This window comes from Lissotriton vulgaris, chromosome 8, assembly GCF_964263255.1.
Source record: "Lissotriton vulgaris chromosome 8, aLisVul1.2, whole genome shotgun sequence".
Lineage (NCBI taxonomy): Eukaryota > Metazoa > Chordata > Amphibia > Caudata > Salamandridae > Lissotriton > Lissotriton vulgaris.
In genome coordinates, this window is record NC_141696.1 from 940,239,737 (window position 1) to 940,528,094 (window position 288,358).

Here is a 288,358-nt window from a genome sequence, read left to right on the forward strand (position 1 = left end):
TCTTTCTAATATTCTAAACATTCTATCTCAAAGGTACAGTTTTTTAAAAGACAGGTTAGATGAATCTACAGAGATAGATATTCTATGTCATGTGTGAACAAGTAATAGTTAGCCAAGAGAGACACTGGCAGCCTAGTTCACAAAGGTAAACCTACACTATTGTGTACGTTTATGTTTGTTTCAGTATCCACATACTCTGATTTAATGGGAATTTTACCACTGCAGTCTGTGAGGAGAACTCTGAACATAAAAGGATACAACATGCCTCACGTTTTACATGTGGTGTCTCCACCCTGAATGCAGAGAAGCTGCAGTTGTTTACTTACTATTAAATGGGTATTTGTGAATACCAAAATAAATGCAAATGTAAACAATAATGTAAGAGTACTTTTGTGACTCAGGCCCTGGGAATGTGTGTGACCACCTGTAATATTATAACAACCTTATGAGGAAATCTTAAAATCACTAGTACAAGATAAAGTGTTGATTCTGGGCAATTTCAATTACTCTTTCAGACCTAAAAATGTGTGATATACTATTAATCTTAAAGTAACTTAGACAATGTAATTGTTAATAAAATGTTAAAAAAAAGTATAAAGGGAATCTGCCTAAAGATAAAATGTGACCACTAATTAAAACTTCACACAACATTCGAGAAGCCCACATCAGGTGTCTCAGTTCTTTCCCACTTTCTCACAGTAAAACTTAGCTGTGTCATCCGATACTCTTTCTCTTGGTCTGAACATCAGACTGTCTTGCATTCCTCCCATCTCCATGTTTCGGGGTCCTCCCTTTATTCGTTAGTGCCGATCATCCGTTGTCAAAAATTGTCCTCCCATCAGGATCCTCAGACCGGTTGTTGCTGCCCTGATGCGCTGACTCCGTTTTTTTATATATCTCTCTGCCGCAGCATGCCTCGTTTTCTCTGCCCCACTAGTAGCGGAAAGTTGATGCAGACGCAAGACTTAAGACGGATGGGTTGCTAATCTTTTTCGCATTCTTGTGTACCGCTTGGTTTGGTGCTGTGCAATGGGCTGCAGAAAATAAACTGCTGGGGCTGGTTCGGTGCTCCGCCTTGGCGATATTTCAGCTCGAGTTAAAGTGCTCCAAACCACTGGGGGCAGGAAGTAGCAGCTTTTCTAAGTGGCTTTTTTCACACTTGCACTGTCAATACAGTTGCCGGCACTGCTGGATTGCTCTGCTGGGGTAAAATTAGAACATTGGCGACAGATCAGCAAGTCCCAGCCTTTCATCATCACTGAGACTCCGCATCAAGATATTTTTGGGAGTTGGATCTTAATATATATATTTTCTGAAATGTTTAATCTTGTTGGTAAAAGTACAGAAAAAAAAAGAAGTTTTCTGGAGCACAGGGGGGAGAGAGCAGTTTAAAGAAAAAAGGGGCTATAATGGGCAAACTGCAGAAGGAGGGGGAGGATCCCATAAAACTGAATAAAACAGAATTGGCTCCTCGTTTGAACACTAAATCACGCCTCGCCCAAGCCAGGAAAGCTGCTCAGAAAGCACCCAAAAATAAAGAGAAAGACAGAAATAAAGAGAAAAACAAAGATGAAAATTCCGCAGAAGATACTTTTCCTGAATCTTCCGATGACAATGGGCATCTTTCATCCTCCTCTTTAAATGGCACAGAGCCTAAGAAATTAGCCACGGCAACCTTAAATAAATCTCTATCCCCTAAGTTAGCATCACCGATGGTTACTTCTCTTCCTTCAGTCTCAGAGTCTGCATCCCCCGACGTAGAAGGGAAGAATTTGAATGAATCTGGTGGTATGGGAAGTAAGGAAAGGAAGGATTATCCTCTTTTCGCGAACAAAACTACTCCAAAATCGTCCATCCACCCGGCTCCAACGGCTCCTGCTTCCCAGGAGGGGTCAGTTTCTATTGTGTCATTGAAGGACTCTGGTTCATCGGTTTCATCTTTGACGCAGCCCCTTGATCAGAGTCAAGAGTCTTTACTCTCATCTCCAGTACAATCTTAACAAACTGTGTCAGATGAGTTCATAGCTAAGGGTTCATCAGGCCAGATCTCCTCTCAAAACCTGAGAATGCAAGATAGTGCTCAGATACCAACAGAAGAGGAGGCGCAACTGAACAGCAACAAAAGTCCAAAAGCTATGAACATAGACCCTGAGGTGGATGAAACAAATCTATCTGGGACAGAAGTTAGATACCAAATGGATATTCGCGAGATGCTGAATCTAATTCTGGACGAAATACGCGAGATAAAGCATAACCAACAAGTAGAGATAGCTACTCTTCATTCCAGAATGGATACATTTGAAGAATCGATGTTGGCATTTCCCAATAGACTGCAAGAGGCGGAGACTAGGATCTGAGTCCTTGAAGATAAGGTGAATTTGGTTATGGATGAAACCAGGGAGTCAGTCAAGAAGAAGGGCACGCTGGAGCACAAACTTGAAGAACTTGAAAACCACTCGAGAAGGTTGAATCTAAGAATAGTAGGGGTTCCGGAGGGAGGGGAGGGCTCCGACACTATCCAGTGGGTCTCCTCCTTTATTCATCAAGAAGTTCTTCCAGGGTTTAAGGGTGATTTGACAATTACAAGTGCTCATTGAGTTCCAGTGCAACGTTTCGCAAATTCCCCATTTCCTAGAAAGATACTCCTTAATTTTGCTGATTTTAGGAATAAAGAAAAGATTTTGTCCAAGGCCTATCAACAACGGCAGTTCCCAGTGTCAGAAACAGTAAAATGTAGGATTTTCTCAGATATGACTGCGGTGGCTGTAAAAAGGCGCAAGGAGTTTGTTAAGATCCTACATTTGTTAAAGGCCAATGGCGCCCAAGCATTGATTGCTCAGCAATCAAAATTGAAGGGCTTGGTCAAAGGGAAGTTCTATATGTTCTCTCACATTGAAGATGCACAATCCCTCCTTAAAGAGATCTCTTCTGGATCTAATGTTTGAAAATGGGGAAAATGGGGAAAAATGTTTTCTCTTATAGGTATTTCTGATCGAACCAAATAATTTGAAATGAAGGGGGCGGTCCAGGGTTAACAGGTCGCATTAGGGTGTAGCAAGAAGACACCCAAAGAAGAAAGAAGAGGAAGGAATGTGGGCTGCGTGGAAGGGGAGGGGGGCTCCACATTCAGGGGGGGCAAGGGTGGGGGGGGTAAATGCAGTAAAAAGGAACAAGTGCAGTAGGTTCTGTAGTTTGATTTTTATCACTGGTTGGTACGGAATATGTAGAAGAATCTACAAGATTCTAGATGAAATATAGTACATACGGTATCCTGTCCATAAATGCGAATGGTTTGCTTAATAAGCGGAAATATGGAGCTTTACTGAAATGGGTAATAACTTTTAATCCACAGGTGGTCTTTTTCCAAGAGACGCATCTGAAGACGAATACCCCGAAGTTGTTTTTGCCGAGATATTTTTCTCATGGGTTCTTCTCCTCAGCAGTGATTGCCCAAAGGGGAGTTGCGGTTTATTTAGCAAGAAACCTTCACTGGGAAATCCTTCAGGTTCAAAGAGATTCTAGAGGTAGATGGCTTTGGGTTGTAGCAAAGCTGTTGGGGAAAATTTTTAATTTTGTGAACTATTATGGCCCCATCCTCGATGATATTTAAGGCTTGTTGGAAATTAGTGAGGTTTTAAGGGGTACCCAGGGCAAATTATATTAGGAGACTTCAATTATCTCCAGGATTTGAGGAAGGACACTTCTAATAAGAACAAAAACCAAAGACAAAATGTATATTTGAAGCACTTCTATCAGAATACCAATTGCCGGATTCTTGGCGCTCATGGAATGTTGATAGGGAGGCATATACATGCTTTTCTGGCAGGTTTCAATAAGCATCCAGAATAGATTTTTTTCTGACTTCTAGATCACTTCAAATCACTAGAACTTTGATAGGATGTAACCCTTTTTCAGATCATGGGAGGGTCGAAGTTGAGTTTATGATAGGAGGAATGGAAGGGGAGCGACCCAGATGGCAGCTGGATCGAACCCTTCTCCAGAACAAGGATTGGGTTTCAGGGTTCAAAGAGTGGGTGATCACATTTTTTTAATGAACAAAAATTCAGCAGAACTTTTTTCTGTATGGGGTGCTTTTAAAGCAGCTGCTCGGGGGCAGATCATTGCATTTTCCAATAATAAGGTAAATGAGCATAAGCTCAAAATATCCGCTCTTCAGAGTACTGCCGAGAGGAAATATGCTCTAAAACTTAACCAACAGCCGAATCAATGGGATCAGGCTAAAGCTCTTTTATGGGTTTTTTTTTACCTTGGAAGAGATAAATAGTTCAAAGGCCTTTCAGCAAAGGGTCTACGGTGAGAGTCAATTGGCAGGGAAGCTTTTGGCTAATTCTATCAGAACAAAACAAGAGTCATCCGTCATTTTAAAAATTCAAGATCCTCAAGGTGGAGTAGAAACTCAGAGTGAAGGAATTGCTAAAATATTCCTGGATCATTATGAGAGAATTTACTCCACAGAATACCAGGTGGAGGATACAATGATTCAGGAATATTTTGCTAACCTAGAAATTCCCAAAATCTCAGATTTCCGAAGTAATCAAATTGGGGTCGAAATAAGCTCTATTGAGATTCACGACAGCATAAAGGCAACATCGGGAGCAAAGGCTTCCGGACAGGATGGGTTCCCTATCGAATTTTATAAGGTGTTCGCTAAGGAACTTGAAGAACCTCTTAAAAATGTATTTAACCACATTAGAGTCGGTGGAAAGGTCCCTCCAGAATTCAAAGAATCTACAATTATTAGCTTTGTTAAAAAAGATAAAAATCTGGAAGATGTGAATTCTTATAGACCGATCAGTCTTCTGAACTCTGATTACAAGTTACTGATGAAAATCTGGGCGGAAGATTTGTATTAGCAGCTCAGTAGGTAATACATCGATCAGACGGGTTTTATTGCGGGTCGGTATATGGCAGCTAATACAGAATTTCTGATACAGGCACTAGATTATTTTAACATAAATTCGATAGCTGCGTGTATTTTAATGATTAATGCAGAAAAGGCATTTGATCTAGATAATTGGTCTGCACTTTTTTTCTCTCTAGGTCAGTTTGGATTCCCTGTTTCAATTATACAAATGATAAATAATATCTATGAAGGCACATCAGCCCAGATAATTGTCAACGCTAAACAAGCTGGGAAGATTGAAATAAATTGGGGAACAAGGCAAGGTTGCCCATTGTCCCCCTTGCTTTTTACTTTTTTTATTGAACCTTTAGTGACAAAAATAAGGAATATTATTGTTATTTTACCCCCCATCGTCGGGATGTCTAAGCTAAAATTGTTCGCCGACGATATTATCCTTTATTTGGCTCCTGAAAAACAAAATATCATACGTCTTATGAAGGAGCTTAAAGATTATGAAAAGATAGGGGGTATAGGTTAATGAAAAAAAACCTGAAGTTCTGGTATTAAACACAAGTATAGATTTCCTTTGATTTATCTTCAGCCCCAAGCAGTAAAAAGGGACCTGATTAGATACTTAGGTATTTATGTGACCGGAGAATATGAAAAACTCTTTGCCTTGAACTATATTGAAATGAAGAATAAAATAAGAAATCTGCTAGATCAATGGGGTTTGCTCCCATTGGCGTTAATTGGTAGAGTGTCACTAGTCAAAATGATTGTTTTGCCATTGCTTATATTTTTGTTTAGCAATATTCCAATTAAAGTTAATATTGTTTTTTTTAATGAACACGAATCCATGTTGAGAGTTTTTATCTGGAATAAAAAGGCCTCAAGAGTCAAGCTTTCGGTGGTTCAACTTGCGGTTGATCAAGGTGGTTTGGCTCTCCCCCATTTTAAGACATATTATGAAGCAGCCTTTTTTGATATTGTGGCAGGATTATTAAGGATTAGACAGACAAGAGATAACTTCTTTCTAGAAAAAATGATACAGGAAGCAGGTTCGCAAATTCCTATCTTTTTAAAAACAGCTAAGCTCCCTAAAAAATCAAGATATAAGACATTAAAAGTGTATGCAGCGAAACTACTGCTCCTTTTTAAAAAACATAGCTCTGATGGCTCTATGTATTTGAACTTGCCTGAATGTGTGAAAATGGGTCTGAAGATATCCTTGAATCATCTGAAAGATTGGGAACTTTCCGGGTTTAGGGAATTAAGACATCTGTTTGTACAAAATAAGGTCATTAGCTGGCAGGAGATTTTAAACAGAATGAATAATTCCAGACGACTTATGTTTTTAGAGTATTTACAAATGGTCTATTTTATTAGGATAGAGATAGGTAGCTTGTTCATCTCTCCCACTGCCCTGATATCAGCTTTGTACGGGGATAAAAATAAAGGTATAGGATTTTGGTACAAAAAGCTCTACCTTGGTAGTTCCTCTCCTGTAATTGATAGACATCTAGAGAAAATATGCCTCTTGACACAGTGTGTTCTTACAGTTAAGGATTGGGAGCTATTGTTCCATCTGGGCAATAAAGCACTTCGGGCAGCTAATTACAAAAGAATGTCTTTTTTATCACGCTGGCTTGCGTATTATACCCCGGAAGCCCTGGAGAGAATGTTCCCGGAAGTTGTGAATAAGTGTTTTAGATGTAAAGCTATGGGTCAGGGAGGATGGTATAGCAAAAAAAAAAAGGGGGGTTGCTGAACTGTTCCTTTGGAAGAGAGGAATTTAGGTGTAACTGGCGTGACCGGAGGTGTAGATGTAACACCTTTGGGCATCCATTTTGTTGGATGTATTTGCCTCACACACCCATAAGGGCGTCATGCTTCATCATAGGCGTTGCTCCTCGTCGGGGAGGCTGTGCAATCCCCGACGGGCTCACCTCTGAGAGGGGCTCTTTGGCGGAGATCTTTTGTATCCAACTGCCTTATGGTGAAGTGCGGGTGTGTGGGAGGGGTAGCTAGTTGCCTAGAGGAGTGATTTAAAATGTAGCAGGGGGTGCCGGAAACCACTTTATTCTGGGGGTCCCCCTACTGCAATTAAAATGTGAATCTAGCTCGCTAGGTGTCAACAAGTAAGGTATAGTGACCCTAGATGAGACTAGAGGAAGGATTGTGTCATATCTTCTTCTCCTGCCCGAAGTTGGAATCTTTTTGGAAGGGGATATTCGCAGATATGGAGTTGGCAAATGGCAAAGTATTTTTGCCAGAAGCAGAGGCAGCCCTGTTTGGCATATGTGAAGAGAGGAGCAGGTTTGACAAAACAGAAGAAGTATTTATTTTTATTTCTTGTGTAGTTGTACGGTCTTTAATCCTTCAAAATTGGAAATCAGTGGTGATTCCATCACAGATACAATGGTTCAAAAAAATGAGAAGAACATGTTATTTCGAAAGAGCTTACGCAGGTAGGGTGGGAGCCATTGCAAGATTTGAAAGAAATTGGAAATATTTTGAGAATCTGGAATTGTTGAAAGGAAGATTATAAGGAGGGAGAAGGGAATGTGAACTTCTTGCACTTTTTTTGTAATATCACTGCTTTATAATAGCTGTTTTTGCACTTTATTTCACTAAGCACTTTAAAAATTGCACTTTTTTGGATTTTATCTTCTCTGGCAGTTGCATTTTATTGTAGTTTTTGCACTTATATGCAGTGATATTGTTCACTAAAAATTGCGTTTTTTTGCACAAGGACTTTGTAAGTTTTTATAACGGTCTCTTTCCCCTCTAAATCCTCTGTTTTTATTCCAGTTTTATCTCTTGTAAATTTGTCTGAAAATTTTCTGTCTGTTACAAACCAGATATGTATAATGTCTTTGTTTTTAATTCTGTACCAATGATTTCATGATTTCCTACTGCCTTGTTCAATAATTTTTTTTTTTTAAATAAATAAAATTGTCCTCCCAAGCCTCCCTATCTCTCATACACAATGTGCTTTTCACTAACTATGAGATCATGTGAACACACCTAGAAAGAAGAGGAAATCTGTCAACCCAAGCAATTTTCATGCTGAATGGTGAACATTAGAGTCCAAATGCTTAAGCCCTTTGGTCACCTTAGCTTAACAAAACACTTCAGTATACATTTAAATACATGGTTATAGATACACACACAGTGTAACAAACAAATGATTAGATACGTATGTATGTGATGTCAACACAATTACTCAAACTACATAGTTGCAGAGATATATTAAAATTGCAATTTGGTATCTCTATAAGAAAATATTTGTATGTACACTCATGTAAATGTCTGCACTACACACCAAATGCACCTTCAGTATTTCAATCAAGTGCACCCCCTTATGTTAATGATATTGCAACACACAAATATATAATACTACATGCACGTGTATATGACAGATTCGTGATATGAAAGGGTGGAGCCAAAACATGACAGAATTACTATTCTTTACAATTTGTAATCTGTCCCATATGTGGTTTCATGCCTTAAAGAAAAATGTGCAGTCACAAAAAACACAAAAAGTATCTTCTTTCTAATATTCTAAACATTCTATCTCAAAGGTACAGTTTTTTTAAAAGACAGGTTAGATGAATCTACAGAGATAGATTATTCTATGTCATGTGTGAACAAGTAATAGTTAGCCAAGAGAGACACTGGCAGCCTAGTTCACAAAGGTAAACCTTCACAATTGTGTACGTTTATGTTTGTTTCAGTATCCACATACTCTGATTTAATAGGAATTTTACTACTGCAGTCATTGAGGAGAACTCTGCACATAAAAGGATACAACATGCCTCACGTTTTACGTGTGGTGTCTCCACCCTGAATGCAGAGAAGCTGCAGTTGTTTACTTACTATTAAATGGGTATTTGTGAATACCAAAATAAATGCAAATGTACACAATAATGTAAAAGTACTTTTGTGACTCAGGCCCTGGGAATGTGTGTGACCACCTGTAATATTATAACAACCTGCTTTATGAGGAAATCTTAAAATCACTAGTACAAGATAAAGTGTTGATTCTGGGCAATTTCAATTACTCTTTCAAACCTAAAAATGTGTGATATACTCTTAATCTTAAAGTAACTAAGACAATGTAATTGTTAATAAAATGTTAGTACAGAATATCTTCATATGTAGAGAAGATACTATATAGGCCTTCATTACAAGTACTTTGGAGGAAGCCTTGGAGGACGGTGTGATAATTATAACATTCTATAGAAAATCTGATACTGCAGGGCTCGATATCTATTGGCTGTGATAAATAGCACATGTTAACATTTTTACCTGATGCAACTTTTGGTCTGTACTAAAATCTGTAGAGCCCTTTTATTTTACTGGTCATTTTTACCAGGTATTCTTGGAACTCTGGTGCTTCTGTAATGTGTTCTAATGCTTTTGTGCTAGAATTGTGCTACATAAATCTACAAAAACTGTTAGTGAGAAGATATTTAGAGTTTCCCTGTATTTTAACGAAACAGCCCCATGTGGGGTCCTTCTTCATTTCTGTGGCATGGATATCTTTAATGGGAGACAAGACCACTTTCTAAAACGTTTTGATGGCTCTACAAGTCCATCATACCTCGCTCACTGCACCTCTTGAGGACTCTACATAGAACCCAGCCATCACCTTCAAGCACACAACAGCTTTCAGATAACCTCATTCCCAAATCAGTCTGCCTGGAGGACATATAAGTGGGACTGGGACCATTGGCTACTTTCCAAGGAATCTCTACAAATTACATACTTCCCCCTTGGATTGATGATCTTTCATTACATTTTCAATGAGGGTAGGTCCGAACTTCTGCCTACCTTTACCTCTTTCCAGCCCACCTAGTGCTACAGATGTAAAGTTCAAAAGTTGTTTGTCCTTCATAAGCACCAGACCTGTTTACATAAGTGAGGTGTCATGAGCTTTCGTTTGTCATACAAAATGCCAACAGTAATTCCTGATTGTGACAAACACCTTTGAAAGCCCTTATCTTGGAAGCCCAACTGGAAACAAATATTGTGCTGTATAGGCACTTTTGAGGCCAAGAACATAGTCAGACTCCCTTTCCTGACTGCTGCTTTTCAAACCATTATTGACATTGTGATTGATTTTAAAAGAGTCTTTTATTTTGTAACCAGAGGAGGGATCCATTGAAGTATATGTGTAACTACCAAACAATATTTCTTCTCAACATGGTCCCATAATTTTTAGCTGTGAGTGTTAGTCAAGCTTAAAAGAAGGTTCAATTAACTTGCCTGGATGTATCTTTTTATGTGTGAAAATCTAAGCCTTGGCATTAATAGATTTGAAGAGGGAAAATGTACATATTCTGTGGGCTCTATTACATCATTTGAAAAACAAAAACATAGGTTATATGTTTTTAATTACCTAAATTAGAGATCTTAGGGTAATGTCTGAGCTGTATTTAGTAGTCAAGTTATATAATACATCCCTAGGCATGGGATTCACCCAATCCATGATATCTCAACTACATTGCTTCAAAAGTGATCCTTGAAAAGCACATTCAGCAGTGGTGTGTGTTGCAATCATGTAACTGGCATAACTTACTCAGGTTTCTAACCACAAAGTAATAAAGTCAGGAGCTATTGAAAACACTCAATCGATAAATCTGGATGACTCAATGGGATCCTCACAGCCATGGATATGAATTAGCTAACTATGAAGCATGACCCAAAAACATTATTTTTTTCTCCTTTACCAATGCTGGTCAGGATCACTCAGGGTTTGTCAAAGAGCGTCTTGAGAGAATAGTATCAGTGTATAGACCTCAAGCGCTGAGAAACCCCCTTGAATTTGGGGGACGGAATTTGCCTTTTGCTATAAAGGTTCCATTAAAATAATCACACCAGCACAATTGTAATCCTTAAAAATCTTCAAACTGAAGATGAAGGTAACTCAGCAGGTTGATTTTGTCTTTTCTAGGAGAAAATCTATCTAATCTATTAAGTGTGTCTAGTTATGACTAGGTCTAAATTTACATTGAAAATATTTTTTTTGTCTTAACATTGGCGCTGTTAGTCAAATCTGCATGAAGCATTCCAAAAAAGGGCATCCAATTTGGGACCTTCAAGACAATTTAGTGCAGCTCTGTCAAGAGGAAGACTAAAAGAGGGGTGGGACCTATTGTTGAACTTTCCCTTATAAACGGCCATATCATTCTTTCCTTCTTGATAAAGCACAAAATGACAGAACAAAATGATCCAAACTTGCTATGTAAAAAGAACTTTACTCACAGAAGTGCCTTTACCTCACTATCAGCCAGATTTATCAAACCAGTATCGGCTCGCAAAGGGCCAGATTCTGAGAATCTGGCCCTTTGCGAGCGCTATTTTTGCATTTGGGATGCATCATCCCAAATGCAAAAATCGCAAATGTAGAAATCGCTAAATTGCGAGTAATTGCATTTAAGGAATCTCAAATTGAGATTCCTTAAATGCAATTCATGAACCATTTTAAAATTGCGAAATCGCAATCTGGGGCCGCTATTTACGGCAAAGTCTAACTACGTGGTAAATAGCAAAAACTTTAGTGCATTTTTCTAAGTTGTATGTTACACACACACATGTCCTTGGGACATGTGTGTGCGCAACACCAGTGGACATTACCATTTCAGGGGTTCAACAGGGTGTCCTTTGGACACCTTGGCGCCCTTGGAATTGCTTCCTTATTTGCGATTCGCTAATTGCTAATCGCAAATAAGGAATGACTCCCCATTCATTCCTATGGGCCATTCGGCCCATAGGAATGAATGGGAAAGCCATTCCTTATTTGCGATTAGCAATTAGCGAATCGCAAATAAGGAAGCTGTAGGAATCGCTAAAATTATTTCGATTTCTACATGCATCCCGTTTTGCGAGTCTTTAATAGCAAATCCTTAAAATTCGCTATTAAGGACTCGCAAAACAGGACTTTGATGAATCTGGGGGTTAATGGGTTCATCAGTTTTCTATAAATCAGTAGTTAAAAGTGTTCTAGTCTGGGTATGAGGAGACTACATTTTAGATCTATCTGGACCCTTAAATTTTGGATCCTCTGTGGATTTGTTAAGCCTTGGATGATTTACAAATCAAATAAAAAATAAATATTTTAAAAATCATTGGATTATGGAGCTTTTTATTACATCACCCATTGGAAATTTGTGTATCCAGACGTGGACCAAGAAGTGTCCAACAATCCTCTCATGAAACATTGTGCTGGAATCCTAGTGAACCTCACAGAATGATCTGTAGGACGATATGTTTTCACCAAGAAGGAGTGATTTAAATAGAATAAAAAACTGCTTTAAGGTTTCTGTGTTGTGATTGAATGGTGTATTTGAAGCTTACAAATAAAACAGACAGCTGGAATGCCAGAATGCGGTCCTAGGAAGCTTGTTTCCGGTCCATGGAAGGCATGGCTTGGTAATTCGGGCTGGACTGTTCCCATGAGGCACAGGGTCAGACTGATTTGCATATGGCCAAGTCTGAACTGGGGTGGCAGAGTGGGCTAAAGAACGGTGATGGATTAAACCAAGATCTGTTGACTGGGTGTGAGTGTTTGATTGGTTCAGATGCTCTGTCCATTACCACCCCCTTTTGTACCGCTTTGTTCGCCATAAGTTGGCAGGGTATGCTCAGACGTGAGTCCCTTGCTCACTTTGCCACTGGATTCAAGCAAGCCTGGCTGAAGACAGCTGGAATGCCAGAAACCGGTCCTAGGAAGCTTGTTTCTGGTCCATGGAAGGCATGGCTTGGCAGTTCGGGCTGGACTGTTCCCATGAGGCACAGGGTCAGACTGATTTGCATATGGCCATGTCTGAACTGGGGTGGCAGAGTGGGCTAAAGAACGGTGATGGATTAAACCCAGATCTGTTGACTGGGTGTGAGTGTTTGATTGGTTCATATGCTCCGTCCATCACCACCCCCTTTTGTACCGCTTTGGACACCCTGGCACCCTTGGAATTGCTTCCTTATTTGCGATTCGCTAATTGCGAATCGCAAATAAGGAATGACTCCCCATTCATTCCTATGGGCCTTTAGGCCCATAGAAATGAATGGGAAAGCCATTCCTTATTTACGATTAGCAATTAGCGAATCGCAAATAAGGAAGCTGTAGAAATCGCTAAAATTATTGCGATTTCTACATGCATCCTGTTTTGCGAGTCTTTAATAGCGAATCCTTAAAATTCGCTATTAAGGACTCACAAAACAGGACTTTGATGAATCTGAGGGTTAGTTTTTGCCACAAGTATATTATATCCAGCCATATGCAGTACAATACAATGCAATGTGGTATATGTGAAATGAAGTGCAGACGGCACAGTACTCACATAGTGATTGTTAGAAATTAGGTTACTGGTTGACTCTGGTGTGAAACTTGGTCAAGCAGCAACCACAATCCTAGTTAGTTTAGGGCACAAGCAATCCCCAAATTAACCTCTGCCCAACCCCTGATAGCTTGGCACAGCTCAGTCAGTGTAAAGCATTTGTTCAGCACTTCAAACAGTAAAACAGTGAAAAAAATCTCACAACAGATTAGAAAAGTAGAGCTTATAAAAGTAGAGCTTAATTTAGTACATAAAGCAAGACAAAAATGACAAAAATCCAAACGACAGAACTGGAGTTGTAAATTGTTCAAAGAAGAAACTGTAAAATAGTGATGAGCAGAAAGCCCCAACTATGGGTATTTGGTCATGCTGAACCTGGTCAAATTCAAAGTTCAGGCCGACCATGATGGGTCGCCGGTTGGTTCCAGTCCCACGTTAGTCCGACTGAAGGTTTACCTTCTCAAGCTTTGTGCCAAGAGTCCTGTTTGCGTTGGAGAGTATTGCAGGAAGCAAGTAGAACATTTTGTGTGGTGGTCAGCATGGTGCAAAGAGCAGGCCGGGTGTCGTGGATGGGCAGACTGAAGCTTTGCAGTAGCAGTTGTCCCTGGTTGATCGAAGCTTGCTGTGGTAAGAGATGGGCTAGTAGAAGAGCATGCTGAACTACAGTGTTTGTTGGGCAGTTCTGCTGCGAACTGGCCCATTTGTAGTCACAGAGATCTCAAAGGCTTTCGTTAAAGAGCCTGTGAGCCTAACCAAAGGTCCAGGACCTGGGAGGCACCACTAGGGGGTCAGGAACTCACTGCAGTTGGGTCCAGTATCTGTAGGGAGCCTTTTATGTCCCCTAGTCTCAAATTAGGAGGCCAGCAGACTAACCCTTTGAGTCACTCTGTGGTCTTGAGCTCAAGATGAAGTAGAGGTCCAGTTCTACTTCCCCAGGCAAGAAAGCAGCAGGTCGGCACAGCAGGGCTGCAGTTCCTTTAGAGCAGCAGTCCAGCAGAGCAGCAGTACTTGTAGAGGCACATCAGTTCTTCTTCCTGGCAGAATATCCACAGGTCAAGATGTGTACTGAAGAGTTGGTTTCTGAGGTCTTTCTTTCAGACCGTGGTGTTCTAGTTCTGGAAGGTGGGAGAAGATATTAGATAGTGCCTTTGAAGCAAATGGAATCTCCTTTCTCTCCTGCCCTCGCTCCAAACTAGCTAAAATCACTACGCAGAATTGTTAGGCCCTTTCTGTGATGGCAGAGCACAGACTATTCAGGTGTAAGTGGGGCTGTGCTCAGCTCCGCCCACCATCTTGCCATCAGAAAGCCAATGCAGGCACACCTATCCCTGTAGTGAGTGACTGTCTGGGAGGAATTCACAAAATCTAACTGTCAGTTCCACCCAGTCATGTGACACAGGCCCTGCAATAGGCACAAAAGGGCCTAGGGCAGAAAAATGCAAACTTTCTATTCTTTCTTATACTCTCGTTCCTTTGGGTAACCATTGTTTAATCAAGAGGTTAAACTCCTGTGGGAAAAAACAATTACCTAAACATGAGACACTTCCCTTACAGATTTATAGTACAACTCTTCGGGTACGGCGAACATTTTCTCACACGGGTTTAGCTGCTTGAGTAAACAATGGCTACCCAAAGGAATTCAAGTATGAGGTTTTGTTTTATACATGTGAGGACTTTATTCTATACTTCACTTCATAGGCCCCTAAAGAAGGGATCTCCATCCCGAAATGCATTGGGCATCGATAGGAGTGTATTTGAAAGAATGCTAACTTTGTTGAGAATTGTCATTTTTAGAAGAATTACTGTGTAATCACTCCTATGAAAATATGATGTATTGTTATGCGAGAAATGATTACAGAATAAGTGGACAGCATCCACTATGAAAATCACAATGTAACGGGTTTGAATATATTTTTATTGAATGTACACTATAATTTAAAATAGTTAATTTTGGTGAAAGAACTTCAAGCTGTGCGGCCAGGTCACAAGTGACTGTTTACACTTACTTTAATCCCTTTAAGAAAGATGCCATGTTTCTGCTCTTAGCCCTGTGTGCCTGTTACCAATACACATTTGGGGTGGGTGACAGCTGGGCATTCTGTATTCCCTCTAGACAGCCACACACAAAAGGAGCTTTTGTGTGACAGATGGGCCATCCACAGCCTGATGCCACATCTTGGGCAGGACGGGAGGGAGAAGCTGGACACTGCCTCACATTTACACCTAAATAGGCTGTACTCGGTCCCCACGCAAAGGACTACTTAACTCACCTTGTGTTGAGTCTCCTTCATTTCCGGGAAACTATGCTTTTTGGTGGCACTCAATGAGGTAATGGGACTGTACTCCATAGATAAAATGTCTATAAGGGAAAAACATAAAGGGGTACATTTGTGCACATGGCACTTTTGAGTTAGAGGCTATAGCCTCAACCTAATATAGACTAAGTAAAACAAAAAAGTCATGGGTTGAATGTTTGAAGTAACCTCAGCCAGTTGTAATTGCCTGGATACACACCATATCATCAGCTCATTGCTTGCCATGTCACCTCAGCTCAGACAGGAACCAGCCATACGCAAATCAGTATTCCTCCTCCTTCAAAGTGGTGTGGATGTCCAGAAAGCAGATTAGCATCTCAGTTTAAACCAACCCCTAGAACACGGCTGTAGCTAGTATCACTACAGTGCCACCTCGGTGCCAAAGTGTAGGAACGCACTGTGCAAGGTGTACACAAGAAGAGGAATGCTGGCACATGTATTATTTAAGCAATGAAGTCTATGTGTGGATTACCAAGGGATGAGGCACCACAAAGGTGAAGTATACAGACAGTTTGCAGAGAAAAGGAATAATATTAACTGCAACTTGCAAATCGATAAGTCTAACTGAGTTTCTAAATGTTGCCAGTAATTTCTTCTGTACTCTCAGAAACAAATAAGGGTGTTGAAATGGGCGATTCAAATAGATATCATCGAAACTTACTGGGATGTGAAAGGAAGACGTGGGACGACCTCTTGCTGTGATTTTTAAGACATATTGTTATGATGGACTTCAAAATAAAGATATGTACCCATCCAGGCTCTTCAAACCTCAGTCTGGCTCCTTCTCACCGAAAGTGTGGCCTTATATCTGTTCTGCCTAATGCGTAGATGCCTCCAAGCAAATGTTCAATCAATGAGACACTAAACTGCAAGAAAGCCCGATCCACCTATGTAAACAATCCCACCACAGAGTTGGGAGACTGGTACAAGCCTAAGGCCCAGAGGCCTACAATATGCCACCACTCGCTCTCTCTCAAGGAACACACATACTTGACCCCCTCAAGTCTTCAAAACACTAATTCTGATGCCCTTGCTGAGACATGTTTATGATACCATAATATTTAAACTCATTTTTAAAAAGTCTTATAGTGTAGTTCCTATATCCCTAATAGGCTCTGCGCATTGGAATAATATACACTATAGATTTGACATAGGACTGAGGTCAGTATGTCTCTATCTAGTACATTAAACTTAATTACTCGTGTGTGCCAGCTAACTCAGAGGTCACTAGAAACTTTCTCGAATGAACAAGAAGGGATTAGCTTCTGACAGCCGCATAAACATGACAATTTTTTTTTCCTTAGAGTCGGAAAAATATCTTCAGAGTCGTGAACACAATAGATGACCATTTCACTCAGTCAATCGTGCATGCTTAGTTTCTACAGAGTTGCATAGAAATAGAGAGATGGGAGTTTCAATAAAAAGGGTTTATTGAACAGTTTTATTTCTCAAGCAAGAGATATGAGCTTCTATATTCGTAAGAAACAATGCGAAGTATAAAATGTACAGTGTTACCAGTAATATAAAATAATACTGTAATAGCATGGTCTGTAGATATGACATATGTATAAATACATATATAAATAACACAGGCTAAAATACTCAATTTGTGCTTCTAAAATAATCCTACCCCAATCCTACCTAAGTCTAGTACGAGGGAAGAAGTAGGTGCTGTTTTAGCTATAGTTTAGTTTATTCAAGCGTTCTCTATAGTTTAGTTTAACTATAGTTGCCAAGAATTACCAAAGCTTTCTCTAGGTTCTAATCAGCTCCATACCTTAGAATGAGAAAGGTTGGTATCTCTGTCCGGGACTCGATCTCTAACACCACACAAAGGGAGTCAGAAACACTGGAGCTCGATTCTCGGCGAGGAGGATGACAGAGTCTAGTCAGTGCGTCTGTTCGGAACTGGCTTCCTTGGGGACTTGCTGTGCCGAGCCTCGTGCAAGTAGGTAGTCGAACTGCACTGTGCCTTGCCATAGCAAGTGAAGGTATATTTATACCTTGAAGGTGCTTAGGAATGTCGTTATTGACGTGAAAGTCTGGCATATGAACACCATGGATGAACCCCTAAGGAATAGATGTTCATGCATAATAAATGAGTTCTTGGAGAAATCAATATTTAAGCAGGGGGAAAGTCCCAAAGGCTTAAGAGTCTGGATTTCCTAGAACTCGATGTGACGTAGATGAATGGATATAAGTAGCCATCCTGTATTTGGGTAGCATAGACTATGCCTAAATAAGTACTGGATTTCTATACCTATATAAGGGCAATGTGAATTGTACCTAAATAAGGGCATGAATCGGGAAATTCATTCAAAATCTAAATCGAAATACAACACACACTCCACTTTCATATGTACGACGTTACTAAACATGTTTAAACATATCTAAAATAAATCTACACAAGAAGTGCTGAAACCCACCCAAAATACATAAAAAATGCATTAGTACTGGTTCTAAGCTTAAAAATGCATTGGTGCTGTACACAATAAAGCATTGTTTCATTCTTAACATATGATGATATTTGAAATGCAAAGTGAATGAAAAATAAAACATACATTTATGAAATGGCTCGTAAATACAGAAGAAAACAGGCCGAAACCATTTCAAAATAAAGGGCCCGATTCACAGAATGAACTTACTACTTTTGGCATTCACAGAATGCACTTACTACTTTTGGTATTCACAGAATGAACTTACTCATTTCGGTATTCACAGAAGTTAGGACTACTAACTTTAGGACTCCTAAATGCCTTCTGTGAATACCGAAAGTCTTAAAATTAGGATTTTTCTCAATTTAGTAGTAGTAAAGTTAGGACTACTAACTTTAGGATGTCTAAATGCCTTCTGTGAATACCGAAAGTCTTAAAATTACGATTTTTCTCAATTTAGTAGTAGTAAAGTTAGTAGTCCTAACTTTACTACTACTAAATAGAGAAAATTCCTAATTTTAAGACTTTCGGTATTCACAGAAGGCATTTAGGCATCCTAAAGTTAGGAGTCCTAACTTTACTACTACTAAATTGAGAAAAATCCTAATTTTAAGACTTTCGGTATTCACAGAAGGCATTTAGACATCCTAAAGTTAGTAGTCCTAACTTCTGTGAATACCAAAATGAGTAAGTTCATTCTGTGAATACCAAAAGTAGTAAGTGCATTCTGTGAATGCCAAAAGTAGTAAGTTCATTCTGTGAATCAGGCCCAATATATACAAACTGGGAGACCCAATATACCCTTGGAGGCTTGGGCGATTCAACAATGATAGGAAGGAAGTGCCTACAAGGGGTTTTATTTAAAGAAAAATCAGTGAATAACTGTTCTAGAATTATTCTCAGGGTGAGTTTCATTAGAACATCCACCCAAGTGTCCTTTGACAACAACAATAAATGCAATTCAAAAGCACATAAACACGGGAATATCTTTTTTGTTTGAAAATACAAATTGTTTATATATAGGTAATTAGATAAATAAGAGTACAAATGAACAATCAAATCAGCAATAAATCATGAAGAGAGATAAAATCAAATTAATCCAACAATTCATGAAAGCATCTATTCCAACAAAATCGATAATGACATATCCCCTAATGAGAATATTAGTCACTAAACAGCAATGAATATCTAAGAAATAGATGGTGGAGTCGACGTTTCGGTCTCAGTGGCGTCAGTCCGTCAGACCATCTTCAGGACAGTAGATGTTGCATATGACGTCACGTTGGCTTCTTGGACTGACGTTAGCCTCCATGCAACGTTTCATTTTGAAGAAATACTATTTACTATTGGTGATGGGAAGATTGCTTTTCTCTTCCTGAAACTGATGCCACTGATTCAGATGGCCTTTTTAAATTATTGTCATCAACTTGGATTTTTGTTGATCAGTGACATTACGCCATCCATTTAAGCGGATTCGAACATACCTCCACGATAAGCATTAATCGTGGTGAAATTGAATATTGAAGGTTCCTGTTTTTGGGCTTTTGAATTGCATTTATTGTTGTTGTCAAAGGACACTTGGGTGGATGTTCTAATGAGACTCACCCTGAGAATAATTCTAGAACAGTTATTCACTGATTTTTCTTGAAATAAAACCCCTTGTAGAAACCATTTCATGTCAGATTACATAAAAATGTTTGTCTTTGGACAAGGTCATATATTGTCTCTTGAAAGTATTTAAATAATTCTTGTTCTCTATGAATAGTTCTACTATAAGCAGATTGCCTGTGCCAAAAAATCAAAAATACAAATTTTGAAAAAAAAAAATAATCATAGGAAAAAGTTCTTTGTTTTCATAAAAATGAAGGTCAAATTCAAAGCCTCTCAGAACACTGTGTGCCAAAATCAAAAGTCAGTGTTAGGGCCTGTAGAAAACATGAAATCTTCTAAGCCTATAAACAAAAAATCATCTATCATTGTAGGTGAATGTTGGATTAGCTCTTTTAGAAGATTAACCGCACATAGATGTGAAGCATCGCCTTCAGCATTGGTTGCATCAGCAATGTTCGTATCCGTATCGGATGTTACCTGCGTGCCTGTTGTTTCCTCTCGTACCTCAACAGTAGCTTTTTGTGTCTGTGAGATCTCAATGAATGCCATCAACAGAATTGGTAGCCGCTGGGGACAACACAGAGCATGGGCCGTTACCGCTTCAAGCACAGTATCGATATCTGTAGGCATGTCTAATGGGAGCGTCAGACATATGTCTAGCACGCATTCTTGTAGATGAGGTAAACCAAAAATTTGAACGATGCGCTCAAGACACTTCATCTCCAATAGAGCTCTATCTATGGTGCTTGGAGTGGCGCTGGTGATTTGGCTTGCCATATCGCAGCAGAAGGAGCAAAAATCATATCCCTGCAACGAGTCCCAAAAGGAGGGGCCGTCCGCCAAACGCAGAGTGCACAAAGTTTGGAAATATTCAGAGGACTGCTTGAAAATGTGCTAACAGTCCGGAACATACGTTCTTAAATAGATGTACAAAACCGCCTGTATCAGACATGTTTAAGATATGACTTAACATTTCTGAAAAATGTATCTGGCAGTTTGTAGTCCAAAGGGCATGTATCTCGGCAGAAGTCCTTGCGACTTGTAGATCATAGGTTTCTTTGGCCGAGGTCAGTGGCACAGTTTTTTGCAAAAGAATGGCTTTTATTCTGCTTAAAGTATCAATTCGTATAGAAGAGATGTTCAGTGAAGGCCATAAAGGCGACTCCCTGTCTATCTTGGTCTGCGGAAACAATACTTGCATACAGCAAGTGACCCTGGATGAAACAGTGCTAGATATGGAATACCTGGCAACATGCCACAACAGCTGTGATCGTTCAACATAAGGTAACTCCCATTTGAAATTTGTCAAAAAATTGGCACAATCACTTCAGCCGGTGAACCTTGCAGGTGGCAGGATAAGTTGTTAGATGATACCGCTTAGTGCGTTTTCACAGCTTGTACCGCTAATAAACACTTCACGTCCCCCACTCCAACATCTGTGTGTGTATGGTAAATTCCAGGATGTCTTAATGTATTCTTTACCCAGCCTTTCATATTTGCCTGCTGGTATGTGTTTTAGGCAGTACTGAAAATGGAAAATTGTAACAGGCAGAGTGATTGTTCCATGTATTATCAATTCAGTCGCCGTTTTTTCTACGACTGTAAATGGCAATCTCCAGTTTTTCAATGCTCAGCACTGTATGGTCTGCTCCCCTTTGTGCCAGTTGATCTGTTTATCAGTGGGATTGAATTCTGAAAACAGTGACGTAGTATTGTTTAAACGCCAAGGCACATAGCCTGAACACAGATTTTGGAGCGTCCAGCCCAATAGCATGATAGATCGTAGCTGAGACTGACCATGTTGCAGCATGACCAAGTCTTGTTCCACGATGTCTAAGGCAGAAGACACAATGCTATCCAATGAATATATCCTGGACGACAAAGTCGTTAACCTATTGGCAACTACAGGGAGGGATTTCTCTAAATTAATACGATCAATTTTCGTATTCTTTCTGCAGTCTCTGCGTGTGTAATCTTCCATATTTCATTATATGCAGCATATATGAAACTTTTTTGACGCAGTTTTCTTGGTCCTAGCAAGAAGTTCTGCGCCATCTTTAAGTAAAGATAAGTGTTGTTTTACATCCTGTAGTGTAGCTTTCTGTAGCCAATCAAGGCATAGCTTCCCTACATTGTATGTTTTTATTACCCCAGAATGCTGTCTTTGAACATATCTTGGTTCTGGCCTATTGACTTTGAAACCTTGAGTTTTGTTCAGGAATCAATCTTGACAGGTATTTGTGTCTAGGGGCCAGAGCAACCATTTGTTCCAATCTGATTTGCTGTGATGCAAAATAGTATGTACGTCGACCTCCCCCGTGTAGTGCTATTACTCGCAGGTATTGGTACGGTTGGTGTGTTCATGCCCTTGATCTTGGCTAACCCAAGGCAAGACATTTGTTGGACAGTGTCTTTCAAAAACATAATTTGCTCAGGGATTATACAGGCTCTAAATAAAGCTTCTACCCCCTGAACTTGCCAATCTTTAAAACCCAAGAGAGTTTTTGTCTTAATTTTGTCTTTTCAAAAGTCGGTACCTTGACTAGACAGTTGGGCATAAAAGGCTGCAGAATAAATCTGTTTTGTATTGGTTAATATATTTTTAAAGTAAAATGATTCAGCATTCGATATATTAAACCCTGTAAAAAATTGAAACTTCATAGCAAAAGTTTTTGAGCTACCCTTTGGAGGTGTAGGACAATGTTCCCATTGGTTATACATATATACATTTCTAGGCATTGTTGATTTGTGCAAGAAATGATGACCATAATGGTTATAACAATACATTTGTTCATAGTCTGATAAACCTTCTAAATATTAATGATTTGTGAATACTGCTGACATTTCTAGATCAGACATCATGTTATTGACAGTCTCGAAGTCCCAATCTTCTGAAAAGGTACTAGAGGTAATAAAGCCACTTAATGAAATATTGAATAAGTGTGGAATCTTCCAGAGCTCGGATGGGCCAAAAATGTCATATTCTGTTTTGTGCCAAGCTATACCATCAGGTACAGGAACGGTTGTGATGTTCACAGCTGACAAGTATCTCTGTTCATAATGGGGTGATTTGTGTGGATTGAGTAGTAAGTTGACTTTCTTACTTGCTGTGTCCATTTTTACATAGCTTCCATTTATCAGCATACCCAGAGTTATTACTAGAGCTAACCAAAGTGGAAGAAAAAATATTCCCAACACAATCTATAGTTCAATCCATGGTGAAACCAGATAAGTCTTTTTCATGTGATGAAAACAGTCTGTGGCTTGTTCTTTGAAAGTTCTTTTTGCTGACATTGTTTCAGGTTCGCTGGGATCCTCAGAAAACGTATCAAAGTTAATGAAATAGCCAGAGACAGTTCTGTCAATGGTTGGGATTGCATCCAGTTTTGTTGAAATCGCTGGAACCACTTGATCAATTGTTACTTCGTTGTAGACGTGCATCAGGATGAACTGTTATTTGGGTCTCAAGAGGAATGAGTTCCATAGCTTTGTTGCTTAGTCCTTCTTTTCTCACTGCAGATTCTTCAAAGGTGATGAGTCTCTCAGTCTGAATCTCTTGGATTGTAGCTAGAGGAGTACGTCTGCTACATTGTCGGAGACCACTTGGCCTACTGCTTAGTATTGGTCACATAGTGTGGTTTGACCAGGTCGATGGACATAAACCTGTACTCCTTTTTACCAGCAGGGGCGGCAGGAAAAGTGTTCTTCATCCATGGATTGCTAGGACAGGTACTGGATGTCTGCAAGAAGGCCCAAATTCCTTCTTGTCCGTGATCTTTTCTCTGACTAGATCACCAAGCTTCGGGATCCAGACATGCCATGCTAGGATGGTTGTTTTTTCCCCAGTGGTGGTTGGCTTCGGGAACACGTTGCTTTGTTTCATTCTTAGTTCATTTAAGTCCTGTAAAACAGCCAAACTATCTTTGATATCAAATGTTTTAGTTTCCAGCACTGCTGTACGACAATCAAGGTCCGTGACAAACATTCTTGTCCCAAATAGGACCTCATATGGAGTGATAACCCCTAGAGAACTTCTTGGTAAGTTATTAAGACTACGTTGGACACTTATTAGATGTCTGACCCACCCGTCACCCGAACCTAATACCCTAGTGTTATAGACTGCTTTATGTCCCGGTTTTTTCTTTCCACTACAGAATTTCCCTCAGGATGGAATGGACTAGAGTACCGCAATTCAACGCCCAAACTAGCCATGGCGTCTTTGTAAGCTCGAGAGCTAAACGCAGGGCCCTGGTCAGAATGTAGTGTGCCTATTGCGTATGTGCCAATAAAGACTTGCAAATCTTCTATAACAGTTTGAGCGTCAGCTGAGAGCTGAGGCCACATCCAAATGAACCTTGATTTAGTGTTTGTGGGACTGCATTTGTCCATAAGGACGCCTGCATGTAGATAGTCTAATGCTGTCTAACAATAATCTCTGTACTGGGCTGGATATGCTGTAGTCAGGTATCTATAGGCATTCTGTGCTGCGATCTCAATTGCAGTTTATACAGTTAATTACTAGTATGTGAATGTGTGCATTCATTCCTTGCCACCAGTACATCTCTTTTAACTCTAATATCATTTTAGAGATCCCTTGAAGTATCAGACCCTCTCCCAGATGTGCTTCATAAATCAAAGCTGTCCTTCGTTCCCTGTTTAGAATTACTCTATCTCCTACTCCAGGAATTTGAGCAAAAGGAACGTTGTTTGCATCAATTATATATGAGTATTTGAATGGAAATGTTTGTGGTAACGCTGACCGCTGCCTTTGCATGTAGCATTGACAGTTAGCATTATTTTACTGTCTATTTTAGTTTTTGAACGAGTGATTGCAGCTACGGAAGCCGTTTGTACAGCCCCCCTCGCGGCTTCCTCAGCCAATGAATTCCCTCCAACGTGAACGCCATCACATTGATGACTCAGCGTTTGTATCACGTCACGTGAGTGTTTTGTAGTCCGTTGCGCAACTGAACTACTTGTTCCCAAAGTGTTTTATGCTTGATTGTGGCACCTTTTGCATCTTTGAAACCGTTTTGAAGCCAATTCTGTAAATAATCATTATATGATTGTACACGGTGGAACGAATCTCACACTATGAGTGTGGGGAATTCGCGATCCGTATTTTCAAGTGCCATTATGAATGCTTGTAGTTCTGCTCGCTGAGCTGTACAATCTCCTAGAGATTGCGTTTTAGTGACCATAGGTCTAAATTTGCCATTGCGCATACAACCTTTAACGATCGCTCACGCTGCACTATAGGCTTGTTTAACGGGTTGTGCTGAACCCTCAGTATAAAGTATACACTCATACTCTTCTATAGACAGATTTTCAGTAGGCAGAGGACATTCTTGTTCGTATTGCAGGAATGTTTGTGTTTTCAAATAAGTATCAAAGACTTATTCAACATCAGTTGCAGCAAGCAAATTAACCCATTGTATCCATCTCAGATGTAAAGCTTTAGCATTTGGAATGCTCTCATTTGTCACTGCCTCTAGGGCAGGCACAGGAGTTACAACCATTATGCTTTTCCCCTGTGCTAGGGCTCTTTCTTTTGCTACAGCTGTTTGAACTGCTGTCAGAATTTTTTTCTGTAGAAGTGAATTTCATTTCTGCTTGCATATACAAATGTGATTTGTATGCAATTGGTACTTTCTCACCTTCATTAATAGTTAAATAGGTGAATTCGCATTGACCCTGAATGTTCCAGATCACTAAGTTGCTTACGTTTAAGCGTGTTTGCAAATGTTTTGTTGCTAACATGTCTGTTTGGAGTGAAGGCAAAATATCTGTGTGTTTTTGTGTCCAATTTACTGTTTTAAAATCAGGTTTGATCAATTTGTAGAGAGGTTTAGCCCTTTCTGCATAGTTTAGAATGTAAATAACTTCCGAAATTCAGGAAACCTAGAATCAAATGTACGTTTTTCAGAGTTTTTAGAGGTTGGAGCAGCGCACACTTTTCTAAAAAGTTGGCTGCCAGGCTTTTGCCTTCACTTGATAGTTCATATCCTAAAAAGAGGACATTTAAATGGGCAATTCTAGATTTTTTTTTAATTGAATTTATATCCTTCAGAGGCGAATCCCAGTATAATGGTTTTTACCCTGTTCAAGTGCCTATCCAGGTCATCGTCATATGACAATGCCTCATCATCATAAGTTTGTAGTAACTCTGTTACTCTTGTTGAGAATTACCCAGGACTATTCTTGAATACTTGAGGGAGACGACAGAACTGACGCTGTGTCCCCATTATTGTGAAAGCGGTCAAATACCTACTTTCAGGTGCAATGTTTAGACAAAAGAAACCGTTGGAAATATCTAATGTGGTTTTATATTTTTTACACGCAATGCTATTTATTAATGCTGTTCTGTGTGCATTTCATTGTTTAATGAAAGTTGCAGAGCAAGATTCAAGGAAACAAAGATAAGGTGCACAATATTTTGGAACACTGTATCCTTCAACGTTGAACAAACCAAAAAGCTAATATATAGGATTTTCGTCCTACTCAGGTATGGCGGATATTATCCCTTACCAACTCCAGATGTCTTTTGGAGTATTATGAGCAGGGGGTCTCTGAGAAAAGCACGACTGAGTTACTTCAGTATCTAGTGTTAAATTAGTTCCTTACCAAACCGTTGGGTGCCATGTAGTATAGTTCCTACATATAATATATACACTATAGATTTTACATACGACTGAGGTCAGTATGTCTCTATCGAGTACTATAAACTTAATTACTGCTTCGATTTGAGTAATTTTTTAAGCTATCCAGAACTGAATTTGTTCACGTTTTGTGGGTTATTTACACATGACTGTGTTTAATGTCTGTAGTGTGATCTTTAGTGTATTCCCCTGGTGAAATGTTTGTTGTGGAATAACTATTTGTGGTTGGACTGTAAGGGTCCGCATGACATATTGAACCAATTGTCTGTAAATTCTGATTAACTCTTTGAGTTGAGTGAGTAAATCTTCATCTGACATTTCTTCAATGTCAGGATGAGGTGTATAACCGGCGAGGAAACAAAGAAAAGGTGCACAAAATTTTGGAACACTGTATCCTTCAACATTGAACAAACTAAAAAACTAATATATAGGATTTTCGTCCTACTCAGCTATGGCGGATATTATCCCTTACCCACTCCAGATGTCTATTGGAGTATTATGAGTAGGGGGTCTCTGAGAAAAGCACAACTGAGTTACTTCAATATCTAGCGTTAAATTAGTGCCTTACCAAACTGTTGGGGGCCAAGTAGTATAGTTCCATTATCCCGAATAGGCTCTGCTCATTGGAATAATATACATTATAGATTTGACATAGGACTGAGGTCAGTATGTCGCTATTGAGTACATTAAACTTAATTACTTGTGTGTCAGCTAACTCAGAGGTCACTAGAAACTTTCTCGAATGAACAAGAAGGGATTCGCTTCTGACAACCGCATAAACATGACAGCTTTGGTTCCCTTAGAGTCAGAATAATATCTTCAGAGTCGTGGAAACAATAGATAACCATTTCACTCAGTCAATCGTGCATGCTTCATTTCTACAGAGTTGCATAGAAATAGAGAGACAGGGGTTTCAATAAAAATGGTTTATTGAACAGTCTTATTTCTCATGCAAGAGATATGAGCTGCTACAATCGTAAGACAGAATGCGAAGTATAAAATGTACAGCGGTAACAGTAATATAAAATAATACTGTAATAGCACAGTCTGTAGCTATGACATATATATATATATATATAAACGAACCAGGAGGCTTTGCATTAAGCCACGCCCAGGAGGCAGGCTTTGAATACAGGTGCGCGCTCACAGTGCAAGCAGCTTCTAGCAAACACTCGCCGCAGAAGAAGGGAAGCCATTCCCGAAACGCGTCCGGTGTTCCATGATTAATTTGAGGGGTTTGCTGTTTTACCTGTGCTGGCAGGCTACCAATAAATCCTGATGAAATTTTCTCCGTATCGGTCTTCCTCACTTGGAGTGCCTGCAAATCGTCTTAATATATAAATACATACATAAATAATACAGGCTAAAATACACAACTGGTGCTTCTAAAATAATCCTACCCTAGTGTGCCTAACCTAAGCCTAGCACGAGGGAAGAAGTAGGTGCTGTTTTAGCTATAGTTTAGTTTAGTAAAGAGTTCTCTATAGTTTAGATTATCTATAGTTGCCAAGAATTGCCAACGCTTTCTCTAGGTTCTAATCAGCACCGATGTTCTTTTTGCTCTAATCCCCATCTATGGTGTCCCTAGCCGTAAGAAGCACTCACAGACTGGCATGTGGCACTATGGAAATTCATTAAAGTGCTGAGATTGAGCACCCGCTTCTAATGGCTGCCTGGTCTTCAAATCTCTAGCAAATCAGATTATACCAGGCCTCTGGAAGTCTTTTACAAGACAGTGTTCCTCACAGTGCACCTACATCCTACATATCTCACCCAGAGGTGCTACTGCTGTTTTCTCCATTATGTATTGCATAAAAAAATGTGGTGACAAAGTCCTGCTCAGCAACGCACATGAGCGCCAGTGTGTTCCATTAGGCCCTGTACCCTATTTAACCACCCAACCTGCTTACCTGCTAGCCTCCTGATTGGAGCAACCAATCCTGACGCCCCCTTTTCACGGGCTTTGCGACCGGGGGGTGGGGGGAGCTTCCCACCTCTTGGCGGGCACTTGTCCTGGACCCCATCAGGTCCGGCTGCACCTTTCCCGGCCCGGGCTTCTAATTGACTGCCAACCTGCAATTAACAGACTTGTCACCCCAAAAATGTACATGGTTTGACTTTATCAGGCTCGAGGGGTGAGGTGCTGTGTGTTATTTGGAGCCCCCCCATGATACTTATCCCAGTTGGCTCACAACAGTAAAATGTATTCTGCTAGCAGGAAGTTTGTCTTCTTTTGCCTAAGCCTGATTAAGTGCTCCTCTTGGCCAGAGTCTCACGCCTCCTTGACATCCCTTCACCGCTTCCCCCCAAAGGGGGACTGCACCATAGCTGGAAGACCATCACTTTGTTGCTGTGGGTGGGCTCTTTTATTGCTTGGAGAACAAATTGATAGAGAGCTTCTGCCCTCATGGCATTTAAGATGGGCGCTGAAAATGCCAAAACTTTGATTTACTTGGAAAATTATACACGTTAGAGTATTAAAGTTAATCTAGTTAAAGCTTACGTTCAATTATTTGTATCATTTTTTTATCTTTTGCACGAGAACCCTTGCCATGGCAAATAAATTTCAATTGCACAAACAAAAAATAAATGTTTATGAACGTTTGCGTTAATTTGCTATGCAGTTAATTTAATGTGAAACAGACAGAGTCATGATTAAGACAGCTATGAAAACACATTAACCAATAAAAGTTTTCTAAAAAGGCTCAGCAACAAAATTGCAAGGAACAGAAGCAAAAACTGGAAGGCACATCCGCCTTTGTTTGCTAAAATCGCGGCGGCTACTACGGGGGTAAATGCGGAGTGCCTTTGAGTAGGAACTTCTCTCACCATCAAGTCAGTCTCTGAGTCTGGGGCGTAATTTCTGTGGCTCCAGGGCCCACTACTCCCTGAATACTGCAGTGTGAGCAGTGCACTTTTGTGTAACACTGAATAGGTTTTCAAGGAAATCTTAAATCTTTTGAAAGCTGTGGCCATTTAAAGAAAGGCTTAATACATCTGAAAGAAGGAGCGTGGGGTCAGTGCAGTGTGCATAGATAGAACCCAAACAAATGGAAAGGTTTAGAGGAACAGTCAACTGATGTTCCATTCGAGCAGCACATAAAGTTAACAGTTAGCCAATTTCCCCTGCACCGTGACAACCTTATACAAAAATCGCAACAGGTCTTCAGGCCGATGCAGGAGTGACGCAGCCAGGTTTTTCGTTGCATTCTGGGATTTGTAGTCCTATTGATTATATTATAAAAGTATAACTGCAAGTCCCAGGATACAACTGAAAGTGATTTACCAGATTAGCTACTCATAAAGGGACATGTGCATTTTAGAGCGCATCACGAAAAGGCCTAATTGAATGAAATCCCCATTATTTTTTTACACATTTATTTCACTCTCTAAGCACCCCGCCCCAACTAAACTTTGGCCAAGTAGTATCCATTCACACCTTAACACGAGTGAGTGTTTAAGGGCATGAGCCAGCAGCCAGGACACCATCACTTTATGATTGAATAAAGCCAGAGTATACTCAAATTAGGACGCACTGGCATGTGTGGACTCTTACCCACTTTGGGGAGATACTTTCTGTGCAGCTCTCACTTTGAGAAAACAAGGGAGTACCAAGAGGGATGGACTCTGCGAGACAGAGCCCTGAGCGGCAGGTGATGGATGACGGTCATCTTGAAATGCCCACAGCACCCTTGCAATGTACCAACTGGAGACGAAGAGCCGAGCAAGAGGCACATTATAGTCAATGTAAAATTACTCAAAATGCATTATTTGCCCACTCAGTATCACAGAGTTGTATAAAATAAAAATATGAGAAAACATTCTAAACTTAAATTATGTATTTTGCTTCACTGCATTATTGTAAATATAACCTATACCTCACTAAAAAGTCACAAAGGTACTTTGTAGTTTGCAGTACTGCTTCTTTTCGAAACGTAAGCCTTCTAACTTTATTCACACCCCTTTTTTCCTCCCAAGATAGTTCCACTATGTTCGTTTGGGCAACAACTCGAGGCTATGCTAGTGACAAATAGTCACCATTAAAACCGATCACAGGGAATTTGCTCTGTGTTGATTTAATTTCCTTGCGCACAACACTCTAACTAGTGTACCGGCACACTCTGCTAATTTTATTTTAATGCTGGTAATGCGTAATCATGCCTGGAAACCTGAGTAGGATGCATTTCTAGGTCAAATCACTCGCCCACGGAGCCATTTAAGATATGTAATGGTAGCAATCAAGATAGTCACAATACAAAGGCAGTTTACGTTGCACTGAATCACTCATGTGTTTAAAACTATGCATCAGGAGATATATACGTATGTGTCATGTCTCATGTATATGTTTTTATTATACCTTTTGCCTTACAGATTTCTTACGCATTCAGAAGTGCTGGAGGCGTGCTTTTTCAAACCGTGAGCAATTTGGTTCTTTAGTTGGCCATAAGTTAGGATGCACCTTAGCGTGCGCATACCACCATGGTCCCTCGTACTGAGGAAAGCCTCGCAACTGGCATACTGAGGCTGAAACATGTCGACCTAATGTTTTGAGTCCAGATTTGGCTGATCAATCTAATCAGTCGCAACGTCCACCACACACCCTTTTTTAATCTAGTCGTACTCATTACATTTTTTTTTAACGAGTAGTAGACACTATTTTAACATCACTCACTGCACCATCACTTGCATTCAACACTCACAAAGCCCTGCTCTCCTGTAATCAGGCGTTGAAGCACACCCAAGAGACACTCGGCCTCTCTGGTGGGGGTCCTATGATGAAGCATGTCACCAACTAGGTTGGTGAGTGAGGACCCTTCTTAAAACATGAGTGATTCTCATTTCTAGCCTTTGACATTCTGGCTTCACTATTTTGTTGTTTATTCGTCTGCATAAATATGCCATGTTTTCCTTTGAGGTTAAACCATTACCAAATACAAGCATCCTTCAAGAGTGACTGACTAGTTACTTTATAGATTGCACCTTCAACCCTGTATCTCTTGGAAGCTCCTCATGGCTCTGCTTGTTTCTCCTCCCACACCGGTGATGCGGGTGGCAGGACAGCAAGTAGAGCAGCTGGAGGCAAGCAATAAATAGCTGGGACCAATTCAAAGAAAACAAGAAGATGAATCTCACACATCCATTGTGCACGACCCTGCTCGTTCCTGTGGCAATACTCCGTGGGAGTGAACGTCTGAGACAAGCTGGGACAATTACCCACCATTATTCATTTGTAGGCTGTGATTTTTAAATGATATACACAAAAGCCAATAGAAAGCATGGGAGGATTCAGACTCCACAAAGCACATACAACAGATCACCTGACAGTACAATCACTTTCTAGGCTCTACCTAAAAATGTACCCACCTTTTGTTCCATCACAGTGTGAGAAGGAGGTTTACTCCATTCACAATATGCTATCTGAGGCTTATGGGAAAGGCCAATATGCAGTATTGATATCAGTAAGACCATCTTCATTTCAACCACACAAGCAAGGTAAAGTAGTGGGGTTGCTTCCACATCAAGAGCTCAAGCTGAAAGAGAGAGTCGGTGGGAAAGTTTTCAACCCACTCATCTCATGAAAAGGAAGTAAATGCCCTCAAGAACAATTTCACACTTTGTAATCAGGTAATACAAAGAGGCCATCTAGGCATGCATTATTTAAGAATGTCATGCATGAGTGAGCATCTAACAGCTTGGCATGTTAGTGAATGTTTCCATGTAGAAGGTCAAAGAAAGAGGCATGAGTAGGAAGAGAAGAATGCCAATACAGACATTTCTAAGCGTAATGAGAATGAGCCTGCTCGGCATCACTAATATATGTGACATACTACTTCTTCTGTAAAAAAGTTATTTGTTGTATAAAAAAAACAGTGCTTTATCTCACCCATGATGAACCAACCAACAGGGAAACATCACAAAGGCTTTTATTCAAACTAGAAAAAAACAAATGTTAGCATAAAAAAGTTTCAGTTTAAAAGTACAAGTTATAAAATGTATCAAAAATGTTTCTTTAAAAACCCAAACAATCTTACTTCAAAATATAAAAAGATTGTTTAAAACTTTAAAATGAAAAACTAAATTGATGGTTACAAATAAATTGCATTGATAGTGTCCCTCATTTTGACCTTTGGAGTTAGGTCCCCTTCCAACTCCTAAATAGGCAGTCAAGACCCTAGGCATACTCATCGATCAAGACCTCTCAGTTAAGCCCTATGTTGCAGCAGTGACCTCTTCCTGCTTCTTTATTTATGTAAAATAAAACAAATCAGGAGATTAGTTTAGACTCAAGCCATCACCCGGATTGCACTCACACTTGTGATATCCTGTATTGACTACGCAAATGCTCTCAACTTAGGACTTTCAAAGGGTTTGAGCCAAATATTGCAGCTTGTCCAGAACCAGGCAGCTTTATTGATCTAACAACAGACAAGAACCTGTCATACTGCACTGGCTTCCAATCACATGAAGTATGTTGTTAAAAACAGGTTGCACAATCTTGAAAACCAGGCAGATAAAAGTCCCTTTTTTGTTACTTCCAGAATGAGGGAATATATTCCCAGGCATAAACTTCAGATTGGCACATCTTAATCTCCTAGAGATCCCCAAATTCCACAGGAAAAGTCTGGGGATCCAGGTTTGCTGTGCTGGCTCCTGGTTCTTGGAATTCTCTTCCAGATAACATAAGAGCAGCAGCCTCCTATGAGCATTTCAGACCTCTGGAAAAAAACGTGGCTTTTCTGACAAGTTTATGACAAAAGTGCTGCTCTGCCCTGCTGCTAGTGCTTCCAACGTCATGAAACCTTTCGATGTACGTACGCTTTAGAAGTCCTTTATAACATAACATAAAATAACATAATGTAACATAACAAGATATTTACAATATACAATCTATCAAAAATAAAATAATAGTGAAGGTGACTTATCCACAAGACTCTTTGTTGTGCATGTTGGTCTCCTGTAGCAGATTAGGTGCCGGGTTTGACTGAAGGCCAGACCATGTAAGTTCTGCTACAAAAAGCCAAAAGGTGTGTGTAACAGGGTTCAGTCTTGGATGCCTGGAGCCCAGGATCTGCTGCTCAGTCTGACTGTGATGTACACTGAGGGGAGGGGGGTCCCTCGTTCTCAGACAGTAGGACTGTTGTGAAGGGTATGGTGTTTTTACCACACTGTTTGGGTTTATATGGGTTTGGTTACCAGTGGCAGTTTGGTAACAGGTTTGCACTATATCTTATACAGGTCATGCTCACCAGCCAACCCCTGCTTTTCGTGACTAAAGGAAATTTGATTTAGGGTTAAACTGTTCTATTTAAGTTGATTATAGTGCCTACAGCCATTTCTCATGATTCAGAGCCAAAGTCTGTGTCATGTAATGGATAGTTAGAAACAGAGGTTGAGGTCAACAAAACAGGTCCATGTCGAATATGCTCTAAAACCCCTAGAGATTCACTGAAAAACACAAAGATTAAAGTTAATTTATGATTATATTTGCATATGAAGCAAACACAAGGAGATGATGGACGAAGCGTCAACACTTTTTAGACACTCACCCCCCAGTCACAGATCTGGGTTGAATCCATCATTGTTCTTTATTTCACTTCACCACATCAGTTCAGACCCAGCTATATGCATATCAGTCATGACCCTGTGCCTCATGGGAACAGTCAAGGCGAACTGCTAGCCAGGTCTTCCCTGAACCAGAGACAAACATCCTGGGACAAGTTTCGGGGTAACACCCCTCATCAGCCAGGCTAGCTTGCATCCAGTCGCAAAGTGAGCAAGGGAGTCACGTCTGGGCATACCCTGCCAACTTAGGGCAAACAAAGCAAACACAAGGAGATGATGGACGGAGTGCCAAAACTTTTCAGACACTCACCCCCAGTCACAGATCTGGGTTGAATCCATCATCGTTCTTTAGCTCACTTCGCCACCACAGTTCAGACACAGCTATGTGCAAATCAGTCTTGACCCTGAGCCTCATCAGAACAGTCAAGCCCAAATTGCCAAGTCAGGTCTTCTCTGAACCCGAAACAAGCATCCTGGGACCGGTTTCGGGGGAACACCCCTCATCAGCCAGGCTAGCTTGCATCAGTGGCAAAGTGAGCTAGGGGCCCAAGTCTGGGCATACCCTGCCAACTTAGGGTGAACAAAGCAAACTCAAGGAGATGATGGATGGAGCATCGAAACTTTTTAGACACTCACCTCCAGTCACATATCTGGGTTGAATCAATCATCTTTCAACTTACTTCACAAACTCTGTTCAGGCCCAGCTATATGCAAATCAGTCTTGATCCTGTACCTCATGGGAACAGTCGAGCCGAACTGCCAAGCCAGGTCTTCCCTGAACCGGAAACAAGCATACTGGGACTGGGTTAGGGGTGACACCCCCTCAACAGTCAGACTACCTTGAATACAGTGGCAAAGTGGCAAGAGACCCACGTCCGGGCATACTCTACCAACTTACAGTTCGGGCTGGACTGTTCCCTCAAGGAACAGGTTCAAGACTGATTTGCATATGGCTGGGTCCAAACTGGGGTGGTGTGGTGAGCAAAAGAATTATGGATTTAACTCAGATTCTTGTGACTGGTGATGAATGTTTGCATTGTCCAGCATTCCATCCATCAATTGTTTCTTGTGCATATGTCGCCCTAAGTGGGAAGGGTATACCCAGACGTGGGTCCCGGGGTCACTACACCACTGGATTCAAGCTAGCCTGGCTAATAAAGGGTGATGCCCTGAAACAGGTCCCAGGATGCTTGTTTACGGTCCAGGGAGGACCTGGCTTGGCAGTTTGGGGTTGACTGTTCCCACAAGGAACAGGGTCAAGACTGATTTGCATATGGCCGGGTCCAAACTGGGGTGGTGTGGTAAGCAAAAGAATCATGGATTTAACTCAGATTCTTGGGACTGGGGGTGAATGTTTGCATTGTCCAGCATTCTGTCCATCAATTGTTTCTTTTGCTTATGTACAAGGCAGCTTTGAGCCACGTTAAGTGCCTTAATCCTGCCTTGTAAATATGGCAAAGCCCATATCGCTTAGTGACGTTCCATTGGTGATAGGGGCTTGTAAATATGCCCCTCAATCTCTTTCCTGGCCCTTTTCATTGCTGCTGCTTCCTTTCTCTGCCCAACACTACTTTGCAGCGAGGCAGCATTTGCACATTTATGTGTCATATTTGTCACAAATCCTGTGTCACCACCTTTATCAAACCAATGATGTGTCCTGTAGTTAATTATTTCCCTCAGGTTACTATTTCTAACATTCAGGGTCTGAAACCAACTGAATAATAGCAATTGTCTTCTGTGCCACTGTATATCCATCCCTCTTCCCAAGAATAACACCTCTGCTTTCTCGCAGCTGTGCCTCACTGTATTTGGCATGCATTCTCAAGAACCTGGCAACAGAATCACACAGGGGCCATGCAGTGACTGATGTCACAATAGATGTCAAAACCCAGGCAGACAAATATGTACATAGAATTATAAAACAATAATGAGGGTAGTTGCAAGAAGGAATTCTAACAAGTTATTTAAAAAAAATATATCACTTTTAATAGCTTTTCAAGTTAAAAACCAGATATTACAGTACATTAATGTTAAATAAAAAGAACATCATATAACCTATAAATATATATCAACATTACATAAAAAATGAATACATAAAAAACATAATCATTAATATTTTACACAATCATTAAAAAGTTGACGAAAAAAAGTGGCAAGTTAATGCTTTCAAAGACACCATTAGACAAATAATCGTTCTAGAATGCATATTGTTGGTGGTTGTTTGTGATGTAGAAATGAATGAAGAGAAATGTTTTTTTCTCTTCAATCCATAGGCTGTTTAAATCTATGATTATATTTTGGTAATTTTTAATGTTGGTATTTTATTCTATCAAGGTGTATAGTTATCCTTTCAATCACACCTACACTACAGATTTCATTGATGCTCCCACTCTCAGATTAGGCACCTGAACTCACATTTTCTCAAACCCCAAAATACTTCCACTGTCTTTAAGTTGGTGGCAATATCTTATCTTACTGCAGCGAAGCTGGACCAGCCAACCTGCAGCTACTAAAAACATTTTGTAGTACAGTCAATGGGCGGACCACACAGGCTAAACACTTTGCCAATCTAATCACTCCTCCTTCTTTTGCTTTTTTTATTTGGAATGTTCATCAGAAGTCCAAACCAATATTTAATTAGCATCATTAATAGCAATATATTATATCTGTATATTTTAATATTGTATGATGACCCTAAACCTTCATTCAGCTATCATTTCTTCATATCATTTAGAAATACATAACAATATCATATCCCATCATTACATAAAAGGCCTAATATACATCCTACCTTATGTAGAGATCCTCTATTAATACATTACCCCAAATATGTATGCACTTTTTAGATGGTATACATTCATAGCTAGATTTGATCAAATAGTATATATTTGTAACTTCCTGGGTCCATAAAACATAGTCTGGATGTAAATCGCTTTTCATAAGTAAGCTATGTGCCGTTGAGCTGTTATTATAACTTGGAAAACAGAAAGGTTAATTATGTCCCTGTTAAATCCTATACTTATCAATACTGGATCATATTAAATGAGGATCCCCACAGCTTTATTTGTCTAAAAAAGTATTTTCTCCCAGTGTGGATAGATGACTGCACACATTGTGAACATGTGGACTCTATCTGCATTTTCTGTCTTGTATCTATGCCATCTTGTTTCTTGTAACGACTGCCATTTACAGAGTTTAGAAAGTTTAATATAGAAATCAAACATGCTCCTTCAGCCTTGTTTAGTTTCTTGCCTTACCATATCAATTGAATCTAGAATTTGTTCTTGGGTAGTCTCTGCACATGGTCATAAGGACCATTTAAATGCACAGAGATCTGGATGATCTGGCATGGATTCTAAACATAGCTCATAATATCTTGCTATTCTTAATGAGAATATAACATAGGTAGGGTATTGGGCTTGACATTTAGGTTTTTTATTTATGAGTAGCCCTCTAGTTTGAAGGTATAAAATAATACACGTGGGACATATTAAACTCTTTGCTAATAGTTTGAAATGATTTAAATAGACCATATTCTTGATCATCTCCCAAATCAATTTTTAGGTATATCTATTTGTCCTTGCAAAAGTGATTTAGGGGTGACATAAAAATGTATTTTGGGACTATCAGATATCTAGATATAGTTTGCCATATCTTACATAGGTTTCTAAGAAATGTATATCACACATTTTTGGGGTGGTGCTTGGGCTCGGAAAAATGAATAAAAGAGTAAATTGGAGGAGGGTCAAGAATTGTTTCACCAAACAACATCTTATTATTTTGCCTCCTCGCTCTATGCCCACCGCTGATGCTTGAGACTCACGATGCCTTTCCCACCAGGGGCTGAACAATAGACCCTCACATTTCCCCTCTATCTCTCCTGCTCCCTGTGCCACACAGATTTGATTTGATTTGATTTGATTTAGACTTGTAGAGCGCATGGCTGCCCTGGAGCGTCCCAGCGCTAATCCTAGTCTGAACCTGGTGAACTCAAGCAAAGCAAGGTTAGAGGGTGGTAGGGAACAAAAAGGTTTTAAGTGCTCTTCTGAATTTCAAGTGATCCGGTTCCATTCGGAGTTCTCTAGGGAGAGCATTCCATTTATTTGCCACATTCAGAGAGAACCGTCGGCCTCCTGTTCGTGCTTTCCTCACTCGTGGGACAATGGCCAGATTTTCTCCATCCGAGCGAAGGGCCCTGGTCGACTTGTAAGGTCGGATCAAACCTCTCAAGGCTGGAGGGCCTTTACCTTGCAAGGTCTTATGTGCAATACAAAGAGACTTGAAAGAGACCCGCTCCTGGATGGGGAGCCAGTGCAGGGCATTCAGCAATGGTTTGGCTGAGGCCCGTCTCGGCGCCCCCATCAGCAACCTGGCTGCGGCATTCTGAGCTCGCTGAAGAGTCTTGATGGTAGCAAGAGGGGCTGCGAGGAAAAGAGAGTTACCATAATCCAGTTTGGACAAGATCAGGCCCTGGATTAATAACTTTCTAGATTGAAATGGAAGGAGAGGGAGTACCTTTCGAGCTGCCCGTAGCAAGCCGAAGCAGCCTCCAACCACTTTCTGCGCGTGGGTCTTGAAGGTCAGTTGGGGTTCGAACCAAATCCCGAGGCTTTTTATTTGCTGCTTAGGGGGGGGAAGATCTCCCATACAGGCAGGCCACATCTCAGGGGGCAGAGAGGTGAATTGGTTGCCTAGGAGCATGATCTCCGTCTTAGATCCATTCAGTTTGAGTTTTGAGCTGGACATCCAGGAGGAAATGGCTGTAAGACAAACTGGGAGATCAACCGGGCTGCCCTCATGTTGCGACAGCGAAACGACAAGCTGCGTGTCGTCAGCATAACTTATAGCTTTAACCCCGAATGGGGCTATCACCTTCTCCAGCGGGGCCATGTAGACATTAAACAGTGTGGGGCTGAGGGAGGAGCCCTGCGGCACCCCACACTGAAGAGGGAAGGGCTCTGACATGGACCCATTTTCCCAGATCCTGAAGGATCTCTCCTCCAAGTAGGACTGCAACCATTTGAGGGCTGATCCTGAAATGCCCAGCAAGGCCAGGCGTTGGGCCAGGACAGCATGATCCACAGTATCGAATGCAGCACTCAGATCCAGGAGGATCAGAGCTACTGATCCCCCTGAATCCAAGATGCATCTAACCTCTTCAGTCACCGCCAAAAGGGCGGTGTCTGTGCCCTGACTCAGGCGAAAAACAGAGGTTCTTTCAGACTCACAAACCCTTCCGCCTGGCAATATAAATGAGACTTATATGCAATAGGAACTGTTTCTCCTTTAATAAATGTGACATTGGTAAAACCAATGTGATCCGGAACAATCCAGATGACCAAATTAGTTGTATTAATACGTGTATGTAAGAGTCGCGTTTCAAGCAAATCGGATTGTAAAGATCTGAGAATCTCAGTGTGTTCGGGCATCAAGCAGGGTGCCGAAAAATACAGACATATAAAAACATAACATGATTGACTACGTTGAGCATAGTCTGGAATAGCAAGCAAGGATTGCAGCTTTTTGAGCATATTTGGGGGATGCAATTGTGCACATTTCTCCAAAAAGTGAGCAGCTAAGTTCATACCCTCATTAGTTAATTCACAAGCAAAGAACACTGAGGAAAGCAATGTGACATTTTGAAAAATTTAACTTGTAACTAAGTTCAGCAAACTGCACAATTATGTGGTCTACCCTAGATTCAATCCATCATCTGTTAGGTAGATGTCATCAACATAGAACAAAGCCTTAGGGTCAATTTCTTGAAAAATTGACACAGTTCGAGTTGAAAAAATGCTGGGGCTATTTTTATACCTCATAGGTAAATGGATGTATTGCCGCTCAAAGCCAAGCACGATAAATGCGGACCAATATAGGGTTCTCTAGAGCCAAATTGTGACAAAAAAAACATTGGAAATATCAAGTGTGGTTTTAACTTTTTTACGAACAAATTATTGATTCGTAACCAGATGCGAAAATTAAGTGAGGGTTACATCCTCACCTTGGGGACAAGTAAGTATAAAAGAAGGTGACCAATCTACCTCTGCCAAAAGAATGTTATAAGAAGAAGTCAAATTGTCCCCAAAGATAGCTTTAATGTTACAAAAAGTAAAGTTCCGGCGGGGCAAGAGGCTTCATAAATGAAGCCCATATTTTCTGTTTCGCGGATAAAGATTGGTAAAAGCACTCTTTGTATGTGGAGAACATAAGTGAGGCAGCAGAGAAAAAATATCATTTATTTACATAAAATTCACTTACAACAAATACACTTAAAAATATATGTATATATTACAGCAAAGTATTAGCAATATTTTTTACAAAAAAAAAAATTCAAAAACTATGGGCTTGGTTATGACCCTGACTGTCCAGGAACTGCCTTTCTCCCGTCCACATATCTAGCAGTTCAACCATTAGATTATGCAGCTGGCTGGGAGACGGCATCCAAACTGCTGCCTCCTCCAAGAGCGGCGGTGGGCACAGCGGTGGTCAATGAGGGCGGTGGCAGCACCATCACCACCATGTGTATTACAACCTACCTGTCAGCTGACCTTTATATGGCCGGTATGTCGCCATCAAAATGTTGGAAGAAAGGCAGGTTAAGGGCCTCAGAAAAGGGCCCCAGGGCAAATTAGCTCAGGTGCCTTGTGGCCAGGGACCATGGTATGCCCCCCTATGCCACTAATGTCGGTGCAAGTACTGTTTCACATTAATGACATGGTGTGCGCCCGACTTGCTAAAGGTAAAGCAGTGCTGCTGGCATTAGCTCCAGGTTCTCTCCTAGAGCTGAAGCATGCTGTTGCCTTGGCTGCACTGCTGCAAAACCAACAGCATTTTGGTAGTATAGCAATGCAGTGGTTGGGATGCCGCTAACTTGATGTTGGTCTCCTGAATGCCACAGCTGCGGGCCTGCTGTGTAACTGCCATACCTATAATCAGCCCCTATATTTTTGACAGCAATATTATCTCCCACGATATATTTGACATCACAAGTTTTTGAGAAATTATGGTTCACATTTATAGGTATCTGAATGGTTGGGCTCACAAGACACTCACAGGTGTCCCGTGGGTGCACTACCTAAAATATTAGAGTGACTTAATTGGCCGAGAGAGCAATGTGAAGAGAAATGTTATGGCTACCATTTAAAGACACAGGGGCTTTGTCCGTTTGGCCTGAGAATTAAAATAAGAAATAAGGTATAAGGGGGAGATTAGGGGTACCCTGTTCTTCTGGACCTTAAAGGATCTCCTTTGGGTAAAAATATAAATAAAAGTGGGTTGCTGTGATCCCGCTGGACTCTCACAAGAGCTGAGGCGACTCTTTTATTCCCAAAAGATAAAACAGTGGTAACAGCTCTGGCTAGAATATGGGAACGCTATGTATGCGAGATTCAGGTCCAGCATCTGGCAAAACTGCAACGCCTGCAAAATGCAGCGGCTAGGCTGGTGCTGGACATTCCCAGGTACGAGCCTATTGCACACAGATTAAGATACCTCCTCTGCCTTCCAATGGAAAAAAGAATAAAATGTAAGTCATTGTGTCTGGCCTACAAAATCCTTCATGGGATGGGTACTCAGTTTTTGAAAACTCATCTGAAATTGTATGAGCTATCTAGGTCCTTGAGATCCAGCCAAGCAAATCTGATACAGGTACCAAAATACAAACAGTTCAGGTGGGGGGGGGGGAGAAGTTTTTGGGTGCATGCAGTTAAGGTGTGGAATCTTCTCCCTATTGCAATCAGAAATAGCCCATCTCTGCTTTCATTCAGGAAAGAGGTAAAAACCTGGCTGTTTACAGCTGGCTAGAAACCTGGGCTTGGCAGCTCCCTGGTCTCACAGCATCTACCTAGCATCAAGACGCCCATGGGCAATCGCGCGCTTTATAAATTCACAAATCAAATTAAATCACATCAACAAGAGTAACAGTGTAGCACAGGAGCCTTTGCCACTGGATCAGAAAACTTAAAAAGGAAAAGGAATAGGGCATGATTGTCTGTGAAGGGTTGGCAATGCATGGACCAGACACTGTGGGAAACCTCAAACCGCACACAACATTTCTCTGTGAGTCACAGGGGGTTTTCACACTTCAGTATTGTAGTAGAATATAGACATGCATTGTTTATGGCCTCATTTATTACATCACTCATAATATGTCCGTTGACATCATTGATAACATCACTGATGACATCTGAAATTACAACATTGATGACAACACTGTGTAAGGCTAAGGCACACAAATATATTCATGAAAAAATACATTATAATAATATTATATCAATTTAAAAAAATCACTATAATAGTATTACCAGAAAAAGGTTAATTAAAAAAAATATATATCAAAATATCATCAAGGAAATTACTTTAATAGATTCAACAAATATTTGAAAAAAATGTAAAACTAATATAAACAGCAAAGGAGTTTAAAAAACAAATGAAATTAAACAATATTAAAAATATTATAAATCTACTCTAACCAACATTAGGGATGCTACAGCATTTAAGAGGGGTTTGATATACTATTCCTACTACAAATTACACACCAGGATGGAAGTGCTTGACTTTGTGGGTGTTACATTTAGCATTCTCACTCCAGTCTAAGCAAAAGTAAGGGAAATTCAGGACTTCAGAGCTGTTATAATTACCATTATCAAAATATTTACATTAATTAAAACTAAATTAACTTTTCTCCGAACAAGCAAAAAAGTGTCAGGAACTAGCAAGGCGCCTACCTAAACTGTTAAACTACATCTCCCAGAAGTCCTGGTAGTGGGAGTGGCGCTATAAAAGGAGGGGAGGGACCACCTGACATTGCTCGTGATTTTGTACTGTTGTGTTCATGGAGAATCGGAGTCCGTTGGTTTGAGCTGCACTTCATGTTCTTGTTCCTGATATATTACAGAGCTGCTTCTAGGCTGAAATACTGAGGCGAGAGAGAGCTCGCTACATTGTTACTTTAATGAACTGCAGTTAAGAAGCAGCTGGCGTCACTGTTACAAACAGAGAGAGCGGAGCTCGATACTTTGTTACTTTAAGGAACTGCAGTTAAGAAGTGGCTGGAGTCATTGTTACAAGCAGAGAGAGCGGAGCAAAGACGCATTCATAGAGAGGATTATTTACAGAGAACTCTGAGCTGACAAACTCTACCGGAGAGGAAACGGAGACAGTGAGTAGAAGCAGAGTTGTGTTACTAACATTTCCCAATAGTCAAAGACAGCGCGTGGGGTTTAATGCGTGTCTTGTGAATTGCATTATAAGGTTATAGATTCTTTTTTTGTGTGGGACAGAGCCTTTGGTTTTATTGAACTGGCACGGCTGTGCAGTTTTACCTGGATTAAGGACAGCGGTAGAGCGGAGCGTAGTGGGAGGTCATTCCTACACGCTACCGTTCAGAAGAAGGTCACTAGTGTCCTGTTCTTTTCAGTGTCAAAGCGGAAGGTAGTGGGGCCCTACACCTTGCCGTATTTGGAGAGGAAAATAGAATTGGAATCTTGTGGAAACAAATTAAGAGAGCGGAGGACAGTGGTTGTATGCTACGTCTTACCGTTTCTACTTTGGAGATATTTCTGTGTGCCTTTATAACAAGAACTTTTCGGATTCACACTTCTTATTGATCTACACTTGGGGAATGCAGTGTGTCATAGAAGCAGCATAAGGATACCAATATATACAAGGAGGGGTATGTTCTACCAAGATTCCAACAAATACTAGGTGGAGTTCTTTTCTGTTGTCAGAGTATAACCTGTTTTCTTGTGTTCTTTAGGACTTAGATGTACTGATACCCGTGAACTAAATACAAGGGAAAGGAGGAGAATACCTCACTCACAAAGGTGAACATGGTTGTCCTTTTAGCGAGAATGAAATGAGAGTAGGTTGAGTAGTGAATAACGTTAACCTGTGTGTTTCCTTTTCTTGTCTTTCAGCTGTCCCTTCCCTGCAGCCCCCTTCCGTCCCCTCCTTGTTCTATTTTTTCCCTCGCCCTATCCCTCGAACACACTGTGCTTTTTCATCAGTGTGTTGGTGTGGTCGGGAGGTGGAGCCCTATGTGCTACAATCGGATCCTGCAGCGTGGAGCCTGACAGAATCACGAGACCACGAATTGCATTCTGCCTGGTCCGGTTGTTGTACATATGGCCACCTTGGAGGACGTGATGCGGGCTTTGGTCCTGGTTCAACAAGAGTTGGCATCATCCAAGACCGAGGCTGCTGTACTTAAAGACAGAGTAGAGCAGTTATCCAAGAATCCCTTTTCTGCTAGTCCCTCTCAAATACAGGTTACAGTTCCTCCCCCTATTCCGTTGGCTACCCCAGAAAGGTATGCAGGTGATCCGCGTAAAACACAGGTGTTTTTGACTCAGGTGATGCTCCATTTCTCTTGTAAACCGGCTTCCTTCCCCACAAATCACTCAAGGGTTGCCTTTGCTATTTCGTATTTGGTGGGGGATGCCGCTAACTGGGCAGTACCTCTGATAAAGAGAGACGATGCTATCTTGTCTAATTGGACCGCATTCAAGAACGAATTCGAAAAGGTTTTTGACAGGAGGGCCACAAACTTCAGTGCAGATAAAGAGTTGTTGACTTTGCGTCAGGGTAGAAGTGATTTAATAACGTACTTAACAACTTTTAATCGATTAGTGGCTGAAACTGAATGGCCAGAGGGAAAAAGAATGTCTCTGTTTTATCAGGGATTAAGGGATGAATTAAAAGATGCGGTGGCGCATATAGATCCCCAACCCACTACGTGTGTTGACATGGTGAATCTGGTTTTAAGGCTGGATGGTAGACTGACTGAGCGGAGTGGAGATAGAAGAAACTGGGACAGGGGCCACAACCGTGTAGTGAGTACTCCTCCTGGAGCTATAGAGACAGCGGAGGACGGGTCAGAACCTATGGAAATAGGAGCGCTTAGACCCCCTCTGTCCAATGATGAGAAAGAAAGCAGAAGAGTATTAGGCCTTTGTATGTACTGTGGCAAAAAAGGACATTACGTGCGTGAATGCCCTTCTAAGCCCAAGAACCCCTCTAGTTGGAACAAGAATAAAAGAGTAGCTGTTTCCACTATAGGAAGGGAGACAGACAATTTGTTAGCACCGTTATCCAGAGAGAAAGAGATACCTGATTGGAGACTCACTTCCCTATCTTCACCTGGGATAGGAGTGAACGAGTCACACCTGGTTCTTAACATGTCCTTAGAGTGTGAGCAGAAAATTCATCAAGTTAGGGTTATGTTGGACACAGGAGCCACAGGTAATTTTATTGATAATGGGTTAGTGTCTCGCTTAGCTATACCCAGAGTACCTAGAGATATACCAGAGGAGGTTTTGGCAGTAGATGGACAGCCTATAAAATCAGGGCTAATAGTTGAGAAAACAGCTGAGGTAGTGTTGTCAATAGATGTGTCAGAAGGGAGACATGTGGAAAAGATAACGTTGAACATCATAGAAGCTCCTCAATACGAGATCATATTGGGGATGCCGTGGTTTACGTACCACAATCCTTCTATAGACTGGAAAACCCGAACAGTGCATTTTTTGTCTGGGTATTGTCAGGAACATCTGGTGTCTTATGCATCCTCATCTTTAGCGGTAGCCGCATGTCAGTTTAGGGTGGCCACATTGGCAGAGAAAGAGGTGGTCACCGGCTGCACTGGGTTGGGAAGTCAGAAGATAGACACATTAAACCGACAGACACTGCCAATCAAGGAGGGAGTGGACGATAAACAGTCTATCATTCCTACAGGGAAGGTTAATTGCATGGTGAGGGCGGAGAGGTCCAGTGAGAAGGCGTGGCATAGTTCCACTGAAATGATACCCTTCCTAGCTAATTCCGGAATTGACGCCATCACATTGCCGGTTGTTATTCCTGTTAATCTCCATTTTCAGCCATCTGTTAAGGAAAAGGTATTAATGCTGAAGAGGGTTCACAAGGGGGTGCAGGTGTGTTTGAACAAGGTCAAGGAGGAGTATATGCCAGGGGTGGTTTGTTCCGAGGTGCAGACTTTTCATCGAAGGTTTCCTGCTAAGCATGGTCCTAGGAGGCGCTAGGGACGGGGACATACTGTCAGGAACTAGCAAGGCGCCTACCTAAACTGTTAAACTACATCTCCCAGAAGTCCTGGTAGTGGGAGTGGCGCTATAAAAGGAGGGGAGGGACCACCTGACATTGCTCGTGATTTTGTACTGTTGTGTTCATGGAGAATCGGAGTCCGTTGGTTTGAGCTGCACTTCATGTTCTTGTTCCTGATATATTACAGAGCTGCTTCTAGGCTGAAATACTGAGGCGAGAGAGAGCTCGCTACATTGTTACTTTAATGAACTGCAGTTAAGAAGCAGCTGGCGTCACTGTTACAAACAGAGAGAGAGCGGAGCTCGATACTTTGTTACTTTAATGAACTGCAGTTAAGAAGCAGCTGGCGTCACTGTTACAAACAGAGAGAGCGGAGCTCGATACTTTGTTACTTTAAGGAACTGCAGTTAAGAAGTGGCTGGAGTCATTGTTACAAGCAGAGAGAGCGGAGCAAAGACGCATTCATAGAGAGGATTATTTACAGAGAACTCTGAGCTGACAAACTCTACCGGAGAGGAAACGGAGACAGTGAGTAGAAGCAGAGTTGTGTTACTAACATTTCCCAATAGTCAAAGACAGCGCGTGGGGTTTAATGCGTGTCTTGTGAATTGCATTATAAGGTTATAGATTCTTTTTTTGTGTGGGACAGAGCCTTTGGTTTTATTGAACTGGCACGGCTGTGCAGTTTTACCTGGATTAAGGACAGCGGTAGAGCGGAGCGTAGTGGGAGGTCATTCCTACACGCTACCGTTCAGAAGAAGGTCACTAGTGTCCTGTTCTTTTCAGTGTCAAAGCGGAAGGTAGTGGGGCCCTACACCTTGCCGTATTTGGAGAGGAAAATAGAATTGGAATCTTGTGGAAACAAATTAAGAGAGCGGAGGACAGTGGTTGTATGCTACGTCTTACCGTTTCTACTTTGGAGATATTTCTGTGTGCCTTTATAACAAGAACTTTTCGGATTCACACTTCTTATTGATCTACACTTGGGGAATGCAGTGTGTCATAGAAGCAGCATAAGGATACCAATATATACAAGGAGGGGTATGTTCTACCAAGATTCCAACAAATACTAGGTGGAGTTCTTTTCTGTTGTCAGAGTATAACCTGTTTTCTTGTGTTCTTTAGGACTTAGATGTACTGATACCCGTGAACTAAATACAAGGGAAAGGAGGAGAATACCTCACTCACAAAGGTGAACATGGTTGTCCTTTTAGCGAGAATGAAATGAGAGTAGGTTGAGTAGTGAATAACGTTAACCTGTGTGTTTCCTTTTCTTGTCTTTCAGCTGTCCCTTCCCTGCAGCCCCCTTCCGTCCCCTCCTTGTTCTATTTTTTCCCTCGCCCTATCCCTCGAACACACTGTGCTTTTTCATCAGTGTGTTGGTGTGGTCGGGAGGTGGAGCCCTATGTGCTACAATCGGATCCTGCAGCGTGGAGCCTGACAAAAAGACAACACAAGAAAAAAAATCAATTATAATATTATTGAAATATAAAAAAGAAACTTGTAAACATATAAATTAATGAGTAAATGAAACTATTTATTTAATAATTGCACAATTAAAAATATACATAATTAGTTTTCAATAAAGAATTAATTATGATTGACAATTATTTAAAGAAATATATATTTTAAAACCTTTCGACTTTACACCCGACTAGAAATCCAACAAACTGCTGCTAAAAATAGTACTAATAAAAGTATACAAATCAATATATAAATTATAATTTATAAATTAAACTAAATAAATAAAACAATTAAATAATTAAACAATTGAAAGATTTAAAATTTAAAAATGAATAAAATTATTCATTATAATGTAATTAACTATGCACCCTGTTCCCGTAGAAACCCATCAACCAGCTGCTCAATAAAACTATTACCATAATTAAAATTTGAAATAAAATTGTTAAAATATACTAAAATATAATGAAACAAATAAAATATCTATTAACAATTAAAAAATGTACAATCAATTAAATATTAAATTAACATTAAAACATTTGCCATCAAAATTAACATATTGCTTCCCATCCCATATCCCTACAACCTACTGCTATATGATAAATTAACAACGATATATTCATGTATAAAAACGAAATTTCAACTTTATTGGTAAATTCACCTGTTTTTAACTCCACGTTTCTCTGACTCAGAAGTAGGTGGTTAGGCAGACCCTGAAATCCAGGCCTGAGGTCACTGAGTGACAGATCACAGGTGAAGTGGGACGTAGTTAGCAGACAAACGCACAAACAGGACATCCCAGATCAATCCCACAGATAGGTACAGTGACACCACAATGGCCAGGGATATTGGCCCCAATAAAGCACACAACATGGACAGAGGGGTGCACGCATTCACAAAACACCTTAAATTCAGATGGCACATGAAGTTAGAAACACTTAGCTAATCTAAACACAGCACATACAGTACATGCAGTGTTGACGCGCTCCCCATGCCGGACATCCGAACATGTTATCCATTGGCTGCATTTTGTGCATGCAAGTACGAGGTACAAATTTGTTACCAAATAAGGATCGCTGAAAGGATTTTATTGAATTCAATGAACTGTATGAAATTCTATCTTAGACCGATTGTAAATTGAGGCAATCCTCGGACCCTATGCCAGTGACTGTACTCCTGGCCGCATTGTTTAATTAAACAAACTGTTCCTGTTTTGCCAAATGCATCTTGTCTCTTGTCTCTTGTTTTTTCAAGGTGCTTCATGTTCAAGCAACAAAACCATCTTTCAGAATCTAGCATGTAAAAATAATAACAATTGTACTAACAATGCCAGCAGTTAAAATTTACATACTGCCTATAGATAATTACTTTTATAAAAAGAGATCATTATAACTATTTCAAAGTAAACAATATCAGGGCCGGACTGGGAACCAAAACGGTCCTGGCAAACTGCTCGGCTACCCCCTCCCTCAAATTCTCTATATCTTCCATACACTGCCGTTGATGCCCCCCACCGGGGTCCTACGGGCCCTGCAGAGGGACATAGAATGCTTTATCTGGCGAGATCACAGGGCTCGCATGCATCGCAATCTCACATATAGGCCGATTTTGTTACAGGGGGCCAATATTGCTGGCCCTCAGTAACATAAACGGCCCCCTAGGGGCCCAAAACCGTCCCCCATCCAAGCAGCCCATCGGGAAACACCTGGTGCCTGCTACGGCCAGTCTAGCTCTGAACAATATTAATAAAAACAATATTACATTCCAAAAGAATGATATTCTTCTTACCTGAAATATTTTGTCGAAATACATCATGGTAATACAAATATTTTTGACACAACATTTACATCACATGATATTTTACATTCGATATTTTGGGTATTCATTACATATCCATATCTACAAACATTTGTAGACATGGATGTGCACCAAAATGTTTCACCTTTCCTAAGCTGCAATAACAAGGAGAAACATTTTCATTTTTCCTCCGTTTTTCCAGCAGCACAGATATATAGAGAATAATTTTAGCATAGAGTTTGTGAAGGAAGGGCCCCTTTCCTACACAACAAAATATGCTGACTAATGTGGCTCTAAATATCTTCATGAACATTCTGGCGGCCCGACTCTCCAAGCACCTTCCTGGCTTGATAGACCCGGATCAATCAGGGAGACAGTGCTCAGATAATACTAAACGGCTTCTCACCTGATGGACAGCTCTGGACGCTTTACGGCGGAACGCATGATCTTTTCGGTCGACGCCGAGAAAGCGTTCGACAGAGTCCACTGGCCGTATCTTCGAGCAACCTTGATTCATTTTGGCCTACCCAAACGCTTCATTGCCTGGATTTTTCAGAGCTATGTGAATCTTTCTGCCACGGTGCAGGTGAACGGAGCGGCGTCAGCGGCCTTCCCAATACGTAGAAGAACCAGACAAGGCTGTCCACTGTCGCCGCTCTTTTTTGCCCTGTATATGGAGCCACTGGCCCAACGTATCCAAGATAACCCATCCATACGAGGGCTGTTCTTTGGGGGGTTCAGAACATAAACTCTGTCTTTATGCCGACGATGTGGTAGCAACCCTAGAGCAACTTCAGGACTCCTTGCCAGTAATTTTGGACGAATTAGCCAGATTTGCCCTGGCCCCTGGCTTCCAGATCAATGTGCACAAGTCACAAGGTCTTAATCTGTCCTTAGAGCCTGAGACGTTGGAACTCCTTCAGCAAAATTTTCAGATCCAATTGGTCCATTATTCCATCACTTAATTGGGCCTCCGAGTGGCTCCCACAATTTCTCTCACCTTTTGAAACGAGTGCGTGACTCCCTCCGTAGGTGGAGGCCTCATTCCCTTTCGTGGCTGGGTCGGATTGTGGCTGTGAAGATGGTGTTGTTGCCTCAAATTCTCTATATCTTCCATGCACTGCTGTTGATGGCCCTCACCGGGGTCCTACGGGTCCTGCAGAGGGACATAGAACGCTTTATCTGGCAAGTTCACAGGGCTCGGATGAGTCACAATCTCACATACAGGGATCTGGTGGAGGGTGGGTTGGGGATACCAGATTTATTGACGTACTGGCGGGCGACCCAGCTGAGGACATTAGTAGAGTGGTCTCGTCCCAAGTCTGAGAAACATTGGTTATTTATGGACTGGGCTCTTGCGGCCCGTACATTGTGGGGGGATCCCCTTTCTCCCTCGTCAAAGTAGACATTGCAGTTTAAATTTATCGTAGGTGACCCAGTCATGGTTGCCTGGGAAAGGACGGCGGCCGCTAGAGGGCTTACGACTTTCTAGTCCCCTATCACGCCATTGTCAAGTACCCAGATTTTACACCTGGCCTTGACTATGGGGAATTTCATCACTGGACGACAGATTTTACCCGCTCCATAGGGCACTTCTTTGATCTTTCTGGCCTACGCCCGTTTGTGGGGTTCCGTACTGAGCTTGGGCTTTCTGAAATGGAGCGATACCACTATCTACAAATTTGGCATTGGGTGTTGCAGAATGGGGTGCGGGAGGGTGCGAGAGGCTGCTCACACCGTTAGAGAAGAGGTTAACCACGAGACATAGCGACACACATTTGACATCAGACTTGTATAAATTCATGAGGACTCCCCTTGACGCTGAGAAATCCACTGGGCAGTTGCGGTGGGAGAGTGAACTGGGAAAGGAACTTTCATTGACGGAATGGAGGGACATTTATTATCAACCCCGGCGTACGGCTGGCAATGTCACCTCCATTAAAACGGCCACTAAATTGGCCACTTATTGGTATTTAACTCCGGTCTGGCTCCATAGGGGCAATCCCTGGCGTAGTCTGTTGTGCTGGAGGGGCTGCGGCGTGCCGGATACTCTTACCCACCTGCTGTGGGACTGCCCTTTGTTGGGGACGTACTAGCCACAAATTTTGGATGAGATTGACTCCCACTTCAAAACACAGATGCTGAGATTTCCGGTTTATGTCCTCCTTGGCCTTCCTAACGCTCTCACCTTTCCACTTCAGTCTTGGAGAGGCAAACAAATGGCCCTAACTCTTGGAGCAGCAGTTCAAAATGTCCTTGCACACTGGGGCTCCACAACTGTGCCCACCCGACTAGGCTGGCTACATAGGCTGTGGTCCAGTCTAGGGATGGAAAAGATCTCTCTCTCCTTGACCAACCCCGGGGCCTCATTCCGCGACCTGTGGGCTCCCTTTTTAGCACTGTTGACTTCGGAATTCACAGAACTTACTTGTCCCAAATATCTTAGGTTATTGTGACTGACGAACCCTCCATAAGCGCAGGCGCCGGCGCCTGCTTCGCCGAATGCTTAGATATCTTTTGGGGCATACCTTTTGGGTCGCTTTACTCTTATCGACACAGGTTCATCCTTTTTTTATTATTTTTTTGAGGAGGAGGAGAGGGGTGGGGGGAGGGGGGTTTGTATTCCTGTTTGTTGTTCTTTCTGCCTGAAGTACACAATGATAATGTGCCGGGTTGCAACCAGATGATGGTGGAGAATGTTGGCTCATTTGTTTCTCTTGTGGTATAACACCAATAAAAGAAATGTAAACCAAAAAATATGCTAACTAAATGCGGAGACTCTTGCACAAAGATCCAAGGAAGTCTGCATTGGGGCATGGCAGCTGAAAGTGCTCTTCAAAATGAGCGAGCAGAATAGTGCATCACCTTTGTAGCTATGGAGCAGATCTGCTATGTGTGGTGGTTTAGTGGGATAATGTGTCCACTGTAAAGGCCTGTGTTTGACCTCATTGTCACAGGTTCAAATTATTGTGGGTTCACTCAGACTTTCATCCTTCTAAGGTCGATAATGTGAGTACTAGTGATTTGGGCAACAATAAACATTTATTATTCAGCGCAAAGATACCCTTGTGTGAATGTGCGCTTTACAAATACACATGGTATGTTATCTGATATTTCCCCTTCACATAACAAATCAAAGCAACTTCTCTTGCTGAACGGCGTTACACAATTAATGTGTAAACATGAGGCTACTTTCTCACAAGTGTGTATTTGATTTCATTCAAACTGTTGGGAAATCAATCATATTTCTGTAGGAGTTTGAAAAGTCTTCTGGGTTCTGTGGAAAGGATAATGTTAGCTACAATTTCTAGAGGTTAAGCTGCTGACACTGCAACCTAGGACCCTAGTTTCTCATCTGTGCTCTAGCATTTGACTACTGTATATTTTGTGTTTCCGGGCAAATCAATTAGTAGCCCTGTGCCTGAAAAACTGCAAGTATGAGAGAAAAATAACACACTGATAGTATGAGTCGTGTTTGTAGATAATACGGTTCACAGGTTAAATAAGCAAATCTATCAATTTTGGAAGCTGAAGTGCTGTACGGGCTCAATAGAATAAGTCTATTGGACCAAGGTTAATTAAATTTTCAGGAGATAATTTCAATATTATGTGGTTCAAAATGACTGATGAACTCCCACATGGGAAAAGGGATGCAGCATTATGATTATTTCATCCCTGAAGAGGAGTTGTAAATATGCCATTTGTTTATGGTATTTTATAGCAAAGCAAATGTAATGTTCTGCATCCCTTTTCCACATACGAGAAAGCAATTTGATATTCTACAGGGATTACTTAGAAGCACAGTACACTTCACTCTATGTCAATTTTTTATCATCAAAAATATTTTTAAGAGAGGCTGCCTCACGCTTTTGCAAAATGTTGTTTTCGGAACACATTTTAGAAGGTCGAAAAATAATATATAACACATAGGGGCATATTATCAAGGGGGTATATCTCCGCTTTTTTTGCTTTAAAAGCCAAGAAAGCGGAGATAAAATTATCTCCCCATTACCTAGCTGTCGCTAACTCCAGTTAGCGACAGCTAGTAGGAGATAGCGACCATCTTGGGCCCCACTTTGCATGTCAGAGAAATTTATCACTAATGACATGCAAAGTGGGCGTGCCAAGATGTTAGTGACTGGAAACAGTTGCTAACATCGCTATCTCCTATTACCAACTTTTGGAGATATTTGCGCTAAGCGCGAATATCTCCAAAAGCTAACACCTGCCCTGAGCAGTTCTTAGCCATGTTATCCAATGGGAGGTGGATAACATGGCTAAGAGCCTTAGCTCGGTAATGCATGAATATCGCGGACTTTTCAGCGATATTCATGCATTGCGGCCGATATTTATCGCATTTGCGATAAACCTTGGTAATACCAAGGTTTATCTGCGATAAAAATCGCCGCAGGTCGGCGATAAATTTTTGTCTCTAACCAAGCAATAGCGATAATTATCGCTATTGCTTGGTAATATGCCCCATAATTTCTTAAATGTCTATGGTTCCGGGACTCCTGAAAAAGGGTTGCATGATCTCAGGCACAAACCAGTGTATATCAAGACCTCTGTATCCAATAGAGAGGTATATTCAAACAGCCATGATCCTTAAGCCTAAGCAGACCAAACATGATGTACTGCAATCAATAATGGGGCATATTTACAAGCCCCTAATGGCACCGGAGCGTCATTTTGTCCTGACGCTTCCGTGGCATTGGGCCATTCCCCATACTTACAAGGTGGCTCTAGGCTACTTATGCCACCTTATAAATATGTAACTTTTTGCTCCAGTCCGCTATGGCAAAGGGGTGGGCAATGGGTGTTGCTCTGGGTGTTCCATGGCAACACCCTTTGCTTTTTTACGTTGCCCCAGATTTACAAGGCTGCGGTAGCGCCGAAATTAAGGCCAGAAAATACCTGGGCTTAGAATGGCAATAAGAGGATACATTATTTTTTCTCCTCGTTTTGTGCTCTTTCTAGGAGTGCTGCATTCTGCACCACATATAGAAAGAGTAAATCGCCATGAATGATTATTTATGTGCAGGAAGGTGTTCCTGCACATAAAAAATCACCAGTGCAACAAGGCAGCAGGGTGCCTGCACTGGCGCTAGGCAGCTTTTTTAGCAGCCGCACTAGGGGAAAAGCAGGGGTACACAGTATTATTGTAAATACAGTGCATCCCTGCATTTTGAAAATGTCGTAGCGTGACATTGCCAAATTTGGCATAATACCGCGCTCGGGCATTTTCTTGTAAATGTCCCCTATGTGTGGAATCTGGCCCAGGCAAAAAGAAAGCCTGATATTGGGCACAATAAATACAAACTGTTGATGGGCATTAGAGTGGGAAGATAATCTATTTTTGTATTGTATGTGTCATAACATAGACATATACTATTCCAAAAATCCACACTGTCTGGTACTTCTCCAAGAACATCAATTTCCATTCCATGGATTTCATGAAGCCGATATGAAGTTGTAGGAAAATGTTTCTTTGTGGCATGATCCTCTACTTTATTTTGTGCTGATGGTATTTTTTTTTGACTCTGTGCACTGCTAACTAGGCACTAAGAAATGTCAAAATTACCTTTATTCCTAACTCCTAATTGTCACTTTAAATTGCCTCTACGTACCCATGGCCCGCAAGTTAATCAGTCTGGACAGGTTTCAACTGGAAATTCAAACTGCCAAAATAACTCAGTTTGGCACTCCTAACCCCTCCTTTTAAATATTAATAAGTCACCCCTAAGTATGCCTTAATGCCAAATAAGCCTGGGTGTATGTAATTTAACAGTAGGAGTTTTATTTAAAATTTGTCCTTACAGTTACATGGCTCAAAAAGCTATTTTCACAGCATTATGGTTCCCTGTTTAGTAGGAATGCATTGGGAGTGAATAGCGAAATTAAAACATGTTATTTCAGCCTTAAAACCAGCTGAAAAGTAAAATCGTGGACTTTTTAAAATATTTATTACAAACTCAATTCATTTGTAAAGCTGGATTTTTAATACATATATTACAAAACGTACTTTTAAACGTCACCTTTAACTTGTCTAAAGCCTCTTCAAGCCCATTTGCATGAGCTCACAATTGTCACTCAGGTGCTGAATAGCACCTTGATAGGGTGAAATCCTGCTCCCAGAGCTGAGACAAAGGCCTTTTGCTGTGGGAAGGTATTCTATTCCTCTGACAGGATGAACATCTGGGCCGTGTGCAGCAACTACATGATTTTAAAAGATGCCTGAACTGTCACAGGCAGATGTAGCGAACATCTGGTCCTGCCTCCTCTTGTCCTTTTCGCTAGCCGGACACCAATCCCAATAGGAGAGGAGCTGCCCCTGACCAGGTTTTGAGCGACAATAGAGGAGAGGTTGCTCATTTCCCTGGCCGCACCTTTAAGGTGGGCACAGTAGATCTGCACAAGGGAAGAAAGTTTCTGCTATCTTGGTTTTAGGTGGACAGGGGAACTGTGAAATTGATTGCAGTAGGGCACACAGAAACTGCAGCAAATGTGTGTAGGGTTAACACCAGGAACGTTTTCCTAATTTGTTAGGGAGCTGCCGGAAGCCACCTCCACCCGAAGGTCGGTGCCAGTCATACGTGTGGCAGCCATGGGCATCCTTTTGAGGAACATTGCTTGATCTTTGGAAGTCAGAAGAAGGACTGCAAGTGCTGTTGAGATTTTAGGAGAATCCTAAGGACTGGACATGCTCCAAATGGAATCCAGGACAAGGAAGTGGACTCCAAGGCTAAGTTGGATGTTTTCCTGTATATGTAAAGGGACACAAAAGCTGCAAGAATCCCATTTTCCTGGAAGAACCCAGCTAACTTGTTTCATTTGGATCTGTCCTGGAGCCTGCTGGGGATTTTTATTTGAATTGCCTAAGGTCCTGGAACCCTTGGGTGGTGTCTTCCTGCCTAATCATATAAACTTGGATCTCAGAAACATTTCCGCTAAATTTCTGCCTGGAGAACTGTGTGGGACGAGGACCAACATGCCAGCTAATCCATTGAGAGTGCATCTCTGGTGGACTTGACTTTGCCACTTCTCCCGCTATGTTATTATTCACAGCAGCAAATCTGATTCAGTGTTCCCGATGCTTGGTGGCATCCAATGATGTCCAACCCCCTTTGACTACAACCTGCAGTCTTGTCCCACTGATGAAATCTGATTTCCAGAAACGAGTCCAAAAGCAAAATGCTTCACCAGGCCCAACACTGAGTGCAATCAGATCGATGTTGGCGACTTCCTAGGTGTAAACTCTGGACTTTTTCCTCTATGAGCTTTTCCCACCTTCCTCGAAAACTTCACTGAAACCTCATCCTTCATCAACCTGTCATTGATGAGCGCTTCTCAGGATGCAGCCTGCAGCCTTGCCCCGCTGAGAACTCTACCATATTGAAAATCTTCTAAATGTGAAGGTTTCTGTCCAACTGGGACCAATCCAACCTGTATGTCCAACCTGCCCTCCTTCATGGTCAGTATTAGGGACATATTTTGAGTTTTGAGTCCGATAGACCACCCAATCCATGGTGACAATGTGGCCCCTTGTGGGGGAGAAGGTGCTACTGCAACACAAACGTATGTTGATGCAGCCTACCAAATATGCACAAGAAAAAAAAAACTGAAGGTGGGAACCTACCAACTAAAAAAATTATGATATCTAAAAATAAAAAAATGAAAGAGACTGCCAGAGAGAGAGAGAGCGAGCAAAAATATAGTTTTTCAAATGTACACACGTGGCAGACACGCCGACATAACTAAGTTTGAAGTTAGATACAACTATTCACAGAATCTTGGATCTAATTTTCTAGTGCAGAATTCGTTAATCCGCGTAAATAGCCTCTACTTCTTCCCCTTTGATTAAACAGGGTTTGAAATAGTAGATCGACTCAGTGGATGTTTTTCACGCGAAATTGTAAATCACGGTTTTCGTTTTTTTTTTTTTATCATAGCTACTAAACGAAGATTTTGCTAAAAAATAATATCCAAATAAAAGAAATTGAAAATAAATTATATTTTACTGCAGTATATTCCCCAAATGAAAAATATCAAATCGCAAATCTCCTTGTGCTCAACATGGATTATTAATGCAGTTAATTTCTTCTTAATGCTTTTAACTCTGGTTTCTTTTTGAATATGTGAAAATTCGTTTGCTTGACGGAGATGATCATAAACTTTGAAAAAGGAGAATGGATTAAAGTCAATACTTGTTTAACATTTCATGGAATTACTTATGTAAAAGAAAACTTCATTGCTTTATTCGGAGTGGATAAGTGTACACATTCAAGGTCAAGATATGCATGCTAGAAATCAATTTAAGACACAGATGAGGCATTCACAACCACTTATCAGTGTATTTCATCAAATTGACTTTGCTTCTCGTTCATTATTAGCCGAAAGAAAAATGAAAGAAACAAAGAACCGATTAGCAGTGCACCTAGCAATTATCTTGTGTGGTTAATAGTGACCATAACAACTATTATGTGTTTTTTAATCCTCATTATCTACAGCTGCACAACATATTCACATTCTATATTAAAATATCAAAATAGAGTGCCAATGGTACTTATTATTGTTTGAAATACTATTATATGTGTGTGACAATATCTTCATGTGCAGTATTCTAGGGCACGTAAATATAAATTACTTGGAAATAACCCTCCATCCTTAAGTACTTTCCTAAATTTTCACTCGCACAATACACAGAATTAATGATGGGTAGCTGTCAGTAACCCGATTCCCTCCATCAAGAGTTCCAAGTGACTTGAATTAGGCAACAAAAACAAAGGGGCATATTATCAAGCCTGTGCGCTAAAATTATCGCCGCTTTATCGGCCGAAAACGGCCGATAAAGCGGCGATAATGGGCTTGATAATATGCTCTGTGGAATTCCAATCGAAGCCCATGTTAGATGTCTTCACATCTAACATGTGCTTCGATTGGAATTACATAGAGCATATTATCAAGCCCATTATCGCCGCTTTATCGGCCGTTTTCGGCCGATAAAGCGGCGATAATTTTAGCGCACAGGCTTGATAATATGCCCCAAAGTTTGAGTTGGCAGCTGTGTCACTTGTCACACCAAGGTGAAACATTTCAAGGTATTTTCAACGACCTATCTGCACCTTTAGGGGGTGTATGGCCGTCCAAATCCTACTGCCTTGTTCAGATGAACAACTTAGATGAAGATGGGTCTTGGGGAAGCTATACACAGCATGACCTAACTTACCTGTGTCCATTAAACTGCTTGGAGTTCTGACTCTACGTCTACCATCATCAAGCAAGCCGTTTCCTCGCCCATCCATAACAAAACAAATACCCAGCTGTTGGGTCACCCTTCAACACCACAACCAGTAAAATCCCTACTACAACACCATATCTCCCAAAAATACATAGCTTCCTGTCACTTTTCCCTACCCCCCTGATGAACACCATCCCATACCTCACCAAATAAAAGAAATATACATTTGTCTACCCTCAGTATTTTCTTCCCCTCCTCATTCCCCATACCAAAATTACTACCTGTCATGTATCCTGATATCCCCCATTATCACGCTATGCATCACAAAGCCACTATCTCCACTCCCTCATTCTGAGCTCTGTGAGAGCTGCTTGCCAGCACAGCCTTTATTTCCCTATCAGATCTGGTTCCTGCTGACACACGGCTGACAAGAGGTTGGTTGAGGAAGAGTGTGGCTAGTCGCGGCAGGCGCAGCTTGCAATTTAGGGGGATGGTTCCCTTAGTGTTAAATTGAGGGTCACCCCCCTTTGTTTTTGCCTTGAGGGGAGGGAGATGCCTTTCTGTGCACTAACGCTACATCATGCCCTGCATTGAGGAGAGGTAGGTTAAGGTATACATGCTAGCCCTTCCACGTGCTCTCCGTCTCTCTCTTTTCTGCTGGCAACGTGATAACCCACTCTAACTCTGACCCAGAATTCCCTTGGGAGGTGCACATGGTTTCCCTGGGAAAGGTTCATAGGAAATTGTAACCGTGTGCTGCAGATGGAGTTACAGGGCGATCTGGAGGTATTTTGGTATAGTAATCAAGCATTTTAGGGAGCACAGCAACGGTAGACTTTAAGGCAGAAGCCCAGGATGTAAGCGATGGTGCCCCATTAGACCCACAAGAAGTAGCAAGCCTGATCAGCTAGTAGCTTGCCTGGTTACACACATCCCTACGAGGAGGTGTTTTACGACAGGACTACTGGTGCAAAGTTGTGGTGGAGGTAAACCCTCAACGTTAAGTTAAGCACTGAGGGCCAGATTTAAAAGCCCCTTGCGCCCCTTTAACGCCGCTGTTGCGTCACTTTTGTGACGCAGTGGCGGCACAAAAGATGCGCCATGGTGTGGGTACTTACAACGTGACACATCTGGGAGATGCGTCAAGTTGTATAGCACTGCGCCAGAAGGAGGCGTTCCTGCCCAGGAGGGGGCATTCCGGCGCAGGAATGCCTCCTAAAAGTGGCTGAGTGAAATCAACAAGATTTCACTCAGTCACTTTGGGGCCCATGCTGCGTCAAAACCCTGCGCCTGCTTGAAGAAGGCATAAGGATTGACGGAGAATTAACAAGATAGGGCCCCCCAGAGCCTTGCTGGAGCTGGGTTGCGCTTGCGACGCAACTCCAGCAATGCACCGCCTTTAAGGCACAGATGCGTCATGCATCTGTGCCGTTTTTGCCCATTGGTGCGCCGCATTGTAAATGCCGCGCATCAATGGTGGCAAAGGCATGGCGCACAATAAGTGGCGCATCCCTGCTAATATGCAGGGATGCGCCACTTATTGTAAATCCGCCCCTGAATGTGTTGCCCACGGTGCCTGGTGGCTCATCAGGCAGGCCAGCAGCTTAGGTCACTCAACACTGTCCACCCCAGAATTGCCCGTAAGTTAACCCACTACATAGCCTACTTCATGGTGAAAAGTAAACCTCCAACACATATTTATCCACTTACAAATGTGGTGTCTCATTTATTTGGTTCTGGATTGTTATGGCATGCATGTGTGTACGTAGAAAGCTACCGTATATCGGCACTATGCTTCCTGCATTTCACCACCCCCTCCAGGTTATAGGAGACCCAGGGAAGGTGCAGATCGCCATCTATCAGAGTCTGGAATTCAGGGTCTGGTGCTTAGCAGCCCTTACATGAGAGGTGTGAAAATAGTTAAACTTGTGTGGCGAGAAACGACTGCTGGAAACACGGGATAAGTTCAAGAGACTTTATTAGTCTTTTAAAAGTATAAGAGGGCACGGACCCACAGCGAGGCGGCTGCCCGTTGAGAGATAGATAGAAGTCAAAATAAGATTCTAAAATGAAAGCACGAGTGGAGATAAAGGTGGAACGAGAAGAAAGACAGAAACATGAAAGACTTAAAGACATTATAACTTGTTAAAAAACATTTGACAGAGCAGCCAAAACCATGCACGTCCGAATGACTTCCTGTGGAAGCCTTACACACCTACATAACTAGTCAAAATCTTTTTGTTGATTTCTTTAACGGCTTTGACCTTGACTGACCGTCAGGTCCGGACTGTACCCTTTCTTAATAGTGTCTTCGGACGCCATCTAAGTTGCTGTTGTGGCCTTCCACTCAGCCTGAGAGAAGGAAGATGACAAAGCCATGTTTTGGAAAGTAGTTAGTGATTTGTCTAACAGATATATACTCATATAGTGTACATTTTTTGCTTCAAACCTGGTTGGCCCTTATATAAGAGAGAGACTAACCTGAGAGGAATGGTTCCATGCACCAGATTTGCCAAAATTGTGCTAGTTGCATCTTATGTAATACTAGCTTACCCGTCGCGCGTTGCAGCGATCTCAGAAGAAAGGAAATTTAAGGAAACTTGTTATGATAACATTCAATTTACATTGTGTCATTTTTATTAAAACTTATTCATTTTAATATGGAAAACATTTTAAAGTGTTGTTTTAATTCTGTTTATTCGTTCGAGTGCTTGTGGTACACAGTAGTTTTTGTTTTTCCGTCTGTTGCATCCACAAATAAATCAGGAGGTTTTCCGACACATGAGCTGGCCACATACAGTTGTCCATCTGAGAAGCACGGTTTGTCCAAATCTAGTCCACACACTTGCAGCGATTGTCCTTGTGCTTTGTTGATGGTCATTGCAAAAGCGAGTCGCACAGGAAACTGTAAACGTTCAATATTGGAAAGATTATGAGGTTCCTGGGGTTCCAGGAGGCCGATATTTAACAAATGTTTCTTTCTTTTTTTGCCAGAAACCTTCACAGGAGTGTACTCAACAACTTTTAACAAATGTTTTTTTTGGCAGAAACCTTCGCGGGAGTGTACTCAACAACTTCCCAAAGTTTCATGGCGATCGGATGAATGGTGTAGTAATGCATAAAGGACAAACAGTAAGACATACATTCGTTTTTATATATAGATAGCATATATTTTTTAATGTAATATAGTATATCTGTAGTTTAGCACGTGAGCTGCAGACAGGATAAATCAAAAACACAGAAAGGAAACCATTGATCAGCGTTTTCGGGACTATCTTTCTGCAGTTCATTGAAGTCAGTTTTAGATTTACTGAGTTACTGTGAATGAGCAGGTTTAGTAAACCTTGGTGAAAGGACCCCTTCTGCATCTGCCTGCACAAGTGTTTAAAATGTATTCATGAATATATCCCCAGCTGCAATGTGTATGGTGCATGATCCCAGTGGTTTTCTTTCATATATTGCAATTTGGTTCTAAGTTGTGCCCAATATTCCCCTAGAAATAAGCTAAAAAATAGAATATAGAATCTAGGATTCAATGTATAATGGGCTGGGGCGCTGAAAAGAAGAGAAGCATTAAAGCTACTATACACTCTACATTTTTGTAAATGTGCAGACTGTCAGGCCAGTGTATTAGATTAATTACCGTTTCCTTATTCATATACAGCTGAAAAACACACGTTTCTACTTTTGGATCACAGCTAACATACTCAATGCAGAATTTGTGCTGAATGTTTAGCTCATTGGTCTTTTTTGCAGCAAAACTCATTTGCTCTATTTATTTCAAGCTGTTTCTAAATCAATAATCCCCTACTTTATAGATGCTTTCCTGGAGTGTCACATTATGCTCATCCCTTCGTTTATTTCCTATTGATCTACTGGTTGTCTTTTATCTTTACGCGTAGGAGTCCAAACATGTACTATTGTCAGAGCCAGCAAGGATGAGGCTTTAACTCGTATATCTCAGATTTGTCTTCCCCTAATGGGAAGGTATTCCTTTAAATGCTATATTCAAACATGGTAACGTTTCATCTAATGAAACAAAGCTAATGGGTTTGGTGTCGGTATTTAAAAAAATATTTAACAGCTGTTGTGCACTGCCTAGTAAAAAGTGCATTTTCTACAATTTGGATTTACCACTTGTAACATTTCTATAAGATTTCATTTTTTCCAGTGATGTTCTTCCTGGCTAGGCCATGTGCTTGCCACATTGTTTTATTCTAATTCACCCCAGATTTGCTCCCCTGCACTAAACTTTACAGACTGCCTTAATCCTCAGCATTCATCTCATTAGACTAGAACCTTTTCTGATTTTGTTGGAGCTACTTTGATAATTTGCTACGTTCCCCTTAAAACTGAGTTATTCTTTTTAGAAATGGATGCACTGCTTTATTATTTTAGTTTTTACCAATGTAAAATATCATTTGTATGAGGCGTGGTCTGGTCACGAACAACCATGCCTGCCTATGTTGTAAGCTCAGCGGTTGGACGGGCTCCAGAGACTGAGAGAATGACATTGATGTCTCTTGCTGTGCTGAGAGCCCTGGAAGGCGATGGACTTAATTCCAAGGAAGCTGAGGTGTAATTCGGGGAAAGCGAGGACCAAGATGCTCAAGAGAAAGTCGGGCCAAGAAGTGCAACAACAGCCTCAGCCCTAGAGTGTCAAGCTAACCCCGCCCCTTGCGCTCTCTGATGGGAAATGGTGTCCATGGCTTCACTGGCATCGGAGGGCCTACACCTTTGAGGAGCCTGATGTGCCTGATGAAACTGCAGCGATACTTCTCGTAGTCAGACTCACGCGATGTGAGCCCTAAGGGAACGATGCTGCCTGTGACACGAGTAAGTGTTACAGTTTCTGCGTAAGGGCAGGTACAATATTCCTCGTTAAGAGCCCTGAGGGAGTGATGTAGGCTGTGACATCAATAAGTGCCACGGTCTCTGCTTAATCCGATGCCCTGTCTACCAACTACCCACCTACCACTTATATTGAAGTGTTCAGGAGGGTAAACAGACAAAATATCGACTACAAAATATCGAATGGACATAATATTGAGTACAAAATATAGGCTGGACAGAATATCGAATGGACAGAATATAGACATCAAAAATATTGTTTTGAAAGGTATGTAATGTAATATCGAATTTTAAAATATAGGTAGTCAAAATATCGAAGTACATAATATAGGTTAAGAAAAATATCGACATTTTAATAATATTGAATTGTTTATGTGTATTTTATGTCTTATAAGTGTTTATTTATGTTATATTGTAATTTAATTAATGAATTAAATGTTATTTAAATTTTGCGTAAATTAATTTTGTAGCGGGTGTGGGTTTATAGAGGAATAGGGTGGGAAGTAATTTAATTATAATTAATTAAATATGTAAATTTATTTATTGGTATTTGTTTATAATTAATTGTTAATTAATATTTATTTAGTAATTAATTATAATTTAATTGCCAATTAATTTCATTTAATTGATTAATTGATAATTATGTTAATTTAACTAATTAAATTTCTGTAGCCGGTTGTGGGTTTATAGGGAAGTAGGGTGGGAAGTAATTTAATTATAATTATTTAAATAGTTAATTTATGTAGTGTATTTTAGTTATAATTAATTAAATATGTAAATGTATTTATTGCTATTTGTTTATAATTAATTATTAATTTATTTTCATTTAGTAATTAATTACATTTTAATTGCCAATTATTTTATATAACTGATTAATTGATAATTATGTTAATTTAACTAATTTAATTTCTGTAGCGGTTTGTGGGTTTATAGGGGGGTAGGGTGGGAAGTAATTTAATTATAATGAATTAAATATGTTAATTTATGTAGTGTAATTTAATTATAATTAATAAAATATGTTAATTTAGTTATTGGTATTTGTTTATAATTAATTGTAAAATTATATTTTTTGGGTAATAAATTAAATTTTAAATGCCAAATATTTTTATTTAATTGAGTAATTTAATTTCTGTAGCGGGTTGTGGGTTCATAGGGGAATAGGGTGGGAAGTAATTTAATAATAACTAATTAAATATGTTTTTTTTTGCTTATTTGTTAGATTTTAATTGTTAAGTCACTGTTTAATTACTAATTAATTAATTGTTAATTTGTAATTAGTTAGTGTTAATAGATAATTAATTGTAATGATTAAATTAAATTAGTATTTGTAATTAATTAATTATTATATTATATTATAGTGGTGATTACTTTTAATTACATTTTTTATAGATATTAATATATATATCTCTTTTAATAATATATAAAGTATCTACTTTCTCTACTGTTGCACTCACTGGAGTGGGAATAGTAATTTTTACCCCTACCCTATCCAACGCTTTCCCTACTGTTGCACTTTCTGGAGTGGGAATAGTAATTTTAAACTCTACGCTATCCAACCCTTTCCCTACTGTTGCACTCTCTGGAGTGGGAATAGTAATTTTTACCTCCATGCTATCCAACGCTTTCCCTACTGTTGCACTCTCTGGAGTGGGAATAGCAAGTTTTACCCCTACGATATCCAACGCTTTCCTTACTGTTGCACTCTCTGGAGTGGGAATAGTAATTTTTACCCCTACGCTATCCAACGCTTTCCCTACTGTTGCACTCTCTGGAGTGGGAATAGTAAGTTTCACCCCTACGCTATCCAACCCTTTCCCTACTGTTGCACTCTCTGGAGTGGGAATAGTAATTTTTACCCCTACGCTATCCAATGCTTTCCCTACTGTTGCAATCTCTGGAGTGGGAATAATAATTTTTACCCCTACGCTATCCAACGCTTTCCCTACTGTTGCACTCTCTGGAGTGGGAATAGTAAGTTTTACCCCTATGCTATCCAACCCTTTCCCTACTGTTGCACTCTCTGGAGTGGGAATAGTAATTTTTACCCCTACGCTATCCAATCCGTTCCTTACTGTTGCACTCTCTGGAGTGGGAATAGTAATTTTTACCTCTACGCTATCCAATGCTTTCCCTACTGTTGCACTCTCTGGAGTGGGAATAGTAATGTTTATCCCTAGGATATCCAACGCTTTCCCTACTGTTTCACTCTCTGGAGTGGGAATAGGATGTTTTACCCCTACGCTATTCAACCCTTTCCCTACTGTTGCACTCTCTGGCGTGGGAATAGTAATTTTTACCCCTACGCTATCCAACCCTTTCCCTACTGTTGCACTCTCTGGAGTGGGAATAGTAATTTTTACCCCTATGCTATCCAACACTTTCCCTACTGTTAAACTCTCTGGAGTGGGAGTAGTAAGTTTTACCCCTACGCTATCCAACCCTTTACCTACTGTTGCACTCTCTGGTTTGGGAATAGTAATTTTTACCTCTACGCTATCCAACGCTTTCCCTACTGTTGCACTCTCTGGAGTGGGAATAGTAATTTTTGCTTCTACGCTATCCAACACCTTATCTACTATTGCACTCTCTGGAGTGGGAATAGTAATTTTATACTTCTGCTATCCTAAGGTAATAATATTGGATATATTTTAATTATATTATGTTACTATATATATATATGTTTTAACAAATATGATTAAATATTTATTTTTTATAACTTTAATTATTTATTTAATTATTATAAGGTAATTTAAGTATTTTTAAGTATATTTTAGTAAATAATTTAAAATTTTAATTCAATTTAACATTGTTTTTAATACAGTCGATATTTTTACAAACTTAGGGGCTCATTAGGATGGCGGACGGAAGTGCCTCCGCAGCCCCGGAGCATGCGGAACATGCCTATTCTGCGTCCGCCTGTCGCAGACACTCCGTCAGCCAGATCAGGATAGGAAATATGGCCCAAAATCCATCTGCGGCGGTAGATCACGCTCCGCCGCCCAACTACACCCAACCACGCGGCGGACGTAACCAATCCAGAGACTCCGCCGTACGGACTGACGTCTAGGACCGTCCTCCAAATCAAGATGGTGGAAAATACACATAAAAGCGCTGCGGAAAAACAACCTGCCTGAACACTGCGGATGCCCCACAGCGACCATTCCCACCATGAGCCGCTCGCCGACATGGACCCAGCACTACACGCTTACCCGATACTCTTCGCGATCCACCACGTCCTACTCTTGGCCCACCATTGAGGACGACGCAGGTAGGCTACAAACCATTCGCTGTCTGGAGAGGAGTACCTGCAAGGGCCGTGACGTAGGGAGGGGGAAGTGACACGTATCTGAAACCACTGATTCGTGTGGAGGGGAGCACCGGCAAGGGTCGTGACGTAGGGAGAGGGGAGTGACATGTATCTGAACCCACTGACTTGAAGTAAATACAAATACACACCAGCATCACACACGCAGGAATGACTCCGACAACGCATGACACATGATTGACAAGTTTATTTACACATAATCGGAGTAACATCACAGTGTAGGCTTGAGCATGGGCATAGTGGACACCAGAGCAGGTACATCAGAGGCAGTACATGAGAGGGCATACAGCAGTATCAGAACAGCAACATGGCATTGTGGACACCAGAGCAGGTACATCAGAGGCAGCACATGAGAGGGCATACAGCAGTATCAGAACAGCAACAGGGCATTGTGGACACCAGAGCAGGTCCATCAGAGGCAGCACAAGAGAGGGCACAATGCAGTATCAGAACAGCAACAGGGCATTGTGGACACCAGAGCAGGTCCATCAGAGGCAGTACATGAGAGGGGCTAAGTGCACCAACAGTCCATGGCAAGGCACAGGTCTATCAGAGGCAGCACATGAGAGGGCATACAGCAGTATCAGAACAGCAACAGGGCATTGTGGACACCAGAGCAGGTACATCAGAGGCAGTACATGAGAGGGCAGACAGCAGTATCAGAACCCCAACAGGGCATTGTGGACACCAGAGCAGGTACATCAGAGGCAGTATATGAGAGGGCATACAGCAGTATCAGAACAGCAACAGGGCATTGTGGACACCAGAGCAGGTACATCAGAGGCAGTACATGAGAGGGCAGACGGCAGTATCAGAACCCCAACAGGGCATTGTGGACACCAGAGCAGGTACATCAGAGGCAGCACATGAGAGGGCATACAGCAGTATCAGAACAGCAACAGGGCATTGTGTACACCAGAGCAGGTCCATCAGAGGCAGTACATGAGAGGGGCTAAGTGCACCAACAGTCCATGGCAAGGCACAGGTCCATCAGAGGCAGCACATGAGAGGGCACAATGCAGTATCAGAACAGTAACAGGGCATTGTGGACACCAGAGCAGGTACATCAGAGGCAGCACATGAGAGGGCATACAGCAGTATCACAACAGCAACAGGGCATTGTGGACACCAGAGCAGGTCCATCAGAGGCAGTACATGAGAGGGGCTAAGTGCACCAACAGTCCATGGCAAGGTACAGGTCCATCAGAGGCAGCACATGAGAGGGCACAATGCAGTATCAGAACAGCAACAGGGCATTGTGGACACCAGAGCAGGTCCATCAGAGGCAGTACATGAGAGGGGCTAAGTGCGCCAACAGTCCATGGCAAGGCACAGGTCCATCAGAGGCAGCACATGAGAGGGCACAATGCAGTATCAGAACAGCAACAGGGCATTGTGGACACCAGAGCAGGTCCATCAGAGGCAGTACATGAGAGGGGCTAAGTGCACCAACAGTCCATGGCAAGGCACAGGTCCATCAGAGGCAGCACATGAGAGGGCACAATGCAGTATCAGAACAGCAACAGGGCATTGTGGACACCAGAGCAAGTCCATCAGAGGCAGTACATGAGAGGGCATACAGCAGTATCACAACAGCAACAGGGCATTGTGGACACCAGAGCAGGTCCATCAGAGGCAGTACATGAGAGGGGCTAAGTGCACCAACAGTCCATGGCAAGGCACAGGTCCATCAGAGTCAGCACATGAGAGGGCACAATGCAGTATCAGAACAGCAACAGGGCATTGTGGACACCAGAGCAGGTACATCAGAGGCAGTACATGAGAGGGCAGACGGCAGTATCAGAACCCCAACAGGGCATTATGGACACCAGAGCAGGTACATCAGAGGCAGCACATGAGAGGGCATACAGCAGTATCAGAACAGCAACAGGGCATTGTGGACACCAGAGCAGGTACATCAGAGGCAGTACATGAGAGGGCAGACAGCAGTATCAGAACCCCAACAGGGCATTGTGGACACCAGAGCAGGTCCATCAGAGGCAGCACATGAGAGGGCACAATGCAGTATCTGAGGCACCACAAGTACGAATCACAATGAACCCGTCCCAAGGACCACAGCAGTGGAAGACTGTTTACAATGGACAATGTACACACCATGTCCAATGACATGTGAGTGAAGTCAACAGCACCTTACATCACACTATCAGGTGGATTACGTGAAGTACCCGCATCGGACAGACTGCCAGCACCAGAAACTGGAGTGTGAGACACAGCCACGGCTCGAGTGACTGACACATGCGCCACAGACCCAGACACACTGCCAGCACCAGAAACAGGAGTGTGACACACAGCCACAGATATAGTGACTGACACGTGAGCCACAGACCCAGACACACTGCCAGCACCTGATACAGGAGTGTGAGACACAGCCACAGCCCGAGTGACTGACACATGGGTCACAGACCCAGATACACTGCCAGCACCAGAAACAGGAGTGTGAGACACAGCCACAGCCCGAGTGACTGACACATGGGCCACATACCCAGATACACTGCCAGCACCAGAAACAGGAGTGTGAGACACAGCCACAGCCCGAGTGACTGACACATGGGCCACAGACCCAGATACACTGCCAGCACCACAAACAGGAGTGTGAGACATAGCCACAGCCCGAGTGACTGACACATGGGCCACAGACCAAGACACACTGCCAGCACCAGTAACAGGAGAGGGCACAACTGATACAGTGCCACTACATGATGCATGACAGCAAACAACAGACACAGTGCCACCATCTGACACATGCGAGTCAACTGCAACTGCGCCACTGGGACCACTGAAATGATGAGCCACAGGGCTGTATGGGCCAGGAGGCAGGGTGGCTCTGGGAGTGGGGGATAGTTGCAATTGACCGACATTGGGGTGGGCATGTGTCAATGCTGTGTGTCTACGTTTCTTGGGGACATGTGACTGCACCCTGGACAGGACAGGACTGGCAAGTGGCCCGGACTGAAAAGAAATATCACCCACCATGGAGGGTGCATCTGCTGGCGGGGGAATGCTCTCTGGGGACGTGCTGGAGCCTGCTTGTCGTTTGCTGTGTGGCTGCCTTCTGGCCTCTGCAACATGTGTCATGGGGGATGCTACTACAGGGTCCACCTGCATCCGCTCCTGACGGGCCCTGATGGGAGTGGAGGTAAGGGGTGACTCCACCATGGAGACATCTGTATTCCGTTCCCTCAACAACAGCAGCCTCAGTGCTTCAAGGGGTGATGTATGCCTGTCCTTGACAGCGCCACTGTCCATGGGAGATGCCTTGTCCCTTGGATGTTCCATTTCCGTAGGAGGAATGTTGTCTGTGGACCTTCCCTGTTCCCTGGATGGTGCCCTGTTCCAGGCAGCAGACTTGCCGTCTGTGGTGTACCTATCCCCAGAACACACCTTCTCCCTGTGTGTGTCCCTGCCCCGGGAGTGTCCGTGCTCTTCTTAGGTGCGTTTGTCTTGTGACTGTCCTTGTCCCTGCCCTTGGTAGTGGCTCCTTCCTTCCTAGTCTCCGTGCCTTTGGGAGTGGGTCCTTCCTTCCTAGTCTACCTGCCCTTGGGAGTGGGTCCTTCCTTCCTAGTGTCCCTGCCCTTGGTAGTGGCTCCTTCTTTCCTAGTCTCCCTGCCCTTGGGAGTGCCTCCTTCCTTCCTAGTCTCCCTGCCCTTGGTAGTGGCTCCTTCCTTCCTAGTCTCCGTGCCCTTGGGAGTGGGTCCTTCCTTCCCAGTGTCCCTGCCCTTTGGAGTGGCACCTTCCTTCCTAGTCTCCCTGTCCTTGGGAGTGGCACCTTCCTTCCTAGTCTCCCTGCCCTTGGGAGTGCCTCCTTCCTTCCTAGTCTCCCTGCCCTTGGGAGTGGCTCCTTCCTTCCTAGTCTCCCTGTCCTTGGGAGTGGCTCCTTCCTTCCTAGTGTCCCTGTCCCTGGGAGTGTCCCTGCTCTCATGAGGTGCCTTCGTCTTCTGACTGTCCTTGTCCAAGGTAGTGTCCATGGAACTGGGAATGAGGCTTGCCTTGGGAGTACCTTTTGTGTGGGATGCCTGTGCAGCATGTGTAGCCATTACACCCAACCCCTCTTGTGGATCCCGGGTGTGTACTCCAGTGTATCTGACGTTGTCTTTGTGAACAGATTTTGCTGACCTAGGGGATGGTGTCTGAGCCCTCCGTGCCTTGACGTGCTGGCTGACGCTGCTTCTAGTGCAATAACCTGTATTAGAGTCCTGGTCAGAATATTCACTCCCCCTGAGACATCCAGTGTTGTAGATGGTGGAACAGAAGTAGCACCCAGTCCATGCGACTGTACAATGGCAGACGACACATTGGTAGCCAATGACTGCACTGTCCTGTGTAGACCAGCCAGATCGCCAGGCATCCCTTCAATGAAAGCCACCACCTGCCCCACCTTCCTATTGTGGTCTTGGAAAGCATTTATCATATTGGTCTGCCCCACACACAGCTGTCACAGCAGATAAACAGCCTCTGCACAAAGAGCATTTTGGCTCACCGAGGCTGGGGCAGTGGTGCCGACACCGAACACCACTCTGCTCCCCCTACTCCTGCGTGCACGAACAGTACATGGTGCAGTTGGCGCCAGGGGGACGGTAAGGAGGACGGTGGCAGTGTCTCCCCGACCCGCTGACGCCCCGGTCTATAGCATTAGACTTACACTGCATTTAAAGTGTATTTTAATGTGATTGTGATTGCAAACTGCAAATAGGATTCCTGACACATTTTAACAGCGCCGTGTTTTTAAAAGTGTATTGTCATTGCTTATAGATAGCAGCGCTACACCTTAAAAGTAATACTGGAACATTACTTATTTACTTAACTTAACCTGAGCTCGATCATTTGTCCTGCCCGCCCCGGTCCGACTCGGCAACCAGTGCCGTTGAGCGGAGGGCGGGTCAGGCAGAGCCAGGTCACTTCCGCAAGTACACAGCGGTTAGCGCTCTAGTTTGCTGCACGTTGGGAGGTATTTAGGCAGCGAGGAGCAGGCGGCATTTGCGGTAAGGAGGACGGTGGCAGTGTCTCCCCGACCCGCTGACGCCCCGGTCTATAGCATTAGACTTACGCTGCATTTAAAGTGTATTTTAATGTGATTGTGATTGCAAACTGCAAATAGGATTCCTGACACATTTTAACAGCGCCGTGTTTTTAAAAGTGTATTGTCATTGCTTATATATAGCAGCGCTACACCTTAAAAGTAATACTGGAACATTACTTATTTACTTAACTTAACCTGAGCTCGATCATTTGTCCTGCCCGCCCCGGTCCGACTCGGCAACCAGTGCCGTTGAGCGGAGGGCGGGTCAGGCAGAGCCAGGTCACTTCCGCAAGTACACAGCGGTTAGCGCTCTAGTTTGCTGCACGTTGGGAGGTATTTAGGCAGCGAGGAGCAGGCGGCATTTGCGGTAAGGAGGACGGTGGCAGTGTCTCCCCGACCCGCTGACGCCCCGGTCTATAGCATTAGACTTACGCTGCATTTAAAGTGTATTTTAATGTGATTGTGATTGCAAACTGCAAATAGGATTCCTGACACATTTTAACAGCGCCGTGTTTTTAAAAGTGTATTGTCATTGCTTATAGATAGCAGCGCTACACCTTAAAAGTAATACTGGAACATTACTTATTTACTTAACTTAACCTGAGCTCGATCATTTGTCCTGCCCGCCCCGGTCCGACTCGGCAACCAGTGCCGTTGAGCGGAGGGCGGGTCAGGCAGAGCCAGGTCACTTCCGCAAGTACACAGCGGTTAGCGCTCTAGTTTGCTGCACGTTGGGAGGTATTTAGCCCCCTCGTCACAGCAAGCGCGCAGCGGTCGCGCGCAGCGAAGCGCCTGAGACGCGCCAGAGAGAAGCCCGTCTGCGCCCGTCCGCGACTGGACGTGGCTAGGGGCTATGGCACTCCCGCCTGGTGATATTGCAGGTACTAGGCTGGTGTATTCTTCCCATACATTACGTCATTTACGCCCTAACCAGATTTCTCCCAATTGTTTTCCATCATCTCTTTGTTTCCCTGAAGGTCCTTTTTCGTGTAGGTCATGCCATACACAATTTTTAACGCATAGCGTGTCTTATCAACAAAGCTCTGATAACATCACCACTACTTTGACTCTTGGAGGTAGCAATCTACTGTGTAATGTTAGATCTTTAGTAAAGCATTCTACTGAGGTTTGGGATCTTATCTCTACTCACAAGCCAGATATGTGTTTCTTAACTGAAACATGGCTTAAACCTCATACCACCCCCGCTATTACCCTTGGCATTCCGGTGGGTTATAAGATTGTTAGACAGGACAGACCTACAAAAACCGGTGGAGGGATAGCTATTGTATTTAGAGACGACACTTCTGTCACAGTTTTGGACCAATGTTGTAGTCCTGACTTTGAAATGATAATATTTAGGATTGATTCATCCACTAAAGGTAATAGGAAGGGAGCTCTGGTTTACCGTCCTCCTGGTCCTTTAAAAAATATGCCCAAATTGTTAGTGGAAGCAATAGCACCACATATAAGCCCAGATAAAGACTTTTTATTACTGGGGGATTTTAATATTCATAGTGAGGAAGAAAACAACAATGAGGTACAATCTTTTATGACCGATATCTCCCTTCTGGGACTAAAACAACATAATAGTGGACCCACGCATCAAGCAGGACACACTTTGGACATGATAATAACCAACTTTCCTGGTATTGAATGTAATGTGCCCAAACAATATCCCTGGACAGATCATTTTATGCTTGAGTTTTTTATGCCAATTAATGTCCAACGATCCACCTCACATGTCCATATTCCATCTAAACGAAGGCAGTGGCATAAAATAACTAATATCACCTTTGAACAAAAATATCTTTCCCCCTCTGTTGTATGTACAGACGACATAAACAGCGCTCTTTCTAAATGGGATTTAGCCATCGGTGATGTAGTACAACAACTTGCCCCGATAAAGACTTTTAAAACAAGCCTTACCAAGAAACATGAAGTCTGGTATTCGGAGGACTTGCGTAGTCTCAAACGGATAGTTAGGAAGTCCGAAAAGACTTGGAGAACTTCTCACTTGGAAGGAGATAAAGCTAACTATAGGAGGGCACTTAGCACTTATCACAAAGCCATACGTTCTGCTCGCAAGCACTATATCACCGCTCAGTTAGAGGCAGCTGGTAATGACTCAAAGACCTTGTACCAGGTTGTCAATACATTTCTAAAGCCTGTTGCTTGCGAAAGTGCAGACATGGCCTCACAACATCTTTGTGATAGCATATCAAGCTTTTTCACTGATAAAATTGATGCCATCTACAGGAAAATAGAGACATCTAATACTGATAAAAGTAGCCAAGATCACTCTGCTTTGGTGCACATGTCATCTACTAAAGCTACAAAGTCTCATTCCTTTAATGATTTTCCAGAAATATCACTGAGTGAGGTCCAAAGACTACTCACGGATATTAAAAGCGGAAGCCCGGCAGACCTGCTTCCAGCCAGACTTATGGGTCCATTAGGGAGCACTCTGGGCCCTGACGTTCAGAGGCTTGTAAACCTCTCACTAACATCTGGGGTGGTCCCACAATGTTGGAAAAAAGCTCTTGTCAGACCAATCAGGAAGAATTCCTCAATTCCTTGGACCAATTTGTCAAACCTTAGACCTATTTCCCTTTTACCATTCTTAGGGAAAATCATCGAAAAGCATTGTAATAAACATCTATCCACCTATCTGGAACTATCTGGCAGCCTCGATCCTTCACAGTCAGGCTTTAGGCCAAAATATAGTACTGAAACGGCCTTGCTGTCGATAACTGACGATCTTCGGCTGTACCAGGACAAAGGTTACTCTGTGGTCCTGGTGCTGCTAGATTTATCGGCAGCGTTCGATACCATTTCTCATAACATTCTTATCGAACGCCTGTCTGAGAGTGGAATCGGTGGTACTGCACTGGAATGGATCAGAAGCTTTCTCTCCAACCGCACCCAATCTGTCACCATGGGTGAGTTTAGGTCGGATGAGGTTAACATCACTAAGGGGGTCCCGCAGGGTTCATGTCTGAGCCCGACCTTGTTTAACACCTATGTGGCCCCCTTGGCAGATGTAACCAGAGCTTTTGGATTCCACCCAGTGTCATATGCTGACGATACACAGCTGCTTTTCCCTTTTAAACATCTTACACCGGAGATAATACAATCTTTCTCCGATGGGATGAAGGCAGTTGCTAGGTGGATGTCCTCCAATTTCCTTCAATGCAACGTTGGAAAAACAGAGGTGATGCTCTTCGGTGATGTAAAGGTCCAATGGTCTCCTGATTGGTGGCCTCTTGATTTGGGCCCAGTTCCTGAGCCCAAAACAATAATCAAGAATCTGGGAGTCAGATTGGAACCGGAGTTGACCATGAAACATCATGTCACCATTACTGTTGGAACATGTTTCCACGTAATAGGTCTCCTCCGTAGGATCTTTCCTTTCCTCCCTGACTCTTATAGGAAAACCTTAGTGCAGGCTCTGGTTATCAGCCGTCTTGATTATTGTAACGGTCTCCTGGCAGGAGCTAATGAAGAGGTTCTTAACCGCCTACAGGTGGTACAAAATACAGCAGCGAGGTTGGTGCTTAATGCACCTCCTAGGTCTCCTTCTAGACCTCTACTGCAAAAACTACACTGGTTGCCTATACGGCAGCGAGTAAAGTTTAAGACCTGCTGTATTATTCATAAAGGCCTTAATGAATTGGGACCAGAGTATCTGGCTACTAAATTTGTTCCATATGCTCCTACCCGTACCCTTAGATCTGGCGAGCAGTTCCTGCTAAACATTCCTAAAGTAACCAAATCTAGGCAAGGAGGCAGGGCCCTGTCTGTGGTAGGTCCCACTTTTTGGAACTCCCTCCCACTTTCTCTAAAACAATGTAGGAATCACCTAAAATTCAGAAAATGTCTGAAAACTTTCTTGTTTAGCTCATCTTAACATCTCCCTTGGCTCATATTAGTCTTCCTGACATAAATCATGTTCCCTGTGGCGTTCTCTAAAGTTTTTATTCCAGGTGTCACAAGCGCGGAGATACTCCTTCGGGAGTTTATTCATAGCGCTATATAAGCACGCAAATAAATAAATAAATAAAAGGGTGGGCCCTGTGTGCTGTGTCCCGACCGAAGGTGTTGATTGCCCACTCCCAGTCTGTGACAACAGTGCTGACTCACCAACACTGTCGAAAGATGATGACGATGTTGTCTCCACATGCGATTCCTCCTGGACGGTACTGTCCCCCTCTCCAGCGCTGGCCTCTTCTGTGTCAGTCTGCGTGTGCGCGACGTCTGATCCGGATGCATTGCCTTCAATCATCTCCTCCGTCTGTGGCTGAGTGCCCTCTGCCAATGCTGAAATGCACAGGAATGGGTGTAAGTCATGGGCACACTCACGTACAGTACTGCTACGGAATCCCTAATGCCATTGATGACAATGTACATCGATCTCCCAACCTGCACACAGGCCACCCCTACCAGTCATCCTCACAGGAAATAAGTGGTGTTGGCCGTGCAACATGTACAGCATGCGGACAGGGCATGAGCACGTACATCTGCACACCAGTCTTGCCATGGGGTGACGGAGCACTACAGCATGTGCATCAACACTCAACTGCTTAGCGAGTGGCGTGCCAACATGCCGGACCTGGACGTGACATTTCACTGCGCCAATGTCACCAACATGCCATTGCAACGAGACACACGCTACACGGAAGTCACTAATGTGTCTGGGTAATAATACATGCATTGCACTCACAAGCAACATACACTGACAGTATGCTTACCGCCACGTTGCTGTTCATCCACACGCAGCCGCTCGGACAGGTCAGGATGCGTCACAGCAATGATACGGTGCATGAGAGGGGTCATTGAGCGTTGGGCCAGACGTGGCGTTCTTGGAATCATCCCTAGTGTTACTTCCGCTACATTCTTGCTCAGCCTGGAAATGTCGTCCCAGCGTTTGTGGCAGTGTGTATGTCGTCTATTGGACACCCCCACTGCCCGTACATCACGTGCAATGCTCCTCCACACGTCCTTGCGAAGGTGCAGCTTGACCTACGATGATGGGAGACAAAAGGGTGCAAGTCAGTGGACAGTTGGCCAGTCACACAGATAGGGGCAACACGTATCTCTCAGCAGCCATGCACATTTCGACTAATGTGTTGGTCCCACATCACACCGCCAAGATTTCAGAGCCCAGGTGTAATGGACCACCTCATGCACACCAACATGTCCCCCACTGCACTTACCACCTGTCCGGGTGCGCCGTACAGGTGTCCGAAGTTGCAGAGCACACCGTCCACGAGGACATCCAGCTCCGCAGCGGTGAAGGGACGAGACCGGATCTCTTTGACTCTCGACATGGCAAGTTCACGGAGTATGGCACTAGAGCGGCAGTCGGTGGTCAGCTCCGCAGCAGCAGGTGGAGGTGATGGTCACAGGCAGCAGTCGAGGGTCAGCTCCGCAGCAGCAGGTGGAGATGATGGTCACAGGCAGCAGTCGGTGGTCAGCTCCGCAGCAGCAGGTGGAGATGATGGTCACAGGCAGCAGTCGGTGGTCAGCTCCGCAGCAGCAGGTGGAGGTGATGGCCACAGGCAGCAGTCGGTGGTCAGCTCCGCAGCAGCAGGTGGAGATGATGGTCACAGGCAGCAGTCGGTGGTCAGCTCAGCTCCGCAGCAGCAGGTGGAGGTGATGGTCACAGGCAGCAGTCGGTGGTCAGCTCCGCAGCAGCAGGTGGAGGTGATGGTCACAGGCAGCAGTCAGTGGTCATCTTATAATGTGTGCTTTTGCACATCATACATATATAGGGCCCTTAGGCCATGTCGGTGGCATACAGCGCCAGCCATTGGTCAGCCCTGGATGCGTGTTTGGAAATGGGCCAATGACTGGCACTGGTGTTGCGGTGCACAGCATACGCTACATTCGATTGGGCATACGCGGGCCTTGTTCACACTTCCCATTGGCTGCGCGTGCACCGACCGTCACGGTCACACACCGGCACCCGCATGTGGAAGCTTCCGGGACGGATGCTCCATTTGCAACAATGTTCAATCACTGGCGCCAACATGGCGGGGCACGTATTCGGCGGGGGAGGTGCAGGCCAACACATCCATTAGCTGATGTCAATGGACATGGCAGGTCATGACCCCCCTTACAGTGACATTGCATCATCCACCCTACACCAGCCGGCCCAGCCTGCCCAGGACCGCCGTGCCGGCCATGTCAACTACCGCCGTGCCAGGCCCCGTCCACTACCGCCGTGCCGGCCATGTCAACTACCGCTGTGCCAGGCCCCGTCCACCATCGCCGTGCCAGGGCACGGCGGTAGTTGACATGGCCGGCACAGCAGTAGTGGATGGGGCCTGGCATGGCGGTAGTTGACATGGCCGGCACGGCGGTAGTGGACGGGGCCTGGCACGGCGGTAGTTGACATGGCCGGCACGGCGGTAGTGGACGGGGCCTGGCATGGCGGTAGTTGACATGGCCGGCACGGCGGTAGTGGACGGGGCCTGGCACGGCGGTAGTTGACATGGCCGGCACGGCGGTAGTGGATGGGGCCTGGCACGGCGGTAGTTGACATGGCCGGCACGGCGGTAGTGGACCGGGCCTGGCACGGCCGTAGTTGACATGGCCGGCACGGCGGTAGTGGAAGGGGCCTGGCACGGCGGTAGTTGACATGGCTGGCACGGCAGTCCTGGGCAGGGCTGGGCCGGCCGGTGTAGGGTGGATGATGAAATGTCACTGTAAGGGGGGTCATGAGCTGCCATGTCCATTGACATCAGCTAATGGATGTGTTGGCCTGCACCTCCCCCGCCGAATACGTGCCCCGCCATGTTGACGCCAGTGATTGAACATTGTTGCAAGTGAAGCATCCGTCCCGGAGCCTAGCACATGCAGTTGCCGGTGTGTGACCGTGACGGTCCGTGCACATGCAGCCAATGGGAAGGTGGAACGCGGGCCGCGTATGCCCAGTCGTAAACAGCGGAAGCAGTGCACCGCCATGGCGGGTTCAATGATTGTATCTTTTCTGACGATGCACCTTGTTCTATTGTCTGCAGCTGCCTGATGACGGTTGTGTGCGCGATTGTGTGACTCCACATGTCATGCTGTATCCCATGTGTGTCCATACCATGGCCATCGGTGTGCCACAAATGTGCATCACATGTGCATGTCGACATCGGGTATTTCCCTACACAAGTTTGTAGTACCTCACATCTACACAGTAGATCCCGGATGTATCGGCACATTCTGATTCAGTTGTCAGTGAGTGGTATATGTGAGATAATGACTATGGTGGGGGTACACATGTGTTCAGTGCATGTGTGTTGCCTATTGTGTCACCATGCATGTGATGTACGTATGCCCACCATTATTGGTGTTGCCATTGGTGCATGATGAAATGGTGTTTGTGTGTGTATCTTCCTTTGTGTGCATGCACTTGCATGTGTGTATGTGATGTTGCGCCTACACATTTGGGTCATGTCACATGTCTTGTTGGCAGTAATGTTGACCTGAGACAAAGTAGCATTGCACATGTTGAGACACATCATGTTGCTAGTGGCTGCACATTGTTGCTACGTCAATCCATGTTGTAGTGACAATCAGAGATGTCACACATATGACAATTATACACTGCATTTTACGTGTTGGTAGAGTTCGTTGACATGTGAGTGAATTGCACAGACATGCGTTGTATGTGAATTGACTTCCATTCCATCTACTCCCACACAGGAGGGCTCCAAATGTCCATCGCCCATACACTGTGCTGGAGGATATGGTTGATGAGGAGGTGATCAGGAAATTCCGGCTGGATCGACGTCGATTGATGGAGCTTGTGAACCAATTGTCTCCTCACCTGCAGCCGCGAAGAACCTATCCAGGTTCCATTACACCCACGGCAAAGGTGATGGCGGCACTCCACTTTTTTGCTACAGGCACATTTCAGTACACAGTTGGACATGCCGGGGGGATGTCACAGTCCATGTTTAGCATGGTACTTCGGGATGTACGGAGAGCCATGATGCTGTACAAGCATGACTACATTAATTTCCCACAGGCGGCAGAGTTGGCAGCGGTCAAAGCAGACTTCTATGCACTGGGTCGGATACCACACGTTGTGGGTTCCATTGATGGCACGCATATCGCTATCATTCCACCACGGGCATGTGAGCAGGTGTTTAGGAATCGGAAGCACTTCCATTCCCTCAACGTGCAGGTGGTGTGCCAGGCCGACAACATATTATCACATGTGTGTGCAAGATTTCCAGGCTCTGCACATGACGCCCACATCATGCGGAGCAGCATTGTCCCCCAACTGATGGCAAATCTGCATCTGGCACAAGAGTGGCTTGTTGGTGAGTATGCTGTGGTGACAGGAGTGATATCTGTGTGGCATGGTGTGCCCACCAATTCTGGTTGTGATGTTTCTGTCTCTCTCTCTCTTCCACCAACATAGGCGACTCGGCTTACCCAAACAGGCCTTGGCTGCTGAGTCCCATACGCAATCCAACTACAGCGGGAGAAATGCGATACAATGATGCCCATGGAAGGACACGTTGAGTGGTAGAACGTACATTTGGCCAGCTTAAGTCTAGGTTTCGGTGCCTGGATAAGACTGGAGGGGCCCTGCCTTACTCACCAGGCAAAGAATGCAGGATAGTGATTGCCTGCTGCATGCTCCACAACCTGGCTGTGCGCAATAACATTGAACTGCTCTTGCACCCTGATGAACAGCAAGTTCCTCACCCTCCTGACCCACCCATGTCGACTGATGAGGATAGTGGTGAGGAGGAAGGTGTGGACCAGAGGCGCCAGCTCATTGATCGCTACTTCCCTTGAATGTGAGTGTGCTCCTCTTGTGCTGCTTGTGTATGCCCTGTGTATGTTTGCTGGTATTGTGTCATTGTGGTGTGCATCATCTATGTGTTCTGCAATGTGATGTTTGCATGTGTGTGTGTGTGTGTTTATTTATTTGGACATGCAAGTCTCCATGATGTGTGTACTCTCATCCAATCATGTTGCGATGAGTGTGGTTTGTGGAATGTTGCACTGCAGTGTGTTGTGATGAGTGTGAATCTGTTTCCTGGCGTGTCTTTGCGGTTTCTATATTTCCCTAGGTCACTCCCGCTGCGGCATGATTCTGTACGACTTGGATCCCTGAACCTGGTAATGTCTGTTTCTGATGCAATCATGTGAATAAACATGGAGGCAACACATCATTGAGTGAGTAAGTGGTATTTATTTACAGATTGTGCATTGGTGTTGGTGCATATTTACAAATGAGTGAAGGGGTGGGGGAGTGTGAGTTAAAGGTAATGGCAGATGAAATGTCCGTGCTGACACCACATAGGGTGGTGTCTGCCTAGTGCAGTAGGCCTGTGCCAATGATTGGCTAGGTGGGACAGGATAGTTGGCAGGGTGAATGGCTGGCTCAGGTAGTTTGACAGTCATTGTCGGCTCCTCTTGGAGCGTGTGGAAGGAGCATCCACACTGCTCTCGCCCACTTCCAGCCTTGGACGGCCCCTCCGTCTTTGAGTCGGGACGGAGTCAGCTGGGGCGCAGGCTGATCTGGTACCACATCCGTCGCCAGGGGCGCAGGTGGCGGTGGCGGTGGTGTTGCTGCCCGTGGCGTTGTTTGAGGGGGTGTGGGGAGGGTGGTGTTGGCGGCTATCCATCCCATCCACATGGTAGTGTTCTGGGACATGATGTCCACTAGTTGGCCAAGCCGCCTCTCAATGGCCCCCAACATTTCAGTGTTCTCAACAGAGTCCTGGTGGGCACGATCTGCCTGTGCCTGGCCACGTTCATAGGTTTCCTGGACCCTGGCTAGGGCTTCCAATGACTGTGCCACGGCATTGGGTTTGTGTCCTTCCTCAGAACGTCTTTGCGCTGTGCTCCTGCTTGCCGGATGTGGCCTTGCCTCTCTGTTTTGCCGCACACTCTCCCTGCGTGGCTGGGATGGCGCAGGCCCGGCGTCGTGCGGTGGGTTGGCCAGGGTGGCAGGGGCAGGAGTGGTGGTGCTGGTGGTGGTGGAGGTGGTGGTGGTGGTGGTGCTGGTGGTGGCTGTGCAGGTCACAGTGGCCAGTGTGGTGGGAATAGCAGAGGCCGTAGTAGTCGGTGCTGGTATCACCTGGGAGCCAGATGGCCCTGGCTGCCTGCTTGTGCCCGCACCATCCTCCGCACCAGAGCTGGCTGGGCAATCGTCCCCAGAGAGTCCTGAGTGAGGCGAGTCTGGAGGCCAGGTGGTGGTTCCACCTGTCAGATTACGATCACCTGCAAAACAAAATTGTGAAGATGAGTACTGTGGGCATTACGTGTTATTTTAATTTTGTTGCCTATTCAGTCGCCACTCGCACTCACCCCACCCTACCACCAACGCCATCCCTATGGACATGGGGGCCTGTTGGGAGTTGTAGTGCCGTCCTCTCACACACCCCACCCACCACCACTGTCATCCCTATGGACATGGGGGCCTGTTGAGAGTTTGACTAGTGACTGCTCACACACCCCACCCACCACCACCGCCATCCCTATGGACATGGGGGCCTGTTGGGAGTTGGACTAGTGACCTTTCACACACCCCACCCACCACCACCGCCATCCCTATGGACATGGGGGCCTGTTGGGAGTTGGACTAATGACCTCTCACACACCCCACCCACCACCACAGCCATCCCTATGGACATGGGGGCCTGTTGGGAGTTGTAGTGCCGTCCTCTCACACACCCCACCCACCACCACCGCCATCCCTATGGACATGGGGGCCTGGTGGGAGTTGGACTAGTGACCCCTCACACACCCCACCCACCACCACCGCCATCCCTATGGACATGGGGGCCTGTTGGGAGTTGTAATGCCGTCCTCTAACACACCCCACCCACCACCACCGCCATCCCTATGGACATGGGGGTCTGTTGGGAGTTGTAGTGCCGTCCTCTCACACACCCCACCCACCACCACCGCCATCCCTATGGACATGGGGGCCTGGTGGGAGTTGGACTAGTGACCCCTCACACACCCCACCCACCACCACCGCCATCCCTATGGACATGGGGGCCTGGTGGGAGTTGGACTAGTGACCCCTCACACACCCCACCCACCACCACCGCCATCCCTAAGGACATGGGGGCCTAGTGGGAGTTGTACTAGTGCCGTCCTCTCACACACCCCACCCACCACCACCGTCATCCCTATGGACATGGGGGCCTGTTGGGAGTTGTAGTGCCGTCCTATCACACACCCCACCCACCACCACCGCCATCCCTATGGACATGGGGGCCTGGTGGGAGTTGGACTAGAGACCTCTCACACACCCCACACACCACCACCGCCATCCCTATGGACATGGGGGCCTGTTGGGAGTTGTAGTGCCGTCCTCTCACACACCCCACCCACCACCACCGCCATCCCTATGGACATGGGGGCCTGGTGGGAGTTAGACTAGTGACCCCTCACACACCCCACCCACCACCACCGCCAATCCCTATGGAAATGGGGGCCTGTTGGAGTGGTTTAGACGTTGGTGAGTATGTGGACTGCATGCATGGGTTGGGGTCTGGGAGATGTGTCTTCTGAGTTGTGTGAGGCACACCATGTTGTTGTGCTCGTGGTGCTTGGTTTGTACTTACCAGCCTCTTCTCCATCCTCAAGTCCATCAAGGTTCTCTGGGTGCAGGATGCCCAGCACCTTGTCCTCCCAGTCGGTGTAGGGTAAGGGCTCCGGGGGGGGTGCCACCGCCTGTGTGATTTGCCCGGAGATAGTTTTTTGCACAGATGGATTTGACTCGGGTTTTGAGGTCAAGCCACCGCCTCTGAATCTCCTGCTTCGTCCTCGGGACGGTCCCAGACGCATTCACTCTGGTGACTATCCGGTCCCACATGTTGTTTTTCCTGGCTACGCTGGTCTGCTGCACTAGGGACCCGAATAAGTGGGGTTCTACACGTATTATTCCATCTACCATAACCTTTAACTCTGTGTCTGTGAATTTGGGGTTCTTTTTTGGTGCCATGGTGTGTGGTGCTCGGGGTGTGGGTTTGAGTGAATTGGGAGGTGCAGGTGTGTGGTGTGTAGGAATGGTGTGGTGGGTCTTTGTGTAGTGGGTGTGTTTGGGTGTTGGTTATGTGTAAGATATTGGTGTTTGCTGTATGTTCTGTGGTGTCTCTTGCTAGCAGCTATGCTGTGATGCAGAGGATTTCGGGAGTGGGTGGGAGTTATTTTATAGTCTGTGTCTTGGTCCTGTCTGAATGGTTATTGGCAGTCAGGTGCTAGGTGGGTGTGTTGCCAGGTGTGCATTATGTGGTACTTGGGGGTGGGTCATTGTGTCTTGTGATTGGTTTTGATGTTTCAGGTGGGTGGTCGTTCATTTTTCTGTGTTTGGTATTAACTTCCGTCGCACTGTATGGCATTGGTTTGACGGTAGGGATGTTGTTCGTGTTGGCCTTCCGCTGTGGAGCACGGTTTCTCATTGCATTGGTACCGCAGCGGACGTGGATCGCGGTGGCTACCGGGGAACTTGCGGAGTTATCCTAATTGCGGACACGGACACTACGCAGGTATAGCGGGAGAAGTGGATGTTCTCGCGGTCATGTGCGTACGCGGCGGTCGGTGTTCTTTCGGTTCCGTCTGCTTGCGGCGGTCTCAGGTGTACTCCGACCGCCGCAGACGAGGTTTGGTGTGCTCTGTCCGCCGCGATCGGTGTTTCATTCATATATTATCCTAATCGCTATTGCGGTTTATCCGCGGACCGGTCCGGAGTATCTTGCCACCTTCCTCGGCGGACGGAACACGTTTACGTCCGCGATCCTAATCGACCCCTATATTTTTGTAAATGATATTTTTTACTCCATATTTTTGTACTTACCTGTTTGTAGATACAAAGTCGATATTCTGTCTGTCGATATTTTGTCGCTGATATTTTAGGTACTGGATATTATGTCCCTTGATATTATGTCAGTGATCCTTTCAGGAGAGTGCCAGGCCTGCACTTGGTTATAGCAGCTCCAGCCCGCGCTTACTCAAGTGACCCTGTCTTTGGCTGCAGTCTTACTGCATCGTATTAAGCCCAAGACATGGAAAAAGCCTAGGTCCCTAACTGAAAATCGCCTTGTGCCTCAACAAATTACATTATACCACATCTGAATATTTTAAGGAACTTAAGGTATGAGGAGAGCCTCAGCCCTCAAACAACTATGCAGCCAGGAAATCTTTCCTATAGGGTCTCCTACTTAAAATTCCTTTGCCCTGACCTCTAAGAACTGAGAAGGTTCCCTCGCGGCCTTTCAATAAACAAAGGGGCCACCTGAGACGTATAAGGGCAGACGTCAGGGAAAATGACACTACTATAAAGAACGAAGTCCACCCAAGTAAATTAAACAATGGCTCTAGAAGAGTCCACTCTTTTAAAGTACAACCAGGAGCTCACCAAGGGGTGACAGAGAGGTCACAAAAGGAGAAAAAAACACAAATCGATATAAAAAAGTCTTTATTTCATTTTTTTCTCCTTTTTTCTTTTTTGGTTTATATGTTTTTTGTCCAACACATCAAAGAGCATCATATAGGATAACAAATTATTTTTAACAATGACATAACATCAATAAATATACATCAAAACTTATCCCTACACCAGACTCTCAAACACATACTCAAGGCTCATTCAGACACACACATACATCCACATGTATACACATTTCTCAAGACAATCCTCAGGGTAATCTGAGGAGGGGACCCTGAAGGATCTTCGTGGCACACAATCAGGAAATTCCAGATTAATGGCACAGGATCCCACGTTCAAGTAACGCCGACGCGCGTTTCAGTGCAAGGCCCAGATCTACGGGTGCACCTTTGTCAGGGCTCTCATGCCAGGTGGGGGAAAGGCAACACAAAATGGACAATATATACGGGTGACCAATCTGCTACGAGCGACAATTACTCTCAGAATCATGGATCAGTCTCACACAGAGGACGAATTCAGGTTCCCGTCAGTTTAAGAGATGTTCATCTGCTGCAAGCATGTGCGTCTCCCGCGATTCGGGGTCGGTCTCACAAGAATGGAGGCTTTGGCTTTACATCGATCGTGAAGTGAGAAGCATAAAAAGTATCATAAATCTCGGTCCGCATTCATGAGGGAAGTTCTCTGAGCCTTCCGTCCTCCGATGGAGTTCTTTGCGTTCTTTAGAACGGCGACGTACGCCTAACTTCCCTCTCGTCAGCCGGTCACCGCCAACTGGGGGAAGTTAGGCGAATTTCCTGGCTGTGTGCCACGAAGATCCTTCAGGGTCCCCTCCTCAGATTACCCTGAGGATTGTCTTGAGAAATTTGTATACATGTGGATGTATGTGTGTGACTGAATGAGCCTTGAGTATGTGTTTGAGAGTCTGGTGTGGGGATACGTTTTGATATATATTTATTGATGTTATGTCATTGTAAAAAAAAATGTTTTATCCTATATGATGCTCTTTGATGTGTTGGACAAAAAACATATAAACCAAAAAAGAAAAAAGGAGAAAAAAATGAAATAAAGACTTTTTTATATCGATTTGTGTTTTTTCTCCTTTTGTGACCTCTCTGTCACCCCTTGGTGAGCTCCTGGTTGTACTTTAAAAAGAGTGGACTCTTCTAGAGCCATTGTTTAATTTAGTTGGGTGGACTTCGTTCTCTATAGTAGTCCCTCACGGCCTTTGCCACAGCCAAGAGCACCAAATCAATAAAAGGTACCATGAGGAGGGCGGGAGGAAATATGGGAATCCAAATTAACCTATAAATCTTTCCAGTACAAGGCATACGCTCAGAGAAGAGGAGAGTCTTGATTATGACCTCCCCCCTCATCCATCTGCTCATTCTCCTTCAAGAAAAAAGTGGGAAATAAGAGGGAGTATCAGTGGATTACTTGAGGTTATCAGGCCTGGAGTCATGCTTGCAGTCCAAGCCTCCACGCCACAAGGAGCACTACTCCCTAGATTACTATTATCCCATGACACGTCCCTGAGCAGGTACGGCAGGAAGTATTAGGGAGGCAGTTCATACATGGCGAGAAGAGTCCAAAACCCATCCCCCACCATAAATAGGAAGTTTCTGAAGACTCCAACAGAAGGTATGAGGTGGGAATCCTGAAGAAGTTCTGCACGTACCGATACCAGCGTCTAGCCCGTTGCAGATACCATAAAGGAGGAAAGGTTCACACAACAACATGCCATCTACGGCTGGAACGGCTAATGTGAGTAGTCACCACCGGTTTGTAATAGGGTCACTGGAGCCCTGTTCCTGCAGATCTCGCTGAGCTTCTGTACCTTTGTGCCTCTGCACTGGCTCAGCGCACCTCCCTGGGTCTAAGGAAATGAATGTCCTCCGCCAAGCATAGAAGCAAGTCCTCCAAACAACTCCTTTTTGCGGACGTACTCAAACAACCACACAATAAGTCCATGAATGGCGCCACCCCTCCAATTGACAGCCCATCTCAGGCTAACTCAATCTCCACACAGGGGGAGACTATGGACCGTATCTTACAAGAAATCTCAGATGTCGTCGTTGGTTAGAAAGAATGGACACAAACATATCCTCTTTAGCTGCAGAAGCAAAATCAATAGAAACAGACCTTGCGGGGTTCAATACAAGAACAGCGGGGCTTGACCAAAGGCTGACAGCTGTGGAGGAATGTCTGGAAGCAGTACAAGACAGAGATGAAGAACTATTATTCTTTTGCAGCAATTTGTTTGACTTGGAAGATCGCAGCAGGAGGGATAATATTTGTTTTTTAAGATTCCTGGAGAGAAATGAAGGCCCGAACGCCAGAGCACTCTCCTGAAACACTCTTCCGAACCTGGTAGGCATCACTTTCGACCCACCACTGGAAATACAGCGTGCACACTGCATCGGCGCCCCACGCAAAAAACTTGCAACATGTCCATGTCCCCTCATTGCCTGTTTCCTAAGACATGAACAGACAAGGTAGATATTAGCAACAGCACACACCCAAGGTCCATTCACATATGACGGACACAAAATCCGTATGGTAGCATACTTCTCTAGAGAAACTAATGATCGCTGTAAAACATTCCTCTCCATGATGTCACAACTATGCCAAATGGACATCAAATACAGTCTCTTTGAGCCTGCCAGCGTTCACAACACAAAAGATGGAGACTCCAAAGATTTCTACGACCTTGAGGACTTGCACATCTTTTTGAACTGCTTAAGGCCACAGGATATGGACACACAACATTCTTTCCCAGAGCATCCACAACCTGGTGCTTCCATGCAGACACCGGGCAACAGGCAACGGAACACCAGTGCTCAAGGCAACGTGGCACAGATACTGAAAGATATGCCTGCACCCATAAGGATAATGTCTCAGCTCTTCAAACTGTGATTGCCTTTAATCAGGAGCCATATAGAGAGGAATGTTGCTCCCCTCTAAAATCTGCCTCGGATGCAGAGTGAGGCAAAGTGAGACTTAGTAATGGACATGACATTAGTTACAATTGCATTCAGAACCTTTTTATGTCAGAAACAGAGTTAGATGTGACCAATATTCCGAGAAGAAAAAGAAATGACAGACGCAGGATAGCTGAGTACTGTATATGTTGGTTTCATTGTATTAACTGTGTTAACTATGCTAATTTCAAGCCGAGTTTTACCTGTGTTTGGGAGAGGAGGTAGGTGCTACCCTTTAAGCTGTATTCCAAGAGTTGGGGAGTAGGGTTTCTCTAGGTCCACTCTCCAATAAAGCACTGATAGCCGTTATAGCCAAACCTGGAAAGAACCCCTAACTTTGTAGTAGTTATCGTCCTATATCACTATTAAACTGGGGCGAGGATGTAGCCTTATGGCTAGAGCGGTCAACCTCGAACTTGGGGAACCGGGTTCGAGTCTCGGCAACAAAGCTACACATCCTATGATTGTGGGCAAATGTTATGTTACGTGATTTTATATAGTGCATAGCTACCCCAGCAAAGGAGTGTCCCAGCGCTGACCGGCAAAAGTAAAGATGGGAGGCTGCAGAAGAGGCAGATCATAGGTCAGAGGGAAAAGGTGAGTTTTATTAGCCTTCCGGAAGGCCAAGTAGTTGTCCAAACTGCGAAAGAACGTCCACCAGCACGCACCTTCCTCACCCAGGTGGACAGCCGCCAGATGCTGGCCCAAGGATCTAACGTGGCAAGTGGGTGAGTAAGGTAAGAGCAGGTTTGCCAGAATGCTAGGTGAAGACAGATTAATTTTTTTAAAGTCAGTGCAAAGGGATTTGAACTCGACACGCCTAGCCACCGGTAACCAATGGAGTCGGCCGATGGCATTGGTCGTGGGGCAGATTCTAGGGAAGGACCTAGAGAGCTCTTGCAGCCGCATTCTGGATCCTCTGCAGACGTCCAATTTCCACTTTGTTGACCCCCAAGTACAGAGAGCTGGCATAGTCCAACCTAGACATGACAGTAGCCTGGATAATTACCTTAAAAGTGGCAGGATAAAAGAACCCCAACAGTGGCTTGAGATCATGCAAGAGGCCAAAACAGGTGCTGCCACTTTTTTAGTTTGAACCTGAGGGCTGAGTCAACCCATACAACCAGATTTTTGACCACTGGCTTGGGGACGGGTGCAACTCCAAGGGACGCCGGCCACCAGTGCTCGCTCCACAGCTAGGAGTCTCTCTCCACCAGCAAAACCTCTGATTTGCAGGCTTTGAGCTGTAGACAGTTAGTAGACATCCACTCCGCAACATCTGCAAGATCGCACTGAAACCTAAGAGCATCCTGCGTGGAGTCGTTGGAGAGAGCAACTACCAGCTGAGTATCATCTGCTGTTAATCCTCGACTCCTAGCTTCAGCTGCCAACGGTTTGACATAAACATTGAATAGCGTAGGGCTCAGTACTGAGCCCTGAGGGACCCCTTGTCTCATAGTGCCTATCAGAGAGGAAAAAGGGGAGCTGCCAACTGGAAGGTTTGCTCCGCAAGAAAAGTAGCGAACCATCCAAGGGCTGAACCCTCAATACCAGCCCCCTCAAACCGTCGTAGCAAGTTCTGGTGTAATACCGTGTCGAAGGCGGCCCTGAGATCTAATAGAATCAACACCGAAGTGCGTCCAGCATCTAAGGCTGCCCTCAGATATTCGGTCACAGCAAGGAGAGCAGACTCTGTACTGTGACCAGGGCAGAAACCATTCTGAGAGGCATCCAGCACGCTGTTGTTTTCCAGGAATCCTGTCAGAATGGAATTGATGTAGGTCTCAGTAATCTTAGCTACCCACGGTAGGAGAGAGATGGGGTAGGAATTTTCTAGTTTGGTGTTACCCAGAATGGTTATTTTTTAGCAGAGGGACCACCCTGGCATGTTTCCAGGTCTTAGGGACAACTGCCGTCGACAGGGACAAATTGATCAACTGACACAAAGGTAGAAGGAGCAGAGGCAGGGATTTAAAAAATTGTTCAGGCTTGAGCTGATCTGTAGCAGAGCCAGATTTAATCCTAACACCCAGCCTACGCAACTCTTCCTGTGTAAATGAAGGGAAGACAGTGAGAGCGCCCATGGTAGGTGGTCTCTGGACAGGTCCTGAAATGCTCTCAGAGAGGGGGAAGGTCTTGTAGATGTTTTCTACTTTCTTGATGCTTTAAGGTCTTTATGTTTAGAAAAACAAATCACTTATTCTCCCCGTGCCTAACAAAAATGAATGTGTTCATCTGTAGCGAAACTGGTGCTCATGTAAAGCGCTCTGATACCCGATGCCTCAGATCTAGTTTGAGCTATATAAAAATCTATAAAAGAAAAAATAACTGTGATATCACAATTCTGGCTATTGTCTTAGCTTCTCACCTACATAAAGTCTAAACCTCCTTGGTTCACCATTCCCATATGGGATTTGTACCTGGACGCTCCAATAGGAGCCATTAAAACACTTTAATCGACACGCTGTGGTACGCCAAATGCCTTCAAAATGACGCACTGGTCCTTATCACTCGACGCAGATAAGGCGTTTGATCACATCGACTGGGAATACCTTTTTAAAGTACTGGAACTATTCGGATTGGGGGAACAGTTCATAGCCAAACTTTTTGATTGCTATCCAATAACTGCACAAGTAAATTGTGGGGGCTTTGTGTCTAAGCCAATCCTGATTTGTAGGGGAACTCGTCAGGGATGCCTCTTATCTCCACTACTCTTTCTCCTAGCTTTGAAGTCTCTATGGGCCACAATACTTCAGGCTACCAATATTAAGGGCATACCCCTCCGACAGGAGAATCTAAACTCTTCCTGTACACGTACAACATTCTGCTTACCCTCACAAATCTTCATCATTCCTGCCATCCCTACTCCAAATCATAGATGATTTTTCTTCTTTTTCCAGCTACAACTAAACTGGGACAAAAGTAAAGCAATGCCCATCTGGGATTGAGTCACAAAGGCAGGCATTCCTGGACTTCCCTTTCACTAGCAATCCTCGAGCCTCAAATACCTGGGCGTACTAGTGAATAAGGAGATGAAGGGGATGGTTGCAGACAACTTAGGTCCCATACTCACACAGATGCAAGGCGACTTAAAAAAATTGCAGGCTTTGGGGCTCTCAATGTTTGGTAGAGTACAAGCTGTAAAAATGGTTACTCTCCCGCGCTTCATATATACTCTTGGTATGCTCCCCCTTCAGATATCTTTGACCACGCTGTGCTCGAATGTCTGACAAAATATCGAATACAAAATTATCGATATACAAAAATATCGGAACAAAAATATCGATGCCAAAAGTATCGGATTCCTATCCCTAACAAGGTAAGTACAAATATATCGAAAAAAAATATATAGAATGACAAAAATATCGTTTTTTGTAAAATATCGTTTTTTTTATAAAATAAAAATGTAATATTAACAAAATAATACTTATAAATGTAATAAACATATTTAAAAATGTACTATAATAGTTAAAATTAATACATAATTTAATACAAATTAATATTAATAAATATATAATACATAATATATTTTTCATTTATAACAACTCTAAATTAATTATTTTCATAACTTATAAACAAATAAAAGTATAATAAATTACTAATACATTTATATACAGTAAATAATCATATAAATAACAATTAATAACAATATAAAACTAATAAAAAATCAAAATACATTTTAGATAGCGTATGAGAAAAAATTACTATTCCCTCTCCAGAGAGTGCGACAGTAGGGAAAGTGTTGGATAGCGTAGGGGTAACAATTACTATTCCCACTCCAGAGAGTGCAACAGTAGGGAAAGTGTTGGATAGCATAGGGTTAAAAATTACTATTCCAACTCCAGAGAGTGCAACAGTAGGGAAAGTGTTGGATAGCGTAGGGGTAACAATTACTATTCCAACTCCAGAGAGTGCAACAGTAGGGAAAGTGTTGGATAGCGTAGGGGTAAAAATTACTATTCCCACTCCAGAGAGTGCAACAGTAGGGAAAGTGTTGGGTAGCATAGGGGTAACAATTACTATTCCAACTCCAGAGAGTGCAACAGCAGGGAAAGTGTTGAATAGCGTGGGGGTAACAATTACTATTCCAACTCCAGAGAGTGCAACAGTAGGGAAAGAGTTGGATAGCGTAGGGGTAAAAATTACTATTCCCACTCCAGAGAGTGCAACAGTAGGGAAAGTGTTGGATAGCGTAGGGGTAACAATTACTATTCCAACTCCAGAGAGTGCAACAGTAGGGAAAGTGTTTGATAGCGTAGGGGTAACAATTACTATTTCAACTCCAGAGAGTGCAACAGTAGGGAAAGTGTTGTATAGCGTAGGGGTTAAAAAGACATACTTATAAAAAATTACTTTTTTTAATAATACAAATATGAACTATTAAAAAAAATTAAACCATTTACAATACATATACATAATTATTAAAAACATGATTAGCTAAATATATGTAACCAAAAAAAGTCATTTAAAAATACCACTTTATAATATTTAATTACCAATTATTAAATAATTAACAATTATAAAATTAACTTAACAATGATTTTTATTTCATTATTACTTAATTACTTTTAAAATAGTTCCCACCATATTCCCCTATAAACACACAACCCGCAACAGAACACATTTATCAATTAATGAATTATTTACATTTAATTACCAATTAGTTAAAATTAATTAACAATTAATGTATACTTCCTACTAATTAATAATTAATTTAACATAATTAAATTACTTCCCACCCAATTCCCCTATAAACCCATAACCCGCTACAGAACATATTTATCAATTAATGAATTAATTGAAATTATTTTAAAATTATTCTCAATTAATTAATTAATAATTCCTATTAATTAATAATAAATTTAACATCATTAAATTACTTCCCACCCTATTCCCCTATAAACCCATAACCCGCTACAGAACATATTTATCAATTAATCAATTAATTAAAATTAATTAAAAATAATTCTCAATTAATTAATTCATAATCCCTACTAATTAATAATTAATTTAACATAATTAAATTACTTCCCACCCTATTCCCCTATAAACCCACAACCCGCTACAGTACTAAAACACAACATTTAATTAAATTACATTAAAAATACATTATAAAACATAATAAATACTATATAATATACACAAAATTTATTTAAAAATCGATGTTAGTAACATTGAAATTATTTACTTCGATATTACTGAATTCGATATTTAAAACTTCGATATTACTAATATCGATATTAAAAGTGTCGATATTACTTACCTTCTATATTATGTCCCTTCGATATTTAAACTCCGATATAATTGTATATCGAAATTTAAAACTCGATATTTTGTCTGTGTACCCTGTGCTCAATAGACTCTAAGATAAAATCCTTTGTGTGGAACTCAGCAATACACCATTTGGCAGAGTTGAAGCTAAAAAAGAATCCCGCTCCTGTGGAGAAACGACCCTCTTCTTGGTAGAACACTTTGTTCTTGCACTGCAATTATCCCAATTGACGTACATCATATCAGATATCCCTGATGCTCCGCAATGGGTACATTTAGAAAAGCATCTAATATCTACAGAACTAGGCTTCTCAGTGCTATAGGGAACAGGAGTAAGCCACCAAGACCCCACCAATCCGGTTCTGTCAGTCAAGGGCATGTCCTGGCAAAGAGTGCATCAACTGTTGAGTTTGAGTCCTTAAATCCATGAGAAAGTCCCTCTATGGGGCAATGCAAGTATAGACATTGATAATTCAAAAACTGTCTTGGCACATGTGGAAGACAGCAGGCATACACACCTTGGATAAGCTCCTTCATAACAGTGAACTCAAGACATTTGCACAACTGTGGGAAGAATTTGGCCTCTTGACACAACAATCCGGGCAAAACATGCAACTTCGGCAATGCCTGAAAAAAGATTTAGGGCTACATCCTTGATTGTTACAGGTCTCACCAATGGTATCGTACTTACAGACATGGGGAAAGCACAAGTGGGCTACGTCCGGCCTATACGAAGTACTCACATCCCATCTATTTTCTCAACCTTTAATGCGAGGTCTCAGCACTAGGTGGCAAGCATGGCTTTCGGTCTCATATGAAGATGATGAATGGATAGAAATTTTAGACGTCCTGAGTAGGGGGGCTCGGGAAGCAAGACTGAAGGTTTTTATATTAAAAATTCTCCATGATTGGCACTGGTCACCAACAAAGATGCACAGAGCTGGGCTACTTTCACATGCCAATTGTTGGAAATACGCTGACACTGGTTGAGACATAACTCACATTATAGCGAATGTCCATTGATACAACCCTTCTCGGTCTCAGTGGGTCAGACTCTACACACTTTAATGCCTCTGCACATCCCACTAACATTATCCACTATGTTGGACGTGGCCCTTCTGGCAGGTTCACCCCTAATATTTTTGCTTTTAATATGTGATCTGTGTTAGTGATTTTTGATCTCTGCGCACTTTTTCCATGTGTCCCAGAGTAAAGTGCGTGCGTGTAGTGAGGCTGGCCTGCCCTCCCATAGGAATGCATGGGGAATATGTGTGTCCATGTTAATTCCTGATGTGTGGGGAGTGCAGGCTCGAGTTTGGTATGTGCAAACTCGTGATATTGAATGCTGCTGTTGGAACTGGGGTCACCAGTCCCCTAGGGTAGCATGGCACGAGCGGGTAGGCATCAGAAAGCTTATGTGTAAAGCAACCATGCAGCACACGCAACCACTGAGTCAGAAACCTGGGCACGCAATTAGGGACACCACTCCAGTGAGCTTATGTAAAAACTCAAGTTAACTTTATTAAGATAGATAATCAGGTAGATGGAGTAGGATCAGGGTAGAAGAAATTCATTATAACATTAGCTTTTCAGTTTACCTTTACAAATACATATGTTTCATTTCTCTGTAATAAATACTAGATGAATGAATCTTGAATATGCAATAAATATTAAATATTAGATAAATAAATATTTGAAGAACACAGGCCTGACTACCGCCTTGCTTTGAGTCAGCACCTGAAAGAAATACATTAAAGAGACAACCAAATAGCATTGCGTCTCATTGGTTCTGTGGGCATTTTACCCAAACCTCACCAAACAAGGGTGAGCGTTTCACATCTATAAATATGCAGATAACTAACGGTAGGTTTTAAATTCATATAGCACTAAATAGGAGTAAAACATTTCAGCAATCAGGAATATGCATTTCATGCATCAAGGATGGCATCCCTTTAAGTAAACACCTCATTATGTAGACATCCCATTAGTTCTAACTAAACATGGCATTAGGCAGGAATGTAGAACACTTCCTAACAGATCAAGCCACATCACATTTATAAGAAAGTCAATAAAGGCACTTTCAAAGTATCAATTTACCACACTAAACAGTATTAGTAGTACATCTCATTAGCTCTGTAGTGCAATTATCATACTTTGCTTACTCAAATGCATCCCTCATCACAACATTACTTTAACTATTGGCAAGCTCAGCCCTTATTTTAGCTCAGGTAACCAGTGTCCTTTGAATGAACAACTTTGCAATTCTTCTACTTATCTTATCAAAGGTGACATTGGTAAATAGCACTTAATTCCGCTTCCCATAAAACCTGGCCAGGGATTCCTCATGGACGCTGTACTCAAGGGGGCCAGAATCTCAATTTATGGCACCAATTTATGGAGTAGAAGTCACTCCCCCATGTCTCTCCCTCCTTACTTGTTACTGGAAGTTGGGATCGTCCTGCTTCAGGCTCACCAGGGGAACAGCCAACGAAGGGGGTCAGGGATTTACCACTGAAGAGGCCCTCAGATCTCGGGCCGGCTCCTCAGTAGGGCTCCCAAGCGGAGGCCAACCGGGGCAAATTGCTCAATGCTTCACCAGCCCCTCTCGGGCCTCCCAACACTCCCTCCCTGCTCGCGCCAGATCCGCAGTGTGGCGCTCGAGCAGGAGGGAATAGCAGATCACTCGGCGCTCCTTGGAGACCTGTGGCGCCTTTCCTCAGCGTCGGACTTCCAGAACGCTTCCTCTGCGGGCGTGTGCAGTAGCGCTAGGCTGGCACCGCCTCAGTCTGCGCTCGTTCGTAGAGCAGACACTCTACTCCTGGGCCTGCTCACTCCTCTGCCCCTCCTTCCGGGGAAAAACAGCCACAACCAGGCATGCGCGAAGGCGCCAATTAGAAGTGTCTCACCGGCTTTCCTCAGACCACCGGTTGTCCCTCGGCCATACACGGAAGCGCGGAAAGCGCCCCCGGGGTCCCGCTCACGAGAGGAAGCCTCGCAAGGTTCCTCAGCCTCAGTGGATCCCGGGGTGGACTAGACTAATGCGCGAATGGTGCCCCAGGGGTCCCAGTCACAATCCGGCGCCGATCTCTCCTGGCCACAGCTCACAGCAGATGAGAGGTAACTCTCGACGGGGGTAATTGGGTGAAGGGACAGTCAATAAAAACCAGGGCAGTAATCCTGGGCACAGAAGCGCTTCGCTGATGTAGTGCTGGCACCTAATGTCAGCTACCAGATGTACAGCGCCTCACAACTTCACAGCGCTTCGCAGGGGCATACAAGATAGCGCTTAGAGGCACTAATACAGAGCTTCTCCAGATGAGGGAAACAATACAGTGCTTACTATAGGCAGTCAATAGCGCTTACACTAATAGACTATAGCGCTTTCAGGGCACAGCAGATGACAGCCTTAGTGCTGGGGCCAAATTCAGGCAGTTCTGGAGGCTAGCGCTTCAGCAGTAGCTGTCTTAGCACTTGGGGCACTTCACAGCGCTTTACAGGGGGGGCAACTTCCACCGCCCTGCAGGCAATTCACAGCGCTCCCACCGGACACAGCAATTCTTCACCAGTCAAGCGCTTGGAGGGCAATGTAGCGCTTAGGCAGTTTCTAGGTTGGCGCTTCATCAGTAGTTGCTTAAAAATAGAGGCAGCTCACAGGACAAGCCACACAGCAGTGGCAGGTTAGCGCAGGAACCCCAGGTGGCGTCAGGGGGCACAGGGAGCGACACAGCGCCAATACCTGTTGGGTTCCTCAAAAGTCCTGTGGTGATTTGGTTTTCTTCTTGGCGGGATGTTTCTTGCGCCCTTAGTTTCTTGGTTACTGGTTCCTTAATTTCTTCTTGGCGCAGCTGTTTCTCGCGCCCTTATAAATAGCAGTTGGGTTCTTGTTTCCTTGAAGGGGGGTTAAGTTGGTGGCTGGTGTTGGATCTCCTCAGCCAATCCCCTCAAGTGGTCCCTGGGGGTTCCCTGCCGCGGGGCTAGGTCAGTGGGGGGGGAACAGGATACCTCAACACTTGTAAAGCAGCACACTAGGCCCTGTCATTCCAGCATCATAAGACCCTGCCCTGACCCCCACTGCCTATCCTCCTGCGTAGGTACTTCCCCAGGTCTTCCCCTTAGCTTCTCTCCTTCTTCTCCTCAGGAAAGTTCCCTCCCTTTCCTTTTATAGTGCCAGTTGACAGTTGATAGTGTCAGTTGGTGTCAGTTGGTGTCACCTCACCTCTTCCAGAAGGTTCCAGAGGCTTCCGGAGGTTCCACCATTCTACCTGTGGACAGGCTGGCAGGCTAAGATGGATACATTGCCTGAGGGTTCCAGCCTGCCCCTGGCTACTAGAATGCGCCCTCTAAACCACGCTGCTGCAGCAGAGGTCTGTGGCAGCCATATTAGGTGTAGAAGGCACCTGCATTTTAACACTAGTTTTAAACTAAACAGGGCATTCTCCACCACCCAAGGCCTACACACTGTGGTTTCAATAGGGGCATCCTAAATTAACAGGGGATAAAAAGCGAAAAATTTCTGGGGAAAGGGCCAAGTCTCACACATCTCCCCCCCAGCCAAAAGCCAGGGTAGACTGGTCATTACCTTGACGGGCTTCCCTGCTTGGGGCGGAAAAAGGTGGACGCAGGCCCAATACCACCATGACATCCTCGCTAATCCAACCACCCCACTGGTGTTCCTAGTGGGATGCGGCCAGGACAGACCTCCAATCCAGAGGTCTCTGGCCCTTACTCTCAGAGTGGGGGGCAGTCGCCCCAGGCCCGTGGTACCTTTTTCCACTCTCCTCCTCAACCTAGGGTCTAAACCCTTAAGTTGAATTGGTGACAGGGGCGAGACCTACCTCTCCCTGCACCCCCTCCCAGGGTTCCGCACCCTCCCTCCTGGATGACACATCGGGACAGCCTAGTCTCCCAACCTGGTGTTCTCTTAAAGAACACTCCAGGCCCAGTGACCACAGCTGGGGCACCTCGGGACACCCCTGGGAGTCACAACCGGGGGAACTCTGAATACAGAGATTCCTCCCGCCAGGTCAGGCAACCCCTGAACCTGGCCACCCAACCCAGGATCTTAACCCCGTGGCTGGACCGGTGCCAGAGGAGAGTCCTTCCTCCCTCTGCACCCCCTCCCAGGGTTCCGCACCCTCCCACCTGGAGTAGTACCCCTGAGAGTCACAACCGGAGGAACTCTGAATACAGAGATTCCTCCCGCCAGGTCAGGCAACCCCTGAACCTGGCCACCCAACCCAGGATCTTAACCCCATGGCTGGACCGGTGCCAGAGGAGAGTCCTTCCTCCCTCTGCACCCCCTCCCAGAGTTCCGCACACCCTCCTACCCGGAGAGGTACCCCTGGGAGTCACACCGGTAGGGTCCTTAGTTACCGGTACCCCACCCTCCAGGTCAGGCAACCCCTGCACCTGAAACCCCAGTCCAGGTTCTACACTCTGTGACTGGTCTAAACTCCGAACCTCGGGTACGCTGCCACCATTGGAAGCACCTGGTACACATAATTCCAAGGCCTTCAGCTCTAACTCTTCTAGCTGAAGCCTGTGCACCAGCTTCCTCTCATCCATTGTAAGGCTCTCACTCTCCCTTTTCTGCTCTAACCTCTCTGACGACACACACCCCCTTCCAAGGTTCTCTGGTGTGCCCGCCTCCCTGGGTGTGACCTGCCCCTCCTGTCCCCATCCCCTCTCCCCTCTGGGTGGGCTCCTACCCGTGCCCCAAAAGTGGTACAGAGTTCCTTCTTTCTGGTTCTCCGCCCAACAGGCACCCCCATCCCCTGACAAAACTCAATTATGCCAGGTGGGGACTCAGATAAATCTGGGAAAAGATACCAGGACGTGGGTGACAGGATTAGGTCTAACAGATCTTGATACACTCTACAGGCTAGACAATGGAGGGGTCAATTACTTTGGCTTACACACAATAATTGTGCAGCCCAATTGCTGTGCACCCTGTCCCAATGGAGGGTGCTGCATGGTCACAAGTCCTGGATCCCACCGCTCGACACCAATATGTTGGAACTGGGGTCACCAGTCCCCTAGGGTAGCATGGCACGAGCGGGTAGGCATCAGAAAGCTTATGTGTAAAGCAACCATGCAGCACACGCAACCACTGAGTCAGAAACCTGGGCACGCAATTAGGGACACCACTCCAGTGAGCTTATGTAAAAACTCAAGTTAACTTTATTAAGATAGATAATCAGGTAGATGGAGTAGGATCAGGGTAGAAGAAATTCATTATAACATTAGCTTTTCAGTTTACCTTTACAAATACATATGTTTCATTTCTCTGTAATAAATACTAGATGAATGAATCTTGAATATGCAATAAATATTAAATATTAGATATATAAATATTTGAAGAACACAGGCCTGACTACCGCCTTGCTTTGAGTCAGCACCTGAAAGAAATACATTAAAGAGACAACCAAATAGCATTGCGTCTCATTGGTTCTGTGGGCATTTTACCCACTCCTCACCAAACAAGGGTGAGCGTTTCACATCTATAAATATGCAGATAACTAACGGTAGGTTTTAAATTCATATAGCACTAAATAGGAGTAAAACATTTCAGCAATCAGGAATATGCATTTCATGCATCAAGGATGGCATCCCTTTAAGTAAACACCTCATTATGTAGACATCCCATTAGTTCTAACTAAACATGGCATTAGGCAGGAATGTAGAACACTTCCTAACAGATCAAGCCACATCACATTTATAAGAAAGTCAATAAAGGCACTTTCAAAGTATCAATTTACCACACTAAACAGTATTAGTAGTACATCTCATTAGCTCTGTAGTGCAATTATCATACTTTACTTACTCAAATGCATCCCTCATCACAACATTACTTTAACTATTGGCAAGCTCAGCCCTTATTTTAGCTCAGGTAACCAGTGTCCTTTGAATGAACAACTTTGCAATTCTTCTACTTATCTTATCAAAGGTGACATTGGTAAATAGCACTTAATTCCGCTTCCCATAAAACCTGGCCAGGGATTCCTCATGGACGCTGTACTCAAGGGGGCCAGAATCTCAATTTATGGCACCAATTTATGGAGTAGAAGTCACTCCCCCATGTCTCTCCCTCCTTACTTGTTACTGGAAGTTGGGATCGTCCTGCTTCAGGCTCACCAGGGGAACAGCCAACGAAGGGGGTCAGGGATTTACCACTGAAGAGGCCCTCAGATCTCGGGCCGGCTCCTCAGTAGGGCTCCCAAGCGGAGGCCAACCGGGGCAAATTGCTCAATGCTTCACCAGCCCCTCTCGGGCCTCCCAACACTCCCTCCCTGCTCGCGCCAGATCCGCAGTGTGGCGCTCGAGCAGGAGGGAATAGCAGATCACTCGGCGCTCCTTGGAGACCTGTGGCGCCTTTCCTCAGCGTCGGACTTCCAGAACGCTTCCTCTGCGGGCGTGTGCAGTAGCGCTAGGCTGGCACCGCCTCAGTCTGCGCTCGTTCGTAGAGCAGACACTCTACTCCTGGGCCTGCTCACTCCTCTGCCCCTCCTTCCGGGGAAAAACAGCCACAACCAGGCATGCGCGAAGGCGCCAATTAGAAGTGTCTCACCGGCTTTCCTCAGACCACCGGTTGTCCCTCGGCCATACACGGAAGCGCGGAAAGCGCCCCCGGGGTCCCGCTCACGAGAGGAAGCCTCGCAAGGTTCCTCAGCCTCAGTGGATCCCGGGGTGGACTAGACTAATGCGCGAATGGTGCCCCAGGGGTCCCAGTCACAATCCGGCGCCGATCTCTCCTGGCCACAGCTCACAGCAGATGAGAGGTAACTCTCGACGGGGGTAATTGGGTGAAGGGACAGTCAATAAAAACCAGGGCAGTAATCCTGGGCACAGAAGCGCTTCGCTGATGTAGTGCTGGCACCTAATGTCAGCTACCAGATGTACAGCGCCTCACAACTTCACAGCGCTTCGCAGGGGCATACAAGATAGCGCTTAGAGGCACTAATACAGAGCTTCTCCAGATGAGGGAAACAATACAGTGCTTACTATAGGCAGTCAATAGCGCTTACACTAATAGACTATAGCGCTTTCAGGGCACAGCAGATGACAGCCTTAGTGCTGGGGCCAAATTCAGGCAGTTCTGGAGGCTAGCGCTTCAGCAGTAGCTGTCTTAGCACTTGGGGCACTTCACAGCGCTTTACAGGGGGGGCAACTTCCACCGCCCTGCAGGCAATTCACAGCGCTCCCACCGGACACAGCAATTCTTCACCAGTCAAGCGCTTGGAGGGCAATGTAGCGCTTAGGCAGTTTCTAGGTTGGCGCTTCATCAGTAGTTGCTTAAAAATAGAGGCAGCTCACAGGACAAGCCACACAGCAGTGGCAGGTTAGCGCAGGAACCCCAGGTGGCGTCAGGGGGCACAGGGAGCGACACAGCGCCAATACCTGTTGGGTTCCTCAAAAGTCCTGTGGTGATTTGGTTTTCTTCTTGGCGGGATGTTTCTTGCGCCCTTAGTTTCTTGGTTACTGGTTCCTTAATTTCTTCTTGGCGCAGCTGTTTCTCGCGCCCTTATAAATAGCAGTTGGGTTCTTGTTTCCTTGAAGGGGGGTTAAGTTGGTGGCTGGTGTTGGATCTCCTCAGCCAATCCCCTCAAGTGGTCCCTGGGGGTTCCCTGCCGCGGGGCTAGGTCAGTGGGGGGGGAACAGGATACCTCAACACTTGTAAAGCAGCACACTAGGCCCTGTCATTCCAGCATCATAAGACCCTGCCCTGACCCCCACTGCCCATCCTCCTGCGTAGGTACTTCCCCAGGTCTTCCCCTTAGCTTCTCTCCTTCTTCTCCTCAGGAAAGTTCCCTCCCTTTCCTTTTATAGTGCCAGTTGACAGTTGATAGTGTCAGTTGGTGTCAGTTGGTGTCACCTCACCTCTTCCAGAAGGTTCCAGAGGCTTCCGGAGGTTCCACCATTCTACCTGTGGACAGGCTGGCAGGCTAAGATGGATACATTGCCTGAGGGTTCCAGCCTGCCCCTGGCTACTAGAATGCGCCCTCTAAACCACGCTGCTGCAGCAGAGGTCTGTGGCAGCCATATTAGGTGTAGAAGGCACCTGCATTTTAACACTAGTTTTAAACTAAACAGGGCATTCTCCACCACCCAAGGCCTACACACTGTGGTTTCAATAGGGGCATCCTAAATTAACAGGGGATAAAAAGCGAAAAATTTCTGGGGAAAGGGCCAAGTCTCACAGCTGCGCAATGATGTATGCGGCATGTATGTGTCTAGTGGGGAAGTGCCACTTCTAGACATGGGTGTGTGTGTGTGCAGTGAGTGTGCTGGCGTGTGATTGGCTGGAGATGGCTGGTGAGCCTGGCTCCAGGAGTCTGGATGGGTCTGCCCGGTGGTGAGTGGAGAGATTAGCATGAGTGATGTGAGGGAGGGGTGCACCTGGGTCCTGAATAGGGCTGGGCTTTCCCCACACAATGCTGGCTCCACCCCCAGTGGTGCGTCTGATGACCCTAGCCCTGCCAGTGAATAGAGTGAGGGGCTGAGCACATCAAAAGTGCTCAAAAACCAGCTGCGACTGGTTTTTCCCTTACCCTGAAGCCAGACAAAGGAATTTACAGTATAAGAAGGGGCTGTGTCCCCTTACAATGTGTTCTCTTCTTGGATCCTATCCTGAGGGAGGCCTGCTGTTGCTGGAGGCCAAGAGGACCGCCACTGGGACTGCCTCCCTGCCTGGAGGGCCCTGTGAGCTTGCCCCTAGCCCTGCCTTGCCCACTACCTTCCTTTTTGCATTTTGAACCTTGTCCCTAGACTCTTGGGACTTCTAGGGCCACCAGCGCCTGGGGAGTGCTGGTCTCCCCCTCCTGAAATAGCACCTGGCGCCGCTGGTGCGAGATCCCTCGAGGGATTCCCCGGCGTAGGGATCCCCCATTCCTGATTCCCGGCGCAGGTGCCCACCCCGCTTATTTGCCGAATTCGCTGTGTCCAAAAAACAGGTGCCCACCCTGTTTTATTTACTTATTTAGCTTCTGCCCACTCCGCATCCTTACTTTTATTTTGAGATTTTACCCGGGAGCCCACCCCTGATCAAAACCGATGAGGAGTGCATCCCCTCGGGCCGCCGCTCTGCCCACGGAGACCCGGAAGCAGCTGGCTGGCAAGCCAATTACAGCGCAGCCTGCCCGGAAGTCCCGGTCCCGAGGTGCAGTGCCGGAGAGTAAGGAAAGAGCCCCGAGGAGCAGGAGCTCTTGGGCTGAGCCCCGCTGTCCAGGACCGCCACCGGAGGAGTCAAGAAGCAGCCGGTGAGTGCGGGGGGCTGGAGGCTCAGAGTGAAGGTCAGAGCGGCCCCGGATGGCAGCGGGCCGCTCCAACGGTGTATAGAGCCTGAGAGGCTCCAACAATCCCGGGGGCAGCTTGTTTATTTCGAGCCCGGAGGGGCTCAGGGGACATTGTTGTTGTGAATCCGAGCCCACGAGGCTCAGCAGGCATTTTTAGGACGAGCCTCAGAGGCTCTGGGGCACCAGTATATTCCGAGTCACCCCATGAGGGACTCCACCGATGGCGCAGTTGGTCTGCAGAGCCCCAAGAGGCTCAAGGCGCCGCAGTTGTATTTCGAGCCAGGAGGCTCAGAGAGCCTTTCCGATTCGAGTCCCAGAGAGGGACTCCAACAAGCCCACAGTTGTAATTCAGAGCCCACGAGGCTCCCAGCCCACAGTTGTGGTAGAGCCCCAGAGAGGCTCTGGAGAGCCATTCATTTGTTTAGAGCCCAGTGAGGCTCTTGAGGGCCACATTCTTTCCTTCGAGCCCACGAGAGGCTCTTGAGTGCCATTCTGTTTGTTTAGAGCCACGAGGCTCTTGGGGTCACGAGTGCTTTGGCCCCAGAGTTGTTCTTGAGCCCTCGAGGCTCCAACTTGGCCCCAACAGTGTCTTCAGCTGCCCAGCACTTAGTGGGCAGTTGCCACGTTTAGGTTTGTGTTCTTGGCTGCCTACGCAGCCTGCCCTGACATTTTGGACTAAGGGCATTTCAGCCCTTGCGAGGCCAGTTGGCCTGGGGGACAGTTCTAGTGTTGTGCCTAAGTGCACCTTGCGCAATTCGTGATTTACTTGCTAATGTGATTTCTGCGCAATTGTTATTACCTACACCTCTGAACGTTTTTATGCTTCATATGTTTTGCTTCTTTCCCCTTTGCTATGTGTTATATGCTTAGGTGATTTTTTTTCCTCCTATAGGTCCTGCTAGTAAGGTCCTAGCTCCCTGCGTGATTTTCCTAAGGTGGTTAGGGCTGCGTAGGAGGTACTTACCCCTTTACCAGTAATTACTGGTTGTGTGCTACATGTACTATTTTGATGCTACAGTTATTATAGGTTCTATGTGCTAAATGTTATACCTACAAGTATTATTATTCCTACGAAGTACTAATTACAACAAGTATTCTAATTCTAAAAGCGCATATCCCTGACAGTGGTCCATTTGGCCCTGTCCTGTAAATAATCCCCTGTAAATTCTGCCCATGCCTGTTGGCACATTGTAAAGTGTGTGTTTTTATTTAAGGTGTTTTGCTATAATACAAAGGCTTTTTTTTACGTAACCTTGTGTGGAGTTTCCTTTGTGGTGGGTCTTGGGTGTTGTTGCTGGGTGGGCGCGAAAAACGCTTTACACATCGCCTCCGAGATTAGCCTTGCTGCTCGCGTCACGTTACCTAGAGGGTGAGCAGGGGTTATCTTGGTGTGTAACTCCCTTGCCCTGACTTGGGAATGGTGGTCTCTGACTGACTTTGGCGCGAGCCTTGGCCAGCCAGGGATCCCGTTTCTAACACACAATTTTTCTGCATGAGTTACAACAATCCCAAGAGCTTTCAAAGCCACAATGCTGCCTCCTGCACACTGCATTAGCCACAGCTAAGATTTGCATATTGCAGCAGTGGAAATCACTGAATCCACCGTCACAGGAGGCATGGTTTGTAGCCATGATACAGACTGCCCCACACGAACGAGTCATTTACAATCTTCAAGATGAGCCTGACCTGTTTCTTTAGGTGTGGTCATCTTTCCTGCCTGTGGGGAGCGATGAGGATGACAATCCCACAGCAGATAACCCAACTCATGCACCAGCAACTACAATGTCAGTTGACATTCCCTAAACTAAAACTAGACTAGTGGACCCATGCTTTAGAAACCATCCCCCTCACTTGTGCTCATGCAGCCTTTCATAAATCCTAATCCCTCCTCCTCTTTCTCTCCCGCATGATCATGTAAAAAATGTCCGATTTCCCATCTTACATCTCTGTTACTTGCAGCTATCCATGTCCTCAGAAACGTATCCCGATAGTATTTTTCATTCCTACCTCCTGCATGTCTTAATCCCCTCCTCTCTTGCCCTTCATTTAACTACCGACCCTCTCCATACTCCCCCTGGTACCGCAACAATGCAAGGGCAAAGCCACATTACTCTGCGCTTCGTTTAGTCGTTTAGAGGGAAACTCGCAATAGGAGGTTAATTGCACTCTTCTTCCCCTCCTCCCCTCCAAGTCATATTAAATACTTCTCCCACTTCTTTGGAGGCACGCACATCACAAAAATCTCTCTCTAAAAACACTATCCAGTCATTGTAATTGTGTGACTAATGCTAATATTTACAAGATGTAATTTTTTTTGAAAAATTAATAAAGAATTTCCACAGAAAAAAAATATAATGTGTATGCCATTTTGGTTTTAGATACTGTAGTTCCTCTACAATAACTTAGTTAGTTATTATTCATAGAATCATTACATACATTTCTGCCCATCCATTTGATTACGTCTTTTTAGTTTTAAATACATGTTTCATCTGCACACTGAATATTGATTGCTATTTCATATTAGGCACATTTTCGTATTTTCCCACCATTCATCCTGTTTTCTAACTTCCTTCGGAACCCCCATTTCATTCTGCATTTTTACATTTTGGATAAGTGCATAGTCGTTTTTCATGGCTGGACTGTGGTATTCACATAGGTTCCCACACCCGTGAGCATTGTCAAATAGTTAACAGGAAAAGTAATCTTTCACCCTCAGGGCTTTATTTACGAGTCTGGCGGTCCATGGACCGCCAGACTTGCAGGTGCCCAGTGGTTGCGGGACCACTGCATTCGCCATGGAGCAGAGATCCCTGGTGTTGGCACAGCAGTATTGAGGCCACAATATGCTTGGTGGGGCTGCTACTGCTCTGCCAAGCTTATTACAAGTTTCCTCACTGCCACACATTTCATGGCAGTGAGACCGTCATGAAACGTGTGTTGGTGAGGAAACGGACCCTGCTGCCTTCCGCTATGAGGATGCGCACAGAAGGCACAACATGTGCCCCTCTGTGTGCATACACACAAGTAGCTGCACAGCATGGACTGCAGCAGTCCATGCCATGCAGGTACTGCCTTTGACATTCCCATTGCGGTGCCTATTTCATAGGCACCGCCCTGGGAATGCGGAAGACTGGCAAAAACTCCTAATCTGGCAGGCGGTTTGTACATGGGTTTGGCAGTGAGGGAGCGGGGGTCCTGCTCTCACAATGCCAAATTCACACTAAGGGCCTTATTACGAATTTGGCAGTCTGACCACCGAAGTACTGCGTCCAGGACCAATAGGAGACATCTGAGACTTTGACTATCTGACCGCCTAATTACAAGTTTGTTGAGGGTCCAGCGGGGTGGTCTTGTAGCAGTGGGAAATATATATCAATGACTATGTGTACATTCTGGCAGTGCTGGCAGTCCATCTGCGGTCTCTGCACAGACAACACTCCCAACTCGTAATGCGCTGAATGACTCTCACCGTCGGACTGCATGGACAGTGGTCCACGGACCCCCAAACTCATAATGAGGCCCTAATCATATAGCACTAAAAAATTATGTGTACGGCCTTTTCTTTTTCCTTTGAGCATTGCTTCACATATCCATCTTTCAATTCTTTTCTGTCCCCCAAATCGATGATCACCTGACCTTTAATGAAAATATGTGTCCTATTTGCAGAAAGAGTGAATCTCACATTACCTCCATCAGTGCTATTCTGCAATAAATCTTATGACATAGTTTAAGCTAGATTTTTAAATCTTTTAGAGAATAGATGATTTATTTCCTCATATTGCTTTATGATAGATTGTTCAAAAATGTTGCTGTAAGATAAGAAAAAGATAAGAAAATTAGCAGCCTCCTACCAAGATCTTTTTCTCTTTCCGAATAACAGCCACGATTACTAAGGGTTTTCTAGGAAGATCATGAAAGCAAATAGCAATCAGTCCCATACCAGCAAGATCTTTGTGAAAACTACAAAATGAAAAGGGAAAATCACATTGACATTTGAGCTGAAAAATGAGACGGGGGGAAGTGAAGGACTTGATTACAATACACCAGCAAGAGATTTGTGAAAAATACAAAAGGTAATGGAGAAAATCACATCCCAATTTCAGTAGAAAAAATAGAAGAGAGGAAAGTGGAAAACGGGAGTACAATGCAGCCCTACAAATGTTTTTTTCAGTCAGTCAAATGTTTATATTATTTTATTACTACGGACTAGAAAATATTATCCAATATATTTAGCGTTAATTACACAGTGTATTCATCAATGAATCATCCATAATCGAGATTCTATGTATAGGTGAATGACAAAAAAAGATCTGTGCAATATAGATATCGGCAAAGTGAAAGCAAACCTTGAAAACATATTAAGAAACATTTTCAACAACATTTCAGCAAATAGCCACATTACGGTTACAATTCAGTTTCAAAAAGAAAGATCATCAAAACATTTGAGCAATCAGAAATCTGTCTAGAGCATCACTGAAAAGATTATTCACAAATGTACAAATACAATTTGAATGCTATCATTATTGACCCAAATCCTCAAACACCTTGCAGATAATGTCTTATAAACATCATGCTCAAGGCAATATTCCAAAGTGAAGTAGAAAACAGGATGAAATTGTTTAAATCAAAGTTTCTTGTATTGGAAAAAAGGTAAACTATCAACATACATAGATGTGTTTCATGTTAACCAATAAAATGATTACTTATTATTCTAATAGACTGTCCAAAGAAATACTATAAAGAGAAAAAGAAGTTATATGAAATACCAATTATGGCCTAGCATCTTCGCAGATGATAATCAAGTCTTTGCAGTGGACAGGAACCATGGGGCAGATTTACAAGCCCCTTGCGCCACTTTTGCGTCACTTTGAACATAGGAAAAGTGACGCAAAAGTGACGCAAGGGCAGTTGTTAATCTGCCCCATGTGCCTATTTGACGATGCTCTAATGATGTAAAATTAATACTGTAATATTTTCTAGTTTCAATTTTGAAAAGTCCCAAGTGAATCAAATTATATTTCTATTCCAGTCTTTTCGAGCTCAGTTACATCATTCCAAACCAAGAGCTCACGAACCAATTTCATTGCGCAAAATTGTTTAGTTTATCTTAACATTGAGATTAGATCAGATAGAGTCAAAGAATGCTTAAGACTTAATTGTACCTCTCTTGCGTGACCAAATTAATCCAATATCAGTGTAAATCAGTAAACCTGTATTAATAGACAAGGCCAGAACTAAAATTCACCTGTTAATTGTATTTCCTGTTCTTACGATTTGGAGATAACAGTTATGCCTCTAAAGACAACTGTGATACATCTTTCCCACAGAGTTCCTGTCTCATGAACTTAAAAGAGAGCTTTATGAGCTTCCCTATGAGGTCAGATGCATACTATGGTACACAATGACGTCATCATTTTTTTTCTAGCTTTGTCGTTGTAACGAATCTAGAAAAGGTATTCAGAGAAGATGATATCAAGATAACATTTTTTTGCGGCCTATGGAGTGGTTTGTCCAATATCCTAACATTTTAGTCACCATCGAGTCATAAAAGCAGCTATGAAGGAGCTCCATTTAATAAAATGTATAGTAATTTATTTGGCCTGCAAAAGCTGAAAATAATTTTTTACAAAGTACCTTAAATCCGTGGGCTTCTGGTCCACAATATATCATCTTAGCATTTAGGTGGATGTAAGTGACCTGCACACTATGAATATGATTCCTCAGCAAGGTGCATATTATCAAATGCATTACCCAATATAGAAAAGGAAATCCATACTTGAAGATTCTGGGGCATATTTTCAACTAAAGTGGTGGAGCGCAGCGTTAGGTCAATAGGCTAATGCAGCACTCTATCACTTTAGAAATGCAGGGCTTATACATGTGAGTGTTGCTTGTGCTGCACACATAGAAGTTACAATTCGTCAGTTTTTAAAATGTTTGTTTATGTGCAGGAAGGGACACCTTCCTGCGCATAAACAATCATACACAGTGTTTTTTCATGTGTGACACAATGAGACCAAGAGAAATAAAGCATTTCCCCTCATTTCACCAGGTAAAACCTCGTCTTACTTTTGCACTGCCCCATATTTACGCCACCCTTGTAAATATGGGGCAACATCAAAAACAAGCATTTACAATGCAACGGTTTCGCCTTTGCAAAAGTTAGAACGATTGGCATTGTAAATGACATAATTGTTATTTATGTGTTGGTTTTGAAAACAGATAAATAAACGGCATTGTAATTTACAATGCCAATAGCTTAATCTCTCGCAAATGCCACACACAAAGACACAGCACTACACACACACAGAGCCCCCCACACACAGAGGCACACACACTCACACAGAGCCCCACACACACAGAGCCCCACCACACACAGAGCCCGACACACACACAGAGCCCAACACACACACAGAGCCCAACACAAACACACACACACAGCCCAACACACACACACACACAGAGCCCAACACACACAGAGCCCAACACACACAGAGTCCAACACACACAGAGCCCAACACACACACAGAGCCACAGAGCCCAACATACACACACACACAGAGCCCAACACACACACAGATCCAGGCAGAGATCTTTGTGCACACAGCCAGTCACTGGACTGCACAGTCATATGCAAAAAACATAATTTATCTCAAAGATGCAAGTTCTCAAAAGTGCAGGCAGTATTTACATATATATGGTCACTCCAGGTGTGAAAATCACAAGGCCAAGAGAGTAACCCTTGGGCTTAACCAAACATTTTATGGAAAACACGAAGCGCATCTCAAGTGCAAGTCACGATGAAGTTATAAATAGAAAATATTCCTTTCTAGATTGCACCTTTGCCAGATCCAATAGAACTTCAGTGATTACATCTGACCTATGCAAGCTGGTGCTATGGTTATTTTTTAAATCTTATTTTTTTACTGCCACGATGGTTCAGAAAAATAAGAAGATGAAAAAAAAGAAAATACACCACAAGCTAAACATGGTGACTGTACACTTGCAATTAAAAAATTATATTAAACAAATGTACCCTTGCATATAATTCTGATAGAACAGTGTCGTCCAAGTGCTCTCTAGCAGGCAATGGTACTCTGAATAGGTACAGAATTTTATTTTTAGTTTTAATGCAGATCACAGAAAATATGATTCTTATTTGCTCAAAAGAGGGCACTATCGACTTAGAATATTTAGACAGGTTTAAACAACAAGAAGGAAATGCCGCAACTCATAGTGCCGACCTGTCCCCTACACCATGCTTTATGATGTAGGGTGAAGACGCAAAACCTGAATGGTAGGGCTACAGCCCAATAAAAGAAGAGGGGAAACACAAGGCATATATGTATAAATGTATGTATTTTTTAAGATGTTCTTTTATTACATGAGGCTTGTGTTGTGAACAATTTAAGCTGCCTCTATGCACTACCTAAAAAAGAAAATCTTTGTCAGGCACACACAAAGCGGACTACAACAGGCGCACACAATAGACAGCAGCTGAAATAAGACACTGGGCTGAGTCCCAAAATACCCGGGGCTTCAGTATAGTGGGTATAGGAGAGAACGGGCGGGTGAATGGCGCGGGTGTTCCCAATACTGGTTAAGTGACCTGAGGCAGCCCCAACCGTGAGAGAGGAGGATGGCTCCTTCCTTCAGCAGCAGAGGTTCCCTCAGCATGGACCGTGCAGAGGTGGACCCCCAGCTGCTGACTCACCCCCAAGCGCGGCCGGGTTCACGGCCAGTCTAAGGCGACGGCTGCACTCAGACCTCGGATCACGTGACTCGGTCCCTGCTTAGATGACAGCGAGAGCTGCGCCGGGTGTTGGAATAAAGGCATAAAAGAGACGCTTGGAATTATTAAACTATAGAATTGAGGGGGCGACTGTATAGCATGCCATGCAAATAATGGTTTTTCTTCAGTTTTAAACAGCGCGATCATGGCCCTACGGAATCAGAGTGCTTTACATGAGCACAAGATTATTATATTACACGAGGACAGATTTTATTTTGTTAGGCACGGGCGATTAAGTAATTTGCTAGAATCATAGGTGGGAGAGATGGCGCTGGAACTCAAACCCGGTACCCCACTTCCGAAGTCGGCTGCTCAGGCAGATAGAACTACTCTACAGTCCGTTTACCTTAAGCATGCCAGAAACTCTTCCTTCGTCTATTCATCAATTTTTTGGTCACCAATATTCATTCTATAATGTTTATGGGACCTGTAGTTTAGTTTTTTCGAGTCTTTATAAAGGCCTACAATTCCCAGCATGCAAAGTACTGTTGGCGATAAAGTCGATACTGACTGAAGGTATCACACATAACCTGTGGAACTAGGCAAAAATGTAATTTTCTTTACAAAAAAGTTAAGGAGGGATCTATCGATCGAACACACTAGATTAGTCTAGACAGAGAAAATAATGTGGACACACATCCCTCGTTTGTTTTAAGTTCATTGCTGCTGCTCCGCAGGGTGACTTCAAATAGCACAATTAGACATGTTCATACAAGTTTTGCGGTGGCAGGGCACATTTTCCATTTCTCAGACCAGGCCAGGCAGCAGCATTGTGTCCGACCTGCTCATTCCTAACTCATAACCCAACTGACGGTTGTTGCAGTACCAAACTTGTGCAGGTTTAGAACATTCAAATACAGACGTGCTCTGCATCGAGGACAGTATGCCTGAAAACGCTAGGCTTTTTTACAAGCCCCTTGCGCCGCCACTTTTAACTTGGGCAAAAGTGGCGCACCCGCGGCGCTAGAGGCGTGTAAATAAGCCCCTCTGTTTTCTAACGTCAATCATGTTAACGTACTGCTATGTCTCTTTAAACAGAACCAGGAAACCTCTATTGCCACACCTGCAGTGCTCACATGGAAGATAGGGGCCACGGGGCTGAAACACAGTTTAATGTAGAATAAGTGATAACATCAAATAAAAAGTGTCCCAAAACACCGTGAATGTAACTGTGGTGTAGAAAAGAAGTTCGAAAACTTTGTATCATCCTGTCTCGTCATTGAGATGACTTCGACAGTATGCCTTCGATTACAGAAAACTGTAATCACGTTAGCGCTGCGAGGCCACCCTAATAGGAGAATGCATGATACATCTACCTTTAATTATCATATCAGAAATCTCTGATGTCACGAGAACAATGAAACTCCAATCATGAGTAAGTACTGTTATGGATCAAGATTAACGAGAGCAGCAAAGAAACAGGTGTAACATTGTGGGGCAGGGCGCAACTATTTCAGCCTGGCTCTCGCGCCCCAAATCTTCACCTGACCCCTTTCTCACGCACGTGCACGCACTTTGCTCAACACGCCGCCCCGAGGAGAACTTACCTCGGTAGCTGGCTCCCGGCTTGTAAAACTCGGGGTCTCCCTCCACCCTCAGGCTGAATTTGTTGTACCCTTCCCCAGTGCTTAATTTGTAAAATATGAAGTCCAGGTGCTCAAATGTTTGTCGGAGGCCACACCTACTTTCCCCCAGCTCCATCCACTTACTCTATTGGCTCCACCCACATCCTCAACTGGCCCTGCTAATAGAGGTAATACCCTATCTGAATTTCAGCAATGGAGCCTTCCTCATAGCAAAGTTCTGATAGGAAGGTTTCCCTACCCTGGGAAATTTTGACAAATATTAAATTATAATATATCATTCAACCACATGTGAAGGAGAGCAACACAGAATGTGCACTTGAGAACAGCATGGCTCAGCCAGTATGAGATTAGATCACAAAAGATATTGCAAATTACATTAAGAACACCTTAATAAAAATACAGAAAGAAAAGGTAAACCTCTGATAACTAAAGGGTTTATCTAGCAAATACAGATGTTCTCCACAAAGCACAAAAAGGTCAGCAAAAGATTTAATGTAAAATGTATGTAAAATCCTATTTAGATGTTGGTAAACATTTGTCTTCATCAGAACATTCTAACTTGCCAGTTGGAGAGTTGAGACACTCTTGCCCCAGGGCACTGGTTTTAAAAGAGGGAGGAGGCCAGGTGAGAACCGAAGTGATAAGTGACTAGTGATAGAAGGAAAGAGGATGGGAGAAGAGAGGGAGCTGATACAGACCGAGGAGGAGAGGATGCTTGAGAAGAGAGAAAGATAGGAAGAAAGGGTTATGAAAATATTTTAAAAGGCAGAAAGAGGATGTTGCAGAGTGTTGGAAAACAGGTAGAGAAACAGGGAAAAGAGATGGGGGTTGACACAGTGACAGAGGCTTGGCCGACATCGGTTCTATTCCTTTCATGTAACCAAGATACACTGACCCGGGTTAGGTTTGGGTGTACTTGGTTATATTTCTTCCCACTGAGTTCCAGTGGCTGGAGAGTAAGGTCCAGTATGGAAGGGGCACCTGGGACACTCTGAAAGCAGTACTACAAAGTGATATATGAACACCTCTGTAGCTCTGTAGTGGAAGAAGGGGGACGTTTTCAAAGGGTCCTAGAAAGGCAGCTCCAGCCCAGACACTGGTAGAAGGCTAGAAGTTAACGATCATAAAACTAAGGAGGTAGGCGAAGAGTTAATGGGAATGAATGCCGTGGGTAGCTAAATTGTCAGGGCCACGGGCACTACTGTGGTGTTTGGTCACATCACCAGTGTTCTAGGTAGTGTTTCAGGATCATGTTTCCGGTCCTACCCTGATATTGGTTGAATTTAGTCTAATTACTCAACTTAGACCCTTGTTTGTTGACTGCTAGAAAGGATAGTTTTCTGTTTTTTTCAGAGAAAATATCGGTGGTGGCGGCCCAGTTTGAGAATCAAAGCACTGCGCACTTTATGACGCACTGCCTTTCAGATTCCACCCTGCCAACTACAGAAAGCATTCTCCCATGTGTATTTATTTCACACACACACCCCGATTCTGGCTTTTCACTTGCATTTTGGCCTGTTGCTCTTCTCTGACCACTTCCCTGGTGTGTCATGAGCCTAAGAGGTCTGGGCGGTAAACCAAGAGCATGTACACAAAAGTAATTAGCAAATTAATTGTGTGCTGCTGTAGTCACCATTCAGGCGCGCATTAAATAAAATATTGGTTTCATTTCTGTTGTGATTGTTCAATATCTTTCAACGAGGCGCAGCTTTAGCTGAGCTCAGAACCTCGATAACGTTTCAGTGGTTTCTAATCTCACAAAACACTGTGGTAGCTCCGGCTCCACAATCTCAAAATTCAACGATGCCCTAGCCATACATTATTTCACGATAGGGCGGGCTGCCCGGGGTTAAGTTACACGCCCTGCCCAGCCCCTGCCCTTCCAGCCTCGTCGTCCTGGCCAGGGTGGTAATGAAAACTGCTTGTCACTTTAACAATTGTTAAACACAGTAGGTCAAGAATTATCCGACAATGCACTGATTATTTCACGTGTGCGGTGCCTCAGCTAAAGACGCCTACAGCATGGTTTGCTGAGATTTGAAACTTAATCAAGGCTCTTAGTAGTACGTACGGTTTACAGGTGGTTGGCGGCCGGAGCACTGACTTTATTTAACTGATAGGCCTGGTGCAGCTCCTGCTGCCTGCCCTCCACCTGCACGTCGTCGGGCTGACCTGGCTGAACCGCTGATGCCTCGTGGGGTGCGGGCGTGCACGTGCCATTCTGAAAACAATCTGTGCACGCTGCCTGCCGCACAGCCCCCACCCAGCAGAAACCTAATCCAGCCCAATCGATGTCCAGCCCGGCACCCGCCCACCGGCATCAATGAACTAAGGGCTGTCTCTGCGCCGCCAAAAGCAAATTCGCAATACGCATGCAATATGTAGGATATTGGGTAAATAATTATCATCATATCATTTGAATCTTGGCTCTCACTGCCGTAACACTTCACTGGGACTCACACGAGGGACGAACAAATACAACACTTATTGCCCAAGTCAGTGAGGTAAATATGCCATCAATGCCATTGACGTGCTGATATTTGTAGACCCGGCCCTGATCAATATGTGCCGGTGCTAAGCACCGGCACAAATTAAGCACTGCTTCTTCCCTCTGGGTGCCCTGGACGCCAGGATCTGGCTGCAGTGCCCCTCGGACTTGGAGGCTTTTTCCACAGTATCGTCCGTAAACCCAAACGCCGCCCGAGAGGCAGTGAGAGCCAGGCACTGCAGGAGTAGGGTCTGCCACGCATATGCCCTCGCTATGGTATCCGTAAACTTCTCTGCAGCAGTGGCCCGAACCGGGGGTCCCTCAGAAGCAGCTGGGAGCTGGGTGGGCGCAGCCGGGGCTCAGCAGGCGGCCGGCAGGAGGGAGCACCGCCGGAGGGTCTGCACAGCAGCAGTATCGAGAGCAGCAGCTGGGAGAGACTCACTCTGCTTAACTCTGATCTCCGCCAGATCCCCGACTCAAGTGCTGTTCTGTTTCAGAGGATGCGATTAGCAGCTCCCAATGTTTACTTTGCTGAGCAGAATTCATAGGGTTTGGCGAAATAACAGAGCAGAGCGGGGGCACAGGACAGTCTCCAAGACAGCCAGAAAAGATGCGGGCTGCATGGGCTGAGCTAACAGACTCGAAATGAATCCGCCACATTCCCTGCCAAAGTCTATAGTTACCACAGTGGTGGCGGGCACGAGGAATGCCCCGGTCTTAAGTCCGCGGCAGACACTGCAAACATGCGTTTGTGCAGGTGGCGAGGCAGCGTCCATAACGCGCACGGAGGGCAAGTGCAGACTCTGCACAGTGACTTAATGAGTCCACCACTTTAAGACATGCCCGCCCTTAAATGTATGTCACTGAGAAACAAGCGGCACTTCAAACGATCGGGAAAGTGATCATATTGTAAAACAAGACGAGAGCGCGACGGAGGAGAGCTCGGGGGCGTGTTTTTCGGGGTCTCCCCTTCCCATTGGCTGGAAGGTAAAATTCCAGCCAATGGGAAGAGGAGAGGGCGGGACTTAAAAAAAGACACGGAAACGCCCCCGAATCGCGTTTTCAGGGGAAAGGGTGATTGACAGCCAATCTCTTCCAATGGCTAGCCTCCATTTATGGAGCTAGCCAATGGAAGACAAGGCGGGACCAAAGCCCCATATGTAGAGACAAAAGATTTCGGCTCCGCCCACCCACTGCTCACGCAGTGGGACGGTAGCCGAAACCTAAAAATGGGCGTTGCAGCGGGAACCCCCAACGCAACACCCATTGCCCAACCCTTTCCCTTTAAGTATAGTGTGAAAGGGTGCCTTATTCACAAGGTGGTGTAAGCCATGTTAAGTGGCTTAATGCCACCTTGTGAATAAGGCGAAGTGCCTATCATCAAAGGAACACCAGAAAAAGTTATGCAAATATGCCCCTCTGTATCTTGTTTGTGGAAACGTGTTATAGATTTTTCTTTCATAGAATATTGAGATGCTCCAATATCCTCATAGAAAAACATCACATAAAGGAATTATCCATTGCGTGGCTTGTAGCATCTTCCATTGTACCTACACCTACAAATACAGCTGTAAACTGCCTCTTTTTACAAACAGGCATATTTTTCTATTAGTATTTACATATGTAATACCTTTCTAGCAGTTAGAAGACTTTTTCTGAATCCATACTCAATATCAGCAAGTGTACTGGCAGATTCTTCCCAACTGCCTCATTTTCCTTAATATGAACGTAACACCAAGTCTAACATCTCTAAGAAGAGGGGACATTAACAATTCGGATCACACCTATTGCAGTTGTGTAACAAATGGGCACAGTTGTGGTCATCAATTATGTTGGGAGTCATCCAGAGATATACCCTAAGGGACTCTATCGTTTTCAGTACGTCCAAACAGCAATTTGAAAGTCATTGAATCCTAGGACCTTCTTAGACAGTGTTAGGTTATGTTATGCATATTTGTATGGTGTGCTAATCACCTATGAGTGTATTCAGGCACTTTGCAAAAGGGTCTATAATAGCTGGATTTGCTAACTGCTTCATGGTGATCTGTTCAATCGAACAGCCAGGTCTTGCGTCCCTTCTGAGTTGTGGAGTGATGAGACACTCCTGAGGAGCAGGGGAAGGTTGTACCAAGCTTTGGCTATCAAGTGTGAGAAGGAGCATCCTCTGCTGTTGCTTTGGCGGATCCGGTTGGTATCTGTGAAGGAGAGGGAGGCAGATCGAAGGTGTCTGGTTGGTTGGTAGAAGGGCATACATTTGTCTATGTATGCTGGTTCTTCATGGTGCAGGCCTTTGTATGCGTGGGTCAACATCTTGAACTGGCATCTCTTATGGATCGGGAGCTAGTGTAACTTCTTGAGGTGTGGTGTGATGTTGGTTACTCTGGGGATATCAAAGATTAGTCTAGCCGCTAAGTTTTGTATTGTCTGTAGTCTCTTGAGTAGGTATGCAGTGATTCCTATGTAGCGTGTGCTGTGGTAGTCCATCCTGCTCAGGACAAGGGACTGACTGATGGTCCTTCTGGTGTTGACTGGGAGCAACCTGACGATACTGCAGAGCATGTGAAGAGTGTGGAAGCAGATGTATGGGACTGAGTTTACTTGTTTCTTCATAAATGAATTGCTGTCCAAGAAGATGCTGAGGTTGTGGGTGTGTTCTTGATTAAACCCAGATCAGTTGACTGGGGGTGAGTGCTTACAATGTTTAACACTCCGTCCATCACCCCCTTCGGATTTGCTTTGTTCGCCCTAAGTTGGCAGGGTATGCCCAGACGTGGGTCCCTTGCTTAATTTGCCACTGGATTCATCCTAGCTGGCTGATGATGGCTGATTAGCCAGAAATCGGTCCCAGGATGCTTGTTTACGGTCCAGGGAAGACATGGCTTGGCAGTTCGGACTGGACTGTTCCCATGAGGTACAGATCAGACTGATTTGCATATGGCCATTTCTGAACTGGGGTGGCCTAGGGAGCTAAATAATGATGATGGATTAAACCCAGATCAGTTGACTGGGGGAGAGTGCTTGCAATGTTCAACACTCCGTCCATCATTCCCTTTGGATGTGCGAGGTTGTGGGTATGGTCTGCCTGGGTGCGGCGGGGATGGGCCGAGTTCAGCAGGCCATCATGCGTTGTTCCATGGTATTGTGGTGTTTCCAAAGATGAGGACTTCCGTTTTGGCTGTGTTGACCTTGAGATTGTTGTCCTTCATCCAGTCAATGAAGAACCTCATGCATCTGTGGAAGATGGCTCTGATGGTGAAGGGGTCTTCTGACAGTGAGAGAATGAGATGGGTGTCATTGGCATAGGAGATGATGTTGAGTCCATGCGATCTGACGGTGTTGGCTAGGGGGGTCATGTGCGTGTTGAAGAGGGTGGTGCTGAGGGATGATCCTTGGTAGATTCCGCAGATGATCTTCTTAGGTTCAAGGTGAATGTGGGAGACGGATGCACTGGGTACTTCTGGTGAGGTTAGTTTATCCATTTGATTGCGCTTTTCCTGGATTCTGATGTGGTGGAGTCTTTTCATCAAGATGAGATGATAGACTGTGTTGAAGATGGCTGACAGATCCAGGAGGATGAGGGCTGCATTTCACCGTAGTCCAGGAGGGCCCTGATGTCGTTGGTGGCTGAGATCAGGAGAAGTGTGGCTCAGGGGTTAGAGGCAGCAGACCCGGAAGCTGAGATCGGTCCTGGACCAGGGTTCAATTCCCCGCCTCGGCGGGTCTTGGGCTCAAAAATTCCACGGACTTGATAATTCTCGTTCCGGTGCCTACTCGACTCATGGGTTCACACTCTTTGACTCTGGGCAATAGCTTGCTTAATCTCCACTACGGCCCCACGCGGCGGGATGCCTGGCTTTCACCTTGTGGATACCCTGCTGGGGTTATCTCACAGGGGAATACCAGGACGGGTTCCCAAGGCAAGCGCCTTGATGCCTGCGGCTGATACGTGCGCTATATAAATCGCAATACATTTACATTTACATTTACATCAGGGCTGTCTCGGTACTGTGGTATCCAAGCTATTCCATCCTTGGGGAAGATTACTCGAAAAAATGTATTAAACATATACATATAATACATAATATGTATATTTGCTTAATGGTAACTTTTATTAATTAGTTTAACAACTTATAAATCATTAAAAATATTTTAAATTACAAATACTTCTATACACATAAAATGATAATATAAATAAAAAATAAATAAAAATGTAAAACAAATTAAAAAAAGTAAGTGGAATGTTGGATAGTGTAGGGGTAAAAATGACTATTCCAGCGTAGGGGTATTAAATAATGTTGTATACCAAATTCATTAATTACAATTGATTACCAATTAATAAAAATTAATTACCAATTAATAATAATTAATTACTAATTAATAGAAATTAATTACCAATTAATAAAAATTAATTGCCAAATAATACAAATTCATTTCCAAATAATAATTAATTAACAATAATATAATTATCAATAGCAATTAATAAAAATTAATTATTAATTAATTACATTTAAATTACTTCCCACTTTATACCCCTATAAACCCAAAACCCGCTACAGAACTTAAACAATAAAATGTATTAAATGTATTTATTATTAATAAAAATGAATAATTAATATACTATAATTAAATTACTTGCCACCCTATTCCCCTATAACTCCACAACCTGCCACAGCACTAAAACACAAAATTAAAATATACATATAAAAACAAAATACATGAAAACAATACAAATATTGATATTAGTAACATCGATATATTTGATATCAATATTACTAACTTCGATATTAAAAACATTGATATTACTTACCTTAAGGTCGATATTCTGTCCATCGAAATTATTGACATCGATATTTTGTACCATCGAAATTTAAACATTGATATTATTGTATATCGATATTTTATTTTCGATATTTTGGCTACTCATCCTGCAGGGTCACCCCAAACTTTTTGCCTTTATCCCTCCTGTTTTCTGAAATTGTTTATGTTGACATTAGGCATTTTACCATTGCTAACCATTGCCAAAGTGCTTGCGCTCTCCCCCTAAATCATGGTAAAATTGTCCTACACCTGATTGGCACGTTTCATTTACTTGTAAGTCCCTAGTATAGGGTAATACATGTACCCAGAGCCTTTAAATGAAATGCTATTAGTAGGCCTGCAGGACTCTGTGTGCAAACAAGTAAAGTAGCACTTTAAAACTTGTCTCATGCCTGCCACTGCAGCCCGTAGTAAACTTTTAAACTGACATTTTGAATTGGCATAATATACTTTCTGTCAGACCTATACCTGCCTTTTTATTACAAACAAGTCACCCCCAAGGTCGGCCTAAAAGGTGCATAAGGCAGGATGAATTGTATTTAAAAAGTAAGATATGTGGGTTTATGTTTTACATGTCCTGGGAACGAAAAACTCCTAATCCAATTACTGTAACTTTGGTTGGGAGCAGATAGAGATATAATGTTGAGGTTCAAATGAAAAAAAAAACAAGCTATGAAGAAAAGTCCCAGAATTGGCAACTAAAAGACTCCAAAATAATAATACAGGAGGTAACTAGGTCAACCTGGAAAATGAAAATTCAGACCCCAGATTAGACCCAAGTTTGGGTTTGCAGAATTTACCACCTCAGCTCACCTCACCCTCTATCAGCGACAAATTATTTGTCCCACCTTTGGAACACCAAGAGCACCATAAAGGAGCACAAGGGATGCTCTCATACCTTGGTACTCAAGAAGGAAAGGACATGCTGGTTTCATACCTGCAGGACCACCTCCAGGGAACTGTCCCTGTAGCCGGGAAACACAGCTTCAGGACAGGTCCTGATCTGGACTTCAGGGACAGACCCCACCTTGGCAGCGGTGACACGACATATTGGGAAAGTGCATGGACCTCCCTGAATTTCATGTAGCAGTTTGTTGGGACTCTGCAGTTCCAACCAGACAAAATGGAGGTCCAGCTAACACTACTTAACACAATGGAGGTCTTTGTAGCTGGAGTTGATGAGAAGTTAGAGGACTTAGATTCATTTCTCAAATGGGCACAGTCCTGATCTTTTGAGGCGCAACTAAACTGCGGGTTTTGCCCGATTGTGGTAAAATTGTCTTCTCTCCCCTGGATCCTTAGTAACCTATTTAACAAACTCAAAAGAAGCCCACATTATCGGTGGCCTATTGCCTCTAGAAGAGCCCTTCCAGATCGAGCCACAACACGTGTCGGTCACACTTAAACAAGCTGTCCACCCCAAAACTCTAACAGACCACTTGGGGAAACAGGCCTCTCCCACTGCGGATCACCCAGAACCAATTATTACCGAAGGCCCAACTCCCGATGGTGCCCCAGGCCTAAAAACAAATGCAAGGCAAAGGAGGACCCAAAGGAGAATAGGTCAGAACAAATCAATGGTTTTAATTCATACAGTCATTTACGCTCTCTTCAGACTACCACTCGGACAACCAGAAGATACATCTCCAGATCCGGCCATGCACCCACCGGAACTTCAGTGCTTGTTAGAAAACTCACCTCTGAAGATACCCTACCGCACCAAAGTACCATAGAGGAAGCTAGGTCCGAAGCCGTGGCAGCCTCATCACTTAAGAACACGAGGGACACTCCTCAGAAATCCAGGGGGTATGAAGTCCATCTTTCTGGAAGTACCACTGGTGCCTGTTACAGGGCCACATCCTCTGCCTCTGTCCCCACTTTTCTTGCTCAGGCGGGAAGCTAAGCTAAAAATCCATCCTTGACAATCAGAGACACTGGGGTAGAGGACCGGCACAGCAACGAGTCGGCAGACATCGAGACAGCAACTACTTGCCCACTATTCCAACAGCCGACTATCTTGATTCAGGCACAACTCGGCAAAGAACTACAGGGAGAAACGCCCCTCTCTGAGCCGGCTGGTGCTTGAACACCTAAAAGTAGTCTCACTGCTCCAGTGGCAGGTCCTAGTATGCTAAGGGAATGGGGCAAACTATGCCAGATGGATACAGACCACCAGCACTCCAGGGGTAAGAATTATCCAACACAGGCCTCATCTGATTTGCCACCTGACACACATATGTTTATCCTCAAGCCTGAGAATAAATCTAGAGGAAATTGTGATGTCCTGAATAAAGACAACATCCTGCTGCTGCTGTCATCCATCCCACACTGTTAATAGAGTGCACCACTCTGAAGCCCCCTTGGTAAGTGATGCCACTAAGGCTTCTTAGAGAACTCCTACAAGTGCCCAAAATGTATTAGCAGAATACCTTGTCTTTAAGACCTGGGCAACAAACATCATCCCTTACCGCCACAGGCGACCCCTCACCACTGCTCCTGGCAGATCAGGGAAGCCTGCACACTGGCAAGAACAAACTCACTCGTTCGGTGCTTAAAGGAGACTTGGGGCAGACATCTATAAAGAGGCAGGCACCACGATCTACAAAGTTGGCACATGAGAACAACTGGGCCCCATAATGTGCCCTCTGACCTGAGGTGGGGCTCCAGAACAATACATTCCCCACTTGGCAGCCAATGACAAGACTTACCTAATGGTGCAGCCATTAAGAAAAGCAAAGGCTTTCTCTATTTATGTTCATGGAATGTCAATGGCCTTGCCAGCAAAGCATCTGACCAAATTTCTTCATTACATAAAATCTTTCGACATCATCCTGATGCAGGAAACTTGGCTGGCTGAACCGCTACATCTATTGGGGTTCATGAGCTTCTTTACGCCTGCTGTCAAGGGGGCAAAACACGGTCATTTACTTTGTGGACTGGCAAGCTATGTGTCAACAACATGCAGGGTTATTGCACTCTGCCTAACCAGCTATTATACCGTTCGGACCTCCAGCCCTTTTCAAGGAAATGAGAGTGAGGTAATAATTATAAACGCCTGCATTCATCCCAAAAACAAAGTAAAAGACTCAAACAGTTAGTGTACCAGCTTCTGAAGCACATAAGTAAGGTGGATACCCCTTACTTTGTCCTCACCGGGGCTTGAATCAGCACCTATTGGATTATTTAAAGCATCTTAATTTCAGCACACTCAGCGGCAGATTCCCCGAGGACACTCCGCCGGCAGCCTGTTTTTACTTCTCTCCCACCTGCTTGACAATAGATTATTCATTTGTCACCCTTTCACTGTTCCATCGCTTCTCCTCATTTCGCTTGGAGGATAAAGGAGATAGGGATCATCACCAATAAAAGACATTATTTTTAGTGACTCCATCTCGACTCAGACGTATGGCAGAGGCATCAGACCCCACCTGTATGCTAAATTTTAGGAGAATTAAGTTTACACAATCAAGGAGATCTTTCACAGTTAGCAATGGCTTTGCTACAAGTACATACAGGAACAGCAAGCTGCTATAGGCAGGTGGGAATGCTTCAAACACAAGGAGATGATGGACTGAGCGCTGAAACTTTTCAGACACTCATCCATAATCACAGATCTGAGTTGAATCCATCATCGTTCTTTAGCTCAAAAATCCACTACTGTTCAGACCCAGCCATATGCAAATCAGTCTTCACCCAGTTCCTCATGAGAACAGTCCAGCCCAAACTGCCAAGCCAGGTCTTCCCACCACCAGAAGCAAGCATCCTTGGATGGGTTTTGGTGTAACACCCCTCATCAGCCAGGCTAGCTTGAATCCAGTGGCAAAGTGAGCGAGGGACCCACGTCTGGGTATACCCTGCCAACTTAGGGCGAACAAAGCAAACTAAATAATTGTCAGACATTCACCCCCAGTAAAATATCTGGGTTGAATCAATCATTGTTAACCAGTAGATTGGTAGAAAAGAGTGTCAGCACTCACCTCTCGAGATCAATACCAGCAAGGGCTGAAGCAGGGGTGTGTGCTCACCTCAACAATATTCAGTCTCTTTAGGCTGACCTGTTGCAGGAATTCAACTCCTGCAACTCCCATGCCCTTAGGCTAGAGGCATGGTACTGACCACCTTTCTGTATGCCGAAGATGCGGTCATGGTTAGTCATACTCAGGTGGGTCTGCAACACCTGCTCAGCACAGTGCAGGAATACCATGTTGAGTATAGTCTGAACATCAATGTTGACAAGACGCGTACAATGATGATCAAGAATAACAGGAAAAAGGACTCTGGTCAGGTTTTGGGGATGCACATGTATCCAGATTGCAGCTGAATATAAATACCTAGGTGCAATTGTTGATAAAAATGGTCTTCTTGCTCGTCAGAAAGAGGCCATCAAAAGGAAAGGGCTTGCACTTGCAGTAATGTTAAAGAATCATAATTAAAAGCTGACAGGGCCCACGCTGCCCCCGCCCCCTTCTGGGTAGCACAGCCAACATATTACCAACCATAAATTATGGTAACAAACTCCTGAGAGGTAGAGACACTAAAATATTGACAAAACTTTAGTTAAAGCATACATAATCCTATTCAGCCTTCCAAACTATACCTCACCAGCACAAATCTGGGTGGGGTCACCTTGTAAAAATAGTTTTTTGGTCAGGCAACTATCACTTATAATCTGCTGGAACAAGATCAGGAAGGTTGTCTCCAATACCTTAAGCTACTATTTATGGCAGGAGCTGCAGCATTGAAATACATCACCCACTAGAGCATATATCCAGGAATCTCTCACAACAACTCGGCTGACCAAGCTTTAGAAAGCTCCTATCAGTCACATAGCTTTCAAAAAAGGGTATGGAAATCAATAAAGTTTCTTTCGTCAGCGGAATACAAGGTCAACTTTCAGGCAACGCCCATGCCTGGATTACATTAAACAGTTACTGCACACTTGCTCTCCAAAAATATTTTTACTATAGGCTATTCCACAACTACCCCAAAAAAAAATGTTAAATATAGTTTGGGGCTACTTTCGTCTATCGTGCATCTCCCCCTTGGCAGAGGGAGCCAACATCAATGCCTGCCGTTTATGCGGCAAATGAATGGAGGACCTGCTACATTTATTATGCATCTGCAAAGAGTTGTTGGGGGAAAAGAGTCAGCTGCTCAAGGCGCACTTCAATCAAAGAGGGATCTGCACACAGAGTCAAGCCGTGCTGGCCTGCTTGTACCTAGGGATTGGCAGCTGAACTGCAGGCTGGTAAATTACCTTGCTCTGGTAGTAATAAAAATGCCAAAATGGGTTAGTTTTGTATCTTGACTACGATCCCCAAATATTAAAGGGAACTTGCGACAAGGGCCCACTGGTATAAGAGTTGCCTTCATCTAGGCGATTTGCTGACGCTGTGGCACTTTTAAACTTTGATGAACTCTGCACTTTGTACACTTTGCACTCGGAACTACTGTGTAGTGACTGGTTGCCAACTGACACTGCTGCATCTTCCATTTACAGGTAAGCTTTTTTGCAGACTGACTCTGCAGTTTTTTTTAAATGTTTTATGGTGACCTAATTTTAGTTGATATAGGTTTGTAAAGCTGCCACGATCACTCAATAAAATCAGAGCACTTACTTTTTAAGGTTCCTTTTAGTTCCGCCTTTCTTACCTTGTCACAGTTTATTCATTTTTCTCTTTCTTTCCCCTTTGGCATTTTTATCTCTTTTGCTCTGGGTCAAAGTCTGATGAGGATAAATAAGTGAAAGTCCCCCAAAAAGAATGCCGCTGGGCTCACCTGCAGTTAATCGCTTAAATTAAGTACTGTCTGCAACAAATATTAATTATTTCCCATTACACTGGAACATTTCACATATATTGATTATATTCAAGGCACATAACATACTCTGTTTGTTTTTTTTATGATAAATCTATTACTCTTGAGGCCTTTTCATCATTTTCATCCATCCTCTTGAAATCCAGCCTTCCTGGATCATTCTTACATTCATCTATCACTCTAAAATATTTCGAATTCATGCTTTCCTGTAGAAGTCTTATTATTAATTCTGTCGAACTGGCTTGCTGACTGCTGCTGTTGCTCTGGTCCGATATGTGTGCTCATCACCCTCCTTCCCTGATGCTTCTTTTTCAGTTTCTTAGACCCATCCCAGTCCGGATTCGGCTGCAACCACAGCACCAAAACTGCCCTCATCACTGCCACCGATGACATCAGGACCCTGCTAGACAACGGAGAAAGCACGGCGCTCATCCTCCTGGACCTGTCAGCAGCCTTCGACACGGTCTGCCACCTCACCCTATGCACACGCCTCCACGACGCCGGGATCCAAGAGAAAGCACTGGACTGGACCACCTCTTTCCTCTCTGGCAGAACACAGAGCGTCCTCCTCCCCCCCTCCACTCCGAACCCACCGAGATCATCTGCGGCGTACCCCAGGGCTCCTCCCTCAGCCCAACGCTGTTCAACATCTACATGGCACTGCTCGCTCACGTCACCCGACTACACAACCTCAACATCATCTCCTACGCCGACGACACCCAGCTGATCCTCTCCCTCACCAAATAACCCCACACCCCCAAAACCAACCTCCACGAAGGAATGAAGACACTAGCAGAATGGATGAGGAACAGCCGACTGAAACTGAACTCGGACAAGATGGAGGTCCTCATCCTCGGACCCAACCCCTTGACCTATGATGACTCCTGATGGCCGACTGCACTAGGAACAGCTCCAACTCCCACCAACCACGCACGCAACCTAGGGGTCACACTCTCCATGACGAAGCAGGTCTACGCCGTCTCCTCCTCCTGCTTCAACCCCCTCCGCATGCTCCGCAGGATTTACAAGTGGATCCCCACCGAAACCAGAAGGACGGTCACCCAGGCCCTCGTCAGCAGCAGACTGGACTACGGAAACACCCTCTACGTAGGAGCCTCAGTCAAAATCCTTAAACGGCTACAACGCATCCTGAACGCATCCTCCGCCCGCTTGATCCTCGACATCCCTCGACGTAGCCACATCACACCACACCTGAGAGACCGGCACTGCCTCCCTATCAACAAGAGGATAACCTTCAAACTCCTCACCCATGCACACACGGTGCTCCACAACACAGGACCAGCGTACCTCAACTGCCGACTCAGCTTCTACACCCCCACCTGCCAGCTCCGCTCCGTAGACCGCACCTTAGCCACTGTGCCCCGAAATCCAAAGAGTAACCACCAGCAGCAGATTATTCTCACACTTCGCCACCAAGACATGAAACACCCTCCCCATCCTCCTACAGCAGACCCAAGACCTACTTACCTTCAGAGAACACTTCAAGACCTGGCTCTTCAAACAGTAGCTGCTTCCCCTCCCATAGCGCCTTGAGACCCTCACGGGTATGTAGTGCGCTTTATAAATGCTATGATTGATGGGAAGAAGAAGGAAGAATAGAGAGGGGTGGGAAACTGTCCTGTCACTCCATCCAATGTAGCCTTTTAGGAGGTCCCCTTATGTCACCTGTAATGCAAAATGCTTCCTTAAATTACCATACCTATCACTGCAAGACCGGTATTGCAGATCTGAGAAACAGCCCACACGTGCTAAAAAATTTTAAGCGCTCATCCCGAAGCTAACATACATTTTATCAGGCCAGATCAGCTGAGCCATCTACTCCCACCTGTTTTAGTTGGTAGAAAACCAAATAGCCTATGTTTATTATATGCATGCAATTTTCTTTGTCTTTATCTTTGCCATTGGGTTTCTTCCTATGGTCTCATTTGCTAGAGAGTCATCTTCATTTTGTTTTGTTTTAGCACTTTTAAACAGATCCTTTGAGATTCTGTGTCCTTTTGTAATTTTATTGTTGAGACTCCAGCAGTAAATGAAGTAAAGTTGAACTTTTCTCTGTGAGTTTTCTTTTGTAGACTTTTGACACTTAAAAAAAAACGATTTGGCATAGTATAAGTATTGTGCAACATTTACAGAGCTCCGTGTTTACACAGAGAGTGTGTGTGCTTACCAAAATTATGATTCATTTGTTTGGTGGCCCATTCTGAACCAAGAAGCATTTCTGCAACATGTCCCCATTTCACAGATGTTTCAATTGACAGCTGCATATTCCTTGATACAGTCACACAAATTTTTGTTTGGGCATCCTACTGGCCCCCTCAATGGCTAATCCTGCTAGGATGTGTGCTGTGATGTACCTTTTGTGATCCCCAGAGGCAAGTGAATTTTATATTTTATGTTTGATTATCTATGTCCTACATTTGTTGTCTCCTTTTGTGTGTTTCTGGAGACTCTCTAGAGATCATGTGGTATAATTTGTGGTTGAGCCATACCAGGCAGCATTATCTCCAAAGACAAGGTTCATATGTCCTCCCTAGGACGTTGACATAGCTATTGATGATGTGTGAGAATATTCTTCGACAATGAAATGGCAGGTCACTGTTACTGATTGTGAATTGTACACCAACTCTTTATGAATTGCCTTTCATTTTGCAATGCGACCCATGTACTAATACATCACATTGCAAAATGTCCAGTGTAGGAAAGTACCCCTTTTGGCATGGTTAGACCCCACTTTTTGCCTGACTTTGATGCATTTTTGCCTGAGTGTGCACTGTGTTCCTGCTAACTTGGTTCCCAGAGTACTTTCCCAAACTTGCACCTTTGTTTCCACAATTGGCACAACTCTGGCTCACCTATAAGTCCCCTGTAAAAGGTACTTAGTGGTACCAAGGGCCTTGTGACAATAGAGAGGTTCTCTATGGGCTGCAGCATGCACTGGGCCATCCAAAGAGATACCTAAGCAAGAACAAGCATGCTGCCAATTCAGCCTTTGGGTTTTGGTGCAGATCAAAGAGAAGAGACATTCTGGCACACATTTGCTGTTTAAACTACTAGAGACATTTGTTTAAACAGATTTGTGAGTACTACAGCGTAATTATAGTAGAGGTCAGATACTACATATCCCATGAGCCCTCGGAGATGACCGTAGTCTTCAAACAGTGACGTCATTTAATCGCGCAAGGGCGTAGTCCAACAATGAACACCCGGGATTTTACCTTTATATGCCCCCTTGTTATTTCTGTGAATTTACCTTCCCCCAGCACGAGCCTAGGCGCCGAGGTACCGACGGATAGGTATGTAACTCCACAGCTTCTTATGATTATGAAGTTCTTTTTGCCCAGCATGTATAACTCAAAGGAGTAGGTTAGAGTAAGATCGAATGAATAGTAACCATTAGAAATGACCTGGCATCTCGTCTATAACACCAAAACAATAGAGGAAGTGTAGAGGAATTGATAGAATCACCCTCCTTGTAGATCCGCATAAACAAAAAGATTCTATCAAGAAAAGTGCAAGTGTTAAATTTTAGGATTTTTTCAGTTTATTATTAAAGGGAGTGTAGAATGAGGCTCTTCATCAGACCAGTGGGATGAAGGCACTATGTGCTTTTAAAATACCCCTCACACACTAAGAATCCCTTAATGTCATGCTTCAACATTGGGGTCTTCCCGTCCCTCTACGGGGCGGGGCGTGCTACGACCTACGAGCTACGCGGGAGCACTTTTTTTAGTGATGAATGGCTATGTGTTAGTGCAGTGTCAGTGAAGGTAGTGAAGTGTAGGGACCTTGTGATATGGATAAAAAGTTTAAAAATTCCCTGGCTAGTGGAAAAATAATTTTATTCGCTTCCCTGGCTGGGAATGTTAAAAAGGGGTTGTGAGGTAGAACTGTTGGCACCTACCAGGTCGACATGTTTCACAGACAGTCCCCTACTGTCTGATCATCAGGACCTCTGATGGTCCCTACTAGAAGGTACTCAGTTCTAAGGTATTGCCTAGAGTCCTACAAACCAATAGCAAAAATAAGCTGTCAGTTTGTGTTTCAGGGCATGAGTTGGCCCAGGGAGAAGCTTTAACAAATGAAAAAAGATGAAAAAAGACGCAATGGTCTCTGAAAGAAAAGAGGAAAAAAGTATATAACAGAATGAAAATATACATTTGTAGCACATGGTTAGTTTAGACCTTGTCATGGAATTTTGAACGCATAAATATCTCGGTTGCATTTTAGAAGAAAGGTTACTACCAAAGGAGATTTGCTCCTTAGTTGGGAGCTTGCTTTTGTAGAAAAACACATATGATCTCGACATGACACACGTACAACTGTGACTCACACATAAAGACCGACACCCGTTTATATCATGGTATCGGTGTTATTGATAAATGTTTTTTTGTGATCTGTTTACTCGTTGTCGGAGTTGCGATTGAAAGTGGTGAATAGTATGGAAGAAGCGTATATATATACATACTTTCCCAGTTCTGATTGCGTGCCTCATGAGCCGGCAGAAACAAGGGTTTTTCAAAGCGGTCAACTGAAAGGATAAATAGAGCCGCATCCTCTCGTTAGACAACATTGTTCACGGAAGCATATTTTACCTTATTTCTTGTGAAGACCTGATGCACTCGGCTGTTGTTCACAGTCGATTTACTTACTTAACCGCTGATAAACACTGCTTTAGTCCTACCCCCGTGCCGCTCCGAGGAGAACATCAGCTTCACCTCGCTCTCATCATTTTATGCATGCCGGTTTTGCAGTGTCATCAGCGTTGCATTGTTGTTCAACCACTAGTCTGCTAACCCAAAATGGCCGCGTGTTTTTGGAACACTTCCTAGTTGGGATAAAAAATAGTATTTTTTCTTTGTCTATTATTCACAATAAACAGTTCTAAGGAAGATTGTTTTCTCAGTTATTGGACAGTGGTAGTATTCCATGGAAAACCTGAAGAGGATTAGTGTTCATAAGGATAAGTGATATGAACCGGTTGGGTCCTTCCAGAGAAAAAGAATATCATTTATGTTCATTAGTGTATCATAGTCGACCCCAGGGTATGTCATCATTTAAGCCGTTCTTGTTAGATTTGATTCTGAACACCCATCTTTGTTCTTTTTCTAGGAGTTGTTCCTCTCTGGCGACCAATTCGATTATTGTCCATGACATTACTTCTGCTTTGTGGCCCATTTCTAGGAAGTGATTGGTTAGTTTTGTACTGGATTTTTTACATTTGACGGTGCTCTTATGCTCACCTATGCGTGTCTTGATGGCCCTGCTAGTCATTCCTACATATTCCATATTACATGGGCATTTTATCAGGTATATGGCATTCGAGCTATTGCAATTGCTGAAACTTCTTTGTTCCCATACTGTGCCATCATTGAAGGTAATTGTCGTGCTTTTCTTGGTCAGACAACATACCTTACAGTTTCCACAGGGGTGGTGACCGTGCACGAAGTTCGCATTTTTTGCATGATTGCTGTGGGCGGTTTTTGGTCTGGTGTGGACCAGCAAGTCTCGGATGCTCTGTGCTTTTTTGTGGGGGAAAATAGGTTTTGGCAGTTGGAGATTGCCACTATTCAAAATTCTCCAGTTCTTATTGATGATCTTTGTCACCTGATTAGAACTTGTCTTGAATATAGTAACACAGATTGGTCTTCGGTCTTCTTCTTTTTGGATTTTGTCCTCCAAAAGGCTTTCTCTGCAATTGTTCTTTGCTCTTTTGTGAGCTTGGTCGATGATTCTTTTTGGATATTGACGTTCCTCCAACTTTTTCTTGAGATCTTTTGATTGAATTTTGAAATTGCTGACCTCTGTGCAATTCCTGCGGAGACGCAGAAATTGGCCGTATGGTAAATTGTCCCGCAGGTGTTTAGGGTGAAAACTCTGGTACATTAGTAAGCAATTCTTAGATGTGCTTTTGAAGTGGGTTGTAGTCATCAGCTTGCCATCCTTTGGGAAAATATTTAAATCTAGGAAGACCAGGTTGCTATTTGAAGTGGTACTTGTGAATTTTAGAAAGTCATCTTGTAGGTTTAGTCATGTTAGGAACAGTCTAGAGGTTTTTTCATCTCCATCCCAGATGATCAGGATATCATTGATGTATCTCTTCCAGGTCCTGATGTGGTGCCTGAAAGGGTTCCTAGTGTTCAGGATTCTAGTGACCTCTAGGTGATGGACATAGAGACCGGCTATGCTCGGAGCAAACGTGCTCCCCAAGCTGGTCCCATGCTTTCAGAGGTATATGGTACCCTCATATTCAAAAAAGTTCTCTTTCAGTGCCAAAGAGCAACATTCCATAATCACATTACGTGGAGTTTGGTAGTCCCATTCATCCTGGAAGAGCACGTCTTCTATTATTGTCAGGGTTTCGTGATGTGGCAAACTCGTGCAGAGTGATTCTATGTCGCATCTTATTAAAAGCTGGGTTTCTGGATTGAAAGTCTGGCCTTCAAGTAAATTCAGTACATCCTTTGTGTCCTTGAGGTATGTGGAGGTGCGTTGGACCATTGGTCTCAGGAATGCATCTGCGAATTTTGACACAGGTTCCGAGATTGAACCAATACCCGAAACTATTGGGCGTCCTGGGGGATTTTCGAGACTCTTATGGACCTTAGGTAATGTGTACAGGTAGGGGATCTTTGGGTTTTTTTGGCATAGAAATTCTCCTTCTTTTTTCGTGATCCAATTGTGTGCCAAGGCTTCCTCAACCATGGTGGTGATCTTAGTTCCTATTTTCTCGGTTGGATCTTCACGTAGGATCTCATAATTTCGTCGGTCACTTAGAAGTCGCATACACTCATTGTTGTATTGCTCTTTGCTTTGGATTACGGTGGCACCCCCTTTATCTGCTGGTTTTATTACCAGTTCTTTGTTGTTGCTTAGTTCACGTAGGGCTGTTCGTTCATCCTTGGAGATGTTTTGGTACACATGTTTGTTTGTTGGATTCAGTTCTTCCAATTCCTTCATAACTGCATTCTCGAAGGCAAGTAGTTCAACAGGTAGTGTGTTGTTCATTGGAGTAAAGTTAGATTTTGGTTTCAGTCCCGTGTCTCCTTGGTTTTGGTTGTCTTCTTTATCTTTAAAGAATACTTGGAGTTTGAGGCGTCTCATGAACTCCTGTATCTCTTTGCAAAGATGGAATTTATCCAAGTTGGCTGTCGGGACATAACCAAGTCCTTTTTCCAATACTTTTTTCTGTGGTGCAGAAATGTTCGATATTTGTGAGGTTAACTATTATGCTCATTTCTTCAACGCCCCTGTCATGCTCCTCGTGGACACTCTCGGTGGGTCCTCTGTTGTAGTGTCCCAGTGTACATTGGTTCCTCTCCTGTTTCTTCCTTTGCTCCGTCCTTGGCGTGCCCCTAAAAAAGACCCGTGGTCAAAGAACCCATAGTCCTGCTGTTGGTAACCCCACGGGTGGAGGGGTCCCTGGGGGTGCTGGAAAGGTGGCATACCATATCCTTGGTGTGGAAACATCATGTGTGAGGGATAGTTGTTCCATCCTCTGGCACCTCGATAGTTAGGTCGACGGAAGTTTCGTCCTCTGCCTCGTTGTCTCGGACTCCTTTTCCTGCTTGAACCTGAGCTGTTGGAACCAGTGTCAGATGATTCATCCTCAGTAGTGTTATCACAAGATTGTTTGTAATCGTCCTTAATGTAAGGATAGATTTTTTCTTCGGTCCATCTGCTTGTGTCCTTTTTGAGTTTCTCATATTTGCTTTGTATCAAGGATGCTTCAAATTCATTTAATGTTTTGTTCATTTCATCCAGATATTTCTTTATAGTTGCCGGAGATTCATAGCTCTTTATTCGCATTTCTATTGTTTGTATTTCTACTTTCAGGTCTGTTGCCAGCCTACTCGCACTCTTTATGATTAACAAGATCCAATCTCGTGTGCATCTCCATGAGATTTGGGACCAATCAATTTTAAAGGTTTCATCGTCTAGGAAGATAAAAAGTTTATTGCGTACTATGAGGCCAGCTGGAGCCGGGTTGACTTTAACCGCATCGCTGCTGCACCGATTTTTGCGCTTTGCGGCTTTTTTTTAAAAGCCGCGTCACATGACGAGCTCAGCTCGTCATCGGCACACGCCACCCGTGGGTGATGACGAGCTGAGCTCGTCATCAGCATCGAAAGGGTTAAGATACTCAGACATCAATAGCCCATGAATAGCTGTCTTGATTTGTGTTCTTCTCAATTTTTCCAGCTCGTCCCAATCGTTGTTCTTAGTGCTTGGTTCTCCACAGTTTAGACCTTCAAAGGTCCCTAGTGTTGCCATTAGGTTTGAAATTTCATCCTCAGTAAAAGCCAGACCCAGATCGGCCATTGTGTGAGGTTGTAATTGACTTTTCTGTGTCTCTTGATGGGTGCCTATCCAGATAGAGAGTCACGACGTGTGCTTCAAGAAAAAAGTGTCTTTTTTGAAAACTTCCGCAGCTGCACGCTGCCGTTAACTCCAAAACAATAGAGGAAGTGTAGAGGAATTGATAGAATCACCCTCCTTGTAGATCCGCATAAACAAAAAGATTCTATCAAGAAAAGTGCAAGTGTTAAATTTTAGGATTTTTTCAGTTTATTATTAAAGGGAGTGTAGAATGAGGCTCTTCATCAGACCAGTGGGATGAAGGCAATATGTGCTTTCAAAATACCCCTCACACACTAAGAATCCCTTAGTGTCATGCTTCATCATTGGGGTCTTCCCGTCAATCTCTACGGGGCGGGCGTGCTACGACTTACGAGCTACGCAGGAGCACTTTTTTAGTGATGAATGACTATGTGTTATCCCAACTAGGAAGTGTTCCAAAAACACGCGGCCATTTTGGGTTAGCAGACTAGTGGTTGAACAACAATGCAACGCCGATGACACTGCAAAACCGGCATGCATAAAATGATGAGAGCGAGGTGAAGCTGATGTTCTCCTCGGAGCGGCACGGGGGTAGGACTAAAGCAGTGTTTATCAGCGGTTAAGTAAGTAAATCGACTGTGAACAACAGCCGAGTGCATCAGGTCTTCACAAGAAATAAGGTAAAATATGCTTCCGCGAACAATGTTGTGTAACGAGAGGATGCGGCTCTATTTATCCTTTCAGTTGACCGCATTGAAAAACCCTCGTTTCTGCTGGCTCATGAGGCACACAATCAGAACTGGGAAAGTATGTATATATATGTATATATTTAGGCTCCTTCCATACTATTCACCACTTACAATCGCAACTCCGACAACGAGTAAACCGATCGCAAAAAAACATTTATCAATAACACCGATACATTGATACAAACGGGTGTCGGTCTTTATGTGTGAGTCACAGTTGTACGTGTGTCATGTCGAGATCATATGTGTTTTTCTACAAAAGCAAGCTCCCAACTAAGGAGCAAATCTCCTTTGGTAGTAACCTTTCTTCTAAAATGCAACCGAGATATGTATGCGTTCAAAATTCAATGACAAGGTGTAAACTAACCATGTGCTACAAATTTATATTTTCATTCTGTTATATACTTTTTTCCTCTTTTCTTTCAGAGACCATTGCGTCTTTTTTCATCTTTTTCCATTTGTTAAAGCTTCTCCCTGGGCCAACTCATGCCCTGAAGCACAAACTGACAGCTTATTTTTGCTATTGGTTTGTAGGACTCTAGGCAATACCTTAGAACTGAGTACCTTCTAGTAGGGACCATCAGAGGTCCTGATGATCAGACAGTAGGGGACTGTCTGTGAAACATGTCGACCTGGTAGGTGCCAACAGCCCTACCTCACAACCCCTTTTTAACATTCCCAGCCAGGGAAGCGAATACAATTATTTTTTCCACTAGCCAGGGAATTTTTAAACTTTTTATCCATATCACAAGGTCCCTACACTTCACTACCTTCACTGACACTGCACTAACACATAGTCATTCATCACTAAAAAAAGTGCTCCCGCGTAGCTCGTAGGTCGTAGCATGCCCCGCCCCGTAGAGGGACGGGAAGACCCCAATGATGAAGCATGACACTAAGGGATTCTTAGTGTGTGAGGGGTATTTTAAAAGCACATAGTGCCTTCATCCCACTGGTCTGATGAAGAGCCTCATTCTACACTCCCTTTAATAATAAACTGAAAAAATCCTAAAATTTAACACTTGCACTTTTCTTGATAGAATCTTTTTGTTTATGCAGATCTCGTCTATAACTTCATACTTTGTTTGCCGGTGTAACGTTAAGAATTTCTCTACATTTTTCGTGGCTCTGACAAGGGTTCACAATAAGAAACGATTTTGTATATAAAAAATCTAAAAACGAACTTGGAAATATAACTCAATTAGTTGGAACGTGATTCCTTTACTTTTTACAACTCCTTTAGATACATAATATATGGTCTTTCGCTGGCGCCTATACCACTGACTGCGTTACGAGGTTGATGTCTCTGTATTAAACTATCAGTTAACTACATTTATAAGTAGAAGTGTGTAACGACATGTCTATTGTTTACCAGACACATGGGCAGACTGCTCTTGACCCACCCATGCTTGCTTTATGGTGAAATTGGGAATATTTTGGAGACGGATTGCACTTTGAGGTACAGGCATTTATTCTTAAATGAAAGAGAGTCTGCATTCAAGACCTTTTCTCGTTATTTTTTCAGAGCGGGGCCTCTTATATATGCACTCGAGCGGGGCGGCCGAGAGAGGTGAGGCTCACTTCTGAACAAGTTTTGGTAAGCACGTTTATTTATCATAATTATTTTGTACTTCTGACGTTTGGTTATGGCCTGATTACGAGGCTTGTATGCACGAGTAATGTTGATTGCAGGATATTATTTTCTTGTTATTTTTTCCTTTTAGATGTGAACTAATCTTCACACTACTTGTTCCAAGAATTTACAACTGAATATCAAGTATGTAAAAATCTTATATTACAAACATTGCATTGACATTAAATCTATTAGGTCCTGACGAAAGCCAGAGGAATACCCTCTTTCAATGGCTGAAACATGTTGACCACTTGGACAGTGAATTGGTTATAACTGTCCTTCACTCTGTTTTTACTTCCGAAGACTATATTGAATAAGTATTGAGAGGCCCCTAATGAGTTTATTCGATTTTATTCACATTTCTTCACCATATGCACTGTTTCCTCATTGTAAGCCTGTAAGAATCGTTTTTCCCATCTTGCTTTTTCTTCTTGCAACCACAAGAGGATACAACTAAAGTCAGTGTCTTTCTCGATAACTGAAGATGGAGCTCGACTTATTTGTTTGGTAATACCCAGATGATGACACTGGGCACGTTTCCCTGTGCAATGATGGGATACCTTAATATCCTGGAGTGGGTATGATCTATCCCTCCTTTTCTTTCAAGCTTTTTACAATTTGAGTTGATAGCAGCCGCTTTTCACCACAGTGCCTTTGTTCCGTGTTCTCACAACTGTTCTAAGCATAGACAGAGAGTGGATACAGCAGTATACAGACTATACTTCTGTTTTTGATAGACATGAAGAGACCACCATATTTTGTTAGTATTGTGACACATTCCTGTGTGACAGCCCTACCAGCACTGCAAGAGGCATACGTAAGTCACTGCTATAGCAGGTCTTACATCTCTAAGGCAGGGTGTACTGTACCTCATGTGAGGGCATAACTGCATGAGCAGATATGACCCTATAGTGTCTAAGTCCGTTAGGTAGTAACAAACTACAGGAGGATACCCATAGACCCAGCTGAGACATGGATAGGATAGTATGTAACATACAACAATGTCTCAGCAGGTATTATTTAGTTGACATTTAGGAAAAGTAATATGCACCTAACATGTTGCAGGGGAGAGGGAAAGATGGGGGGACCAGTGGAGACAAGAATCCAGGAAACAATTGATGCAAAAAGACTTTTTTCATATATTTGATTGAAAGGTCAAAACAAAAGCACTATGTTACATTAAATGTCATATAACTTGTACAAAACTGTTCACAAGTGCTCTTGAAAAGGTGAACGGCGCAAGTGACATGTGAAGGGATAAGAACAGTGGTAAACAGTGCAAAAACAGTAATATACACAATGAACTCTTTTTGATACCTGTACAATAATACATTATTGGACAAAAAAATTGTCTTTTTGGGGACTATGAGAGTTTCACCTTGAATTGTGCTGCAAAGTCAACGGAGTTTCGGGCCTGTAAATATTTCAGGCCATCATCCGGACCAGGTTACAATATTTACACAAGTGCAGTATGGGAAAAATAATATCTCAAATCAAGGTTGGACTGTGGAAAACGAGAACAAGAGACAACAGGGTATCAGGATTGACAGCACAAGAAATTTTAAAGTAAGGAGATGAGCCATCAAGCCATCAAGTATCAGGAGTGTCTTGAAGACAGGAGTAGATCCAAATGCGGGAAATCATGGTACACTTAGGAAGGGAGTGCACAATGAGGAAAGGTCTAAGGTGCCTGAGGTCAAAGAGTGGAAAAGGAAGAAAATTGCACACAAAGTATGTGGAGGTGACTGGGTACAGAGTGATTGAGTAGGAAGCACTGTAAACTGACCTTGCTTGTGGTCGAAGATAAGTACAACAAGCAGGGTGTAGCACTGCGATGGTGTTATGGGCTGAAAAAAGGTAGTATTGAAAATTAATGGAAGCCAAAACCACAGCGAGAATAAGGCAGTAATGACAAGGGTATTTACAAGGGTATTTACATTAAGTGAAATCCAAAACCCATTGAAATTAAGGCAGTAGGTACAAAGGAGGTCAACTTACTTAGTTGTGACCTCAGGGGGGGTCAGACGTAGTGAGGAAGAGGTCCTGTGTGACTTATGGCTGTGAAATAAGAAGGATAAAAACAAGGTGCAGAGATGCATCAAAGGTTTTGCGGTGCAGCGCTGTGAATATGTCTGTTTGATCCCAAAAAGGCCTGATGTTATAACTGTAGAAAGTTGGGACACAAAATTGAAGACCCTGCCTGCCTCAAAAAGAATCCCCTTGGTAATCCTCCACCTAGCACAGGTATGAAAAGACTCCAGGTAGGATCAACAGTATGCCAAGAGCAAATCAGGATCAACACTGAAGATATTTTAGTCTCTGAGGGTGGGTAGATTTGGCCAATCCTGCTGTCTGACCCCTAATATGAACAAATAATAAAAGTAGCAACCCTTGATTAATGGGACTAGGGTAAACCCTGAGGGATACAGGTACCAGTGTCACCATGATGACAGAAAAACATTTCCCCAGGACGGTATTTGGCTGGACAAACCTATTCAGTCACCAATGCTGACAATGTACCATAGGTCCAGCCAATGGCTATGGTGTCCTTAGAATGGAGCGGGGTTACTGGCCTGAAACAGTTATTGGTCTCTTTTGTACTCCCAGTTGAATATCTGATAGGGAATGATCTGGGGGTAGAACTGAAAACCCATGCAGCCATGCTTGTAATCCTTGAATTGGTGTGTGTGAAAACAAGGGCTCAGAGCCAAGCACAGTATGAAAAATGAGTTTTGGAGCTTGAAATATAGTGGCCCAACCTTCCAAGATTTAAGGTAAGAAGACTGGAGGACCATCTTCTGAACAGCAAAGCTCAGGACCCCTCACCTCGGGGAGAGGACCTGTCACCCCCTGAGCCTATGGAACTTGACCCTTATCAGGTTGAGTTACTGGGTCCCGGGGAACTCTCTAGGGAACAGCTGTGTCAAGGACAGAGGACCTGACCTACTCTTGAATGCCTGTTGCACAGGAAATGAGAGAGCTCAGTGGCTCCCACATGCCCATTTGGGATTAGGGACTCCTTTACACTGAGGTCAGAGACCCCACACCTGGTAGGTACCACTAAGAACGTGGTAGTGCCTCAACAGTTTAGAGAATTTCTCCTCACATTGGCCCATGACATCCCCCTAGCTAGGCATCTTGGTCAGTCTAAAAGGTGTACAGGGCTAGTCAGACATTTCTACTGGCCAAACAAGTCCCAGAAGGTAAAAGAGTTTTGCAGCTCCTGAGTCACCTGTCAAGCCAGTGGCAAGACATGTGGCCGCCCAGAGGCCACATGTCTTGCCACGCGGTTGGAGTTCCCTTTGAAAGGGTAGGGGTTGACATAGCTGGTCCACTTGAATGTCCATATATCGATCAATATAGGCTAGCTAGTTTAAGGGAAATATTTAGGAGACTCAAGTATGTCAGCAGTATCAATGAGGAAAAAACACTGTTTTCCTTTGAAAGCCCTCACCCACCGACCTAGTCGGTGGCATGCTTCATCATCGGGCCCACCACAGTGGCACCGAATGTGCCCCGGGTGTGCTTCAACGCCAGGTGACTGCGGAGCTGGTATATTGCTGAGTGTGCAGTGAAGGGGTGTGAAGGTGAAAACTTAAAATGCTATCCAGGAGGTCCCAGCACCCGAGGGTTTAGCAATATTTAATGAACTGGGCCTCTGTTAGCAGGTTAAAAAGGCAAGAGGACGTTTAAGGGAGAGTTACAATGACCTCCAGCGTCCAGTGTGGTCTACATGTTTCAGCCAGTGCCTTTTATTCTAAGCTGGCTTTCCTCAGGACCAAAGAGAATTGTGAAAGGTGCAAAATTATAATAAACTATATTTTAAGTGAGTGTTGTTTTTTCTTTTTTCTATGTGTTGCGCACGCTAAGGCGCTGTAACTGTTAGAGGGGGATTCCCTCAAGCTTTTCTACACAGAACACATAGGACAGAGACAAGACGTACATGGAAGAGTCATATTAGGGTTGCATAAAATAAAAGAACCACTGTTTGCCGGCTTATAAGGTGGTGTGCGACCTATATGCGGCTATGGTGAGCTCATGGGGACTCCATAGAGCTTGTGAGGGTATACTGAACCGTTAGTGAGGGGTGGAGGGCTAAAAACGAAATCACAAGGTGAGGTACAGGAAAGTATTGGTACTAGATCCTCACTCTGTTATTTCTTAGTAAAAAGCCTCATGGGTCACCTGGCAGAGAAAGAGACCCTGTGGGGATAAAAATGAGATATGCAAGGCTTTCTAACCTGTAAGGAGAGAAGATGCTTACCCCAATTGCAGGATTTAGAGGGTTACTCACGAGTAGTTCGGTCTGGTTCCTCCTGGGACCTATTCGTCCATCCGCGGCGCCCGAAATGCAGTGAATGGGCCGCATTGTTTGTTTTTTTATACTCGTCTCGTAATCTATTTCACCTGTTCGAGATAGAAAGAGAGGGAGGTATGCGCGCAGATCGCCATGTCATGCTGCTGGGGACTGCTCATGTGCAGGGAAGCAGCGTGTGGGATCTCGCATGCGCAGAACCGTGGTGCGCGTCAATGCGCATGTGCAGGAACGAGCCTCCTCCGCGCATGCGCTGTGCGTCGACGCGTCTGTTGACAACGCGAGCGCTGGAGGTGTGTTTGCCGGCCAACGTAAACAACCTGTTATGAGCAGGTGTGCGCGAGCGCTGGATGTGCGCTTGCAAGTGGGTTAAAGTAAACAATGTGGACGGGTATGCGCAAGGTATTGGGCCACACGCGTCAACGCACAGCGCATGCGCGGAGGAGGCTCGTTCCTGCACATGCGCATTGACGCGCACCACGGTTCTGCGCATGCGCGATCCCACACGCTGCTTCCCTGCACATGAGCAGTCCCCAGCAGCATAACATGGCGATCTGCGCGCATACCTCCCTCTCTTTCTATCTCGAACAGGTGAAATAGATTACGAGACGAGTATAAAAAAACAAACAATGCGGCCCATTCACTGCATTTCGGGCGCCACGGATGGACGAATAGGTCCCAGGAGGAACCAGACCGAACTACTCATGAGTAACCCTCTAAATCCTGCAATTGGGGTAAGCATCTTCTCTCCTTACAGGTTAGAAAGCCTTGCATATCTCATTTTTATCCCCACAGGGTCTCTTTCTCTGCCAGGCGACCCATGAGGCTTTTTACTAAGAAATAACAGAGTGAGGATCTAGTACCAATACTTTCCTGTACCTCACCTTGTGATTTCGTTTTTAGCCCTCCACCCCTCACTAACGGTTCAGTATACCCTCACAAGCTCTATGGAGTCCCCATGAGCTCACCATAGCCGCATATAGGTCGCACACCACCTTATAAGCCGGCAAACAGTGGTTCTTTTATTTTATGCAACCCTAATATGACTCTTCCATGTACGTCTTGTCTCTGTCCTATGTGTTCTGTGTAGAAAAGCTTGAGGGAATCCCCCTCTAACAGTTACAGCGCCTTAGCGTGCGCAACACATAGAAAAAAGAAAAAACAACACTCACTTAAAATATAGTTTATTATAATTTTGCACCTTTCACAATTCTCTTTGGTCCTGAGGAAAGCCAGCTTAGAATAAAAGGCACTGGCTGAAACATGTAGACCACACTGGACGCTGGAGGTCATTGTAACTCTCCCTTAAACGTCCTCTTGCCTTTTTAACCTGCTAACAGAGGCCCAGTTCATTAAATATTGCTAAACCCTCGGGTGCTGGGACCTCCTGGATAGCATTTTAAGTTTTCACCTTCACACCCCTTCACTGCACACTCAGCAATATACCAGCTCCGCAGTCACCTGGCGTTGAAGCACACCCGGGGCACATTCGGTGCCACTGTGGTGGGCCCGATGATGAAGCATGCCACCGACTAGGTCGGTGGGTGAGGGCTTTCAAAGGAAAACAGTGTTTTTTCCTCATTGATACTGCTGACGTACTTGAGTCTCCTAAATATTTCCCTTAAACTAGCTAGCCTATATTGATCGATATATATAATACTGGGGATACAGGTTAGCTTATCTAGTCCTCTCTCTCTTGTTGATCTGTATTCCACTTGAATGTCCCACAGCATCAGGAAACAAATTCATACTGGTAGTTGTGGATCATGCTACCAGTTATCTTGAGGCAATTCCCCTTAGAATGAATACAGCCCCTGCAATAGCCAATGCTCTCATTGGTATCTTTCCCAGGCTAGGTTTTCTTAAGGAGGTGATTTCAGACAAAGGTGAAAACGTCATGTCTAATTCCCTAAACACTGTCTTGTGAAGGAGGGTTGGGAAATACCTCTCCATGAGCTTAAGCAAGATAATCTGGACTGTGTACTTGGGCTATATTCCAGGATGGCAGAGTACATGGAAAAAACATCCAAACACCTTGAGGCTAGCCAAGAGCTCCAGAAGCTCTAGTATGACTAAAGGGCTGCACTGGCAGAGTTCCAACCAGAGCAGAAGGTATGGATTTTGGAGCCTTCTACCAAGGGCCCTTCAAGACAAATGGAGTGGTCCTTTCCCTATCCTTGAGAAGAAAAGTGAGGTCATTTTCTTGATAGACCTGGGCACTAGCAGGAGCCCCAAGGGGGTGATCTATGTGAGAAGCCTAAAAGTTTTCCATGACAGGGTTGATATACCCATGCTCTTGGTTACTGATGAGGATGAGGATGCAGAGAGTGAACCTCTCCCTGACCTCCTCTCTTACAGTCCAAAAGCGGGATCAGTTGATGGAGTTTTCTACTCTGACACTCTTCCTGATCAACAGCAGGCTGAATGCAGGCAAGTCCTACAGCAGTATACTAAGCTCTTCTCCTTAACCCATGGAGAGAAATACTGGTGTATCCACAGTGTGGACACAGGAGACAGCTTGCCCGCCAAAACAAAGATCTATCAGCAGTATGACCAATCTAAGGAGAGAATCAAAGCTGAATAAACTAAGATGCTAGAGTTATGGGCTATTGAACCCTCTGAGAGTCCCTGGCCATCCCAGTGGTTTTAGTCCCCAGGTCTCACCCACAGAGTAAAAAGGAAGAATTTAGGTTTTGTGTGGTCTCAAAACTGTCACCAAGACATATACTCACCATATACCCATGGCCGATGAGCTGGTAGGCAAATTGGGTGCAGCCAAATTTCTCGGTACCTTTGACTTTACTGCAGGGTACTGGCAGATTGGCATGGCCCCAGGAGCAAAAGAGATTCTCCACACTAGATGGGCATTATAATTTTACTGTTATGCCCTTTGTCCTAAAGAATGCCCCTGTCACCTTCCAAAGGTTGGAGAATCAAGTCCTTGCTGAGCTGGAGACCTTCAGTGCAGCAGATCAATATGATATTGCTGTCTTTAGCTCCACCTGGCAGGATCGCCTGATCCGCCTTGGGATGGTTTTGCAAGCCCTGCAAGCAGTAGGCCTCACTACCAAGGCATTCAAATGCCAGATAGGGTTGTGTACTTGGGCCACTTTGTAGGTGGAGGCAACTTGCAACCCTTACAACCCTTACGACCCTAGATCCAGACATTTCTGTACTGAGAAGCTCCAACAACCCAGACTCAAGTCAGGGAATTCCTTGGCATGACAGGGTATTACAGGAGGTCTGTGAAGGGAGGTGGTTCAATTGTAACACCCCTCACAAAACTCACCTCCAGGAAGATGCTCAAAAAGATAAACTGGACAGTTAGTTGTCAAAAAGATTTTTCACATGCTGGAAGAGGAAATGTGCTAAGCTCCAATTCTCATTGATCCAAATTACTCTTAACAGTTCATTGTGCATTGTGCAAGGGATATGAGCAGTCCTATTCCAAACCAAATATGATGGCCTGGATAAGCCTGTCGCTTTTATTAGCAGGAACTTACTTCCCAGCGAACAGCATTGGAGTATCATAGAGAGGGAGTTCTTTACTGTGGTCTGGTCCTTGAAGCAGTTGTGGCCATACCTGTTTGGTACTCACTTCCTTGTTCAAACTGACTACATACCTCTCAGATGGCTTTGAAGATGGAAGGTGAGAAACCAAAACTTTTGAGTTGGTCCATCTCCCTACAGGGAATAGACTTTATAGTGGAACACGGATCTGGGACTGCCCATGCCAATGCACATGGACTTTCCAGGTTCTTTCACTTAGACAATGAAGACTGTCTTGGGAAGGGTTTGGTCTCATTCTCTTTCATTTGGGGAAGGTAGGAAAGTACCCCTTTTGGCATAGTTTTCCCCCCATTTTGCCTGACTTTGGTGCATCTTTGACTGAGTGTGCATTGAGTACCTTCTAACCAGGTTCCCCAGAGAATGGGTTCAAAAACTGTGCTACTCACCTGCAAGTAGTACCTCATTGATTGCTCCCTTTCTCCTTTAGATAACATTAACACCAGATCCCGAGTTTGAACTTTGTACCTAGCTGCCCCAGTTCTGCTGGTGGTGCAATGATGTCACTTACATGATCCTGGCCTGGTACTGATCCTTAATCCCAAACTCAATTACGTAAATCATTAACTCACATTGCATTGGTTGGAAAATGTACTTTGTCCACTTTTTACTTTGAAAAACAGTGATATTGCACAACATATTTTACTGCAAAAAATTATCTTTGGTTCTAAGAAATAAATATACAAAAAATAATATTTTTACAAACCATTAGTCTCCGATTTAGTCATTGAGTGTGTGTAATCATTTCTTACTTGTCTGTGAATAAAAAATGCTTAGCACTGCCCTCTGATAATCCTAAGTGCTCGCCCACACTACCACAAAAGAATGCATTAGTATTATCTATTTGAACCGCTGTAAAGCCTCTGGGGATCCACTGTACTTTGTGCACTATATACCTAATTTTGGTATAGTACATACAGAGCCAGCTTCCTGCATCAAAACAGAGGCACTCACAAGAAGTTGTGAAACAACCTGCCTGCTGAGTATTCAATTGGCATGCGGCTATTTGCAAAGCACTGTTATTAGCTATGAACCCAAGGGATGGTGGCCTGCAAACAACTGCAGATCAGCATCCCTGAATTTACATTCGCAAATGGGCAATATTTGTTTTTTAAGCAACATATGGTCCTTAAGGAAACAGGTGCTGTTTTATAAATGAATATGCTTCCTATTTGGGGAGACATTGTGGGAGAATTGAGAGGAGCATGCTCTCATCCTATTGTACTGTATGTTGGATTTATATAGCGCTTATCACCCAGGGTTCTCTAAGCGCTTGCCTTGGGAACCCGTCCTGGCTTTACCCTGTGAGATAGCCCCTACAGGGCATCCCCAAGGTGAAAGTCAGGCATCCCGCCGCGGGGGGCCGTTGTGGAGATTAAGCAAGCTTAATGCCCAGAGTTGCAGAGTGTGAACCACTGATTAGGTCAGGCACAGAAGCGAGAATTATTGAGTCCATGGACATTTGAGCTCAAGACCCTGCCGCGTCGGGAATTGAACCCTGGTCCCAGGTCTGACCTGACCTCTGCTTCAGGGTCTGCCTGCTCTAACCAGTGAGCCACACTCCTCCACTATGCACCACTGCCTACTCCTCTATGGTTGCCCGACCTAACTGTCAAAGGAGAACTTGTCCAATGGGGATAGCCCCCCATTGTAAATAAGTAACACCCTCTTTGGAGGAATCAGTAACTTTTAATGGTTTGAAATTTCATCTTAATTCAGAATCACACACAGGAGGGGACTCCCCTTTCAGCCCCATACTAATTGTGTTGCGGAATGTGCAACAAAATCCTTCTTGCAATTTGAAAAGGTTTTTCAGAATTTGCAAAATGACTTTAGTACAAGCAAAAAGTTGTTTTGCTTTCATGAGCCATGTGATTTTGGGAATCTGGAAGTTTTTGACTGCAACATTGATTTGTACATGAGACCCTAAGTTAGGTAATAGCTCTAGATGCATTTTGGTGTCAGTGAAGCATAGACGTTTTGTAATGTTTATGTTCCTTCTACAGTGTATCATCCTACTTTTTCTCGTACTGCTGATTAAGAGGGATGCACACTTTTGTTCCATTTCAAAGTGTTTCAAGAGCTATCAAAGGGGGACATTGGCATGACTCAATTTTGCAGCATTCTTTTCTATGCTGATAACTGGTGTATTGTGTTATTTATTCATGCAGGATTTTTTATAGTTAATTAGGGGTAGTACAGCTATGCCACAAGCAAATATGACATTCCTTATTGTGATTATCTTAGAGCAGGTTTTTAGACAATAATTTAGGATAAACAAACTGATTTATACTTTGGTTGATTGAGTATGTAACTTTGCCATGGTGAAGAACTTTGCTCCTTCCATGCTGAGTGTACACTGCCTGCCAAATTTAGATACCTCCACTGGCCCAGTGGACATCTCTTGCATTTCCAGGAACTGCTGTCACTGTAGTTCCTGTAAATGCACAGAAAATTTGACAGATGACTCTGTCTATATGAAAAAGCATTATGTCAAACCTTCCCCAAAAAAAATTCAAACATGAAATTCCAAAATGGGATTTTCTTTTTGAAAATAAGAAAACCCAATTACTCCCACACAATAATAGTTTTTTCCCAGGGGGTGGGCATCATTTTACAGTTTTTACTTTTTCTTGCCACCAGGACGTGTTGCTTGAGTATGAAATACATTGAAAAAACAAGAGACAAAAGGCATTTAAATAAACAGATCAGCCACAGGCATAGGTTCTGAGGACTGTCTCAATTTTCAATCGGTCTAGCATGGGTTTTTATACAGTTCATTGAATGCAATACAATAGTTCTGGAAATCTTTTTTTGGTAAGGAATGTGAACCTCTGTCTTTGGAGTTATAAATTAATGTATTGATTGTGGAATCCAGGTGGGCCTTGAACTAGTATCGACACAATGTGACCAGCGAGTAACCTGTCTAGATGTCCAGCATGGGGAGTGCTTGATCACTATGTGTACTGTGTGTGCTGTATCCTGCTTGGCTATGTGTTTCTAACATATTGTGGTATCTGACTCTATGGAGTTTTGGGTATGTGGGCACCCCTCCGGCCATGTGTGCTTTATTGGGGCCAATCTCCCTGAACCATCATGGTGTCTCTGTCCCTATCTCTCGGGCTGATCAGGGATTCCCTGCTTGCACATTTGTTGGCTGGCTATGTGACACCCCACCTGCGTTTTAGAGCCTGCCTGACTACATATTTCTGAGTCAAGGTTGATGTGGAGTGTAGGAGAGTAGGATCTACTTACTATGGTAACCCCCACTTTTTGCTGGTCTTTCACTGTTTTATTACTTTTGTATGGCTGGGGCCCTGCTATCCAGGACCCCAGCCTAGCTGCTTCCTCTCTAAATTGATTGCATGTACTTTAGGTACACTCCCCTTTGGTTACTGGGGAACCCTTGTGAGTCCCTAGTATATGGCACACTATGTACTAAGGGCATAGGTACCCCAGAGGCCTACCAGGGGCTGCAGCATGTATTATGCCACTCCTGTGAAGCCTTCCAAAATGACACCACAGGACTGCTACTGCAGCCTGAGTAAGCTGGTGCATGCACCTCTTACTAAGATATAGGTCACCTATATCTACCTATAAATCACTGCACATAGAAACCTATCAGTCACCCCTATGGCAGGACTTATCAATCCTGAAGGAAGGGTTTTTGGTTTCATGTGAGAGGGTGCCCATGCATGAGCAGGACCCCTCTGCAGCCTTTGTAATCTATTCTCTGGGGCTTTTCTGTGATGCAATCGAACCATATACTCTTAAGTGAATCATAACCTCGCAGTAAATGCTAACTTTGGAATTGCTGCATGGAAAAATGTTGTATTTGGTGTCAAACACTTTGGAATCCTACCCCCCCCCCCCCATTCCTGGCGGTGGGAGTAGAATTCCACCCTTCTAAAGGCAGAGACATGTACACACTGGTCTAACTGGTAATAGTTTAAAAGTGCCCCGGGATGCTGCAGCCACGGACTTGGGTCTGGCCTCCCGCTGCTGACCTAAACTCTGGCAGGGAAGGCCTAGACAATTGGTTTCCTGTCTCAGGGAGGTGTAACCACCTCCCAGACAGATTTTAGTGTATTGGGGCTGGGTGGATGCACTCTGGGAGTGCTTTGAAGTCAGCACTGGGGGCACATTTGGTGTCCCTGTGCATAGTCCTGTTCAAACCAGTTGCAGGGGCTAACAGCCCCTGCTCTGGCGTGAAACTGGACAAAGGAAATGGGTGTAGCCACCCCTCTTTCTGGACCCTCCCATAGGTGGGTCCCCAGAGTATGTCCAACACCTTTCTTTAGTATAAGTAAGGAACCCCTGGCAACAGAACTTTAGATTACACCTGGATGAAACTCTGAAACTGAATCCTGGAACTTCAACGCTCTACTAAAATTTAGAGGATGGAAGAATCTCCCTTGGGGTCAAGAAGTGACTCCCCTGATTGGCAGGTAACAAAAAGCATCTTGCTGGTCTGCATTCTCGAAGCTCCCGCCTGACTCTAAAGTATTTGCAACACAGGAAGAGGATTTCCAGACTTTACAGAGGCCGACCCGAGTCCCCAGCAAAGCTGAGACCTGCAGCCCTCATGAGTGATGTGGAACCGGAACTCCTGGACACGTGCACATTTGCTAGTGCATTGATTTCTTGACATCTTCTGAAGTTGTGCTCTGGGTTACTTGTAGTTCAAGCCCCGAGCACCATCTGCACCGAAGATTGTGGGCATACCCTTGACGAGTGTTCCGTGAGCCCGCATCTTGAATTTCAACTCAAGGCTCCTTTGTGATCCCAGGTCCATCAACTGGGGGGTCTCTGTGAAGGCAACTCTGATTTACCTAGGGCTTCCATAGTTTCTCCGGATGTGCCCTGACTCCCCACATAGTGGTGAGTCCCTCAGACCTTTCTGGTCTGCCCCAAAACATTTATTTCATTCCTGCATGGGTTGCTGTTGCCAAGGCTTGTTGGATCCAATCCGGGCACCAATACCACATCACTCAACATCCTTTGTGAGACAGCTCAATTCCAGAACCTGGTCATTGTCGACGCCTCCTGGTCCTCGTGGCTGAAGAGTCAAGCTTCACCTCCTTCACCTGAAATCACACAACATTTGTAGGCATTCGACTATCGTGCCCCTGGTCACTGGCTAGTGACCCAGACTCTGTCCCCTCTGCTTTCAGGTTCCTCTCATCTTTAATCCAGTCTTGGATCACACCGGACACTTTCCACTTCTTCAGCAGCAGCACTTTGAAGCAGATCGTCATTTGAAACTACAACGATTCTTGACACCAAAAGACACCTATGCACCGGCTTCCCTGGGTGAGCTAACTCTAATACTCCGGTGCTCCTATGGGTATTGACCCTAGAAGCCCTTAAGTCTAAAGGGGTTTAATGAAAGTCCTCCTCTAAGTGTCCTTTATCTTTAAATTTCCAACAGCGACTTTCCCTATCGAAGTTAATGGTGAGCCGCGGCTGTGTTTAGACACTGCACGCATCCCCTGGGGGTCCCCTGTGTCACTACCTTGGGTGGTTCCTTGTGGCCCCAGCACTTCTACAGGCTCTAGGCCTTGTGTCTAGTCAAGTCATGGTTCTTATACCACTTTCTTAATATATGGTTTGGAACGCAATTTGGGCTCAACATATATTGTGCTAATTTACTGTGTGCTATTAAGTTTTCTGTATGTATATTTTCTGTATGCCTCTAGCCTCATAAAGAGACTAGCAGTATGTCTTTAGAATAAATACATATATTTCATATATATACCTGGTGTGGTTCTCCCTTCATTTGGTCATTCACAAGATTATAGACTGGTAAAACAAGCTGCTTTACATTCCTCCAAGACTTTGCCAGAATGTTGCTCTCCATAGCTACCACTAGAATAGCTTTCAATAAAGGTTGTCTTTAACCTACCATCAATAAGGGTCATTTGGACAGGTGCAAGGTGCCCACTAGAATAGTGGACAAAGCGATACAAAAGGGGATGATGGACGGAGCGTTTAAACAAATCAAACACTCACCCCCAGTCAACTGATCTGGGTTTAATGCATCACCATTCTTTAGTTCACTCAGCCACCCCAGTTCAGACATGGCTATATGCAAATCAGTCTGACCCTGTGCCTTATGGGAACAGTCCAGCCCGAACTGCCAAGCCATGTCTTCCCTGGACTGGAAACAAGCATCCTGGGACCGGTTTCGGATTCATAATCCTCATCAGCCAGGCTATCTTGAATCCAGTGGCCAAGTGAACAAGGGACTCACGTCTGAGCATACCCTGCCACACTTAGGGCGAACAAAGCGATACAAAAGGGGATGATGGACGGAGCGTTTGAACAAATCAAACACTCACCCCCAGTCAACTGTTCTGGGTTTAATCCATCACCATTATTTAGTTCACTCAGCCACCCCAGTTCAGACATGGCTAAATGCAAATCAGTCTGACCCTGTGCCTTATGGGAACAGTCCAGCCTGAACTGCCAAGCCATGTCTTCCCTGGACTGGAAACAAGCATCCTGGGACCGGTTTCGGATTCATAATCCTCATCAGCGAGGCTATCTTGAATCCAGTGGCCAAGTAAACAAGGGACTCACGTCTGAGCATACCCTGCCACACTTAGGGCGAACAAAGCGATACAAAAGGGGATGATGGACGGAGCGTTTGAACAAATCAAACACTCACCCCCAATCAACTGATCTGGGTTTAATCCATCACCATTCTTTAGTTCACTCAGCCACCCCAGTTCAGACATGGCTATATGCAAATCAGTCTGACCCTGTGCCTTATGGGAACAGTCCAGCCTGAACTGCCAAGCCATGTCTTCCCTGGACCGGAAACAAGCATCCTGGGACCGGTTTCGGATTCATAATCCTCATCAGCCAGGCTATCTTGAATCCAGTGGCCAAGTGAACAAGGGACTCACGTCTGAGCATACCCTGCCACACTTAGGGCGAACAAAGCGATACAAAAGGGGATGATGGACGGAGCGTTTGAACAAATCAAACACTCACCCCCAGTCAACTGATCTGGGTTTAATCCATCACCATTCTTTAGTTCACTCAGCAACCCCAGTTCAGACATGGCTATATGCAAATAAGTCTGACCCTGTGCCTTATGGGAACAGTCCAGCCCGAACTGCCAAGCCATGTCTTCCCTGGACCGGAAACAAGCATCTTGGGACCGGTTTTGGATTCATAATCCTCATCAGCCAGGCTATCTTGAATCCAGTGGCCAAGTGAACAAGGGACTCACGTCTGAGCATACCCTGCCACACTTAGGGCAAACAAAGCGATACAAAAGGGGATGATGGACGGAGCGTTTGAACAAATCAAACACTCACCCCCAGTCAACTGATCTGGGTTCAATCCATCACCATTCTTTAGCTCACTCAGCCACCCCAGTTCAGACATGGCTATATGCAAATCAGTCTGACCCTGTGCCTTATGGGAACAGTCCAGCCCGAACTGCCAAGCCATGTCTTCCCTGGACCGGAAACAAGCATCCTGGGACCTGTTTCGGATTCATAATCCTGATCAGCCAGGCTATCTTGAATCCAGTGGCCAAGTGAACAAGGGACTCATGTCTGAGCATACCCTGCCACACTTAGGGCGAACAAAGCGATACAAAAGGGGATGATGGACGGAGCGTTTGAACAAATCAAACACTCACCCCCAGCCAACTGATCTGGGTTTAATCCATCACCATTCTTTAGTTCACTCAGCCACCCCAGTTCAGACATGGCTATATGCAAATAAGTCTGACCCTGTGCCTTATGGGAACAGTCCAGCCCGAACTGCCAAGCCATGTCTTCCCTGGACCAGAAACAAGCATCCTGGGACCGGTTTCGGATTCATAATCCTCATCAGCCAGGCTATCTTGAATCCAGTGGCCAAGTGAACAAGGGACTCACGTCTGAGCATACCCTGCCACACTTAGGGCGAACAAAGCGATATAAAAAGGGACTAGAACAGGGGACAGCATATGCCAGGCCAACTTCTCACATAGAGTTAACAACTGGCAAATTTGTCACTAAAAATGCGATTTCATTATTCATATTGTAACACACATAGAGAGAGAGGTAGCAGGTGAGGTTTAGAGGGGTGGCATGTGCTCTGTAAAAACATTACTGCCCTCACTATCAGTATGTGACATGCTTCATCATTGGGCTTGCTTCAATACACCCCGCGCAGACCAACGCCCCGGGTGGAGCAAAAGTAGGGAAAGACAATACAAACATGAAAAAATATATATATAGTAGTAAATCTGGGATCACCGAAAGAAGAAGTGCAGTGAAGGTTAAAACTAGTTCAGTGGTGTCTTTGTGCAAAAATGTTTTTATTCCTAGACCCACTGACTACGGTTAAAAACATGAAGGATGGTGGTGACTGGAAAGGAATAGGAGTTCCATCACCACAAACATACAGCCAAATCGTCGACATGTTTCTGCTGCGTGTGTGTGCCCACAATTTTAGGTCACAACTGCATTCCTCAGGACCTTTCTGACCCTAGTGACTTGCGATCCCTCTGTACCCAGAATAATGAATCCCTGGAACGGGTAGTTCCCAGAGTGAGGGTCACCCTCAGTAACTCACTTTGGGTAATATGTCGGTGAAAGTAATAAAAAGAGTGAAGTCAATTACTCCTGCGTTGGATACTGATCGTGAAAAGCCAACCTATCTCACTCCAAGTAGCCATTCAACAATCTTTTAAAATATTCGTAAACAGAAATAAATGCGGCACATATGTACCACGTCTATATCCAGGCGGAGGCACAAGCGAAAAGTCCCTGGTTGGACATATCGCCCAAGCTCTGGAAATGTCCTCTTCCAATTCTTTCTGGTAGACTTGTACTTAATTAGGCAGCTGCCCCTCACGCTCATGTAATGCTCCCACATCCAGTGCATCGAAGGACTCAACTCACTGAGTTTATGTGTAATCATGCTTAAACTGGCGAGTAAAATGGAGAGCCCCCCTGTAGTCAAACTCTGGGGACGAATAAAAACATGGAGAAGAGAATTTAAGTTTAGCAGTAAGACAACATCAGTTATTGGCCAGTAGAAAACCCATCCAGGTTAGGGCCACCCAGATTAAAGGGCCCTGTGCACCCTGTACAAAGGCCTGTGATTACAGTGATGTTTAGCTGTCAGACCATTAGCCCGTGTAGGTCATATTTCATAAGTAAGGTCTTGATCTCATCTTAACCCTGATAATAAACCCAACCCCTTCTGACATACGACCAAACTTTACTAGGCACCCTACAATTATGGAGCGAGAACCCTTACATTTGTAAAGTTCATTCCGCAGGGTGCCCACCCCCACAACTCCTTACTTCACCAAGGGTGGAGCTCTGCCGGACCCTTTGTCCTGTTATCTCCGTGAAGATAGACCAGCGGTCGGTTGAGGCATCTCTTTTGAGTGGAACAGGCTGGTGGTCATGTGACGTGCATGATGCTGCGTCATCACGTGGTCGCATCTCCATACAGCGCTACTGCGTTGCTAGGATACACTCAGTAGTGGTGTTTTTTAGGTCTCGCGTGGTGTACCGTGCACAAGCGTAGTCCAGCTCACAAGATTTTATGTCTCAGAGTGTACTTCACTAGGGAGGGTTAAACCCCGCCCCTCTTCTGCATTGGCTGGCCTCCTAAACGGTAACCAGAAATTGGAGAAGAGGTCCTAGTGGCGTTCTTCCTTCTCTTTAAGCCCCGTCCTTTTCAGATTGGGCTCCCTGACTTACTGCTGAAGTAAAAGCTTTCTTATCTTCTTTGTGGGTCCAGATGGCCCCATAAAGAAGAAAAGGAACCTTTTAAGTCAGCAGGAAGTCCGGACGCCAATTCTGAAAAGGACGGGACTAAAAGACAAAAGGCTGTGTCATGGGGAGTGCTTGTTGTTTAAAGCAACTTGGAAAGGTGAAGTGGGGGATGTAAACAGAAAGTTTTCATCCAAAGTGCCAGTGAGATTTCTTTGGTAATCTTGTTCTCCGCCCCCCTTTAAGAAAACTGTTTTAGGATGTCGTCGGCAATGGGCTCTCTGGGTATCTAGAAATGCAACAAGGGAGATCACAGTTTTAGTCTTGGATTCTTGGCACATTTTGTGATTCCTGTCATTTAATAGTGGCGCCATCAGCAATTTTTTTACTATCGAAGGGAAAATGCAGAGAGCACTTGGAAACTAGCTTCACCCGGAGTTTGTGAGCAACCTACTGCTGTTAAACGTTGCTTAGTATAATATTAACGTGAAAAAGTTTGCGCATGCCGGTGATTCACCTGAAGTAATCGTGTGCATTTGTCTCCCCCCCCACCATTTTTCGGTACGTTAAATCGCTGGATATTTTTCCCTGAAGCCTTTTTCTGATGCTAATTACCGCCTCTGAGGGACAGCTAGCAAAGAGCTGCCGATTTGTCGGTCATTTAAATAAAGTGAGTGATTGAGTAAACTCATGCTCCTGATTTAAGTGTGATCTGCACTTACACCTTTGAATTCAGGTTAGGCCAGCTCGGCCTGTCATACTTCCGATGTCATTACGCTGTGGTAACTCCTGCTGTCTGATACGCTTATAATAAGAAACTGCTGCGTTAAAGGGGCAAGTTATCAGTGAAATTTAGTTAATATAAAAGGAAATGCTTTATTTAAGTATCATTGGGATTCAGGGGTTTACTGATTGGCTTTTGCCCCCCACCAAACACTCTCAACATCGACTTTTCTGCTTTGCTTGTGGCTAGGTGGCCACAGCTCCTCCTTCCTGGGCAGGGCACCTCGGGGAGTGGATACTTTCACTTTCGCTTCGGAGTTTCGCCCTCTCGCCCAGCTCCTGCTTCCGTGCCCGTCGACCTCCAGAACAGCGCTGCGGGGGGCTGCAGGTGGCATTGAGGCGCATCCACAACCACATCCACCACATCCACCACCAGCACATCCACATCCACCACCACCACATCCACATCCACATCCACCACCACCACATCCACAACCACATCAACACCACCACATCCACCACCACCACATCCACCACATGCACCACCACCACATCCACCATCACCACATCCACCACCACCAAATCCACCACATCCACCACCACCACAGCCACCACCACATCCACCACCACCACATCTGCCATATTTACCACCACATCCAGCACATCCACTACCACCACATCCACCACCGCATCCTCCACATCCACCACCACCACATCCACCAACATCACATCCATCAACACCACATCCACCACCTCATCCACCACCACATTCACCACCACCACATCCACCACCACCACATCTACCACACCCACCACCGCATCCACCACATCCACCACCACCACATCCACCACCACCACATCCACCACCACCACATCCACCATATCCACCACCACATTCACCACCACCACATCCACCACCACATCCACCACCACCATATTCACCACATCCACCCCCACATTCACCACCACCACATCCACCATCACCACATCCACCACATCCACCACCACATCCACCACCACCACCACAACTTCCACCACATCCACCACATGCACCACCACCACATCCACCACCACATCCACTACCACCACATCCACCACCACCCCCACATCCACCACCACATCCAGCATATCCACGGCCACCACATCCACTACCACATCCACCACATCCACCATCACCACACCCACCACATCCGCATCCACCACCACAACATCCACCACATCCACCCTCAACACACCCACCACATCCACATCCACCACCACCACATCCACCACCACCACATCCACCACCACAACATCCACCACCACATCCACCACCACCACATCCACCACCACCACATCCACCACCACCACCACATCCACCACCACCACATCCACCACCACATCCACCACCACCACATTCACCACATCCACCAACACATTCACCACTGCCACATCCACTATCACCACATCTACCACCACATCCACTACATCCACCACCACATCCAGCACCACATCCACAACATCCACCACCAACACATCCACCACATGCACCACCACCACATCCACCATCACCACATCGACCACCACCAGCACCACGTCCACCACATCCACCACCGCAACAGCCACCACCACATCCACCACCACCACATCTACCATATTTACCACCACATCCACCACCTCCACCACATGCACCTCCACCACATCCACCACCTCCACCACATCCACCACCAGCACATCCACCACATCCACCACCACCACATCCACCACATCCACCACCACCACATCCACCACATTCACCATCACATCCACCACCACCACATCCACATCTACTACCTCATCCACCACCTACACATCCACCACCACATCCACCACACCGACAACCACCTCCCCCATATCCACCACAACATCCACAACATCCACCACCACATCCACCACCACATCCACCATCACCACATCCACCACCACCACATTCACCACATCCACCACCACCACACCCACCACATCCACCACATGCACCACCACCATCACCACATCCACCATCACCACATCCACAACATCCACCACCACCAGCACCACATCCACCATATCCAACACTGCCACAGCCAAAACCACATCCACCACAACTACCATATTTCCCACCCCCACCACCACATCCACCACCACATCCACCACATCCACCACCACATCCATCACATCCACCACCACATCCACCACCTCCACATCCACCACCACATCCACCACACCCACCACCACCACCACATCCACCATATCTACCACCACCACATCCACCACATCCACAACATCCACCACCACATCTACCACCAAATCCATCACATCCACCACCACCACATCCACCACCTCCACATCCACCACCTTCACCACATCCACCACCACATCCACCACTACATCCACCACATCCACAACATCCACCACCATATCCACCACCATATGCATCACCACATCCAGCACCACCACATCCACCACCACATCCACCACCATCACATCCACCACATCCACCACCACCACATTCACCATCACATCTACCACCACATCCACCACCACATCCACCACCAACACATCCACCACCAACACATCCATCACAACCACATCCACCACATGTGTCACCATATGCATCACCACGACATCCATCATCACATCCAGCACCCGCACATCCACCACATCCACCACCACCACATCCACCACATCCACCACCACATCCACCACCACCACATCCACCTCCACCACATCCACCACCACATCCACCACCTCCACATCCACCACCACTTCCACCACACCCACCACCACCACCACATCCACCACATCCACATCCGCCACCACCACATCCACCCCATCCACAACATCCACCACTATATCTACCACCACATCCACCAACATCACATCCACCACACCCACCACCACCACATACACCACCTCCACATTCACCACCTTTACCACATCCACCAACACCACCACATCCACCACTATATCCACAACATCCACCACCACATCCACCACCACCACATCCACCACAAAATCCACCACCACCACATCCACCACACCACATCCACCTCCACATCCACCACCACCACATCCACCACATCTACCACCACCACATCCACAACATCCACCACATTCACCACCACTACATCCACCACATCCATGACCTCCACATCCACCACCACATCCACCACATCCACCACCACATCCAGCACCACCACATCCAGCACCACCACATCCACCACCACCAAATCCACCACATCCACCACACAACATTCACCACCACCACAGCCACCACCTCCAACACATCCACCACCATCACATTCACCACCACTACATCCACCACATCCACCACCTCCACATACACCACCACATCCAACACATCCACCACATCCACCACCACATCCAGCACCACCACATCCACCACCACCACATCCACCACCACCACATCCACCACAACCAAATCCACCACATCCACAACACAACATTCACCACCACCACATCCACCACCTTCACCACATCCACCACCAGCACATGAAATGAAATGAAATGAAAATCAGATTTTTAAAGCGATACAGCTGCCCTCAGGCGTCCAGGCGCTAAGACTAAAAGAGGGCCATCAGATGAAAAAAGAACAAGGGTTCTAGTTACTGAAACAAAATAGTTTTAAGCTGCTTCCGGAAGCTGGATAGATTGGGGTTGTTTCTCATGTGCAGAGGGAGGGTGTTACGTAACCTTGATACATAATAAGAGAAGGAACGGCCTCCTGCTCTGGCTCTGAAGATTTTAGGGGTCTTAGCCAGAGATGCAGACGAGGAGCGAAGCACTTTATTGGGCAGATAAGGGGAAATCAGGGAGCGATTTATTTCTGGGCCCATTTTCCAGAATGCCTTATGAGCAATGCACAGAGATTTAAACTTTACTCTGTCCTTGACTGGCAGCCAGTGCAACATTCTTAGCCCAGTTTTTATTGAAGTTCTTCGTGGGACTCCAAGTAATACACGGGCCGCACAATTTTGAGTGCGCTGAAGTTTTTGTAAGGTGTAGTCCGGTGCTCCAAGATAAAGGGCGTTACTAAAATCCAGGCGGGATTGAACGAGGCCCTGTATAATTATCTGCTTGGCCTCAAACGGAAGAAGGGGAAGGATTTTTTTTATCACCCTAAGGAGGCCAAAGCAGGTGGCCGCCATAAAATCGTTAGTCCGTTGGTGTAGGTAAATCACTTCATAACCCATTCACATCTTCCAAACCTTTTTTAAAGACACTCCTGACAAGGGCAGGAATACATCCTTGCCAGAATGCAAATTAGAGGGTTAAGTCCTACGAAATTTACGGGGTAGTAGTGGAAGGGAAATAATGCCCACGAGGAGAATAAAAATTATCATTGTGAAGACACAATTTAACTAACACAATGACCTTCTCATTTTCTCTGGTCTCCATTATGTACAGTAATGCAAGCCAAACTGTCTTCGCATTAAGATATTAGGAATTCAGAAACATCTCCATGAAAGAACTACTTGGAAATATTTGTGCAGTCCAAAATTTGGCACAATCTAGACTATTGGTTGAGGTAAACCATAAGACCAAATTTACAGATTCTTTGTTTCGCTGAAAAGGAACTTAGTCTTCGGAGCAAGAGTAACAACATAAAAAATCCCCTTTTGCCACTGGTGCCTCAAAATGTACTTGAAGTGATTGCATCCGCAAAATTTTAACTGAAATATAAGACAGAAAATGAATTGTTATCTTAACTTGTTAATTTAGACAAACGTCCCACCAGAATCCAGCTTTGATTTAACATGCGCAGAATCCATTCAAAGGTTGTGTGGCTCCCCTTTTTATTAATTCACCCCAAAAACTATTCTTGACCATAGGCCCGTTCAGTCAAGAAATCCTATCCCGTGCCTATCCTTAGTGCGTAATAAGGTGACTGCCTTCCAAAGATCAGACAGGTCGGGATGTATGAGGTTACAACTCATACTTTTGCAACGCATACCTTTACAACGCATTTTTTACAATGCAACATCCATTACAAAGCATTCCATTACAACACATGCCATTACAACAAATTTTTAAAAACTGCCTTTACAACGCATTCCATTACAACGCATACTACCTTTACAACGCATACCATTATAACGCATAACATTACATTGCATGTATGGTAAGTATTGGATAGTGTAGGGGTAAAAATTACTATTCTAACTCCAAGGAGGTGCAACAGTAGGGTAAGTGTTGGATAGTGTAGGGGTAAAAATAACTATTCTAACTCCAGGGGGTGCACCAGTAGGGTAAGTGTTGGATAGTGTAAGGGTACTATGCGTTGTAATGATATGCGTTGTAATGACATGCGTTGTAGTGGTGTGTGTTGTAGTGTCATGCGTTGTAATGGTTGCGTTGTAATGGCATGCGATGTAATGGATGTTGCATTGTAAAAGTTCGTTGTAATGGTAGTGCGTTGTAAAAGTTGCATTTTAAAGGTTGTTTCTCGACAGCTCGGGCTTCCTGCAACTACCTGAACACCAAACTCACTTCACAAATGTGCACAGTGAATAAGGCCCCATGATTGTATCCCACTACTCCATTCCGCTTCCCTTGCTTCGAAGTATATAAAGTCAACACTGCATGGCGAGGAATGTTTTTTGGACTGCACACTTCAATGTTATTCTTGAAAATATTGACATTATTCTTGTAGTAGGGGGGCCGCACCTCTAGGCCATTTTGTGTCAACATTTAAGTATCATCTTACAGGATTGTGTGTGTTTTACATAGCTTTGGTCTTGTTTTTTTCTAAATATTACTTATCTTTCATATTTAACTATGTTGGACTTTAAGTGATGTTCTGAGTGGAATCCCTTATGCGTGGCTAGCTACTACGACCAGAGGTAGTTTAAATTTTAAAGAAACCGTTAGTATCATCTTCAACTGTCTGGCGCAGATGCATTTGAGCATGCTTTTGCTGAGGGAAATAATTGAACCCTTTAGAGATATTTGAGTCAGCAAAAATCAGATTTTGTTTTATGGCCTACTACAACGGGTGGTTTCAGGTGCCTTTTTTAAGGTTGCGCTAATCACTACAATATCGTAATGTTTGTAGCACATGTTGTCTATGGTGGTGTAGCTGGTTGAAAGCCTGTTCGTTTATACAAGGGTTGGCGTTTCATTCTTCAGAACTTTTCTTTGTTCGCTTCTTGCCTCTTACATAGGTGTGATTGATAAACTGTTGCATGATGTGCAATGTTCATCCTGCATCATGGAAATGGTCCACTGTCCTTGTTCTTAATTAGCTCTGAACATGGGTCCTTGTGTTCCATGTTATGGATATAATAATCATGGAGGCGTGATTGTTGTAATTACTAATTGGACAATTTAATTTTCCATGTCCTTCGAACCTTGAGTGCCTATCTGCACTTGGTATTTGTGGTCCACATCTTCATTTAATCTCAATGAGAAGCAAGCATTTGCAATGCAATCAGTCTCGCCTTTGGGACCTTACATGTATTTAGCTATGCAGCATATTAGCCTTGGTGCTGAAACATCTACTGTTCTTTAACATGGAGGGAAAGTAATCACCAAACTGTGTGACATGCCAGGTATGGGAACACATGAGAGAAATATTGCCTTTTAGCAGGAAATGGTATAGTCCAAAGCTCTGTTTTTAATATAAAATCAGGGTCTTCGGTGGTCATATCACTGAAAATACAAGATTTGAAAAAAATATCATTGTCTGCAGGTGTTTGTGAAAGACAATTTCAATGTATTGGCATCTAGAGAATGCTAAAGTGATTCTGGTATTTTACTGACCTCTGCTGGTCATTTTCTATCAACAAAGTTAATTAGAGGCAGTTGCCAGAAAAATTTAAAAAAGGAAAGTCCCTCAGCAGAAAGCAATTCTGGTATTTTACTGACCTCTTCTGGTCGTTCTCTATCAAGACAGTTAAATAGAGTCAGTTGAACAAGCAAAAAGCAATTCTGGTATGTTACTGATCTCTACTGGTAGTTTTCCATCAAGACAGTTAAATAGAGGCAGTTAAACAGAAAATAGTCCCTAAGCAGAAGCAGACACGTTCTAAGGCTGATCTCCAGAGCTCACAAAGTACATACACATAGACGTATATACTAACATTTATACAAGAGGTATCAAATGCTCGACCTAAAAACAAGAGCTTATAGATTTAATTTCTTCATTAGTCTCAGACACCAGTAGTGACCTTGGCCTAGATGTATCAAGCCTTTTGCGATTCGTTAAGGCCGAAATTCGCAGAATTTCGGCCTTAACGAATCGCAAACGGACATTTTGCATCTTTTGGGATGTATGAGAAATTAGCAAAATAAGGAATCGCAAAAAATTGCGATTCCTTATTTTGCTTAAGCATTTAAGGAATCGCAATTTTGCGATTCCTTAAATGCCATGTATGAAGCAATTTCAATTTGCGAATTCAGGTTAAGAAATCGCAAATTAACACCAATTTGAGGTTAGTGTTAATTTGCGAATTCCATTCAAAATTCACAATTAAGCAATTTTGAAGGTGGCATGTGACACACATACATGCCCATAGGGCATGTATGTGCGCCATATGCACACACATGTAAGTTTCAGGGGTGCAGCAGGGTGTCCATGAGACACCCCTGCACCCTTGCAATAATTCTCAAATTGCGATTAGCAAATTGCGAATTCGCAATTTGAGAATTATTTCGCAATCATTCCTATGGGCCTCCTGGCCCATAGGAATGAATGGTAAATTATTCCTTATTTGCGATTTCGCAACTTGCGAATTTGCAAATTTGGAATATTAAGGAATCGCGAAAAAATAGCGATTTTAAACATACATCCCATTTTGCGATTTCTTAATAGCGATTCGGTAAAAATCGCTATTAAGAAATCGCAAATAGGAATGATGATACATCTAGGCCAGGGTTGTTCCATATTCCAGCCAATTAGGCCTGTTTCGGTTGGAAGGTGCAAATGGCCATTTTGCCACTTTCAGAGCCCAGTGCCACTGCATCAAAATCTAAATGTAGATTCATAAAGACAGGCTGTTGTTTCTTTTTTAATAATGATGAGGCATGTCATATGGAAAACCCACTAGGCGTGAGAGAGAGGCTATAATAAAGTTAGGAGGATATATTTTATACCTTGAGTCAGGTGTACAAGCCACCTGGCATTAATAAAAAGGAGTGTGCCCCACATGTAGTTTGTTCTCAGGAAACGGAATGCCGGCTGACATGTCTGCTATAAATTATTTTGTTTGCTCAGAGAGCCACTACAAGTTGGGTCCACCAATAATAAATAGTCTTGGTTGTGACTCATAAGTGACAGGCCAGCCCATCCCGCTAAACTGCATACCCTCTGTGTGGGAGCACAAGTAAAGCCGAGCAATAGCATTTTTTTTTAAGTTGCACCTTTATTGACATACTGGTTGATAATAGATAATAATAAAAATGCGCCTTAAAGAAAATATTAACAAAGTCAAATAATGTCCATAGCAATGTTTTTTGAATTAATAAAACAATTGAATAATGAACCTATGATGACTCCTTGCAGGAACTTGCGCAATAATCACTATTATAATTACGCTGAAAATGATCAGTGAAATCAAAAACCTGTATGCACTTGACCTATCCTACAAATGCTCTTTAGTTGCATTAAAATGATCTAATGACTAAACAGTTAATGTCACAGGGTTTGTTTTTTCTATTGAATAACCACTTTCAATACAGACATAAGGCAAACACCACGTAGAGGATAAACAGGACTGCAAGTTTCCTCACATTGTGTGTCGTAGCACTCAACTCATGTTTTATGGTTAAACATAAACCACGGGTTGTCTCAGTAGTTTAAGCATTTTAATTATAATTTAACATATTGCTTTTTTTTTAAATGCCTTACCTCTTAAATTAAATATTCATGCCAGTGTGGCAGGCTAATTACGCATCTTGGATAAAAACGAGGGTGATTCATTATTCTTATTTTTCAGTGTATTTAGACAAAGAAACCAACTAAGTTGAACAAGGAAGTTACTGTTAATCTATTAGACAGAGCGTGTAGTCACCCTCCAAATGGAATAAACCTGATTTTGGAACATGATACTTGTCACAGATTTCTGCATTTCCATTAATATTAAAGGTACACTTATAACAATTAGCAACATCTGAATTTCAAATCTGAAAAAAATATTTTCACAATTCTTTTTCAATATTTTTGGAGTATATTGCCTTAGAGAAGTGAGACTCAAATTAAAACTCAGAGGCAAGCCTAGAGCCCTCCTGACCTTTACACGTGGCCCCTAGTTAACAGCAGCATTGGACTTGACTCACCACAAACTTTACAAAGATGTTAAATGAACAGGCAAGCCTTTACTTAAAAGTTAACTTAAGTTAAAGAAAGGAGGAAGCTAGGGTGTCCTGCGCAGCTTTTATTAGGAAACACCTTTACTTTTAGAGAAGTCTTGCCGCAAAAGTGTAAAAATATGATAACATCTGTTCAAAATTCAAAAAGTGTAGTACATTAGCATGAAGAACCATTTCATCTTATTACATCAGATTATATCAGTTCATTGAAAAGTATTTTTTTAAGTGAAAGTTATCAAACATGAATTTACAAACTTTCATTCTCCACCCCGAACCCTGACAACAATTCCAGTAGGTAAATAAGAGCCAAGTCAGTTGGTATGTGCACTCTGTGGGTGATTTGGGTTTAATTATACAAAAGCAACATTATGGTTTACTAAATCAAACACAAGAAAAGGATTTGTACAGAAAACATCCTAAAGTCAGGTATTTCCAGATCCTGATCTGTGGTAATGAAAAATGAGGGAAAGTGAAATAAAACAATTGCCCAGGATCACACAATTTAGTTAAGTGGAGTAGCTGAAATTAATCGCAAGTGTTTGGTTTCAGGTTGTACAATTCAGACACTAAGGAGCTTATTTAAAAAGATTTGGCATAGGGCAGTGCCTCAAGTCTTCTTTCTGCGCTGCCTTATGCCAATGTGAGAGTACTCGAATTCACCATATTTATGAAATGCGATGTATTCCTGTCCTTTCACCCTGCACTGGTGCACAATTTGCTGCCTATCACAAATGTAGGAACCCTTACACCATGGTGCAAGGGCCTTCGATGCAGACTGGATTGTTGTTGTGTAGGAAGGGACACCTTCCTGCAAAAAGAAATCCTGAGAGGTGTTTTTGTTTTTCTGTGTGTGCTGCAGAATAAAAAAATGAGGATAAATAAAAATAATTCTTGTCATTACGCCTGCTTTGGGGAGGCATAAGGTTTTGGTGCTTCTCTAGGTATATATGATAAAGTAAATCTGAGGCAGAGTCAAAATCCATGCGTACTGCATGGGAAAACCCACTGCAACACCCATGGAACGCCTCCTTGAGACAGAGTAAGGCAAAGCAGCAACTTGCACTGCGTCATCTTACTCCATATCTATGATACCATGCAAAGCCATACAAAGTGGCTTTGTGTCACCTCATATATATCATTGAGAGGCTTGGGCTGCTGAAGAATCAAAAAATAACCCTCTGGTGGTGCAATCCTCTCATAAATAACCTGATAGATGTATATGCTTAGCTTCCCCTACACCAACCCTTTTTGCTCCTCCCACAATTCCCCACTGGCTCTGGTCCTGCTCGATCTGTCCGTCGCCTTCGACACGGTCGATTATTCCATTCTTCTCGACCGTGTCGGGGACGCCGGCGTTCGGGGATCGGCTCTAGCCTGGCTTACTTCCTTTTTAGTGGGCCGTACCCAGGCCGTTAGGTTGTAAGGCTTTTCCGCCCCTTCTTGTTTAGTTTCCTGTGGGGTGCCCCAAGGCTCATCTCTTTCCCCTCTCCTTTTCAATCTTTACATATATATCTCATATTGTTGCGTTAAAGGATATGGAGGTCACGGTGTTTAACTATGCTGATGACCTTCAGCTTATTTTTAATCTTTCTTCCTCCCCTGACTCTATTCTTAAGTTCTATTCCACATTGACATTCATCTACAATTGGATGAACCTCAACCAACTAAAATTGAACCCCGATAAGACGGAGCTAGTTCTTATCGGTGGTCCCTCTAATCCCTGGACTTCCGCTTTTTGGCCCCCAGCCTTCGGATCCCCTCCCGTTCCCTCTGCTTCTGTGAAAACCCTGGGCATCAAAATTAGCCAAGACCTTTCCATGCGCCCTCAAATCAGCTTGGTGATCTCTTCTTGCTTCCTATCCCTCAGAACCATTCGCAAAATTTCCTGTTACTTCTCTGTTGGAGCCCTCAAACTTATCATCTTGGCAATGATTCTATCACGCCTGGATTATGGCAACGGCCTGTATGTTGGTATTCCTGCATACGAGCGCCGTCGCTTGCAGCTCATCCAAAACCAAGTGGCCCGCCTTATCTACAGCCTTCCGAAATCACATCCCATTACTCCCCTCCCTGCTAAAGACACTTCACTGGCTCTGAATGCTCATTATTCAAGATGGGCTGCCTGACTTTTATGTTGCTAGCTGGCACAGCCCCAGACTTCATCAGATCCCCGGTAGAAGCCTTCGCTCCTCTACCCAGTTCCTCCTTAGCGTTCCTGGCTATCGAAGGAAAAAACTTGGCGGATCCAGATTTTCCATTCTTGCCCCCCTCTTTTGGAACGCACTTCCTATTGCTATCAGATACATCTCTACCAACATGGACTTTCGTATAGCCCTTAAAACCTATCTCTTTTCCGGAGCCTAGCCATCGTAATTCCCCTTGCTTCCCTCAGAACAGTCTTTCTGCAGCGCCAAGAAACCGCTTGGTAGTAGAGCGCTTTAAAAAACTCTTTCAACTTCAACTTCAAATTCAACGCCCTGTCCCCCCCAACTGCCATCCTGCTGGCATCAATTCAGCCCTGTGTCATCACAGACCAAACTTCGTAGCCCCTGGGAAAATGTTTGTGAGTACCCTTGCCTTGGACCATATGGGAGTCTTATACTCCAACTTTAAATGTATGAAATAGCATGCATGTTGGTCCACACATATGGATTGGTGTCAGTACAACGCGTTGTGTTACAAAGCATTCCGTTACAACGCAGATTTGTAAAATCTGCGTTGTACCGGAATGCGATGTAAAAGTTGCGTTGTAAGTGTAACATACCACACATATACATATGTTCATGGGTGAAGATAAACCTCCATGCAAATTAACTCTGTTCAAACACTTACAACCCCTTAGAGAGAGCCACAAGCTATTATCCTAGAATCATCTAAAGTGTAGAGTTGACCAGGAACACTGACAATGTGCACATCTTATAACATATGGTGGTCTTCTAATTGTATCATGGGAGAGTTTCTTTTGTAGTGTTCTGCAGCGGATGGACTCAGGAGTGCAGCTTATTACCCAATAGCATACACGTGGCAATAATGCCTTTTTATGGTGAGGTTGGTGTAATAACAAAAGGCACTGAACTTTGTCATTATGCCCTTTTTGATTTTCCTATTTCATCATTTTTGTTCTCTCTGAACTGATAATGGACAAGATAAAAGGAGGTGCTCTATGCATTTTCTGCTTTTGCAGTAGATTGCAAGTAGCCACTGGATGGGGGATGAAACTAAAAAGTACTAATCCCCAAGTTAGAGGTTGCCTTTTGCACTATAACAGATTATAGGGAGACAGGCATTTATGTAAAGTTTTGTGTTGTGCTGGTCTTCCCAAATCATGTGTTAGCGCTGATTACTTTGAACGAACCAAAGAGATCAAGAACTCTTTACAATACAAACATCAAATTAAAAATACTGATGAGGAGCAACTGCAGCAGTTATCATTAGTCCCATTCAAAAATATGTATCTTTGCAGGGATGAGGGGAATCATTTTCCTCTTCAGTAGGAAGAATATGAATCAGGAGATGGAGTAAAAGGGTAAATGTGTTGTTGAATCGGGAGATGGAGTAAAAGGGTAAAATAGTTGGCATGGGAACTCTGTGAGTGAGGAACTTAAAAGTTTAAATAATGGTCAAATAGGGTTACAGAGTTAAGGAGAAGAGAGTTTTCAAGTGGAGAACTTACAAGTTTAGGTATTGGTCACATTGATGTTTTCAGTTTTTTTCTGAATGAAAGGGGGCTGACCATTATGCAGCTTACAAAGAAAGAGCAATATGCCTCCTAGGATTGCTTTTGTCAAAACTAATCCTGCATGCAAATGCATCCTCACCCCAGGGTGTAAGGGTGACTGCGTTGGCACTGGACTGGCAAAAAAGGCACCATCATAAGGGAAAGGACAGGAATGTGCCATATTGACTTAAATACAACTCATTCCTGCCCTTTACCTGTCTTGCAGTGCTGCAAGGTGACTTGCTGTGTTGCACTACTTCACAAGTTCATAAATGAGCCCCTGAATTTATTGGTTTTACACCAGAAAGTCATGTTACTTGTGGGTTTCCTAGAAATAATTTTGCTTTCATCCTGACGTTTTGAGCAGAGATGATGGATAAGTATGTTGCTAAGGAGGAGTTTTTAAGAAGGTGCTAGCCAGCCTAAATGTAATTCCTGCTTTGTAGGAAAACCAGTGGAGGTCCTTAAGTATGGAGGGATGTTCATATGTGGATAGGGGTAATAAAGTCAGTTCGGGGGCAGTTTTGGCGATTGGTTTTATATATATATATATATATATATATATATATATATATATATATATATATATATATATATATACGGCTCCAATTGCTGAGTCACCAACCATCGCAACACCAAAGCGAAGAGTGCGTCGTCGAAAAGGACTGACTCGATCAAGTCCTTAATGTATCAAACAATCCTGTGCCTGCGTGTAGAGGATTGTTTGATATATATATTACCTACTGGCGGTCGCCAGTAGGTAGTTATAGTTAGGATTTTTTTCAATGTTAAATCTCAAAATTCTATTTGGAATAACTTTGGCGCCGGTTGACGAATCTGCCTGAAAATTTCCTCAAAATGGCCTCGTCGAGCTCCGGTCCTTCCCTGAAAGTTTGGGGGGGATTCGTCAAGCGGGGGCCGAGATAAAAGGGGGGTCCCAAAACGCGTTTTCCCCATGTTAATTTCCATAGGGCGGTCGATTTCACTTTTAGCCCGAACGGCTGAATGGATTTACACCAAACTTGGCAAAATTGTAGGGACTGGTAGCCCGATGTGCCTTTGCTATGTCTCAAGATATGTGCTCCAGTGGATTTTGAGTAATTTAGGTTCAAAAAAATATATATATCTATAGCAGCGCACCGGTGCGCGCACCGGAGAGCGCTCCAGGCGCGCCACGCGAGGTGCGCATGGAAAGCTGATTGGCTCTCGGGTGTCTGTAAACATTCGAAACAGTCCAGAGCGGTCGCCATCTTGTGTCTCGGTAAAATCGAGACATAAGAGGTGGCTAAAACAAAGTGGGAACTGACCATAAGGCGTCAGGGATAGACCCCTTTGACCCCCTAGGTTTGATGTGGGGGCTATAAAAGGGCCCCGCGGGGCATTTAAAATATTTTTTTTTTTTTCGTTTTGCGCGGGGGAAGCGCACGGTGCGCGCACCGGGGAGCGGCCCTGGGAGCGCACTATGATGAAAAAAGGTGACAGAGTGTTTAAAAAATGAAGTTTTGATTTAGAAATTGGAGGTAGTTCTAAAAAGAACTTTTTTTTTTCTTCTTTTTGTTGTTTTATATTTTTTTTGTGTTTTTTGAACTTTTTGAACTTTTTTTGGCTTTTCAAAACAGTTTTATATATTTTTTTGTATTTTTTTGGGGGGAGAAACAAAAAAAGGGAATTGAAACTGGCTCAACTGGAGCAAAAAAACAAAAAACCCAAAAAATTACTTCTTTTTGGGGCACTTGTGATTATCACCTGCAAGGACGATGAGTTTCACACTTTGTTCCCCATAGGAGATAAGCTTGCCACAAGCAGTGCAAGTAATTTTAAAATCAGCAAATCTCGGCTGAATGCAAGGCATCACCTCGGATGTTTCTGGTTCCGAGGAAGTGGGTTGGTTTCTTTGGGAGGGGGTCCTTGATGAATGGGGGAGGTTACTGGCCAGTTCCCGGAACTCTGCACGAGAGTAGTTGTTTGGATGCTTTCTTGTCATGTGCCGAATCATGGTATAGTTACCAAAAGAATATTTCTTATTTGGGTTGCCCCGTGAAAGTTCATCATTGCAGATGAGGCAAGTGACTTTGGGCGCATTCACCTTTTTTTTCCCCTCTAGAATTGAAAAAAACTGCCAAATGAAGTGTGGTTTGGGTTTATAAGGTGTGTTTTCTTCAGGCAGCCATCTTCTTCTCCCCTCCTCCTCTTCCTCTTCCTCTTCCTCCTCCTGTTCTTGACCACCAATATAATTTGGAGCTGGTCCTCTTGGTTGTTGTGGTGGTGGTGGTGGGGCAGATGCACCAGCTGATGCTACTAATGAAGCCATTATTTAGAGCAAAAAAGTAGACAGAGCAACAAACAGGTCTTCCTCAGTCAAAGGACAAAGTCAGAATAAGGAAAAAAGGTGGGGTCTTTCATCATTTAGAAAAAAAAACTGTCCTGAACCAATGAGAAGTGTTATTTTCAGGTCACAAGACCAGGGGCTTCATCATTATGAAACTAAAACTGTTATGAACCAATGAAAAGTGTTATTTTCTGCTCACATGACCCGACGCGCTTACGCTACGCGCCCGGGGCGCGCCCGGGGGCGCGCCCCGGGTCGCGCAGCGTAAGCGCGTCGGAAGTTTACGTTGTGCGATCGTATTCGCTCGAGTACTTCCGGGTGCGCTTACGCCGTGCGTATCACGCGGTCGCGGCTACGCGATACGTCACGATCATGTTTTCGTTTGCGATATTGGCGCTCACGGGGCGCTCCCCGGAGCGCGCCCCGGGGCGCTTTGTAAAAATACGCTTTTCGGGGCGCTCCCCGGGGCGCGCTCCGGGAGCGCTCCCCAAAATAATTAAAAAAAAAAAAAATTGGGATAATTGTAGGGACAGGTAGCCCTATTCTGAAGTGGTTTGTAAAAAACATTAACTTTAGAAAAATATGTATTGTGCTACATTGGGCTTAATATATGTTAGAGCCAAAATGTAGCCCAAATGTAGCCCAAAGTAGCCCAATGTAGCCCAAAGATGGCCACCAGAGATCAAAAATTGAAAATGTAGCCCAAAATTCAACTAGATGTAGCCCAACTGTAGCCCAATGAGAGAATGTACCAGAGTGTTAAAAAGAACAACTAGAGTGCAAACAGTCTTATTTATAAAGTGAAACTTATAGTTAGGAATTAGCATTAAAAAAACCTTTGAAATTCACTGAAAAAACCATAGGTTTCACACCAGTTATAGTTAGGAATTAGCATTTAAAAAACCTATTAAATTCACTGAAAAAACCATAGGTTTCACACCAGTTATAGTTAGCTGGAAATTTTACTGATATAAAACCATTGAAATTCCCACGTTATAGTTAGTCGGACTCACTATAACTTGCGCGTGCAATGCACTGCTGATGACATCACATATTACATCACTCATGACATGGTCAGTGACATCACTCATGACACCATCCTTGTGACATATTGACAGACCTCCTTTCACTATAATGTAACCCTTGAGACACATATTCAAAAATAGAAACTGAAATTTAAATAAAAAAAGGAGATACCTATATCAGTTACAACAAGCAATTCAGTAATTCCACTATCTATATACACATTCACTCATTCACCAACAGTTCTATATAGTCACTCATACATATACTCACTCATCATATGAAGTGATACACCTATACATCCTGTTACACACCGACATTCATCCAAAAGTTACTCACACACATATTCACACGTGCAAATAAACTATTGAACAACGATTTATTTGAATATAGAGTTATACACACACTTCCACCTTACTTCTATTGAAAATTACACATATTTATTCTCTTAAACAATCACTTATAGAAACACATACTTATTTAAACAGGAAATCTTACAATCTCTTACTCTCACATATACTCACTTATATACATCAATATTCATATATACTAGATTAAAACATATGTAGTTACTGATAAAGACACTAGTGAGACAGTCATTCACTCACTAACAAACACATATAGACACTCATCCACCCATACAGTCCTGTACATATGCTGTCTTCAAAACACATACAAACAAAGAGTCAGTCACTCATGCATCTATGTGCTAAGTAATACCTCCACCAAACTATATAGACACTCATACTGATACTAATAAAAATATCAAATAACCCATATACATACGCATGTAGCTACTTATGAACACATGTAGCCACTTATACACAAAGTGAAACACTAATATATGTATTTAAATATTTAAACATAACTCACTAATATTTATTTTTCAGAAAGACACATATTCACTGGATGGTGTCATCAGTGATGTCATGAGTGATGTCACTGACCATGTCATGAGTGATGTAATATGTGATGTCATCAGCAGTGCATTGCACGCGCAAGTTATAGTGAGTCCGACTAACTATAACGTGGGAATTTCAATGGTTTTATATCAGTAAAATTTCCAGCTAACTATAACTGGTGTGAAACCTATGGTTTTTTCAGTGAATATATATAAATATATATATATATATCCAAAGAAAACCAAAGTTTGTTTGCGCTCTCAGGTAATCAGACAAAAGAATCCGAGGTATAATCTCAGCAGTTTATTACACAACGCGTTTCAGCATAGAAGCCTTGTTCACGTGTAACACAACACAAGTGACTCCGGTATTTAAACAAAAGTTTCAGCGTGGTCAGATGTCAACAACATAAGCGTAGGACTGTTACACAAAATGATGTAAAAGATTGGCAGACATGTTGGAATGGTGCAATCAACACCGTTCAGCTTTCTACAGATTTCATATATACAAGGAAGGAGAAATTACTATACAGCACAATAAATGTAAAATACATAACGTCAACTTAGAATTCATTGTTAAATGTATTTGTCCAGGCTGGTTTTTGATTCACCACTGTACGCTCACCAAAGTTATATGTTGACGAATAATAGACATATAATTGCTGTCTAGCTTGTAACCATCTTAAGCTGTATATACTGCAAACTCAAAGTGATACTTGAATATGGGGGATCAAGCGGATCTCGATGTAACTATGAATCCGACTCTTGATCAATCAGTCGGAAGACAGGTAACACATAATTGACTCTGTCACAGACAGAAACGGGACCTCAGTCGAACCCTCGGCAATCACAGTAAAATACACACATGTAATATCGTCAGCAATAACAAGAAAGACTGATCTAGGTGAGAACTCCAATCCACGTATGGTTGACAAACAATATATAAGTAAAGTGTATCTTATTCAAATGGCTAAATGCTGACATGTAATATCCAGGAAACAATGTCTGTAGTAAAGCGTTGCCAGACGAGTAAATTTAAGTTCTTACTTATGCATGATGAAAGAACGCAAGAATAGCGCTGACTACCCGGAGAGAGATATTGTAGCAAAATGTGAGTAACAAAGTGAAAACAGTGATTCCCGGAGTGCAAAGGATGTCTAAGCCTGTGCTGGTGAATTCATTGATTGGCCCAACCTTTCCTCCTGTGGAACAAAACAACATAAACAAATATATGTAAAATTCACTATACAATAAAATAAAAATAAAAAGTTCACTATGCAATGATATAATATTATATTAAAATATAGTGCCTCCGGGTGGCTGCTGTGGGCATTGAGCCTTAGACAACGTGAATCCAGGCTCATGATAGAGATCCAGATGAAAGCCCCGGGAGGGCTCAATATGGATGAGGAATTGGCAAGCCATTTGAGAGAGTAATCATTTGACCTTGTTACTCACTGTTGTGTGGTGTGCTTTGATCTCTCTGAACTGTTAACTATAATTCAAGCCATGACTCTTCTTCTGTTTATGATAATATTATATCATTGCATAGTGAACTTTTTATTTTTATTTTATTGTATAGTGAATTTTACATATATTTGTTTATGTTGTTTTGTTCCACAGGAGGAAAACTTAAAAAGAGATTTTCAAACATATATATATGCGCACTCACACAAACAAATATATATGGGTCTCAAATAAGTAGTAATAGTTAGCTCTACTTTTCCATAGAAACATAGAAAGAGCCTTTTGAGGTTTGCTAATTACTTTGGCCCCATTTGACGAATCTTCATGAAACATTTTTTTAAAGTTTATCCACCTCAGTTCCATAAGTTTCAGGGTCATCCATCAAGCGGGGGCCAAGAAAAAAGGGCATCCCAAAACATAGAATTCCCGTGTGTGTTCCATAGACTTCTTTGAGACAGGTAATAGCAGAAATTGCTAAACAGAATTACACCAAGTTTTTGTGATTTGGGCTAAATCTGTTCAGTAGTTTTTGACATATTAATGGTAAAAAATAATTGTATATTTTGGCAGTTGGGCACACAAAAGTCTTGTGAGCTTCCCATGAGAGTGTACATTAAAAAATGGAGGACTGTGATTGGCGGAGATGCCGTTTTTCCCACAAGCCTTCATGCTCTCTATGGAGCAAGAGGCTCCTCCTAATCCTGCGAGAGCAAGCTCTTTAATTTGGCTGGCTGTTGGAATTTTAGAAATCAAATAGCCGCCATTACTGTTTACTGTGAAAAATTGAAAGTGTTGTGGAAATGAAGTAAAGAAACTATATATATGGGCTGCTGAAAGGTATGCTGTCCTTCTAGAATTAGAGAGGAGATGTTAAAGGGATACCTACTGTGAAGAAAATAAATATATTTTGTTTTTAACTAATCATCTTTACAATCTCATAGGAATCTCAAGAGATTGTGCACAGTAAAAAGGAGTCAATGAGATCCCAATACACTCTACCAGTAGGAATGCATATTGTGGTCCTTGTTTTTGTGAAGTGTGAAACAGACTAGTACTGTGATGAGTATAAGTTTATTTATTACTTTAAAAAATTTTACAATCTCACAAGTCTATTGCAGGATTGTGAAAAGTAGGAAGGAGTACATGATCCTTGCATACACTTTGGTATTCACACTTGTTACTGTAGGAAAAAGTCTTACTAGAGATTAGTTGATCAGAGTCTACTATTTATGCCCATTGATTTGGGAAGAGTTGTGAGTAGAGTAAAGGCTCTTCCCACAAATACCCTACTAATCCCACCCATGATCTGAGAGAGAGGTCTGACAGGGAGGTGTTTTGCTTACCATACACCATACTACAAATACCTGTCATCTGAGAGAGAGATTGAAAGGAGAGGCCAGTCCATACACACTATACTGCGCACACCTATCATCTGAGAGAGAGGCCAAAAAGGAGAGATCATTCCATCCACACACCTTACTAAACACATCCACTATTTGAGGCAAAGGCCTGAAAGTAAAGGTGAGTCCATGTATACACTCTACTAATAACACTTGTCGTATGAGAGAGATGTCTGACAGGCGTCCCTTTCTACACACCACTATGCACACCTATCATTTGAGAGTGCAGTCTAACAAGAGAGATCAGTTCCCTGACTCACTACTACCCTCATCTGGAGCAGCTGGTCCATGCACAAACCCTACTATGCAAAGCTCACATTTAAATGTGTTTTCTGTGTGTGTGATGTTACAATTGAAAGCTAACTCTCCTTTGCACTTAGAACGAGTACCTACTCCCATCCTTAAGTTATATGCTTTGGGTTTATTGAGAAACATTTGGGATACGTTTATTAATTAAAACCTTATCCACAGAGTGGATCTTTACGATTGGACCACTGTTGTCACGTACCCTGATGTGATAGGGTGCAGAACCAAAGATACCTCAGATTGTCCTTGGTGCTTTGGAGGAGAAAGAAATCTCTTTGAGTTGTGCTCAGCAGCTTTGACTTAATTTGGAACTGAAATAGACAGGTGTATCTTTAGCTGCATTTAAGAAAGAGCTCCAAGTTCAGTATTTAATTGTATACTTTGTGAAGTTTGTTGAGAAGTGTCAGTAAGTGCACTGATGTTGGTAAACTTGTTCTACTCAAGGTATACTGAGAGAAAAGCTGTTTGCAGAAGAGTAGATTTGTAAATATAGCTTATAAGACTTAGGGCCCGATGTAGGTTGCAAATTACCGGTCAGTAACGGCGGATTTTGGCCGTTACCGACCGGTATTTGGGATTTGACATGAAGGTAGGCTTAATTTACAGAATCAGTATATTTACCGATTCAGTAAATTTGCTGATTCTGTAAAATTCTGAATTGGTAAATTTACCGAATCGGTAAATACAGATGTAGGTGGCACTGAAAACAGTGCCACAGGCCATTACCGATTAGTTATTTACCATGTAATACTATTACATGGTAAATAACGAATTCCAGTGTACAGGCACATCTGTGCATGTACACCTGTGCCATGTGGCACACAGACATGCCCTAAGGGCATGTATGTGTGTCACATGGCACACAAGGCAAAATCAGTGGTGCAACAGGGTGTCAAAGTGACACCCTGTCACCCTTGCAAAATTGGTAATTTTACCGAATCGGTATTTACTGATTCGGTAATTGACATTGATTCATATGGGCCTGTAGGCCCATAGGAATCAATGGCAATTACCGATTCGGTAAATACCGATTCGGTAATTACCGAATCACACAGAGTCGGTAAAAATTACCGAATTTTTACCTACATCTGATTTACCGAATCGAGAATACCGAATCGGTAAAATTCGGTATTCTAGAGTCGGTAAATCAGATTTACCTACATCTGGGCTTAGAGATTAGAATGCAGAGTTCAATCTCTATGTATTTTTTAAAAAAAGAGGCATTGTTTCTAAAATTATAAAACAAAACTCTCCCATCTGTTAATACATACCCTAGTGTTTTTATTAATCTTACTGTACACATATTTTTCCCCTATGAGTGATTTGAGTGTAGATATTGCTATTTCTATAGTAGAATATCATGCTCACTGTTAGGCAACACTCTACTATGTACACCAATCATCCAAGAGAGGGGTTGCATTAGAGAGACTAGTCCCTCCACACACCCTACTATGCATATCGATCATCAAAGACAGAGATCTCAGCAGAAAGGGCAGTCCCTCCCCACTCCCTACTACCGGCACCTGTCATCAAAAACCCTGGGCTCAGTTGAGAGGCCAGTCCCTCTCCACACCCTACTATGGACACTTATCACCTAAATGGTATGTGGACACTGGATATATTCTTCTGTCATTGCTCCATATATAAACCCAAAAATGTATTCATTCACTCTAAATAAACCCGACATTCTCTAAAAAAAACAAAAGTTTAAAGTAACGTTATAATAACGTGTGATAAAAAGATTTGCTTTTGTTTTAAAAAATGTATACATTCACTGAAAAAACCAAAGGTTGAAGTAACGTTATAGTTAGCTGTATTTGTCAGTGACAACATTAATGTTGTGAACCAAAAATAACAGTAGTTCAGCAGTTATGGTTGCCATAACTAACTATAACTTTCAAACCCGCCATGAACTGCTAATGACATAACATATGACATCACTCATGATATGTTCTAGGACCTCAGCTATGACATCACTCATGACATCTCAAATAATATAATTGATGACATCACTCATGACATCATCCTAACTCCGCTTATCTGCATATTGGTTTACAAGTTATTATGGTATTAGAGGCCTTAGAGAAAGTCCAAAATAGCAGAGGAGAATGTCATTCATCATTACAACCATCAGAGATACTACTACTGTGGCTGTACAAAGCATACAATTTGTGCAACATTAAACCTATACCATACACTTTACAGCTAGCTTTGTGGATGTCATTTGGGGGTAATCAGCGGTTACATCTGTGGCCTCTAGCATGCTCCCTGCTACTCCTGGCACTTCCTTTGAGTCCCCTGGCCTCAGATGGGGCAAACCATTTGCCTCCTCTAAAGCCAGTGGTCACAAAGGAAGTGCTTGGAGTAGCAGGGTGCACGCTAGAGGTCACAGCTGCGACCCAAAACTACACCAAAATGTCATACATGGCTAGCATAGTTCACATTTACAATAAACCACACATATGTGGAAAGTGCTCATTGAGTATGGTGTTAAATCTGTATACCACTATTCAGAGAAAGCCAAAATAGTGAACGACAATTCCAAAACAAACTCCTTACTCCAGACAGCTTTTATCTGTATCATACTGCCGAAACACACTGAAGCTACATTATGAAATTATGTTGATATCAGCATAGAACTGAGTACTGTAAACAGTTTTTACTCTATGGAGAGTTTATTCTTAGCACACTGTTTGCAAACAGTGAAACTCTCATGATAAATGCACCACAGAATATTTAAAATAAGCTACTTAAAACACTGTACATTCTATGCAACAGTTGTCAAAAAAGACACTATTCGCTGATAACAGCCAAGATATGAAGGTACTTAAGACAATACTACTGCATCCTTCATTCTGTGGTGAAAACTTTACAGAGAGCCCACCTTCTGAAACAAAAAAAGCACACATACATTGATTAGTACCTGGTGTGCACACACTCTTCTATGGTAAGTAAAATATTTCATCCGGACACAATTCTCTCTAATAGCTCAAGGCTGCTTAGAACGGTTAGCATCAACTACATATAATTTTATCCTATTGGAAACGTTTTCTGCAGAACCAAAAAGTTGTGAGGAGCACAACTATGGTGCATTAGGAGACAAATGATGTCATTTGAAATGCCATATGTGTTGTTTGGAAACCTATGATTTTACATGGTATGAGTGATGTAATATTAAATATAAAAGGGTGTAATAAATGTAATTTAAAGGCACACGTTATAGTTAACGTATGTGGCTAGCGAGTTGACAACGCTGTGTTCAGAGGTGCATGACTAGCGAGTTGACAACACTGTGTTCAGAGGTGCATGAGTTACAACAATTTGAAGGTGGTGCGTATAACTTTAGAATTTCTAATGTTTGTTTAGTTTCAGTTGGGTTTGTATAGAAATAATAAATACATTTTTTCTAACTATAAATAAGCTTTAACATTTGTTTTTTCCTATGAATTTCAATCTTTTCAATTTTAAACAAAAAATGTGTTTCAAATCACAGAGGGGTGTCATCAAGTGGAATATCATTAGGTGGAGTGCTGTAGAGTGCAGTGGATGAGATTGTAGTAGTGTGTAGTGGCTACAATGAAGTGTCGTGAGGTGGAGTAGAGAAGAGTGGCGTCCCATAGAATGTCATAGAGTAGAGTGGCTTGGTGTGCCATGGAGTGGAGTGGTGTGTTGTAGCGTGGAGTTGTATGTGGTACAGTAGAGTGGAATGGTGTAGAGTGGAGTGGGATGTTGTAGCGTACAGTGGAGTGGTGTGTCACAGAGTGGTATGTCCTAGAGTGACCTAGAGTGGAGGAGAGTAGAGCAGTTTGGCTTACAGTGTAATGGCATGTCGTAGAGTGGAGTAGCCTGTTGTGTCGTATAGTGGAGTGGCGTGTCATAGAGGGGAGTTTTAAGCAATGGACTACAGTGTTATGGAGTGAAGTGGAGTGGCGTGTAGTAAGGGTCATAGAGTGGAGTGGTGTGTTGTACAGTAGAGTGGAGTGGTGTGTTGTACAGTAGAGTGGAGTAGCGTGTCATAGAATGGTGTTAAGTGGTTTGTCATAGAGTGGAGTGTTGTTTCGGTGCTTGGAGTGGAGGGGCATAAAGCACTTTGGGGTAGAGGGGAGTTGCATGCCATAGAGTGGAGCGGTGTCTCATATTGTAGAGTTTTGCAGAGTGCAGTGAAGTAGAGTGCAGTGTGGTATGTTGTACATTAGAGTGTAGTGGCGTGTCATAGAGTGGAGTGTTGGACACTGTCATTTAGATAGTAGATCAGCATAGAGTGGAGGGGCAAAGAGTGTAGTAGAGTGAGTAGGGTAGAGTGGCATCTTGTGGAGTAGAGTGAAATGGCGAGTAATAGAGTGGTGTGTTGTACACTGTGTTACCGTGGAGTAACATAGAGTAGAGTGGTGTAGAGTAGTGTTGTAGAGTACAGTAGAGTGGAGAAGTGTGTAATAGATTACAGTGGAGTAAAGTAGAATGTAGTGATGTAGAGGGAGTTATGTAGAGTATCATACAGTGGAGTACAGTGTCGTAGACTCGAATAGAGTGGAGCAAAGCATTGTAGAGTGGAGTGGCATAGAGCGGAGTACATTATAGTGGCATAGAGTAGAGTGACATGGAGTGTCATACAGTGGAGTGAAGATTCGTAGAGTGCAGTGGTGTCATAGAGTGTAGTGGCATGTCGTACAATGGAGTACTGTGTCGTAGAGTGGAGTGAAATGCTGTAGAGTGTAGATGCATAGAGTGGAGTAGAGTGTTGTAGAGTGCTGTGGTAGAGTTTGTGCATCTAATAATTCCGTTGTGGATAGATTATATCTGTTAATTTGCTGTGTTCTACCGCCTTTGACCCCTGTATTTAGGTTGTGATAAGTTGCTATCTGTGCCTTTCAGAGCTACCAGCAGTCCTGGGTCAAATCCGAAGGCATGTCTCATTTGACTTGTTTTAAAATACTTTTTAGTTAACAAATAATTTTTATGTTTTTATGCTTTTATGCTAATGTAGTGTGATTAGTAAATTTCTGTCAGCTGACATGACATGAACAGAATGTTAAGGAGGTGTCTTTCGTGTGAAAGTGAAAAAGAATCGACGTTTTCCCCATAGATAGCCTAAATCATTATAAACACCACGAGTCGTATTCGTATTCAAAAACTTTATTCGATACATAAAATGAATCATAAAAGTATTGAACAAACAATCATATCACATTTCAGATCTTTTCTACTAGCCATTTAAAACTAATTTGTAAACACAATTTGATTATAAAAAAAAGACATAATAATAACAGTAACAGAATTAAAAAATTACAGTTTAAAAGTTTTACAATATTCTTAACCTATAAAGCTACCCATAATTCTTTCTGATCTTTAGAGAGATTCTGATAAAATTTAACATTGCGCAACAGATTTCCACAGAGGATAAGGATAACAAATGTTCATAGCCTTCCCTGTAGGTACAGGGTTGCCTACCCTTCAGAATAGGTTTAATAAACCGGAGTCTTGACTCTTTATACAGGGAACAGAAGAGAACCAAATGTAAGGTACTCTGCCTGTCCTTGTTACTACATGGACAAGGGAGCAGTCTCTCAACCCAGCCCCCTTGTTTGGGGAAAGCAAATAAATAGTGAAGAGTCTCCAGCCTAAACCGTGTTAACAGAAATCGCCATTGCGCATTAAGAGTAAATGTTAAATAGAACTGCGGGTATGGTTTACAAACATGCACGATTTCAGTGCCAGTTTTATCCATAAGAGGCTGGAAACCCGACTTCGTAAACTTTAATTTTATCTCATTTTTATAATTCCCCTTGATTTTCTCAGGGCTATTGAAATAGAAACCGAGTTCAATTTTATTCAGCATGTTACAAACATACGATAACCAGGGGATCTGTTTGGAATTATCTAAAGCCATACAATCAGTTATAATTTCTTTAGTTAGTTGCAAGTCCTCTGATTGCCAAATTTTACCCCATAAAAGTAAAGGGGACATACTGATTATATCAGATACGCTGACCATACCAATTTCATCATGACAAAAGGTGTTTGAGGTACTTTTAGGAACTGCCAAGACCCTTTTTATAAAGTTATTTTCTACCACCTGTATTGCGGCAGGCATTTCAGTCCCCCACACCCCTGCCCCATAGGTGGCAACGGATAGGCACTTTGAGGTGTAAAGGGTTCTGAGGTGCATAATGTGTTTTTGCCCCAGTTTACTACAGAAGCGGAAGATCCCCTGTATAGCCCTTGTCATGTTCTGGGCTCGGACCTTCATTACCGGTGTCCAACTTAGTTTACTGTCAAACAGGTTACCAAGATAATTAAAATTATCAACTTTCCCTATTGTGCGGCTGTTTACCTCGAACTTCCTAGTTGACGGCCCCTTTGGGCCACAGGACATTATAAAGGATTTCTCAAAGTTTACCTTTAAATCTAAATCAAGCATGAATTTGTTAAAAGCATTTAAGCACGTTTGCATGCTGTTGCCTGTTAATGTCATTAGGACAGTATCGTCCGCATATGAAAGCATTGGAATGCTTTTACCATTAATTTTTGGAAAATCACAACCCTGGTTTAATAGGTATTGTTCTAAACCATTTGTGTAAACCAAGAAAAGGAACGGCGCCAAGATACATCCTTGACGTACTCCTTCCGTCGAAGGTATTGGCTTCGTTAGTTCCCCTCCCGGACCAAATCTAATGGACACATTTGTTGCTTCATGCAATCTACGGAGCAAGGTCACCAGGGGTTCCTCAAAGCCCATATCAGTCATCATCTTCCACAACTTACTCCTGCAGACTGTGTCGAAAGCACTTGTCAGGTCCATGAAGGCCAAATGAATAACAGATTTTTTGGCCTTCATATACTTGCCAAGGATCAGGGCCAAATTGAGACACTGCTCGTTTGTCCCCTTTCCGTGCCTAAAACCATATTGGGAGTCGACTAATAGGCCAACCGAATCAGCCCAACTTTCCAGTCTCGCCAGAATGACTCTGCCAAGAATTTTACAAGCAGAGTCTATCAAAGAAATTGGGCGGTAACAGCAGGGATCAGATCTGTTACCCTTCTTAAAAATTGGCACAACGGTTGCCTCTTTCCATGTGCCGGGGATGCGACCAACCACCACAGCTTTAAATACATTTAATAAGATGGGTGCCCACAGGCTAGTATTAGATTTAAAAAGATCAAGGGGAACAGCATCGGGGCCTGGCGCTTTTAAAGATGCTCCTTTCCCTAAGGCTTCCTCAATCTCGATCAAGGTAATTGATGAGCTGAGGGTCAAAGCCGAGGGAGATGGTTCCACCACGCCCCCTATCTCCTCCACCCCCGAAATAAATGAATATGATTTAGGGTTAAAAATCTTGCTATAGTGTTGGACCCATTGTTCGGCCGTGACCTGCATAGCTATAGCTTCATTGTTATCACTCTTAAAAAGGGGGCGATTTATCACCTCCCAGAATAGCCTGCTATCTTTAAGTTCTGCTGCCTTTTCAAGGTCATCCCAGGCCATATCTCTCAAATCTTGCTTTCTTTTTGTAATGGCATCTCTATAAGCTTTCCTACTGGTTTTTACAAGCTCCTTATTTCTTGGCTTTTGGGACAAAGCTGATTTTAATGACCTATGCGTCGCAGAGCACACAGAATCAAACCATCTAAAGGCCCTTTGGCCACCTTTCCCTTTAGGCTTTTTTAGGCACTGTCCTATGTGACAACACAACTTCTCAAAACTTCCTATGACCTTTTGAGAATCAGATCCTGCTAAACATGTATCTATTTCAGCTTTACAGTTTGCAGTGATGTCATCCTGCAACTGGGACACATTTATCTTCTTCCATTTCAGAGTAACACCCTGATTTTTCTTGTACTGAATAGGTTGTTCACAGGACCTTAGTGATTCATGTGTCGGAACCCAGATTGATAATATTAGAGGGTTATGATCACTGGCGGGGTTTGCTACCACCTCCAACTTATCTACATACTTTAAAAAGGTGCCTGATACCAAAACAAAATCAATTGTACTCATTTCACCCCTCAAACCCTGAAAGCTTGGTAAATGCAAGGTATCTGGGGGGGACCAGGGATCTACTATACACAGATCGTTTGTTAAGATGATATTATTCAGGGCGTCCCCCTGCGGTGTGTGCCTAAAGTGGTTTAGAGGCTGAGCATTCAGATCCTCCAGACCACATACATTCGACCCTGCATGAATACAAAGTGTGCAGTTGAAATCACCCACCCAGATAAGTGGGGAAGAAGGGTGCCTACCACGGACTTTAACCAAGACATACTCCAAATCCTGAATTATTGAGGTGTCATGCCCATTAAAGATGTTATAGTACCAATTAATTAATAACACAGGTTCAGGGAAAAGGTGCTCCAACAACAATACTTGGTACCAGTTTGTTTTTGCCAGTGATGAGATTTTGGAATCCTGAAGTTTTATAGACAAAGCAGTTAATATTCCACCTTTGGCCCTTCCCGATGTAGATGGAACAGCCGGGACAGCCAATGATTGAAAACCCTCAATGTCACAGGTGGTCTTAGACCATGTCTCTTGTAGACACAAGATTTCATGAGTTTTCACAAAGTCTATCCAAATGTCATCCTCTAGCTTATTTGTTATTCCGAAAATGTTCCAGCACAATAAGGAAATCAATGAAGATGAGGATGAAGGTGAAGACCCCTGCGTTTCATCTCTATTTCCCAAAACATCTCCTACAACAGTGGTATCTGGGTTAAGCAATGATAACATATTCTGTTCATATCCCTTATCTATGTTGGCCATCGGCACGGCAACAGTCCCCTTCTGTAGGTGTCCAGTGGTCGCATTTTCGCCTTCAAGAGTATCCCGCACTGAATTACCATCATGAATACATATCCCTTGGTCTACTTTTATACCCTCAATTTTTGATATTTCTATGACCTTAACTCTAGGCGACAGTCAATCTACCTCATCTAGGTTCATCAAAGGGTCAAATCGATTCCTCAATTGGATGTTGTTGTTATAATTATTATTATTATTTGGGAACCAGCCAGGATATTCTGCTCCCATGAACCTGGATCTTCGCGGGTTATAAGGGACTTGCATGAAATTTCCCATACTTTGTAGCCCCATAAGATTAGCTGTCTCATGCCAAGGAGTATAAAGGTGATGCGGGCCATAATTCATATTTGGATTATGTGCCCACCCCGTTTGATGTCTACTATTTATACCATATCCTTGGCGAGAGGAATTTGGGTCAGGGAAAGACTGATGGAGATTGGGATAAAAATATTCTAGACCAATGCACTGGATATCCCCCATCCGCCCAAACCTAGCCTTACTGCAGATAATATCCTTGACCCAGTTATCTCTAAAGTTTATCAATATACAGTCACCCTCCAGGTCTTTTTTACTAGGTCCAACCCAGGGAACCCTCCGTACACTTAGGATTTTTGTGATAGTATCCTCAGTTAATGGCCTATTTGTGTTTAGCCAATATTTTGTTTTATTCAGGAGGTCCTCATTTTTCTCGTATTTATTCTCTGGGATTAATGGTACACCCGTCAAGATAGCCATGTATGGAGCAGACTCCGGTGGTATATTTACGTAGATTTGTCTACCTTGTAGTGGAGTTTTACTGGGGACCTGAGGTTTACTCAATGGGGTTTCTTTCACTTTATCTTTATCTTTATCTTTTTCTTTATTATCAATCTGGCCAGGCCCAGATGTAACAACTGGCGTAGTTACCACCAGCGAGTTACTTGGCTTTTGTCCCACTGTGTTCCCCTGCTGATTTTTTATTAAGGGAGTTAGAACCGGACAGGGGGTAATACAGGGAGTAGTACCGCTAGGTGGAGGTTGAGGTATCTGATTAGGCTTAGGCTTAGGGCCCTTTTTTCCTACACTGATATTATCACTTTTAGTCTTACCGTCTATGGGAGCTGGTTGTTTTTTATTTCCTACCAGACTTTCCAATAGAGCGGTGTTCTTAGATGTTAAGAACTCCAGTTGATCTAATTTTAGATTTATTATTTGAGTTTTCTCTATCAGGGGATTCAATAGGCTTTTTACAAGTTTCTCAACACCAATCATTAGGTCCTTGTCTTCCTTAGAGGAGGGCTTTTTCCCTGGCTGTAAAAAATTCTTTTCCATATTGGAAATTTGGGAACCTATCTGTGCTAATCTGTCCTCAAAGGGATTTAAGAGCTTTTTGAGCGTTTCCCACACTACATTCAAGAATTCAAAGTCTTCCCCATTTATAACACAAAGAGGAGTTTCATTGTTCTCCTTCATTATTATCAATTTGTCCCTGTCCTGGGTTATCTCTAACACATCCATATTGACCACGGGAGTAGAGTCAGAAGGTTGTGTAGTTGTCACCGGGGGCGGGGAAGGCAGTTTAGTGGATAATTGGGATTTTGCAACCTTTACCTTTTTTCCTAGCATATGATGTTTGATTACCACGCTTCCTTTTGGTATATGGCCCTTGTTGTTTATTTTCAGAAAATCCCCCAGCCTGCCCTATAGATGTAAATTCTGGACCCAACACCGGCACATCTTTCTTACACTCATTCATTTCCTCTATTACCTCCACTCCCCCAGACATAGATACTTTTGGGGAAGTAGTAGGGGATACTAGAGGCAATGGTAAGGTCTCCTTTGGTGTGGGTGTAGCGGAAACAATTGACTGATGGATATCTACAATGGTTTCAATCAATTTCGGTGGCTGGGCGGTAGAGCGGTCAGGGGTTTTGGCAAAAGCGAAGGCACCTAAGGAGGATTTTTTTGCCGCGGCTATCTCCACTGATAGCCTCCTTGCAGCGTCCAATTCAGATGAGACTCGACGCTGCATTTTGGCAATCTCACTATCTATGGCGGAATGGGTTTTGGTAATGAAATCATCCAATGTTCCATTTTTTAATTTGGATTTTGCCGCCCTCACCTTATACTCCCTAGATGACATGGTTTCTGGTGGTGACAATGGAGCCCGTATCGAGAGGCTTAGAGGGATGGCCCAGTCCAGTCCGCTCAGACCTCGAACGGCCTCAAACGGTCCCGCCCTTGTCCCGGGCTTCTCCCGGTCGCTCCCGCGCGCTCCCGCGCCGCGGTGGAGCGAGCGTATGTATATACAAGATGTGATTGGTGAAGGGGCGGGGCTTGCAGGGAGAGCGGCCCAGGTGTTGTCTGTCGGGCTATCAGGGACTCCTGGGATATGGAGTCCCTGACCACGCTGCTCGCAGCCCTGCAAGGCTTCCCGGCACCCCTAACGTCCACACGCACTCCCGATGTTCCTCTGGTCACAGGCAGCGACGCGGGACCCGCGGAGCGGGTCCGGCGAGAAGTGAAAGGGTCCGCAGGTATCCACAAGGGTCCACAGACAGAAGGCGGGTCCGCCAGCAAACGGACAGTAGGCACTCAGGCAGAGGGTCCCGAAGATGCGGTAGGAGCGAAGGCTTTTAACTCCGTGAGATGAGGGGCGGGGCTTGCAGGGAGAGCGGCCCAGGTGTTGTCTGTCGGGCTATCAGGGACTCCTGGGATATGGAGTCCCTGACCACGCTGCTCGCAGCCCTGCAAGGCTTCCCGGCACCCCTAACGTCCACACGCACTCCCGATGTTCCTCTGGTCACAGGCAGCGACGCGGGACCCGCGGAGCGGGTCCGGCGAGAAGTGAAAGGGTCCGCAGGTATCCACAAGGGTCCACAGACAGAAGGCGGGTCCGCCAGCAAACGGACAGTAGGCACTCAGGCAGAGGGTCCCGAAGATGCGGTAGGAGCGAAGGCTTTTAACTCCGTGAGATGAGGGGCGGGGCTTGCAGGGAGAGCGGCCCAGGTGTTGTCTGTCGGGCTATCAGGGACTCCTGGGATATGGAGTCCCTGACCACGCTGCTCGCAGCCCTGCAAGGCTTCCCGGCACCCCTAACGTCCACACGCACTCCCGATGTTCCTCTGGTCACAGGCAGCGACGCGGGACCCGCGGAGCGGGTCCGGCGAGAAGTGAAAGGGTCCGCAGGTATCCACAAGGGTCCACAGACAGAAGGCGGGTCCGCCAGCAAACGGACAGTAGGCACTCAGGCAGAGGGTCCCGAAGATGCGGTAGGAGCGAAGGCTTTTAACTCCGTGAGATGAGGGGCGGGGCTTGCAGGGAGAGCGGCCCAGGTGTTGTCTGTCGGGCTATCAGGGACTCCTGGGATATGGAGTCCCTGACCACGCTGCTCGCAGCCCTGCAAGGCTTCCCGGCACCCCTAACGTCCACACGCACTCCCGATGTTCCTCTGGTCACAGGCAGCGACGCGGGACCCGCGGAGCGGGTCCGGCGAGAAGTGAAAGGGTCCGCAGGTATCCACAAGGGTCCACAGACAGAAGGCGGGTCCGCCAGCAAACGGACAGTAGGCACTCAGGCAGAGGGTCCACGAGTCAATGTAATATGTAATATGGACTGCTGCTGTTTACATGTACTTGCGTTTCCAGCAGATATTCTTTTTTCTAAGAATTTTCATGAGTTAGTGTGTCTCTTGGTGCATGTTGATATGGTGGAGCTCTTCTCATAGATTCTTACAAACTGCACAATTCATGTGTTATTCTCTTTCAGGGAGTGGTTCGATGAGGGAGCTGTTGTATGCTGTTTCATGCTTTCTTATGCCTATAGATCTATGCATTTTGTTGTGTGCGTGGGATTGTGCTTTACAGTCCAATAGTTGGTACAATGTTGAAGGTTATGCACATTGGAAAAACATATTTCTGGGATTTCTGAACTTAATTATATGCTTAATGCAGTTCTCCAATCGTATTTGATTTTTAGTGCATTTGTAAAGTTATTTTCGTGTGATTTAGAAATTTGAACCCCATGATCGAAGTGTGGGTAAACAAAGCAGATGTTTGTTATTTCTCCAGTTTTTCTATTGCAATCTTTGCTTTCCTCGGTTCGTCTGGGCATTCCAACCGGACAGTTCTTTTAGGGATTATCCTCCAATTGCTTTTCTTTTAAACTTTTTTAAAACCAAATTGGAACAAGTAATATGAACCAAATAGTCTTTTTTTACGAGTTTATTGCCATATTTGTAATTTCTTAAACATGGCTTTGCACTCATATGAAGAAACGTGCTAGCTCATACTGTTTGCCTGAATAAAGGCTCTGGGCCTTATTTGTGAGGCCTTGCATCACATTTACGCCGCTGCTGCGTTACTTTTTGTGACGCTGCGGCGGCATAAAAAATGCGCCACATTGTGCCCTATTTACAAAAGTGACACATCTAGGCAGATGCATCATTTCGTAAGCCCCAGTGCTACATTACAACTGCGCGAGGTATAATGTATGCTGGGTAGGCGTTCCCCCTCATCAAAGCTTGTAGAAATGGCACATTGAAATCTATAAGATTTCAGTGCGCCACTTCTAGGACGCATTGCGTGAAAACCTTACGCCTGCCTCTTGGCAGTTGTAAGACTGATGCAGGCCCTTTCTCATGGGGCTAGCCCCATATGAAAGGATCATTGCTGGAGTTGCGTCACGCTTCCGACACAACTCCAGCAATGTGTCAGTTTTGAACCGACAGATGCATCAGAAATGCTGACGTATCTGTTATTCCTTGCGACATGATGCATCATACAGTGACTATGATGCACCAATGTTGTCGCAAGGAGGGCTCACTGAAAAGTGTTGCATCACTACTCAGCTGCAGCGATGCAACACTTCTCATAAGTAAGGCCCTCTATTTCCAGATGGGACTAATAATGTGGTTTCAGACCTAACAGGAATTATGAGGTTATAAAATGAATTCAGATATGCCATGCTTTCTTTCAATATTTCTCACAATAAAATCTGACAACATTTGCAATGCCAACTGCAAGTAAGAATGAGGAATTACGGATTTGCTAAGTAATTCTTTATTTTTAACGGGATCTTAGGAGTTCACGCCATAATCCATGCCACATAATTCTACATCATGGAAGTTAATAAGACAGCCAATAAAATGAATTTCAGGAGTCTTATGAATTTTGGAACATCTGTCCTGCTTGGACCCTCCTCTAAGAAAAATCTACAGGAAATGATAGGGCTGCTCCAAGGGATCCAACGTCTTTCTGTGTTTATTGAATGGAATGTATTAGAATGCTCATAACTTAAAGAGAACTGGCTAGCCAACTAGACGCAACCTGCCATTGATTAAATTGATGCTTTAGGATGTTCTGAATCGGAAAGTATATGACTTGTGATGTTTCCATATTCGTGGAATGGTTTTTCAGCTAGCTAGAACCTGTCTATACACTCTTCAATAGTGTATGGTGAAGCTCAAAGCCCAGAACACCTTCACACACAAAGCATGTCAGGAATTCAAACACTCTGGAACAGGCGAAAGCATTTGAGACCCACTGATCAATTAGTAATTTTCCAAAAAGACAGAGAACTGAAAAGTTATAGTTACAATAGTTCTATAGAATCACATTTTTATTGAGTGGTCTCCTGACCAGCGAATCAAGAGCAAAGTAGCATCCCACCCGCTGCTAGGGAGTTTTTAGCGTGGCAAACCAGGGAATATATCCTTTGTATTGCTACTAAATTGGGTTTCACAAAGGAAATTGATTTCTATGTCTTATTAATTGACATAAAAACATTATTTTAGGGTCCACTCAATTTTCAAATGTATTAAACAGTCATATTTTGCAAAGTGTCCCAGCCTACCAATCAAGATGAGAGGGGTTTTCACTTATGAATAGATCCTTCAGGTTGTGCCGATTTTAAAACTCTATGAGGATGATATTATTTCATATGACCAATCTGAAGGAACACAAAACCAACATACCAGCTTCACTGCCTTCTCAAACTATCCACTAGCAGTGTGCAGGAGAAACCTTTGAAAAACATATTCAGCCCTGGTAAGCATCTGGAAACTGAGTTTAAGAAATATGTTTGTTAAACATTACCACAGATTTGCTGCTATGTGAGTCAGAATTGAAAGAATGAAAGAAAGTATGTCATTTCCTGGAGAGGATTACCAGTCCCATGCTGCCTTGTTGCTGAAAAGGGGTGGCGGAAGCTGCCAAATCCTACTGCGAGTGCTATATAGTGCGGACACTTCTCTCTCGCCCAATCATCAATTGGAACAGTCTGGGCTGGGTCTCCACCCTTTGCTTTTGTTTTTAAGGTGAATTTTACATCTAATGACTTGTGCAAAACTGTAATTTTGTCTAGATTGATGGCTCATATTACAGCTCCTGGATGTTTGGTATCCCACAATTCAATTGAGTTTGCTTCCCCTACTGATCCCTCCATTCTTTTACATTGTTTCATAGGCAAGGATAAAGCACCTGCTAGTCTACCTAATAAGCATGGGCGGAAAATCCGTTACGCTCGCGGATTTTGCGGATTTTCGGTAAATTCGCAATCCGCGAGATTTGCGAATCTCCCGCAAAATCCGCAAATCCGCGAGCAGCGGATTTTGCTCGCACTGTTCGCGTGAGTTCGCGGCTTCCCAGTACAACTTCGCGCCCCGCGAATAAGTGCAAAATTGCAGAAATACGATCTTAGCAAAACTGAAACTACTTACCAGGTTCAAAAGTTCAGGCTCATCATTAGTAGCCATTTCCTGTAGTGCTTCCTGAGGGGCCCCTCCAGAGTTCAGTTGCCAGTTGCAACTATTATGTGACCCTGCTCTGAACCTCAGAATAGTTACACATATGCCACAAAGGTCCTGAATTACAGCTAAGGGAGACAAGCAGGAGCCAGGCTGGAAGTTCAAATCCATTAATCAGCCCCTAATTCATTATTGTCAGTTGGGGCAGGGCAGGTGTTGTAACTAATTTAGCAACAATGAAAGCACTTAGCAAGTGCAAAAGATCACTAATCAGGAAGCACTAAGGAAGCAGGTGCCAGCTAAAAAAATATTCTGTGACACATTAATCAGCCCCAAATTAATTCAGGTCACTTGAGGCAGGGAAGGTGTGCTTGCGTTGCCACAATAATGTACACTGACTGGACAACCAGAGGGTGCTGTGATGAAACAGAGGGTGGCATGGGTGGGCCAGAGGGTGGCATGAGTAGTCAGAGAGTGGCAGTGGTGACAGAGAGTGGCAGTGATGAAGAAGAGTGTCCCAAACAGGCTGGACACGTAGAAACAACAAGTTCGCGAAACTTGCGACCCGACAGGTAAGTTCGCAATTTGCGACATTGTACAAAACCCTCGCGAACTGGCAGAAACCTGCGCAAACACAAAAAAAATTCCGCAAATTCGCGAGAATTCGCGGATTTTGCGGATTGCGAGTTCGCAAATCCGCAAAATTCGCCCATGCTTACTACCTAATGCCCCATGCTATGAAGCTGAAAACTGCACACTCAACAAGAATAATTATTTGATTCAAGAGGTCGAATAAATTCTTACCTAACCTTACACAAAATGACATTCCAACAGCTTTCAGAGAATGGCTAATGGCCACTTGCCTAAAACCAAGGAAACCTCTTGTAGACTAAAGGGAAGTTCCTGCCCTAGTGCCCCTTCCCTGGGTTCAAGTTTTGATTGTTCTTCCAGCCCAGGGAACTGTTGGTCCTTTAAAAATGACTTCTCTCACTAAAAGAACAATTCCTTGGTAATCTCTCTCATTGCTTGGACCCATCAGTGAGCTACACCCTAGTACAGGTAATAACATGGAGCAATATAGGGTGAGCAGATATTTCTACCATATTCCTTAAACTGTAGACTTGATTCACTAACTCATGATGTGAAGGAAGTCAAGCACCTGGTGCGGAAGCCTTTATCAAGGATACAGGACGTCCTGGTGACCATAAACCCTCTTTAACTGGAGTTAATAGGCAATGGACCAAAGGATCAATTGAGTAACAAGGATTTTTCCTTTCCTATCCCTCAAAATCAGTCTGTTTTGAGCAATGCCAGTTTCAAGTCATCCACTGATTGAGGACTTGAGCCTCTTTTTGCCCAGTATAGAGGCTATGGCTGAAATAATCATATCGGTCTGCAATTCACATGACACTACCGAAGGACTGCATACGAAGAGGAACCCCTTTATAATTTGGACCTCCCGGTCATCACCAACCACCCTCCTAGTTGTATTCCTGATGTAAACAGTGGAGTACTTGGGAGGAAGCGCTATACTGAGAGGGCAGTTGTTTACAACAAGCTTTCTGAGCTTGCAAGAGAAGACAGCGACTCCCTAAAAAATAAAGTTATTTATTGGATTAGGTCACAGCTTGTCTAGCTTTCCCTCATTAGCCCCGATGATGTAGGTGTGCATCACAGGTCCAGGAGTGGGGAACAATATGACACAATTCAGTTGTCTTCAATTGTTTGTAAAATAGCAGAGTGCTGCATATCTTTGGATGTATGTCCTCTTCTCTGCGCTCTACTTCAATTAAAGCGTTATCCCCTGCCCGCCCATTCTCCTTCCACTCTTGATCAGATGCGGTCCCATTAAAAAAAAAATCCACAGCCCTTTGGGCACAGAACATTTCTTCCAAAGTTAACCCTTTCTTCTTTAGTACTGAAGAAAAATGACTGGCTACTTCCTAGTCCATCGAACCCTATGCTACATGCTATTGATGATTTCTATTTAATTACAGTGTCTGTTTCCCGGTTGTCAACTATCGCAGAAGTTACTTCCCCATTCTTTGGGTTGCTCACAGGGTTCATATGTGGTCCATGGGAAAGCTACGGAAGAGGATAATCACAGTATCCACAGCAAATTGCAGGAACCAGATCACATGCAACTCCTTTAGGTTTTATCTTGGATCATTGTGGGCCTACACTCTAAGCTAGCCAACTCTGAGTGGCATAGGTTTGTGGCTAACTATAACATATTAATGTTTCAGCAAACATCTCTGAGCGAACCTGCTCACTGGATTTGTTTTACTACTTATTTTATCAGTGCCCAGAAATCTGCAGCTGGGAATGCTTCTGGAGGACTGATCATCTCAGTAAAGATATCATTGAATTTTAATATCAAATCACTGCACATTGATTACTTAGAACTGAGGTAAATTTATATTCAGTTTATAATCACCCATTTCCATGCAATAAAGAGTCTCCCACTCTTGCAGTCTTGGACTCTCACTTGTCTAATCATACATCAAACCTGCTTCTCCTGATCACTGGCAATTTTAATGTCACCTTTGAGCCCCTCTAAAGTATGCATTTCGTAACTGAAGCCATAGATGAAGTAAAGGGCATTCCAGCTCTTGACTTTTGCCCGTTTATATCTCCCCCTGTAGGCAATACAGATTACCCAGTTGACACTGTGGCATAGATTATGCAATTGTAATGGTTGAACAATCTGATCAAGCTAGATTACATACTTTTATCAGAGAAAAGTACAAATGTACGATAGCTTAATTTCTTTTGGATATACCTTTATGGGACACAGTTCCTGAATTCATAGTGATTCCAAGAACTAACAGGGACCATGTGTGATGCAGCTTATTTTAAGCCTCACCCTGGATCTCGATTACTCAGGAAAGAGCAGTCCAACTTAAGTAACATTCATATATCAGTCAAGTGGCCGAAGGTGTTAGTCAATCGGGAAGTCTAAACCAAGATTTACTATTTTTTTTACTCGCACTTGCCCTCTTTCCTGATTAACCATGTTGTGAAATCCCTATTACTGAGATGTATCCACAATTGTTTAATCAACTGAGGGAATTTTTTCAACAGCTTATTTGTACCTCCTCTACAGTATCGTAGTTAAAGAATATGAGTATTCCATGTTATACCACTAGCTGTCATAAAACAAATGTTGTCCTCATTCAAGCAATCACATTTTGTGTTCCTTCTTTCATTAGAATAGCTAGATGCAATACAGGTGTATTCTAAATGCAAGTACAAGGACATGGGATGAGGATATCTGAGTGGATCTTGTCAGGCCTCTAGGACAAATATTATGAGTTCCTTTTGGCACTCAGTTGCCCATGGTAGCAGAGTGGGAAGTTCCCCTTATGATTATTTTATTCAGCCATCGCTATAGGCCTCCCATTTTGAGTATCTTTATTCTCCTGTTTGTATATCTGTGATTACTCCTGGTAATCATCTTAGTACCCTGCATGGTCCCACCATAAATATACCCAAGACATACCTGTTGCTTTCTGTGGCCGATACCAAGGTTTCAATTGATTCAGTGAAGGCAGGTAAAGCCCTGGGCCCTAACAAGATTCCTGGAGATCTTCTCTCCTTCGCCATGATGTCCTGTTGTGGAATCCTTGCATCAATTTACTTTCTAGCACTGTTATTAATGGTGCAGAAATCCCTGATACATGGTGGGGGTTGAATTTATTACCAATCTATAAAAAGTGGGATATAGCAACACCGGGTAACTATAGACGAATGAGCTTAATAGATAACCTCTAAAAGATATGAGCCAGACAAGTTCTTAAAAAAGTTAAACAGTGGATAGCAGATAAAAATGTCTTATCATGCTTCCAGGCTGGATCTAGAGCAGAAGTGGGCACTGTTGATTAATTGTCTCTCATTCAATGGATCTACATCAATTATCTGAAGGATCATTTGTATATTGCATTTTTCAATTTACAGTCAGCATTTGATTTTTTTTTTAAACGGCCACTATGTCCCTGGGTGTGCCTGTTCTACTAATATCTATTATAGTCATATTACATGCGAACAATTCTGCCCAAGTGCTTCGGGTAAATAAGGGAAGATTACTGAATGCATCCCTGTACATATATGGGTTAGACAGAGGTGAATTATGGCCCCCTCTTTTTTCTCTCTCAATATCAATGATGCATTGATACTCTCGCTAATTGCATTTGTGATTTGCCCAAACCAACTTTATTTTTTGTAGATGACCCACTCCTTTTATCCAGAACTTCTACTGGTTTACAAAATCTCCCATTCAATGTAATTTTTATGACCACAGGGGCCTAGAAATTAATTTCTTGAAATTGAATTATATGGCTATGAATCTCCCCAGGGCCTGCAGGAGTAACATCGATATAGGGCCAACTTGTCTGGTCAAGTTGGAAAGATTTTACTATTTGGGCAGTAAGGTAGATAGTAGACTACCTTGAGATTCACAAGTAGAAAAGGGCAAATATATTTTACAGCACAGGGCAGCTCCTCATTTAACCCTTTCGATGCTGATGACGAGCTGAGCTCGTCATCATCCACGGGTGTTGTGTGCTGATGACGAGCTCAGCTCGTCATGGTGCCACTAAAATGGCATTTTCCAGCACAGGGGGGGGGAAACGCCCAGCAGCCATGTGGTTAAAGCTCAAACATGCAATGATTTCTAGACTTGTTCCTCCATGCTTGGCACAATCACTGCCCTCTATGGGGCTGAGGTCTGAAGCTATGCAAATACATCAATTTTGATAATAGGGACAAATTATTTCAGCAGATGCCTCTGTATTGTGCCACAAATCACTCCCTTGACTCCCTTGTTTCTTGATATCAGATTAAATGGAATCAAGCACTTGCCTGCTTTGCGACCTCTCTCATTTTGGATTCAACTAAGGTCAAGTGCTGTATTCGCTCACGATAAGGCTAGTCTCAGCTACATTTTTAAATTGGTTATTTCCAACACCCTACCCTGCCTTTGTCAGGTAAAACTGTGACCCAGATCCTCTCCTTGCAGTGGCAGGTATGCTGACGCCCTTAGCTGTTCTGGACCGTAAGTTGATGCTGGTGAGGTCTAACCTACAGCATTTGTCCCTGGAAGAGGCCAGACAGTGTTGGAAGGCATCACCACAGTGTACACAAGCAGGAGGCACTGTCCACCATGGATCTGGGGAAAAGCCCGGATCCCAATGGATTTCTGATTGAGTTTAGTAGACGGTTTAAACCCCTCCTACTTACCCAACTAGTGACGTTCAACACTAAGGCGGTGGACCAGGGGTTGTTTCCCCCCAAACTAGGCACAGCAACCATTGTTGTGATCCCTAAATTGGTCCTGCCCTTGGATAGGTGTTCCAAGTACAGTCCTATCTCACTTTTCAGTGCTGACATTAAAGTGTTTGCAAAGGTCGTGGATAATCAGCTCATCTGTACCCTGCCCTACCTGGTTCTTTCAGACCAGTGTGGCTTTATGCCAAACAGGAGCTCAAAAAATTGAATCTGAAGGGTCCAAATGAGCTTTTTTCAGGCGCACCGCCTCTGAGGCACTTTTCCTAACAGATTTTGAGAAGGACTTCAACACCGTTGACTGATTTCTGGAGGCAGTGCTATGAAGGGCAGGGATCAGAAATAATTTTTGTACACTTGTTTACGCCAACCAGACCGTCCAGGTTTGCATTAACAGGACCCTCTCACTGTCATTCTTGATCCGTAGAAGCACCAGGCAAGGCTGACCTCCTCCCCTCTATTATTGGCCTAGGCGATTGAACCCTAAGCACACCTTTTCGTTGTGATGCCTGGGTATAGGGATGGTCCTGGGATGTGGGATAGGGAGAGAGCAAAGCACTATATGTTGATGACATCTTAGTGTTCTTAGACCACCCGCAGTCCTCAAGGCCCCATTGTTTGGAAATTCTACATTTTTATGGAGAGGTCCCTGGACTCTGAGTCAATCAATCCAAATCCTAATGAGTGCATATAAGTGGGTATGAGAGCAGCAGTTCCTGGTGTGCTGCTATCCTAATAAGTCAACTGTCTATTAAATATTTAGGCGTCTATATTTCCCACATCCCTGATTTGGCCTGGAACATTAACTTGACCTCACTGGTTGTCAGGATGAACAGAGATTTGCAGGGGTGGAACTGTTCGTTTATGCCCTGAGATGCACGGCCCTTTTCAAAATGATGGTCTTGCTGCTCTTTTTGTATTTTTTCTCAAATTTCACCAACCTGATTCCTAGGAGGTTGTTCCAGGCACTGGGTTCAACGGTGGCTGGCTTTCTTTGGGCAGATGGTCAAGCTCAGGTGGCCTTTGTTAATGGACAAAGTTTTACATACAATAGGGGAATGGGGATGGCAGACCTCTATAGTTACTACTGAGCGACGCAACTAGTTACCATTAATGACTGGTTCAACAGAAGTTGAGATAACATTGCTTATCAGGGGGAACTGGCCTTGCTGGGCCTGGATGGACTACTGATCCGTCGGGCTCTCCCTGACTGTAAACAAATTATGCTACTGTGCCTGGAGGCAGCGCTTCAACTAATTAGCTGGTAGAGTAGACTTACCGGATTGACCTCACTGTGACTGAGGGCCTAGTTGCATCACAGTGTTGCGTTGCAGTGGTTTGCAAAGTTGGACAGTAAAGGCATCACTCAACTCAGGGATGTCTGGTGAGATAATAGAGTGATGACCTTCCAGAAATGCAGGAACAATATCATCTTTCCCACACACAATTTCACCAGTACCTACAGTTGCGCCATGGCTTCCTGGCTCATGTTTCCCTAGGTACACAGGTTCTTTAATTCAATCCCCTTGAAGTCGAGCTCTTGATAGGGAGGTTAGTCAAGGGGGCCATCTCCCAGATTTACTGGTCCCTCAAAATGCTCCGGAATATGTGGTAGACCTGAGTGGGTGATCTCAAAGATGATGTCTGGTGTTAGGCCAGATTGGCCCCCAGAGAAGTGGCTATCTTAGTGTGCCTTTGAATGTTACAACTTAACTATCTGCACCTTGTGCACATGACTCCCCAGTGGCTTTATCAAACCGGCCGGACCTCTGAGTTCCGGTGCGCCGGTTGCTCCTTAGTGGAAGCAGACTTCCTCCACATGGTCTTGGCATATCTGAAACTGGTCTTCTTTTAGAAGGAGATCACAGGGAAGCTCTCAGCAGCCAGATAGACCTTTCTTCCAGTCTTGTCTTGCTGAGACTGTTGGAGGAGGTGGTGGTACAGAGGATGAAAGACACTTGTATTGGGGTGGCAAAACTGGTGGCCAAACATGATAATACCCGCAGATGGAAATCATCTGAGTCCCCATCAGTGGTGGAATGGAGGAGGGGGTACAAACATGAGAAGATGTGGGGTTGGTGGTGGAATTATCAGAAATAGATGTGGGGATTTAATGACTGTACTTATTTATTGTAACTACAGTGTTGCCATATGGATGATGGTCATGTTGTACATTGCTGTTGTTGTTAAAATAAATAAAATGTGGCTGTCAAAAGTATGGCTAAGTGCCATAAGACTGGGAAATTGGTGAACTAACCCAAGCCTACCTCTATCTTTATCTGCCTCTAACTCCATCTTGAAAAAGACTTATTAGGACTATGTAGCGGGGAAAAAAAACAAATGAGTGCCCCAGAGGAAGTCTTATAGCCAGTGATTGGAATTTAAATCTTTACCCACCTTAGAGGTATTTGTAGATAACATTCATCCACCAACAGCAACAACAGCAACAACTGTCTATTTGAAGATTCAGTTTGGCATTTTTCATATTAAAAGTCCACTTCCCAAACTTCGAGCATTTGCTGTTCACTTTGTAACCACTAGGAAGTTGAAAATATTGAGCACTTGTTATGCCTCTGTCCAGCCTATTTTGCAGTTAAGAGGAAGTGGATATTTGTCTTCATTTGGGCCTACAGCAGTACTTGCCCACTTTAGGAATTCTTCATCTGGAACTAAATTTCTTATTATGTTTTCTTAAATTGGTGTGTGTGACTCATTAGAAAATGGTTAGGACTGGTGGTATAGGCACTTTTAAATTTGCATTTAGATCATATTCCAGCTGGGGACGTGACCTGAATATTGGCAGATGTATGTGACTCTGATTGAGTAATGTTTAGGCCTCTGATTACATTTTGTCTGGTGTTTTGAAAAAATATACTTACTGTATTGGTCTTGTATGCATATATAGTTATTTTTTTTATATTTTTAGCTATTGCACAATGGACTAGTGCTATTTTTATCCTGTATTTGTTTGCATGATTTAAGGGGAAGTATCCAAGAAATAAACCTGTTGGTAATGATGAAAGATATATTTATTGTTTGAACTTTAATAGGTAACACATCATCTTCCAGCCATTCAATGATGGGGTGGGGGGGGGGAAGCTTGCTTTCACTTATGGTGTGCAGATGTTGAATATATATACCAATATGCCATTAGTAGAAAATTTACCTATACTCCTTTCAGAAACTCTCTGCTGCACATCATCCAGTTTTTGTGCTCATGGGAACCATAAAACATCAAATGTGTATAAATAGCTGAAGCTTCCACCCTCAGGAGATAAAGGGGACACACCTGTATATTGCTTATCGTCAGATAGATGCTCATACGCGAATGAGGCTGAAGGGAAGTTTTGTATTATTATCAGATTCTATAAGATCTCTCCATCAGTTCATCAGAATAAAGACAGTCAGCAATCTATTATCTAGAGTATGTGCAAGGTTTTGAATATATATGATATTGACATGTTTCTATATGGCCCAGGAGGTCGAAATCAATTCCCAAAGGACAAGTTTCACAACTAGTATGTCACCTGAATTATTCACACAATGTCTGCTTGCACTGCAACTGGTTGAGTGCATCCAGGCACATCAGCCCTTTTGAAATCCTATGAATGCACAGGCACATTCATATTCCATAAGTAGGAGACTCAGAGTAACTTATATGTTATGTTGATATATTTTAAGGAAAATGCATTTGCTTTTGATTTTGTGTGTTGGTCATCTAGTTTAGTCAGGGAGAGAGAGGTCTAATTTCCACTGACAGAGTGCAGGCAAGAGGACTTAAATTCCCAGCATCCATCCTAACAGAAAATGACATCACTGAATTTCCAATCATCCATCAGCACTGTAAGTGACATCACCGTCTTCCTTCTATTCACTTCAGTCAACTCTTCAGTGTGTCTCATCCCCAGGTTTCTCCAATAAAGGGTGTACACAGACAAGGGTATCACCTTTTTTGGGGATGTCATTGATGATGATGACCTTGAGCCAGAACCCCTGCACCCCTGAAACTTACAAGGTAGGATTTATTCATGTGCCTCACTGAGCACCCCATACAGCCAATCCCCACAATCACACCCAGACCTAAACGACCCAAACACTCCCATAGCGTTCACACAACATATAGATCCAACCTCTTACACATTCCACAATCTACCTCACGACCTCAAACTACAAAATATGCATTCCAACTCGTGATCATATAAGATAGATCTGCAGTACTCTCTGCACCATGCATCCGATGTCATCACCTATCAAAAGCTTGAGATCTTCACAGCAGAAACAAAGTTCACCCGTACATTCTCACACATCATAGATGTTCTTCTTCACACAGGCTATAGCATCCATTGTGTGGGTCGGGTGCATTTGAAGGGAGGAGTTCTATATGTTTTCAATGAGTCCCCTGATCCTAAACGCTGGACAAACAAGTAAAGCTCAACTCTGTGGAGCTGCTGACATGCCATTGCTGACTCTCAGCAAGTCAGACCACCACCGTCGATCTCATCTACATCTATCCCAGAAAACACACAAACTACATGGATGAATTCTCATGGCTCCTTGCCTTGTTGTCGACCTGACATGCCTAAAGAACCCTTTCATGCAATTTCAACTTGCAGACAACACAGGCTCAAAAACACAAGAGTCACCTTTTTCAACCTCATCAACACACTCAATAGGGGACCGCATGACAGACAGCTAGACAAAGCAAAGAACCAGCACCATCAAGGAATCAACCAGCAGAAGCACTTTTCAAGTCAATCAAGCACTGAATCGAGTCCCTGCCACACCCACCGATTTATGAATCCATGGAAAAGAGCAATGCCATTAACTTATTCAGTGAAAAAATACTGAAGATTCGATAGCACATTGATTATACCAAGCCTGCATCATGTCTTGAGCCCACCCTTCCTGTATAATTCTGCAATGGTTAGCCTTCAAATCACTTACAAACCTAACTCCCTCAATGCCACTCTTTATGAAAATGACGTCTTACCTTATTTTTCAGAAAAGCTCTCTCTGGGGATGCTGTCTCACTTCTAATCACCCTTGTCAATGCCTCCCTCACTCAAGGCATCCTCCAAGAACCTCTCAATGCATGCCAGTCCCTCTTGATCCAGCGGCATACCAGCAACAGATACTCCAATACCATATACTCACCTGTGCCCATAAGCACACACAATTTGAGTAAACCGCTGAAGTCAAAGATTATTATTTTTCATACTTCAAGATTGGTTATTCCTGATTCCTAACCAAACTTAAACGTTCTTTCCTCTGATCGATGGACCATTAGTTGAACTAGTTGATGGTAAAATTATAGCTTAATTCTAACCTTTATACTTTAAAGTAAATAACCACAAACTCGGGCAAGTATTAAGTCTGTATCTAAATTATTTGCATGTGAACCACTTCAAAGTACAGCAAATTCACCAATACTCATAGGAGAGAAGATTCAATAATTCATATCATCAGCACATACTTCAAACTTGCAATGACTTATGCTTAGAAAGGTGAGGACAGAGAGAAAAGAGCACCTGCACATTCACAAAATGTATATTTACCTAGGATGGTGTAAAGACCATCCCCCCCCCTGGCCAAAGGGCTGGTAGGGGTCCCCAGGGATAAATCAGGAGACAAAGACTTCAGGACGGGATTCAGGACAGGATAGATGACCTCTCTAAAACCAACGGACATGTCGCACCCCTCTCTGAAACTGTCTTCCTCCTCGAAATTCTTCCGTGATCTTCTTTCTAAGCCTAATAATTTAGGATATTAAGCTCTGCATTCGATTCTTCATCAGAATCACTCGCTACTCTGACAGCATCCAGAGCTCTGCAGAATTCAGCATCAAGGTCTCTGACTTCTCTCAGACAGCGTCCCGATCTCTGCTAATTATCATACCTCATGTACCACCCATTAATGTTTTAATATCACACAAATGTTAAATCTGATTGATTAGGCAAGGGGGGAGATCATCACACCATGCTTACATATCATTCTTTTCAGTTAGCCCTTTGTTAATAAACCTATCCCCCTAATTTCTTTTCATGTTTTATTTTCCCACATTACATCTGATACAAATGTTTAACTTTAATATGCGGTCTTATTCATTCGGGTCTTGTATTGCCGGTTCTCAGGCTTCAGGCAGGCTGTGGCCTTGCACTCTTCTTGACCACACGTCATTCTTCCGGCCTGACTTCCACTTGCCATGCGCAAGACTCGTGTGACATGGCTCACTCCAGACATACCCAAGAGGCCCAAATGCGCACTAATAATAAAGTCAGAAAGACAGATGTTACTTTCAAGAATAAATGGTTTCACTGTATACTGGCCATCTCTACTCTAATTCCCTTTGCTCATTAATACTTTCCCCGCATTAGTAAATTCACTCCATTAAGTTTCAAGCAAGCAGATGCAAAGCACGTTAAACATCAAGACTTCATATTAGTATCTACTGCCCATGCGCAAGAATTTCCCTCCAAGCGACAGCTCATCATACTGCGTGGATGCATTTGACGCACGTGCAACAAAGATTTCCCATTTGCAGCCATTTTAGAAAGCCAATCGAGTTATTCATGTTAGCAAACACATATGCAAGCTTCTCTAACCCTCATTTTTATGTGGTGCATATTAGTTTTACACAATACGTAATTATTAACATGTTAGGGAGTTAAATGAGAATATTGCTTCCAAACAAGTCTCTTTATTACGAGTCCTTGCTCCATTACTCTCACTTCTAAACAAACCTACACTACGCCTTGATGACCTAGCAAACTACTGGCCCATTATTCACCTACCTACATCGACAAGATCATTGAAAAAGCATTATATGTTGATCTTTATGAACACATTATTGCTAAACATCTCCTGCACAACTACCAATCGGGCTCCAGTACACACTGCAGCTTGTAGACCCCTACCTTACACATCGTAGATGATGCCCTCTCATACACATATGAAGATGACCTCTACCTCTTGGTATTTCTGGAAATTACAGTTGCCTTTTACACAGTCAACCATTCCACAGTCATATGCACTCTGGCGCTTCAAGTGGGATTCACTGGCAAAATCCTTCACTGGTTCTCCACCCACCATTCCAAACAATACCAGTTTGCTGAAATGGGCACCTCCGGGTCACAATAGATCCCTATCAATTCCGGAGTCCCGCTAGTCCCTTCATCCTCAACTTCTACATAGAGCAGACAGATGCTCTAATCACAAATAACAGCAAGAAGATTCAGCATTATTTGATATTTGTTAATTTGATATTTATTAATTTATAAAGCCCCCAAATCACCCAACCAGGGGTATCTGAGCCCTATAACTGCTACAGCCGGCCAGGAAGAGACGCACATCAGAACAAAGAGGTTTTTAGCAGCTTTCTAAATTTCAGGTAGTCGAGCATTGACGTAGGTGAATAGGGAGTTGGTTCCAGTATAGTCGGGCTAGGTGGAAGGGATGTATGACATTACAACGCATACACTCACAACACAACTTTTCAAACGCAAGATCCATTACAACGCATGCCATTACAACGCATGCTATTACAACGTAAGTATGGGTAAGTATTTAATTTAATTAATGATATTTTAATTTTAATTTAATTACAAAAATGTTTAATAAATTACATTTTGATTTTATTTAATATATTTTAATTTACTATTTTAACTGCAGGGGGTGTAATAGTAGGGTACGTGTTGGATAGTGTAGGGGTTAAGATAACTATTCTAACTCCAGGGGGGTGTAATAGTAGGGTAAGTGTTGGATAGTGTAGGGGTTACAATTACTATTCTAACTCCAGGGGGGTGTATTAGTAGGGTAAGTGTTGGATAGTGTAGGGGTTCAAATTTCAATTCTAAAATAAATTAAATTTAAATTAAATTTAAATAAAATATTAACATTAATTTAAGTATATTAAATTGAAAATAACATTAACAAATGTTATTAAAATATTCAAATAAATTTAAGTAAATTAAATTAAAATTAAATTAATGTTATTTAAATTAAATACTTACCCATACTTACGTTGTAACGGCATGCGTTGTAATAGCATCTGCGTTGCAATGGCATGCGTTGTAATAGAATGCGTTGTAATGGATCTTGCATGTAAAAGTTGCGTTGTGATGGTATTGCGTTGTGAAAGATGCGTTGTGATGGTTGTTTCCTGGTGGAAGAAAGCTTGACATCCCAAGCAGGCTTTTTTGAATTGTGGGATGTGGAGAAGTGATTTGTGAATATGTAGATGATATGCAACTGTACTTGAAAGTCTCCTCTGCTTCAGACATCTAATGCTTTAAACACTGCTTGCACATCATGCAGACTTGTATTTCCAGCACCTACCTAAAGCTCAGTCAACACAAGATATAATTCTAGTTCTGTGCCAAGAACAGCAAAGAAGAAACAATATAAATATAGCTGAATGTCATGAACCTTCATCGCTTCGAACCAAGGCTTTCACCAAAAGCCAAGTCACCTTGATTCACCATGGATACTAAACTCACCCTCAAGTAAAACATTCACAAAAAATGAGACAAACTGGTATAGCGTTCTCTTCTAAAGAAGGTGAAACCATTTCATCCAGAAAGTGACCGCAGAACTGCTGTTCAAACCCTCATACTCTTGCCTCTGGAGGGTGGAAACACCCTGCTCCCTGGTCTTCCAAACTCCCAGCAGGCACCCTTCAATAGCACACCCACAACCTTCAGAATACAGACTAAGAAGTGTAAAAAACAAAAAAACAAGACAGCAGGAACAACATCCCCACATCGATCAAGACCGCCCCAATGCTGCTCAAGTTATGAAAAGATTTAGAGAGAGGTCTCTTTAAAAACCACCACCTCACAATACATTAATCGTCTACAAACAAGCTACTTCTTTCGTTGACTTTTTGCTTGTCTTTCATTCTGTACAGCACTTCTTTGATTTTAGCTAGGTTTGTGCTTTAGAAATACCACCTACTTGCATACATATGTTGAAAATATGCATGTTTTGAAGTATTTGCCTTTAGCACATTTTTTGTTGTTATTGTGATCAAATGAGTCTTAAAAATGTTTTCGACCTATGGAGCCTGTACAACAGCACTATATCCAGTTCTGTGCTTGTGGGCATCCAAAATCGATGGAAAATGTAGATAAACTGATTTACTCTCACTGAGAACACTCACAGGGACACGTTTTTTTAACATGTGCCACAGGCACGCTTATAGATGTGGGCAGCTTAAGTGAAATATCTGGTTTTGAAAACATTTGAAGCAATTGTATATATTGAACATTTTCTGAAAGGTCTCTCAGCCAGCCAAATAAGGCAAGTGAGCCTAGACCACACAAAAAGGGTGTTTGTGGGAAGAAATGCTGAACGTTGTTTTACTCGTATGGTTTGTTTATACAAGGGGATGATGATCTGTAACTAAAGACAAAGGGGTAGATTTACAAATATTGGTGCATCCATGCAAATTAGCAGGGATGCGCCAGTAATTGTGTGCCGCAGCTCCGCCACCCATGATGCGCCGCATTTACAATGTGGCGCACCATGGGGCCAAAACAGCACAGATGCGTCATGCATCTGTGCCATAAAAGCGCCGCATTGCTGGAGTTGCGTCAAAAGCGCGACGCAGCTCCAGCAATGCTCTGGGGGCCCTATTCTTTCAATGCTGCCTCAAGCCTTACACCTGCTTCAAGCAGGCGCAGGGTTTTGATGCAGCATGGGCCTAAAAGTGAATGAGTGAAATCTTGTAGATTTCACTCAGCCACTTTTAGGAGGCGTTCCTGCGCAGGAACACCCCCCCCCTGCGCAGGAACGCCTCTTAATGGCACAGGGCTTTACAACGTGATGCATCTCCCAGATGCGTCACGTTGTTATACCCCACACCATGACGCATCTTTTGTGCCGCCACTGCGTCACAAAAGTGACGCAATGGCGGCGCAAAAGATGCGCAAGGGGCTTGTAAATCTGCCCCAAACTGTTTTAACCAGCATTTTTGCTGTTCCTTCTTGTTAACTTTGCAATCTAGAGGCCCAATAAAATCAGACTTGATGCACCTACCCACTTATGTGTTGCTTTAGAATTAGAGGACGAATTCCGTGAAGGCAAACAAAAAAATATCCCCATTTTATAATATCTCCTGGTGACAAAATAAAAACATGGGATGTACACAGTGTATTCCTCAGAATGTGCCAAATTATATTCCATGGGTGGAGTGTGGGTGTTCCCATGCATCCACCTATGGATTTAAGTGCATTCCCAGATTTAACTTTAGTGGCAACCTGGGAATGCATCAAAATGCTTTGCCTCCTCAATGGAGACGTAACAAGGAGAAACATGATTATTTCTTGTCATTTTTAAATCTTTCTACGTGAGATAAAAGAGTAAAAAAGCCTCAAAATCATTTTATTGCGCCAGAAGATGTGCCTTCCTGCAGAAAAACAATCTTGGCCACCCTTGCACCATGGTCCAGCGTTGATATCTACTTTCAATTAAAAATGCAACCTGTTATTAGCTCTCCAAATTCAACAACATTGCATTTGAAGTCTATCTGAGGGAAGAATCTGAAAGACTTTCTGGTCCACACTCGCCCCATAGTTTCAAATCCAACAATAAGAACCCAACCACTACCGTCAGGACATTTCCCCTGCAGCAACTGCAGTGTTTGTCATTTAACCTCAGTAACAAAAACCGTTACCTTCAATCACAATATGAGGTGGGAACTAAGAGGTTTCTCCAATTGCAACACCAGTGGAGTGTTATATCTAATAACATGCACCTGCAACCTACATTATGTGGGCATGACCACCAGAAAGGTCAGCACCCGCATAGTGGAACATAGGAGCAACATCCGATGTAAACGTTCCACCACCCGGATGACAAACCACTTCATTGAACAAAATCACACACCCAATGATTTAACTTGGGTGGTTTTGGAGACAGTGCAAAATAAAGACAATCTAGACCATATTCTCCATGAACGTGAGCAAAGATGGGTGTTTAAGCTACATACGGACACTCTGGGGCTCAACGATGATATTCCGTGGGGCGCATTCCGGAAATAATGAGGTCCTCACAATATTGATGTACCAAACCCAAGAGATCTCCCTGTATCTCCTTTTTTCTAAACTACCATCATGAAGGCCTGATGATACTAAGAAAAACCTCATTTTTCGTGATGATGAATACCACCTATAGATAATAACAAATAAAGACCAACAGCCTTGTTTTATCAACTTTATTACGTTTAGACCTGACACAGGTCAGAAATTAATAACCTTTCGTTTTTTTAAAAAATCGTCCTAAATTTAATCAAAGGGAAGCAAACTGTCTGGACCTTTATGTAAAATCATTCTCCGCTTAAAATTCCCCTGCATAAGAAGTATAATGGGCAAAATCATTAGAAACTTGCGCTTAGCGCGCTAAACCCTCACTCAAGATGGCCGCCGCGGTCGGAACGCTCTAGTCATGAGCACCCGATACCCGGAAGCGCAAGGACTCTAAATACACTGGCGCACGCATTCAATGCCAGAATGCGGTCGGGTGAGGATCGAATAGGTAATACCGAGCGGGTTTACCAATATGAAGTAAGTACTTTAGAAATCAAGCGTCAGAAATTAGTTCTGACATATCGCATGGGAGATTAGACCTCTCATTTGATAAATACGAATTCTCTGAGAAAAACGCTAATCTCTGAAACATCTCTGATTTAATCATGACCTTAAAAACCCCACAGCAATGTTTCCACGAGGTGATCCTGCCCTCGCCTGAGACCATGAAGTGCAAATTAGCACCTTTACATGTAACTATGCCCTTTTGCCATGAAAAGATTGTTATGTGTATATTTATGTATATATACGTAGTGTGTAATGTCTATAGTCACATTAAGTCTTCTGTTATGTATGTGTGTGAACTCACCTAACACTCTATTCACTTCAGTTGGATTTCTGCACTGACTTGAGAGTCTGCACGCACCGGTATGGTGCAAAAGGCACACTCACGCCTTAGACATATAAGAGCTACATGTGTGATCCCCTTGCTCTTGAAGGGGGATGTTTTGCCACTAACCAAGTGTCAATTTCTTTTACAGATGCAACAATAAGATACTAAATCGTATGTATGCAATACGCATGTTTATTAATTAGCAGCGTAAAGACTAAATATTGAGACAAATTAATTTATTTAATTAAATATAGGAGTGGAATATACAGGGCTGGACCCTGTATGGTCCTGATGAAAAGCTTGGGGGAGCTTGAAACATGTTGACCACTGAACACTGATCTAGCCCTAACTTAAGGCCAGATAACAGTGTCACCCCTTTTTAATATACCAAACTAGGAGCAGAATAAATTGTTGAGGCCCACTAGCGCGGTATTTTTAAATCACACACCCACTCCACCATCACCACACCTTGCACCACACATAGCCCGTCACTATAACAGTGCTCCTGCGTAGTCCGCCTAGTCGCAGCACGCCCCTTTTCGTAGAGAATTGGGAAGCCCCAATGATGAAGCATGTCACCGTGGGGAAACCCCGGTGAGTGAGGGGACTATAGAAAGAAATTTTTCTTTCTCATTTTTGGCAAACACTGTTAAAATTTGCAGTTACCATACACATAAACTAGGTCTCTGAACCCCTTACAGGAGTTCCTTTTTTCCGTAAATACTAAACCTCCAGAAAGAGGAAAGAAGACTTATGTTGGTTAAAAATCATGGGCAATCATATTTATGAAATATTGGAGTAAAACTGTACATCAGTTTGCGGGCCTTATATGAAAGCATATAATTAGCCACTGAATTCATCTATACGAGGCAAAGTTTACTATAAATTGTCAAGGACATCAGACTCATGGGGTGGGTGGCTGCGCAAGAGGAAGGGCTATTGATGGTATTGGCGGGAGTCCCGTTGAATATCTAAACTGACCATGATGGGCCTGGGGCTCCTGTTGTCAGCTATGCGGAAATCCCAGTGGCGGCAGCGGTGATGCTCCTGCACCTATGCCTCTGTGCTCATCGGAGAAGATGGAGGTTGGCCAGAGCCAATAAGGGTGAAAGTCCTAGACACGGTCCATGCGACGGGCCTCTGAGCCCATAGGACTAGATGGAGATGAGAGGAGAGCCTTCAACATTGCTGGCGGGGCCCCCTCAGAGATCTAGATGGCCGAGGAAGGACCTGAGGCTCCCTTACCTGTTCACATGATGGGACCAAATGTCATTGCAGTGTAGGGTTTGTGGCGAAACCTCAGGGCCCACCAGGGCAGACAGAACCTCGCCTAGGAGCATGGTGCAGCTGTAGCCCCCTCTTACTTGCCTTTCTTCCCCCACCCCAGAATTATAGAACCATACAATGAGCTCTATAGTGGTAGAGGTGTCCTGGGGGAGGGTCAGAGATGCCTTGGAGGAGAAGCTAATCTGTGGGTTAGATGCCCTTTTGCTGTAGGAGCTCACCTGATTCCTTTTGCCTGGACCTTGTTCTGATTCTCTTTCTTCCCCTCCAGTGGACTATGAACCAGGTCTGGTGACTGACTTGCACCGCTGCCTCTCTGAATTTCTCCCTCACCTGGGGGTTGCCTAGACCGGGTCACTACTGACAGATCCCTGGGGAGTGGGCTGTCTTCCTTCTCTACTGGTGATCAACTGCCTAGGAGAACTGTAAGGCTTCACATGCCTCCCCATCATTGCTAGACCTGTAAAGTGGTGCTGGGAGATGGGGGGTCTGAATACAATCTCACCCCTTCCCTGCTCTCTAACTATTTGCAGTTGGGGGGGCCTCCCATATCTTTTTCTTGAAAGGGCTACTGCTAGGGGCAGTCATGATGCAACGGTGGACAGGGTAAACCCCTCACGATGCACCGACCACCAGAGCCATGATTGCAGAGGGGCAGTCACCTTCAACTACCCCGAGGAACAGGCATGGCCAGATGCAGAGCCACTGGCTGCAAAGCTAGACACTATCCTCAATACCATCACAGCAACCTGATTGGTCATTGGAGGCAGGGTCGATGTTGTAGCGCTCAAATTGGGGATACTGCACGGGGACCAGAAAACGCTCTCGGACAAAGTCAAAGTGGCGTAATCTGCCAATTCTGAATTGCAGCTCTAAACTCAATCCCTCACTAATCAGGTAGGAGATCATACTGATTGGATCAGGCAAATGAAGAAGAAACTGGATGATCTGGAGGGTTACTCCAGATGTAATAATATCCAAATCATAGGTTTACCAGAGGGGGCGGAGGGATGCAATCCTACAGCTTTCTTCTAAGCCTGGCTCTCTACAATAATTGCACCCAAGGGGCTTTCTTCCACCATTATGATCGAACACAAACACAGAGTGCCTGCTGTGCTCTTCGCCCCTGCTTGGGCCCCCCTGAGACCTGTGGTAGCTTAATTGTTGAGCTTCAGAGACCGTGACACAATATTGCAAGCTGCTCAGTGAGTGAACTGCGTCATATTTGAGAAAACTCCAGTCCTCCTTTTTACGGATTACATTTTGGTAGTCCAGCTACAGAGAGCATACTTTACAGGTGTGAAACAGGCTGTGGAGGGCTGAAGTACTCTCTTTTGTTCCCCGCAAAACTTAAAGTGATGTTAAACTGTAAAACATACTTCTTTATGGAGCCGGGTGAAGATTGGGATTGGGTCAAAAATTGGCAGGACACTTCATCCGAGAACAGAAACCCTGCACCACGCAGGTTGGCTTTGAGTCACACCAGACCAGGAAATGTCAAGTCAAGTCAAGTCAAGAGATTTATATAGCGTGCTACATACCCATAGGGTCTCAGGGCGCTAGAGGAAGGGTGGGGAATTTCTTGTCGAATATCCAAGTTTTAAGTTGCTTTCTGAATGCTAGGTTGTTCTGAGTAAGGCGAAGGTGAGTGGGAAGTGAGTTCCAGGTTTTAGCTGCCAGGTAGGAGAAGGATCTACCTCCCATGGTGGTTTTGTTGATGCGAGGTACAGTGGCAAGGGCTTGGTTGGAGGATCGTAGCTGATGGGAGGGGGTGTAGAAGGACAATCGTGTGTTGAGGCATTCAGGTCCAAGTTCGTAAAGTGCTTTGTGTGCGTGGGTTAGGAGGCGGAAAGTAATCCTCTTATTTACGGGGAGCCAGTGGAGGTTTTTCAGGTGACCAGAGATGTGTTCTTTACGCGGGATGTCTAGTATGAGCCTGGCTGAAGCGTTCTGGATGCGTTGGAGTTTTTTCTGGAGTTGTGCGGTGGTACCGGCGTATAGTGTGTTTCCGTAGTCCAGGCAGCTCGTGACCAGTGCGTGGGTGACCGTTTTTCTAGTTTCGGTGGGGATCCAGCGAAATGTTTTTTTGAGCATGCGAAGAATGTTGAAGCAAGATGATGAAACGGCGTTGACTTGTCTGGTCATCGAGAGTGAGGTGTCCAGGATGATGCCCAGGTTCCGTGCGTGGTCCGTCGGGATGGGTGCTTTTCCAAGGGCTTCTGGCCACCAGAGTCATCCCAGGCGGAGGGGGAGGTGCCTAAGATGAGGACTTCTGTTTTGTCTGAGTTCAGTTTCAGACGGCTGTGCTTCATCCACTCGGCTACTTCTTTCATTCCTTCGTGTAAGTTGGTTTTGGCGGTGTTCGGGTCTTTGGTGAGTGATAGGATCAGTTGAGTGTCATCCGCGTAGGAGATGATGTTGAGATTGTGTTGGCGAGCGATGGCCGCAAGGGGGCTCATGTATACGTTGAAGAGGGTGGGGCTGAGTGACGATCCTTGTGGCACGCCGCAGATGACTTCAGAGGCCTCTGACTTGAATGGTGGGAGGCGGACTCTCTGTGTTCTTCCGGTGAGGAACGAGGTGATCCATTCCAGTGCTTTTCCTTGGATTCCTACGTCTCTGAGGCGCTGTAGAAGGGTGCTATGACAGACTGTGTCGAAGGCAGCGGAGAGGTCGAGGAGGATGAGGGCGACTGTGTCTCCATTGTCCAGTAGAGTTCGAATGTCGTCTGTTGCTGCGATAAGTGCGGTCTCAGTGCTGTGTTTGGCTCGGAAGCCGGACTGTGAGGGGTCGAGGGATTTGTTGATTTCGAGGAAGGTGGCGAGCTGGTTGTTGACAGCTTTCTCGATGACTTTGGCCGGGAATGGAAGAAGCGAGATGGGGCGGTAGTTTTTGAGTTCGGTGGGGTCAGCTGTGGGTTTTTTCAGAAGGGCGCTGAGTTCTGCGTGTTTCCAGCTTTCCGGAAAGGTGGCGGAGTTGAGGGAGCAGTTGATGACATCTCGGAGGTGTGGTGCTATGATGGAGTCTGCTTTGTTGAAGATGTGGTGAGGGCATGGGTCAGTTGGGGATCCTGAGTGGATGGAGTTCATCAGGCGGATGGTGTCCTCAGTGGAGATTGGGTTCCAGTCGTTAAAGATGTTCAAGGGGGGTGAAGGTCCTGCAGAAGGTTGGGTGGGTTGGTCTTCGGGTCGGTTGTCGAAGCTGTTGTGGATGTCTGCGATTTTGTTGTGGAAGAAGGAAGCTAGGGAGTCGCAGAGGGCTTGGGAGGGGGTGATGTCGTTGGAGTTGGCTGATGGGTTGGTAAATTCTTTGACGATGTTGAATAATTCCTTGCTGTTGTGGGCGTTGTTATCTAGACGGTCTTTGAATGCGGCTTTCTTGGCAGACCGGATAAGTTGGTGGTGTATGCGGGTGGCGTTTTTGAAGGCGTCCCTGGTGCTGGTGTTTGGGTCTTTTTTCCAGGCCTTCTCGAGGGAGCGACAGTGTTTCTTCGATTTCTTACGATCATCGTTGAACCAGGAGGCGTTTTTTCTGCCTAGTTTGATTTGACGTTTTTTCAACGGTGCTAGGATGTCGGCGCTGTTGGATAGCCATTGGGTGAGGTTAATGGCTGCTTGGTCGGGGTTTGAGGAGTGGGCGGGGGAGTTTAGAAGAAGCGATGAGGAGATCTGGTCGATGGTGATTTTGTTCCAGTTTCTTCGCAGGGTGGGTTGAGGATGGTTGTGGATTGTGGTCTTATTGTAGGTAAAGTGAACGCAGCTGTGGTCCATCCAGTGAAGAGCTGTGGTGTGACTGAATGAGACATGTTTGCTGGAGGTGAAGATGGGGTCGAGTGTGTGACCTGCAATGTGGGTGGGGGTGGTGACAAGTTGTTTGAGTCCGAGGTTGGCAAGATTGTCCAGAAGGGTGGTGGCGCTGCTGTAATTGCTCTTTTCCAGGTGAAAATTGAGGTCTCCCAATAGAATGTAGTCCTCGGAGGGGAGGGCGTGTGGGGTGATAAAGTCAGTGATGTCGTCACTGAATTGTGCACGGGGTCCTGGAGGTCGGTAGAGGAGGGTGCCTCTGAGTGTGGTCTTGGGGTCGGTGTGGATCTGGAAGTGGGGGGGCAGTTGGGGGGCCTCCCATATCTTTTTCTTGAAAGGGCTACTGCTAGGGGCAGTCATGATGCAACGGTGGACAGGGTAAACCCCTCACGATGCACCGACCACACGATGACCAGCTCATCACCTCCACAGTCCCAGATTGCACCAAAGCACGCACACTGCTTCACTGAGATTTTCTCCGATTCTGGTGCTCCGATCTCCAGGTGCTCTTTACCAATGCCTTTGGCCACACCCTGACACTCACCGTGTATGTGTCACACTTTTCCTCTGGTGCACTCGATCACCAGGTGCTCTTCACCAGCACCTCCGGTGCACGCTGACATGCACCCTGTGTGTCCGAGGCTCACTCCACTTTCGATGCACACGTTGACCAGACACTCCTCACCAATGCCTCCTGTGCACCACGACACGCACCCTGCATTTCTGAGACTCCCTTCACCTCCGATGCACCCACTGACCAGGCGCTCTTCACCAGAGCTGGCGGTGCACCGTGAAATGCACCCTGCGCATCTGAGTCTCACTTCACATTCGATGCACTTCTCCTCTGTGTGTCCATGATCACAGGGCACACCTTCCGAGGGTCTCAAGCTGCCACAACAGGAGCCCACCGCATCGCTTGAAACTTCTCCGGAAACTTTTATGTTCCTGTGTTTCCAAACAGGGAGCCAGCTCACCTTGGGCCCTTGGGGTTACAAGACACAGCACAAAGCACAGTCTTCTTCAAGCAGGAGGACCCAGCGCACAAAGCACAGTCCCAACAGCCTCTTCCTTGATTAAAAGAGCAAACTGCAGACCAGTCCCAGATCATGAAGCAAGGGTTGATCCTTCCCAGCAGTCTCTTTAGTTGTTCCTTCCTTAGCAGAGGTTCCTCTTGACCACAAAATGGGTCCAAGCCTTGTCAGTCTCAATGCATTCCTATTCCAACGTGCAGGGGTCTCAGCTCTCATAGTTACACCCATAAATGTCTTTGAAGTTCATTGTGCTCAGGGGTCCCTGACCCCTACCTAAATCAGTTGTGGGTGTCTCCCTCCCAGTGTCACCTTTTCCCCTTTGATACTGGGGCACTGGATCCTTAATCACTCAGCAGGCGATGGGTCAATTGATTTATAGCCGCAACCCAGGCCTCTTCACCTCCCAGGCTTTTCCTGCACCTACTTTTCAGGTGCAGATCGGACTGGTGCCATCTGATCCCATCCCTGGGTCAAAATCTCCCCCAGCTTCTCTCACCTCTCAGATCCAGACAGCCAATCCACATTCAGCAGAGACACACAGAAATGCTTAACACCTTGGCTGCTAGCAAGGATCCTCTGCTGTGCTGCGCCATAATGTTAATGGGTGTGGTCATGACGAGCTGAGCTCATCATGAGCACCCTGGAGGTAACCCTCATGACGAGCTGAGCTCGTCATGAGCATCGAAGGGGTTAAAGCACAAACCTCAGCCACTTTCTAAAAGAGTGACTTCTGAACACACAGTGACAAAACCACTTTCATTGAAAGATGTGTTACGACATTTTGAGTTCATACATACTAAACTTCACCTCTCCATTTTAAACTTATGGGAAACTAGGCTAGAAACACAATACCCAGCCTCCTCATTTCTGTCCTATAGGCAGGATGGCTTTTCTCCAGTGGAAAAACGAAATAGAGTGTTTTTCACTGTCAGGACGTAGCACACACCTCAGTACATGTCATGTCTTTTCCTTACACTGCACCCTGCCCGGGGGTTACCCGGGACCTACCACAGGGGTGTCCACTGTGTACGCAAAAGGGAAATTAAGGCCTGACAAGGGGTTGCACTTGTCAGGACAACATGCTAACTTAGCAAACTGTGCTCAGGCCCTGCACTGCAGGCCTGAGTTCTCTTCTTCCCGCACCTTTGCATTACTAGCCCTGGCACACACAGTGCACATCACTAGGGACTTTACTAGTAAGGCAAACATACCAATCATGACCAACCAATTACAATTACACTTTACACAGGGAACACTTAAACTTTGACACTAATCAGTAGTGGCAAAGTACCCAAAGCATCTAAAAGCAAAGGAGGCAGAGGCAAAAAGTCAGGGGTAATCACACCAAGATACGCCAGGTCTAACACTTCTGCTTTCTCGCAGTACAAGAAGCAGACATATAAAATATTGTATCCATAATACCATTTAATGTTTCAGCTTTTTGCACTGTGAGAAAGCAGTGAGGCGATGCTCCTCCGCCTACATGGGGGAGCTGCCCCTGGGCTATATTTGCTAAATGTTACACAGTGAAGGTTTTTGGCACACATAGCCCTATTTTTGACTCACTGGTCCCACTTGTGTGGATCCTTGGGGGAGACTTTAGTCGAGTATTCAACCCTGTGATGGATAGGTCTTATCCTGCTCTCGCTCAGTCCCCCATCATGAGGCCTGCGTTACATTGTTGCAATAGCTTACACACTGATCCCTAGTAGATAGCTGATGAGCTCTGCACATGGATGCAATGGAGAACCTTAATGTTCGACTGGATCATTTCCTCTGTTGCCTGCCACCCTTCTTAAGGTGGTGGAGCCAGAGAACTTGGGGGAGACTCTGTCTGATCATAATCGGCTGCTGTGACGCGTAGGGTAGGAGGATCCTAGCCAACCGCGCCCACCTTACACTTGCAGACTACAACCTTGGAGGGCCCTGCATTTTCCGATTCAGTCCAAGCAACACTAACTACCTACCCAGCTGAAAACAGCAATACAGCCTCCACAAGCATGGTAGAGTGGAACACGCTAAAAAGCATCATCCGGTGGCGCTGTATACATTCACTAATAGAAGTAATGGACATGCTCAGTGGGGAACTCACTCAGGTAGATACCTTGTTGCATGATCTCGCCTAGGCCGTGATGGAGAATAATGATTCCCGGTTGGAATTGGCTGAGGCACCAGAACCCATCACGCTCAATTGATTAAATTGCTGAGATGCCTGGATTATAAAGTTTACCAAGCTAAAATGCACATGGAGAGCGCTATGGTTGCTGAGGGAGGCATCTGGCATGATGTAAGTGACCCCTGTCTTTGATTCCATTAGCACGGGAACTACCACTTAGAAAGCAATACACAGATTTTTCTGTGAGCAATACTACACCCGCTATAGCACCACAACCTATAACAAATGGATTAGCACCCAGGACTCCTCCCCCAGTATCTTGATGCTGGCAGTGCTTGTAGAGCAATGAGAAGCCCTAACTGGCCCAGTATTGGGGCAAGAAATTAGGGGTGCCATACGAAACTCCCCCACCTGCAAGTCTCCAGGCTTACACATCTTGCCAATTGAATTCTATATAACATTCAACTCCCTGCTAGACTCTAAACTGGTTGAATTGTATGCTGCCACCCTTCCTGCTGGTCACCTCCACCCAACTAGGAAGAAGGCCCTGTTGGTGACCCTTCCTTAGCCAGGACAGTACCTGTTGGATGTTTCTTCCTATAGACCACTGTCTATGATAGGTAGTGATTATGAGATCCCGAGCTGTGCGACTGCTGGAGCACCTGCCTATGCTAGTCCACCCTGAACAGAATGGTTTCATACTGGGCATGAATATGACCCTTCTCATTCGCCGGCTGCATTGAATATTAGAGGAGGCTCTGGTGAGCTGTTCATAGTCCACCTGGTCCCCGACTTGGAAAACGCATTTGATACCCTGGACTGGGACTATATGTGTACAGTCTTGCAGAGGTGGATTTGCAGAATATATGTCGAAATCCCGCATACAATAATCCCGCATACCATCATCCCGCATTTTTCATCCCACATATACTATAAGGCCGCAAACTAAAAGAACTAAAACTTTTAGAACGAATATATGCCTTTAGCACGCATGCCTTTACAACGTAAAAGCATGCATGTTAAAGGTATATTCATTGTAAAAGTTTTAAAGGTAAGTGAAAGTACACTACCCTACCATACACTACCAAACACTACCCTACACTACAGTCCTTTTACTACATTTACACTACCCAGCACGACCCCCCCAACACTACCATTAAGCACTTTACTTCCCTACACAAACACTACAAAAGTACCTTAATACACTACCCCGAGCATGACCCTACACAACACTACAATACTACACTAAACCACTACACCCCAGCATTACCCTACACCACACAAACACTACACCACTACCCTAAACCCTAAAACCCAACCCCCAGCATCACCCTACACTACACAAACACTACAACACTACCCTAAACCCTAAAACACTACCCCCAGCATGACCCTACACTGCACAAACACTACAACACTACCCTAAACCCTAAAACACTACCCCCAGCATGACCCTACACTAGGCAAACACTACAACACTTCCCTAAACCCTAAAACACTACCCCCAGCATAACCCTACATTACGAAAACACTACAACACTACCCTAAACCCTAAAACACTACCCCCAGCATGACCCTACACTACGCAAACACTACAACACTACCCTAAACCCTAAAACACTACCCCCAGAATGACCCTACACTACGCAAACACTACAACACTACCCTAAACCCTAAAACACTACCCCCAGCATGACCCTAGATTACGCAAACACTACAACACTACCCTAAACCGTAAAACACTACCCCAGCATGACCTTACACTACGCAAACACTACAACACTACCCTAAACCCTAAAACACTACCCCCAGCATGACCCTACACTACGCAAACACTACAACACTACCCTACCCCCTAAAACACTACCCCCAACCTCTATTACACTTTCACCAGCACGACCCTACACTAAACAACCACCACAACTCAACACTACACTAACACAACACTACACTACACAATCACTACCCCAGCACGACCCCCACCCTTAAAAATTAACCCAAGCCCACTTACCTCTCTCATCGTCGTGGTTTACAATGCAAATACATTTACCATACATGCCTTTACAACGTAATTCATTGTAAAGGTATGCGTGATAAAAGCACATGCTTTATAAAAAAATGCTGTATAATGGTATGTGATTCAGAAAAGGGGGTGGTGATGAACAGAGCGTCTGAATTAAGCAGACCACTCTTACCCAGTCCAAAGATCAGGGCTTGATCCATCACCGTTTTTTAGCTCACTGCACCATCCCAGCGCAGAACTTGGCTATATGCAAATTAGTCTGACCCTGGCCCAGTGCATCATGGGAACAGGGCAGACCAAACTACCAAGCCAATTCTTATACTGGGAAGGAAACAAGCTACCGGGGACCGGTTTCTGGCATTTCAGATATATGTACTGTGGTTTGAGGACGTTCGTGATAGAGGGTAACTTGAATGCCAGGTTAATGGACTTCTGCATGGTTTTGTAATCCTTGGCTTCATGCTGCTTGCTGTTGATATTACATTTTCTGGCATGTATTACTCACAAAGCCCTTCACCAAAACACCCCCTCTTACCTCTCTGACAAACAACAAAAAGCTGGTTGCTTCAGGTCCTTGAGAAGCACTAACACCCTTGTCCTCATCCCCCGAGACTCAAATGTAAAATGACACAATCACGTGCATTCTCTGGTAATGCCCCTACGATTTGGAACTCTCTCCCCAAAGATCTTTGCTGAAACCCCTCCAACCCTCTCTTCAAAAAAAGACTCAAGGTGCTTCTTCTCATCAAATATTGGGGTACCTAACGTCTCTATATTTATTCAGTCCTCATTGTTATTCTCCTCAACCCACCCCTTCTCTCTTCCTTTCCTATTGTCTCCCCCCCTCTCCCGCTATCCTTTTCTCTCCTATCTTCCAACCATCCCCATCTCCCTTACTTATCCCTTAATTACTCTCTTTCCTCTAACTGAAAGGCCTTATCCCATGTTAGTTTTTATTCACTCTGTAATTTTGTTTATTTTGTTTTTTGATGTGTATCTTGTTTATCTGTCTGTAAAGCACTCTGATATTCCTGGGTCCAGTAGCGCTAAATAAAACCTTTTAAATAAATAAAATACTTAAATAAATAAATAAAGGGCTAAGTGTGTAGCAAAACTGATAATTCTTCCTGGTGTCTCTAGGTTTTGCCCAGTATCTCTTGAAAGTGCTTTCATAGTCATCAATAGGACTACAGTGTTAACCAGTGATTTTGGACAGCTATTTCAAAATGAACACACTGTAAGTAAATTCATTCAGGATCAGGTATTCCAACTAGAATTAAATGAGCATCATTTAAATTGTCTTATGGGGTCCCTTTTTGATGTGATGGATAACTATAAATATGTGTGGTGACCTTGAAGAGCAATCTCAATAAAAATGAACCCTAAGGATGCAGATGTCTTAAAGATCTACTAATAATGCATGGGTTAATAAGGATTAAGGTTATATACAAAGGAATGCTGCATCAACCATTATTCGAAGTCTTTCAATTGAATTGAATATGGATAGCTACATAGAGTAGCTCTTTAACTTCATAAGCTACCCTTTTTAGATTTTAAGAAACTCAGTACTAAATAATGGAAAGGTTTTTCCTCTTTGTTTCTGCAGATATTGAGGGTGTTTTAACAATAACATTAAGCCTGTGTAGCCTTAATGTAAAGTCTGAAACTTGAGGTTGAAATGTATCTATGTACTTGCCAGTAAAACTCTCTCCCCCACCACTATTTTATAGCAGGGCTAAATTGCAGCAATCTGGTGTGCGACAAGAACAAGCAAGCTCTCTCCTGAGTTAGATTCTTGAGGAGCTTTATGCATAAATACAAGTTAGGTAATATTAATGTTATTGAAAATGTAGGAGAAACAGAAAATATTAGTATTTAGAAAAACAAATTCTGAGAAATGTGTTTATGTTAAATTGTCAGGTCAGCTAATCCTACTCTAGAAGAAATGGTTCCCTAGCTTATCTCAGCGACATAAAGGGTTCCCAGACTTATTTCAGTTTCAATAAATATTTTCATAAAAACCTTCTGGCACCTTTTGCCTGGTTCAGATCCTCCAATTTAGTATGTCATCTAAATAATTCATAGAGCCCAATACTTGACTTTGCAGCAAATATTTGTGCCAAAAGAGTCTTGTGTTTGCACTTATTCCCCAAGATGTGTTAGTAGGCACCACAGCGATCTACCAGCACCAAGAATTCCTGGGGATGGGTCATTGAACTCACAATGGGTAGAGTTTTGAATTCAAACTCAAGGTTAGGAATCCATGTATTTTGTTGTTCTAAACAGACGAACATCCTGGATCCTCCTGATATAGTTTGTATAGTAAAATAATGTCATAAAGCCCAAATCACTAAGAATTATATGGAAATAGGACCAAAGCCTGCTACTGCGCCAAGTCAAGAATCACCCCCAGCGGGTATTTCCCCAGGCAAAAAATCTGCATCTGGGAGTGTACATCATGCCAGACCCCACTAAGTAGAACTAAAATAGATGTAACAGCTACTGAAAACAGCTGCCAAAACATGGGTCCCACTCTTCTGGACAGACTTGAGAGAAGTCAAGAGCAGCCATCTTTTTTTAACATTTCAATTCAAATGCTATTGTTGTAGTGTTACTAGGGCCATGTAATTTGTTATTGTTATTTTCCTGGTAACCTTTCCAGTTCCCCTGTCAATAATTAACTCTCCTCCTTCTTGGTCCTCCGCTGGATCTTGTTTAGTGCCAAGAAGGGTTGGATATAAAGGGTTCAAGAAGTCATCCAATGAGGACCAGGAATTGGGCAACTTAACTATAAGCTAATAATCAAACTCAGGTACATTATTCTCAGAACATGTGATATAGAAGTAAAAGATGATCACTGCAAGCCCACATGCCCTGAAGAAACGTAGGCGACCCAGTATCATACACACTAAGAGTTTGGTCAAAGCTATATTGAATAACAGCATTAGTAATTGATGCTTTGAGATCTGTCTAATATGATCTCCTCTAGACATCAGTAACCCCAAATTGAGACTGCACATTCATTTGGATAGCAAAGAATCATGATAACTGGGTCAAATAGATTAAGTTGGTTTAATTTATCAAATTTTTGTTAACAAGTGCATTGGTAAATTAGGGTATAGACAAATTAGTCAAATTCTAATTAGGGTTTTTGAAATAAAATACCAAAACTCAAGAGTTCAGGCAGGAACAAGAAATATGCCAGTACAATCAGTCTCCCAAGAAGGAATAGATCACTCTGCGGACACAGCATATGGGCCAGATCAGGAAAGAAGCCAGGTGAATCCACGATTTAGTATGTTCAGCTGCCAAAAGAAAGTACCATATGAAATAGTAAGAAGCTCATCGTTACCACTCAGTTCCAACAGCCCCTCGCTCCTGCTCATCTCACCCTCATCCTCATCTCCAACAGTCGATTATATTATATTCTTAACTTTTCCGGGGACAACACCTCCTGCAATCACGTCATCTGGTCAGACCACCGAGCCCATTTGTTAGTTCGTAAAGGAAGGGTGTTAGGCAACTTAAAGAAAACAAAAAATGCGGAGAAATAGGTGGAATGTGTGCGCAGTCCTTAAGCAATCCAGTATGCGAAACGTTGGAAAAATGCTCCTTTAGCAAGAGCACATACGCAAGTTCCAGAGAACAGTTTCTCAGGCAGCTTTTAGAATGTTATTTAAGAAATGTAGTAAAGTGTCTCAGACAGTAGATGAGAACTCAGGAAAGAAAACGTGATTTGTTATAATGAGGAATTCTCTCAAGAACAGTAGATTCGGTGAGTGAAGAAACATCCTGCACTGCAATCAGGCCTATATTAAATCGTGCTCATATAACATGGAATATATAGGATTATTAAGCATACATTCATTAGAAATATAAAGATCTCATGATTCTAGTAAACTTTGATGCATTTGAAATCATTTAGTATAGTTACAAATAACATGTGTCAGTATGGCAGATTACTGCCTTTCAAATGTACTAATGTGTAAATGCCATTTATATTTGATTTTCGAGACCTCGTTACAGGGGCACATTATTAGTACATGTGTGAAATACAATCTGTGAAAGTTTCATGAAAGCATCATTATTAATAAATGTGTAACACCTACTTTTCTTTTGTCATTTTGGTGCCCACATTTACACATAAAAGAAATAATGCTCATAATCTTCAACATTTTATTCAAGATTATTCAAAATAATTGATTAATTCTCATTAGTTATTCACACGTAAGATAACAAGGGATGATTAGAGATAAATTCTATAAAGTGAGAATTCACCATTCACATATTTCTAACACACGTTATTGAAATATAGTCCTTTGTCATTAGAAATCACAATCAATAATATTTATATGAATAGTATCAGCTAAGCTACAATTTTTCTGCATACGTTTGCGATGCAGTAACTAAAATCTCTTGTTTTGTTGTATCTCTTAAACGTGTGGCTGTGCAGGTTTATTTATTTTCTCTCAGAAAGTGTCATAATCGGGATTCCGATTATGACATCTCCTGAGGCGGAAGCCGGGAGCTACTAGCAACGAGCACTTATCTTTTTTAAAATTTGTGAGTCACGACAGAAAAGCTTTGTTTTTTTAAAAACGAACGAACGAGAATCACGAGTGAATGTGTGAGTGTTGATGTTAAAAACCTCACTGTTCAACTTTGCCAGCCTCCTGCCGACAGCCTCGCAGCGGATCTTAGCGCTGCTGAGGACACTCAAGCAAATCAAATATTGTCGCCAATTTCCGCTGCACCCTAAGGCCACGCCCCCTCTCACGGGGCCACCCCCCCCCGGGCTACATAAGACGCGAAAACCCATTGTCTTATCAGAAGAACACATCTCCTGAGGCGGAAGCCGGGAGCTACTAGCAACGAGCACTTATCTTTTTTAAAATTTGTGAGTCACGACAGAAAAGCTTTGTTTTTTTAAAAACGAACGAACCAGAATCACGAGTGAATGTGTGAGTGTTGATGTTAAAAATCTCAATGTTCCACTTTGCCAGCCTCCTGCCCACAGCCTCGCAGCAGATCTTAGTGCTGCCGAGGACACTCAAGCAAATCAAATATTGCTGCCAATTTCCACCGCACCCTAAGGCCACGCCCCCTCTCACGGGGCCACGCCCCTGGGCTACATAAGACGCGAAAACCCATCGTCTTATCAGAAGAACACATCTCCTGAGGCGGAAGCCGGGAGCTACTAGCAACGAGCACTTATCTTTTTTAAAATTTGTGAGGTATGACAGAAAAGCTTTGTTTTAAAAAAAAAAGAAAGAACCAGAATCACGTGTGAATGTGTGAGTGTTGATGTTAAAAACCTCACCGTTCCACTTTGCCAGCCTCCTGCCCACAGCCTCGCAGCAGATCTTAGCGCTGCCGAGGACACTCAAGCAAATCAAATATTGCTGCCAATTTCCGCCCCACCCCAAGGCCACGCCCCCTCTCACGGGGCCACGCCCTTCCCCCACGACTCCTTCCCACTATAAATTATGTGTATCTTTCGAACGCGCAGCGGGCCAGCGCAGCAGGCGCGACGTTTGCGTGCCGAAGGCGCGCCTAAGGCAAGCCCGTCTGCGCCCGTCCGCGCCAGCTCCGTGCCTAGGCCAGCCATGCTGTTAATCCTCTACCCCCCCAGAGACTAACGTGGACCAGAACACAACTCCTAGACCTAGGTAAGACATCCTGCTCATCTCCTACGTCTTGCAACTTCCCCCAACCCAGCCCTTATCTCCACAAATGCCTAAACTGCCCTTTCTCTCTTTGCCCTGACTGGACTCGCCTCCGTAAACCCGCAAACAACAAGCCCGCCCCCTCCAAAACCTACTCCATGGGATTAGTGAACTGCCGCTCACTATCCTGCCACGCCAATGACATCTGGCTTTTATTGTCCTCCACATCCTGGGACGCATTATTCTTAACTGAGACCTGGATCAAAGACTCCTCCAACCCTGACATCGCCCTAGCTATTCCTACTGGTTACAGCTTTACCGGATTAAGCAGTGAAGGCTCCAAACCAGGTGGAGGAATCGCTGTGATCCTAAAAAAACATCTGAAAATTACCTCTAGGAAAATTACAAACATCAAGCCTATTGAAGCCCTATACTCCTCAATCACAGACTCCACTACTGCCATCTCCTCTGGGATCTTGGTTTACAACCCCCCGAACACTCCCCAACCTGCCATCCTAGAGCTACTGGCAGTCACGGCAGATCTCTCCCTTAAACACCCTCACTTCATGGTACTGGGAGACTTCAACCATCATGTGGATGTAAGCAGCTGCAACCGCGCCTCTCAGCTCCTGGAATCTATGCAAAACCTAAATCTGTTACAAAAGGTAATAGGCCCCACTCATACCGCTGGACACACCCTCGACCTTATTTTCTCTAACTACGAGAAACTTAAAATCCTCCCCCCCTTACCTCTGACCTGGTCCGATCATTACTTAATACCTTTTGAGGTTCCCTTAACCCAAATTGTCAAACAGGAGTCCGCCATTAGAACACAAGGCAGAAAATGGCACAAGCTCTCATTAACTGCCCTAGAGCAAAAATACCTCAACAGTCTAAACCCGCTTCCAGACAATCTCGACGTAGTGGTGCGTGTACTAAACCATGACCTCACGACCGCCATAGAGAAAATCGCCCCATTACATACCCTTACTTCCCGCAGACAAAAACCTTCTGCTCCATGGTTCACCCAAGAACTCAGGGCACACAGAAGCATGTGCAAAAAGTTGGAACGACTTTGGAGACAGAACTATGACCCGGGAGCCAAGGCACTTTACCGACAAGGCCTTAAAGAGTTTCGCAAACTCAAAAGCCACTCCATGAGCACCTATTTTTCAGACACCATTGCCAAAGCAAAAAACTCGACCAAGGACCTTTTCAATATAGTGAAAGACTTCACACACCCCAGCGCACTGACCACTCCAGTACCCATGTCCCAAGCACTGAGTAAAAATCTATCAAACTTCTTTGAAGAAAAAATAGCCAACATCGCGGCAACAATCCTCCAGAACGGTTCCAATAGTACCGAAAACTTTGACACGAAGTGCAAACATGCATTCACAGCATTCCAACCACTTACTAAGGAACATGCCATGAAATTATTTTTGGAATGTAAATCAGGCTCTCCCCTGGATCCCGCCCCGGCCTTAATCTTGAACGAAATTGCCCCTTTAATCATTAACCCCCTACTCGAACTCTGGAACTCCTCCCTAACCACTGGTGTTGTCCCCTCCGCTTGGAAACATGCATTGCTAATCCCAATCCAAAAAAAAGCAGGCATAGATCCTCATTGTCTAAGCAACTACCGACCGATCTCACTTCTGCCCAAACCCGCCAAAGTACTTGAGAAAGCCGCTCAAATACAACTATCGTGCTACCTTGAATCAAACTCCTTGTTCCACGATACCCAATCAGGCTTCAGACCGGACTATAGCACCGAGTCAGCGCTACTTGAGGTATCCGAGTCGATCCGTGAATGCACGGATAGGGGAGAGGAGGCCATGCTGGTCTTCCTCGACCTATCCGCTGCATTCGACACCATCTCGCATGATAAACTACTGACTCGCCTGCAAGAGATAGGTATTGGCGGGCCTCCCCTCTCATGGGTAAAATCATTTCTTACAAACAGAACCCAACAAGTGATGCTGGGATCCTTTCTCTCCTCCAAAAAATCACTGATTTGGGGAGTTCCGCAGGGTTCCTCCCTTAGCCCGCTCCTTTTCAATGTGTACCTCAAACCACTGGCAAAAGTGGTCGAATCCTGTGGCGTCAAAGTTACCTCCTACGCCGATGACACCCAACTGGTGTTCTCCTTCAAAGACCACGGTGAAAAATTATTCGAAAACTTTCGCCATTGCATGCTGAATATTGCCTCATGGATGTCTGCGAACAACTTAAAGCTCAATACTGATAAGACTCTCGGAAAACAGTAGTCCATGCCCTGATCACTTCCCACCTGGACTATGCTAACAGCTTGTACGTAGGTGCCCCTACCTACCTCATTAACCAACTACAGAGAGTCCAGAACACAGCAGCCAGGCTGATTTGCAATATCCCTTATCATCACTCCATTTCACCCCACCTGATCAAACTCCACTGGCTCCCTATAAAACTGCGCATTCAATTCAAAGCCTTAACTCTGGCTTTTAGAGCCCTCAATGACTACGTCGCAGAATGAGGTTTTCACAAGCTCCATGTAACCTCCGATCCAACCATCTCCGCCTCATGATATGCCCCCGTTTTCGTCTTGCACGAACGGGAGGAAGGGCCCTGGCAGTTGCCACTTCCAAACTCTGGAATCAGCTGCCCACTGAGCTAAGATTTCTGACGTCAGAACCCCTATTCCGAAAAAAACGAAAGACCTGTTTTTTTCCCAGATCTAATCCCCAACCTCCTCTTCACTCTCCCCTGCCCCCCTGAGATAATGTCTTCAGCGCCGGGACACCTCCGTCGGAGGTAGCTGCGCGCTCTACAAAATACTAAATAAATGAATAAATGAATATCTCTTAAACGTGTGGCTGTGCAGGTTGATTTATTTTCTCTCAGAAAGTGTCATAATCGGGATTCCAAATGTCACTAAAATTTAAATGTAATTTTGTCCCCATCACTATGGATCTACTGTGAAGAACGACAGTGGATACAAATTTTCCCACACACGAAAACACAAAAATGATGCTCTCATGTAATGTAGTTCCTATTAATTCGTAGAATCTGTGCATTGTTTGTATAACCTAAACTAAGAGCTTCTTGTCTTGACTGGTTCCGGACTCCCCTTCAGGATATGTTGGCATATAGACCAGCTAGCTCACAGTGACACCATGAGCCCCCCTAACCTTACCAGGGAGCAAATGGGCTCTGGCAACCACTAAACATGACAACCCTGATCACTCAGGGATTGTGAAAACAGTACAGAATCCTTCGCTCAGTCACTTGTGCTTGCTTTCTCTCAGAAAAGTATACAGAATTAACAGTGGGACGTTTTCAATATATTTATTGAACCAATGTTATTCTTGTATAAAATAAATGTGCTGCAATACTTAGGAGACAGAAGCAAATAAAGAAGATTGCAAGCATCAAAAGAGTGTGCAGTAGATACATTTTTATCATGGTGCTGAACAATGAATATATGCAGGCATCTATGCAAAATATGGTAATAGAACGCACTCCTAAAATGCAGACCTTGCTCTGAGTGTACCTAGAGTGTGTATGGGTGTAGAGCTAAGAATCTCCCGCAAGGGATGATCCAACCTCATTACCTGCTAGGAGAGAGTGAAGGACCCCGTCTTGGTCTTGAGTTGGGAACTCCTCACGGAATGTCAGACCAGTGCATGGTGATTTTTCGGCATGCAAAACGCTTCAGTGTCAGCAGCAGTGCCTCCACCACCAATCTATCAGAATGCCTAATATTTATAATAAAAAGCAGCCTTCGCGATGTGTGTGTTAGATTATCAATGTTATGGATATGTAGATAACACTGACACCTCACGGATGAAGATAGGAAGACTTTTGTACCTACTGCTTACAGAGGCCTAGTACATGTTGTTCAAGGCATTGTGATATTGTTGTGCGAAACTGGATGTTTAAACAAAGTAGTTTCTGAGAAAATAATCCAACATTTTAGTGCATGCAAATGTGTGCAAAAGTTCAGAGCTGAAATGGGTTTTTCTAGGACAATGTAATAAATGAGCTGATTCGCTACATGTGCCTAGCTCGGGAATATAACACTCAATGACATTTGTTTAAAAGTATTAAAAAAATGTTGCTCCTCCACCATAGATTCAGCTGAGATTGGGGTCCCGCACATTTGTCTGTCAGTTTCATTTGCCTCTAACACTGCTATGGCAATTGTTTTAGAAGGCTACCTGTTTCTCAGAGGGAGAATGGGAAAGGGACTGACACCCACTTTAGTCACTCCATTTCCCATCAGCAACTCTTGCAAGAGGACATAATCACCAACAGGTCCTAGAAAGCTATGAATATTTTCTCTCATTTCAGGTAACCTGCTTGTCGGTGTTACAAGTATGAAAGGATGGATCACATCATGAAGCCAACCATCATCCATAGTCCCTGATGCCACTGCCTTATCTTGGCATGTTCAATGTCAACCCCATCACACCAGGCTATGGTGACAGATGCTAGAGATTTATTTATGATGGAGAAATATTCACACATATCTTGACATTGAGAGACTTGAAACAAACTGCCCAGGTACCCTACTATACACTCCATGTAAAGGGAAGGCTTTTGACAGGGCTGTCAGCAAGACTGCATGGGTCACTTGGTAAGAAGTGTAAAATAGGTAACTATGTATAATGAAGATTGCCACAAGTGATTTTGCCATTTTTATTTAACTTTTGAAGCATTGGCTGCACCCACTGAGTACTAAACGTTGTATTTTAATGCCTCTCCAGTATCACCTACAGTCATACATCAAAAGATATGTGACAGCTGTTTAAATTGTTGCTGTTCATGCACTTCATCATTTCATTTTATTTCATGGTATTTTGAGTTGTCTTAAAATAAAAATGTTTGTATAGATAAATTATTCATCTTTCAAATAATTGTAGTTTCCTACAATGCAACAAAAAGGTATGGCCTGTTACGCAGATGTGATGAGGCTCCTGAAAACACAACAACAATCCTATTAACTTGAATTAAAGAAGCTGTTGCCTTATATAGCATGCAATAATCCTTCTCTTTTTAGTATTACACTGGCAAGAATAGGGTTGTATGTTGGGTCCGTCTTGTAGTGTCTTCTGTAATTATTCTTTAAAATCTCTTGTGGACTTCTTATATGAAAAAAGTCAAAGTGTTTCAGCCTTTTGGATTGCTGGCCTCCTTAGGACTATATAAGATGAGGGTTAGCTATGAGCTTTAAAGAGTACCGCCCTTTGACCAACGTCCTTCAAACTATCAGAGGCAGGAACCTAGTATCCGCTAAAGCTACTCGTATGTATCAAAGGGCTTCGGTTCAGTAAGTTCCTGCCTTGTATTAGACAAGATATAAATAGCAACAGACAAAGTCAGATGATCAGTTGTCCAGGTGGATATTATCCTCTTCCCCTCAGATGCTCCAAGTTTAAAAGGATGGGTCTCAATCCCATTGCATTGGATGCAGTGTCTCAATCCAATATAATTGTTGTGGGCATGGGTCCCGACTGATCATTTGACTTTTTCCATTGTTATCTATATCTTAGTTAGTTTGAACGATGTAGGGTGACCTGCAAGACAGAGCCAACATACAAAATAACATACGGGTCATTAACTTGTTAAAAAAACTAATGAGGAAAAAGTGTAAAAAATGTTTTAATGGTTGAATATTCATTGTACTATGAAATGTAGTGGAAATAGACACTAATTTACAATAAGAGAAAAAAAACATGAACAAACCAGATGTGCAGGTATTTGGAGCAGACTCTTTGATACAATTACTAGAATTTAGTAGGGAAAGCGTTTGAGATAATCCAATAGTAAATAATATTCTACTGTTGATGGAATAGTAGATATAATTTATCCGTCATGGGAAATGTTCTTATTGTTTGCTTACAGTAACTAGCCTAGGCCAAAGAGGGTTATTTTGCCCACCCCTCCAGTTATACATAGTATTTCTCCATGCAGTCGAGGGAATATGTCAATCTTCCCACACTTGTCGGCAATGCATTGGTCCTTGAAGGCGATGCACTGGTTCTGAGTGTGATGCACTAATTCTGCTCCTGCAACAGTGTTGATTTTTTGGTTCCAGGAGATGAGTTGGTTCGAGTGGAGCGAAAATCGTGATCCATTTCCAATGGCCCAAGCAAGGGAGCAGATGGTGAGACTTTGCTATTCCTGAGTCTCAGGAAACAGGAACCAAGCCAATAAGCCCTTGGAGATCACTCTGGGTTCAAGGCAGAGTCTAGCTCTTCCTCATTAGGGTCAAAGGGCAGCAGGCAGCAGGGCAGCACAGCTGACAATGAGTTCTTCCAAAGCAGCAGTCCAGCAGAGTGAAAGTCCTTGTAGCAGCACAGCAGTTGTTCTGACAGAGGTTGTTTACAGGTCCATAAGTGTCTGAATTTATTGGTCAGAGACCCATTACTTATATCCAGTTGTGCCTTTCAACTGGGATACTACTTTGAAGAAAGGTTGTCGAAGTGCACAGAGGATTTTTCTTTCCATCCCTGGCTCCAGGCTCACTACAGCGGGGGAATCAACCATTTGTAATGGGACAAGACAATGCATATTCAGGTGTAAGTGTCAGCTCCTCCCTCTCATCTTGCCCAGGATGAGCTATCAGGATGCATATGGGCACTCAGACACACCTAATCTTCCTTTGTGTGTGGCCATCTAGAGGGGATGTACAAGGTTAAGCTGCCACAAACCACAGGCATATACTGGATACAAGCTACAAGCACACAGAGCTTTTAGAGCAGAGAAATGTCTACTTTCTTAATGTGGCATTTCTAAAATAGTACTGAAAAATCCAACTACACCAGTAAAGAGAATTTGTCAGTACCATTCCAAAGAAATAAAACATGACAGAGCTCCTTCTTTCTAATCTGGAATTGCAGTTTAAAAGTATAATAAGGAATCCCCAATGTTAACCTATAGGAGGAGTAGGCTTCACAGTATGGAAAACTAAATGTAAGTGTTTTCACTACCAGGACATGCAAAACATAAAAGTGCATGGCATACCTTTTACTTACATATCACCCTGCTCTATGTATTACCTAGGGCCTACCTTAGATGTTCTGTATGTGTAATAAAAGGGGTCTTTAAGGCTTTACAAAGGGTTTTAACTGCCAAGTTGAAATGGCAGAAAAACCTCACACATAGGAACTGTGGTGGCATGTCTGAGACATGTTTAAAGATCTACTTGTGTGGGTGGCACAATCAATGCTGCAAGCCCACTAGTGCAAAAACCACAGTTGATGGACAGAATGCAGAACAATGTCATACATTCACCCCAGTACAGAGATCTGGGCCTAAATCCATCGTTTTTTTGCACTCCACACCACCCCAGTGCAGACATGGCCATATGCAAATCAGTCTGACACTGTGCCTCATGGGAACAGTACAGCCCGAACTGCCAAGCCATGCCTTCCTTGGACCAGAAACAAGCTTCCGAGGACCGGTTTCTGGCATTCCAGCCGTCTTCAGCCCGGCTTGCTTGAATCCAGTGGTGTGGAGAGCATGGGACTCACGTCTGAGCATACCCATCCCACTCGGGGTGACAAATGCAAAAACCACAGTTGATGGACAGAATGCAGAACAATGTCATACATTCACCCCAGTACAGAGATCTGGGCCTAAATCCATCGTTTTTTTTTGCACTCCACACCACCCCAGTTCAGACATGGTAGCATTTAAATTACAGGCCCTGGGCAAAGTTAGTGCACTTTACCAGGGACTTGCAGAACAATTAAATAGCCCAATTGGGAATATGCCCATTGTAACCATGTTTAGAGGAGAAGCACATGCTTTTTGGCACTGTTCAGCAGTGGCAAAATGCTCAGAATCCTGAGGCCAACAAAAAAATCAGCAAAAAGAGGAGGTAAAGCAGGCAAAACGTTTGGGGGAAGACCACCCTAAGGCTGACAGGTCTAACACATCAAACCATGGAAACTTTGATATGGTAAGCGGGAAGTGTGTCTTACAAAACATTCTCATGGGTTAATTCTGAGGTGCCCAATATTCCCAGTGCCAGGTGGTGGTATTGAAGTGGGTGAAATTGATTGTTTTTCTGAAGTTTCATTTGATGCGAAGAGGCTTTGAGAACTGCTCCCACTTGCATGTGAAAGCAGAGGCCTAAGTTCCACAGAACTCCAGATTTTGTATTTTTGTTTTGAAGGGTATTATTTGACTGAAGAAGAGGTGATGAGAACAGGATTTCAGTGTTTTGAACAGCGGCGCCTGGTTCATGAGTAGAATTTCTGTTTTTGTATAATTTATTGTGAGTATTTTTTTTCCTCATTCATATGTCAATGTTTCCTGCCCATTCTTTATTGTTTCCAGTTGGCTGAGGCTACTAGTGACTCTATGGTATGCCTTTGTGTCATCATACTTGTAGCTTTGTCTGCATGAAGGAAAAATGGAGGCACTGGAACCCAAGCAATGCCATTAGAGATTGTGTGCAGATATCAAAATAGCTGTAAAGGAAGCTCCCTCTGGGACTTTACATATGACCTTATGATCAAGGACGATGAGTTCTCCAATTGGCACACTTTGGCTGTGTGTTCCATTGTGAATTTGCAAACTGTGTGTAGGAAAATTAGATTATTAAGGATTCTGAATACTTCTGTTCAATATTTGGATTCATTGTGTAGCGGAAAAATGAGTTGTCAAGCATTCTATATAATGAATTACATTAAGGGTTTTTACATTTTGGGTTTTGGGCATTTTGTGGTGTGCTAAACCCCTGCTCCGCCCTTTGTCGTGAATGTGCATACTCAAGTCTATTATCAAATCATTTCTTGGGTTAATAATGTATTTTACTTCAGTACTGTATAGAGGACATTGCTTTCTCACAGATTCTGAATCTTAAGTGCATAGTAGCTTAATACACGTTTGGAAACTTCTACCAAGTAACATTTGCACCCTCTATATTTTCCAGTGCTGAAAGAGGTGTGTGGGAGCCTTTCTGAAGGCACGCCTACCTTCAGAGAAGGCCCTCCGTTTCTGACTTTCATAAAATACTCACACAGGTATATTAAGTGTTATTATCACCTTCCTAAACTAGTTCCACTTTACAATGAGCTTCGTGGCTAAATGGATTTCTCATTTCGAAATGCCTCGTGGCGTGTGCCGTCCCTCTGGTCGTCCATGTTGTTATGTGTCCTTATTTGGGATCTTACAGGAAATGTTCAGGGTTGTCCCATGGTTTTATGGAATGGTTAGTGATCAGACTCAGATCAAGTCATGTTATACGGGAGAGCAGAGATGAAGTGTAGAAAGAGCTTTTAGGTACGATTCTAGGGCCTTCCTGGGTCAAGAAGGGAGGCTGAAGATGAGAAGTCGCAACTATGTACATGTTTCAATCGCTGGCAAAACTGTAGTCCTTACTTTGTTGTGCTATAAGGGTGTAAGTGCATTATCTTGCTAGAGTGGTCTTACATTTAGCAGGGTTTACAGTAAAATGATCATTTGTGGTTTTTCTTTTATGTAACGTTCTGCCACGCTAAACATTACAGTTGCATACACTACAATTACAACTGAGCTCAGCAACTTTAAGTGTTTCAAGTTTTCCATGTTAAATGCCATTTGAATAGATTCATACGTGCCAAGTAAAATACCTATTGCACTAGAGTCAGAGTGCAGCAATTTAGGCTAATTTTCAAAACAATTACTCTGTCATTCTTTAAATCTAAAACAGGGGCCTAAGTGAAACTTATTTTGATCTATTATGTTGAAATTAAAGAGTGCATTCAATTTAACAACTTCGAAAGAGAAGGGAGGTGGCAGCGCTTTGGAGGAGCATGGTGGGAGTGTAGTGATAATTTAGAGAAGCAGGCATGTGTGACATTTGAATATAGTGAAAGGTAGACGTACCTCTGTAGACCTCTGATCAGTAGATCAAAAGTGCATTACGATTTAAATTAGGCATATCCCTGGTGTGATTGTGGTAGGGAATACTGGAGCTAAAATATTGACAGGTCCTAACATCATGACCAGAGTTTCCAGGGGCAAAGTTTTGAAGTGGTAAATGCACAGAAGGAGGTATGCATTTACTATTCTTAACTCTGAGCCTACGTACCTTGAATATATATGTATCACCAAGGTGCATATAAGTGAAGTTTAGTATAGAAAATCAATACAAATATACCTCTGGATATTTTGTCTCACGATATTCTGTTGACGATATTAGGAAGATGTTATGGTTTCAATATTCTAAGCTCCCACCCACAGGGATGGATAAAACAAACTGAACTTATTCAAAGAACCCCTGACGAGAAGCATTGCCAGGAAAACATGTGTAATTTTTCATAGAGAGCCATCATTACATTGCAAACACAAGTTTTTGTGTTTAAAAAATATTTATTACATTTTTGACTTATACAAATTGAACGTCACCAGTAAACATCTATAGCTCATCACAGTTTATAAAATAGGTAGGACGATGGTCACAGCAGTTGTCTTTCATCACAGTAGAATGCATGCCATACTAGAATATAGTCAACAAAAGTATCGACTATAGCATCATTGGAAACAAGACTTGGGGTCACTAACCCCTGTTGACCTTGTCATGACAAGGGGACTCAATCCTCTAAATGTCCACGTGCCAGGTGGCGAGCTGCACACTAGAGCCTAAGGGGGCAGGGCCTCCTCCAGCTGCGTTAAAAGCACCTCTTTATCCGGGCTCCCTGGGCATCATTCGAGATAAGGCTTGGGGATCACTAACCCCTGTGGACCTTGTCATAACCTGGGAATTCAATCCCCCATCAGTCGAAATGTAAGGAGGTGAGCTTTCACACCAGTGCCTGCGAGGGCGGGGCTTCCTCCAGAAGCATTAAAAACGCCTCTGCATCCCGGCACCGCTGGACACACGCGGTCCATAACCAGGCCAAACCGAGGCCAACAGCAGGCCAATTCATGTCCGTCAAGGCCCATAGGAGGCTAGGCTGGGTCACCCCCTTTAGTCATCTGACTAAGTGTTGAAAGTGGTTCCAGGACCATTACTAGGGTACTGTCCTCATTACCTATCTGAAATATCCTCTCCCCATGTCTACAAACTTTTGGGTCGCTATTTGGTCCAGGCAGGACCATTTGCTTCTGCAGAGTGATGTGCATCTTTACATGGATTCGATTGAGTGACTCTGTAAAGTGCATTTTTACCCATGATCCATGTACACTAACTTGGTGTGCACTGTTTCTGTGGTGTGTTTACCCATACTTTCTGTTGTACTCAGTGCTTATCATTTTATTTATCTGTGGTGTCATTGGCCTTGCTGCACTGCCAGGGTATACAGGGCTAGACTGTTTGTGTCTGTGGAGGCATAAGCGGGGAAAGCACCGCGTGAGCAGTTATAAGGATTGGTTTGTTGTCTAACTCTATCAAACAGATTAACATGGCTGCCCACTATGCATCCTTCACAATCCTACATTAGTAAAACATGAGGATGCCCCTGGTATTTCAGAATCAGAATTATCATTAGGACTGGGGGCACACTTGCAATATTGGGAAGAGCATACTCCGCTTATGAGTTTGGAGTTAGGACCAGTTAGAACCAGGAGACTGTTGGTATAGAGACTCTTCAAATCATTCGAGTGCAAACTAATTGCTATCACTTCTTTAAATGACCAGCTGATAGCTTTGGGCTGACCCTCCCACCAAAAAATCTAACAAGTGTGCTAGGAGGGCCAGCGGTTCCAACACACTCAGTCAAATATACAACTTGATAGAGGAGGTTGAGACAATGCTAAACCCTCCTGCACATTTCCACTCACGGATCAGGGAAGAGTGCTATGTCACCCTTCCTGGCAATTTGGGAAGAAACCTGATAGGGCAAAATCAAATTACCCGCACTCATCATAACTTCTGCATCTAATACCGACACAGATGGCAAACCCAACCTGGTGGGCTACCCGCTCCCCACTAGAATCGGTAGTGGTTTGTTTCAACAGGTACACCCTGTGCTGGAAAGTGCAATGGGAGGGTCTCTCATAGCTGTTTGCAGGGGGAAGTAGGCTAGCATTACCACTTCATCACATGACGCAACATATCAACTGTATGAAATAGTAATGCCATTGCAGGATGAAATAGTTGGTCTAAAAGAGGTGGTCAAATCCCTGGAATGCAAACTGAATATTGCAATTCAAACATTAGCTTGGGGCAACTCACAGCAGGGAACTGTAGTTAGTCTGACCCTGTCTTTACCTCTTGCCCTCCTTATCCCTGATATGTCCAGGCAAATTAGAACCAGGGAACCTTTAAACACCTGAAGGTCCGCACCAGTACATTCTGAGCATTTACTTCAGACCTTTGGGCTTCAGGGGAGGCAACTTGGATCACCTGATAAGGGTACCTGTAGCCATATTACAACTGGTCATTTTAATCAAGCAGGTTCTGGTAAAATTACTGCCCCAAGTTTTTTCTGGATTGCCGTATAGTAGAGGTGCTCAGGTGGGATTCATGTTTAGAGACACTTGTGGCTTTACCTGTCCAGAGAAACCGATCCAGCCCAGGCTAAGTGAGAGCCACTACAACTTCAAGCTATTTAATGTACCAAATTTTGGGAGGGAACGCTACAAAGACAGGAAATCTTTACACAATAAAATGTTACATTGGTTAATGGGCCACTACCAATGTAAGACGATCATTATGCAAGCTATTCTGAGTGCCCTGAGTACTCCTTAGATCTTGAGTCACGTGACACCATTATCATCTCAGTAGTCTTGAGGGAGATCCTTGATGGTTTTCTGGCAATCGAAGCATGAAATATCCGCACCACAGACACTGGGATATGTACTCTTCCTGCGTTATGATATTTGTACGATTTTATCTTGTGTACTTTTATGACGTTTTTTAAAACTGTTGAATAAAGTTTATAAACTGAAACTGACACTGGGATTCAGCTTGTGTTTGGTGACACTAATGAGACAGTTGGTGATTTACGATCAACGGAGGGTGCCACTAGAAGAGGGCGACCTTTGAGCGGTGTGAACTGACTGCAATCTGCAGTCCTACAAGGTATTCCTGCTGTTGCGCCAATCGAGGCTACCCCTGTAGTTTTGCTGTCCCCAAGGACAGCAGAGGCAGACACTGTTCTAAAGGGTAGAAGTGGTCCTTTGGGTAGCGCACTAGATCAATCAAGACCCTGGGGCCAACTACAGACTCTCTTCTGGAATTTGGCAGGCTTACAAAGTGAGATTAGCGACCCATTATGGCACTACATAGATCCGGCTATGTAACCTTTTAGGTTGACGCACTTTCTTTCCCCTCGAGTTGCCCCTCGGGGAACCACTTGATATGGGTCAAAATCTCTCTTAACTGAAATATTGAGGTTCTCCAAATTAAGTTGCTGAATGTCCCAGGGTTGTCTGTAAGGGCTCCTAAAGGGCCCTCTATTAACATAACATCTACAATCGTAGTGCGGGTTCCAACTGTCCCCAGTTGATACTGCCTGCCCTTGACAATCACCTGGAGTCCTTGATGTACAAACCAAAGTTTTTCATCAGGGGCACATTTAACACTACTTTTTAGCCACTAGACTACATCTCACTGGTAACTACAATGGAAGATTCGGTGCAGGGTATTCCTGGATTGAACACTCCCCTTAAAAATATGCCCTGTAGTGCCCGCACAATTGGCCCTGTTCACCATTGCCCAGAGGGTATGGGCATGTAATGGCAGAACAGATTCTTTCTGACCATATTAGGGCTTATACATTCATCAGGGGCCTAACCAAAAGTATGATTGACTACATATTATTATCTCTCGGCCCATGAAAATGGTTGGTTGACTTTTGTGTTACGGTTTTGCCAGAGAGGGATAACAGTCCACACCACCTAACACTTAAAAAGGGCTGTTTGAGATTCTGGGTTAGCCCTGACTACCTGGGGATGTAATTGTTGGAAATTCCAGGAGGGCCCTTAGGCCTACACTAAATTCGTGCCCTTGCTTGCTTCTATCTGCAATCTCTATGACTTAACACTCTCTCTATATGAGGATGTCAATATAGATGTCATCCCCATTTCTATTATTAAAGGCCACTTCTCCTCCTTTAGGTGTCTTTTTGAGGTGATGTGGGTAGCAGCAATCACAAGTGGTCACCTCTGAATCTGCTCCCTGGTTCTCTAAAGACTACACATAGGACAAATTAAATCTACTCACTGCGATTAGTTCTCTATGCCTCCAGCAGAATTGTGAATAAAGGAACCTGTACAAAAAGGTGCTAGAGGCCAGGAAGAATAGCTTGGATGAGAAACATTGACGGGATCTATTAGAAGCTTCCAAACTGAAGGATGTTCCATCTTTTTGGAATTTCATTGCCCTTGGCAGCTTGGTAGTCCGAACTCCTACTGCCCCTCATATTCATCTGCAGATCTGGGGCAAATATTGTAGTCATCTTCATTCTCTCCCTCCCGAGCCCAGCTGCCTTTTGAAGGAAGTGACCTGATTAGGGTCACCCTGGTCACTAATGACCTGCAGCACCCACGTAAGTAGCCTAAAAAAGGTAACTCAGCCCTGCCATTGCAGAGTCTGTGCGCAGTTTGCAACTGCCATGTCGACTTGGCAAGTGCACCCACTTGCCAGGCCCTAAAATGTCCCTTTTCTACATGTTAGTCATCCCTAAGGTAGGCCCAAGGTACCTCTGTGGGCAGGGTGCAGTGTATGTGAAAGGTAGGACATGCCCTGGTGTGGGTGGCATATCCTGATAGTGAATTACTGCCCATTTTGTTTTTCACTATTACAAGACTACCTGTTCCCCATAGAGCAGAATAGGAAGTTTATTTATAACATCTTATAAACATAACTGGCCCTGGGAACTAGGTGGAAAAATAAAGTTTAGTATGCCTGAATTCAGAATCTAAAGATGCATCTTTTAGTGCAGGTGTTAAGGTGTTTTTTACATTCGTTTTTTGAAAATACCACTTTTAGAAAGTAGGTATTTTTTTACTCACTCATGCCGTGTGCCTTGGCTGGAATATGGAATGCGTGTCTGGGTTTTCGCTGACAGAAGAATGGGGAGGAGGAGGGCACCAGATAGTCTAGGTAGGGTCGGGAAAAAGCTGAATAGACCTGGGCTGCAATGGGGGAAGGGGGACGAGATTTCCTTGCACCTCAAAGGGTCTGGTCTGCCTCTGACAATGCCGTCTCCACCTCCAGCCAGGAATTCACTTCAGAGAAGGCAGAACTGGTTCTGGATGGGCACAGACACTCTCTGCCTAAGAGTAAGCATGATTCAGAAAAGGGGGTGGTGATGAACAGAGTGTCTGAATTAAGCAGACCACTCTTACCCAGTCCAAAGATCAGGGCTTGATCTATCACCGTTATTTATCTCACTGCACCATCCCAGCTCAGAACCTGGCTATATGCAAATCAGTCTGTCCCTGGCCCAGTGCATCATGGGAACAGGGCAGACTAAACTACCAAGCCAATTCTTCACCAGAAAGGAGACAAGCTACCGGGGACCGGTTTCTGGCATTTCAGCCGTCTTCGGCCCGGCTTGCTTGAATCCTGATGGTGCAGTGCAAGCCGGGCCGAAGATGGCTGAAATGCCAGAAACCGGTCCCCGGTAGCTTGTTTCCTTCCCAGTATAAGAATTGGCTTGGTAGTTTGGTCTGCCCTGTTCCCATGATGCACTGGGCCAGGGTCAGACTAATTTGCATATAGCCAAGTTCTGAGCTGGGATGGTGCAGTGAGCTAAAAAACGGTGATGGATCAAGCCCTGATCTTTGGACTGGGTAAGAGTGGTCTGCTTAATTCAGACACTCTGTTCATCACCACCCCCTTTTCTGAATCCAAAGAGTAAGCATGGGCTAAAAATACGTTCCGCTCGCGGAAGTTGCGGATTTTCTGCGATTTCGCGATCCGCTAATCTTGGTAAATCACGGTAAAATCCGCAAATCAGCGGGGACGAATTTTCAGCCAAGCACTTACAGGGTTACAGCAGCAGGTGCAAAAGTTGAAGCAAATTTTCTGTAACCTTTTACAAAAGGGTTACAAAGAAATTAACTTTAACTTGGGCACCTGCTGCTTTAAGCCTGTAAGTGCTTCCTGGCGCCTCGTTGCCTACTTGCAACTATTCTCTGACACTGCTCTGACCCCTGAAGCAGGGTCAGAGAATAGTTACAAGTAGGCAATGAGACGCCTGTCACGAAAATTAAACCTCAACTGGAAGCACTGACAGATATAAAAACAACCATTTGCAATGCAATAGGTCTCACATTAGGAACGTTTGAGCTATTGGTCTTGTAAATGACAATATTTTTTATTTATGTGTTGGTTTTGAAAATAGCTAAATTAATAGCTTTGTCATTTACAATGCCAATAGTTAATATGTGACACCTATAGCATTTGTAATGCAACATGTTTTGTGTTTACGTGACTTAGATGTATTGATTTTACAAATTACAATGGCTTTTAATTTTTTTAAATAATTAATACTTAAATAAAAGTGATTTTAATTTATAATGGCAATAGCTTAAACTTTTGTAAATAACTTTTGTGAAGATTATGTTCAGTGTATTTTATTGTGACGAAAATCCAAGAACAGAAGTGAAATATTAACATCTTTTTGTGACACTTGTAATAAAGCTTGAAACATTGAGAGAACATATTTGAACCAGTTGTTGTTGAATGGTTGCGCAGATTGATGCTGGGGTGCTGAGTGATAATGTGGCGGTGCTGAGTGATGCTGTGGTGGTGCTGAGTGATGCTGTGGTGGCGCTGAGTGTTTCTGTGGTGGTGCTGAGTGTTGCTGTGGTGGTGCTGAGTGATGCTGGGGTGGTGCTGAGTGATGCTGTGGTGGTGCTGAGTGGTGATGTGGTGGTGCTGAGTGATAATGTGGTGGCGCTGAGTGATGCTGTAGTGGCGCTGAGTGATGTTGTGGTGGCTCTGAGTGGTGCTGTGGTGGTGCTGAGTGATGCTGTGGTGGTGCTGAGTGGTGCTGTGGTGGTGCTGAGTGATGCTGTGGTGGTGCTGAGTGGTGCTGTGGTGGTGCTGAGTGATAATGTGGTGGTGCTGAGTGATGCTGTGGTGGTGCTGAGTGGTGCTGTGGTGGTGCTGAGTGATAATGTGGTGGTGCTGAGTGATGCTGTGGTGGTGCTGAGTGATAATGTAGTGGTGCTGAGTGATAATGTGGTGGTGCTGAGTGATGCTGGGGTAGCGCTGAGTGATGATGTAGTGGTGCTGAGTGATAATGTGGTGGTGCTGAGTGATGCTGGGGTAGCGCTGAGTGATGATGTGGTGATGCAGAGGGCAGAAAGGCACAAAAAGCAGTCTAACAAAGGGCAGAAGGGCATAAAAACAAGGGAAAAACAAGTTTAACAGAGGGCGGAAGGGCACAAAAAACGAGTCTAACAGAGGACAGAAGGGCAGAAAAATAAGGGAAAAATGAGTCTAACAGAGGGCAGAAGGGCACAGAAAACGAGTCTAACAGGGGCAGAAGGGCAGAAAAATAAGGGAAAAACGAGTCTAACAGAGGGCAGAAGGGCAGAAAAACAAGGGAAAAACGAGTCTAACAGAGGGCAGAAAGGCACAAAAAACGAGTCTAACAGGGGGCAGAATGAATCCCACCCTGCGTGTTTGTCCACGAAGATGCTACCATTTTGTGCAATACCTCTACTCAACTGGAGTACTTTCTACTGTCTAATCAGTAAGTGCTCCCTCGTTGGCTAAATGTATAGGGGCAGATTTATAATAACTGGAGTATCCCCAGGTATGCGCCAGTTATTGTGCGCCGCAGCTGCGCCACCCATGGTCCGCCGCATTTACAATGCGGCGCACAATGTGGCAAAAACGGCACAGATGCGTCACGCATCTGTGCCGTAAAAGCAGCGCATTGCTGGAGCTGCGTCGCAAGCGCGCCGCAGCTCCAGCAATGCTCTGGGGGGCCCTATCTCCCCAATGCTGCATCAAGCCTTGCTCCTGCTTCAAGCAGGCGGAGGGTTTTGACGCAGCATTGGCCTAAAAGTGACTGAGTGAGATCATGTAGATTTCACTCAGCCACTTTTAGGAGGCGTTCCTGCGCAGGAACGCCCTCCCCTGCGCCAGGACGCCTCCTGATGGTGCAGGGCTTTACAACGTGACGCATCTCTCAGCATTGCTGGACGCAGCTCCAGCAAAGCTCTGGGGGGCCCTATCTCCCCAATGCTGCGTCAAGCCTTGCGCCTGCTTCAAGCAGGCGCAGGGTTTTGACGCAGCATTGGCCTAAAAGTGACTGAGGGAAATCTTGTAGATTTCACTCAGCCACTTTTAGGAGGCGTTCCTGCGCAGGAACGCCCTCCCCTGCGCCGGAATGCCTCCTGATGGCGCAGGGCTTTGCAACGTGACACATCTCTCAGATGCGTCACGTTGTTAATACCCAGTACCATGGCGCATCTTTTGTGCTGCCGCTGCGTCACAAAAGTGACGCAACTGCGGCGCAAAAGAGGCACAAGCGGCTTGTAAATCTGCCCCATAGTGCTTTTACTACACTGTAGCTGCTGTAGCAGGCACACATGCTCACTAGAGACACGCCTTCTGGTCCTTTACGCAGCTGCAGTATAGTAAAAGCACTATATATTTACCCAGTGAGGGAGCACTTACTGGATTAGCCAGAAGAAAGTACTCCAGGGCCAATCGCAATAAAATCCGCAATTTCGCGGGAAAATTTGCAAATTTGCTGATTTTTTTGCTATTTCGTGGGGAAATCCACGAATTCGCAGAATGCGAATTTGCAAATTTCACTCCTTACCTAAGAGATGAAAGGATTTTGGGATATAAATATTCGGAACCCAGACCCCTGAACTTTAAAACTATTGTGGATCAAGGAGACTGATAAGAAGAAGAGCTGGAGAAGCTGTGAGGAGAACCTACTACTTTGAGCTTTGCTGTGTTGGCCTGCAGTGGCTGCTTCTTTCTTGGGCAATGAAAAGACTAGACTGAACTTTCTGCAATCTGCTTTGTGAGGTTCTCCAAGGGCTTGAGGTAGAACTTGCCCCCTGCTCAAGAAGTCTCAGGAACAACAAAGACTTCAAGCTCTTCTGCCAGCAGCACTGGGGACTGTGTGTTTTGTGCTGTAACAGAGGAAAAGCAACTTGAAGATGTCTACTCCGTGTCCTGATGGCATTGCAGAGAGCACCACCGCAATGCCGCACCATGACCCTGGTCTCACCGATGATGCCTGCTGATGCTGCCACTGAGCCGCTGCTCGCACCGTGACCTGTGGGCACCGCACTCCGCGCCGCCTTGCTTCAAGACAAAACCTTGGCACCGCAGAGGGCACGGCCAAAACCCCGTAACGCGACCCTGATCTCACTGACAACACCTGCTGATGCCGTCACCGAATCGCTGCATGCACCGTGACCTGTGGGCACCGCACCCCGCACCGCCTTGCCTCACAACGACGCCTTGGTATCCCCAAAGACGCCGCTCCACACTGAAATCAATGCCGCTGCTTGCACCGCTGTTTGAGGGCACCGCTCGTAAATTACACAACACACCGCCATCATACCACACCACAACCTTGGCCTACTGATACCGGCGCCATCAACTCCAGTTCATCAACCAACAACAGCGCTTCAGCAATGACGACTACGCTGCTTGCACAGTGACCTGCTAGGAGCGTGATGAGCACCACCTTCATCTCACACCACCATCCTGGTTTCACCCACGACGCCATCTGACGCCGCCACATAGCCGCTGCTTGCACCACAACCTGAGGTCTCCACACTCTGCACCACTGCACTTCACACCACAGCACCTGACGCCTGCCGACGCCAGCGCTCCTGACTTCAAAAGAGAGGAGATCGACCTGCAACAGGTTTGACTTCGAGGGCCCGATGACTCCTGCACCGACCTCTGGAACCGACGCCTGAGGACGTAGTGTTTTCAAAAACTCCACGGGAGGCCGCAGGCGCCCTGCATATCTAAAAGGTACTAATTGTGGGCCTTTCCAACACCTTAGCTGGCCCTGTGACGCTGCAGCCAGCCAAAACTGTTTGGATTTGTTTGCTCACGATACTCTGATCGCCTTGGACGGAGCTATCGACACAAAGGAACTGTTTTTAAAGCGTATTTTGATAACTGTAGATTTTTAAGTACTGTATTGTGGATTTTTATCATTTTTGGTCTTGTATATAAATATTGGATATTTTTATAAACTGGTGTGGTGTCCTTTTGTAGTGCTTACACTGTATTACTGTTGTTTTTTTGCAAATGCTTTACACACTGCCTCTAAGATAAGCCTGACTGCTCGTGACAAGATACCAAAGGGGTGAGCAGGGGTTATTTTAGGAGTGTAACTCCCTTATCCTGACTAAGAAGAAGGGTCCCTATTTGGACAAAGGTGCAAGCCCCTGCCAACTAGAGACCCCCATTTCTAACAGCAACCAACCCTGTATGGACATTGCGCAAGACACCCCATCTTATTTGACTCTTTCCTCCGTTCCTTGTTTTGTTTTCCCCTCTTCCCCACATTCCCATGTTTGGCTTTGACTATGTTTGGCTGATCTTGGTGGGTGAGGTAAGATGGGATCCAGCATCGTGTCTTCCATCTCGCTTCTGAAGAAACAACAGGTGAGCCCCACATCTAGGGCCGCACAGGTCTTTTTTGTTGGAACTTCACATTAGAGTCTGAGGTGCTCTAGGAAGTCAAACACTTTGATTAATTTGGTAAAAGTTTAGCAGTTAAATGACATGGTTGCCATAGCAACGCCACCCTCCGGGAAGCGGTCAGGCCCAACCTCGCTGACCACGCCCCCCGCCACACTCCTCCTCTCCACTATATATTATGCTCCGGATCCGGAAGCGCAGCGGGCGCGACGATTGCGCGCCGAAGGCGCGCATAAGGCAAGCTCGTCTGCGCTTGTCCGCGCCGAGGACGGGGCCAGGGCCACCCCCCCTGTTCCACCGCTCAAAACTCGTTGGTACAAACCTACACCTCCGCCCAACTCCTAAGCATCAGACCTGTAGCAGAGGCAGCTCACACCTTACCTCACTTCAACTACACAAATCCCTGCATAGGACCACTCAAATGTCCCACATGCACCGAGGATATGTCTACTCCTCACATAACCTCTCCCCGTCAAGTGTCAGCAGCACTTATAAACGTACGGTCCCTGCCTAAACATAAAATTGAAATTGCCGAATTCATTGACTCACATAATTTAGACCTGCTATTTGTTACAGAGAAATGGGGTGACGATTCCTCCGGTCCTGATTTTAGAGCTGCTACACCCAGCAACTACTGTGTATGTAAGCTAGATAGACCCAAAAGAAAGGGTGGAGGAATAGCTATTATTTATAAAGATCACTTCAAAATAACAACAACCGAGTCAAACTACTCCGAGTTCGAGGCACTGCTCTTTACTATAGGCATCTCCGGTAGAACGTCATTCAAAGGCATGTTAATCTATCACCCTCCTGGGTCCAGATCCAAATTCCTCTTGTTCGTAGATAACCTAATCGAGGCTTCAGTAGGATCCCCACACTTCACCATTCTGGGTGACTTTAACTTTCATCTAGAAGCCACTGACGACCCCGATACTTCAATGCTAATCAACTACCTAGCTGCAGCTGGTCTCCTGCAAATTGTTAAAGAACCCACCCATAAGGCGGGACACACCTTGGACGGACTCTTTACCAACAACCCAAAGATGTCCATCTCTAGGGTGACCCCACTAGTTTGGACGTATCACGCCGCTGTATGCTTTTCCATCCTAACTAACTCCAGCACTTCCCCTTCTACACCTTCTTCTCCTACCAATTTTAGAGATTGGCAAAACATTAATCTTGACCATCTCACACAGATAATGCGGGACAGTTTAACTCCAAATGAGCAGGATCCCATAGTAGCATCTGCTAACTACTTGAACAACTTAAATACAGCTTGCAATAAGTTAGCACCCATCAAAATCTCACACCGGAGTAGAAAACTCCCTTCTGCCCCTTGGTTCACCGAACCGCTCCGACTGCAGAGACAATACTGCAGGAACCTAGAAAGGCAGTGGCGCCGCCACTTCAGTCCCCCTGACAAAATCACATACTAGAACGCTTTATCCAACTACAAAAAACTCATAACAGCTGAGAAAACCATCTACTACACCAATCAAATCAATCAGGCCAAAAACTCGACAGGTAAACTATTTCAGGTGGTCACTCACCTATCTAATCCCCTCGCCCCGCGCTCAAAGGATCACAGGCTCTATCGGACTCTTTGGCCAAATTCTTTGAAGACAAAGTCAGAGCCATCTTTACCACTTTCTCCCCTGACCCTTCTCCCACTTCCACTCTGAATCCTACCTTTGGTCATCAGTTTAAACATTAACGTTCCCTGGTTGGTCAAAGGAGCTTTTATCAAATGTAGGGTACACACTCTTGTGGTGAACAGCTACACTCATAGATGGAACAAGAAGGTGAGTGACATGCGTCATGTCCATTTATCCTGGCAGGGTAGAGCCCACAGAACAAATCTTATTTTGTTGTCCACTGTATTCCATAGCATGGACAAAATGGGCGAAACCTTACTATCTGAGTTTGGGTTTCGTCACTTTCAACGGAGGACCAAATTTTATGGGCAGAAGCTTCCCGGTAACGTTGTCAGCTTTCTGTATACACTCCCTATTTATTTGCCCTGCAAATATTTTTTCCACAAAACCCTTTTTTGAAGGGATGGTGGCAGATAGATTGTTCCACAGAGCTTCCAGACATAGCCAGGGGAGCCATTTTCTAATGTGACCTTGACCCAAAGGAACTAAAGTGGTGACACGTTTTGTGGACCTAATGCTCTTATTGGCAAAACGGTTCTTAACAAGACCTGGAAATACTCAACTAACATTCAGTGCCACAACAGCTGTCACTGATGTTGCTCGGTGAGTTAAGAAAGGGTGTGCCCAGTAAGAAGAAAAATTGGGGCCGTCACATAACATGTGTAAAAGCTAGGCATATGGGATGTGACACTGGGTGCATGCGGCCAGGGATAGGGGGAACATCATGTGGAGTCTATGTGATGTGAGGTAAGCGTGATGTAATAAGGAGAATTAGATTAATTTGAAGTGGGAGTTGCAGGAGATTTTTCAGGGGTATTCAAGAATGAGGGCCCATTCCTTATCATGTAGGGCATGGGTCAGGTCCTCCTCCAATTTAGTAAAAGAGGGGGTCCGAGAGAATAGCAGATGTGTATGGAGGCCGTGGTAAAACCAAAGAACTACGTTTCTTCCGTGTCCCATTGTGTGCAGTGCCTGAACTAACTCATGTGTCGGGGTTCAACACCTCCAAGTGCTGGTGCACACAAAAAGTGACGCTGGCATGGGTTAAAAAGAGTACATCCAGTAGGCTACGGGTATGTATAAACTATGTGTGAGAAAGATGCCCTCTGTAAAGTGTCTCCAACTGTGGCGACCCCTCTTGTATAGGGGGTTGTTTTTTGGAGATTACCTTCCAATACTTCCACTGCATCTCAGTAGGCCTGTATTACCAAGTAGCAGAATGTCTGAGACATCACTTCGATACTCATTTAACCGAAGATAAAAACTGTGTGTCACAGATGTCTTTAAACGTGAATGCATAGGTTTTGTCGACATTATTACAGAGACCGAGACTTGTTGCAAATGTAGTAAACAGACTGGTTCGTGCAAAGATCGTTAATATATAGTATCATATGATCTGCATACAATGAGGTTGCATGAGTCGTGGGTCCTATTGGAATTCCCTAGTCTGAGACGTTTTGCCTTATTCGTTGTGCCAAGTGTTCTAGTGCTAATACAAAGAGGAGTGGTGATAATGGGCATCTCTGTCTGGTGCCGCGATGTACCAAATATGCATCAGAGATGTGTTGGCATGTCCGCACCCTCTCTGTGGGAGAAGCATGCAATATTCACACGCAGAGGATATAAGTAAGAAGGATATGGAAGAGCTGGAGGGCAGCAATCATAAACTCCCAGCTTAATGTGTCAAAGGCTTGTCTTAGATCCATTGAGAGACAAAGGGCCAGTTGTAGGTTAGTATATTTTACCGACTCATAAATACCAAATTTTACTGATTCGGTATTTATGAATCGGTAAAATAGAAGGGGGGAGATTTAGGTAGAATCGGTAATTGAATTACCGATTCTGTAAGAATCAGTATTTACCGAATCTGTAAATACCGATTCGGTAATGCCCATTGATTCCTATGGGCGTTGAAGCCCATAGGAATCAATGTGCATTACCGAATCGGTATTTACCGATTCGGTAAATACCAAATGTTGCAAGGGTGCAGGGGGTGTCACTTTGACACCCTCTAGCACCCCGAATTCAGGCACGTGTGACATGTGGCACACAGACATGCCCTAAGGGCATGTCTGTCTGTCACATGGCATAGGTGTGCATGCACACATGTGCATGCACACCTGGAATCGGTATTTTACCACCCAAATAGATTGGGTGGTAAAATACCGATTCTGTAAGGCCTGTGGGACTCAGAAGAGTCCCACCTACATCTGCATGTTACCGAATCGGTAAAAATACCGATTCGGTATTTTACCGATTCAGTAAATTGACCGATTCGGTAAATTTACTGAATGGGTAAAATAGGGCCCCTACATCACAAATTACCATTTACCGGTCGGTAACGGCCGAAATCGGCCGTTACCGGTCGGTAAATGGCCACCTACATCTGGCCCAAAGTGCCACTGATATCGGCCCCTAAAGGTGTCCATGATCTTGTGTAAGATGTGTATATTGAGTTAGATGTTGCGATTAGAGACAAAGCCAAATTGGTCTATGTGAAGCAGTCTCGGGAGCATGGCAAGCAGTTGGTAGGCTAACACTTTACTAAGAATCCTATATTCAGTGTTTAGTAAAAAGAGAGGCCTGTAAGAGGACATTTCAGAAGGAGGCTTGTTAGGCTTTATTAAGGAAGTAACCTGTTCTTGTGCAGTGGTGAGGGGAACCTACCTTCTTCCAGAGAGTTTTTATGTAAACAGTTGACAAGGTTTTTTTAGTCTCTTTCGGATATAACCTAAAACTACTGGTGAAATGTCTGCACAGCAGATAGATAGCTTTGCGGATGAGATCTCCAGCCAAGTTGCCCTCCTATAAAGCATGCAGATAGAGGGTCTAATTGTCCAAAGCCTGAAGGGACATGGAGGAGGATGTGCAAATAATACTTATAAACTGTATATATTGTGTACATTCATGTGAGTCACAAAGTAAACAATTGTGTTTATGCTCCAGCTTGTGCAAATGATGGTTCTTCTTAAGGAAATCTAAAATACCTGAAGATTTTCAATATTTGTAAATCTTAGCTGTGCGTAAAAATATAAGCGATTCAAATGTACATAATATTAAAATTGAGGACTGAAATAAAAAAGGTGACTGTGCTGAGTGGAGTGGTACAGGATTGGAAAAGTAAAATAATATAAGCCAGCTGATTAGTAGATCAGACAAGAGGTCTGAATATATAAACAATTAGGACCCAGGTAGTTGCAAGTTTCACCTATTTTCCCTGTAAGTGTATGGAGATCATATCATGAGAGTAAATTGACGGGAGCTACACCTAGGAATATTAAACTGTCTTCATAAATAATAATAAACACACTATTAAAATATTCTTATCAGTAGATATGAGGTGACAGAAATTGGTTCTTTTAAACTTTTACAATCAAACATGCACAGGTTCAAAAGTGTACGTATATGGGTATGTGACTGGAATAGGATTAAGTAAGTGGATGAAAGAACCCCAATTCCTTTAGGATGTTCTTGGTGATTCACCTGTGAGGACATTCTGGGGCCAAACTTTTTCATTTGACTCAGAATAAAATGTTTTTAAGCAAGCTATAAACTCCTCATACTACCTCCTAAAGAAATCACTTGAAAATAGGTGACTAGCATGGGGATTTTCCAACATAAATTGACTAAAGAAATCTCTAAATGTCTCTATGTTTTACAGTTAAATAATGAAATGTGATTAGGGAATGTCACACAACCCACTTTTTCATAAACAGCTCTGTCGTTCAGCACTTATCAATCCTGGCCTGGTGGGTGCGTGGGGGCCATTGAGGAGTGTTCATGATTGCTGGTTATCACTGCCAATGACCACGGCTCCCCATGCTGGTTCATCGCGACCTCAGGGGGTAACGTGGCCACTTCTGGAAATGACAAGGGCCCTCTACAACCCCAGTGAGGCCTGGCTGCTTGGGCTAGACCGTATCTCTGTGTGTGGAGCCCACGGAAGCGAGGTACCACACTCCTGCACAACACACCCACAGAAACCTACCCCAGGGGTGATGAGCTCCAATCCCCCTAACACGACCGCACTGCTGAGGCATTGATGACGAGCCTGGAGTGTGGGACTGGTGCCGTGCCTTATCTTCCCTGGTCCCCCAAGCCCTCTGGAGGCCTGCTCTACCACAGACCACATCAATGTCTCCTAAAGGAATGCACAGGTGACAGGCTTGCATCATCCTCCATGGAAACTGAGGCCATCAGCCTTCCCATCTGGGTGAATCCGCCTGTACCCAGATTCAGTGTTCAGTCCGGGACACGTGAGGCACGTTGGAGGGTGGCTTCCTACTACCTGAGCAGGGACTGCCCTTGTTTAGGAACATTCCATTTCATTCCATATTGCCTCAACCTGGCAACTGCCTCTTCCCTCATCCGATGGATGTGAGTGAGCCCTGCACATCGGCATCCACATCTAGATGCATTGTGGGGCCTAAGGGCCCTCCAGTACCTTCAGGCCCAGGCTCTGACACCTGCACAGAAGGAAAATGGCCCAATGTCATTCCGGAGAGGTGTCACTTGATATAGGACACTGGTGGGGCAGGGAAGAGATCTCCACACAACCCCTCTCTAACAGGGCCCTGTTCAGGCTACACATCTCCCACCCCTAGTGGACTGCTGCATCGGGCCTCATCCTACGTATTTATCAGCTCCCATCCCCCTGTAGCAAACATCCCTGACAGTGCACGGCATGGGCAGGCTCCGATCGACCTCAGCCGTCACATCGGCCCGAACCCAGACTGTGGAACCTCCGACCAGCGCCATCCCAGGCACGCTTCTCCAGGGCCCTTCTCCTCTGCAACACACTGGATTTAGTGCTCGCTGCCATAGAGAATTCGGGTGTCACAATGGAAACATGTTACAATGCACTAGCCTCAGACCTTAACTTCCTGTGGGATAATCACTGCAAACTTAAGACAAGGTAACCGAAGGGGAGAAACAACTGGCCACCCTGCATCTAATTGTATTGAGCACACAATGAACAGTCTGGGACCTGCAGGACTGTATCAACCAACTGGAGAACAGAGCCGACAGCCTTGAAGGAAGATTCTGAAGCATCAACGTGCACAGAATAGGCAAGCCAGAGAGGGTTGGAGGCCGCAACCACATCTAAAGCTTGATACCAGGTTCAGATCCTCCAGCCTGCACTCGGAGCTCACAACGTTTTCCATACTAGAGAGTGTGCATCGGGTGCCTGCTCACCGCCACTCCACCTGTCGAGGGAAGCATGGTCAGCTCAGGTACAGCTTTATAGAGCCAAGTAAATAAATGACAACCAGATCCCAGTGTTAAAGTCGTCTGTGGGACTGGGTGCATCACAGGTTTGATCATCATCGCATTCCACAGGGTGTTGTATGTGTGAGTGAGTGAGCAGTGCAAGATAGTAAACCATGCTCCCCCACTAATTGTTCGAATGGGAAAAAAATTGCTGTCACAGTGACGGACTGTTGATGTGTGGAGTGAGCATTCAAACAAGGGGCCAGGTCGATCCTTCTATAGAACCTGGGAAATTTGGGTAGTGCGATTTTTACCATCACTGCCACCAAGCTCTGGAACAGCCTCCCTCTTGACCTCAGGTTCTGCGAAGCTGAGCCTGTTTTTCGCCGCAAACTCAAGACTTGGCTGTTCACTAAGCAGTAGGACCTGGCTGGGTCAGAACCCTATATGAGATCTGTCTCTGTTTTCTTGCCCTGGGGACAATTCAGTAATCTTAGCGCCGGGACACTTCCTTCGGAGGTAGCTGTGCGCTCTACAAGCTTCAAAATAAATAAATAAATAAATCAGGGGTAGGGCTGGGGCATAAGCTGGGGATCTGAGGGCCTTTCGTTGTATACGTGCCAAGCCGGCACGACCACAGTCACCTGTATAGGTGGTGAGGTAGGAGGTAGGGTTCCAGGAAGTAGGAGGCAATGAATGGCAGGGGGTGCCATCACTCAGTCGATATTGCAGGTCTCAGTGACATACACATGGTGGGCAGCAGGGCTGAAACCATGGAGCACACTCTGGCTGCAGTCTCTAGCTTTACCAGGAAACTGGGCTCAAAGCCCATAGCGACCATAAAAAAGATCTACATTGCTAAAGCGTTCTCAGCCACAATATATGGAGCAGGTGTATGGGGTTTAGTGCCAACAGAATCCCTCCAGAGGATAAAGAACGGATTTTTCAAGAGGATCGCTTCGCTTTGCTCCCTCCCTCATTCTCAAATGATGTCACTCACTTAGAGCTGGACTTACCCTATGTGTCTGACATAGTGAGACTGGCCCCGATTATGCTGTGGCACTCAATATGGAACAGACACACAGTGGATATCAACCAGGCTAATATGCAAAACTTTCTTTCACTGGACAAGGCACATAACATTCCCTGGCTGGAGTGTGTTAAATTTAATTTGCACTCACAGGTGTCCCAGAATTGTATGTAAATCAAAACTCTTTTTTCAGATTCCCAAAAAAGAGGCTACAGGCTTTATTTCTAGCAAAGTCAGCCCATGAAAGGAAGGAATCCCAACATGCAAAAATCAACTGTAAAACTATTGTTGGATTCCACATTTAACAGAGGGTGAACACCTGTACGCGGATGCAGTACGTAACCTACAGCATAGGATTATCCTTTTATTGTTTTGTGTTAATTTAATTCCTTTGATGCTGGGCCTACCCACGAAAAAGTGTTCTTTTAGTGGTCTGATAACATGCCCATGTGATAATCTTTCCTTGCAATCTGACCGCCACCTTTTTTTTACTTTTGTCACTTTTATGAGGAACAGAGGGCAAAATACATTTTACGTCTTTTAAGGCGGTACAATTCCAACCAATGTCGTATTGCTATGTTTTTCCTGACGAAGCTTCACGATCCTTATGTATGTTTCTGCTTAGCATCATTCATTTGGGCCTGCAAATGAAGGAGGCATTTCCGATAATTGGAAAGCTATGTCAACCCTTAACGCTGGCCCATTTGAGCTTCCAAAAATATTTTGAACACAATACGAATTAGGCCCGATACCACATATATTTTGTATAACATATGTAACATTTTAAATTTTTATGAGACTCTGAAGGATGGCTTTTATTCTAAACCAATTTTTAACTATTTATTAATTCATTTGGTAATTGGGTATGTGTAGCACCTTATCTGATCCCTTATTGCGTTTATTACACAAAGTATAGAGATTGAATTGTGAATCCTTGCACAGTTCAAAACTATCAATGTAATACTCCACTGTTTCAGGTTGTAATTTGTACCTTGCTGTTTTAACTGCAAGCTCTCATTAGCTTTTATGGCATTACGAGAGATGATATTATCTAAACATGTATACTTTTATGGGGTTTTTTAAATGTTAGATCGAATAAAGTTTATTGAATGAATGAATATTTGGCAGTACAACGCAATAACCACTGCAGTTGACCCGCAAGATTGTATGCCTTAAAAGATGGGGCTCCCAACTCTCCCCATTCCAGTGGGACTTGTAGGGCCAGATGTTTGAACACATTTTTCCATAGACAGAGAATGGGTAAAACCCTTTGATACATCTGGTCCCTAATTTGCTAAGCACTACATGACGCCACCCATTGCACCATAAAAGATCGCCCAGTAGTGAATTCAGTTCTTGTAAGAAGGAGCAAGGCGGGATCATGAGGAGGATGGTGAAATGGTAAGTAGATGCAGTAGTATAATCATTTTCACAAGGGTAATTTTAACTATTGGGGCTAGAGGTAGTGAACGCAAGAATTGCATTTGCACTTTAATACCTTGTAATGCCACCCGAAGATTCCCGTCAATAATATCCGTCGAAGTGTGGTAGAAGCCGATCCCCAAATAGTGCACAGCTGCCCTCTGCCAACGTATTGGTGTGGAGCCTGTTATGATAGTCTGAGACGGCTGATCAGGATGGAGGGGTTGTAGCACTGATTTGTCCCATTTGACATGGAGTCCTGCATCAAGAACAAATGCATCAAGCATTGTGTGTATAGGGGTGAAATCCCATGTGATGTCCTTCGCATAAAGAAGGAGGCCATCGGCGTACAGAGACACATCATGTGTCCTGTTTTGCAGGGGTATACCCCAGGCCGTGCCCTCTTGTTGTAAGTGGATAACCAACAGCTCTAATGCAAGCGTGTAAAGCAGTGGACAAAGAGGACAATCCTGTCTGGTCCCTCTACCCACAGGGAATGGGGCAGAGCTAAAGCGACCTGGATGGACCCGGGAGGTCAGATTGGTATAAAGAAGACCCATGTACACGAGGAGCGGGGGACCAACACCATTTAGGAACTGAAAAGGGTAGTTCCATGGTAGCAAATCAAATGACTTCTCCAGGTCTGAATCTAAACAATTCGCACTTGCGGAATGTCATACAACTTGTCCTGTATGTGAAATAGCCAGCGTATATTTTACAAAGTACTGCACCCTGGAACAAATCTGCTTTGATCAATGTGTATTATGGTCTGGGAGTATCTGGGCATAGCGGTCAGCTAATACCTTATCTAACATTTTATAATCAGCACCTAGTATGGCAATCAGTCAATACAATGAGGATTGGACTGGGGTTCTGCCAGGCTTCAAAACTGATACCAGTACAGATTCCTGGAGTGATGGTGGGAGTTCACCCAAGGCCAATGCCGCCTTGTGCATATCAGGCAATTTGGGTGCGAATTGCGAGGAAAAGATGCTGTAATAATAGAGCGGTATGCCATCTAGACCAGGGGTTTTATTACGAAAAAGGTCCTCGAGCACCTGCAGTACATCCTCAGATGTGATTTTGTAGTCTAATATTTGTTTGGATGCAGAAGGGATTTGTGGGAGGATGATATCTTGAAGAATGGCATTAAAGTGATCATTTGCATGAGCAACTGGGGCCCAATACAGTGTGGAATAAAAGGTCTAAAATGTTTGTAAGATAGCCTCCCTGGAATGAAAAGAAGTACCTGTGGGTGTGAGGAGTTTGATTATTATAGTTGGGTTGGTGTCTTGTCGCGCGAGCCAGGCTAAGATTCTGCCCGACTTGTCCCACTCTTGTGGACTTTAGCAGCATGAGTCATAAAATTGAATCTACAAATGTGTTCTAAGAGTGTAGCATAGGCTGTTGTAGCTGTAACTAAAAGTGGAAGCTTCTACGGGTCATGATCTGCCTCTTTACTCAATCAGGCAAAGCGCTTCTCATGAGCCTATATTTCATTATCTAGACTTTTGCGGACTCCCACTACCTGTTGTATGCCGTGATCCCGCATCACCATCTTCAATCCATCCCATTCCACCATCCTTGCCTTGATTCTCTGAAAAAAGTCTCATATATGATCGCCTTGCTCCTTCTTGAAAACAGGGTTATCAAGACAGTTGCGTTCAAGGCACCATGTGGGGACAGGTGGCCCTGGGAGTTCTGGGGTGACAGCTGCATGATGCTGCATGACAAGGAGTGGGAAATAGCCCTTCAGTTCCTGCATCAGGTATCCAATTATTCCTGTTTCGAGAATCTCCAACTCTATATGTTGCACATTGCATACCTCACTTTGACCAAAAAATAAACTGATTTTTCCCTAGTCAGATGCTGGATGCCCTAGATGCCAGATCCCAGGTGCAGATTTATATCACATGTTCAGGTCCTGCCCAATCCTAAACCAATACTGGGAGACGGTACACAGCATTGTCCATTAAATCACTGAGCTCTCTGATATCCACACAAGGGAGGCATGCTCACTGGGTATTTTCAAGTGTCCCAAACCTCACAAAGTGCATACATGCTTTGCATCCCTGACACTTCTCCTCACCAAACGTACCCTTATCTTACATTAGTGCTCCCAAACTGACCCTCCAATTGATGCCTTGTATGGATAGGTCCGTAGATGGGGCATGGTGGTTGAAGACACCCTCTGTTATGAAGAAGTACGAGGCTGGTGCAAAGGGCCCACTTCCCCCAAAGGACCACTCTTTTTTCAGAGCTTGTACAACATACTAGAAATGATGACCTCGCCCCATAGCAACACAATGACAACCGGTACACACAGTTGTATTCTATCCTCTCCCAAGCCCCACAAACTGACATTATTCGCTGCACAGCTTCCTCTTAACACAGTGCATCCCCCATGTTGCTCTCATCTCTCTTCTATCTTGGATATTGTGAATAGAATGAATCCTGCTGTGCTCTCCCTTGGAAAATAACTCTCCCTCATCTTTTCCCTAGTTACTATGTTCAACAAATAGCTTCAACAGGCTAGCAACGACATACATACCTATGAGAGTACTTAAACTAAGTATGTTCTTTATTTCACATTCTCCTTGCATGGCAAACCTAAATATTATATACTTCTTGAAATGTGGCTCTGTCAACTCTGTATGAAAAAGTGCATACGTGTCTTATCAAACTGTTGACAGTATCTGCTTTCTGTTTATTGTCTGTCTTTAAAACGAATAAAAAAGATTAATTTAAAAGAAAAAGCTTCCTGTCCACTAAAATGCCAGTACCTTTTCTAGAGCGTGTTTCAAATGGCTTTCCCTCGTTGTGAAGGAACGTTCAGTGACCTATATTCCTGCCTGCAGCTTCTCAGCTGTTTTTTTTGCACCAGGCAGCAGCTCCATGATGTTCTAAGAAAATACATCACTGCTTGCATGAACCCCCCAAGTTCCATGGCCTCTTGGCCACAAACAGTGCAACTTTGGGTCATGTAGCATCTGAGGTACTGCATCTTAGGTCTCCTTCAATGAGAACTGGTCTAAAGAAGTCCTAGGAATCTCTCTCATCCAGGTCCTTAGTAGGTCCACCCTTTACTTTCCCACAGAGGGAGTGGGGAAGGCAGTACTGATGGCCTGGAAGCCTGGAAGCTAGGGGTCCAGGGGTCCAAGTGAACCCAAGGAATTGCAAGCCTGCTGTTTCCCTATAATCCAGATGGGAGTTTGTTCACAAGGAGTCTATACTTCTTCTTCTGAAGTCCCATTTCTTCTTGGAGTTTTCCCCTTCTGAAAGAGTTTAAAAGTGGTGGTGGGGATCTATGCCCGATCAAGAGATGCCTGTCATACCTTTATTCCTGACAAATACTTTTTAGGAACAAGCCATTAACTAGTCCAATCCCCTCATTCAGAATGATGGGATATTTTTTGTAGATTGCTAATTTAACTTTCGGTATTCAAGTGCTCACGGCTGGTCCTTAGGCCTGCTCCTAACGATAAACTAGTTTGTTACATCCAAGATTTGAAAACCAAGCCCTTGGTGGGAGTGGTATCAGAGGTCTGCCTTCTTCATTTTGCTCCTATGAGAAAGCCTTGCCCTGGATTGTAGATGAGGCTCACCTTATCTGCCGAAGAAGATGTCTCCTCCACCCAGAGAAGACATCTCTCCTTTAAATTGGTCTATTGTCTGTGAAACCATTCAGTATAGTTCCAGGTGGGCAGCAAATGTACCTCAGCTAAATCGGTGTAGTTCAAAGACTAAATCTCTTTAAGAATTACTCAGGAGAGATTAGCAATACCCAAAGTATGTAGAGGAGTGCAGAGATGGGCAAATTAATATTTGGAGACCGCAACAGACTAAGAGAGGAGAGAGGGGACTCCATCCCCCACCAACCAACATGGTTGAGCATCGCCGCTGATGCCAGTAACGTTCCAGGAGGGCCATGGGTCTCCCGCAGCATGGGAGACCGCAACGGACCAAGAGGGGAGAGAGGGGACTCCTTCCCCCACCAACCAACGAGGCTTGAGCGCCAACACTAACACCAGTCACGCGCCGAAAGGCGCATATCTGTGACTCGCGTCTGACAGCAACAGACCGAGAGGGTAGAGGGGGGACTTCATCCCTACCAACCAACACGGCTTGAACATCGCCACTGGTACCAGTAACGCACCAGGAGGTCAATATCTGGGCCTTGGGTCTCCCACAGTGTGTGAGAGCGCAACAGACTGAGAGGAGACAGAGGGGGCTCCATCCCTTTCCAACCAATGTGTCTTGAGCACCGCCGCTAACGCCACCAAGGTCGGGCCCATCTGTGCCCATCTACAGCCATCCTTGGCCGATCATGGCGGGGCTGGCCCACTCTCTTGGCTCCATGCTAGAAGGGTGGCAGCTGTCATAATATATGGAGCTGCTCTGCTTCGACTAACATCTGCAAGGAGTTAGGAGGTCAAGGAACTGGTTTGTGGCTGATCACCGGTCGGTGATCACAGTATTTGTACATGTGAATACTCTCTCCATCCTTCTGGGTCATCGTTCTGCCCTGCGATTGAGAGGTGGAATTTAAGGTCAAGAGTACCATGGGAAAGAGGAAAGCTGCACCTATGTACTCCCCACAGGACTTGAATAAGGGAACCATTGACTCTTTTTTTTAAAAAGCGGTGGGCGCAATCACTAAAGAAATAGATGAAGCGAAGAGGCGACTCTCTCAGGGCATGGCAAGTGTAGTATTACCATTGCAAGGAGAGAGCTTGGGTCCAGTGGCTCAAAAATCTTTAGATGGAGCACTGGGACAAGGACAAGAAGAAGAGGAGCCGGGGGCCTCTATCCCTAGCCAAATTAACACTGCCTCTGGACAGAATGCACGGAACAGGGCCTTGATGGCCACCACACATAGTGCAGATTTAAGTGCCCCTCTGCTCCTAAGAAACAACAGAAAGTGAATAGGAAAATAGCTCCAATAAAGAAAGGGGAGGGAATTGCAAGTCTGGACATTAAGGAAAGCGAGGTCTTTGAGGTATTGTGGGCGCTCTTGAAACAAAAAATTGTTGCAGCAGTGACTGGTCTAGTGATGAACTTTTGTAATGAAATGTCTAAAATTTTGGATGAACCAGAGTTACACTTGGCAAAGTTGATAACTCACTGTCTCCCTTTAGCCAGGTCTTGCAGACCTTAGTTTCCCATTATCAAGCTGCTCAACTAATAACTACCCCTGCAGTGGTCCATACCTCTACCCAGACCCCCCAGTTATTACTAGTGCAGGTGGGAATGTGGCACTGGTTTTTAACCCGCGGACAAGCCTATCCTGTCCTCCGTTAACCCACAATAGTGGTCCGATTCAAAGGGGTCACCAGCCAGTCAACAGTGATTATTTGTCTGCTCCAAATAGCCCTGACCTACCAGTTATAGACCTCCCACTGGTTGCTGCCCTTATACTGTGGTCCTGGCAGGTTTACCAGGAATGATTAGCTCTCAGGACGAGTCCATTGACCAGTTGATTAATAAAGCAACTCACTGATTAGGTAAATATGCGAGGTTTAACATGGCTGATCACAGGCATATTCTGATGGCTAGGAGGGTTGATTGGATCGGTAAGGCAAATAAAACATTTGGGGCCTTATGTAGGTAAATTCCAAATACCGACTCCGTAATACCGAATCATACCGAATCGGTATTAAGAATGAGGTAAACGTGATGTAGGTAAATATTCGTTAAACATTACCGATTCATTCCTATTCGGTATTAAATACCGAATGTGACCAGATCGGTAATAAAAATGCATACCGAAAGGCTAATACCGATTCGATGTTACCGAATCCACACCCAAAATCGGAAATACCGATTCGGTAATTCGAAAAACAGCGTTTTGGTGAATCAGCCAATCCTGATACACCCATTTACTTCCCAAACAGGAAGTTGCCACACCCAGCCAGGTGCACAGGGCCTGGAGCACACTGTGAGGCAGACAGGCAGGCAGGAGAGCTGAGGAGGCAGCAGCAACATAGACCAGAAAAAGAATAGAGAAAAAAACAGAACAAGCATTGGAATGGCAAGCCAGGACAAGGAGAAGGAGGGAGGTGAAAGAAAAAGAAAACTCAAGTTCAGCGACAAGGAGCTTGAGATCCTGATTGAGGAAGTCACCCAAGTGTACCACAAGCTGTTTGGAGCCCAGTCCCACCAAGTGCCAGACGCACAGAAGAGGCAAATATGGAGTGGCATTCGGGACAAGATCAATGCCATAGGTGTGACCCTGCGCACCATAGAGGACATCAAAAAGAGGTGGTATGACCTCAGAAAAACTGCAAAACAGAGGATGGCAGAGAGACATAGGCTGGCAGGGAAAACTGGAGGAGGAAAAAATCGAGCCCCAGTACCAACACCACTGGAACAGATGGTGGAGTCCACCATCCAGCGGGAGAGTGTGAGTGGCATAGGAGACGCAGACAGCTCCGCCAGAGCAGCTAGAAAACAAGGTAAGAAGCATGCCCGGCATGCTGCCCTAACCCCTCCCAAACCCCAACCCCCATAGTGGTAAAAGTGCTCCCACTCCACACCATGTCTTACTGCTTACCTGCAATGCATACTGGGTGATGTAGTCAGTGTGAAATCATGATCAGGACTGTCAGGGCAGCTAACACAATAGCATGGTAACATAATTGGACAGGTCAGGATAACCACTGTGCACTGTTGGCATGTACTTTAATGCAATGGCATAGCAGACAGAGCATTGAGAAAATTTACATTTGTGTCATTTCAGGCGAGTCATCTCGCAGTGCAGCTGAGGGCAGCAGAGGCAGGTCAGCCAGGCCAGAGGGGAGTGAACACGATGAAGACAGCATGGCTGCAGGGAACACCAGCTCTGCGCCATCGCAGCCAGCCAATCGTCCACCACAGACATCACCACAGCGCCAGGGAGGGCCGCAATCCCCTCTCACTCAGTCACCACTGCGACGTTCACCTACACCACCACCATCACCACCACCACCACAACCACAGTCAGGCAGGAGGCATGCCGTGATCACCCTCCAGCAGATGGAGGAGTTGGAGGAGGAGGGCAGCCAGCGCCAACATAGTCCTATTGTAGAGAGATCCAACAGGGAGCGGGCTGGTTCAGCATCCGAGGGTGCGAACATCTCATCACGACGCCGCAGGGCAAGGCCGGTCAGTCCAGTGGAATTTGAGCAGGGTGGCAGTGTGTTTGCTGGACTGGAAGGCAACATGCTGAAGGTCCAGCGCCTGCAATGGAGGGAGATGAAGTCGTTACACAGGGAGGTGGCAAACATTAACAGACATATGCACAAGATGGAGGAGGGTATCAGTGCCATGGGGGAGAATATGTCTGCAGGGATGGAGAGGGTAGCAACCTCGGTGGACAACCTGTGCAGCCAGCTGGAGCAGGACCGTGTTGGCATGCGCCGACAGAGACTGAGACTCCAAGACTATACTTCGTCGGTGAACCGGCTGGCCAGTACGACAGCACTGATGTGTCGCCGGTCCATCGCCATGCAGGAGGAGATGGCGCATTGCAGCAGGGATGTGGCCAGGGGGATGGTGTCCATGACCTCAGTGCTAGAGCTCATGCAGAATGCTAAGGCCTCAAATATGGAAGGGGGGGGACAGTGAGGAGGCTTCCAGCCGTGGTAGCGTCACACCCTCACCCACCGAGTGCAGGAGGCGTAGTGGACGTACTGTCCCAGCACAGGAACGGTCCAACTCACAAGTCAGTGTGGATGGGGAACATGCACGTGCAGCACGGGGACGCAAGAAGTGAAGGACTCTGGCTGTCCACATACATGTGATGGGTGATGTAACCCATGTCCAATTGGACATTGCTCAGAATGCTGTAGGTGTGCCAAATAAACACCTGTACATGTAATTTGAAATGCCTCAGTGTCGTTACTCACTCAGAAGTAGTGTGATGTTATCTCTGCCCGTCTATGTCTCCCATCATGTTCAATTGCAGCACCAGCTGCGCTGGGCTCTGGCTGAGGGTTGTCCTCGTCTTCGTCCTCTGACTCAGTCAGTTCCACTGCAGTTCCTTTTTTCGTGGCCAGATTGTGTAGCATTGCACACGTAGCAATAATCTTGCAACATTTGATGGGGCTGTACAGACGCGCACCTCCTGTTTTGTGGAGGCAACGGAATCTGCTTTTGAGCATACCAAAAGTGCGCTCCACCACGTTGCGTGTGCTCCTATGTGCCACATTGTATCTCCTCTCCCTTCGGGTGGTTGGGTTCAGATATGGTGTGAGGAGATACGGCCGGAGGGCATATGCGCTGTCACCTATGAAGAGAAGTAAGTGGCATTGATTGGTGTGACCAACAGCTTGTGGCAGGGTGTACATCAGGGTTTGTGACATTTACTTACCTAGTATGTATCCGTCGGCAAATTCACCAGCAAGCAGACGTGTATGTATGCCACTGTTCCTGAAGATGTAAGCATCGTGGGTACTCCCGGGGTATTTGGCCACAATGTCTGTGATAATGTGTTTGGCATTGCAGATCACCTGCACATTGATTGAGTGGGTGGATTTGCGGTTCCTGTAAATGTATTCACTTGCTGCAGGTGGGCAGATGGGAATGTGGGTCCCATCGATGCAGCCGATCACGTGGGGGAAGTGGGCAAGTTGATAGAACTCCAGCTTGGTTCTCTGCAGCTCCACCTGCGTACTGGGGAAGGATATGTAATGTTCCATTCTGTCCATCATGGCGTCTAGGAAGGTGTCAAAGATCCGGGAGAGGCAGCTCTGTGATACTCCACCCACTGCTGCTATCACACCCTGGAAACTTCCTGATGCTAGCAGGTGCAGGCAGCAGACTACTTGGACATGGGGGGGGATTGCGTGGGCCCTTGGTGTCTGATGCTCCAGATAGGGTGTTAGGTCCCGTATTAGCTCCAGGATGGTGTCTGGGTGCAATCTGTATCTCTCGTGTATTTCAGCGTCTGTCAATTGGAGAAGAGTGATGCGTACTCTGTACACCTGCTCCTCACGTCTCCAGATCCTCATTCCTGCTGCTCTCAGCCGTAGGCGCCTTGCTATGAGATAGAGGCCTGCCATTGTGGTCATACAGATGCATTTTGGGTGTGTTTATATAGACTCCTCCTGATTACCACATGCTCCAGAAACGTGGTAATTAGCGAATCGTTATCACCGATTTTGGCCAAATTCGGTATTACCGGGGTTTGCTACATAGCATATTTGGGGGTTTTACCGATTCGTTTCTACCGAATCGGATCTCATTGTTTCGGTAATTCCGATTCGGTGACGTAAGGTTTTTACTGATTCGTTATTATCGATCCTATTCGGTGTTACCTACATCTCACTTGGCTACATATTTGTCGGTAATACCGAAAATGAGTCTTTTTCGGTTTTACCGATCGGTATTTGGCCACCTACATATGGCCCCTGAAGGGGATAGCATGATTGTCATGCTTAGATACCCAGAACTGGCCCATAAGATCCTGTATCATACCTGCAATCCTTCACAGTTGAATCTGGGATTATACTCCTATCTTTGGGCTTTTTTTAATAGGCTAACTTTTAGCCCTACACAACCCCAACATCATGTTGATCAAGAAGAGGGCTCTACCCTTTGTGGGGGACTTCCAATTCCATTAACTCATTTACCCCCTTGAGGGATTGTAATGATATGGACTGACTATGAGTGGGGTAGGGTACGGGCAAAGGCATTGACATTTGGGTAGAACCCCCTCTTAAACCCCTCATGACAGTGAAGGCCAATTCTGTGCAAAAGCAGGCTCCTCTTTCCAGCTTAGGGATCAAATTTACATGGGGTCAGGTAGCTCAGGGAAGGTTTCCATTGCCCCCTTCTTTACTCAGGGTGGGGTACGGGCAGGTGCTTAACGTTAGACTCCTGGAATATGGCAGCTTCTGTTAGTACATTTATGGATGAGCAGTGGCTCCAATACATCTGAGACTTTCACATAATATGTATTCAGGAAACGTGGAAACCAGTTAATAACTTCTCTAAAAAGGGCTATAAGTTTTTTTTTGTTCCGCCCTGCAGTAAGGCCTAGTTCAGGGAGAGCGAGGGGGGTCTATTCATGTTTATAGACCTCAGGATTCCTAGTATTTGGAAGTCTCTGTTGTGGGACTCTAAGGACGCACAGGGACTCACACTAATGAGCAAATCATATCGCTTTGTTCTAACTCATTTTTATAATGCGAGACCACAATCACAGGGATAGGCTAGGCTTGATGAGTTAAGTAGACGCCACAAGCAACTTCAAGGGGAAGGCCTGCCGCAGTCCCAATTAATTTTATTGTGAGATTTTAAATGCCACCTGTGTCCCCACTTAGTGGTGACCCACCGAGACTGGTCGACCTGTACAATAAGCGAGGGATTGCATATGGAACATTCTCAGGAAGGGCGGTGACCTAATACATATGTTGGAACTGATTGCTGACCCGCTCTGACTCACCCGTGCCCCGACCTATAAAGGGAGAAGCTGCTCAACATTTATAGATTTCATATTTGTGTCTCTTACACTGAGGAAGTTTATATCTTTTTTAACATACATCACAGTACATTTAGTGACCACAATCCCATGATTATGGCATGTGTAGCCCCTTGGAATCAGCCTGGACCGCAAAGAATAACTGGGGGTATGATCTTCGCTAAGGACCAAGGAAGGCGTTTAAGGTGGTCACAGGTCAAAATTATTGCTTTTAATGAATCACTTTATAGCATAGGTAAACAGAGATTTTGAAATGTTTAGACCCGCAAGCACTGGGGGAAGAAGCAATTCAAGCATTTATTGCTATATCAGCAGTGGGCGGTTTGCTAACATCTCCGACAAACTCCTCCCGCAAGAATGTCCCAAGATGGTTTGACGTGGAGTGCGCTCTGGCCCTGAGAGGTCTTAAGAGGTCTCTAAAACAGACACCGTGAGATAGGTGGTGGATGGTGGCCTGCCGTAGTAACTACAAAGAGTCGGTCAAGGGATGGAAGCTCTAACTACAAAAAAAAGCCTGGGAGGACTGAACAGAGGCATGTGAGCAAAAGGATTGCACCCACTTTTGGAGGGTCATTTATAACCCATGTTTTAAAGATTTAGATAATCCAGGGCTAAGTCATAATATTTTTCCAGAGCAATGACAGGCTCATTTTGAGGGAGTTTACAATCACTCCCACAGAGAGGAACCATCACAGGTATTAAATCCTCATCACAGATCTGATCCCATTACCTTCCCTTTGGATGAGGTCAGATTGGGAATTGAGGAACTTTTCACGGATTAGGGCACCAGGACCAGATGGGATCGTGCCTGAACTTTTCCGTTGCAGTAGAGAGATAAGGGCCCCTCTCCTCATCAGGGTTTTAAATGCCGCAGTAGCAACAGTAATGTCCGCAATATGGTCTACTGCCACCATTGTATTGATTTTTAAGAAGGGAGATTGGAACAGCCCACATTGTTCTCGTCCCTTATCGACATTACAGTGAAGGTCCTGGGTTGAGTCTTATTGAATAGGTTGCCTGAATGGGCAGAGACTAACCAAATAATATCAGATGTACAATATGTGTTCCATGCTGGTAAATCCACCTCAGATCAATGCCTCAATCTATACCTTACAATTGTAAAATATACAATAGCCAAACCGGGGGCACTCTTTCTGGGTTTTATGGACTTCACTGCAGCTTTCGATCGAGAAAACCGTGGTAAACTCTGGAAACTTCTTGGAGAGCTTGGGGTAGCACAGGCAATAACTAATGCCCTAATGGCCCTACACGTTAATGCCACTGCAGCAATCAGATATACACAGGATTTGAAAACCTACTGGTCATTTTAACTGTTCTAGTGTGGTCAGACAGGGATGTATATTTGCACAATTTCTGTCCACAATATACATTAATGGTCTCGACTCTGCCCTGAGGGCCCTACAGGCTGATACACCCAGGATAGGTTTAAGACCAGTGTTTGTCTTGCTATATATGGATGACACGGTACTCCTTGCAGGCATCCCGAAGGGCCTACAGCTTTAACTGGATGGGTTTGTATCTTTGAAGGATACAATAGATTTATCACCTATTCTAACTAAATTCTATACAATGGATATTGGAAAGCAGAGAAGGAGGCCCAATGCATACAAAATAGGCACAGATATTCTAGAGAAAATTTCTCATCTGAGTATTTTATTTGACGAGAAATTGAGTTAAAAAACTTTATTAGAGGAGAAATGTCTAGAGATGACAAAGTCAATGGGAGCAATTTCAAATTACGCTCATAGACACTTGGTCCAGGGGTAATTTTAAAGTTATACAAATCTTTTTGTAGCGCCAAAGTTTTATATGGCAGTGAGGTAGGGGGCTACATGGTGACTAACAAACTACAATCTGTTGAAAATAAATATTTTAGGCAGGTTTTGAAAGTTCCCCATAGCACCCTCGGGTACTCGGTACTTGAGGAGGTGGGGTCCAGGTCTATCTTAGATATGGTGGCTGTCAAACCACTCCTGTGTTGGGTGAAGACCTGGTCCAATGAGGAGGTAGGTGTTAACAGGCTGGTAATCCAGGACTGACTTTCTCTTGATCATGCCTTAAAAATCCCATGGCTAAAATATGTTAAGGATACCTTTATCGCACTAGGACAAGTAGATCTGTTTACATGTCATGATAAGATAGGTCCTCAAGAGAAGGCGATTATCAAAGAACTGTTTTTTAAACATGTTACGGGACACAGTGAGGATAAGGAGCTCAGGAAACCCACGGCCAGACAACACATTTTAGTAAAATCGGTGCAGGGCATGGAACCCTATTTATTCCTCATATCAAGTGCACAAGATAGATTTTTAATTACCCGTTTTACACTGAATTTATTTAATAATTTATTGGCTTCATCTTCCGACTTTGCTGTGCATGCAGAACACAGAAGTCCCTGTGGCTGCGGCAATAGGTCTCCACGGGACACTCAACATTTTGTCCTCCTCTGTACATATTATTCCCATCCTAGACGAGTGTTCCCCAATGGACCTTTAAAAAAGTTTAGATTCAGGCAGGCACGTGTTGTCTTACTGTTCTTACCGCTCTCAACTGATGTTTATGCACTCTTTTGTCTTTCTAATTTTTTAAGACCTGCTTTAAGGATAAGAATCACCAGAGTTGACTGATGGTAACAAGATGATTTGCAAATTTTGCACCTTGTTACTTTGCTATAAATATCTTGAACTGTGGGTCAATTTTAGGATCATGTGTAGTTCTCTTAGGTTAAATTAATGTGAAATCAGGATCTTATTGATTACATTTTTTAATTTAAGATAAGGTTGTTGGGATGCTATGAATTCAAGACACCTGCTGGGACAACAAGACATTATGGATTCTGTGTTGTCTTATTTTGCACATTGGGCTGTTTTACAGATAATGTACACACTTGATGTATGTGTCTTTTTAAACTGCCTCTCTTATGGCCCTATTTTTAAAGCTGAATAAAGATTATCATTATTATTCATTCAGTTTTATATTTGCACTATGACTTCTTTAAAGTAGAGAAAGAAACTTTATTTTTTTCTAAGTTGAGTAAATGCGAAGTTAATAATTCCATTCAGAGTAATACTGCAAATTCCATTTCTAATCACACTGAATTGTGTTATTTCTTTCTGGATGTATTACCCGGCACTTCTGGGCATCCCACCCAGGAATTGAGACAGCTTGTTTTCTCGTATAATGTATCCACCTGTTTTTATCCCAACTGTATCTGGGATATGTTATGCCTATTATTTCGTTCCTTGTATAATGCATCTACCTTTTCTTATCCCATCTTATGTCTGTTTATACCACCTGTCAATCCTGTTAAGTACTCTGATACCCTCACAGGTCTGGTTCATGCTATATAAAACTCAAACATACTTAAATAAATGAATTACACAGTGGAAGGCGCTACTCTGTAGTTAGTTAGGATAAGGTTGAAATTTTCCATTGCTAATACCTTAAGTGCCATTTGAGGAATATTCCCAAAACTTTAAAAAAACAGAATGATTCATCCACCCAAGCTCCTTCCCAGAAAACTTTGCAGTGATCCATCAAGCGGGTGCTGAGAGAAAGGGGGCCCTAAAACATGTTTTCCCAATACAATTTCCCATAGGAACTTTAGACAAGGCTGCTGCCGAAGTGGCTGAACAAAAGACCACTATATCTGACAGAAAGCTAGCCCTTTATCTAGAAAGCTTGCTTTTCGTGATTCAGTATAAATCTGTTCAGTACTTTTTAAGAAACTAAAGTTAAAGAAATATAGATCTCTATCAACACAGTACTCTGGAGGTTGTTCAGTTGGTTTCCCTGGCACTGCATAGGTAAGAAAGTGAATGGATTGACTGGCCTCAACAAAGAAACATGCTAGGCCAGCTATTAAAGGACTTGGGAACTAAGTCGCCCCCATAGGGGGGGGGGAAATCTGCACAACCAGCGAGACCGTGATAATATTTTTCTTTTATCTTGTGCCAGGATGCAGAGGTTGAAATCGCTGAGTCTTAAAACTGGAGACAAGCCAGCATGCCCTTGGATATCACTCAGAGTTCAAGCAAGAGTTCAGTTATTCCTCAGCAGGGCAGAGGCTTGGAGGCAGCAGGACAGCACATCAGAAAAGTAGAAATTCCAGAGAAACTGTCTTTGTAACAGCACAGCAGACCTTCCTCCTGGCTGAGTTTCTTCCCAGAACCTGAAGTATCTGATTTGGTGGGGTCAGAGACCCAGTACGTATACCCAGTAATACCTTTGAAGTTGATGTTACATCAATGAAAGGATTTGAAGTGCACAGCGGTCTTCCCTCACAGCTCTGGCTTCAGAAACAATACAGGGGATATGCAACTCTTTGTGTGGGGACAGGACACTACCCATTCAGGTGTAAGTGTCAACTCCTTCTTCCCATTATGCCCAGCATGTCCCATCAGGATGTGGATGGCCACTCAGCCATTCCTGCCCTTGCTTTGTTTGTGGTTGTCTAGAGGAATACACAAAGCCCAGCTGTCACCCACCACAGACGTATATTGGAGACAGGCTACAGGCACACAAATCTAGGAGCAGAGCAATGCCATCTTTCTAAAAGTGTATATTATGATGAGGAGAGATCCTGTTGAGGTAGTAAGGGTCAGGATACATCAATAGAAGCATGCACAATATACCCTCCCACACCAGGGATTTATCAACAGTTTACATAGGCTGTATAATTATTAGGCACTTCTCAATTCCAAAATTGCATTTATATTTTTCTTTATACATACTCTCTCACTAGTATACCTCAAGTCCTGACATGAATCAAGACATACTATAATGTGTTACGGTATTAATTGTAATTAGTGGACCTATATATGAAACATACCATGTCTCTGTTCCTTGGGGGTCAATAAATACCACCCCATAGGAAATCACGAAATGGAAATGGTACTGTTGAAGTGCAACCTCTAGTTCAGGCAGGAGAAATAAGATGTTGAAAATGGACTAAGCTAAGCTGTCCTCCTTCAAAAAGTTTACTTCTAGGTGATGTACCATGGGGTGGGGGAAAATAATCCTCTGTAAATGACAAAAGACAAGGCTAGCCTAAGAACTCCAGTGGGAAATATTGGTGATCTACCCTGTTTTGGCTGGGAAGTAAATGCATTGCTACCTTATGTCCAAGTATAGGATGTAGACAGTGTCACTTATTTTAAAGGGATCCGCAGTCCATCTATCTGATGACTCTCTCAGTGCTGGTGGGGAGTGTTGGAAATGGCCCTTTTACCAGGGTAATCGACAACCTTTTTGCTTCTTCCTCCTATTTTGCATAAACCTATCCTTGTTGGTTTTAGGGCTCTGGACACTTTCCCACTGCTGATCAGTGCTAAAGTGCATTTGCTCTATGTGTAAATTGTGTTATGGATTGGTGTTTCCATGATTGGCATATTTGATTTACTGGCAAGTCCCTAGTAAAGTGCACTCAGAGTGCCTGTAAATCAAATGCTACTGGTGGGTTTGCAGCACTGATTGTGCCACCCACAGAAGTAGCCCTGAAAAGGCAACTCAGACCTGCCACTGCAGTGTCAGTGCGCAGTTTGTAACTGCCATGTCGACCTGGCAAGTGCACCCACTTGCCAGGCTCTAATCTTCCCTTTTCCTACATGTAGGTCACCCCTAAGTTAGGTCCAGGGTGCTTTGTACGTTAAAGGTAGGAGATGTACTGGTCTGTGTAATATGTCCTAATAGTGAAATACGGTGCATTTCCATTTTTTGCTATGGAAAGGCTACCTGTCCTATAAGAATGGGAGTTTTACTTATAACATCTTATAAGCATAAATTTCCATTGGGACAAGATAGGTAAGTGGAGTTTAGTATGCCTGGACTCAGACTGTAAAAATGCATCTTTTAGTAAAGATGATTTTTATGTTCTGTGTTTGAAAATACCAGTTTTAAAAAGTTGGTATTTTCTTGCTCAACCATTTTGTGTGCCTCTGCTGGGTTTGTGGATTGACTGTCTGGCGTTGGAGTGACTGTGTCCTGTCTTTCCTGGATGAGTCAGGGCTGGGCTGAATAGACCTGGGCTGCATTTAGAGTAGTGGGCGGAGATTTCCTTACACCTGAATGGGCCTGATCTGCTGTGGACAATGCTGTCTCCACCTCCTGCCAGGAAGCTGGGCCAGAGAGGACCAACCTGGTTTGGAATAAGCACAGGTACTCTCTGCCTGAGAAAACAGAGGGATTTTGAGTATAAATATTGGGGCCCAGTCTACAGAACTTTAGAATTTGCTGGAATCAAGGAACCTGCCAAGAGGAAGAGCTGGAAGAGCTGCCAGGAGCAGGACTGCCCTTTGGCTGGGTTGGTGCTTTGTTCAGTTGGCCTGCAGTTGCTGCTTCTCCCTTGGGTAGTGAAAGGACTGGACTGAACTTTTTTTATTTGTGCTGAGTATCTCCAAGGGCTTGAAGTAGAGCTTGCCTCCTGTTCTGAAGTCTCAGGGACTGGAAAGTCTTCACCAACGTCTGGGTACCACTTCTGGAACTGCTGTTTCAGTTGCCACAGACAAGGGAAACACAACCAACTCTGTCACCGACTCTGGCACTGACTCTGTGCCCTGACGCACTGCAGAGGGCACTGCCCGCATCTCGCACCACAACCCTGGTCTCACTGACGACTGAGGCAGCCTCTACCGAGCAGCTGCTTGCACCGGGACCTGTGGGCACCACACTCTGTACTGCCTCGCTTAACTTCGTCATCCTGGTCTCACTGATGCCTTTGCTGCTGCTGACTTCAACACCTGTGACTGCATCATGGCTGGGGGCATCGCTCTTAAGTCTCACAGTGCACCGCCTCATCCCACATAGCAGTCTGGGCCAACCAACGCCAGCACCCGCTAACTGGCTCTGTTGCTCGCACCGCAACCTGCCAGCAATGCATTGAGCACTGCCTCATCCTGCACCGTAAGCCTTGGTCTCACTGATGCCATCTGGACAATAGTCACTGAGCAGCTGCCTGCACCGCATCGAGAGGGCACCACACTGTGCACTGCTTCCATTTTTCAACACAATCGCAACAGTTGCCATGACTGGCTCGCACCAAAGTGCCAGCCGCAATGAAAAAGATATAAGTCTGTCCACGCTTTTGCTGCCCGCATTGACGCAGTCGGCTGGATCTGATAGGGCTCGATTCTCAGAACTAACTTAAGACAAAATCCTAAACTTACTACCATTTTGGTATTCACAGAAGGCACTTACTCATTTCGGTATTCACAGAAGTTAGAAGTCCTAACTTTAGGACTCCTAAATGCCTTCTGTGAATACCGAAAGTCTTAAAGTTAGGATTTTTCTCAGTTTAGGAGTTCTAAAGTTAACGTTACTACTCCTAAACTGAGAAAAATCCTAACTTTAAGACTTTCGGTAATCACAGAAGGCATTTAGGAGTCCTAAAGTTAGGACTCCTAACTTTACTACTACTAAACTGAGAAAAATCCTAACTATAAGACTTTTGGAATTCACAGAAGGCATTTAGGAGTCCTAAAGTTAGGACTCCTAACTTTACTACTACTAAACTGAGAAAAATCCTAACTTTAAGACTTTCCGTATTCACAAAAGGCATTTAGGAGATGCCGTCTGTGAATACTGAAAGTCTTAAAATTAGGATTTCTCTTAGTTTAGGATTAGTAAAGTTAGGACTCCTAACTTTACTACTCCTAAACTGAGAAAAATCCAAACTTTACAACTTTAGGTATTCACAGAAGGCATTTAGGAGTCCTAAAGTTAGGAGTCTTAACTTTACTACTCCTAAACTAAGAAAAATTCTAATTTTAAGACTTTCGGTATTCACAGAAGCAATTTAGGAGTCCTAAAGTTAGGAGTCCTAACTTCTGTTAATACCGAAATGATTAAGTGCCTTCTGTGAATTCCAAAATGAGTAAGTGTCTTCTGTGAATACCAAAATGGTAGTAAGTTTAGGATTTTGTCTTAAGTTAGTTCTGTGAATCGGGCCCTGTGTGTTGTCAGTCAGTTGCACAGAGGATAGGAGAGTTAGTTTGCCTATACTGAAGGTCTTGTTTAATTAACAGTTGTGCTAATTTCTCTCCAACAGGTAGATCCAGTACTATAAGGTACTCCACACAATAGATGTTTGGGTGGTTAGTAGTGTGAGTTTTCACCACATCACTATCATTGTTGTAGATGGATTACAAAACTTTTTAGGTCCTGAAAAATCGCCCCCAAATTATTGATTAGTTGAGAAACATGTTGACCATTCACACAAAAGAGCGTCCCATCTGAGACATAATCCCAGCCCTTCGCCTCTTGTTTTTCTTTTACTCAGGGTAGAAGACCCACTGATTAAAGTTGTTGTTGCTGGTACTCCCAATCCTGTTGTTTAACTCACTTATTCATCACTTTTTGGTCAACTGCCCTCACCAGGCCCCTCACCCCCACGGCTCCAATTGGCTATTGGAAAAAATATCTCTGCCAAAGTGCCCTTTATTGGGAGCCCGTCTGGTATTGCCGAAGAGGAGCAGCCAGATGATGAAGCATGAAACCCATTGGGGTGTGTGAGGGCCCTAAATTCCAATAAAATGGATTCCCGCCCCTGAACCATTCATGATCAAGTAATCTTCAATTCTCTTTAACTGACTCAGTTTTAACGAACCAGGAACAGCATATCACTTATTCTTCTATCCAAGTAAGCATCACTAAAGGCCTTAAAACTTGCCAAAACCTTGTTCACTAGCCTCCGGAAGGGGGTAGGATTTTTTTTTAATCCAAAGAGCATCACTCTAAATTAGTAGTGGCCCTCAGTTAGGGATATCTGCCAGTAGCCTGAAGTAAGGTCAAAGGTACTCAGGAACGTGGCAGCCCCTAACCAGTCAATCAGCTAATCAGACTGGGGGATGGGATGAGCATCAGTCTCGATGACTAAATGTAGGCCCCTGTAAATTACCCAGAGCATGGGTTCTGGTGTAGTGCCTGGTGGGGCAGCTTTTGATACCAGCCCCGCAGGAGTGAACCAAGGTCTACTGGGGGAATCAATCACCCCCAACTCCAGCATCTTAGACACACCATCTTTGATGCTGGCCCTCATTTTGTCAGTCAGCCTGTAAATTTCATTCTTGACAGGAAGGCTAACTTCTGTGTCAAAGTCATGCGTACACTGGTAGGTAGTCCCAGAACTGAGGGAAAACAGAGAGGAACTATCCCAGCAAATGTCAACAGTCCTTTTGCTGTTCTGAAGTCAGGATAGGGGTGTTGGGCACGCCGCATTTCAGGACCGAACGCGACAAGCAAAGCTGCACTACTTGGGCTGAATGCTGCACGCTTTGGTGGTTGCGATGCATCACAGAGCTCAATGGATGGTTCTCCCCACATTTCCACTCACCTGTGGGTTGACAGGTTGGGTGGTTGCAGGCAGCAGGGGCCCCAGTCTATAGGTGCCTTAACACCATGTTGAAGATTTTTTGTTTATTTGTTCAGGGTGCATTTTCTATCAAATCAAATCAAATCGAATAAGCTTTATTCGATTTATCAGAAAATCATAAAAGCGTACAAGTACAATTTATACAAAAAATGTAAAATCAATTTTCCACGAACAAGTTACAAAGAGTAGATAAAACATTTTTCCGAGGATTAAAAGTCTGCAGCAGACATTTGGACGAAGGGCGTCATGTTACAGTGATTAGTTAATTTAAACATGTGATACTTAAGTCATTGAGTTTCTGTATTTCATCACTGACATTAAAAAGCGAGAAACAACAAAGATAACATACTCATCTTCTAGCAGCAGTAATTTCAAGTATGCAGATTTACATGTTCTTATCCCCCAGCGTTGAAGTAGTGGTAAAAGGAAAAGTTTCCTCGGGCTGGTGTACAGGTTACAAAAGAACATGATATGAATGTTACTTTGTATTGAATGGTCGTCGCATGGGCATGTTAGGTTCAAAGAGGCCCAATCGTTCTGTTTTGGTAAAGTGACCATGCGAAAAAAGATCCCTAAGCGCAGCCTAGTCAGGAGCATGCGAGGGTAGGGTGCAGTTTCAATCCCGAGATAAAGTTGTAGACCTTCGGTAGGGGTAATTTGCTGATAGCTCAGGGTAGTGCCTTTAAGTTTCTCTGTGTTCCATCTTGCACTTTCTAGGTGTGTGATTAAAAGTTTTTTGAGGGCCGGCCTAGACAAGGTTTGTAGAGTCTCTGGATCATCATAAAATTCAGGGTGTCCAATGTTAGAAAACATCGTCTGGACGTATCGCAGCCATTTGACTTTTGATGCATCATCCAAAGTCATGCAGTCTTTGATGAGGTTTCTGTTCAATTGGCACTCCACTGTGGTCCAAATTTTATGCCAAAGCAAACAAGGTGATAATTTTATAATGTCACTGAGGTATTTGAGGCCGGTCTCGATATGGATCATAAAAGTCGAAGTGGTTTTGTGCACACCTAGTAAGTAACAAATGAAAATGTTCTCGCAAGTTTGTAGTGAGGACACATTCTCGAAACCCCATAGACCTGCTCCATATGTGGCCGTAGCTATGCACTTTGCCCGATAGATCTGTAACATTTCTCTAATGGGTTTACCTCCAATTTTGCCTGCGAAGGTTCGTAGGGCCCCTATGGCACGGCTGAAGGCGAGTTTCCTGGCTGATACTGCATGTTTCCACATTCCTCTCCTGTCAAAAACAATGCCCAAGTAGCAAAAAGTGTCCGTGATCGCAATCTTTTGCTGCTCCAGATATATTGAGCATTGTGGTCTGTTATTTTTTTGGGAGCAGGACATGGAAAAAGTTTTAGAAATATTCACCTTCAGGTTTCTTTTACCCATGTAAGATGAAAATTCAGTTACTGCTCTCTGCAAGCCTACCTTTGTCCTAGACATGATTGCTGCGTCATCGGCATATAAAAGAATAGGTACAGGCCTACCATTTACAGCTGGATAATCGCTTGGCAAAGTTATTAAGTTCTCAGTGATGGAGTTTATGTAAAAAGTAAAAAGCAAGGGCGCAAGTATGCAGCCTTGCCTAACCCCTCTCTTTATAGCAAATTTTTGAGAACATTGCCCCTGGGTCCCGAACCTTACTCTGGCCCCGGCATCTCTGTATAGTTCTTTAATGAATGTGAGAATGGTTGAGTCCACCCCGATGTGTTCCAATGTTAACCAGAGCTGCGCGAGGTCCACGCAGTCAAATGCGGAGCTAAGGTCAACAAAGGTGACAAATAGGTCCCCTTTTTTGGCCTCAGTGTATTTAGAAACTAGTAGAGACAAGTTTAAGCATTGCTCCTGTGTCCCTAATCCCTTTCGGAACCCATATTGGAGCTCCGAGATGACCTTTTTCTCTGCTTCCCAGTGTTGTATCCTCTTAAGGACGATCCTTCCTGCGATTTTCATAAGTCCGTCCAATAGCGATATTGGACGGTAACAAGCAGGGTCGTCCCTATTCCCCTTTTTAAAAATGGGGACTACAATCGCATCTGACCAGGTGTTAATGAAGCCACATTTGTTGCCCATATTTAATACGTTGGTTAACAGGGGAGCCCAGAAATCCAGATTTGATTTATAGACGTCCACTGGGGTATGATCAGGGCCGGGGGTTTTCCCTGACGGACTTTCCCTAAGGGCATCTTCCACTTCTAGAATGGTAAATACCAGTTCAATTGGGTAGGGGGGTACTGGAGGGATAGTTAGCGGGTTGTCGTCAGTTATGTTATCCATGGATGAAGTCACCTTATGTTGGTTCGGGGTGTCACCCTGGCTGTTGGTATAAAGATTACCATAATGTTCTACCCAGAGCTCTGCCGTTATTGCTACATCTATGGAATTGTCACTATCTTTTGAGTTATATACAGATCTTATGACTTTCCAAAAGAGATTAGTGTCCTTATTCCTAGCGGCTTCCCCCAGGGCTTCGCAGGCCTCCTTCTTCAGTGTCGCCTTCCGCTGTTTAATTGCCTGCTTATAGTCTTGTCTCGCCTGGCGAATTTGAACCCTGTCTTTTGGGATAGCAGATAAAGCTTTCTTTAGGTTTTTCAGGGCAGATGTGCATCTGGAATCAAACCACCCACGTGTGTGCTTCCCATTCTCTTTGTAACTCCTAGTTAATGCATCTTTTATGTGTCGCTGGATGTTAGAAAAAGCAGCCATGATGATCTTTGGGTCAGTGTCTTCTTCTAAGCAGACAAATATGTCTGTGGAGCAGGACGATATGAAATTTTGAAAGAAAGTTGTAGGGTTCATTTTCTCCCATTTAATTACATACCCATTGGTCTTAGTTAGGGCGACCTCATGTGGGTAAAAAACCCTGCTAGGTTCCTTTACTTTCCCCTCCATTAACTTTACCCCGAAAGTGATAGGATAATGATCGCTTATAGGGTCGTCCCCGATTTCCCAGAAAGTTATAAAATCGGGATTAGTGGGTGATATCAGTGCAAAATCGATTGTGGTTTTACAACCTCTTCCATTATACGTTGGGGCAAAGGGAACCGGGGGGAGCATGCCTGATTGATAAATGTGAGGTCAAAAGTGAATATGACGTTGTTGAGAAGAGACCCCAGATTGGTGTGTGAGAAGTGCAAAGGACCATCCTCCCCGAGATCTGAAAGGCCGCACAAACCTAACTCAGAAGACGGACAGATGGTACAATTGAAATCTCCCACCCACAGCACTATATGGTCCCCTGTGCTTTGATCTCTCAGTTTGTGGATATGATGGATCATTTTATTCAAATTCAATTCCACTTCCTTAATTGGCAAATTATTATAAAAATTCACAAGTATCACCTTTTGTGTAGTGCCCCATTTAAGTAAAATAATTTGGAAGTACTGATTGGAATAGAAATTGTAAACTTTTACGTCCCCTACATTCGAGATGTATATGCACAAACCCCCCTTATTGCGACCCTGGGGTGATGGGACAGCGGGTGAGTGAAATGTTCGGTAGCCCAAAATATGGGCTTCCTCTACAAGCCAGGTTTCTTGCAGACAAAGGATGCCATGCTTCTGCACGATCTCCAGCCAGGGTTTGTGGGTGATCTTACTACCCAGGCATGCTACATTCCAGGATAGGAGAGAGTGCATAGGGTTTCGATTTTTCTGATAAAGATGACCTTCGTTCCCCATTATGTCTTTCGGGTCTTGGGAGTGTGCCATCTCTATCTGTTGTGTGACCTGTGCAGGAAGGGCATGCTGTTCGGGGCAGGTTAAGTCTATCCCCATTAGACTTGAATTTTGGATTGTGGGCAATAATTTTTCGTTCATAACGATATCCATTGGAGGGTTATGGGCATTAGAAGGGATTGGAGGAACAGAAGTTCCCAGTCAATCCACCTGGTCCAAACACTCAAACCTGTTCATAGTGGGTGCTCCTTCCCACCAGTTGTTAGTGGGTTGCCAGCCAGGCCCCTGCCCTTTCCATCTACGGTTATGGGCTATTGACCAAGCCCCAGGTGGCTCTACAGTCTGTTTAGGAAGGTAGAAAAAGGTAAGGGGTCTGGTGACAATAGATTGGTCAGTGTCATATGGATCCCATGTAGTGATAAGTTGGGCTGTATGGGGGTCTGCAAATGAGACCACAATGCAGTCTCCAGGTATGGATTTATGAGTGCGACCCACCCATGGGACTCGCCTGACCATTAAGACCCTGCTCCTGGTGGTATTAGGGAGCTGCCTGTTGACGTTAAGCCAATAAATCACCTTATTCTTTAGGGACCACTGGGTCTCCACAGAATGAGGGTCAAGTGGTGGTACCCCGGCCAGAATGACCACATAGGGCCCGGCGTCAGGAGGGAGATCGATGTAGCCCCCATGAAAGTTCTGGTGACCTTGGTGTTGGTTAGTTATACGCTGAGGAAGAGGGCTGGTAATCTTATTCGGCTTGTGAGCTGCCTTAAGGTTAGTTTTGGGAAGGGTCTGATTTTCGGAGCCTTTTGTCTCTGATTTTGAGGGCTTTGATATGAGGGGAACGGGAACATTTGAAATTGTCCGAGGTTTGGGAATTGGAGTAGGTTTTAGTAAGGGTGGGGGCAGGGCCGGGGGCAGTATTGGAGGAGCAGGGGAAGCAGCGTTGGGTTCTAGAGCCGATTGGATGCCATCATCACCGTCCTGGGGGACACCCTCAGCAATACGGGGATAAGTGGCTTCCAGTTGTTTTAGGCTAAGAGTGGCCAGGGATACTAAGGTCTTATCCATCTCGAGAAGATGATTCTCAATACGTGACAGTCTGAGTTCCAGAGGTGACAATAGTTGTTTTAAAGTAACCCAGACTGTCTTGAGAAAATCTTCATCGTCACCCGCCTTATCTCTGTCCCTCCCTGACTCGCTTTGCCCTCCCCCTTTTGGTTTCTCGCCGCAGACAGGGAGGAGCTCTGGAGTGGGGGCAGGGACGGTGTTAGAATTGCTGTGTTCACTATCGCCCCCTATTAGCTGGTTATCCAAATTTGGCATTTGTGTGAGCTCCCCTGTGGTGGGTAGTGTTCGTCTGTGATTGAAAAACTGCTGTCTTGCAATTTTTGCTTTTTTGCGGGCATAAGCAGATCTTGCGTTATTTTTCTTTTTTAGGGTTGGGCCATCTTTGTTTTTATTTTTTACTACAGAGGAGGGGGGTCAGGACTGTCCGGCAAAATGATGGTAGTTCCAGGTCCGGTGGGCACAAATCCCTCAGAAGATCTAGGGGGCATAGTAGTTAAAGTGGATATGGGCTCTAGTGGGAGGGAAGAAGAAGGGGGAGCATGGTGAATATCGGCATGAATTATCAGTGGGGAGGGCGTGAAGCGTGTTGCGGAGATACAGCAGACGCAATTTTTCCCAAAGAAGATTTTTTGGAATTTACAAAGGTTTGAGAAAGCCTACGTGCAGCATCTAGCTCAATTGAAACCCTCTTCTGCATTTTAGTAATTTCGGCGTCTATTGCCAGATTCGTTTTCACAAGGAAATCATCCAAAGTCCCGCTGGGCTTGCTCAACCCCATTGAAGTCTTGCTGCGACTGCCCCGTGTACTCATGGTGTGTGACAGTTACAGTTCCAGAAATGTACTCGCTGGTATCGGTGTGCAGGCCAAAAGACACGAACCAAGGGGGGTGGGCCAGGCCTGTCCTCTTAGTCCTCGAACGCCCTCAAACGGTCCCGCCCTTGTCCCGGGCTTCTCCCGGCGCCCTCCCGCGCGCTCCCGCGCAGCGGGGATGGTGCTTCTCTTTTGTAGCTGTGTAATTGGTGGCTGAGGGGGTGGGGCCGGCAGGGAGAGCAGCCCAGGTGGAGGCGGGCGCGCGGGGACTCCTGGTCCTTGGAGTCCGCCGCTGGAAGCTCACAGCCCTGCCGGTCGATTACAGGCAGCAACCCCCTCGCAGTGATGTAGTGGCCGCTGCTGACCGCGAAGCGGGTCCGGTGAGGCGTGGCGGCAGCAGCAGGCTCCTTGGACTCCCTCAGGTGAGCTTTTGATCCGCTGGTCCGTGTGTTGTAGGTGGTGACAGGTTGCCAAGAACAATCCGCTGTGGAGATGGAGGGACGCCGCTTTAGTCAGAACAGGTGGGGCCGGAAGGGAGAGCAGCCCAGGTGGAGGCGGGCGCGCGGGGACTCCTGGTCCTTGGAGTCCGCCGCTGGAAGCTCGCAGCCCTGCCGGTCGATTACAGGCAGCAACCCCCTCGCAGTGATGTAGTGGCCGCTGCTGACCGCGAAGCGGGTCCGGCGAGGCGTGGCGGCAGCAGCAGGCTCCTTGGACTCCCTCAGGTGAGCTTTTTATCCGCTGGTCCGTGTGTTGTAGGTGGTGACAGGTTGCCAAGAACAATCCGCTGTGGAGATGGAGGGACGCCGCTTTAGTCAGAACAGGTGGGGGTGGGGCTGGCAGGGAGAGCAGCCCAGGTGGAGGCGGGCGCGCGGGGACTCCTGGTCCTTGGAGTCCGCCGCTGGAAGCTCGCAGCCCTGCCGGTCGATTACAGGCAGCAACCCCCTCGCAGTGATGTAGTGGCCGCTGCTGACCGTGAAGCGGGACCCGCGAAGCGGGTCCGGCGAGGCGTGGTGGCAGCAGCAGGCTCCTTGGACTCCCTCAGGTGAGCTTTTGATCCGCTGGTCCGTTGGTCCGTGTGTTGTAGGTGGTGACAGGTTGCCAAGAACAATCCCAATTTTCTATATAGTTGCTAATCAATCCAAGATGGATCATTTCATTGTTGCGTATGGGTGTTTCTCAATCCAAGATTATGGTGAAATACTCCATTTGGGAGGTTTCCTGTTCCTGCTCACCTTTCAGCATACAATGCAGTGAGACCTTGCCTAGAGTGCATTGCAAACGTTTCTGTCTTGTGTGTTCGCTCCTAGTCAGTTCTGAATAGTCTTTTCTTGTGCCTTTGGTCCAGGTTGGTCTTCTCAGCATTCCCAGCCCTTCTAGATTTTTCTGAGGTTTTTGCACCTTTGGCTTTTCCTCCTTAAAAATCAGTTATTTTTCTTGCTTATCTGCTACTGTTGGGTTCTCCCTGTTGGCAGGGTGGCTTGAAAAGGGCTCTCTCTTTCTTCAACCCCAAGGTCTCCAGGGTTCAAAGCCTACTGCCACATCTGGTCATCAGCAGGTTGCTTTGCCATTGCCATTCCATCCAGCCTATGGCCATGGATACAGTACAAGATTTACAGGAGACCATCTGCCAACAAAATATACAATTGGATGCCCTACAAAGGAAAAATGTGGAGTTATGTAAACCTTTAATGACTAGGCATTTTGCTTTTCATCTAGGCCAGATTTTTATCAGGATCGTAATAAGGGCTATATAATCATTTGTTTAGTTGGAGAACCCCTGGCCTGGGCTATGCTCTTAGTATCTTCTTCGGATCCTTGCCAGGAAAGTTATGAGTTATTCTTAGAAAAATGCTGTAAGATGTTTTCTCAGCCAAATTTTGAATATTCTGCAGAATATGCTTTATGTGAGATCCAGCAAGGGTCTCATGATGTCATGGCCTATGTAAGTCACTTCAGGTGATTTGCGACAGAAACACAGGGGTCTGAAAGTACTCTTCTCACGTTGTTTAGGCGTGCATAAAAGAAAAAATTAAGGATTATTTAATGAATGTTCTTCAACCTACCTCTCTAAATGAAGCAATCAAAACAGCATTACATATTGAATTCCATTTGAAAGAGATGAACATAGAGAGGTAGAAAAGCAAGATGGGCTAATAATCCTTTGCACAAAGGCCATTACCACCAATTCACACTGAAACACAAAAGCCTACAGAATCCCAGAAAGAACACGCCTAGGGGACCAGCAATGTTCAGCTATTGTGCCACTATAGTATGAACATGTGTTTTCACTGAGCATTAAAATTAGTTTTTTATTTTTAATATATGAATTTATATTATCACTACTGCTGCTACTGGAGGTCTCCCATCCCAGCAGGAAATAGCCGCCCAACTGTGGTGCCAGACGATGGAGACTGTTGTGCACAAATACAGCTGGCTAGTGTCATTAAAGGAAGGCGAGTAGGAGGCATATGCTTCCAGTTCCTTGGGCCGTCAGCCTGGCCCACCTACATTCTGGACAGACCAACATCAGCCTCGGCTGCAGCCGGGGTGCACCTCTGCCCAGCGGAACACCACCCTCTCTCCTCATCAACAATATCAACAGACTGCCTCCTCCATTGCGCTGCTTCAGTATGAAATGCAAGAGAAAGGTAAAGTGTCTCCAAAAAAAAAATCCTCATGCACATGTTGGGAAGTGTGGGTAGCGGTATATCTTGATTCTCCGCTCTTCATACATGTGTGTGCATAATCATAGGGTTAGTTTTTTTGGTATGCAGCCTCCGGGGAAGGATCTTACCCATGGTAAAAACAGTAGTGACCCAATAATGTGGACAGTGTTCAATTAAAAATACCCGTACAACCAGATGCGCAAAAGTCATAACATTTAGCCGAGTGAGTCAATTGTGTGATGCATCTCCAGTTACAGAGTACCGAGACCACAACCACTTAATTAGAAGAGTTTGTCATTTGAGCCAGCACTCTACCTGGCATTTCCTAACTCCACGCAACTCTCTACTTTCCACAGGCCTCAGTAGGCCTATTTGAGTCATGATGTTTTCCTATGAAGTAAATAGGAAACATTCATAACTCCCTTCTTTTGGTTGTTGATGTAGTCCTGTCATTAGTATGCGAAAAAACAAGGACCCCCTGATTCGGATAAAGTTCCTGTGTCAGGGCAAATAATGTATGTAAAGTCGCGTACCCAGGCAAGCAACATAAAAACTGGCACAATTCAAGTAGCAAACAGAACGAGATTAATGATGAAACATTGGATTAGCATAAAAAGTACATTTTAATAAATTTCATAAAAAGTGTCATGAATGAATCATTGACGTGTGATAAAACATGATAAAAACAGTACTATTAACAGATATGCATTATTTATACAGTAAGGTGATATAGTGGAGGGATGGTTTCCTGTCATTAGTACTCTCGGAGTCCCTACCCAAATGAGATTGAGAAAATTAGACCTGTAGCGCTGTTGATGAACAAGAAGAGCAAAACCATTTGAACATTTTGTGTAGTTTTTTAAACTAAACTGACTGGTATGGCCTCCAAAGAACCTGAGTACAGCAAGGAGTGAACCATGTAAGTAATTCCTGAGAAGTGGGAAAGGGGCAATTATTCAGGCAGAATCACCCTTCAGGCACCAAACATTGCAAATTAAGTTTACAAATCATGTAAAAAACACCCTCCCTGTCTCCACATGTATCATTATCACTCACTCAATATATCACTCATTGGTGCAAAAGTTATCTGTTGCAAGCACAGTGGTGTACATTTGTCTGCTGCATCTCCTCTTTTCCCATGGAAGCAGCAAACAATGTCAGTCTTGTAAATTAATGATCTTTACTGGCAGTCCAGATAGGGACTGTAAAAGAAAGGCCAGAGATGTGGTGCATAGCATTTATGTCCTTTAAGCAAATGGGGAGGCGTTGTCTGTGTACACTGGTCCAAATCTAATCCATACAAAGCTGTTCAACAATAATATGAAAGTTCTATTGTGGCCTACTCAATCAGGGAACTAGAGCTTGTCCTCAAACTTAGGGAGCTCGCCCAGATGTTCAGCAGCTAAAATACATGAGTCTGACCCTCATCCTCCTCCTCCTGTGCTCTTGAACAGTGTAATATTGTGGTGTGAAGGGTTGCTTCATTTTAATCATGACCAATCTCTCCACATTTTGAATTGATAGACTGGCCCTTCTGACTGTGACAACTGCGCCATCTACACTGAACACATGCTCAGAAGACACACAGACTACAGGACGAGCCAGATATTTTACTGCCAGCTTGCTGAGCTCTAGCCATTGACACATCTTCTCATACCAATAGACGATTTTACTTGATCTAGGTATCCCTTTTTGGGTCACCCAGATAGTCTTTGACCATTTTCTGAATGGTCATTGATGCTGCCACATGCTTGACCTCTGTTGCCTTTGCCTCTACACTTGACTTAAGCCCTGCCACTTGAAACCAAGCCAATGCAGAGGTTACGTTTAATTCTTCTGTTGCTGGTATTCCTGCTGGTGTTGCTGGTGATGGCTGCTGTAAGGCAGGAGCACTGCCCTCCCTGGAGGCTACATGACAGTACATGTGCTCTAAATTCCAGCCAATCTCCTAGGTCACTCATTTGTTCAACAGTCTAAGTCTTGTATTGTGAAACATCCCCTCCTGTAAAAGGAATGAAAGTGGCCAGTATTTATTTTGTACTGTGAATCAAGTATTGGGGCCCGGATGTACTCCTTGGAGGACATGATCTCTCTTTACAGCCTTGTATTAACCGCCAAGCGAAGGAGTAAGCTCTGGACCAACTCATATGCCTCTTTGTTCACAACAGTGAACCACTGCAACACCTTTTTTAACTAGTACTGTAGAAGATGCAACAATGGGATTGCTTGGCTCATTGTACTTCCTTGATGACTTCCCATGTGAAAACCTCAAATGAAAGTAGCATTTGTGTCAGGATTTTCACTAGTACCAATTTTTCTATCTCCATGGTCGTACTTTTTCCAGTTGTAGCCCTTCTTCTTTAAAGGACATAGTCGGTGATCAGTCTGTACTGTTCAAACAGGAGTTACAACATATAGTAGGTTGAGTTCCAATGTGTTAACACCTTCTGCACGAGGGCCTTAACTTGTACTCTATTAGAACACTAAATGATCGCCAATTTCTTCCAGGCTTTAAAAGAATGAGTGAGATGAGTGCACATTCCTCTGAGGATGGCCAGTATGTTGCAGAAAGTCCTGCACAATCAGGTAGATGAAAATGCGCCAAACACAGTCCTCTGACCAATCCACTGTCTGCCATGGCTTTGACTATATTATTGCCATTTTCCATGGCAACAAATCCATTTCTGATTCCTCTGGACCAAAGCCATTCAAAAACATGGCTATTTAAGTCTTCTAAGATCTTTGCAGCTGTATGGGATTTCTCCATGGAGAACATTGCTACTGTTGCATGCCATTGAATGTCCTTAAATCTTTCATCAGTGCTGAGACCTGTAGATATATTTACAACAAGGGGTGGTGAGGGACAGAGTCTCTGAATTAAGCAGAAAGCTCTCACCCAGTCAAGAGATCAGGGCTAGATCCAACACCGTTTTTTAGCTCACTGCACCATCCCAGTTTCAGAACCTGGCTGTATGCAAATTAGTCTGTTCCTGTCCCAGTGCATGATGGGAACAGGGCAAACCAAACTACAAAAGCCAATTCTTACACTGGGAAGGAAACAAGCTCCTGGGGACCGGTTTCTGGCATTACAGCCGTCTTCGGCCCGGTTTGCTTGAATCCTGATGGTGCAATGAGCAAGGGTCTCACATCTGAGAATACCCTTCCACGCTTAGGGTGGACAAAAATATTTACAACAAGGGGTGGTGAGGGACAGAGTCTCTGAATTAAGCAGAAAGCTCTCACCCAGTCAAGAGATCAGGGCTAGATCCAGCACCGTTTTTTAGCTCACTGCACCATCCCAGTTTCAGAACCTGGCTGTATGCAAATTAGTCTGTTCCTGTCCCAGTGCATGATGGGAACAGGGCAAACCAAACTACAAAAGCCAATTCTTACACTGGGAAGGAAACAAGCTCCCGGGGACCGGTTTCTGGCATTGCAGCCGTCTTCGGCCCGGTTTGCTTGAATCCTGATGGTGCAATGAGCAAGGGTCTCACATCTGAGAATACCCTGTAGATAGCAATTGCCTAACCCCCACAAAAGAGATCCAATGTGCAGTGGTACACATGTAATCAGTTGCTTGAAAGCTGGTCCACATGTCTGTCATCAGGTGGATAGGGTGAACAGCCCTCTGCTGCATATCTTGACCAGCCAATTGCAGCATATCACGATGGAGTGCTGGAATGGCAACTCTGGCAAAATAGGTCCAGCGGGGAACCTTCAATTTTGGGCAGCTTGGAGCCACAAATTCTAATAATGGCACTTCTTCCACAAAATATAAAGGGAGTAGGTCCAATGCTAGAATTTTTGCCTACTTCCCATTGTATAAACGTGCCGTTGAGAAGTTGTGTTCGTAGGACCCCTCTTGCCTAAACATCCTCATAATAGCAGCTTGGATTTTTTGTGGTGCCACTGACACTGGCCATTTCTGGAGAGAACCAGGAGATGGTAGACTCAATGTGCGTCTTGAGGGAATCACTGTATGCGTGGTGTCTGCATCTGAGTTTTGGACCATTTGGAGGTTGCTGATCAGAGTGACAGAGCTGCTTTGCGTAAATCTATCATCCTCTTTTCCTCATTATTTACTGCCTTCTTCTATCACCTTGATTGGAGCTGCTTCCCATGTGTCATCACTACCACCCCTACCACCTATCAGTTTAAAGTGCTTTTCCCAACCAATTGTGTGATGTTTTTTTGTATGGGATGTTTGTCCTCCAGTACCATAGGGTAAGTCTGGCTTACCTCAACGAAAATTCACCTGACACATGGAGCTTATTGCAATGTTATCTTCCTGCTTGCTAATCGTAAAGAAGTCCCAGACTGAGGTGGAACACCTCTTTAGTGTGCTACTGCCAATGTCTAAAGAACTGGAGGTAGGTGGATGTGTTATTTGCCTCTCTGCAGTCTGTGCTTCAACTGAGGTAATGGTGGATGCAGGTCTCACCAGGGGCATTACAAACATGGAGGCAGGTGGGGGTGGTTGGAAACACATCCCTCTGAGCAGGTTGAGTAGAAGGGGCCATATTGGTGTCTTTCTCACTGATAGACATAGACTTGGGCTTAGGCTGGGCTGGTTTCGTTAATGTAGGAGTACTACTCCCAGCTTTATGCTGCCGGATGAGGGGATGGCAGACACACCACATTTCTGGAAAAAAGGTGGAGGGCAGCAAGCCAGTGGTGGCAATCTCCTTTTTCTTCTCCATCTCACTAGCCTCTTTTTTACCAGGAACACCTTTTTTGGGGGCATCTTCAAGTTCTTAGCTGTGGCAGTTGACACTTAGCTGCACAAGTGGAAACAGAGGAGGACGCAGGTAGTGTAACTTAGTGCCAGTCCTCTGTCTGGCAGTATTGTGGGTGTTGTCTCTTGTGCACCTAAAAGCAAATAATAAAGAAAACATCCATTAAAATGTGGTATTTGAGGTTTGAATATACATACAGGCAACATCATTTACTAAGGTTATCCCGAATAGTTAAAAATAATGTATCTATTCCCTTCCAAACCATAACATAATATTTAAATTAGATGCAGATTTAAAGTCTACTTTATTTGCCTCTGAGGCCTATGAAAACCCTTTGCAGTCAGGGAGTGTGAGAGAAATGGATTAATCCTTCAAACAGTTAATGCTGGTGTGCAACTATGGCAGGCAGGGGCTGCAGGGGAAAATGGAATAACCCTTAAAAAAGGAATGCTGATGTACGCCTGTGGCAGCAGTGCTGCAGGAAAAATGTAACACTCCTTAAAAAAGTAATGCTGGTGTGCACCTACAGCATGCTGGAGGTGCAAGGGAAAATGTAACAGTCCATAAAAAATGTATGCTTGTGTGCACCTCTGGCAAGCAGAGGGTACAGAGGAAACTTGAATGATCCTTCAAAAATAATACTGGTGTGCACCTAAGGCCTAAGAGACACACTGGCTGTATAAACAAAATGGCTTCTAGCCACATGTTCAAACAACAAGTGAGAAGACATGAAGAACAAAGAATGCATGTAGGCCTATGGCAAAAGCACACTGACTACTACACAAAATGGTCACCAGCCACGTGTTCAAACAATAACAAGCAAGAAGGCATGGACAACAAAGAATACATGCAGGCCTATGGCAAATACACACGGACCACTAAATGTTCAAACAACAGCATGCAAAGAAGCCTGGAAAACAAAAAACATGCAGGTCTATGGCACTGCCTACAGAAAATCTCCGCCTGCCAGAAGACATGGAGTACAAAGACAAAATTGAGGCCCATGACAAACACACACACACACACAACACATACTGGCCGGACAAAATAATGGCCACGTGTATAGAAAACAAAGGAGGCATGGCAAACAAAGAAGACAACTACCATTTATTCAGCAATGGCAAAAATGAAAATGAAGACAGCTATAAAAATCTTCCAATAACACATTCCCCCAAGACTAAAAAAAAATCACCCCAACAAAATACCATTTTATGGAGAAAAAATTGAAATACCAAAAAAAACATTGTGCATTTAATTCATTGCATCTCTATATCATAGATGTTTAAAACAGCATATACCACAGGAACAGTTGTTTTAGATACCCAATGCATAGTGCTGGCTGGATGGCCATGGACAGACTAGGCCACATGGTAAAATAAATGAATAGTGAAAATTTCCCAAACATGGAGAAAACTTACTTAACTGTGCAAACTTTTTCCCTTATAA